This window comes from Carassius carassius, chromosome 19, assembly GCF_963082965.1.
Source record: "Carassius carassius chromosome 19, fCarCar2.1, whole genome shotgun sequence".
NCBI lineage: Eukaryota > Metazoa > Chordata > Actinopteri > Cypriniformes > Cyprinidae > Carassius > Carassius carassius.
The window spans coordinates 5354470-5597259 of NC_081773.1; the positions used below are offsets into that span (position 1 = coordinate 5354470).

General features: G+C 36.7%; 1 protein-coding gene across 2 annotated transcripts; it reads left to right on the top strand.

Annotated features, from left to right (window-relative positions):
• Positions 1-61270: 61270 nt before the first annotated feature.
• LOC132094922 (ephrin type-A receptor 3-like) lies at positions 61271-181240 on the top strand. 2 transcript variants are annotated; one of them, XM_059499591.1, is made up of 18 exons: positions 61271-61480; positions 69833-69897; positions 77340-77997; positions 124260-124415; positions 130241-130576; positions 138915-139039; positions 146639-146801; positions 149106-149208; positions 149687-149751; positions 151084-151209; positions 153106-153291; positions 157703-157764; positions 162127-162336; positions 164905-165054; positions 169392-169585; positions 174063-174218; positions 178826-178918; positions 179995-181240. In XM_059499591.1, the coding sequence occupies exons 1-17, from the start codon at positions 61396-61398 to the stop codon at positions 178899-178901; spliced, it is 2916 nt and encodes a 971-aa protein (XP_059355574.1). In that variant the 5' UTR covers positions 61271-61395; the 3' UTR covers positions 178902-178918; positions 179995-181240. The 2 variants fall into 2 exon arrangements, with proteins under 2 accessions (XP_059355574.1, XP_059355573.1); XM_059499590.1 differs by lacking the exon at positions 178826-178918.
• The last annotated feature ends 61550 nt before the right edge of the window (positions 181241-242790 follow it).

Below are 242790 nucleotides of genomic sequence, written 5' to 3' on the forward strand. Positions count from 1 at the left end.
AGTTAATGAAACAAATAATACGAAAATACAAAAATACAACTCTTAACACTAATTTTGAGGTTTATATGAAATAAAGCAACTTTCAATGCATATCACATTTGTGAATCACTAAAGAAATAAGGATTAGGATTCAATTAGCACTTTAAGAAAACATAAAAAACTTCAAAAAGTCTTTATGAAACTTAAGCACACTAAAACCATCCCAATATGTTGTATAATCTTAGCAAAAAATAGGAATAATCAATAAATATTACCATTATTTTTATTTATTTTTTCATGAAGGAATTCTTCCCGTGGTTGCTAAATGGTGCTCCATAAGAGCAGATGTCAATAAGCATTTGTAATTATTTTTACACAACCCCAAGAATGACCCCAAAACCACCCACTTTCTCATTGTCTTCCCTCTGGATTCAGAAAGAAAGTGAACTAATTGTTGGGCTTGTTCAGACCACCCCCACATTGATGAAGCTGTGAATCCTGAGGGACCATTGGCCAATGTGCTGATGGATTGTTGAGCTTTCTCACCAGACAGTTTTATTGGTGTGTCTAAGCGAAAAGGACACAATCGTGTTCAAGCAGGGCTCTGACAGACATTGTCCTCATTCAGACGGCATTGTGCTTGTTCGTGCATAAACGTATCCAACACGACTCGCTTTGAAAAGTCAACAAAGGATGCATTTTGCATCTGATGCGGCTGACCTCTGCTTGCATGCTTGCTGTTGGCTTCAAACAAACCACTGATGTGAAATCTGAAGTAATATTTGAGGATCATTCACAAGTCTTAAATGAAAGTGCATTCATAAGCATTAGCAAGAGAATATAGTGCAGTACAGATGAGTGCACTCAAGACTGTGGATGGTTAACAGTAGACAAAGTCCATGCTTGAATGCCCACAAGAGCGTAATGGCTTTCTGAAACTAATTTGAATTTTACTGTAAACGAGTGAACAGCTCTTGAAGGACCAGATCCAGTAACTAAATGAGATAATCTTTGCATAACAGAGACAATGACCATATAGATGTGTTAACCTACAGAAGGAGCAGCAAGAGCAGATTATTCTGTATTTATAGAGATCAGCTATTTATAAACCAGGAAGGAGATGTGAGCATGTAAATAGTGCCAATATGTTTAAGGAAGCCTGTGCACATCTGTAAAGCCTAAGCAAATATTGGAAGATGGTATAGCCTACTCAGGTCAACAACATATGTTAAATACCTTAATATGTTTATTATCAGAGACGGTTTACCTAAATGATGTGCTTATTCTGCGCCTTCTCTAAATTCCAAAGCGTTCTTAAGGAATTTCAGTAAAAAAAGAAAGAAAGAAAAAAGAAAAAGATTTTAGAGAATGAAGAGATCAAAATGTGTATTACCTCATGCTTGAACAGTCCAGAGCAGCAGAAACTTCTTAATTTTTCATATTTCAGCTTTTGCCTACTGACATTTCAAAGAACATCAAGATGGTTGATCATCAAAGCCCATCAACGAAAATGGACGTATCTGAAAGAGTTCTCCTCTGTAATAATTATAATTAGCAATAGTTTACTTTGCATTAAAATGAAAATACGTGTGTACAGTATGTTGTGCATCACAATGGAGTTATGTTTTGTATTATGAGATTGTGAGGAACAGTCCTCATTCACATAGCTGTCGTCTTGAATATAAGAGAGTGGGTCTATGGAGCAATATAATCAGTATTTATGGTGCTGCGTTTTGTCCTTTTTCAGCTTGCAAGCTCCCAAAATCATTCAGTTACATTATATGAAAAAGATTATTAGACCTAATACTATTCATATAGATATTTACCTAAAAATTCACCTTTTATGAAATTAGTTCATTAACTGAAACATAGAGGCTATATAAAGATCTGAAGCTGATTCTTTATATATATAATAATTTAAAAAATCTGCTGAAAATATATGAAAATATTATTATTGCACAGATCATTCCTTATTAGAGGCATTTAGTTGATATAATTTCAGTATCTACTGTCATTTAAATGAGTCTTTTCTCAATGAATGGAAGTAAATTAAATCTTAACAACTGACATTTTGCAATTCAGGTGAACACTTCGTGGGGGGAAATGCCTGTGGCACTGTTTTGTGTTGTACCTTCTTAGCAGGTATGAAAATCATTCAAACGTTGAAGTTTTTAGTGAGCTGCTTTACTAATGGGGTAGTCAGTGCTGTTCAGAATGGCTTAATTTGGGTAAAATATTTCAGATCTTGGTGATATTTTATCATACTAAACACATAGGTGTAGTACATATTCCTTTTGTTGATGTAAAGTTAAATATTAATAATGCATGACGAAAGCTTCAAATGAAACATTTTGAGGAATCAGCTTGTTTTAATAAACTGTGACATTTAAACTGTCATGTATATCTTTGGCAATTCTTGTTTGGAGCTAATTTTTTTGTTGCATTTAATCAGTGATATTTAAATTTACATTCATTCATTTAGAAGACACCCTTAACCAGTGCAACTTAAAACTGTAGGAAAAATCCACTGATAAACCGAAAAGATTCAGGTAATGTTCTGCCTGCAGGACATTTTCGGTTTTAGGCCTTCTTCCCTAGAGAATGCTTTAGATGAATGCCTATCACCTCTGCCAGGATCTGCCATTGCTGATATTTTGTCTAATATACTGTATTAGTCTATATAGTATATTAGTCATTTAGACTTATATATTCTAAATGTACTGACTATGACTAAGCTGGGAAAATCTGTGAGTTCTTTTATCCTTTTACAAGCTGTGGATTACAGTTTGATAAAGTGCTCAGCTTGGATCTGGCACACACTCTTCATCTTTCACAGCTTCACTGCAATCCATCTGTTCCTTCTGTGATCTGCTGGAGATTCAGGTGTCTGTTTCTTAGTCTCTCCTTGTCTTTGCTTAGGTTTATGTGGGGTGTGTTAAATCCAACAGTAAACATCGCATAATCCAGTTTTTGAGGGCACAAACACTTTTCTTAATATTTTAAAAATATAAAGCATCATTTAGACACCATTTAGATCTGGGATTCCTCTCTCGCGGCCAGTTATTTCCAAAAATAAAATGGGCAAAGGTGCTGTAAAGCTCTAAAAACATAGTAAAACAGTCTGATTTATGCATTATAATTCAATTCCACTTAGGCCAATATGAGGCACGGACAAACAGGCAAGTTTAGCCCTAAGAGATCTTATTTTTAACTGCTGTGATTGGAGTGAAAAGGATGTGTTATTTTTCTACAGGTGTTGGAATGACATGAAGTTGAGTAAATAATGGAACTATGTAATCGTGTCAAGTAAAAGGCAAGTACATTTTAAATCATTATGTTGTAATAATCTTATGTAATGATTTAAAGTATACTTATTTTGAAGCATTGCCTAACATTCTAAAGCACATGAAAGCAAAGTACTTGATTGTAATTTGGTGACACTTTATTTTAAGGTGTCCTTGTTACAGATTACATGTATTTATTGTATGATAATAACAATAAATTATACATAATTACATGCAAGTAACCCTAATCTTAACACTAACCATATAGTTATTACATGTAGTTAATTATATTACTCAGTATTTAAATAAATAATTGTCTAACACTGTAACAAGGGCACTTTAAAATAAAGTGTGATGTAATTTTAACGGTAGTGTATTATTTCTTATTACATTATTAAATACATGGCATGCAAGTTTCAGAAGAAAGTATATTTTTTGTTTTTGTTTTTCTTAAATGTTTGTCAGAGCATTCATCTATGATTCACTTTAACCATATTTCAAAGACAACAGAAGTAATTATGAAATTACATAAAAATAAATATTATGTGAGTATGTTATAGGTCAAAAAGGCACTCTTAAGTTCAGCTAGTTGCCTTTATATTTACAAGTATGCCAAAGTGTGCTTCTTTATATGTTTGGGTGCACTTTTCTTAAGCACGCTTCTTCCTCTATATATATTTGGGTCCATTGTTATTGTGTATAGATTTTGTGTCTCAGTCCATTAGGAGATAAACACCTTATCCCTGATTCAGCTTTCCATCATGAGTCACTGCTAGACAAACAGGGAACATGAATCTGAGGATGGTAATCTAAACATTAAAGCATAATTCAGCAGAGAAAAAAAAGCAACTGGGAGGCAGAAGGAACAAAAGAGTTGTGTTGAGGACATGAATTGCCTCAATTCCCAACAAAGTCCTCCGAATCTCCAGAGCCTGAGCTTGACGTGGTGAAGTAAAGCAGTAAATAAAAGACTCTTGTCGGAGTGATCCTCCCTCTATAAAGCCTAATAGAAAGGCTGGCGTGCGTTTATGCCTAGGTTTACTATACGCCATAAAACATGGAGCAGGGAGCTGTAAACGAAGAGTATTGAGATGGGTGGAAAATGGCTCGTCCTCACAGAGACGCATCTGGATATGAGGGACCTGAGCTCACCGTACACCCAACAGCCTTGACGTCCGAGTTGATATTCAACAACTAATACGGAAACTCAATTATCGGGCCGACCTCTCATTAGTTCCCCATGCCTTGCGTGGCGTTGCGGACACGGGTTTTAACAGCATTATCCTCTAGCACCTGCTCTCCAGGGCGTTTCTTGAGCACCTCGGCCCCAGCACTCGAATTCTCTGTCGCCTTTCATTACTCACCCCTATTATATCCCAATCCCCACCCACAGTGGGGAACTGGCAAGCCTGATCACCGTGACGATTTGTTTTCACTGGCAGCCCAGGGTGGGGGCAACTGCTCTTTCTCCAGAGAGACTCCGATGAAGACATAAGATGGAGCACACTTGCACACACAGCTGTCAAAGGGACAGTTAAAAAATGGTACCCCTTGGTTGTTTTTTGATGCTGAGTGCTCAATAAATAAGCCTTTATTTCCCCAGTATCCCAGCGTATGAATATTAATACATGCCTTGTGCAATTAATCCACATGTTTGGAGTCAATATGCTATTATTAACAAATGAATAATTTGAAAAGTTTAACTCGGAATTTAGAATGATGGGAACAAACTTGAGAGAAAACATGATTTGTAATAGCTCTGCTTCAGTGTAAGCACTTAGGATGCTGTGAAAGGGGAAGGGTTTATGCTTGTTTGCTTGCAGTTCCCTGTAGAGTTGTCTGTGATGCATGCTGCCCCAGCCTTGTCCCCAGGCAAGGGGTTATGAAAGAAGATCATGTCAATGAGTCCTATGTGTCAGATACCTCACAGGGGGTGTTTCAGTTCCTCCGGTATAGTTTTCTGCAATCCAGCAGGAGACGAGAGTTCAAGGGTAACTTCTTCTATTGGGATTGGGGTTGGTTACAGTGTCATTGGTTCTCAATGTTTGGCACAACAAACTCAAATGGAAATTCATAACTATTTGACATTTTGACAAATTGGATGTTGGCAAATGTGCATAAATTCACACAATCTCATTTGTATGTTTTTGTACAATCAGCTTTTGTGACACTGATCGTTAGGTTTATAGCGGACCTTCATGGACCTTTATTATTATTATTTTTTTTTTTTTCATTTTTTTTTTCCATACAAATCCCATTAAATGAAATCTCCACCCTGTAAAAAAAAGAAGAAGAAAAAAAGCACACTGTTTCATAAGATCTTATTGGATCACAAATTTGTGAGGCAAAAACAATACAAAATGCAAATAAAAGGATCAGCTTGCAATACAAAATAATATTTTTTTAGTAGAAGAAAACTTGATTTTTCATTGTTGACATCCAAAGTTATTTGTTCAATCAAACAACATGATATGTTGCCTGAAAGGATTATTAAAAAAATTATTCTAAAATAGAAGAATATAAATTTCCTAATAATTTACTGACCTCCATGTCATCCAGGATGAATTTTTTTTTTACCAATAAATGTCAATGGGTTAAGGTCCTAATTGCAGTTTCAATGCAGCTTGTGACTTTCTTTGAACATTCTCGGTGCTTCCACCAAACAAAAATCCTGAAATGTTTTCCTCAAAAAGCTTAATTTCTTTTTTTCGACTGAAGAAAGAAAGACATCAACATCTTGGGTGACATGGGGGTGAGTACATTATAAGGACATTTTTATTCTGGAAGTGAACTGATCCTTTAAGGTTATCTTTGAGTTATAAATTAGTTAGATACCAACATGAACAGCTTGCCGGATACCTTCATTCTCAGAAGCCATTAAAAACTACACAAGGTCAAAGAAAAAATTATTTAGTCAGTTTAAACCCCTTCCTTTTCTTACAATTGAATGCAAGCTCACATTCAGATCTGCTTTAATCTAATCAACAACCAATGGATAGATCCCAGTCCCTGTGTGTGCATTTTAATACATTTAAAATAGAGTTTAAGGACATTTTTGTTTACTTGGTTTGTTCACCATTTGATGTTCTGTTGTATATTAAACACAGGTCTTCAGGCAAAACGATTTGAGAACCACTAAGCTATTTTATCCTATAGGTTTGTACTATGGGTTTATATTTGCCAGTTTATCATGTAAGGCTGCTGAAATCTTCTAAGCCAAGCTGAAGTGCTCTTCTGAATCGCTAAGTTGAGTGATGCAATCATCATGCGATGTCTGGATTTCTTTATTACTTATCTGAGCACTTGTGAAGAGAGTATCTTTGGAGTGTTGATTAAGGACGGTGGGTGGTGGTCTGTGAGAGTGCCGGCACACTCACTGAGAGGAAGAGTGAGAAAGAGTGTGTGTGTGAAGAAAAGAGAGAGAGGTGATGAAGATGAAGGGCTTGGCAGGGAGTAGTGGGTGATTCTACAGCTCACAGGCTTGACGATTCCACGGACAAATACAATGCAAATAGGATTTTACACCATGTTGTCAGGCAGAGCTTGGAGCTCCAATCTGGCGAGACCACAGTGGGAACTGGAGGCTAACAATAGCAGACAGTGTTTCACCCATAAAGAGCCGTATGTTGAGCCAAAGTGAGCGGGCAAGCAAGTTCATAGAAACTGCACTGAACTTCACTGTTGAGTTTCACCCAGTATAGTACACCACTTTTCAGATGTTTCCACAAACTGAACTGTTGAAAAAGTCAAACAAAACAGAACAATATGATGTTATTAAGTGAAACAGTTACTGTGTTAAATAACAGTTACGGTGTTAAATTACGTTAATGGACGTTAAATAATGGCACAAATACCAGTAATTTGATGAGCACAAATGTCATTGGTTTTAATACTCTCCTCCCATATTTTTTGCATCTGAAATGGAGAGCTAAAAATGCATGTTCAATAAGGTCAGGTGCAAAATTAACTGTCCACACCTTTTTAGCGCTAATTCTTCACTGTGCATCTTTAGCAAATCCTGACGGTACTATTTTAATACCAAAAGACTGAGTTGGCTAATTCTGGCTCTTAGTGTTCTTCACATGATGTGCAACGGAGACTTGATTCGCATTTCTTGTCAGATTGTCATTAGCATGCTGCTAAGCTAATAATATGATTCCTAAATACACACAAAATACACAGCACATACAAACATTGGGTTAAATATTTAAATTTGAAATGTTCTTTTTTAATGAATAATGTATATAAATTATAAAAAAATAATACATATTTTTATATGTCATTCCTTGAATTTGACCAAAACACATTTACAATATAGTTCATGCTTTTGAAAAGCTGTTGAATACCGTGAGATACTGACTCTGACTTCTGTCAGGAAATTAAGGTCTCCAGCTGTCAATCAAATCTTCCATTACATGCCTATGTGCCCAAACAAATATTATGACTGGGTTATATTATTGTTGCAGAGACACACTTTAACTTGGCCTCATTATATGTGACCGTTTTTATGACAAAAACATACATGCCCCCAAACCAAATTTTGTATTTGTTATTTTTTTAACAAAAATTCTACACTTCTATGAACTATCATTATAAAGAAGTAGCATAATACAGCTATTTTCTGTGATAGAAGCTCACCCATATCTAAATATGTTATTAGCCAAATTGTGGTAAGTAACTACCAATAATACAAAGATATCACAACTTTAAAACAAAGTTGTAGACACCATCTTAGCACTTACTATGAATTCTTACTAATGTTAACAAAATAGTCTTGTAAAAACTAGAAAAATCTTGTTGAACATGTTTAGAATCCAAGCCACACACATTTGACTGTGTTAATCACAGAGGCAGTCATCCATCAGTAACAGCTCTTGCTCAATAGAATGAAAGGCCACAGAACGCAAAATCACTTCTGCTGCTTGGGGCGACCCAAATTACAAACAGATTTATATCAGGATACAGGGTTGGTCGTGCAGAAAAAAGACCCTGGACTTTTGGTGTGGAGTTCTGTAGTCATAATAGACCATTAAATGGGGGTTAAACACTGGAATGTGCACGGCCTAAACAAACTGCCCAACATTTGCGTCTCCATCCAATTTGCATAATCAAGGGTCAATGGTGCTACACAGTAAGTGCAAAATAATTGGAAAATAACTGCCATTTCTCCAGTGTTTAATTCCCTGAAAATAGTTCAAAGTTTAAAGAAGGAATCCCACAGAAAACTAAACAAATCTCAAATAGTCTTTTACATCTCAGCTGTTTTACCATTCAAACGTATGTGTTCTTTGGACTGAAGACTCATTGTAATTAATGTTCAGTGTTCAACTTTCTTCTCAGATTCTGAGGTCTTTGTAAGGCTATACAGTCTAAGGGTTTCTGCAGCAAATACTCAGTTCTTGTCTAAGCACATTAGGCAGCCAAACAGCTGTTTCTCAGAAAACAAGCAGAACTGCTGTGAATGAACCACAATCTATGTAAATCCTGCTTCATGAAGCCATCAATCTCTTTGGGAAACAGCAAGAGGTAAGACCCATAACCTGACCTTCGGTGTGACTAAGCACAATAGCGAGTCCATCCCATCCCAGCCCAGCTACCGTCTCTTGGGACTGGTCCTATTTTTAATGTGAGGAAAGAAAAAACAAAGCTGCATGTGGCACACACTGGACCCCAGAGAATCCCAAACCAATTTGCGTTTGACAAAAACAAACGATGCCATGAGTCATGATCTTGAGGTTTTTGAAGGTTGCAGCAGATGGGAGTGTGCTTGAAAATGAGGGTGCTTAGTTTGAGGTTCTTGTTCATTAGTTAAATTAAGATGGAGGTCTGGAGGTGACAGTTCAGTTGTAAGTAGACAGTGGGCGGATTGTGTGTGCTCAAGCACGATCATTAAAAAGACATGGTTGATCCTCCCCTGCCTGTAAGGATCTTAACAGGCCTGGCCTCCCCAAAGCTCAGGCTCATTGATACCCCTGTGCTTTGTAGGTCTTAAAAAAGAGAGCTGTAGAACACATTCATTGAATCCTGAAAGTGTGGAGAGCAGGACCTAACCCAGAGGATTGGCTCTATTGCCCCACTTCAGTCTGAGGATCTGAATTGCACAACTATGTGGCATGAAATTGTTCTCACATTTTCTTTGGTGATGTCACGTCGAGAGGTTGTGATGATGAACCTTTAACATCACTGCATTAGGTTCTGAAACTTCACTCGTAGCTCCTCTAAAATTGCTTGATGGTGACCTTTTGGAAAGCATGCCTTTATGCCTTTAAATGCACTAGAGATTGAATTAACAGGCTCTTGGTGAGGTAATTTGGTGGTAACCTGTTTAGTCTAGAGATCTATAGGCATCTATCCAGTTCATAGGTACTGAGGCGTACCATTCAGCTCAATAGAGACATGTCCAACCACAACTAACTTAGCCCTTGACTACCAAGCCTGTTGAACTCCTCACCCACCCATTTAGAAGACATTTACTTCTTTCAGTAGACAAATAATAGCATTCCTTGACCACCATTTTGTAGGTCAGCTAGCAGGGCTTTTGTGTGCATGTTAAATAACTAAGGGAACCACCTCTAATTAAAGCTGTGAGCATAGGACTAAATGCCTCCCTTTTTGAAGATGAAATGGCTGTATCCGGTGTGCTATATTAAGCTGTTACTGTGCATCTAAATTGGCTCCTATTTTTCACAGCAGCTTTTGTGCCACAAGGCATTCAGTATCACAAGTAAAAAAAAAAAAAAAAATGAGTAAAATGAGATGTAAATCCCACAATTCATTTGGCAATGTGTGCCGTAAGGGTTTAATTCTTTCAACCAGGACCGAAATGGTGCAACATTACTCTGATATACAGACAAAGGCGGTAACAAAGTTGTTCATATAAGGCTATTGTGGGATGCTGGCAGGGAATGAAATCAGCAAAAGTGCTGGTACAATGGGGGAAGTTTAAACAGGCTGTAGAATTTTGGTAAGACACAAAAAGAGATCTATGAGTTGGCAAAGATGGGAAACTTAAGGTGCGAGAAAGAGAGAGCAAGAGTGAGAGAGAGAGGAGGGACCTTTCGATAAGGGCTTGGTAAGTCCTCTAGCTCCGTTGTATCCTTGAAACAATCCTTACTTAGAGCTTGGATTTGCATTTGTAATAGAGTTCAGGCCCCTGTTTGTGAAAGACTTTGGTTGGACCTGACCCTGTGGTTCAGCCCCACTTTGACATGCTGTGTATTGCCCCAGCCCCATCCTGCTTCCTGGGAAAATTCACCAACTTAAGGGAGCTTTTGGAAGACATGGGCTGGAATGAAAGCTCAAGGCAGCCGCAGTGGTATTTAGTAGGGGAAATTACTTGGGCGTACAATAGAACCCACTGCTGTTAATTACTGCTAACAAGGCTCTCCCAAAAAACCCAATGTGACACATGGGCTTGAAGAGAGAAAGGAAATGAATATGAGACATACAATTGAGCTTTAAACCTCTCAAAAGCCCTGTCCTGTTCAGCCTTTGGCCAAACTCTTCATCATTCTCATTTCAGTCTCTGAAGAGTACTAAGTCAAGAGAAATGTCTTACTTGATTTGCTTCTGTGAACGAAAACATCTAATAGCTCTGGGTGGTATTGTGGGTGAAATACTACCCAATTAGCATGTTCGGCTATTCTGTTATGATTTTGCTTAGAAAGGAAATATGAGCCAAGAATAAGTTATGCATTTCCCATATCATGGGTTTGTTGAGGTGGAAATGGGTTACATATGTAGTAGCCAAATAGTGTATCCCACTGCAGTTCTCACAATTAGATATGATTTCAGCCTCTGGAGGAATGATCAGGCAGTGCTCAAGATCTGTCAGGCGTTAAGCAAACAACACTCACTGACCGCTTTGCTGTTGTCATTCAGTACTGACTTATGTGATTCAGTAAGAGGAAGACCAAAGTTGGACTGGTTAGTGTGATTCTTTTATCCACCACTGGTAGATTTCATGGTTTATGAACTTTATGGACCTCCTCCAAATCTCCTTTTCTAGTGCCTTTGACGTCACAGATAAGGATGGTCACTAGTGAAGGGTTTGAGACTGTGTTTTTGCTGATAGACAATCAAAGCAGAGTTGGCACCAGCCCATACAAACAGGGCGGGGATTTGCGTTTTTAGAAGGGGCCTCACTCGAGTGTTATGGAGGGTTGTCCCCCTCAGTAGAAATCACGTTTGGGGGTTGAGTTTCTAGTGATCACCTAGGGAGATAAACAGTGGAAATCGGTAAGATTGGGGCACAGGGACTGAAATGGCTGGCCTAGGGCTCCTTGGGCCTGCTTGTGGTGCTAACACTGAATCAGTGTTGTCATGTTATTAGTAAATTTTATACGTATATAATTCAGGTGATTGGCCCATGAGTGCCCATGAGTGAAAATGGCTTTTCAAAGGGTTTTCAAATCAAATACTTTCAGTGGGTCATAAACCAACCCACCAATTACTATTGAGGTGAATGGGAATGTTAATAAGCAGTTTTACCTATAGACCACCTTGGTGGGAAAAAGTTGTATATGCATAAAAAAAATGTGGTGAAACCTATTTTGTTTTGATATTTAGCAGTATGGTAGAAAAAGATGTGAATATAGTGTATATGTTAGCAATGCTATTTCAACCTCTTTAGCTATGACTATATTTACAATGAACAGTATGACAGCCTAAAGTAGCTTATTGCTTTTGGAATAATTGTTGTACGATAAAATATAATTTTCAAAAACAAACTAACATCTACAAACTAACTTTTTTTTAAGGGCCCAGAATTATGCATTAGTTATTAATGATTAACTTAACATATATTAAGGGCATATTAGCCATTTACAATTTATTTACAACTTATTAAAAAGTTTAAGGATCTGAATTCATGCTATAAATAAGCTAGTAATGAATGATTAACTGAATGTACATTTATCACCTTTTAGCCATTATTTACAACTTAGATGACCATGCATTATTTGTGTAGTAACGTACTTAGTTATGTCCCAGTGATTCAATTCAATAGAGTTAAATAATGTGATTTTCCACTAGATGATATGGACTATAGGGACATGTAATCTAAGGCTAGTTGGTCTTTGTGGATCCTGCACATCAATACATTCAGAACCAATAGATTTTAGAATTCCGCTTGTCAGTGAATGTCAGTGAATTCAAATAAATTAACTTTGACCTAAACAAAACAAAATATTACAGACATTAAGAGTGTTTAAATTAAGAAATATTGTCTCAAAATGGATTACACACGTATTGCGGGAATTAAGAGAGTGCCATACAGCTGCCATTCTCCTGCAAACCCGACCGTTTAAGTCTGGATATTTTCCAAGGAATCTTTTAATTACACTGAGTGAATTGAACTATGCTGGGTGGGCAAGATAAATAACAGGCAGCTCAGGCAGTATATGAAACAATTAAACTAATCTATATATTTAATTAAAATAACACATCTGGGAATGATTGTTAGTAATAGACAAGTACTTCACAAATCGAAGTGTCTCACACAATCACTTCCAAAAGTCTGCTCATAAAGCATTCAAATGGACAAATGTGACACTCTTGTGGGCCTGATTTAAACACATTACTTCACTAGGTGAAATCACTTTTATTTTAGAGCATTCACATGCAAGCTCATTCTCATGATTATTTATGAGTTTGGATGCACACTGCACTAAAACGTTCTCATGATTTAATACAAAAGTAAAACTCGTGTCAAATTAGCTTTATTTTATCCCTGCTCTTATTTATATTAGACTGTTAATGTTAAGAAAGTCACTAAAGCAACTAAGCAACTAAGCATTTTGAAACATTTTATAGACAGTTGTGCATGATATAGCTCTGCGCCCTTTACAATATTAGCACTGATACTTAAAATTTTAATAAATAAATAATAATAATAAAATAAAATAACAATGTGCAGCAATGTTACCTCACTATCTTATCTTATCTTATCTTATCTTTTATTTTATTTTATTTTATTTTATTTTATTTTATTTTATTTTATTTTATTTTATTTTATTTTATTTTATTATTTTATTTTATTTTATTTTATTTTATTTTATTTTATTTTATTTTATTTTATTTTATTTTATTTTATTTTATTTTATTTTATTTTATTTTATTTTATTTTATTTTATTTTATTTTATTTTATTTTATTTTATTTTATTTTATTTTATTTTATTTTATTTTATTTTATTTTATTTTATTTTATTTTATTTTATTTTATTTTATTTTATTTTATTTTATTTTATTTTATTTTATTTTATTTTATTTTATTTTATTTTATTTTATTTTATTTTATTTTATTTTATTTTATTTTATTTTATTTTATTTTATTTTATTTTATTTTATTTTATTTTATTTTATTTTATTTTATTTTATTTTATTTTATTTTATTGCTGAAACCTATTTATGGTCAGCCAGAAAAGTTTAAACAGATTTCCCCATTAAAAAAACACTTTTTTTCCCAAAGGAATTATAATTATTAATAACCATCTAATGCAGACCGGTTTATTTCTTTATTTATTTCTATATCATATTTTTGGTAGACCCTTTGAAAGTGTTTCCACTTTTACAGTGCCTTCTAATAATTTCTCATGATTGGTGTTATGCTAAATTGCTCCGCTCCACACACTATTTTGCTTTAGATTGAAAAACTGAAAAAGTGGCCCACTTTACTTGAATTATCCTTGCATATCATGTATATTTTAAATATTTAGTCTTGTTTCTTTTGGTTAGTGATATTTCTTTTATTTTAAATAATTTTCCTTAAAAGTCAGTGCACTGTAAAACAAGTTTTAGAATAGTATTTGGTTATTTGTTTTCAAGTAAAAAAAAATAATAATAATATAATATAATATATTATATATATATATATATTCAAAACAAAATAAACCTAAAATTCAAACCTCTGAAAAATCAATATGTTATTTTTATTAAAAATAAACTTATAATTTAAGATGTTCTCTTAATTGTGTTTATTTATATTTTTTTTCTTGTTGTAAATTTAAACTCACTAAATTAGAATTTTTAATTTAAAACTACTTTTTTTCTATCTTTCTCTCTTTTTTATCTTAATTGTTTTTTGCTTAATACATGTTTCATGTTTTCAATGTTTCATGTATTTTCCTAATTCTAAAAAACAAGCCTACTGTAACTATTTTGATTTTCAAGTTTCTTCAGATTGGATCTTGTTTACAGTTAACGATTATTTTGGGGAAACAAGAAAGAAATGTAAAAGATACAAATGCATCTGTCTGTTCAGTTATTTCTGGTCTGTGTGGGAGCAATATCAAAAGTACGTGGAAACGTGAACACAACATCCAGGAAACATTGCTGTGCGCCCCATAAGTGTCTTTTTGCATTGATCAAATGTTCCAGCCATAACAGAACCGTCTTACAATTAAATGACATAAACAGCAACAGCAGGCACACAATGACTTGGTTTGTGAGGCGTACAGGAAGGACACTTGTGTCATGTTCCTGTGAGTCCCTTGTGCCTGCAGAGACACCCACAGTGGAGCATGTACTGTAAATGATTCCCCATGCAGCCCCTCCACTTTGACTGCAGTATGTTCAGAGGCCCAAGGTGAGTTGGGCTTCTTACCGCTAAGTGTCTGAGGGCAGACAAGCCCCTCAAACTATTATTGTAAGGACCGGCTCTGGCAGCAGTTTCTCAGGGAGCCGATGTCCACCGAAATGAAAGCGCAATTTGTGCCATCTGTGCAGGACTGGACATGTGTTTCCCATTCTCCAGGCCTGTTGAGTCAGTCAGAGACCACATTAACATAAAAGAGAAGGTTTGACTGTTCTCCTATTTAGCCCCAAGCCTCTCAGGTTGACGAGAGAAGGCAGGCTCCTAAATTATCTAATTTATTATTATTTAAATCTTATTTACTTTCGGTAGAGTGCATCAGAATGAGGCAGTGCGCGGCAGCTCCTGGGTGTCTGGTAACCGCACCGAGGGTCTCGTTAACCTCGAGTTTAGAAGATTCCCTCCCCCGTTTTCTTAAAAACACTCACAGAAGCTTACCACAGTTTGGCGACCTAATGGCCCGGTTCTTGACATAACCATCCATTCACCGGTATACCGCAGGACATAGGTGAAATAGTTCTGGGCACACACTGCATAGGCCCAAAACTAAAACCTAGTTAGGCACGATCGCTTTTATCCTTTTCCTCGATGCAGACCTGCTTTAATGCTTTTCTGCATGTTCCCTGTGCATGATATTGAAGCGAAAACAAATTTGCTTTGGCTAAAGCTCAAGTTGTGAATTAATGGATGCTGCAGAAGTTTATTAGTGAACATGTACGGGAACATTTACACTGTGTCTTCCAGCGTATTACAGGATAATGGAAAAACATTAGCTTTGCTCAAAGCCAAGTTAGTTTTATTCATAGTTTACAGGAATAGTTTTCTCTGAAATGAAAACCTTGCCATTATTTATTCAGCTTTTTGTCTTTTTAGACCCATATCCTGTTTTTTTTTTTTCATCTGAACACAAAAGGAAACATTTTCATACAAATTTTTTTCAGATCAACGGCAATAGTACATTGTGACCACGGCTATCAACCTGAAAGGACAAGTAGTTTATTTGACGTGCACTACTACATTGTATCTTTCCTGAAGCCATAGTATGACGGCAATACAAACTGTAAGTTTTCAAGTTTGAATATGCAGAATATGTTAAGATATTTAAGAGCAAAATAGCTTGACAGATGTGGTCACTTTAAGGAAGACAGCTGGGTACTTTACAGTATCCCTGTTACACATTATAACAGTCAATCAAACATAATTGCAACTAACCCTTATCATAACACTGTAGTAAGTACATGTTTAATTTGGTGTTTCTGGTCAAAAAAAAAAAACAAAAAATTAAAATGATTAAATAATAAAACCTATTGCTTCCCTCTCATTACGCTATATTATCACCAGATCTTGGATTCAAACTTTTTGTTAACTTGTCAACTTTAGTGAATGAGTGAATGAATGAATGTTCACCCAAAAACTGATATGCATAAACTCAGATCAATGAAGCCTATAAGTAGTTCCAAAAAAGAAATAAAAAACCTGTGCCAGTTGAAAGAAAACATGTCTAACATGTGGTCATAATATATCATAATGAGACATTTATATGTTATTTTTCTGACTGATTTAGATTTTTAAAATATTTTATTAGGAACACCACAAAGTTTAACAAGGTAGGAAAAATTCAAGTTTTAGTCCAAAGTGATAACATTAACTAGCATTTTCGGGTAAAAGAAAATCCTTTCTTGGTGCAAATGAACACAACATGAGGGTTAAATGTGTAATTACACTGTAATAAGGACATATTAACATTAAGTGTAGCCGATAAATTTATTTTACTGAAAAAAAAAAAAAATTGTAATTTGAAGCAACTGGTGAGTAAATATTTACTTATTTGCTTATTATTATTTTTTTTCTTTTTAATTTTTTTTTCTTCCTAGAAGTAAGATACAGTGAGATCTTTTTCACAGACACACGCAGTATAAGTAATATGACTTTTGGAAAAAGACTTCAGAGAAAAAGATATTGTTTCACCAGTGTAGAGTTTTACTTCCATTTTCTCTCAGACTGCTCTCACCGAGGTGTGTGTGAGGCTGCCAGTAAGAAGGAGAACTGGAATGAGAGCAGGATCCTCACTGTGCCAGTCAGTGCCCTCTCCTGGACAACCTGTGGCAAAGGGAAGGAGCGAGTCAGAACCCGAGCCGCCCTAGATCGAAGAGAGATCCAGCTGCTTTAGTGAAAACACCACTAACATGGACTGAAGCTAGCACATTAAGTCCCTTCTCTGAATGTTTCCTTCCTTTGTCAGTATTAATACCCACCTTTGTGCTTCTTCCCAATGGAAAACCGTACTTCAAATGAAGACTGAGAACTTGTGAAGGCAGAAATGCTGCATTTCTAATGAGAACAACCAAATGCACAATGCTTATTCAAAATACACTCGAACCTCACATATCAGAATACTGTAGAAAGTAGTCGATATACCACTTAGACTTGACAGAGGTAAAAAGAAAGAGCCTTTTGCATAATGTCAAAGATGAATAACCTTGGTCAGAAGTCATTATCATATGCAGCGGTGAATTTCACCTTCACGGCTCCGCAGAGGAAGTTGGTGTTCAGTCAGATCACCTCTCTTGCAGAAGCACTTACGCTGTGTGCCTGCCAGCTAACAAGACAGTAGGAATAAATGAGCCTTTTGTCAGAGAGTAATGAATAGAATTTTGTGCAGTTTGATTAAATCATAATGTGTTTCGTAATGAATCTTCTCCCCGATTTCATTATTCTGTGCGTTATCAGTGCTAAATATAGCTGTGTAATAGATTCATTTTTTCCCCCTGCTTTACTCGGAGGTGATTCTTTTATGCATGTGTCAGGTATATTTAACCACACTGAGAATCGTCCAAATGCAGCTAAGAAAGTCTACACAATGATTCAGAGCAGAACTGTCTGAGAAATGTCAGCTGCACCGAAACATTTTCACACACCGAGTAAAAGTCCATACAGAAGGAAATATAATCTGTTATCCTGTGGTAAAACGGTTCTGTTTTACAGTCACCCTAAAAAAAATAGTTTTAACAGCTTCACATATCACCCTTGTATGTTTTGTTTTGATCCCCTCTTCCCCCTCTTTATCCATCTGGGAGTTTGCCCAGAACCATTTACATTTTCCATCCAGTGTTAAAATGCTCTGCGATTCAGTATCTGGTCGGCTAATATTTCCCGCGATTTATGTGTTTTAAATTGATTTAAAATCACTTAAATGGCTGAAATGTAAACCAAATTTAATTATCATTTTTTATGAATTAACTGCAGAGTGATGCTATTTAAAATCATTGAATTTGCTACAAAACATTAACCCCAAGTCACTGTGTGGCTTTTTAATGCATTTATTTAGCAAGTATGCTTTAAATTGGTCAAATGGGACAGTAAAGACATTTATAATGCTACAAAATATTTGTTTTATAAATAAATGCTCTTCTTTTGAGATTGAGATGTATTAAGGAATCCAAAAAAAAAAAAGTAGTGAAGTAAGTATTAAGTATTATCAGCACTGATAAAAAAATACATTATTAATATATATATTAACAAACCATTGACTATGCCTTTTGCCTCTATAAACACCAAATTTGCTCCTTATTGATAGTTAGTAAGGTATTTGTTAAGTTTAGGATAAGGGATGTAGAATATGCTCTTGCAAAAAATGTACTTATAAACAGGCAATATGTTAATAATAGTCATGCTAACAAGCAACGAGTTAATAGTGAGAATTATCCCTATACCAAAAGTGTTACCAAATCTGACTGAAGTTTTTGATGTTCGGAATTTCATTGTCACACTTTCATTAGTGGTTTGTTATCATCCCAGCAGTGCTTGAGAAGTGACTGTCCGCTGGCCCTGTTGTGGAGGCCCACTTGCCACTGATGCCGTCAGGATGTTTGGAGTTTTCTCACGTCCCTCACTTTCACATTCCGAGAGGCTCTCTGGAGACTCTGATCTCCAACCGCCCTCCCCGCTCAACCCCCGCCTTCCAGCCCACACCTGCTGTTTCCTCGGCAACAGAGCAGGTGCTCCCTTGGTGTGGCCGGGTCGTCTCCCTTGACAGCCGGCCCTCCCAATCCGCAATGGCCTCAAAAACAACAACAGATCGGCCACACAGCCTCTGCACATCAGCAGAGCCAACCCAATGTCAGAGCGCTTAAACAACTGGACAAAGTGAGAAGTGACTACCAATGTCACCTACATACATGTGCACAGCAGGACACTTTTTTATCTATCAATTAATTATTCATTAGCTTTACAGAAGGGTTCTCAGGGATATTATTGAGGTGGTATTTCATGCACAACCTACATATATGTTCAATACCATGATGCATATTCTGAAAGCAGACTTTACATTTTCAAGAAAAAGTATATGGTTGTAGTCTTCAGGACCTTCTTCTTAATGTTTTTTTTCTCCCTTGTTTTTCTGAGATATTGTCCTTCTTCAACCTTGATCACAGACACAGGGATAAATCCCAAGGAGACCCGCTGTTATAGTTCAGGACGGTCACTGGTGGCCTGTGGAGGTGTAATGAGCAACAACAATGTTTAACATAAAAAAGTGTAGTATGGAGTTTGCAAATATATAGTTGCGTCTGCTTGTTTTAGCAAGTTTTACAGGATTTACTGGCCATTTCAGATCCAGTGATATAGCTAATGAACAAAACAAAAAAATGCAAATGCTTCTATATAACAAAGTGTATGTAAGAATGACCAGCTTCATGCCTATCATTTTGTTCAAAATTAACCCAATCTACTGTACGTTTTCCTACATCCATAGAGAAGAATAGTAGGTCTGAATTAATAAGACATTAACAGTATGAATACTTTGGCACTGTTCCAAAATGCTATGCAGGTTGTATTTTAAGGCATCCTAGGTGTGCTCTAAATACAATAGCTGTTCCAAAAGGTAAGCAGCATAATTATACTAACTTTTAAGGGGTCATTCATCCACTAATTTTGGAGATTTTTTTTTTTTTTTTTGGTGTCAAACTTCTTTAATTTTTCAAAGTTTCAAAAAGTGTTACTCATGGTGTGAGTTGGGTAAAAAGAAAAAAAAGAGAAAAAGAGTGAGATGTACTCAACACACTCCCATGTCAATTAATTGAATGTTTTGGTAAATTAGTGGTTGATTTGTAATTAGTTTGTTGATTTGCACATTCTTACCTCATTTTAATATGTTCTGTTTATGCCCCACCATGGTGGATCTTAAAGGGGTAGTTCACCCAAAAATAAAAATTACCCCTATGATTTACTCACCTTCAAGACATCCTAGGTGTATATGGCTTTCTTCTTTCAGACAAATACAATCTTCCAAGCTTTATAATTACAGTGAATGGGTGTTAATATTCAATAGTCCAATAGATGTCAAATAATAGAAATCCATCCTTCCATCATAAAAAAAAAGAAAAAAAGTTGTCTACACGGGTTCAGTGGTTTAAGAAAGGCCTTCTTAAGTGAATCGTATTTTTGGTACGTCTATGTCCTATATCATCTGCTGGAACAGTTAACGGAAACTAGAGATTATTGTTTATACAGTTTAAAATATGGATATTTTCTTACAAAAACGCATCAATTTGCTTCAGGAGGTCTTTATTAACCCCCCGGAGCCATGTGGAGGACTTTTTTATGATGGATGGACTTCTATCATTTGACCTTTATTGGTCTGTGGGATATCAACTCCCATTCACTGCCATTATAAAGCTTGGAAGAGCTGAAAGAAGAATGCCATAAACACCTTGGAAGGCTTGAGGGTGAGTAAATCATGAGGTAATTTTCATTTTTGGGTGAACTATCCCTTTAATGATTCCTTTTTTCTGAAATCATATGTTTCCTTTCAAACCACATTGTGGGAATTCATAGAAAAATAGCCATCTTGTGAAATAATTATGTTTTCTCATGAGACATCTGTCTAGGACATGATTATATACACTGATAATTTAAACATTAGCGGACTGATCACAAGAACACATCCTGTGGTAACAATCCATTAGATTCTGTATTTAATTTTGGCTTCCGCATCTTTGTGCTAAAGCAATCTCACAATTCACTGAGAAGAGTGAAAAATTACAGACGAGCAACGTTAAGAATGAAAATTTTTTATTAAATAATTATCAATGTTAAAAAGTAATATATGTTTATAAGAGTATGGCGTTGTTAGCTTAGCAACATTCTAAGCCAAACACTTTTGAACTCAACATTAAGATGGGTCTCTTTTGATTTTGTTTCCTATGTAGAGTGTTTCAGATCAGGGACCTATTAAGTTCTATGACAGTTAGCATGCTACCATAGAAAGTAAATGCTAATGTATGGTATATGCAACCCAGAAAACCCAGGAAACCATAACTATTGTATTTGACAATGCAGCAATTTAGTAAAATTTTAACGATGTGAATTGTATGAAAATGATTTTTAGAATACAAATAAACATCAAGGTCCACCACTAACCATAACCATCAGTGAGCCGTCAGCAGATCAATCAAAAGTACTAATGAGATACAATGTTTACTGGGAGCCAGAGCAACTGACATCTTGGCCAAGTTAAAAGTGCTAGCTAATGATAGACATAAATTCAGTAAGATTGTCATCCACGTCGGCGCTAATAATGTTTGACTTCGCCAGTCGGAGATCACTAAAAATAACATTAAAGAGGTGTGTGAACTTGCAAGTACGACGTCAAACACTGTAATATGCTCTGGTCCCCTCCCTGCTTACCGTGGTGATGAGATGCAAAGGAGATTGTCATCACTCAATGGCTGGATGTGTAAGTGGTGCCCACAGAATAACATAGGTTTCATAGACAATTGGACAAGTTATTGGGGCAGACCTGACCTGTTGAAAAGAGATGGTCTTCATCCCTCCTGGGGTGGCGCCGCTCTTCTCACTAGAAATATGGCACATAGTCTTAGAGTTTGTACTTGACTAACTGGGGCCCAGGTCAGGAAGCAGACAGACTGGCTAAACCAACCGTCTGCTAGCTGCCTCATGTCACAGAGGTCAGTTAGTTCTCAGCACATAGAGACTCTTTCACCTAGATATCACACTATAGAGACTGTGTCTGTTCCCCGAACAAGAAAATACAAAAAACGTCCAAACCAAGTTAAGAGTAACAATTTAATTAATGTTCAACAAATAAAAAATGTAGATAATACAGAGATACAAATGATAAAGCTTGGCTTATTGAATACCAGGTCCCTTTTTACCTTTTCTTGTAAATGATATGGTCAATGATCATAAAGTGAAAAGCGAAAAAAAGGTGAAAAAGTGAATGTGACAAGAGGGGTGGGGATGAGAGCTGTGGGTACGGAGCGAGGCTGGAGGAGTTTGTCACGGACAGAAGAGAGAGACAACAGGGTATGCAGGTAAGTAGATGTTTATTGGAATAATGGAGACAGAAGATGGTATCACACAATCTTGCAGAGGAATAGTTGAGCTGAGTGGGATGTTAAGCCATCTTGATAGCCAGAAGTTCCCGATTACCGATGTCGTAATTACGCTCCACCGGGGAAAGTTTCTTGGAATAGAAGGCACATTGATGGAGTACTGGAGGCTTCCCCTGCTGCTGTGATAGAATAGCTCCCACCCCGGTCGATGAGGCGTCTACTTCGACCCCGAAGGGGAGGTCCGGATTGGGATGGACCAGGATGGGAGCCAAACAGAAGGCGTGCTTCAGTTGTTGGAAGGCTTGAGTGGCCACTGGGTTCCAGGACAGAGACTTGGGCTGGCCCTTGAGGAGAGAGGTGAGTGGTGAACTCATGATACTGTATTGATGAATAAAACGACGGTAGAAGTTTGCAAATCCTAAGAATCTCTGGAGGTCTTTGACGGTGGTGGGTTGTAACCAGTTCATGATGGTGTCCACCTTCCTCTGGTCCATTTGGATCCCTTGTGGGCTGATGACATAGCCGAGGAATTGAACAGTGGTAAGGTGGAACTCACACTTTTCCAACTTCAGGAACAACTGATGATCTCTGAGTCTTTGCAGGACTTGACAGACGTGGTGATGGTTTTCAGTTAAGCTCTTGGAGAAGATTAAGATGTCATCAATATAAACGATCACGAATTGATGCAGAAACTCACGGAAAACTTCGTTCATGAATCCTTGAAATACAGATGGAGAGTTGGACAACCCATAGGGCATAACAAGATATTCATAGTGCCCTGATGGAGTAATGAAAGCAGTTTTCCTCTCGTCGCCTCTTTGGATGCGTATGAGATTGTATGCACTTCTGAGATCCAGTTTGGTGAAGATTTTAGCCACCAGCGCGGCTGGGACCAGAGGAAGGGGATAGCGGAATTTGACCATTTGTTCGTTGAGTGCACGGTAGTCGATGCACGGCCTCAAGCCTCCGTCCTTCTTTCCCACGAAAAAAAAAGCTGGATGCAGCAGGGGAAGTGGATGGTCGAATGAACCGCTGTTGTAAGGCTTCTTTGATATACTCATCCATGGCCTTCTGCTCCGGGATGGACAGTGGATAGATCCGGCCCTTGGGTGATGTGGCTCCAGGCAGCAGGTCAATGGCGCAGTCCCATGGCCGATGAGGTGGTAACTGTGTCGCTTGTTGTTTGCTGAACACTTCCTGGAACGCCCGGTACTCAAGGGGAATCTCTGTTGGATGGCTGGATTCTGGACTTTCGATCGACGTGGAGTTGAGGTGAAGATGAGAGGAAGTGTGGAAATCATCAGGAGAGGGTTTCTGACGACAGATCTTGATGACAGGTAGTAGACAAGATACAGAGCAGGATTCACCCCATTGCGTAATTTCCCCAGTGGTCCAGTTGACTTGCGGGGAGTGTTCTGACATCCATGGGCATCCCAGGATGATAACCGCGGTGGACCCTTCCAGCACCATAAATGAAATCTTCTCCTGATGAAGACATCCAAGATGGTGTGGATCTCTAACTTCTTCGTGATCCTTCTCCTCGGGAGACTGAGCTTCTTGAGGAGTTCATGGGAGATGAAGTTCCCTGAGGGGCCGGTGTCAATGAGAGCATACGCTAAAACAGAGTGGGAACGGGTCACTATCATGACTGGAGTACGTGATAATGGTGATATCATAGGAGGAATCTGGATTGTACTCACCGCTGGGCGTGGTGGTCGCACTGGGCACTGCAAAATGAGATGTCCTTCGGAACCGCAGTAGAGGCAGAGGCCATTGTGAATGTGTCGTTGACATTCTACTGCAGTGAGGTGGTATGAGTCGATTTGCATAGGCTCAGGTGCTGGAAGGTTTATAGATGGTGTGGGAGGCAGAGGGTGCGCAGCGGGTTGGTCCAGAGCACAGGCGGTGAGACGTTGAGAGATGCGAATGGTACGCTGAATGAAGTTCTCCAAGCTGATGACATCATCATAAACTGCTACTTGATGGCGGATGGTAGGATTCAATCCTTGATGAAAGCAGGTGATAAGCGCAGTTTCATTCCATCCACAGTTGGCGGCTAGAGTGTGGAAATGTAAAGCATATTCACTCACGGTCAAATTTCCTTGACGAAGGCGGTACAACTGATCATTGATGGAGAGAGCGGAGGTGTTGAGGCCGAAAACTTCTTTGAAGTGGCTGGCGAAGGCCTCCCATGAGCGAGTGAGGGGGCCATTCGCCTCCCAGATTGACTGAGCCCATTGGAGGGCGGGACCAGAGAGGAGGGAGATCAAATAGGCGATCTTAGTACGATCAGTAGAGAAGGCATGTGCTTGCATCTCAAAGTAGAGTGAACATTGTAGTAGAAACCCGCTGCAACCCTCCGCCTCACCGGTGTACGTTGCAGGTCGGGCCATGGGACTGTGAGAGGCAGGCATTGAAGGAGAGTGAAGATGAGGTGGAAGTGGTGGATTGCCAGCTTGTGGTTGCTCGGGGAGAGAGGCCCATGAAGGGTCCTCTTCCAATCCAACGGCTCTTTGCATACAGTCGGTCTGGTCTTCTGTCACGGACAGAAGAGAGAGACAACAGGGTATGCAGGTAAGTAGATGTTTATTGGAATAATGGAGACAGAAGATGGTATCACACAATCTTGCAGAGGAATAGTTGAGCTGAGTGGGATGTTAAGAGGATGATTTGAGGATACTTGCTGTACAGATGAAGGGTGGACACAGGAGGAACTGACAGGACACGGATGACAGATGGTGGTAGGTAATCAGGATGATCAGACGTTCAGGTATTCAGATGATTCCAAGAGTAGCACAGTGAGTAGAGTCGGTGATTCTCTGACGAGACCAGACAGAGAGTGAAAGGAAGTGCGGGCTTAAGAAGTGGCAGTGATGAGCGGGTGCAGGTGTGGTGACTTCAGTAATCTGGTGATAATGAGTGGATGGGCGGAGTCGGGTGATTGGACTCTGATGGTGTTGCAGGTGTTACTGGTGACTCTGTGACAGAGTTATTGTTAATGCGTGACACCTGCACCGCTCACCGGTCTCGAGTCCCACGGAGGAGCTCTGGAAGGATAAAAGGAGGAATAATGACAGTGTAAGATGAGAGAGGACCAGGCCTCGACTTTATTTTGGGTTTTGGTTCGGTTTGTGCTATTTTGTGTTTATTTAATTTTTAAAGTTTTGTTTAAATGTTCGCTTTTTCCCGAACTACGAACTTTGTTACAGTGACATTTGCCAAGTATAGTAAACCATACTCGGAATTGCTGCTCTGCATTTAATCAATCCAAGTCCACACACAGAGCAGTGAGTAGATAACACACACACACACACCATGATCACACACAGAGCAGTGGGCAGCTATTTTTCCAGAGCCCGGGGAGCAATTGCTCAAGGGCACTTCAGCCATGAGTATTGAGGGGGGAAGAGAGCTTTGTTCATTCACTACCCCCACCTACAACTCCTGCTGGAACTGAGACTCAAACCTGCAACCTTTGGGTTACAAGTCCAACTCTCTAACCATTACCACAGCTGCCCGTTATAAGGGAAGGTACCCTATCCTACAGAAAACCATTAAAAATGATAAATCTGATTACTTTTTTGACTCTTTTAGAAGAAAACAAACATAACTCACATGTATTTAGTACAGTACAGTATTTAGCACAGTGGCTAAATTAACAAAAAACGAAGCATTAACAGGTGTTAACATTTCCCAACTGCACAGCAGTAATGACTTTATGAATGATTTACTTCCATATTATTAGAGATACAATTGTAACCATGCAGCTGTCAGTTACAGTATCGTTATAGTTGTTTATAGTTTACATTTTTACTTAACAAAGACTGTTCTTTGGATGACCATTTCTAGATTAAACCAGATTGAAGAGAGGTGAATGCATAGATAGGCTACGTGCACAGTTCGTTCAAAAGTAAAATATATAATAAATGCATTTGATTGGTAAACCAAATTCAAATGTGGCATTTTAATCTCTAATGGTAATGCATGGAATTTACAGAAAAACTCCACTAAGTCATAGCGCTACCGATGTCTGTCACTCTACAGACAGTCACGGGCCCCCTCCTTGCTCAGGCCCCTGGTCTTCAGCCTTGCCTAGCCCCTTGGTTAATGTGGCCCTGACTGCAGAGGAAGAATTGTATAAACTTGTTAAATCATCTAAACCAACAACATTTATGTTAGACCCTATTCCATCTAAGCTCCTAAAAGAGGTGCTTCCAGAAGTCATAGATCCTCTTCTGACTATTATTAATTCCTCATTGTCATTATGTTAAGTCTCCAAAACCTTCAAACTGGCTGTTATTAAACCTCTCATTAAGAAAATCGCAAATTGACCCCAAATATCTAATTAATTACAGAAAGATCTCAAATCTCCCTTTTCTGTCCAAGATACTAGAAAAGGTAGTATCCTCACAATTATATTGCTTCTTAGAGAAAAATGGTATATGTGAGGATTTCCATTCAGGGTTTAGACCTTATCATAGTACTGAGACTCCTCTCAGAGTTACAAATGACCTGCTCTTTTCATCTGATCATGGCTGTATCTCTCCATTAGTGCTACTGAAACCTAGTGCTGCGTTCGACACTATCGATCACAAAATTCTTTTGAATAGACTAGAAAACTTTGTTGGCATTAGTGGAAGTGCATTAGCAGTGTTCAAATCCTACTTATCTCACTGCCATCAATTCGTAGGACCCCTTTTTTTCTGTGGCCTGGATGAGTGTGAGATTACCTGGCCTAAAATTATGTCCCAGTCCAGCCTTGGATACTATGTATTTGAACTGAACTAAGCTAGATGATGACATCACTGAATTCAATGATGAACTGCCTTTAACTGAAAATTGAGTGTTTACTATTGACTTTTGCATTATTGACACACTATTTTCATATTTAATACTGTAAAGCTGCTCTTACACAATCTGTATTGTTAAAAGTGCTATATAAATAAAGGTGACTTGACTTGACAAATTAATATGAATAAGTCACCAATTTGCCGACAGGTAAAATGGTTACAAACTACCACAAGATTGTGTTGGTATGAGCAGTAGATTTTGTGTAGTAGGTTTTGGAACAGAGCCTTTGTGCCGTGCTCCTCATCTCTCTCTATACTGAAGAATGCAAATGAGCCAGTGGTTTTCACTAAGGTTAGTGTGGGTCAGCAAGATCAGGACCAGCTGGATGCACACAGGGTAGATTTGACCTTAAGGGGCATCCTACTGCAAGGTCATCTTGAGGTTATTAGCCTAATATAGGATAGAGTCACACCTGCAGCGTGGGTTTTTACTAGGCCAAATGAGATCAGGGGTCCCGGGGCCATCATCTGGCCCCACTGTTGTGATAGGCAGCATGTTTGTTTCCTCAGGAGCATGGAGGCTTTTCTCTGGGGAGCTACTATCTGAATTTGACCGGGACTGGGGTCAGGCCCTGTGATAAGGGCATTTCTTTCTCTCCTCAGGGATCAGAGAAAGTCTGCAGATGGAGATTGCCTGCATTGGCTAGTCCTGTGCAGGTGCCTGTTCATGGTCACCCACAAATGTTCATCATTTACTGTTTGCTTTTTGCCTTCAGCAAGAGAAGTCTGCAACTGATAAGTCTGCTTGTCCTGTCCTAGGTTAGACAATGAGATTTGCATAAAACAACGAAAAAAACTAATCTGGCAACAGTCTAAATATATAGAGTCAATGACAAGATGCTATTTTTTTGTCTAGATCTATTAAATCAATCAGTCATACTGTAAAATTACCGAATACACGTCTTATGATGAATGTTTGTTCAATTAACGAATTAAGAGAAAGTGTGTTATTGAATTTTTGCTGGTCAGACAAAGTCTGAGTAGTGAAATTGAAATTATTGATTAAACTGCTCATTATCAATCATTATTGTCTCCAGCTTCTGCTCTTTATAGGCTTTACTCGACTTCAACTTCATGGCTGATAGAAGACTGTCTTGGGCACCAGATAAGACTTGTTTTTGGGTTTTAGACAACTATGCAGCTTAGTTGTTCGTTTACCAGACTATGTATATATATATATATATATATATATATATATATATGAGGGAAAATGCAATGCTTCTTTGTGCTCACTTACAAAAGCATTTGCAAATATTTCTACACTTTTACATTCAGTAAACTTTTATTTTTCCTTTTTGCAAGAGAATGCAATAGTTTTGTGATTGCAAAAGCTTTGAATTGTAAGTTTTCTCCTCATCCCTTTTCCCAAAATACTGTGTCCCTTTGGAGCCTCTCTAATAATTTGGATGAAAATGGTAAAAACTTTTATACAGTAAGTTAAACAGTAATTCAAAAATGACATTTATTAGACCTTTATTATGTATATTAGCTTTATACGTTAGAATAGACTCACCAACATATAACGTTGACTTTTGAAGACCTTCTTGTATTACTTTTACTGTATTATTACCTGTATATATTGTAATACTGTACTATTACCTTCTTACTGTATTGCGAAGGGTTTACTAGTGTTGTAAATAAACTTATAGAGCTACACTTCAGTTCTTATTTTACCTGTACTTGCTGTGCCTGAATTATCCACTTGTCCTATTTCGATGTTCTGCTATATTTTACGATATAGTCATCATAATGTTGCATTGTTGGTGTTTCTATAAAGCCTTCCATAAAGGCTTTCCCCAGCAAGAATGTTTTTTTTTTTTTTGCTTTTGGTGAAGCTGCACTTTATTTTGGTGCCTTTGTATATTTTTACTTCAGTTATTTTCAGCAGTGAAACATAAATGATTTTGGTAGGGCAAACAGATGTACAAAGTGTCTGACAGGAAGTGTTCCCCTCCCCTCAGGACTTCATTAATAGAAAGTGTTGGTGCTGGTGAGGTGTTAGAGAGAAAGAGATAAACAGAGAAACAGCAAGCGATGGAGTGAAAGGCAAGGTTAGGTGAGGAGAGGCACGGCACTGACAGACAGGAGCGTAAATTAGTGAGTAAAGTGAAAAATATGCAGAGTGATGGAGACGAGAGTGTGTGAATAAGAGGTGAGAGGATGACAGATGCAGGGAATGATGAGCTAGAAAAAGAAAGGAGAAGATGAGACGGGTACGAGGGTGTGGTGTCTGACACAACTGGTTCTATGTGTCCATTGGTGCAGAAGATATCCTCTCAAGACCCTCCAAAATGCAGACCTAATTTAGGTGAATGATGTATAGCTTCACTGTGGTCAGTGATTGATTTTAATACATGGTTTAATTCATGCTCGATTACAGCAGGAAAAAATGCTAACATTATTTTTTGAATGTTCACAGTGTACACATGATGTCAATGTAATACTCTTTTGTTTACCCAACCACAGCTCAGCCATAATGAATGTGAACTGGGTTTAAAATCTGTGTTAAATAGGAAAATAAATAACTATATGATGGGAATTGTTCACCCAGAATTTACTCATCCTCATGTCCAAACCTGTATGCTGGTTTCTTTTTTCTGTGAAACACAAAAGGAATAAAATAAAATAAAATAAAATAAAAATAAATAAACAAATTCATTCATTCATTCATTCAAGAAACACTGTGATCATTGAGTTCAGTTCACTGACAGTGATCTGGCCAGATCAGTTCCTGATTTCAGCAACTGAAATAAGTACTAAAATGACAAATATATATATATATACATACTGTATGTGTGTGAACAAATATGGCTTTTACACCAGTAAAAAAAAAAAAAAAAAACACCCGTATACATACAAATGACAGGACACTGGTACAATAATATGCACAATATCGCATAATTTAACTTGTGGAGTATGTTAAAAATAGATCACATTCCTTCAAACATTTTTTTCAGGTATTCGTTTTCAAATCTGACTCATGTAACCATTGTTTAAAATTAGGGCTTCTTGCAGTTTACATTAAACTTAAAAAGAATAATAATAGATAAAAATCCAAATATTTGGATATTACAATAATATAAATCATAATGACTTTTTCATTTTGTTCGTCACAAAAAAAAAAAAAAAATGAAATGGAATGGTTATTGGAACAGAAAAAGTCATGTCTTCGAACAACATGAGGACACAGAAATAAATTACAAGATATCCATTTTTAGGTGAAGTGAAGTGAAGTGACATTCGGCCAAGTATTGTGACCCATACTCAGAATTCATGCTCTGCATTTAACCCATCCGAAGTGCACACACACAGAGCAGTGAACACACACACACACTGTGAACACACACCTGGAGCAGTGGGCAGCCATTTTTTATGCTGCGGCGCCCGGGGAGCAGTTGGGGGTTCGGTGCCTTGCTCAAGGGCACCTCAGTCGTGGTATTGAGGGTGGTGAGAGAACTGTACATGCACTCCCCCCACCCACAATTCCTGCCGGCCCGGGACTCGAACCCACAACCCTTCGATTGGGAGTCCGATTCTCTAACCACCAGGCCACGACTTCCCAAAGGTGTGAAGTATTCTATTAAACACTGAATATACCAGCAAATCCAGTCACTACAGATTCTATGCTTATGACAGACATCTCACTCTTGGCTTGCCTTCACTTCACATCTATTGGTTGTCAGTTACATAATGTTCTGCTCCCAAAGAATTGGAAATGTTATTATGAGGACGCAGTGATAGAAGAGCCAGAAAAGAAGACAGCCTCAATGTTCCTTCTAGATTACAAATTCAGTGCTCTTGACCACCAACATCTGTATTGTGCCTTTCTTTTCACAGTTCCCATTGCTAAAGCTAACACATTTTAGCATTAGCTTCACTATAGTGGTTATGCCAGATTTAATTTGTATTTCTCCTGCGAGTCATTAACAAATCACATCTATCAAGGTCATGAAAAGAGTTAAACTCTGGCCCCTGAATGAAATGATCAGTTTCAAACTGGAATGAATATGACAGCAGGGTTAAACACAGTAGTGCTGGTAATTCTTTGTGACAAGTGCCTTGACCCCGGCTGACATATATTTAATGCTTGTCTCTTCTCATCCTCACTCTTAAATTTCAACCCCTTTCTTTGTTTTTAACATTAAAAATCCTAATGCCTCTTTTTCAGTTGCATTTGAGTACTACCTTCTCTTTATGTCCAACAATCTGTGACAATTCTAGATTAGCCATAAGCTTAACTAAAAACACTAAAAACTAAATACAATTTTTACTAAAAACAATCCAGGGATGTACAGTCATGATTTTATGACGGCTGTCAAATGAATGTTAATTTAGTAATATTAATTTAATTTAGATAAGTGAAAAAAAAAATTCTAATTCTGTAAGAACAGGGGAATCCACATCAGCTCTAATAACTCATAGGAACAATATAATTGAAATAACTTTTAGAACTTTTTTATGCATAATTTACAGTATAGTAAGTGCATGTAATGGACATTGTTAGCATTGGTTAATTTAAATTAAATTAAAAACAAATTTTAAATGTAAGCTCAGGTCCATTCATTGACAATTTTGTCTCGTGACCAATTGTCATTATTAACTAACAAACTCTTAATTTGCTGTTTATTAATTGTTAGTAAGATTTGGTCACCTAAGATTAAAAAGTGGTTTAGAAGTATTTTGGACCCACTTTATATTAAGTGTCTTTAACTATCCTTACATTTTAAATATATATATTTTTTGATACAGTGCACTTATTGTGTACATATGTTTTTGCATTGTACTTATATTTTAAAATACCTTCCATTAATTACATACTGCATGCAATTAATTTATGTTGTTATAGCTATAATTATGTATACTGCTTACTCTCCTCCTTAACCTTAACTAACCATTAAACCTAACCTGAACCTAATATAAAATTTATATGTTCATTGTTAGTTTATGTTAACTAATGTTAGCAAACAGATCCTTAATGTAAAGTGTTTTCGAAATCCTACGTTTTTGCAGATTGCCTTATATACAGTATTTGTCACTCGCTAATCTCATCAGCCTAAGCTTTAGCACCATCTCCTCTAATAAGGATAAGTACAGAGGAAACTGCAAATGACATAAAGAATCTACTTTCAGACATCAACATGCCAGCATTTCAAATCCTTGCATATTTCTGGACTCATAAGTCGATATGAGTTCAGCGGGATAACCTTAAAGTCCTTATGGATTGTATTAAAGTTCACAAGACCATGTAGCACAAGTCACATTCTCCATAAACAATAGTCAAGTCTGCTTGGAGCTATCATGCGGTTCCGTGCATTATGCGCGTCTGAACTTGATTCATTCAAATGATGGCATGCTAGTTCTAAATGCACATTTCAATTCTAATGAGAAACAAATGTCCATTTGCTCCTATAGGGATAGAGTGAGCAAACACAGTTCCCCTGAGAGCAGGGTGAAGTTTCTATAGTGTCAGGGGCAGCGTGTCCTTTGCCGAAATGCTGAAGTCAATTATCTTCAGTCAAGTTACATGAATAATGGATAATGAACCCGGAATAAGAAAACCTGGAACTAGTGAGCCCAGAATCATATGCACATATGGACATCTACATGTACTATTCAGAATATTAATTCTGTAAACATCTTATATGGATATGAGGACATGTGAATTCAATCTGCATGTAGAGTCAGAATAATGTCACAGCCACCAATACACTGCAGCTATCTAGTTTTTTGCATGCTTTATTAAGTCCTGTACAACCAAAAGCCATGCTTTTAGTGTATGCTTACAAGCAATTATAAAATTAGCACAGAAGGCATCCTCTGTGAACGGCTCCTAATAAGCATTAACAACACACTGCCAATGTTGATGGTGGTTTACTAAAAATTGCCAGATTATTTGTCTCTGTTGGCAAGTAGTCAACATGTACGCAATACCAAAAAAGCTAAATTGTAAGCATCCATGTTTCTTGTTGACAGCTGCAAGATGGCATAAATATCACCATGTAAAACTTAAGAAATTACTCTTCTATTCCATAAACACATGGAACGACTTTTATGTGTTTGCTGCTTACTAACATTTTTCAACTTGTTCTCTTCCCAAGGTGTTAAAAACTGAAACATGAACAAGCTCCTTGCACATCACAATTAAGTCACTGAGGGCCAGATTTACACAGCTTGTGCCAGACCAAACCCTCTTTTAACATTAAAAAATGACTGTCAGGATTAGCCACAAACTATTTACTAAAGAAATTAAAAGGTGTGAACAGATTACCTTATGTATTTGTCGGAGATTCCCTTTCAGGCATAACATTTATAGGAGATGAGTATTTAAATAAACAATCCAATGTGATTTACTTAGGTTTGCTGTAGTCACTTTACTGGTATTTGTCCCATAATTTAACATACAAATAAAGCATATCTTAACCCATTTTGCGCCCATCACAGCTCCTGGTAAATTGTGTTGGTCTTCATTGAAATGATCTGGATGTGTCTGTGTGCTTTAATTTGCACATTGTCAGTAGATCATGTGCAGAACTTTACATTCCCATCAGTGCATTTATGAGATTGCTTTGTTGTGCTAATTTGCACTTTTTAGTATACTGTATCTTGCCCTAAATATAGCCCTATTGTTGCTAACAGACTAAGAACTCCATTGCTTTTAATGAGAAACATTTGGCATCAATACACATAGGAGTAGGACATAGGAATTCCTGAAATAATGTATTGGAATATAACTTGTACCATTTATATTGGGTTATGGTTTTCAGTTTAGAAAGTCACATTAATCCAACTCCTACCCTTAAACCTAATCATTTGTGACCCTGTACCACAAAACCAGTCATGATGGTCAATTCGTCATTGAGATTTATACATCATTGATAAATAAGCTTTCAATAGATGTATGGTTTGTTAGGATAGGACAATATTTGGATATTTGGCTGAGATACAGCTATTTGAATATCTGCAATCTGAGAGTGCAAATATATATATATATATATATATATATATATATATATATATATAGTTTTCCAAATTAAGTCCTTAGCAATGCATATTACTAAACAAAAATTATGTTTTAATTTTAATATATTTACGGTAGGAAATTTGCTAAATATTTTTTTTAACTTAATATCCTAATGATTTTTGTCATAAAAGAAAAATCTATAATATTGACCCTTATAATGTATTTTTGGCTATTGCTTCAAATATACCCATGCAACTTATTTGTGGTCCAGGGTCACAATCATTTATTCAAAAATTACAATTATTCAGAGGCCAAAGGACTGATTTGTGTGAGGAACAGACCCAAAATTGATTACTGCCTTCACTTGTAATGATCAAATATCATATTAGGGCTGTCTAACATGAATGAACAATGAACAATACATTTATTACACAATTTATTAATCATTGTTAATGTTAATAAAAATAGAGTCGTTCATTGTTCATGTTAGTTCACAGTGCATTAATGTTTACAAATACAACTTGTGATTTTAATAATATGCATAAATAAAGGCTGAAATGAACATTAACTAAGATTAACAAATGCTGTGGAAATATTGTTCATTATTATTTATCTTATTTATATATGTTAACTAATGTAATTAACTAACGTTAACTAATGAACCTCACTGAAAAATGAACGCAGATGAGGCATTAAGTGCCTGGCACTGCGACAAACGTAAAATTTTACAAGTTTAATGTACCAAAGTGGAAATAAAGTGTTACTACTCAGTTATCATCAATAACGGTATATCGTGACACCCCGATCTCACATACATAAAAAAATTGCAACCTGGAGAAGTTTTAAGTCAGTTCTGAAATGCTATTGGCTATAATGTGTCTTTTGATACATTGAAACATGCTAGATTTCAGCTTTATTTCCACTCTGTTAAAAGAGCATGGAGATTTTCAGTGATTAGATTTCACACTTAAAGACATATATAAATAATATAAATATAAATATAAATGGTGGCATGCACAGACCTCCAGAGGGGCATGGAACAAAACGTGTAACGTGCCAGTTGTATTGAACGTGTCAGTTGTATTGCTGTCTATGCAGGGTAAGAAAGCTCTCAGATTTTATCAAAAATATCTTAATTTTTGTTTTGAAGATGAAAAAGGGACTTACAGGTTTGGATTGACATGAGGGTAATTAATGACAGAATTTTCATTTTGGGTGAATTATCCCTTTAAGTTTGCCTGTACATTTCTAACTTTTGTTGCCTTTCTGTCTGTGCAGACTTCTCCTCACTCTGTCCCTCTGTCACTCTGCCCCCTGTTCATGCCATCTGAATTAACTAAAGAATATCCCATTTCTAACACCCGTTAAGTGAGCTTGACAGCAGATTTAATAGAGAAATCTGTTTGTCTGCCTGGAGCCAATTGAGTGCCTAAGATTGCCTTAAAGACATCATCCATTCACTGCACACATTGGACTAATTGCAATATTGGTTGCCTAGTCTTTTGCAAGTCTCTTCGACCACGGTTAATCACATGGACTGAGAGACTGAACTAATTATCTGTTCAATGTTTTCCCAACATTGGTGAGTAATTTTTGCGGCAGTTGAACTCCTGCAGTTCAATGCCAAAGGAAAACATGTAGACCAACCCACTAATGACGGAGGCTAACGACATAGCTTAGCAGCTCTAACCCCCAACCCCAGCTCTTACCTCTGCTGCAATTTACATTCTAACCAGTTCAATATGACTGACACATGGCTTGCATGTTTTTGCTTGTTAAGGTATAAGAATGTCGATGGCTAATTGGAAAGTGGTTGTGGTTTCATACATTGTACAAGATTAGTAATGCTTCTTGTAATGATGCAATGCATTTTTCTAAATGATTGAGGTGCGCGGTCACAGCTTTTGGACCGTATGATGTATTATTACATGCAGATATGTTGGTATGGTGCTCAGTTAATTGACTTTGACATGTGCTAGCTATTATGTTGTTAGCAGGATGGCAATCCAGATTTATCAGATGTAATCCAGGACTGTAATCAAACAAAATAAAGAGTTTTTTCCCACTTACCTTGCATGAGAAGATCTCCTTAAACCATAATTTGTTCTATACTATTTCCAGTCTATGAAAGCACAGCTGTTTGTTTAAAGGTCATTGTGACTTTTTATTGCGTAGTTTTGAAGTCAAAATTGCAAGATATACATTTATATAACTTTTTTTTCTCACAATTGGGAGTTTATATCTCGCAATTCTGCGAAAAAAAATCAGAGTTTACTTCTTGCATTTCCATCTTTTTTCTCAACAGAATAAAAAAAAAACGGTAATTCTGAGTTCCTCTTCAGAAACTCGAGCTGTGTAATCAGCCCAATGGAAAGGCGAGATGTCATAGGCGGGTGACGTCATCGACCAGGAGGCTTAAAAGCACGTATGGCGGAGCCGGCATTAGACTTCTGTCATTTCAGTAAGCACTCTGTGTGTTGTCAGTCTCAGTCTGCGCCGTGAGTCTTATTTACCATTGTTTGTCCTTACACAACCTATAATAAGCTTCACCATGCCCAAGGCAAAAGATAAGTCTAAGCATAAAGAGGAGGGCTAGACCGAGTCGTGCTATAGATTGTGTGTTCTTCCCTGCCCCCGCTACATCACGAGTGGGGATACACACAGTATATGCGTGGCTTGTTTGGGAGCGAGGGGGCTGACTGCCCGCATTGCGAGTGTCTCCCACTGTATCTGCTTTGTCCTAGAAGGTTCTCTTTGAGGAGGGAGACTTCACCAGCGTTCCTCACAGTGCTGGTCCCGCTTCAACCAAGGTGGAGATGCAGCTGCATTCATGGGGTTCGCAGTTAGATCTGCTGGAGAGAATGGGCATGTCCCTATATCCTTCCTCACCCACCAGATCTGCCCGACCTCTGGATTCGGAAGCCCAGACTGCGGCTACTTCCTCCTCAGAGGTTGACTTGGAGAGTGTCGATGAGGTCTTGCCCCCTAAAGCGCCCCAGTACGAGGAGCTGTTGTTTGTGGTGACTCGTGCAGTAGACAAGTTGAACATCAATTGGCCCGCAGAGACACAAGCCGAGCTGCAGCGAAGCAAGCTGGATGAATGCTTCCTGTGGTCGAGGCCACCACCTCCATGCTGGAGCCTGCCGTTTTTTCCCAACTTCCACACCGAGGTGTAGAGGTCCTAAGCTAAGTCTTTCTCGGCCCGCCTCTTCATCCCTGCCTCTGATTATTATAGGAATGTGGCAGGGTTGAGTGAGCACGGTTAGAGGGCAATGCCCTGGGTTGAACAGACGCTAGCCATCTATCTGTCTCCAGGCACAGCATCATCCTTGAAGGCTCCGGCACTGCCCTCGAAGCTGCTTTGTACAACATCAGCGCTTGTGGATAAGGGGTATGCGGCAGCAGGTCAAGCCGGTGCGTATCTGCACACAATGTCTGTATTACAGGCCTACCAGGCAGACCTGCTTAAGGAGCTAGATGAGGGCGAGGAGCTTAACTCCGATGGCATCACAGAGTTAAGAAGAACCGCTGATCTCACTATCCATGCCACCAAGGAGACCCCATGTGCCATTGGGCAGTCCATGGCAGCTATGGTGACAGTGGAGAGGCATCTGTGGTTGACATACTCCGACATGAGTGAAAAGGTAAGGTATTCATCCTTGATGCCCCGCTTGTGCCTGCTGACCTGTTCGGCGATGCTTTCAACTCAGTCGTCGACAGGTACCAGGAGGCCCGTAAACAAGTGGCAGCATTTCAGCAGTTCCTCCCTCGCTGCTTTCTAGCTCTGGGGGCTGCTGGGTGGGAGCAGCCCCCTACGCATACCAGCTCTTCATACAGAGAGGCTAAGAAACAGAGCATTGCCCCCGGTATTCCCAAGCATCGGGATCGGAGGTAGAAGCAACGCTCTGGGTCTGGGACTTCCCAGCCTAAGCCAGATCTGATGAGCATAATTCAGGCTAGGAGGTCCTTGGCCAAAAAGTCCCCTGAGTGGGTCAGGACTAGCACCTACTGGGGTAGAGCGGTGTATCGGGCACCGATCTAGCCTAACACCAGAGGTCAGTAATGAGAGAATGATTCCATTAGTAGATTACTAAGCATCATGGAAACTACTGCCAAATCTATCTCAGTCGATCCTGCATACGGTAGAAAGAGGGTAATGTATTCAGTTTGGCTCTCCACTGCCGAGATTCAACAGGGTTTTTCTGACATTGGTCGGACCCAAGCAGACACTGGTTATGGAACAGGAAGTGAATACCCTATTAAGGAAGGAGGCCATCGAGGTGGTCCCTCCTCACGAGAAGGAATCCGGGTTTTAGAGCCGCCAGCTGAACCGCTCAGTCATGCGACTGAAGTTCAAGATGCTCATCATCAAGCATGTCGTATCTCAATTCAGGTCCGAGGACTGGTTTGTCATGATAGATCTCAAATACGCATATTTCCATGTCTCCATCCTTCCCCATCAGAGGAAGTTTCTGAGGTTTGCTTTCAGGGGCGAAGGATACCAATATTGAGTACTTCCGTTCAGCCTTTCACTCTCACCCTGCACATTTACTAAGTGATGCTTCACTGGCTCCACTGCAACTGCAGGGCATCAGCATACTAAATTATATCAATGATTGGTTGAATTTAGCTCAATCGGAGCAAATGTCAGTTCGACATCGAGATGTCATTCTTGCCCACATGGAGGAGCTGGATTTGAGACTGAACACCAAGGAAAGTGTACTTTCTCCATTACAGAGGACCACTTATCTAGGCATGGTGTGGGACTCGACCACGATGCAGGCAGGTCTGTCCCCTGCTCATTTCGAGTCGATCCTCACGTCAGTGAAGAGAGTCAGAGAAGGCCAGTCACTCACTGTCAAGCAGTTCCAGAGATTGCTGGGTCTAATGACAGCTGCGTCTAACGTGATACCTCTTGGCATGCTGTACATGCGGCCCCTATAGTGGTGGCTCCAGACCAAGTAATTTTCCCCAAGGGGGAATCCACTTCAAACTATCAAGGTCACGCGGCGATGCCTCAGTGCCTTAGACATGTCAAAGAAACCCTCAGGGGCTGAAGCAGACTTCATCTATATGCTTTTCCCCTGATCGCTCTGCTCCTGGGAGTTCTGGCGAGAGTATGCCGGGACGGGGTTCGACTGTTATTGGTAGCCCCGTTCTGGCCGGACTGAGTATGATTCTCAGATCTGATCTCACTCCTCGATGGCTCTCCATGGGAGATTCCAGTCAGGAGAGATCTACTCTCACAGATGCGGGGTATGATAATTCACCCCCACCCGGAGTTGTGGAAACTGTGAGTGTGGCCCCTGAGGGGGCACAGCTTATATCATCCGGTCTCTCAACCGAGGTTGTTGAAACCATCCTTCAATCCACAGCTCCCTTAACGAGGAAACTGTATGCCACGAGGTATGGCGGCCTCCAAGGCCTTTTTAGCAGGTGTTTCGATGCAGGACATCTGCAACGTTGCGGGATGGTCCATGTCCTCAACTTTTGTTAGGTCCTATGGCCTTGATATGTGAGCCACTCCAGGATACACACTATGCAGGGATGTGGAAGTCTGGTGGCATGAGCACCTCGTTCTCCATAGCGTTCGACGCAGCTCAAGTATCTGAAGAGGAACGTCTTAGGTTAGGTATGTAACCATGGTTCCTCGGTAACGAGAGGCTGTATCTTGAAGCCATAGTCCTGGCACACCTGTCAGCGCTTGCTTCATTCCTGAGGCTAACTTCGACTCCTCGGCATGTGCTTTTAGCTTCCTGGTTGATGACATCACCCACCTATGACGGATTGCCTTTCCATTGGGCTGATTACACATGTGATTCAGAGAGTGGTCGAGCAGAGAGCATTCTCCATAGCGTTCGATGCAGTGTCTCGTTCCCTCAAGAAACCTTGGTTACGTTACCTGAGACGTTTTTATCTCACAGTTCTAAAGCTAGAATTGTGAGTCATAAACTAGGAATTATGAGAAAAATAGAGTGTATCTCACTATTTTGAGTTTATGTCTCACAATTCAGTTTTATTTTTTCCTCCATGGAATACAAAAATACTTACTCTTAATTGCAAATTCTGACTTTTTTCTCACAATTGACAATTGAGTTTATTTCATTGCAATTCTGAGTTTATGTCTTGCAAATCTTACTTTTAAATTGTAAGAATTGTGAGAAACTCTGAATTGAGGGGTAAAAAGTCTGAATTTTGATAAGTTATACAGTACCAAACTCCATCACAGTATACACTCATAAGGTACACCTGCCAGGGTTATTGTAGTTATCTAAAACGAAAACTATCAAAACCATCTACAAAAATAATATAATTATATATAATAATCATTTTAATGAAATATTATTTTAATTAAATATAATTAAAATAATATAAATGTTCCTTGATATAAAGTATTAAATATAAGCTAGATGCCAAAGAAACGTAATTTAGTTTAACTTGATGTACTAAAATGACTAAAACTTACATAAAAATAAAACCTAGGCATATAAATATAACAAAAAAAAATTAAACTAATAAAAATGACCAAAACACATAAAAATTTTCGTCGATTAGTCATTGATACTAACACTGATTCCTGCACCCTGCTACAAAATTGGTCATCACTACAAAAATTCATGCACACATAAATCAACATGTTGTCACACAAAACCGAACACTTACACTGTGAGAGACTTAATTTCCTGTGAGCCTTGTAATAAGTAAGCAGCCGTGCTGTGGGGACTGGACTTTCGAGTTGCTAATAAGGCCACAGAGATGTTGTTAGAGCTTCACAGTTTTGTGACCGTCACACCAGGCCCAGTATGCATCTGTCACAGATGTCCGGAGCATGCTCACATGCCTCTGCTTTGAGTTATGATGGAGATTTGTGCTGCGGGACATCAAAGCCTTATAATGGGAGGTTGTGATAAAATGCCCTTGGCACCTCTACTTGTCTCTACAGCCTGTTGAAAAAGAAGCTTTTCTCTGACCTCTCCATGGTCACTCCTCCCCTGTGAAACCTTTAAGCTTAGAGTGCAATAAAAGGGTTATTACATACTGAAACGCATAAGCAAGCCTTTCCTCTCCATTAATGCCAATACAGCATAGTGGAAATCTAGTCCATGCTGAAGCTTGTTCTGAACAACTACAACTTAAACCACTTAAACAGGAAGAGGCTGTCTGAATAGCAAACCACATTTGGTTTTGTTTTTATGTGCACAGTTTTGTGGTGTGTTTATTTATTTTTTTTAGTTCATACTACAATAGTAGACTGCAATGAATTTAACAGAAATGTGTGTGATCAGAATTCCTATCAATGTGCTTTTTTTAATAAATCTTCAGGTTTTGATTGGTTTATATTACCATTCAAAGTAAGGTCAGTAAGTGTTTTTATTTTTTATTTTGACTTTTTCCTAGCCAAAATATTTTAAATATATGATATATAGACAGATATAGATACATATACAGATACAGATACAGATATAGATTTAGTTTTTTTTTTTTTTTTTTTTTGAAAATGATTTTAATTTCAACCTTCATATACCAAAAAATATTTCAGAATATATTTCTAGATAGTATATTTCCATTCTTACAGTAGCCTACATTTAGGCTACACACAAATGTGGATGGAATAGCATACTATTAAAACTAGATTAGTAATTTAATTACAATTCTTTTAATATTAATATTTTTGTTCCTTGCAGATTTTTTATTAAAATTTGTTTACTTTATAGATAAAAAATATATTTAGCTTCAAATGTTAAATAGAGTAATTTGGTGTATTTTCTTGGATAGATATATTGAGGGCAATATATAAATTATTTTAAAATACGTTTATATTTTGAAAATACATTTTTTTAAAAATGGCTAAAAATATATAACTTTATTTGTATCTTTGTCGTAGAGGAGGATACATTAAATTGATTAAAAGTGACAGTAAAGACTTTTACATTGTTACAGATGTTTTCTGTTTCAAATAAACATTATTCTTTTCAGCTTTCTATTCAATCCAAATTTAGCTTTGCCATCACAAAATAAATGACATTTTGAAATATATTAATATAGAAAACAGTTGTTCTATTTTATAAAAATAAACTTTTTTTTTTTTTTTTTTTTTTTGATCAAATGAGCTTAAGAGACTCCCTTCTAAAACGTTAAAAAATCTTACCAACCTTAAACAGTAGTATCTGTATAGGTTTAGTTGTTGCTGTTATTGGTTCACATTACATACCTTGGGTTAAATCCTGCAAAGCTGAACATAAACAGCTCATTTGTTTTGAGGTGGATGGAGACTAAGACTGCTGTAAATTGTGTATAAGCCAGCCAATTTGGGGTGTGTTTCCCAAAAGTATTTTTAACTAACTATGTTGGTAAGTTCCGTTGCACTCTATTGGAAATGATCGGAACTTGTGACCATAATTGCTTTTGGAAAACACACCACAGATTGATAACTGCCAATATTCAAATTGGCAATGTGCTTCATATGCTGCAAGTGACCAGGCTTGTGCTGTATGGCTGAGACTATAGTGTTTCAAGCCAATTAACAAATGTCATCACTGGTTTAAAGCAACAGTTCATTACAGATGCAATGAAATATTATCCAGCTTGTTTTATCGCACAACAGGACGATAAAATAAACAATCGATCGTCACTGTCTCCAACTAAATGCAGCTTTGTAGTCATTCATTTGGTTTATGCGGTGTGTTTGGTTTACATTCGTAACTGCACTGAGAACGAGCAACACTACACACATCTAAACAAGCTTGAAATGTAAATACATGTGTTGTATTGTTTAACATGTTCCATATGTATAGGAGAAAAACCCGTTATATTGAGTTGCCAATTTTGATTAATGCTAAGGGGCTGTGTTTGCTTTACAGTAAACTCAGATCGTACCTTTCTAAGGCTCTTTTCATGCGGCAGGAGTCACACAGGCTGCAGGAATCGTAAGTGAACCAAACACACTGAAGTGATAGTGATGAACTCTGACCTGGTGTTGTGTGGAGGAATCTGGAGAGGGTCTAGCGTTAGCGCTGTGGTCATCTCCAGCAGCTGTATGAGAGGTGTGGAGTGTGTGTCTCTGGCACAGGACCCGTGTGCTTCTCATTAGTGCTGTTGAGGAGCAGTGGATGAGTGCCATCATAGACAGATGCTAATGGAAAGCCCCATGTGTGTCATCAGGCTTAGCAATAGTCTTAGCATGTATAAATAGAAACAGACAGATATGAGTTGTTTACTTTGTTTTTTTTTTTTTTTTTTTGGGGGGGGGGTGTTTTTAACATGCATTGAGTACAGAATTATTACAAATTTTAGAGCACTTTTTAAATACATTTTTATATGTAATATCCACATTTGTATATGTAATTGCTGCCTGTTGGCTTTGAAATAGGGTTAAAGTGTACTGGTGAATGTACTGACAAACATTTATGTGAAATTAAAATATACTTATGTCATTTGTATTTGTAATGATGAAGTTGAAAATTACTACATTTAAAATATATTAACTTTAAATGTAATATCTAGCGTAAAAGAGTATACCGTTTTGGCAATAGACTTAACAGCGTCCTCCCTTTAAGTACTTTTTTATTTTATTATTATATTATATTATATTATATTATATTATATTATATTATATTATATTATATTATATTATATTATATTATATTATATTATATGCTTTACCAGCTCAGATGATTGGCTCTAAAATGTTTTTTTATCAATAAATGAATCAATCAATCAATCAAAAATAAACTAAACAAACAAATAATAATAATAATCTTAATGTTTATTATTTATTTATTTATTTTTTATTCTATTTCCGTATTAACATATCTTACAGCTGTAACTTTTTATTTATGACTATATCATACGCCAGAAAGGATAATAAAAAAGGATAATAGATATACTATACAACTATTAATAAAATATTAAGTATTACCATGAAACCTTTTAGTACATCAACAATTTTTTTAGATAGTTGATGTACTAATGTAATAAGTAAAGCTAAAATATGAAGAAAAAAAAATATGAATATGAAAACATTAAACAAAAAATAAATACAAAAATGAAAAATTAGCTACTAAAAATGAGGAAATCACAAAATGACTAAACTTGAACAAAAAATGTACATATATACATAAATAAAAACTTGATTTAAAATATTACTAACATCTGTAAAAGTATCTCAGTAATACTAAATTAACACTGCTATTACAAGTGCAACAACGAGTAGACTGAAATGTACTTTAATGTCCCTTTAAAATACTTAAAAACTTAACAGTATCAATAAAATCAGTAGCAAAACAATTTTCAATACGTCAACCTTGATTTCATCATAGAGCGATGTGCGTGATTTGAGCTGTAATTTCATTTTCAAAGTCTGCCGCCAGACAGACACTGGCATCAGAGGTGTCCTGAAATAGACAAAGGGAAAATTGTGTGCGGGCTGGTGTCACTTTGAACTTGCTGAGGTACACACTTTACTATAAACTGGACTCTCTCGTGAGCTGTACGGCAGCTTCTGGGCAAAAGCGGTTTGGCAGGAAGAGAGCGTCCGCCATTGGCTGTACACCCAGGCTCTAACTTCATCTATTCTGACTAGCCAGCTAGCATTATGCACGCATTGTTTGCCCCCGGCGCATCCCGTACGGCGCCAGGACAAGAGAATAATAGAAATCACACAACAGGTCCTGCCATCGTGGCCTCTGTTAATTATGTGTCATTGGTAAACGCTGTGTTTGGGGCTTTATTCTGTGCTGTGAAATGTTTTTATGGAAGTAGCAAGCGTGAGGAAGACAGTGCTAGAAGCTGACCGTGCACGAGGTGCGTGCTTGAGAGCTCGCGTGCAATCACTCAATTCTCATCTGACAAAGAGTCAAGATGCATCTGTCCTATTCCAGACTGTTCTATTTACTACTGTAAGCCAGGATAAGACTACTCTTTAAGCTTGATCAGACACACCTCTAAATTACACACCCTCAGGCTAAGGAAAACATGAACTTGGAAACAGGCTTTGAGATATTATTTGTGTTCATCTCTCCCTTCATTTATAAATCTTTATCTAAATAAAAAGGGTGTCAACAGCCAATGATGGTTTAAATGTTGATATTTTCTGCAGTTTGATGAGGTTGGATGGTCCTGGGGCCATGTTACTGTAAACTTGGCCTGTATGTTAAGACAACATCTTAAAAAGTAGTCTGACAAAAAAGCAGTTATCCAAGAGGTATTATCTTATCTTATTTATTTTTTTTTTTTTTTTAAATATAGACTTATCTACTTTTTAAAAAACTGTCTTACAAAATTTATGACAAGAAGGAAAAAAAATTGATGACCAAACCTGATAAGAGAAATATTTTATGCAACTTGCCCCTGATGGTAGATGCTGTAACTATATTACATTCAACTGCAAATACATTCAGTATTATATTATGTTATGTTATATTATATTATATTATATTATATTATATTATATTATATTATATTATATTATATTATATTATATTATATTATATTATATTATATTATATTATATTATATGTTATTTTTAGTCATATGGCATTACATCTCAGATGGCAATTACATTTACACATACAAAACAAGTTTTTTAAATGGCTCAAAAACATTATTTTAGTTCCTCTTCAGGAACTCGAGCTGTGTCGAACAACGCTTTGGGGAACGCGCTTAGCGTGAGAGACTCAGAATATCGTGTGTAATCAGTCCAATGGAAGAGCGTGATGTCACAGGCGGGGTGAAGTAAGCGACCAGGAAGCTATAAAAGCACGTGCTGCGCAGCTGGCGTCAGCTTCGTGTCTTTCAGCAAGCGATCTGTGTGTGAATGTCACTTGTTTGTCTTGTCTTACTGTTGTCTGTCCAGTTAGAGCTCCAAGTCATGCCGAAGAGCAAGGCGAAATCCAAGCATTCTGATGGCGATTCCAAATCACGTTATAGGTTGTGTGTTCCTGCCCGCGATATATAACGGGTGGGGATACACACAGCTTATGCGTGGTTTGCCTGGGAGCGAAGCACGCTGAGTCGGCTCTCGAGGGGGCCAACTGTCCGCACTGTGAGCGTATGTCGGTGCAGCTGCTTCGTTCCCGGAGGGCCCTCTGGGTTTGAGACTGAACGCCAAGAAGAGTGTACTTTCTCCGGTTCAGAGAACCACCTATCTAGGCGTAGTAGGGGATTCGACTGCGATGCAGGCACAATTGTCCCCTGATCGTATTGAGTCGATCCTCATCTCAGTCGAGAAAGTCAGAGAAGGCCAGTCACTTACTGTCAAACAATTTCAGAGATTGTTGGGTCTGATGGCAGCTGCGTCCAACGTGATACCTCTTGGCCTGCTGTACATGAGACCCCTCCAGTGGTGGCTCAAGACCAAGGGATTTTCCCCGAGGGGCAATCTACTTCGCACTATCAAGGTCACTCGGCGCTGCCTCCGTGCCTTAGACATGTGGAAGAAACCTTGGTTCTTGAATCAGGGCCCAGTGCTGGGAGCTCCTTGTCGCCGTGTAATACTATCCCACTTCTGACAGATCTATCCTTTGGGGAAGTCGTGGCCTAATGGTTAGAGAGTCGGACTCCCAATTGAAAGGTTGTGAGTTCGAGTCCCGGGCCGGCAGGAATTGTGGGTGGGGGGAGTGCATGTACAGTTCTCTCTCCACCTTCAATACCATGACTTAGGTGGCCTTGAGCAAGGCATCGAACCCCCAACTGCTCCCCGGGCGCCGCAGCATAAATGGCTGCCCACTGCTCCGGGTGTGTGCTCACAGTGTGTGTGTGTGTGTGTGTTCACTGCTCTGTGTGTGTGCATTTCGGATGGGTTAAATGCAGAGCACAAATTCTGAGTATGGGTCACCATACTTGGCTGAATGTCACGTCACTTTCACTTTTGTCACTTTCACTAGTGACGGACACATCTCTCACTGGCTGGGGTGCAGTCATGAGTGGCCACCCTGCCCGTGGTCTGTGGAGCGTACTGAAGCACTTCCTCCCAGACCTAAGGGGTCAACATGTGTTGGTGTGCACCAACAACACATCGGTGGTCTCTTACATCAACCACCAGGGAGGTCTGCGTTCGCGCCCTTTGTACAAGCTGGTGCACCAGATCCTGGTGTGGTCCCAGAGCAAACTTCTCTCATTAAGAGCAGTATATATTCCTGGGAAACTAAATATGGGAGCAGACATACTGTCAAGGCAGGGGCCGAGGCCCGGGGAATGGAGGCTTCACCCAGAGGTGGTGAAGCAGATATGGAGAGTGTTTGACAGGGCTTTGGTTCTCTCTAGTTCATCCAGCTCCTCTGGGACTGGACGCTATGATACAGACCTGGCCGAGGCTTCGTCTGCTCCCGGGAGTTCTGGCGAGAGTACGCCGGGACGGTGTCCTTCTGTTATTAGTAGCCCCGTTCTGGCCGGGCCGAGTATGGTTCGCAGACCTGGTATTGCTCCTCGACAGCTCTCCATGGGAGATACCGATCAGGACAGACCATCTCTCACAGGCGCAGGGCACAATAATTCACCCTCGCCCGGAGTTGTGGAAGCTGTGGGTTGGCCCCTGAGGGGGCACAACTATTAGCAGCTGGTCTCTCAACCGAGGTTGTTGAGACCCTCCTCCAATCCAGACCTCAACGAGGAAACTGTATGCCCTGAGGTTGAAACTCTTCACCTCATGGTGCAGAGACCGCCAGCTAGACCCAGCAAACTGCCCAGGTGGTACAGTTCTGGAGTTCCTACAGGCCAGGCTCTCTGCAGGGTTGACCCACTCCACGCTAAAGGTTTACGTGGCGGCCATTGCGGCCTACCATGCCCTTCTCGATGGCCAGTCTTTGGGAAGACACCCCCTAGTTACAAGTTTCTTCCGCGGTGCGCTGAGGCTGAGACCTCCAGTACGGTCCCGTATTCCACCGTGGGACTTGGTTGTGGTGTTAGAGGCAATGTGCAAACCCCCGTTTGAACCCATTCAAGATATTTCAGACAGACATCTTACACTTAAAACCTCCTTTCTGTTGGCTATCACCTCTCTGCGGAGAGTAGGAGATCTTCAGGCCCTCTCTGTGGCCCCCACTTAAGTGAGTTTGAGTTTGCACCTGGCATGACCAAAGCATTCATATACCCTCGAGCGGGATATGTTCCTAAGGTTCCCTCTGTAACACCACGACCTGTAGTGCTGCAGGCCTTCTGTCCTCCTCTCTTTCGGGAGCCCGACCAAGCGAAGCTATGTTGTATGTGTCCAGTTCGAGCGCTGGACGCATACGTCCACAGAGCTGCCCTGTGGAGAAAAACTGACCAATTGCTTGTATGCTACGGTCCCTCCAAGAGGGGTTCTCCTGCTTCTAAGCAGACTATTAGTCATTGGATAGTCGAGGCTATCAACGCCACCTATGAGTCCTCTGGTCATCCCCCGCTGTCGGGAGCCAAGGCTCACTCTACTCGGGGTATGGTCGGCCTCCAAGGCCTTCCTAGCAGGTGTATCCATGCTGGACATCTGCAATGCTGCGGGGTGGTCCACACCTTCTACATTTGTTAAATTCTATGGCCTAGACATGCCAGTCACTCCAGGTGCTTCTGTCCTCTCGTTCTAAGCTGTGCTCTTCGGATACACACTAGGCAGCGGTTTGCTAGTCTAGCGGCGTTGGTACTCATTCCAAAAGCGTTGTTCGACGCAGCTCGAGTTCTTGAAGAAGAACGTCTCTAGGTTACGTATGTAATCCTAGTTCCTCGAGGGAACGAGACGCTGCGTCTCGGAGCCATACCCCCGGCACCCCTGCCGGCACTTGCTGGTACTCGAAGCTGATGCCAGCTGTGCGGCACGTGTTTTTATAGCTTCCTGGTCGCTTACGTCACCCCGTCTGTGACGTCACGCTCGTCCATTGGACTGATTACACACAATATTCAGAGTCGCTCACGCTAAGCGCGTTCCCCAAAGCGTTGTTCGCCGCAGTGTCTCGTTCCCTCGAGGAACTATAGTTACATACGTAACCTAGAGACGTTTTGCTTATCATCATGACTACATCATTTATCACTTCATATTATTCATGTTACATGATAGTTTATAACACATTTGATATGATTCAATATAATCTGAATTTTTTCTTGCATCACAGTATATGTTTACAACAATCGACGTCCTTTAAACAATAACATGCACTTCATCCACACAAGAACAAAAACACATTATCCCTTAAACACCCTTAAACATTACATTATACCTTACCCTCCAACTACACCATGTTCACAATACTCTAGATTTTTTATTAAGTTTCTTTTTCAACTCCTGATGCTCAAAAGAATGGTTCAGCCTAACTTTAAATCTTGGGACTCTGTACCTCAGGTTTGATGGTAATAATTCAAACTCATTATGCAGGACATGGTTAGTATCAGAAACTATATCATTTGCCAGTCTTAACAAATTATTATGATAAACCGAATCATTTAGCTTCTCAAGGGGCTGACTGACAATCCTTGAGCAAATTTTTAATTGATTAAACAACTTTGTTTTTAGCATAACAGACAAACTCCTATACCAAATGGAGTTGCAATATTGCAGTACACTCATTATCACGGACATAATGAACAACAGAAGAATCTGCTTATTTACTCCGAAAGTGTGAATGTGTGTGTGTGTGTTCATATATGTGCATATATGTACATATAATATAGGAAAACGGCCAATTTTAAATGTCACATATATTAAAAACCTATATCAAAATCTATATTGAAACATATGTTTATATAGGTTTTTTCCATGTGGGATCATCACTCCTAAATACTTGTATGTTTTAACCTGTCTAATTTTTCCATTATGAATAAAAACAGGCGTTGTATTAATATCAGATGTATACCTAAATATAATCTCTTCTGTTTTAGTTGTGATGACAAGATCATTGTTCTCGCACCATTCTACCGATTTAGTCACACCCTGTTGATGAAACCCAGGCCTGTCCCCGTCATTCAACACAGATATTAAAACAGTGTCATCAGAATACTTGAAAATATACTGATTTAACATGTCAGTCCAACAGTCATCTGTGTACAAGGTGAAAAGTACGGCAGAACTGACGCAACCTTGGGATACTCCGACATTTGTTATGATAGCGGATGACAACGTTTTATTTACTTTGACTCTCTGAACTCTATTAATGAGGAATGGGATATACCAATGAATCAAATAGGGATTTACACCCAGCTGTACAAGTTTTGACACCAATATGTCAACCTTTATAGTATTGAATGCAGACGTAAAGTCTAAAAACATAGTTCTTATAGTTGTATTGGATTTATATAACTTTTCAGAAATTATATGCACCAAAGCAGCAACTGCAGTGCTGAAGGAACAATCTTTTAAGACATTTAACAATTACTGAAGTAACGGCTATTGGTCTAAAATCTTTGTATTCTTTTGGACATTCAATTTTAGGTAATAGGCTGTCTTCCATAACGCAGGGACAGTATGTGTGTCAACTGAGCTTGAAATACTGATTGCCACACCGGAGCCAATTCATGTGCAAAATTCTTTAAAAGACCTGCACTACATCCATCTGGACCAACAGATGATTTTCTTTCATATTTATAGACTAAAACGTTTTCCTAACATCCTCGACTTTAATTAAAATTCTGTCTGATTATGATGAAGCCACATAATCTATTAATTCATTGCATTTGTGTACCTATTCATTCAAAGCTAGTAAAAAATGTATTTAATTCATTCCCAAAATGAAATTCATTATCAATTACAATTGATTTGTTTAAAGATGACAATCCAGTCATTGTTTTCATGATGTCCCAAACCTTTTTTTGTGTGTTATTAGTCTTAAAAGCTTCCTCCAAACGCCTCTTATGAGCTTCTTTAGTTTCCTTTAGTTTAATTAGTAATTCTCTTTCTGTTTGTTTAAGTACCCTAATATCCTTATTCATAAATTATACTTTTCTCAAAATTAAAACTTCTTTAATACACTTAGTTACACATGGTTTATTATTTGGATAAACTTTAATCTCTTTTGTAGATATGGCCAGCTCCACACAGAAGTTAATATAGTCATTTAACACTGTAGTTCTTTCATCGAGTAAGTCTTCCAGTCAAAACAAACTTTCAAATGTTGTATACTTTCATTCGTCCACAATGTGATCACTTTCTTTTCTGGTTTGATTTTTTTTTTTAAGTTTGGACCTGTACATGGGAATCATATGAACTACATTATTGTCAGAGTTTAGAATTCATGAGAATTCTTAAAAAAAAATAATAATAATAAAATATATATATATATATATATATATATATATATATATATATATATATATATATATATATATATATATATATATATATATACCTTTATATATGTAAATTAATAAATAAACAAATACAGACAGACAGACCCTATAGAATATGTGTATTATAAAAAAAATTATTTTGCAAAACATGTGTTCAGTTATAGAACTATCCATATGGAACTAATATTTATACATTCATATCAACTGCATGACTTCTGAATATGTATCAAAGTCTCACGAACATTAAATATGTATATGAAATCCAGGTATATAGATGAAAGAGTGTTGGCTCTTGGCTCTATCAAATGTAATTATAACAACTATTGGTTGAATTCTTCCCATCACAGCTGGTCCTGTGGAACTAATTAATTCTAGGTCTTGCAGCTGGCCTTTAGTCATGTCAATACTTCACCTCTGCAAGAGAAGAAATGTCAAGGTGAAGCCCTAGGACTCCAGAACTTGCTGGATCTTTGTTGTGTTGTTTTTGCAGGTCATCCGGGTGATTACTTCAGCCTCCCACGAGCAGAGGCCAGGGCCAGTATTCTAATGTGCTAGTGAAGATAAATCCTAGTAATCTCCTCCCTGTCGAAATGCATTGCTGTTGACTGGCCAGGATGCTCTAATGTGTGCTCAACGGCCTTCTGCAGGCAAGCAAATCCACAACGCCTGGAGACCCTGATTTACCACACCAACACAAACACAAAATGATGTCTGGTTATTAGCAGAACGGCTCAGCATCAGCTGTGCTTCTCCATAGTCTCCAAAACTCACAATAATGTAGAAACTTGGAAACGCAAATTAATATATTGTATTGTTTGTTTGTTTTTGCCAATACTTTGTGTCAATATATTAATATGTGGCCTCTTTACTATCAACATTATTAATAAAAACCTCACAAATGAACAAATACAAAATGTTTTTTTTATTGTATTTAATAATACATTACATTATCATCATTTAACTCATTTTGCATTATAACAAAACACAGTTTAACAGCACAGTCATGCACCCACTAGTGAAATGTCACACTTTGTGATTGCTGATGTTATAATTTTCTTGTCTGTCCATAAATGATATCACTCTGGACATTACAGCTAAACATCAGAACATTCCTGTGGCCCATTACATGCTTCTTTCATATGCCTCATTGCTCAAATATATGACGGGTTTGCTTCAGCATACTTATTTCCCATCAGAGAAGCTTTGAAGATCCCTAGAGGAATGCTGGGGTCTCCGGGACGTCTCTTCTGCTAGTGGCTGATGTCTTTAGTGGCTTTCTCAGACTGGGGCACCCCCATAGTTGGCATAGTTGGCCTCATTAAAGTGCCCTGACACTGGTGTTGGGGTCTGGAGGATGGCCTGCCACTGTAAGACGCCCCCCATGCAGTCAAGCCATCCAGCAAGACAGCTGTAATTATGCTGTGTTCAGTTAATTACCCCACGAAACCCACATCTTTAGTAGAGGTCTCCTTGAATATGCAGATGACGCTCTGTTGTAATTAACTTAGCTTTGTAGGTTTTCAAGGGCTCCTCTTTCCTCGGCCTTTGATCGAGCTGGGCATATCCTGCTATATTTAGAGAAAATGCGAAAGGGTCTCAAAAAAAAAAAAAAAAAAGCCAGAGCTTTGCTGTCATCAGCGTAAGTTTAAGGTGTCTCGTGAATGTGTGTTGTGTTTGAGTCCGCTGCTGCTTCACCCACACGTCTGGGTTGTTAAATGCAAATGGCTTCAGTCTGGCAACCTATAATCATTCACCTGACAGCCACTCATTATTGGTTGATACGATTACTTTCAATTCAGCTCAAATTATCGCTTGCTTGGAAAATCATTTTGGCGTAAGTGGGAGAAGTGGCGTAAGTTTTTTTTTTTTTTTGGTGTGGGGGGGGGGGGTGTCAGGTATATGTAGTTCAGTATTTTCATAATATTACTTTTTCTTTTTTTCTTTTCTTTTTTATTCAAGGAGAGAGATTCAGTTAGATTTTTTGTGTATATTGTCATCTTAAAAGAATTTGGACACTGATACTTGAGTCCCTCTGATATAAATGAATGAATGAATGAATGAATGAATGAATGAATGACAAAGTGAATTAATTTAAATAAAAAGTAAAAAGAGATAGATAGATAAACAGACAGAGATATAGACAGACAGACAGACAGAAAGACAGAAAGACAGACGGACAGACAGACAGAAAGACAGACAGACAGAAAGACGGACAGACAGACAGACAGACAGACAGACAGAAAGACAGACAGACAGACAGACAGACAGAAAGACAGACAGACAGACAGAAAGACGGACGGACAGACGGACAGACAGACAGAAAGACAGAAAGACAGACAGACAGAAAGACAGAAAGACAGACAGACAGACAGAAAGACAGACGGACAGACAGACAGACAGACAGAAAGACAGACAGACAGACAGACAGAAAGACAGACGGACAAACGGACAGACAGAAAGACAGACAGACAGACAGACAGACAGACAGACAGACGGAAAGACAGACAGACAGACAGACAGACGGAAAGACAGACAGACAGACAGACCGACAGACAGAAAGACAGAAAGACAGACAGACAGACAGACAGAAAGACAGATGGAGAGACGGACAGACGGACGGAAGGACGGACAGACAGAAAGACAGAAAGACAGACAGACAGACAGACAGACAGCGAGACAGAAAGACAGACGGACGGACGGACGGACGGACGGACGGACAGACAGATAGATAGACAGACAGACAGACAGACGGACAGACGGACAGACGGACAGACAGATAGATAGACAGACAGACACACAGACAGAGAGATAGATGGATAGATAAATAGATAGATAGATAGATAGATAGATAGATAGATAGATAGATAGATAGATAGATAGATAGATAGATAGATAGATAGATAGATAGATAGATAGATAGATAGATAGATAGATAGATAGATAGATATTATTGTTGTGAATGCAATTAATATATATATATATATATTGATTATTGCCTTCAATTTAGTATTTATCAAAACCTAAGTTCTTTATGTGTAAAGTGTGGCTGTGCATATTTTTAAATGAATGAATGAATGAATGAATGAACATTATTAAATAAATATAGTAAGTGTTGTCTATATATTTAGAATTCTATTTTATATATATATATTGAATGAAAGAATGAATGGATGAATGAACATTACTAAATAAATATAGTAAGTGTTGTCTATATAATTGATATGACATTTAACTTTTGATTTCTATTTGTGTGCATGTATTAATCCATCTAAAGCAATAGCAGTCTGTGTGTTAAAGTGCGCTCAGTAACGTGATGTAATGAGACTGTGCATGCATGCCTGCATTTGTTTGCGTGCGCTCTTTCTTTCCAGCATTAAGTGCAGTTTTCTGCCATTTGGGTTGTGAAAGTCTTGTAACCTCCAGTCAAAATCGTGCCAGATTAGACTTTGTGTAAGTGCTGTAAGCCTAATTAAGAGAGCAATTACACTTAGCTCTAAATGAGAAGTAGACACAACTAATTGCTTCCGAGAGGTCTCTGTTTTCCTTATAATGTACCTCCAAAGTGGTCTGGTTAGCCTATTTTATTTGCAATGAAAATACATATTATGGTGTCAATGAGTACTGACTTTTCCTGTGAATTGGCACCCACACAAAATTTGCTCGGCAGACCCCACGGGTTTGGATTGTAACTAATAAACGCATTTGTCAGAAGAGTAATCATGGTACTGTAATGCTATAGAGTATAACTGAAGCCTGTCATCTGTGAAGACTGGCTTGTATCAGTTTTTCCCATCTCTTTTTTATGCCACTGCAGCTGCATGGCTGCGATTCATTCGGTTGCAATTAAAGGCCGTGATTAATGAACTCATGAGGACGAATTCTCTGACTTTGAGCAGAGACAGATCATGTGGGTGGCGTGTGTGATGCAAGCTTGTCTCCATCCAGTACGGTAACACCAGGTCTGTGGTAGAGCCCCTTGCTATACAGTCTAGATGACACAAATGTGCTCGTGAATAGAGCCCTAATAAGCCAGAGACCAATAACGTGCTATTAGACAAAGTGCTCATATACATCGTTTGCACACATGAGGCCTGTGCTATATCATATACCCCTCTATGATTAATCTGCAGCGAGTTTTATTTTTGGTCATTTTTCAAACACAATATAGCATTATAATTCCCAGTGTTGTGCTTGCATTAGGCCTCGATGGGTAATTTGTCAGTGGATTTCCTAAGATGTATGATGTGTAAATATCCATGCTTTTAAAAGGTAATGGAAATATTATTATTAATAATAATAATAATAATAAAACATTATTATTGGTCAGTTAGTGAAGATACTTAGATATTTTTTGTTTTCCCTATGCTGTAAAATGGAAGTCAGTGGTCACCAAAACTTTGGTTAACAACATTTGGCAAAAAATCTTACAACCCGAATTCCGGAAAAGTTGGGACGTTTTTTAAATTTTAATAAAATGAAAACTAAAAGACTTTCAAATCACATGAGCCAATATTTTATTCACAATAGAACATAGATAACATAGCAAATGTTTAAACTGAGAAAGTTTACAATTTTATGCACAAAATGAGCTCATTTCAATTTTGATTTCTGCTACAGGTCTCAAAATAGTTGGGACGGGGCATGTTTACCATGGTGTAGCATCTCCTTTTCTTTTCAAAACAGTTTGAAGACGTCTGGGCATTGAGGCTATGAGTTGCTGGAGTTTTGCTGTTGGAATTTGGTCCCATTCTTGCCTTATATAGATTTCCAGCTGCTGAAGAGTTCGTGGTCGTCTTTGACGTATTTTTCGTTTAATGATGCGCCAAATGTTCTCTATAGGTGAAAGATCTGGACTGCAGGCAGGCCAGGTTAGCACCCGGACTCTTCTACGACGAAGCCATGCTGTTGTTATAGCTGCAGTATGTGGTTTTGCATTGTCCTGCTGAAATAAACAAGGCCTTCCCTGAAATAGACGTTGTTTGGAGGGAAGCATATGTTGCTCTAAAACCTTTATATACCTTTCAGCATTCACAGAGCCTTCCAAAACATGCAAGCTGCCCATACCGTATGCACTTATGCACCCGCATACCATCAGAGATGCTGGCTTTTGAACTGAACGCTGATAACATGCTGGAAGGTCTCCCTCCTCTTTAGCCCGGAGGACACAGCGTCCGTGATTTCCAACAAGAATGTCAAATTTGGAATCGTCTGACCATTAAACACTATTCCACTTTGAAATAGTCCATTTTAAATGAGCCTTGGCCCACAGGACACGACGACGCTTCTGGACCATGATCACATATGGCTTCCTTTTTGCATGATAGAGCTTTAGTTGGCATCTGCTGATGGCACGGCGGATTGTGTTTACCGACAGTGGTTTCTGAAAGTATTCCTGGGCCCATTTAGTAATGTCATTGACACAATCATGCCGATGAGTGATGCAGTGTCGTCTGAGAGCCCGAAGACCACGGGCATCCAATAAAGGTCTCCGGCCTTGTCCCTTACGCACAGAGATTTCTCCAGTTTCTCTGAATCTTTTGATGATGATATGCACTGTAGATGATGAGATTTGAAAAAGCCTTTGCAATTTGACGTTGAGGAACATTGTTTTTAAAGTTTTCCACAATTTTTTTACGCAGTCTTTCACAGATTGGAGAGCCTCTGCCCATCTTTACTTCTGAGAGACTCTGCTTCTCTAAGACAAAGCTTTTATAGCTAATCAAAGCTTTTATAGCTAATCATGTTACAGACCTGATATCAATTAACTTAATTAATCACTAGATGTTCTCCCAGCTGAATCTTTTCAAAACTGCTTGCTTTTTTAGCCATTTGTTGCCCCCGTGCCAACTTTTTTGAGACCTGTAGCAGGCATTAAATTTTAAATGAGCTAATTAAGTGGATAAAAGTGTAAAATTTCTCAGTTTAAACATTTGCTACGTTATCTATGTTCTATTGTGAATAAAATATTGGCTCATGTGATTTGAAATTCCTTTAGTTTTCATTTTATTAAAATTTAAAAAACGTCCCAACTTTTCCGGAATTCGGGTTGTATATTTAGTCATATCGTTTTAGAATAACGTGTTTATTATGAGAGAACATTCATTTTTGGTAAAATATGCCTTTATTTAACATGAAGCAAAGGATAATTTACAGCAAGATACCTCAGGAGAATAGGGTAAATATTGTAATGAACAGATATTTACCTATATTACTTATGACATTTTTTTTAAATATATTATTAAACCACTTATATTTGGATAAAAGTTTCTGCTAAATTATGAAATGTAAATGTACATTTGTGTACATTGTGCTATTCCTCGAAAAGTATATTTTAGATAATTTATTTTCGCTTCCAGTCTGAAAGAACATGTTATGAAAACCAAACAACCCAAAATCCCGAAACTGACCAGTGCATGAAAAACCATGTTTTTACCTTTAGTGTCCTGCCTTAAACTCAAGTGTCCTCTTGTGAAGCTGAAGAAGCTGCACGTTTCATAAGTGATGACCCATTTCATGTGGACTTTTTGAACTATTTGTGCACTCATCTGAAGCAATGCAATGACCCAAATCCCTGCAGTTCAATGTTGATGAATAATGTGTTCTCAGCTATTTGCAGACTGCGACTTGCCAATAGTATTTGTGAAAAACAATGCTAAACAAAGCATTACGACTTTGGGTATCATATTGCAGGAATAATAAATTAATTTCAACACAAATGGTATAAATATTCCTCATTCCTCGCATGCATAATTCAACATCATAAACACATATGTGGAGATACATACTAACCATGCATTTGCATTTTAGATTCATTATCCAACTGATTAAATGCAGCAGTGTATCTAACAAGTTTGCGGCACAGATGATTCATGATTCATGCAAACCGACCAAATAATAGGGAAACTCATCCTCTGTGAAATGAGAGATAGGTGTGGCCTGAGGGAAAATCTACAGCTGACCAATTGCAAAGCAACTGTTATGTTGGCTGGCAAGACAGAGGTGCCATTCCAAACTCTGATTGGCATGATCCAGGAGCAGATGGTGGAGGGATGGCATCCAAAACTGGCACCCAGCATGGCTCTTCGACAAAAACAGCAAAGTGCATTAAAGTATAAGACAAAAGAAAGGCTTCACGGAGATCCGGAAAACTCTAAAACCCGGAGACATACTGGGCTGCTTTATTGATAGCACAGAATGTAATTGTATAAAATATATTACATTAAACACAGTAATATCAAATTAACTACTTGTTTTGACATCCTGTTTGTAAGAGTTAATTTGATTGAAAAAAGTAGAGGCAGTATTATCTTTTGAAGTGGTCGTTGGTTTTCCTGTTTGAGTTCTTTTGGCTGTGTTGATATCAGCGAAAAGTATTGCGTTTAGCTTTCACACGCTATAATAAGGGCCACACATGGCCTCGGACGAAACCTCAATGCTTCTGGGAAAAACCAAATGTTGTTTCCCTGTTTTTAATTGGTAGTTCGGTTGATTTGTCTCTTTGTTTCGCGTTTCTTCACTAAATCATGCTCCAGACATGTTTACTTGTTAAACATACAGGGATTTGCTTCGTGATCGTAACACTTTTGGAGCGGGAATCGGATTGAATTGACAAATGATTCAGCCGTGGAGACGTGTCCCTTTAGGTTGCCTGAGCTTTTAGTCAGGTTTGATGTTGAGCTTGAGTGAAGACTCCGAGCTCAAGACAGAAAGTCACTGAGAAAATGGCTTTAAATCATGGGGTTTTATCCTGGCAAGTAATTTGACAAAGCTTCTAGGGGAAAACACTGAATGAAATGACTTAATAGAGCCCGACAACAAAATGAAAAATGTATCCTCTGCAGACAGGAGTGGGATTCCCATTCTGCTATTAAAGGTGATTGTGTGTATTTGTATTTTGCAGGGACATTTATATTTTAACATCTGCTCTCTCTGTTTTTATAAAAGTGGAGAATGTATTAGAAAAGAAAGTGTTTAAGTCACATTGGAACTTTAACTGCGGTGTCAGAGAGTTGTCCAAAAAAGATTCAAAAGCGCAGCTAAGGGGAGAAAAATGCCTATACTATAAAATGGTTTACATAAGTCTGACAGCTTATATCATATCCAGTGTGGAAAAGAGACTAGTGGGGAAAAATAATGAAATACAATTTAACAACAGGAGAGAGTAATACAATTGTCAGCAATCACTGTTCCTGTAATATTCCATTCTCTAATCTGATTTTATTCCTTTTAAAGTATTAAATTGCTCTGAAAAATAAATGTAATAAAATCAGTTTTCACCACAAGCAAGAGCAGGCAGGGATCAAATATTCTGCGGCTGTTTCAGATGTGGGGAAAAAAAAACATTTAATATAAATGTATGCTTGTAAAACATTCAATCAGATATCAAGCATCTATTGATCGTGATGTTAAAGTAAATACTTTTAGACTCTGTTTGTCTTTGGAAAGATTAAATTGTTACAAACAAAAGCAGTATATTTAACAGCTGAAATGTGCTACATTGACATAGAGAGGCTCTAATTATTTTATGTCTAATATTCATGTCTTAAGCATGCGTAATGATGAGCAAAGGCATATACGTTTTTTTTTTTTTGTTGTTGTTGTTGTAAAATGCTGACTATTGCTTTTTTTTAATAGCAAGAACTATCAACTGTAGAGCTGTTGTGATTTATATAATAATTTATTTTATTTTTATTTTTGAGGCATTTAATGAAAATAACTCAGAATTTAATTGTTACCATTATTTACTGAGGAATAATAAACTTAACATTTACTTTAAATTACTTATTGTTAAATAAAAAATATAGAATTTATAAAAAGTGACAATAAATGCTTTTTTCTAGTTGCAAAGTGTTTTAAATATAGCTTTTTTCTTTTTTAATGAAATGTATTGACCTCTAATGTTATAAACATATTGGAATAGTCATGCCTCCATTTTACAGGTTCGATAAATGAGAAATCCCCCCAATCCACTTTATTCATCTCCTGTGAGTGTTTTTTATTGAATCTTAAGTGATGTTTACTTCCTTTCTAAGTGTCTCTTGAAAGTTGTTCCAGTGGGTTTCTGAATGTTGTCTGTCCCAGGCTCGATCAGCCCCTACAGGCCGGCTCTCCGCCCAACAGCTGCTTAGACTGCGTGGTATTAAAAGACCTGATGTGACAGCATGCAGCCTACATACAGACAAATGAACATTAATGCAGTCAATGTCTGAGAGCTACTTGCTCGTTCTGATGACAGTGCAGTTTTGTGAATAAGATTCCAGTAATTCAACAAATAACAGAGTGAACATTGGTAATATTTCACATTATTGTCAAGCTACATAAATATTACAAATGTGATGAATAGTTTCATCGTTGTGGTATAAAAGCATATTTGTGCCCATCCATTTATCTTATAGCTGCTCAAATCTAGGCAAAATATTGTGCTTTAGAGTTTATTTCTTTATTTATTTTTATAATACTTTTAATATTTGAGACTAAAAATGTAACATATGCAGCAATTAAACTTGCATTTTAGTGTGCATTTAGTGCATAACACAAAGTGTGTTTGCAATTAGCTCACCAAAATCAGTATACTGGACGTTATTAGTGTAATTTAGTTCTTATATGCTGGACAGTGTAAGTTTAACCATAACATTTATTTGCCCAAACAAAACCATGTGTTTACTCTTCCAGCTGCAGCTAAGATGTGACAAATGTGTAGAGCTTAGTGCTGTTTTTTAGGCAAAGGAAGTGCATAAATTCCGCTATGTGACATATAGTAACTGGAATTTGATGAGCTGCCTCGTGTGTTTTTGTCTTTCCTTCAATTTCCGAGAGATGACATGACCTCTGTTGAACCTGCTGGTGTAATAAACGGCGCTGTCTGGTGTGTAGGACCCAGCGAAAGAGGGAAGCTATCGGAGAGAGAGAGAGAGAGAGAGAGAGAGAGAGAGAGAGAGAGAGAGAGAGAGAGAGAGAGAGAGAGAGAGAGAGAGAGAGAGAGAGAGAGAGACTCCTCCTCGTCTCCGGTGTCAAACTTGACATCAGCCTCAGAGCCGAGAATGGTAACTTGTGTCGGAACAGAAGCCCTCACATGAGTGGCATGCTTCATGGAGTTATGTACCTTGTTTTGCCCCCTCAACTGCTATCATGGATTCCAAAACCTTAATACTTTTCCTTTTTCTCTTCGCGTATATTTCCAGCGCAGAATTCATTATTCATCCGTCCAATGAAGGTAAGATAACGTCTGGAGCGCGAGACATATTGTGTCGCATCTCTGCTTCTTCTGTCTTCCCAACACTGCCAGTCGACTTGCGCTGGACCAGACTGGGGATCTGACAAGGGAAATGACATCGGAGTGAATAGTTACCTGCTTTGCAGTTTAAGGTTAAACGCTCGCTCGTTCACTTTATATCAGAGCTGCTGCTCCGAATCAATAGCTACTATCGCAGTTCTGCGTGAGACGCATTGAATTGCTTGCGCGAGAAATTTCTTAAAATATGTCGCTGCAAATTCAACTTTTAGAGTTGTTTATTATTGTTTGTTAATGTCACTTGAGCTGCGTGACAAAAGCATGTTTTGAAACGATCGATCGGTTGGGAAAGCACGAGCGCGCAACGACTGAGCGCGAAATCCAGTCCGACAATCAACTGGGCATACCGCATAATCTTAAAATAGGCTATATGGGTCTTTGTGCATTTGATTTATTTATTTTTAATTTTCTTTATAATTAAGAAATTGCTATAATTATTGTGTGGTTATCCTGTATATGGAGTCTAGTTATAAGGCATATTTGCATGCGCTGTAAGTTTGTGCGCCGAGTTTATTGAGTTGCACTGCGCTTTTGTTGTAATACGTGAAAAACTTCAACTTATTGGATATACTTTGCTTAAGATGCGTCTTTTGGGTAAACAGTTATTTAGGCTACAAGCGGCTGTCTGTCACATAACCTATTCAAATATTTTTGTTTATTTATTTATTTTAACTTAAAGCGCACGTTGATATTAAGGTAAAGCATAAACATAGAAGTCTTTATATTAACTGTTATAAGATGCGGTTGATTTTATGAATATTACTCAAAACTAATAGGTTGCATTAGAGTTTATTGATGCCGACGTTGTTCCAGTTATCTCAGTTGTAGCTATAGCCTAATTCTAATCAGACGATTAGTCAATAAATTTAAATAAATAAATACATTTGCACTTGTTGACATATTATTTTACATTTTCAATCCCATATGAGCTAGCCTATTGGATAATCTGTACAGTAAAGGTCTACAAACTGATGACATTTCGAATAAAGTGATCAAGTACAATCGTTTTTAAAGTCAATAACTTAAAATCCACATTTGAAGCCAGCAAAGTTAAGTATAGATGCACTCTCTATATTTTTATTTTTATTTGTTTACATTTATTTTATTATTATTATTATTGTTATTATTTTACAAAACAGTTGTTATTTCTAGGACACTGTCTGTGTATTTTACATCTAAACGTCCTTTGTGAAGCACTTAAAGAAGCGGCGGGGTCGAGATGTAGATGTAGGCCTAAATAAGGGGTGTGTTTTAGTTCTTTTTATATTTGCTTTATTTGCGTGTACACCCCATTTTTAAGCATCTTATGTATATCTCTAACCGTTTTGTTCAAAGTGATTAGGATTGTTTGACCCGTTCAGAGCTAAAGGCTAAATTATTTTTCTATAGTCGCTCGGGGGATGAAAGAGAAGTGAGACTTTTGTCTATAACCCATCTATAGAAGGTTGTCACATATTCGATATATAGAGCTGTTTATTAGCATTTCCAAAACTTCAGTTGCTCTTGACTTTATTTGGCCTAATTAGAGAGAGAGAGAGAGAGAGAGAGAGAGAGAGAGAGAGAGAGGGAGAGAGAGATTCGTTAATCTCATTCAGGACTGCTATGAACCGATACAAAAGATGAACAGATTCGTTTAGTGGTGTGTATTTATGTTCGAAATGAAACAGGCCAGTTTGCTATTATTGGGTTAAGAATTGATATTTTTGTATCAGAGTGTAGATCTTTGTGGAAAGATGTGTTTTTATGCTGTCAGCACAAAGATGGGCGAGCTTTCTGATGTTTCACGACGCTTTAGCTGTCTGTCCTGAGGAACAGAGCGGCTTTTCTCTCTGATTATGATTTATAGGCTGTGAATTAGGCCTGTTTTGCTGAAAAAGTATGTAATGGGACGTGTTTTTCACCAGAGAGTGTCAGTATAGAGCCGCAGCTATTGATATCATTTGGAGCAGAGTGCTGTTTTACATCTTGAAGTCGCCTAATCAGCTCAGCTGTGGTGTTTATTATATCCTAACATGATCTGAATGCATAAAAATAGTAGTTTTATTTTATCATTATTCTTATTAACTAATATTGGACGTGTTAAGCGCCAGAGACCAGTTTGATGACCTCTCGCGGCTCACCTCCCGAAATTCATACATTGACTCGTGCCTCGATTGAATTATGATTTGATTAAAAAAGCAGTAGTTGAACTATACATTTCATGTTCATATTAACTCGCTTTCTTAGAATAATAATGTACACCATGAGCATTAATTCAGAAAAAAAATCTTAAGAGACTCATAAATCCTTTCGGAGTCAATACGCGTATTAAAAGTTATAGACTTATCTATGCTAAACGAGACTCAGAAGCCTATTTCCCTCCTTCTTTAGGAAATAAACTCTAGTGGAGTTTGAAACGTAGCCTATTCATCTTCATTGTTGTATTTATTTATTTATTTCATATTAATAAGGTTTCATCACGTAACTTTACGTTAACAAATCATGGCCCTGATTCTTGACCTGACATCAGTGACTGTTCAGTTCAGACGCTTTCTTCTGCTCGGCCTGAAACGGGCCGATTTACTACACTTTAACCCTTAACATCAGCTCGTAAAATAGGGATAATAATAATCAAAACTTTAAAGTAAAGTCTTTATGCATGTAATGAACTTTAATAACCAAATCCTTGTGGAGCGCACCTCATTGAGACCGTATTCGTGTCGGTCACCGTGTGTGTTATCAGCATATGTGTGTGTAAAGATAGAGGATACAATATATGTAAGCCCGAGACACATTACTATGTCAGTGTAATTTTAAAAGCTACAGATGGGTTTTATTATTATTTTATTTTTATTATTTTATTTGATTTTTTTAACGATGAAAAAGTTGGGGAACAATATAAGTGCCGACAACTCTAGGCTAATTAACTATAGACAACAACATCTAATAAATAAATAAATAAATAAATAAAGGAAGAAGGAAAAAGCACATGTACTACTACTACTACTGTTATTACTACTAATACTAAATAAATAAATATTGCTTGACTGACCAGTTTACCTCTGTAATTTAGGTATGTATTTTCTGAATATCCAAGCAGCATATTAATAGTCAAAAAATATTATTGACTATTTTTACTGCACGCAATCTCACTCTTTTTTTCTTTCTTTCTTTTTATCCTTTTTTTCTCACAACAAAGTCTTGTTTATCTTTTTATTTTCTCTCTTGGAAAAATTATTTATTTATTTATTTATTTATTACAATTTTGAAATACAAAATATGTTCTGCTGAGACTGCTAATTGTAATTATTATTTTATTTAATACTTAAAATATATAAATTAAACCTTACTGGTTTAAAGTTTATTTAATAAACAGTGGCAATTTTCTTAATCAGTAGCAGCGGGTTTAATGCCATTATATATATATATATATATTTTTTTTAATAAACAACACACTGGAGAGAAAAAAAAAACGGAATTGATATCTTCTTTTTTTGGATCTGGGCACATTGCCTAGTGAAACATACTTCTGTTTAAAGAAGCAAGTTAATTTCTCTGCCATTTAGCCTGGCCTATGTGAGTCACGTTTGTGGTGGGTACATTTTTGGGAGCAGTGTAGTGTAATGCATATCGCCTATCCTGTCATCCGTATAGGCTACTCACGACAGACAGTTTTCCGAGCATGTGGGATTACAGCGAACAGTTGACCACATCCTTACACACCGATTTCAACTAAAACAACACCGAAATATCTCAGGAAATCTTCCCAAAGCCCATCAGCTCCAGAATAGAGCATCTGCCAAAAACATAAATACAGACGTAAACGAATCACACAACACAGCTACAATCCTAAGGTTTCCATTTTCTAACTTGTGGCCAAGATGGCGCAGCACGCAAGCCACAGCGCTCCTCTCGCTCAGACTACGACATGGTGCGGTGTGATGTCACGGTGCACTAGTTTCCAGACGGGACGGCTGATGTTTTCTAGATGTTTGGAAATTTGCTTACACTTACAATCGCATCCAATGCATACCGTATCATCAATATAACCGTAACATGTGCGGTTGTGCTGATGGGTGGAATTTGGATGGAGATGGTAGACAGAAAAGCTGTAAGCATTCGGAAGGGGCTGAGGCAGACACCCTGAGACTCGACTGAATTATTCATGGCGTAGAGGTTAATACTTCATTGCCATCGTGCCACTATGGGCAGACGCTTCGATCAAGCTGCAGGACCTGCAATTTGCTATTGTTTTTCCAGTTGAACCTGTTTATTTTTGGTTTTTCGGATAGTTGAGTTGGGGAATTAGTAAACACAGAGCGCCAAATCCTGACAGCTCTTGAATCGAAAACCCAAAATGTGGTTTGACTTGTAAGGAAGCCATAAATCATGAAACGTACAAGCACTGACCTCTTGGTTTTGGGCTTCGTGGCGACCCTTGGTGAAGATAGACCAGCTGCAGGGGAGGATCTAGTGCGGGTGAGAAAAGGGTTCATTGGAGCAGCAGTGGATATTTTGGACACACATATCGCGGCCTCTTGTTCTCACTGGAAAACCCTTTGAAAATAATCCGCTGTGTTTCTTATACACCCACAGTCAGATTTTAATAAAGCCAGGCATCAGCTCCTCATGCTCTCTGAGGACCCGGTGGTTCTGAGGTGTTCAGACATCTGACTCTCATCTTAATTCAATAACAGATTTAATTAACTACCTGAGAGGTGAAGAGGACGGTGACGAGAGAAGGCAGTGTGTCATTTATGGGCCATATGGTCTCTTAAACCCATGCAAATCTCATCCAGATCATAATCGTCAGCCGTGATCGCAGATATGTGTAATGTTAGTGGCTATTTTCTGCGAGTGCTGAATGCTATTCGCCTGAAACACAGTGAGATCTTAAGAATTATGTGACAAGGAAGTTGTAAAAGGGCAATTTGTAACACACTACATTTCTTCACAAACAAGTTGTTGGAGTGATGATACTTATTCAGCATGTGGGTTGTTGCCACATAGCATCCACGTTTCTTTTAAGAGAATTTTAAATAAAAATATGTAAGAATTTTAATTTAATTTAATTTAATTTTCCTTAGTTAATTTTATATGTTCATGCATTGTGGTTCATTCATTTTCAAAATTATTAGTCAGTGATATTCAGTGTAGTCTGTGAATATAGTGTAATAAAACCTGCTCTTTTATTTATTTATTTATTTATTTGTAGATTGTGTTGCTAAAAATTAATTTTCACAACAGGATATTTCAACTCACCAATAGTATTTCGTGTCAAATACCCACAGTATGATATGAATGTGAAATTATGATGTCTTTGACATATAAATTAGAGACAAAGGTTGGAATCCTAGATTATTTTCTCGCTCCCATATTGATTTACCTATTTGGTCTGGTTTAGTTGGTTGGATGAGATGGCCGTTAGATCAGCTGTTCATAATCAGCCCTCTGTTTTGAGCTTGATGCTAAATGTTTGGTGGAGAGGGTGGGAATGACGCTGGCTGTGATTTCCTTCTCTTACATCTGCAGAATTCGCCTCACCCATGTAGCTTTCTAATTTTATGGTCTCAAATTTCCCTGGTCGGCTCAATTTGAAATGCGGGCTCGGCTCATTTAGAAATTTAAATTGGAACCAACGGAGCTGGATGAGAGCTGCCATTCTCTGACATAAGCAGATAGCTTTATTATAGTTAATAGGGATCGTCTACAGTATGAGAACAGCCAGCTGTTTGGCTAGCGCTCAGGTGTGCTGCTGTTTTCTGCTGGAATTTGATAATGGGGTCTGTAACAGACTGATATATAGACTAGAAGTCAAAATTATGGATGCACCTGACTGAATTTATATTTATCGTGATCTTAAAAATATTCTCATCTATAGAAAATAGATAAAATAAAAATAAATTCTTAAAATTATACACAGGCAAATAAAAATGGTCCATGTATGAATTTGTTTACAAAACAAAAATTTCATTTAATTTAAAATTGTTCTATCGTATGATATACTGTAAAAAAATTCAAATACAATTTTTATTGATAATTCAGTCAAGCAGACGCCATAAAAATCATATTTTTTATTTGTAATTTGATGAATGAAAAACAATAGATTATTCATAACAACTAAGCAAGTAAAAAAAAATACAAAATTATGAATATTGAAAATAAAATACTAATATTAAACAGGTTATTTTGGCTTGATTGTTCCTATCAATATTTCAATCTGCTTACTTGTCATATTTTGGTCTCTAAATTAAATTAAATTAAATTAAATTAAATTAAATTAAATTAAATTAAATTTGAAATGTGTTTAATTTAATTCTATTTAATTTATTTTAATTTAATAAATAGTTCAGTAATAATGATTTATAATAATAATAATAACATTATTATTAATAAAGTAAATAAATGATAAAGTTAAATAATGAAAAGTGTTCAGCATAAATGTGAACTTCAGTTTTTTTTGGTCATTAAAATGTTAGATTTGCCCAGTGTTTAGTAGTAGTAGTATTATTTCCATAATTAAAAAATATATACATATATTTTAACATTTTGATGACTTCTATTGTTCTAAAAAATGCATCCATAATAGTCCAAATGTCTGACTGGTACTAGGTACACATTTTTTACGTTTAGAAGGTGTATTGGCCCCGACTTGAACATCATGTCACGCTTTGTGATAGGAAAATAAATACTGGCAATAAAGTATATGTTTCTAGGCTCTTTTAGAAAAGAAAGGTTTATGTCATCCATGTCCCATATGTCCATTTGTGGTTTGGCTGGATGTTTTCTGGCCGTCGCTGTAGAGAGAAAGAGCGACACAGCTATTAGCAGGGGCCATAGACGCCTTGCTGAGTGGCCCACATGTCAGCTGGGATTATGCGTTTACTGTACGCCGACGGAGGCTTTTGTTCTCTCTCTTTGTGCCTGTAGAAGCCTTGCTCAATCAAACAGGAGGCGTTGTTATGAGAGCAGGAGACACTGAGATGTCAAGAGCTTGTCACGAGCTTCCCCCGCTGCAGCACGCCATGCAGCCAGCCAGCCATCTTTAATAATGCAGTCATTTCTCCTTGCTGTCCTCTCCCATTGTTTTAGTTTTCATTTTTCCGTTGTTTTATTGTTGTTTACTTCATTTTAGTTGATTGGATTGGACGAGGATTTGATATTGTTTAATAAAAATGAAACTTTCTGCACAAACAGAAATAAATATTGAATACAAAGGCAGATACAGATTAAACAGTGTATGAGTTAAATAAAACAATAACATCTGAGAATTTTCAAATATTTATATTGCGTAAATTACAACAAAAAAGAAATAATAATAATAATAATAATAAGCAAAATATGAATGGGACATAAAGAATTTGTGCTATGAATGTATTTGTTTTCAATTCAATTTTAGATATTTTTTTTTAAAATGTGGTGAATAAATTATATTTTATGTTTTCAAATAAATAACAAAATCGATAACTAATAGTATTTATTTAGGATTGATCGGTATGACTAAAGTAATATGTTATGAGTAGTCATATATCACATGAATTGAATTTATCATGTGTATATCATAAAGCCGTTTATGTATAAATATTTTATAATAAATATTTAGAAAGTGAGGAAGTGAAATAAAAATGACAGCGTACTTTTAAAGCAAAGTTAAACGCAAAACATATTGCAAATATGAAATATATTGTGAAATACTGTGAAAAAAGGAAATAAAATAATAAACAATAATTATTAATACAAGTTGTTATGTGAATAAAGTAATTATATTAGTGAGCAAATGTAGCATTTTGCTTTATTTTGAGGTGACGTAGTTACACATTACATGTGTGTTTATAGATATAACAGTAAATGGTGAAATAATTAGTAACATCACCTTAAGGTGAAATGTTTTAAAAAAAACAATCTTCTTCTAGCTTCAATCTTTTATCAACACATCGCTTTAATATATAGAATCCTTTCAGATGGTGCTTGTCAGATAAAAGAAACCATTTGTGATTTGTTTGCCTTTTTAAAGATGCCTATCAGTGAAATAATACTCTGAAACACACAAGATCAGCGTTGGGTCAGACATTATGGATCCCGTCATGCACAGGGTAACAAGGGTAACTTTTCTCCAGCCGTTAAAGCTCATGCAGCTAACTGAAAAATATGTGTTTGAAGGATGAGTTCGTCGACTCCATTGTTTGTTTAATTGGATTGTGGCATAAAGCAGTGCAGCTGAGTAAATACTGTGTTGATGGGTCTAAAAAGGCCTAACTGCTTATTTGTTTCTCTCCCCTTCTCTCTTTTCTACAGTTAACCTGTTGAACTCCAAAGCAAGCCAAGGGGAGCTGGGCTGGATATCATCCCCATCCCATGGGGTGAGTGCTGGAGAACTAATCCATATGTTTTAGTGGAAAAGAAGAGAACAGAGATTTCATGCTGTGAGGATGTTGTTGGGGAGCCACAATGTTGTGTGCCGTTTTTGGGGCATTTATTATTTTGAGTTAAGCTTTAAAAACAAATATGATAATATCAAGTGATTTTGTTTGGATTATTTTATAAAATAAAAAGGGGCTTGACAATAAGTGTATATACACTAACATTAGTTAGTGAACTGATAAAGTTAGAATAAAGTTAGAATGAACTGATAAAGTTAGAATTAAATTTTAATTTTTAAATACTAATTTGATGTAAATACTAAATGATAATTTTTTTTGTGTGTTTTGTAAAATGGTCTCTTATACTCACCAAGGCTGCATTTATTTAATAAAAAAAAATACAGTAAAAACAGTGTGAAATATTATTACAATTTAAAATAATTTCTAATTGTTATTCCAAAAAAAAAAAAAAATCTAATTGAATATACTGTAAAATGTAATTTATTCCTATGATTTTAAAGCTGAATTTTCAGCATCATTACTTTACATCAACAGTCTTCAGTGTCACATGGTCCTTCAGAAATCATTCTGATATGCTGATTTGGCAAAAAATATTTTGTGTTTCTAATTATTTGACACTGCAAAGAAACCTGAAAAGGAATCTATCACGGTTTCCACTAAAATATTTAGCAACAAACCCTCAACATTTATAAGAAGAAGAACCATTATTCATATTTGAGCACCAATAATAACTGTTAATAAATGAGGGTCAGATATTAGATTGATTAGCACATTTACATATATTAGCATATCAGAATGATTTCTGAAGGATCATGTGACACTGAAGACTGAAGTAATAATGCAGAAAATTCAGCTTTCACAGGAATAAATTACATTTTAAAATATATTTCAGCAGGAAAAGTTCTTTTAAATTTAAATAATATTTGATCAAATAAATGCAGCCTTGGTAAGAATAAGAGATTTCTTTCAAAATCATAAAATAACATTTTAATTATTCCAAAGGTATTTCAACCATTTAAAAAAAAAAGAGAGAAAAAAGAGAAAAGAAAATACAGACAACATATACAGTATTATGATCATTATAAAACAAAACACGAGAACACTAAGCCCAAAGGTGTGTTTTTCATGTCAGTGCAGAATAAGTCAAGAAACTTTATTTATGTTGTCAAAACCTCAAGGTCGCAGCTTCTGATAATAACCATGTTTATTTGTCGAGCAGTACAGGTATTGGTCTCAAGGGTTACTCGGACCAAACCTTTCTTTAAACTTTATTATGTGTTAAAATGACTTGCTGGCAGTTGCTAAAGGTAATCCAGTAATTTGTTCCATATAGCTGCCAAACCTTGTTTCCCCTCGTTCTTTTTTACTGTTGGCACAGTAAAACATGAAGCTTTCCTTTCTTAGAAGCAAGAGAGAAGAAAAGGGAAGGTAAAGAAAAAGAAAAACCCAAAAAGGTTATTTGCATTTTATATTAAGTGCTTTTTAATGTAGAGTGCGTTTATGGACAATTGAGTAATTGCACTAATTTGCTAGATTAATTTCTAAACGTACATAAGTTCAACAGAGAAAGCATCATTAATCTTTACAATAGCCATAAAGGTGATTTAGAACGAAAAAGGAAATCCCTCGCAGATACGCGCTGAATGCTCTGGGATTTATTAAGGCGGCATGTAGCCGTTGTCACGATTACAGCAAAGATCAGGTTCTCAAGGTGAATTAACTCTAATTACTCAGGACTTCTCCTTAGTTTGGAGCGATAAGCATTTTGCCCTGAAAGCTATGCCCTCAAAAAATGATTTCAAATAATGTGCATCTGCAGCGCTGACACTGACGGATGGGCAGCCCGCCTTCTGCCAGTGTAAGCACAAATCGGCCCGGTTAAAGCAAATTAAGAGCTAAAGCCCATTGCGGCCGCCCGCTCAGATAAGGCCAGTAAATATAAACCGGTCCTGCGCAGACAGCTCTTTAAACATGCAGCGCTGTTTATTACAGCCTCTCCAAATTGCATCAGGCCTCAGCCTGGGATTCATTACCCAAGGCAGTCAGATTACTCTGCGTGTGAACCGCTGCGATCTGTTGCGCTGTTCTGAGGACTCGACGCAATTGTTCTCTGAGTTGGTAAAGAGCGTCTTTGCTGTGGCGTCTGTGGAGATGCCGATTAGAGCTTGATTGGTGGGTGTAGTTTTGGGGTTTGGAATGCCTCGTTTCTCTAAAGCTGTTTTAGCCCAGGAACAGATCGAGCAGTGCAAATGGATCTTGAACACTGAACTCTGGCTTGGCATTGGCATTGTTTTTAATTCCATTGAAGATTTCTGAATGAATAACTGGATTGATCTGTCGCACTGGGAGTATTGGTGGCCGTACTGGAGAGCAGGCCAGAAATGTAAATGTTCTGGGTTGCAAATATGTTTCATTGTTTTAAAATAGTTTTCTTTGGTTTGGGTCGCAGAACTAGATTTAGAGGCATGTAGAAATATCTATGCATACAGTGTAAAAATCTTCATTTAGAATTGATTGGTTTGACTAAAATGATATTCTATGGTATATGGTATAGTCTTATATCATATTGGATTCATCATAAGTATATCATGTAGTAATGGATAACTTTTGGACAAAGTTAACTGAGAAAATGTATTGTGAAATGCAACTATATATATATATATATATATATATATATATATATATATATATATATATATTATATTATTGTTTATTTATAAATTTAAAATTTTTTATATTTATGTGTTATATATCAAAATGTTATACATCTAACCATATCTAAAAATAGGTGAAAAAAAGACACCTTACTATAAAGTTAAAAAAAATTTTGCAGACAATATTAAACCAATTTTATTTGCTTCAGTAAAGTAACAAAATAAATAGCAGTTATCTATCTATCTATCTATCTATCTATCTATCTATCTATCTATCTATCTATCTATTGTTTATTTAAAATATAAAGTAAAATATGTAATGTGACTATACACACAGATAGATAGATAGATAGATAGATAGATAGATAGATAGATAGATAGATAGATAGATAGATAGATAGATAGATAGATAGATAGATAGATAGATAGATAGATAGATAGTTTAATTTGACGAATGCAAAACAGTAGATTATTCATAACAACTGAATAAGTCATCTGTGCTGAGTTAAAAATGAAAACTCAAAAGCAATAAAACTAATAAAAAACAGATTGTTTTGACTCAAACTTCATCAGCATTCCTTAATAACCTACTTCCTCGTCATATTTTGGTCTCTAAAAATCTGGAGTAGAAGCCAGAAGATCTGCTGTGTCGTAGCATAATCGACTGAGACTAAACAGGCAGCAAACACAAAATTTTCATTATGCGTTTCTGAAGTCACACTCCGTCAGTGCCTGCAGCGAAAGACAATATTTCCAACATGATGCTAAAACTCATTTAGTTAACCCCCACACCCCCACCCCTGAAAGAAAGGAAACTGTGAAAGGTCTCCAGCTGTACAAAGTGCAGAGAAACCCCCCTCTATAAAGGTGGATTAGCACGTCATATGGCCTCAGCGGGGTGAGCGGCCAGCACACAATGTGTTATGGTTCCTCTGTAGTAAAAGCTGTGATGAAAAGGTATTGACTGATAGGGTACAGTTGTCTTTGAGCCCTAGTGCAAGAAATCTTAGATGGTGAAGCACTTGTCATTTCAAGTGTTTTTTTTCTGCTGTATTCTGGGAATGGGGTGGGCTCACGGGCCTCACATATAAACATAAGTCTTTTTTCAGTTTTCTTTTTGGAATGATTTGTGTGTTCAATTTAGTTTGGGAGGTGCATTTCTTTGTAATATAATATGGATGAGTTTATGCTTCTTGAACGGTGTTGGTAAGCTGATTTGAAACTGTAGCTTCTCAAAATACAAGCTGCACATAAATTAAAGTAATTTAGTAAGGTACACTTAAATAGTTAGCAGCACAACAACCAATCAACAAGAAGCTAGCTACACTAACTCTATGTAGGGTGGCAATATATTTGTTTAATTAAGTCAGATAGTTTCTTTCTTTCTTTCTTTCTTTCTTTCTTTCTTGTAAAAAAAGAAGTGTGCTAAATTATATTGAATAAGCATTAGTAGTGTTCTTCATCTCTTTAAAGTATACTTTAGAAAACTTTACTTGCAGACAATAATAATGAAATAAAAGGCCTTGTATTTAGTTTCATTGTATTTTTATTTCAGTTTGTTATTCAATATTACATTTAAAGTTAATATATTTTAAATGTAGTAAAGTGCAACATAATCATTATAAATTTGTATTTGTATATATTTTTAAATACATGACATAAATAGATATTACATTAATCATTTAATATTTGCATATTTACCATAAATGCATGTCAGTGCATTCAGCAGTAAACTTTAACCATATTTCAAAGTCAATTATAAAATTACATATGAAGATGTAATTAAGCCCTATTTAAGTTGCTCTTAAGTTCAGCCAATTTCATTTATCATAAACTTAAACTTTATTATGTTTTATTTAATTGCAAATAATAAAATTGAGTGTCTGAAAACATTACATTCAGTTTGCACTTAAAAGTATATTCTTTGGAAGTATATTATTTTCATATTCTTTTTAAAGTTCTGAAGTGAACTTTTTTTCACAAGGGATCAGAGCAGTGTGTATTTAGCTAGCATTTTGCAAGCTTTTTTTTCTTGACCAGTTTGTTTACATGAAGTGATTTCAATAAGATGCATCATACTTCCCATCTGTATATGAGAGAACATTTCTCAACAGTGTGTTCGAGCATTAAATCATTTTGCAATGCACTTTGACAAAATGCATTGATCTAGTATTTTGTCCCTTGTCAAAGCAGCAAAGCTACTATTATGCTATCGAAAAATTGTGATTAGGATATTTGGGATGATATTTTAGTTAATTACTCCCCAACCCTTTTACGCAGTCGGTTAAATCAATGTTAAATTAATTAAGATGGTTTCCGAAAGAGAAAAACATTTGCTAAGAATGGATAACAACGGCTAGTGTTAGTTCATTTCTAGTTACATTTTGTCACTTACACTTTTATTCCACTCAAGCTTTGAACAAAGTGTATTTGCAGTGGTATCGAGCCCTCGGTGTACAGTTGTCTGAGCTCAGTCAGAGCTTTGTTTGTGTCAGTTAGTACAAATGTGTAGTTGAAAGCGAGCAGCCATCTCTTCCAGAAACTCATTTCCTTTGCTAGATCTCCCGTGTACACATAAGTGCGTCTTTTCCTCCGTGCCCTCCCCGGCATCCCGGCGTTCAGACTCTAATGGAGTCCTCGCGAACAGAATCCGCTCTAATTTTGTCCGTCATAATGAAGAGAGTGAGATTTGATAGAGAAACCGTGTGCACCTATTCAGGAAATGTGCATGCAATGCCAGCGAAAGCCAGCGGTATATGTCAGTCTTCGCTAACTAATGCAATTCCATTGTAATACGAGCGAGAGGAGGATTATAATTTTATTACATATCTGTCTGAAACATAAGCTCTGCTCCACTTTGTCCACAAGTGCCAGGGAATCTATTAGTTTAAAGTACCAGTTGGCCTGTGTGCACACTGAGTGTACACAGGGGGGAGTTGGGCCGCAGCCCTGCCAAATGTACCAACTGCTGATTTCCTCGTTTCTCTACTGCTTTCCTTGCTGGAGGGGGATTACTATTGTAAAGTGATATTCGGAGAAACCTAAAGTCATCTTCGGTCTGCCCGTCGAGTGTAAAGTTGCAAAGCACAGGGCTGACGTCTCCCGCTGTGGAGAAGGACATACAGATTGGTGTCCAATCGCTGTTGGAGAACTCAAGAAGCTGCTGTCCATAAAAGAGATATCCAGACAGGGCTTTTACAGTTTTTCCCTCTCTATAACCGGGTGGTATGTGTTATAAAGCAAGGTTATTAGAAAGAGATTGGCTTGGTCTATGTTGATGTCATTCATGGCAGCAGACAGTCCATGTAATACACTATTCTCAAGTGTTTGTGATTTACACATCGTATATGACATTTCATTTATTTTGGCAGCCGTGGTTTCAGTACAGTCATTCTCTATCCAGTTTGATAATGCGGTACAGCCCAGGCACCTGGACTTCATCTCAAGCATTGGCTATGCTGGTGAATGCAAGTAAATAGCTCTCAAAATGCAGCTGAGACAAATGACCGGCTGAAATTTCCACTGATTTATTTCAATTTGCATCATATTTGTTCACTTTGCATGTTCATGAACACAATATCAGAAGCAGATTCCGTTGTTCTGTAATCATAACACATCCTTTAAACCCTGCTTTGTCACAGATTTACACAGAATCCGGAAGCATGTTATTTATACAATGCTGTACTGCTTTTTGCTTGTTCGTTTATTAAATGCTTTGGCTAATTTAATAATGCTTTCAGCTAGCAGTTTAAGTGCATTGCTCTCAGCTCCATTCAACACATTTTATCATGTTTAAATCCATTCTGCGAAATTCCAATGATTGTATCTTAATCAGCTTAAAATGTTAAGAAGAAAAAAAAAAGATCTGGACTGGCCTAGCTATCACTTAACTGTTGGTGAGCCAGCTAAAGAATGAATTTGATTTCGTTTTTTTTTTTTTTTTAGGCATGAAAGAAAATTCACATCCACTATATAAATTCATGTTATTGAACTTATTGTGAAATATATATCCATGCATGTGTTGCAGTTCATAAAATATATATGCATATATATATATATATATATACTGATTGTGCTAAAGTGGGAGAATGGAATTCCAGCTGTCAGTGAGTTAAAATGGATTGCTTTACTTCCAAAATAAAGGCTGTGTTTCTAAACAATAAGATGCAAAACAATATATAAAATTCTGGAGATCTTAACAACGTGCTGAAAAAAAAGCTCCTTTTGGGGTGTTTCATTAAACACCCTCGCAGTTGAAACACAAATAGGCAATTCTTCAGTCTGAGGGCACACTTGTTCTGCTGGGTAATGAACAGCTCGCAGCCACTCCAGAGGACTTGTCTCACTCAGCCAAGGGCTTTTATAAACTTCAGCTTGACTGAGAGCCATATACTACTCCATTATTGTGATAGAAAACACTGCCTCTCAGTTCATCATTTATTTTGCTTTGTGCACGTTAAACTTCAAGACTTCTGGCCACATTGTGGCTTCTGACACCCTTAGTGACAAAACAAAATGATTTGTCAGGCTCGCTTTACAAGGGAGAGAATGCAAAGTGGAGGGCCTCATTAATTATGTCCCACATTAATTATCCGAACAGGGGAGATATTAATTTGAAACGATTCATTATTCCAAGTGTGTTTGAGAAATAAATAACCTCGCCTCTCAGGTGTTTTACATTCTTCTCGGTTCCGTTGAAATGCAGGAGTACTCTAGCTGGTCATTTCTCTCGGAATAGATTTGATTAACTTCTTTCTCTTTTTGCAGTGGGAGGAAATTAGCGGAGTGGATGAGCACTACACACCCATCCGGACCTTCCAGGTGTGCAACGTGATGGAATACAGCCAGAACAACTGGTTGAGGACCAACTGGATTCCTCGCAATTCTGCACAGAAGATCTATGTGGAGCTCAAGTTTACCCTGAGAGACTGCAACAGTATTCCCATGGTCCTGACCTGCAAAGAGACGTTCAATTTACACTACCTGGAGACTGATGAAGACCAGGGAAGTAAGTTTCGCGAACACCAGTTCTCCAAAATAGACACCATCGCCGCCGATGAGAGTTTTACTCAGATGGACCTGGGCGACCGTATCTTAAAGTTAAACACAGAGGTCCGTGAAGTGGGGCCCATGACTAAGAAGGGCTTTTACCTGGCTTTCCAGGATGTGGGTGCCTGCGTGGCCCTAGTTTCGGTGCGGGTGTACTTTAAAAAATGCCCTTTCACTGTGAGGAACCTGGCAATGTTTCCCGATACGGTACCCACGGACTCTCAGTCGCTTGTGGAAGTTAGAGGCTCATGCGTCAACAATTCCAGAGAGGAGGATCCGCCAAAAATGTACTGCAGTACCGAGGGAGAGTGGCTGGTGCCTATTGGGAAATGCCTGTGCAACATAGGATACGAAGAATGGGGAGTCGCTTGCCAAGGTAGAGTTTTTCTCTCACACGCACACTTTTCTCCTTACAGTCCCTTTTTCATTTCACGGGCCATTTTCTTCCTTTCATCAGCGTAATGTTCTAGCACCAGCTCTGTAGACAGCAGCTCTAAATGGGACAGCTGAGTGTGTCCCTGGAATACCATTCATTTGTTTATGCTACTCATTGTCTGTAATGTTTCTAAACTCCATGGTGAGTTGAGTATCTGTCCCTCGCTCGGAGTGCAAATGGATTCTTCCCAGATACAGACACACCTCTGATCTGTCAGCCGTGCTTCGGAGAAAGGAATTTGAGAGTCTTGTGTAAGCGAGGACAGAGAAGATCTGTGGTGCAGACCCCCTTAAAGGGCAGCTTGAAGCAGTTAAGCTTGTGAAACACTTCTCCACATCACCTCAGACACACAAATAGATGCAAGTTAGTCATTGAAGAGGGATAAGTGTGTGTGTGTGTTTGATCTGAAGCATATGAGACATTTTTAGAGTCTAATAACACAGATTCTCTTCATGGATTCTCTTTATATTTAAACATTTTAAATAAATCTTTCTTTGTCTCGCATTAGTTTCAGAATATTAGAGCTGTGATGCTAGAGTTTTGGAGGTAAATGTAAATCACAGAGGGTACAACATCTTATCCCCTTACTTAGGGTTAACTATTCACCCCTTAAAGGTTCGTAGTAGTACCTTAAGGTACTACTCTGCATTCTTTCAGTGTAAATATCAAGGTACTACCAGTGTAGTTGCTAGAGCTTATGGTCCCATTGCAAAGATTTTGCTATATGCGGACCCCTCATAGTCACGTTCAGCGGTGGGGGCCCTCAGTTGTGCCCCCCTTTCAGCTTCCGGTCCTTTGCACTCTTTCCCCTTTTTCCCTCTGGTAGCTATGCCCATGGGTACTACTCTAAGGTACTAATATACTGTCCCAGTGACAAGTTGTTGTAACTTTAAAGAAAGGGTGTCCAAACTTGCTCCGGAGTGCAAACGTCCTGCCGAGTTTGCTCCAACTTGTCCCAATACATCTGCCTGGAAGAACTTAATCAGCTGGTTTAAAGGTAACTTCAAAAGTTGTGCTATGTTTGACTCCATTTGCAGTTCTATTTTCATTTTTGAATTTAAGAATACATCCTGAATGTCCCCACAAGGCAGCTTGGTTTATCTTTAAAGTATTTGGGTGAGAACCGCAGTACTTTTGCACTATTGATGTGAGTGCAGTAGTTTTACGATTAAGTATTTGTTTCCTTTGAATTTACTGTGCAAACTTTACATGCACAAAACCACATTCACGTTTGTCTGTTGCAGATTCATTGAAGGAATGCAGAGCTTCTCTCAAACTAAATTTATTCAGAGGGGAGAAGTCATGAGAAATAGTCAGGAACATGCTCAGGAATATGAATCCAATCAATAGTGTTTTGCGTTTTGCAACAATGGTGAACTCTACTGTAATTCACATACAGTATTCACTTGAGACCACTTTTTCATCTGTTTTCACCCCAAAAAGCACAAAAGGCATTAGTGTGAAACCGTCCTGAGAACAATTTGCCTGGTGTGTAAATGTGTACTGTGGGTCTTGCTGTGATTGGGAAGCTGATAATAGATTGGCTGGCAGCTGGTTTGAGCGCTTCAGTCCTGCCCATGGTATTATTTGAGTTAAGCCGTCTCCCTGGAGAAATCACTTCTGCTCTTCATAAAATGCTCTGTGTCTATCCTCGACTCCAGCACTACCCAGAGATTTTAAAGAATTTCGCCATGCGATCTGTCCAGCTGTGTTCCAGCTTGTGTTCAGTTTGACGTCTGTGTTTGTATTTATGTGTCTGTTATGGAACACTATATGTGGAACAGCTGCAAAATGGGTCATGAGGGTGTTTACATCAACATGCATCTGAAACTCGCATGCCATATGCAAAGTGATGAGAAAAACAAGACCACCCTACTCTTAAAAAAAGAGTATGCTGTTATTCCAGAGATTTTATTAACCATAGCAATGATGGGCTGAACTTAACCTCTTGTTCTAGTGTAATTGGCAGAAGGTGATTAAATCATTAAGAATCCGTCACATCTGACCTTGTGATTAATTGATTTCAATAATACTTAAAGGTAAATGATAATATAGTGTATAAACTTAAAACTGACTAAACATGTAATTTAGTCCACCTGATGCCCTCATTTCCACAATTTATCTAAAGTAGTGGCACATTTCAACAGTTAAAAATTTGAAATCATAATATTGTTCCTGCCAAACCAACAGTGTTTATTTTAACATTTACGGTAATACTGTATAGTTTAGAAATTAACACTCATTTTAACTGAGTTCAGTAGTTTGATTATGTTTCTGAGAGCTTTTTCATTTAAAACTTCAGTGATGATAAAATTTTAAAATGTATGATAAAAAAAGTTAAATAAAAAATCTGATTGAAGATTAACCAGTTATGTTTTTAGTTTTTTTCCTTTTTGACTTTTGACGAATTGGAATGATATTCATTTGACTGCAGTTTAATTAGTAATTTAATACATTTAAAATGTAAGAATTACAATCGTAGTGTGACAATAATCATTGATGAAAGATCGTTGATCTTCAAAGTGAAGGATGTTATCCTTAATCTTTAAATAAATGTTAGTAATTCTTCAGGTAATATGTTATTTTAAGGACATATTCTCACTACTAACTAGCATGCATATTTCTATTATACTGGCTGCATATTAGTACTTATAAAACACATATTAATGCCTTTTCCTGCATAACCATAATTTAGATTCCTTAATCCGCTCCATACCTAACCTTAACCACTACCTTATTAACTATTAATAAGCAGCAAATTAGATTGAGGCAAAAGTCATAGTTAGTAATACTTTATTTTACAGCAGAATGTTGTTTGTTAATATAAATGAACATTAAATATGATAAATAAATAAATAAATATATATATATATACCTATGACAAATGTAAAGTAATAAAAATAAATAAATATCAATATTTAAAATACTGCACAGATTCCGTTTCAGAATCTCTTTTGAAAGTTCCTCATTAATATTCTTAAGCAGACACTATTTGTCTCCTAATTCCTCATGCATCAAATGTGATTTATATGAAACACATGTGATTTTGGCGTTTCTCGTTTTACCCCATGAGTGGAATGAAATGTGGAATCAGCCAAACACACGGTGAAACTGAATACAAATGCTGATGTCTGAGGCCTGACCATACATTTCAAAAAGTTGTGCGTGGTCATGCATTTTTGCTGGCTAGTTTTCTAGCCTGTGGTTTGGCAGGAGTCGTGTAAAACTGATGTCTCTGAAGGTGACTGCTCCATACAATTTATCAATCCAAACACCCATTTGTGGCGTGTAGAACCAGACGCCTGTCAAGTGACTCAGTGTGTCTCTGGGATGTAAATGATAATGACAGGGCAATGGGAGGGCTTTGATAAATACATGAATGAGTGAGTGAATGAACAAGTTACTGAGTGAGTGAGTGGATGAATTAAGTGATGTAATGAAAGAGTAAATGAATGACTGGATAATGAGTGAATTAGTGGAGGATTTGAATGATATTCAATGAGTGACTGAAAGAATGAGTGAGCCAGGGTTATTGTTAACTAAACCTATTAAAACATTTAAATAAAGGTGAAATAAAATAAAATATAAGTATTAGATGGAAAATAGAAAAATGTTGCCTTGGTGTCTGATTAAAAAGAGTTGAAGTACTACAACTACTAATTGGAAATATATAAAAAGTAGGACTAAACTAGAGCAAAAACTGAAATAAAAATACATTAAACATAAATACAGTAGTAACATTAAAATAAGCACATAACAAAAGTACAAAAAATTAACCTAAAAAATTAATGAAAACTGAAAATATGAAAAAATTATTGTAACATAACTAAAATTATAACTGAATTTCACATTTGACTAAACATACATAGTACAATTTAAATAAAAAGCACATAACAAAAGTACTAAAATGTAAAAAAAAAAAAAAAATTTTTTTACAGAAAACATAAAAAACTATAACTGAATTAAACATTAAACATAAATAGTAGTATTAAAATTTAAAAATAAATATATATATATATATATATATATATATATATATATATATATAAATAACCTGAAATTATAAAATAATATAACGTTAATATAAATTTAATACTATTAAAATAATATAATAACCTAATAAAATAACCAGATTTTTTTTTTTAATAAAAGCTAATGCTAAATATTAATAGAAAGTATAATAATTAGTGATTGATTGATTTGATTGATTGCTTGATCAGTGCGCGAATAAACAGAAAAGTGAATGAATGAATCTCAGCATCATTTTTGTACACTTAATGTGTAGAATTTAGTTTTAATTTAGGATCTCATGAATAAATTTCGACCGTTCCTTCTCCTGATCGCCCTGTAATGTCACCCGATCATGTCAACGAGCTTTGCATTAAAAGCGTGATTCTCCATGTCGGCCGTGTTCTGTTTTCTGAAGAGTTGTGTGAATGTTTGGATGTATTTGACAATCTCTTATTAGTTTCAGTGCAGCCTAATGGACACTAATAAGGGCTTATATTACCAGAGCATGACAGCTGCTGCGTCGCACACTCATGTGCAGGGGAAGGGTCTAAGTCACAAATCTCTCGGCAGGCCCGCTGTGCTAACGGATTGATTACGGCAGGGAGCCCGAGTGTGACTCTGACAGAGATATTTTGAGGTGTGCAGACCTCCATCTCAACACTTCAAGCGTGGATGAGTCATATAGAGGGTTTTGATGCTTCACTGAGGGAGCACCTCTTAAATAATTAATGGCCTTTTGTCTTTGTGGAGTTCAACTTCTGCATGCGGTTCCTGGATAATGCCTTTGTAAATGTTTGGATTGAGAAGTTTCATTTGAGATGCAGAAGAGTTCAAACTCTGTAAGTTTTAGGTGTTTGGTTACAGTATCTGATCTACGTAGCAGCACACAGTTCATCTGAGAACAAAAAACAAGAATTTAGTACAAGACTGGGATGGTTTTGAGGTTTTATATAAACTAAAGGAGGAAGAAGAATATAATAATTTTATCACAACAACAATTTTATGTTATATGAACATATAATGACACATTTTTGGCCCTACAAACAAGCACAGCAAATCTGGAGCTTTTTTTTAATTATTATTCACAATATATATTCATAGTAAAATTGGTACTGACAATATTGTGGATTTTTCCACCAAAAGGCAAAAAAAATTGTTGGAAGTACCTAATTTTCCATTTATTGAAATATGTTAGTAAACCTATTTCTTGCAGTTTGTAAACATTGCAGTTTATTATTATGTACTGCTATTTCTCTGTCGTGATGATTTCATGAAAAACAGAACAGAAAACATGGCTAAATAAGATAATTTGAAATAGATTTCAATTGTATTTTGTTTCTATGGTTGCTCTGATTAGAAAAAAAAAATTATACTAGCAATTATTTCGACTACTACTATTTTTACTACTATATATTGGCTAGCCCTGCAAGAAAGTGAGAAGCTTAATGTGACTGTATTATCTTTAAAGTGATTTGCTTTCTAAATGCAAATGAAGTGTTTCTCTAATGCGAACATGAATGCATGTATGCATGTGCACGTGTGGGTGTGTGAATGAGTGTGATCTTGTGTGCTAATATGTGTGAACTTGTGGCGAGAAGTGATATATTTCCCACCAATGAAACGAAGGTTACTTTAATTTTCGGCATCGGTAGAGCCGCAGACCTAGAGGTGATTCTTAAGTGGATTTTCACATATTCATTATCACTGACAGAAAGACTCCACTGTAACGGTGTCAGCACTACTAGTGTGGAAATATTGTACCATATCCTATAACCTCTGTGTTGTTTTTCGCACATTTTTCATTGAGTCTCGCTGCATGGCTGCTGCACCGCACTGTTTAGTTAAATTGGTCCAGGATTGGAAATTACATCCCATTATGATAATGAAACAGAGCGAGTCGACGATCTAAAATCTGTGTGAAATTCTTCTAACCATAATTTGATCTTAAAACAGCAAATAAAAGGAGTATTTGAGCCGGATGTCTGTCTGTTTTGCGAAGCTTCCCATGTTAGCAGCTGCCACGGGGCTCCTTTGAGAGTGCCAATGGTTTACATTCCGGCTGGATTTTCCAAGATATACAATCCCTGTGCTCGCTATCCCTGATTAGTTATCAGATCTTATTAATGCGGCGGCAGAAAGTGCAATGGGTTATTTTAACAAGACCTTAAAGCTGGATGGAAACCTCCGAACCAAAAGCTGGATTTATTACAGCCCGACAGACGCTATTCTTGGTTTTCAGACAGATTTGAGGGCTGATATGGTTTAGTGATGCACCACCTCGAAGCAGCTGAACATCTGTCCTGATGTAGGTCTACTGGTGTCCCTCACTTTGAAAAAAAATTAAATAAAAATCCCACGTGCTGCTGTTTAGGAATGTGTTTTTGTTAGATCAAAAATACAGTAAAAACAGTATTATTGTGAAATATTACTACAATCTGAAATAACGGTTTTTAAAATTATATATTTTTTCAATCTTCAGTGTCACATGATCCTTCAGAAATCATTATAATATGATGATTTAGTGCTCAAGAAAGATTATTATTATTATTTCTATTATTGTCAATGTAGAAAACAGTTGTGCGCTTCATATTTTGTGAAAACTTATTATTTCATAAGGGGCATAAAAAGAACAGTATTTATTTGTGACTTTTAAATAGTTTTTGCCGATTATAGATCCTAGAATATGGAAAATTATATTTCAGAATGATCACAAATAATTATTTGAACTGTATAGATGGATGGATGGATAGGTGCTTATTTGTATTTAATTTTAAAGGGATAGTTCACCTAAAAATTAAAATTATGTTATTAATTATTCATCCTCATGTTGTTCCAAACTTGTAAGACCTTCGTTCATCTTCAGAACACGAATTAAGATATATTTCATGAAAACATAATGAGCGTTGTTTAAAGTACATTCAGCATGTGCACGCTTTCTAAATTTATAAATGAAAAAAATAATTTATGCATTTAGCAGACTTACAGTGCATTCAGGCTATCAATTTTGACCTATCATGTGTTCACGGGGAATCGAACCCCCAACCGTGCGCTTGATATCGCAATGCTCTACCAATTGAGCTAAAGGAACATTACTGCTTTCTACTGAACATAAACAGCTCTGATTACGTTGATTATGTGTTGGTGTGCTCTCCAAAATGGTGGAAGATTCCGGGGAGAAGAACTGCTGAATAAATTATGATATTATTGTTTTCTGTCCACACAAAAAGTATTCTCATAGCTTCGTAAAATTACCTTTGAACCCCAGATGTCACATGGAATATTTTACCGATGTCCTTGCTACGTTTCTGTGTGTTTATCGTGGTAATATCCTCGATGTCTATGGGTCAGAAAGCTCTCAGATTCCATCAAAAATACCTTAATTTGTGTTCTGAAGATGAACAAAGGTCGTACAGGTTTGGAATGGCATGAGGGAGAGTAATTAATGACTATGAACTATCTCTTTAAGTTGTATACTCTTTTTTTATTGCATATACCTCACTTTGCTCATGCCAGACAACTGAAATCCAACAGAACCGTTGTGAAATGCACTCTTGAAGACAGAGGATTTGTTACAAAAGCTCTGCTTTGATGACTACAGTGGCGGTGCTTTAAAGGAGATGAATTTATAGACTGTTTGCTCCGTTCTGAATAGGATTTCAAAAATCAGCGGCTCTTGCTGCGGTTGTGTTGCTCGTGTGTTCTGAGTCTTGAGTTTCCTTTGAGTTGATGTTGATGATAATGAGGCTGAGTTTTGCAATACCCAAAGCATGAGGCTCAGATGTGGAACGCATTTGCTTGCCCGGCTTTGTTTCAAATCACAGCACCAGGACAGCTCATTAATTTTATGCACTGATTGCTAAGACTGAAAGTCCCTAAAGAGTGCTCAGTCAGTTCAGATAGTTTTGTGCTCACCTCGATGGACAATTAGAAACACTCCTGAAAAAGCTTAATGCAGCAGTGAGGCCTCCTCGCTCAAGCAGATGATGGGACTTTAATAGATCGTCATCTGTGCAGATTTCTCATTTCGTTGCACAATTAGTACACGCTAATCGTAAGCAGTAATCATGGGTAACGGTAGTACATGGAGGCTGGAAAGTTGTTTTTTCCACCTCTGGATTCTCACCGCTGATTGTCCTTGCTGCTGGACCAAAGACTGTATTTTGATCTCTGAGTTCCCCGTCCCATCCGTTGTGCTCAGAATGACTGATATTGTAGAAGGACTCCTATAATTATCTGATGTTACAGGTACGTTTGAGATCTCCAGTCACCACTTTGCCATCCGCATCAATGCTCCCGAAAAAAACAGCTACCGTAGGTCACACTGACCAAATCTCTCCTACTTGAATTGAGAAATAGTAATCTTAATGTGCTGCTTTTTGGCTCTCTGTTTTGGGGTCTGCAGTTCAGTGCTTTGTTGGGGCCATTGGCTATAATAAGTGAATAAAATAAAATAGGGCCTCAGACAGGACCTGGATTTCCTCAGGCATCAGAAAATACACTGCACACCACACATAATCACTGGGGTTGTGACATAATAAAGCCCCAGAAAACAGTCTCATATCGACCGGGTCACATGTGTTTAGTTACAGGACATTTATGTAGGGATTGGGGAGAGAGAGAGAGAGAGAGAGAGGGTTTGAGGACATCTGAGTGGAATCTCCGAGAACACATGTACACATACATACTGATTTAGTTCTAACTTTCTAAAGTTATGTGCTTTGTATTTTGCCTTGTAATGTATTTATTTATTTATCATCACCAAATGATTAGCTTGGTTTTGAATGCAAGACCACATTTTATTTATTACATATAATATACTTCATTATAATTAACTTATTTATTTGTGTGCTAGATCTACAATTTTCAAACTTTTGTCATATATATATATATATATACAGTATATATATACACATATATATATATATATATATATATATATATATATATATATATATATATATCAGTATTCAAGTGTTTGCTCTGAAATAATAAAATTTAATATTTATTTATTTATTTTTTTGAGAAATTCATCCTTTCATGCAAGAAAAAGAGTTCATTAAAATAGACAGCTTGAACTGATTCAATACATTGAATTGAACTTACAGCTGCATATATTTTGCTACTGGTGCAGTATTTAAATATCGCAGACTGAATATTTTCTATAAGAAACATAATTAACAAATCTAACCAAATAAAAAGAGCTTTGCAATATTCAGATTGTTTACTCATCATATCACGCGGTAATAGTGTTAGGGCTGGGCGATATATCTAACGATATGATCATGCGCATCTGGTCAGTAAATCTGGTTCTGTGATTACCGCTAACTCGCCATCACCTGCTTATAATTGGAGCGGCCTTTAATAGACAGAGCCATAGATCACTTACAAGCTACGCAATATCACGTTCATTATCGAAGGCAATTCATCTGGGATAATGAACGCGATATTGCGTAGCTTGTCTATTAAATGCTGCTCCATTTAAAAGTAGGTGATGGTGATTTAGCGGTAATCACGGAACCAGATTTACTGACTAGATGCGAATGATCATATCGTTAGATATATCGCCCAGCCCTAACTAGTTTGCATTATGTAACAGTTATTTTCTTCAAGCACAGCTCATGGGATTGTGACCTTGACATTGTCTCCATTTGAAACAGGAGGGCAGTGGTTTGTGTTGTAATTCATAATGACAGAGTGTCAGACCCACTAAATAAGCTATAGTTGAGGAAAAAAAAATAGGTGTCTCAAAAGTATATCTGTCTGTTGAGCTGATTGATGAGGGATGTGTGCTTGCTCATTATCACTCTGAATGAATCAGAGAACATTAACTCAAGAGAGTTTTATCCTTTAAAATAAGACAAATAATAAAACTTTTCCTTGGTTAGTTGTGATTTCATCTTGTCTGGTAATTGTTTAACACCTTCGCAGGAGAGAACGGCTTCTCGCACACGGCCGAAGCCTTGTTCTTTAGAGCGCTGTCATTTTCAGGCCTTTCATGCTGGAATTATCCTTACCCAGGTCAGGTCCCAGATGGAAGCTATTATTGTACCTCTGACTCATTGCATTTGGTTTTTCTATCAATTTCAAGCAAGGGGACACTCGCTCCCTGAATATTTGTCTAGCTGTTTTTCCAACGAATATGTGACCCCAAAGCATTTTCCGCCATAAAGTCTCAGTCTTGACGTTTTCCATGGCCAAATGATGTGAGATTACTTTGGGGATGTGCTTGCAACATAATAACCATGAGAGGTTACTCGTCAAACGGTCAAGAGCAGTTCTGCTGACAGCAAGCTCTAGTGAAACACGGCAGAAACGCTGTTTATTTTTCCAGGTCAATAGTGCTGTCCATACAATCCGATTCTGAAACCAAAAGGATGTTGTTACAGTGCAAAAAGTCAATTAATCCTGCAAACAAATCAATTCGGTGGTGAGTTATTTGTGTAGTCTTCCAGCTGCATTTTTCCCGAGTAAACACCCAAGGAGATATTTGACTTTTGAAAATCCCATCATTCCACTTTCTATACCAAAAACTAATTAAATCTCAGCAAACCCTGTAGCAATAATACTGCTTCCACAAAACATCAGCTGCGCAGGAATCTTGTGGGAAAGCAGCCGTCTAAATAACCTGCGTGGGTTTACAGATGCTGCGCTTGTGTTGAAGACACCATTCTGAAATCCTGACCCGAAAATTAATTAAAGTGAAGAAAGCCGTTCATCTCAATGCACAAGATGAGCACTACAGTGCCAGGGCTGTTCCGCTGCTCCATGTGGATGAGTCTTTTCAAGGCGTCAAAGCTTGTTTGCTTTTCCAACTGTTCCTTTATGGCCTCACCTTCCAAAGCGCCGGAGTAAGAGGGAGTCTGAAGGTATAGAGGACTCTTTCTGAAGCGAACCCAGTGCTTTCACTTCAAAGATGGTATCCGCAGGCCCTGGAATGCAGGCCCCAGGCGGCAGATGCGAGCAGTGGATAGGGCTGTTTATGCGGCATGGACCCCCGATGGTGGATGGGACACAGGCTGGAAGGGGGTGTGACTGTGATCGATGAGCGTGGTGCTGGCCTGACAGCAGGACAAGGCCTTTCTGACAAGCACTGTTCCAGGCCTGCTTCGGTCTGAGACTCTCTCTCTCTCTCTCTCTCTCTCTCTCTCTCTCTCTCTCTGCACACAGGGGGAAGCGGCACCATTCACAAGGACAAACACAATGGATGCCTCTCTCAGAGCTGAATGTCTGTATTTTTCTGAAATCATAGTTGAATTTTGACAGCACTGTTATTAATGAGATCCTCACTCCTTTATTGCTCTCGAAGGTTTTAGAAAAGCTTTCATATGTTTCATGCTGTTTTTGTCTTGTTTTTCTGTAAAGATATTCATCCTTAAAATAAGTCTACTGTTCAGTGTTATATTATTTTTAGGGCTGGGTTAACGCATTAATTGATTAAAGCCGACAATTATTTTATTGCGCATTAACGTAGTTTTTTTTTTTATTATTATGAAAGTCTGTTGCTCACTGGCTCTGAATACACATACAGACAATTCATGGCAAATAAAATAATTATTTAGGCTAAGCATCAACATTCACAAACCACTGTCCACTGTTATTTTTAACAGAAAAGAATGCAATGAGCTCGTAATCATGACTTTATAAGGTGGAAAGGAAGTTTCCGATAGCATGTGAAGACAGCAGAGAAGCACTCTCGCTCAACACAGTGGAGTGATTCATTTTGTTAACTTTGTGGTTTATTATTTTGAGTCATATGGGACTCGGTAAAACACTTTTTTCATGCTATCATGCAGCACGTATCAGAAGATCTGCGTTCACACTCACTGATCTATATATAACTGAACCGCGCTCTTGCCCACCTCTTCCAACCGAACCAGTGACTGCTAAACGGAGTGATCACACTAGTCAAACGAACCAGGCTTTGGGGGTCAAATGTGTTCGGCACGGTTAAGATTGTCTAGTGTGAGCACACCCTAATTATTCTCCCGCACACACGAGTCTCTACCCGCCCAAGTGTTGTCCCGCACCGCACTCTGCTGCGATGGGTCCCGCGATCATACAGGTCGCTAATAGAAAGGTGCCTATTATAATGTTATAATCAAGGCTCTGGACTCTGAGCATAACTTGTTTTTTTATAACAAACTATAAAATATTTTCTATAAAAACTTTAATGTACTGGCAGTGAAAAATGGTTTGTTTTATATTATATATATTATATATTATTTATATAATTTCATTACATCAATGTTGAGATTTAGGCTACAACAAATATTTTAATTGTCACTATGTAAAAGGAACACTGCTGTAAAAAGCATCTTATTTGTTTAAAGTGTTTGCAAACCAAATGTTATTACACTTTTGTTCCTATAGCTGTAGGCATACTTTTAAATGAAAAAAAGTGCACAATACACTACTTTTGAATGCATTATTAGTTTTGTGCATAACAATGCGATTAATTGGGATTAATCATAGATAATAATGTTATTAAACACGATTTTAAAAAATGTAATCGTTGCCCAACACTATTTTACATTATATTATGTTAGATTAGATTAGATTATTAATAAAGTGACTGTAAAGACATTTATAATGCTACAAAAAATCTGTTTAACATAATATAAATTCTATTTTGAACTTTCTATTCATCAAAGAATCCTGAAAAAAGTCAAAATTTTCACAAAAATATTTGTATGCATGTAGCACAGCACAGCTGTTTTCAATATTGATAATAATACGATTTTTATTTATTTATTTATTTGCACAAAATCAGCATATTATAATGATTTCTGAAGGATCATGTGACACTGAAGACAGGAGAAAACAATTTACATTAAAAATATATTAAAATACAAAACAGTTATTTTAAAACCTAAAAATGATATTATCTTATATCATATATTAAACTGTATCACAAATATTACTATTATAAATACTATTTTACTGTATTTTCTGTCAAATAAATGCAGCCTGTGAACACACACCCTGAGCAGTGGGCAGCCATGTATGCTGCGGCGCCCGGGGAGCAGTTGGGGGTTCAGTGCCTTGCTCAAGGGCACCTCAGTCGTGGTATTGCCGGCCCGAGATTTGAACCCACAACCTTAGGTTTAGGAGTCATACTCTCTAAACACTAGTCCACGACTTCCCCAAAAAAATCCCCATTCCCAACAATGCGGTAAGAAAAATAAAATAAATTAGAAAAATCTAAAAATTATATTATTATTATTATTAGTTCTAAAATATTAATACTAATATCAAGGTTGTCATATTTGCTTTATTTCAAATCCTAGATTTTTTTGTTTTAACACCAGATGTAAAATAAAATGTGATAGATGATAGATGGGCCATACATTGAGAGCAAATACAAGCAGGCCATTCTCTGAATTCTTACACTGTCACATCCTCTGACGCTTCTTCCAGAGAAAGAGTTTATTTTAAAACAATGCGATGCCACGCTGGTATTTCTAAGTCAGACCTTGTGTCCCTTCGGTCATTCATGTTGCCTGAGATCCCTAAGCAGAGCACTGGGACGAGCACAGCAAAGTCCTTGACCGCACTCTTTGATGTTAGATGTGGGTTTGCTTTGTTTGTGTTTGAGTGCTTCATCTTAATCACAGCGCTCGGCAATGAGACCTCAGCATGTCTGCTGGGGATTCATTTGTGTGGCGCCTCAGCAGCGTTGTCGATTCACTAAGATCGTTATAGTTAACCAGAGAGAAGCGGGCAGATGTAATGCACATGACAGCATAACCTTTGTCTCTCATTAGCCCTTAAAGTGCACTTCCATTTACAGCGCAGACATTTACAGTACTATTACACTCTTTATATCCTGACCCAGACGGATTCTTTCAGCGCAATTGTTTCTGGCAATTATCCTGCACCGTAATCACTTTATATGCATTGTTTATGCTTTAGGAACTAAAAGTGCTTAATACTACACCTGCATTGTCCTGCACATGTTTGTTTGTTGCTTTTGCAAATGAGCACATCCAGCATGTTGTGCGCCAGTGTCCCATGGGTCACACGCTTTTGTTTTTTCAGGCATCCTGGCAAGGGCATTGGGACTGTCTGAAAAAAAAGAGGGACACTGTATAAAACTCTTCAGCATTGCACATGAATATAAATTATGTGTTGTTTGCCGAATTGTAACATTTATGGATTTATGGATATGCAAAATTAAACTTTTGAACTATAATATTTATCTCCTTAAAGCTAAGGAGGGCATGTCCCCTTCCAGTTATATTGGTTGCTACACTGCAGCCTCCTGGGATAGCTTCAGGTGTCCATGTGATGAAGTGGGCATGCTGTGCTCCACCCCTCTCCTGCATGAAGAAGGCAGATATCAAACAACCAGAGTTTCTCAAAATACTTCCTCCACAAAGCTGTATTTTCAAGGACCTTTTGGGAAAACAATATTTTCTTTTTCTTTTTCTTTTTCTTTTTCTTTTTCTTTTTCTTTTTCTTTTTCTTTTTCTTTTTCTTTTTCAAAGTGAGTTGCATTTTCTAGGGACTAAACATGTTTCAAAACTCATGAAACTGTGCACACGCATCAGAACTGGTAAAAATGTACATCTGATATGAGTTTCAGAAGTGGGTGTGGCAAAATGGCTCAATGACGCCACCTGTACACATTCAATGGACTGCGCCTCAAGCTACGTTTTACGTAAATCAGTACATATATGTAACACGCCATTACCTACAAAAAAGTATCTTGATACAAATCCAAAAACCCAACAGGGAGTCAGTTATTTTGAATTTCCCGTCTGATTTTTGTGCGGTTTTTGCCATTTCCAGGCTTCCTTTGACAAACTCCTCCTACAGTTTTAATCGGATCATCTTCAAATTTGGTGAGGGTTATCTCAAGGCTTTTGTGAAATTGCGAAGATCTTGAGTTTTCATCAAGGGGTGTGACCCTGGCGGCCTGACAAAATTTGATGTTTCGCCATAAAACAGGAAGTCACTGTAACTTAGGCAAGCAATGTCCGATCTGCCCCAAACATGTTTGATAGGTGTTCTGTCCTGAACACATGTCCATGTCCATATTCAATGACAGTAATAGTGCCACCTGCTGGCAACAGGAAGTGTCATGGTTAATATAGTTCTGGACTCCTAACAACACATTAAAAAGTGTCAGCAAGTGTTAAATAGGCTTGCTAAAATTGCTAAAATTGTACTTGTAAGGATATGTATACACAGAGGACAGCCTTAGTACTATTAGTGCAGCAGGAAGACCATGCCAAATTTGTGGTCCCGCCACGACAGTACTCATGACCGTTGTAGACATTACTATCTGTCACAGTGTTGCCAAGTCCGCAGATTTTCCATATAATTAGGCTACTTTATCACTATTGCTGCTAGTTTTTTTTTTTTTTGCAGGTTGAAGCAACCCCAATGACTTGTATTTTAGGCCCCAAACGCGATTTTTACCAAGGGACCCCTTCGAAACGGGGATAGTTTGGGCTAGTTTTGAGTAGCAATTGGGTTTTGGATTTTGCTGTGAAACCTGGCAACCCTTTCCGTCAAGCATGTAACATTATTACTGTTAACATAGCAGACTCATCTGAAAATACAATGGCATAATCTTAAATCATAATCTAAATTTTAGTCTTTTAAATGAACTGACATTTAAATCTTTTGTAACATGGTACAAGTCTTTACTGTAACTTTTGATCAATTTAATGCATTTTTACAGATTAAAAGTAATTAAATTACAATTTAAAGCATCATAAATAGTTTATACATTAGGGTTAAGATATATTTAAAATCCCTCTGAAATGTACACAGATGGTGTTCACACATTTTTCAGTTGAATCCACATTATGCTGATTACAGTTGCTTCTAACGCACAAGGACACAATACTATCCGATGATGTGAAGCTGTCCAAAGCGCCCTCCACCAGCCATGAAAAGCATACGTTTCAGGACAAACACAGCACAGATGAGAAATACAGGAGGAAACCAGGTCTAAAGTTCACACAGGATGGTTTTGCATCGCCCCTACCAGCTGGAGAAGCAGAGGGGCCGACATCAGAGAGACAAACACACATGCATCATTCCAGAGAGACCACAATTTCTGCACCCTCAGCTTATTAAAGCATTTCAAGCTCCAGTGCACTTGTACCGCTCTCCAACCTTTGAGTCTTCTCTCCACCTTGAATGCCAAGCATAACAGTGGATATTCCAGAGCAACAGTGCATGGAGGCTACAAAAGCTACCCGGAAAAAGTGTTGCGCTCTCTGGCTTAACGTGATGAAAGCCAGGAGCATGAATCTGAGCCGAGACTCAACAGAGAGACTTTTTTCATTTAGGATGTTCAGTGGAGATGTTATCAGGTGCTAAATCTGTAAAGTACAGCCCCGTGGCGTCATTTTGCACTTGAATTTATCCAGCACATCTGAACTTGTAATCTATCCATTTGGAAATGCTTCAAACAGAACGGACTTTGATGCATCTGCCACTTAAAGAGGGGACAAAAGAGAAGACCTTTAAAGGTTGTGGGATGCCTTTGAGACGTGCAGTGACCTTTCAGGAAGCCACTGTCCATGAGCCATGTCTTTAAACACATACAGCCAGTGCTAGGGACCGTGGAGAGAGAGTCCAAATGCCACAGAGAGCAGTCCGCTAAGATTAATATACTCATCATGGAAAATTGACCGGCAGGCATTTCCGGCCTCGTTTTTTCTTTTAATCTCCCAACATATTTCCGCTAAGATTCCACCATTGAGGTATTTGTCAAATGGAATGAAACCGATTGGTTTTTAAAGGTTGAGGATTTACCTTTTGGATTTCTGAGCCTTCTTGGTAATTTTAGTCATCTCAAGTGTAAAGTCCTGTACACATTGCAAATTTGTTTGACAAAAAACACCCACTTCAACAGGAAAGATCTGTCTGATATATAAAATGATGAATCATTGCACCCAGTGGCTGTCTCAGTGAGTCATTTGAATCATTCACTCAACCAGTGAAAATGTTTTATTTAAAAATGCAGATTCATTCAGGAACAAAACAAGTGACTGTCTTTATGAATCAATGTATTTTTTCAAAATATGAATTCAGAAATACCTACTCTTTCAGGAACTGTGGCTGTCATCATGAATGAATCATTTGGATTATTCACTCAACCAATTTGTCCAGAAACAGAGGAACAAAATAAGTGTCTGTGTGTGTGTGTGTGTGTGTGTGTGTGTGTGTGCGTGCGTGCGTGCGTGTGTGTGTGTGTGTGTGTGTAAACAAGTCATTAGATCATTCATTTAATAGTCATTCAGAAACAATTCATTAGACAATTGACTGTCTTTATGAGTGAGTAATTTGAATCATCATTTTATTCAAGACAACTGATTCATTCAGTAACAAAAAAAGTGACTGTCTTTGGATCATTTATTTAAGAGATTCAATCAGGAATGCTTATTATTTCAAAAACTAAATAGGTGACTGATGTTAGAAGTGAGTCATTTGATTTTTTCCACTCAACCACTCAATTACTCAAGTGACTGTTTCTATGAACAAGTAATTGTGTCACTTATTCAGCACATTCATTCAGAAATTATTAAAGTGATCTTTATAAGGGAGTCATTCAATTTTGAATTGAAATTTTTAGTTAAAAACACAGACTCAACTGATTTATTTAAAATGCTGGTTCATTCAGGAAAGTTTTTAAAAGTGAATCATTGATTCGTTTTTATAGATTTGTTCAAGACGCAGATTCATTTAGCAACAAAACAAGTAACTTTATTCAATATTATCTTAAAAGTAATTTCACACGAAAGCAATCATGCTGGCTACTTGTTACTTCAAAAAAGTGTCTTGACTGACAGGGTGGATCTCTAACCACAGCTGAAATCTGTTAAATTGATGAGATGCATTTGTTATCCATCTTTAACTTCCCTTGATTCTCTGGGCTTGCCAATGGAATGTCAGCTCTATTGCCAAAGACCACTTACTGAGACGGTGTTACACAATTAAAGTATAAAGCCTGTGCTCATTTATTGTGCTCCTCAGAGATTATGATGCCAAAGAAAAGACTCAGCAGAGCAGCAGAGCAGTAAAACCATGACATCAGAACCTCTTCAATTCCCATTAAAAAAGACTTGCAGCATTTAAACAGCTGAAACCGACTCGTTTTATGGAGAGTCATGTCTATGAGACAAGTAATAGTCATGTTTAATTGCACATTATATCTGTGTTTTGACACTCTCCATGCATTAAGACTTAACAGTACTGTCGGATGGATGACTGGAAACCACAACAGCGAAGCACAACGACTCTAATAAGAAATGGAAAACAGATTATGAAGTGTATGTCTGAAACAGAGCACTATTAACACATTTCAGACTCTAGTTTATTTATTTATTTATTTTTTTTACCCTTGCACAGTCACAGTTTAGAAAGTAAAATATTATTTTGTGATTGCAGACCTTCCCAGAGGAAAATTACATTGCTTAAAATTTCCTTTTTCAGGAAACTTAATGGGGTTTTCAGTTAGGTTTCATAAAGATTGGGGTCAGAATATTTTGATTTTATATTTTAAAGAAAATACTTTAATTCAGCAAGGATGCACTAAATTGGTCAAAAGTGCCATTGAAGACATATATAATATGACAAAGTTTTCTATTTAAAAAAAATGCTGTTCTTTAGAGTTTTTATCAAAGAATACTGGAAGAAGAAGAAGAAAAAAGCTTCACCATTTCAACTGTTTTCAACACTGATAATTAGAAATATTTCTTGAGCAGCAAATCAGTATATTGAATGATCATATGACACTGGAGTAGAGAAGACTGAGAATCCAGCTTCGCTATTACTATCTCTTGGGAGAAAAAAAAAATCAGAGACTTTAGCCATTGTCCATTTGCTGTCCTTTTAATCTCACTGCTGTCTTGGAGAAACAATTGAGATATTAATGAGATCACATTCACGATTTTTCTTTCATCTGAGTATCGAAGTCAGAGTTAACAGCCTGCCATGTTTAATGAGGACAGACGTATGAATACATTGATTTACATTTAAATAGATATGACTGCTTGTTAAGTGTCATTTGCATGTAGTTATTATGCAAACGAGTGTCTAGTAGTGATATCCGATCACACTGCATGTGATTGTTGAACGTTAGGTGTTAATCACAGTATCATACATAAAACATGCAGCCTCAGATCTTTTAATATCTCTATTTAAACTTTTTTTTTAATATGAAGCATATGATACTCTTTCCATAGATCCCTAGACCGGCGTTGCAACTGTGTTTTTCTCTGTGCTACCGTCACTAAAGGAATACTAATCTTGCATAATTGTTTGCTCAGGGTAAATTACAGCTGAGATTTGTAGAACAATGTGCAAATGGAAATTGCATGCTGTGGATCAATGGTAATTAATGCACCATAGTGTAGAGCATCAGAAAATTGTCTCCAGGTGTATGAAGAATCGGCATGGTTATTACTCATCACTTTAATTGGGCTAATTATGATTGCTGCTGTATTTAGGATAAATCAATGCCAGAGGAGGTCTCGAAATGCATTAACAGAGCGGAGGGAAGTTCATCCAAAGCCAATATTTTTGCCAAGCAAAATACATGCCAATAAATAGATGCCATTTATCATCATTGCCCACTCTTACGCCAGTCCAGCCGTTGGGTCAGTGAATCTGCGTCAGGGTCTATTTATGACTCTGTGAAAGCCATTTACATGCATGTTTATTATTCATGTTAAATATAAGCTTGGGTTGGCCATGCTGCTTTGTCCTATTGAAGGGAATGTGTGGACGCCAAATGGCTGCATGGCATAAAGGCTCTCCAGGCGGAGTTATGGGGCCCACTGGCTCTCTGACACAGTTTTTGCAATCCTGCACCAGTGAGAGTGGTCATGGGCTTTGCAGGGCTCATTGTCCGAGTCACAGCGGTGAGCTAGAAGAGGTGGAATAGAGCGAAATACCATGTGTGCGCCCAGTAGGGGGAAATTCCTCTGATCCTATGATTTCCTCATCACATTCGTCCTCTGGAAGCCCTACTGTAATCACATTGTTCGGGGCTTTAGCCCCCTAACAAAACCCCTCATCAGCAGCATGTCAACTCCAGCCCCGTGTTACATTGTGAAAGAAATGTTGTGGGTTCATCACTGTATCAACGATTTCTGTCCGCATAACACCTCTGGAATGACTGATATGCAGGTCCAGATGGAAACTGCAGGGGGGAAATCTGCAGAATGGATTGTTAAAATGTGGAAAACATTACACTTTTATTGGTAGATGGAAGCATTAAATTAGCCAAAATATTTAAGGTGCACTACAAAAGATTTTTAGTTTAATGTTTCCTTAAGAATAATACATGAATTGTTATTGAAGTAACATAAAACTTTTTCTCTGCAAATATCTTGCAATTGTATGTTTTAGCCACAGATAGTGATAGAAAGCACAAGTTCCGTAGTGGAGAAAGTGAGCATGAAATCAAAACTTACCAATATTACCATATTGCAGTGTTTATTGTAAAAGATTTATGCATGTTCATTTTTTTTATTAATGTGCCCTCGTAATCTTCATAATAATCAAAAAAACATTAACGTCCCTTTCTTCTCTGACAACTTTTCTTTCAATCACAATCATGCAGTTTCTTTCGGATATACATTATTTAATAGAACGAGAAGAAAAGATGATTGTGATTTCTTTTGCATGCCAACCTTAATGAACAAACAAGGGAACAGGAATACGTAACTATTTTACAAAGTGGCGCTTTTGTACGAATTGCAATTTTTAGAACCTAGCTGTTACTGGGCATAATCAGATCATACAAAATTTTATGAATGAGATTGTACAAAAAATTCATAGAAATTACAGTAGCCTCCAATTTGCCTAAACATAAAACTGTCATGAATTGCCGTCAGATTTTGTTGGATATGTATAACATTTTTAATGGGGTTAAAACTTTTGAACGGTTCAGATTCACATTAACTGAATATTAATTTGGCATATATTGTGCCAAAATTTCCCAATCTTTGTGACTTGTTTAGGACACATCTCACTCTATATTTCCACATTTCTGAATTTTTCCTCTCCACTTTCAAGTGTAAATAGCACTAAGCAGTGTTATCTACTCTTACCTTTGTGCATATGCACTGTGGTATAAAAGGTAGCCTACAGCTAAATCTTTATCGCCTGACCTATTTTACCATCAAATGATAAACACCATTGTATAGCCCAGCCCCAGACTGCAGTCAGTTTCACGTAATTAAACAGATTCTGCTGGGACTCCCAAACACTTGTTGTAATAAGCTAATATAATGCAAAAATCTTCTTTGGACTGCACTTTAGTGTTCATTTTCTCAGCTGTCCCTCATAATGATTCAAAATGTGGTAGTTATTTTAATGATTCACTGGTACAGGGACCAATTATAAGGCAATTGTGTCCTTGTTAGTTTCTCATTTGTAGCTTCTTCAAGTGAGTACTTATGCAAATGGCATTTTTCACTCTGGCATTTCAGCACTTAGATAAAGATAAATTAGTTAAAGTAAAAGTAATTTAGGAACTCTATAGTTTTGCAGGCACTATATAAACAATGTATAATACATAATGTATCTGTAACTACACCATATACGTTTAATTTAAATATTATTCTCTAGTATTAATTTAGAACTTATAGAAGCCTATTTCAGCCATCGAAACAAAAATAGTGCTGTCAAAAATTATCTTTTCGCGTTTATTTATATAATTTAATATTTTTCAATTTAACGTGTTAAAATTATTTAACGCTGTTAACACAGGGGCGGAGCCTAGGGCTGGATGCCCCACTCATAACTGCTACTACTGTCTCTTTTTTTCTTGACAAGAAGTTCATTTATTCAGTCGCAGAATGTCTTTCCGAGCACATCATTGTAGACATTTCAGGCACGCGCTCCACTTCACTTCAGCGGCAGGCGCGAGTCAAACAAGCATGGAAACGGTACTGTGCTCATAGCACATGCTCTTCAACTGCATGCACAAAGCTTGTATCATTTCATATTAAATCGTGCAATAAACTATGTGCATGCAATGTCGTGGTAAATTAAGGCATGAAGTTACCAAAAAGGCCATTTTAAAGCTGCCGTAAAACTGTGCATGCATGTAATATCTTATATGAGTCACATTTAAGAACATGTCTCTGAAATGGTTTGCAAACTGTCCTGGAGCAGCCTAACACAGTCTTCCTCATCTAACACAGCCAATTCAACTCATCAGTTAATTAAGACCTGAAGTGGGTCAGAAAAGTATTGAGATTTGAGAGAAAATACGATGAGTGTCTGACCCGCGTCACGTTCAGCAGTGACAGCTCCTAAAGAAATAGCAGCCAGAACAACCTAATAACCAGCAATTTATTAAAGAAAAAATGTGTGATTAATTATTTAAACATTTTTTTAATTAATTGACAACAAAAAAAAAATAAACCTTTTATCTCACAATTGACCTGTTGGTAAGCCCCGCCCCCCTTAGTTACTGTTGCTCCCTCAGACAAACAAATGGAGCTGCTCACTCTCTTACAATGACAGCTGACAGTGTGAAAAACTTGTCCCATTATGTTTTTGAAAAATTTTGGACACAAAAGGGCCACCATTCAAGTGTAATTTAAATATTCCATGGAGGGATATATACAATATTTTAAGAATAAATATGGTGGGTAACTCAAAGCGTTAGATCACAGATCACAATGCCGAGCAGGAGAGTCTCATATTATGGTCATCACGATCGCAGATGACAACATGCAGGATCAACACTGTTCATGTATCGCAGGGTACGGTTTAATTAATTTACATTTAACCAGTTTAATGTGGAAAGGCACTGAAATGTAGACCTTCATTTATGAGGTTTTGACCTACACTGTACATCTTAATTCTGTGCTTATGTTGGTGGAATTGTGAGATATGAACTCAAAATTGCGAGAGTAAAGTCAGAATTGTGAGATAAAAAGTCGCAATTACCTTTATTTTGACTCTGTGGTGAAAACAGGCTTCCATAATAACCCACTTAGATCTGATTTTGTAAAAAACAAACACACACACAAAAAAAAACACTTAGTCTGCAGTCATCAACTGTGTGAAAAAATAAGGAATTTTCCTAACAAAAGAACCTTCACAAAATGGCCATTTGTGCAACATTTCATTCTGTTTCTTCTCTCATCACACATGTGGGAAAGACAGCGTGTGTGCTTGTGTGTAAGAAAGCATGTGTTGGCATGTACGTGTCACGGCACGATGACATGCTGTGTGCTCTCTGCAATGTCCGCATGGCAGCGGGGGACAGACAGCATCTCTGTGTGTGTGGCAGCAGGGCCTTCACAAGATCGATGGGAGGCTTATGGGGAGGGTCGCTGTCAGCTTGTCTGCTGTCTGTTCCTCAGTGCCAGCCAATCAAAGTGGCCCAGCCCTGACAAGGCCTGTTTGAGTGTGCATCGATCAGACTGTGGTAGAGGGGCCCGCTGAAGGGATTGTTTTTCACAGTAAAGTGTGTTCTAATCTCCCCTCTGATGTCTTAAGAGATCTATCAGTGTAACTAATAGTGAGTTGCTAAAGGCCAGAGACCAAGGCTGCTCCTTTGATAGGCCTCCATCTATAAAATCTCCCTCGCTTCTCGACTTTACAAACCCCAAGCTCTCCCACCAGATGGCTGGTTGTCAGATGAATTAAAGGAATTTTTCAAGCTTCATTCAGTCTCTATCGACAGTATTTATGGCATGATGTTGATTACTATGTTTTTTTTATTTTTATCTTTTTCCCTAGAAGCAAAAAAAAAGTAGAATACTTACATATTAAATATGAAGTGTAAATACTTTAAACTTTTTGTAGTGTAAGTGCAGTACAGTCATTTAATTATTCAGACACACGTATGTATTTAGACACATACGTAAATTGCATGTAAAAAATATACATATGTAAAAAGATGGATCTCAAAATTGTACAGTCACTTTTGGAAAAGGTTCAAATATGCAGAAGATGCTGAAAATCAAAGAATGTGCAAGAGCTGGGGGATTTTTCTGAAGAACAGCAGGCAGTTGAATAACTGCTCAGGACCAACACAGGACTCATGAACAACTATCACAAAACAGAAAAACACATCACACAGGAAATGACATACGATATTAAGATTTAAGTGTATGTAAACTTTTGAACAGGGTTATTTTTAGCTGTCTTATTCTTATAAAATTCTTAACATATTTCTCCAAGGGGTATGCAAACTTATGAGCACAACTGTATATGTGTGTGAGTGTGTGTGTGTGTGTGTAAACATACATATACACTGCAATAATAGATAGATAGATAGATAGATAGATAGATAGATAGATAGATAGATAGATAGATAGATAGATAGATAGATAGATAGATAGATAGATAGATAGATAGATAGATAGATAGGTAAAAAAGAAAAATCAGATGTACAAAAAAACAACTAAGGACTTATGTGTAGACTGAAACCTTTGGCAAATTATTTCTTCCACAAAAGCACTTGTAAGCACAATATTCTTTCCTAAAAGCCTGTTCTATGCCAGTTAAACATAGAAGTATTTGTTAGTGTGCTGAGAAGAACTGAAAAGTGTCAATGCGTTTGTTCTGTACGGAGCCCTGCACGACATGCAAGAAAAAAAAAAATAATAAAGTAAATCGAGGGAACGCAATAGTAATCGTGTGCTCGTTTTAGTACATTATTTTTTCCTGTGTGTCATGTGACGTGTTCCTGCTTTGAGTGAACGTATAAGATGTTACAGAAAGAGCCATGATGTTCTGTAACAGTGAAGATTAAGCCATTGTTTCCCACTCATTCCAAGTTTATGCAGACGCCTCAAAAATCCCAGCAAAATGATTCTTTATCTGAAGTTGTGTTCTGCTGTATGAGCATTTCTTCGAGGAGCAGGAACTCTGAGGATACAGAAAGAGTGTGCAAGAGAAAAAGAGAGAGAGATAGAAAGAGAAAGTTTGAAACTAGGCAGTTTGTGAGATTGTATCTGGGAGATGTGTGAGTCTATAACAGTAATTTAGCGTGGAATGTAACTTGTGTCTTGAGGTGTGAGGTATTCTTTCAGCACTGTATGGTGCTTAGATTGAAGGCTGAGCAGAAACAAGCTGAACACTGGTTTATGTGATAGAAGGCATGGCCTTATGTCCCCCTTTATATTAACAACCCAGAGCAGATTTGGCACTACAGACTAAAGTTTTGTCTGATGTACAGTGGGTTTCCTTCCTTCTGTTTTAAGACTTATTATAAATGAAAAAGCTAGTAGTAGTAGTAGTAACAGTGGTATATTAACATATATGTGATATATGATTGCATAAATTATTCGTTGGTCATTCCTGTCATAATGTTAACAGCCTGTGCTACCTGAAAATCCTCTACCTAATTTGGTGTGATGACCAGCCTTGTTAAAATTGCTTGTTTCTCAGATTATGCTGTATTATAAACAAATTTTAAAATGTTGTTTCGAAAATTTTGTTTCGGTTAGCAGTTTTTTTTATTTTACTGATTTGTTGTAGATCTTATTATATGTAAAAGAATAAAATAAAATATTGGCAAGTTAATTCAAAAGTCATGTTCTCCCACAATTAGTCAGTTCCAAAAAGAAATACACAACGTGCTAAATGAAAGAAAACCCCTCTGAGTCAAAATGACAGGAACATGAAGGTGAAAAAATATGCCAGGTTTTCATATAAAAATAAGTTCATTTTAATTAATTGTATTATTTTAGAAAAGGAATATATTTATTTAAATGTACATGTAATATGCCATAACAACAGCAAAGATCAACTCATCCAGCTGACCACCCTTCATGTAAAGACCTTAGTTGGTGGAAAACAAAGGTCTGTCAGAGAACTGTGTCAGGAAATCTCAGTAAGTCCAAGGAGACAAAATCACGTGAGACCAAGCGGATCACTACCAGCGATAAACTTGTGAGGTGAGCAATCAATCCTGTGGAAGAGGACCTGGAGCAGAACACCGCTTCTGACCTTTCTCTCAGGTAATTGCCCCCCTGACTGGTGCAAACAGTCTGATAATTGCCCCTCTCCTTGTATAAAGAGGAGGTGCATTTCCCTCCTCAAGCATTTCCTTTCTTGGTGCGCTCAAGATATCTTTGGAGGACCCAGAGGAGCTCGCTCCCTTGGCGTTGGGCTCATTTCAAAACGCTTGCGCTTTTTCCATTCTTTTCTCACTGTCAAAGCTCAGGCATCAAGCAACCCGCCGCATTCACATTTAATCTCTGACAAAGCCTGAGGTTGTTTGCAAGCACTTGTACTTTTCAGAAAAGGTTTATTCTAGTCTCATAAATTCTGCCGCTCTGCTGTGTCATCAGAAAATATCCGTGGCTCAGGAACCGAGCCGCAGGAGGGCATTTTATGTAACACAATGTTAACAAACAGAAGAGCATAGCGTGAGCGCTTGTCAGTGTGAGCGTGGGTAGTTATGAAGAAAGAGAGGGACATTCTCAACAGCTGTCTGAGGGCACGTAAGAAGAGACTCTTGATGTTTCAGTGCTGTCTTGCCACGGTGTCTGTGGATCACCTGCGATGGCGCGTCTCCTCCGACCCTGACAGCCTCACCGCGCAGCTCCGTGCAGGGGCCCACTGATTTATGGCGATGCAGCTCCCCGTACCCAGCCTGCACGGCGCAGCCACTAGTGAGACAGCCTTTCCCCTAGAGTGGCCTCCTCAGAGAGACGAATGGGGACTGGCTGGCAGGCAAGCCTTAACAAATGTGCGGACACCCTGTGGAGTGGCTCGACACACAAGATTGATTTGTGGGCCCCTCTGCCCGGGCTGGAACGGGGCACCTGCCGGAGGAATCTAAATAGCATCCTCGCTCTGTTAGCTGCCCATAACGGCCTGGGTGTCAGACCCCTTCCTGACCCTTGCAGGAGCTGCTGATCGCTGAATAACCTGATCTTTTCTCTGGATATTTTATATTCAGGCAGCCGAGGCCTCCTAAGGGCCCTTCATGCTTACAGCTTAATTATGAGCAAGTGACATATCTTCAGTGCCAGAATCTGTATCACTGCAGGACTATGAAATTCAGCAAAGCTTGAGGTACATACACTCCCAGCATCTATCCGGTTATGCATTGAACTTTAAAATTACAAATTGCGGATTGATTGTCACACTGTGACAAGCAACTCTGATGCACAATTTTTTCAACGCCTCAAACCTAAAGTTACCTAAAACTTTCCAGTTTCTGCCTTGCAAGCACTGGTATTTCCTTCAGGAAATGCAAATACAGTTTTATTAATGATTTGGTCAGAACATTGGGTGTGGGTTACCAGGGTTCCCCGGTCATTTGGAAACTAAATGGGATCTTGAGAATGATCTCCAGTAAATGAGTGATCACTCATCTGCTGTTTGAACAGCTTCATGTTTTCTCCTGGAACAGCAAGTGTGAAGTAAGCAGGAAGGTGACTACGGGGACCGGCCATATGGTTACAATGAAAAGCTGTGGTTTGGCAATGACTTTCTAGAAAATTCAACAGATTCTAGTGCAGCGGTTTAAATCCTCTTGCTGAGCATTACTTTAGTTCCCTTGATAAAGTACTGAACACACACTGGCCAAGCAAGACTTCAGCTGTGTAAATAAACTGCGAAAATAAAATCGCATGTCACTCTTCGTAAGAATGGGTATTAATCAAGGCTATGATGTATAAAACTGGGATTTGTGAAATCACATTTACACATTTTTGGCTTTCAAAGTAATAGCTCACCAAAAAATGAAAATTCTGTCATCGTTTACTCGGTCTCAGATGGTATGTCATTCCAATAGTCTTTCAGTGCGGAAAATAACAGCTAGGTTATCACTCAAACCATCACTTTTTGTGTTTCACAGAATTTCATCTCAATTTGAAAGATGATGGTGAGTAAATGATGAAAGAATTTTAGTTTTTTGAGTGAACAGTGCCTTTAATAATGATCTTAGGGATGAGACATTGGGTCACACTTTATTTTATAGTCCAACTTTTATCACTATTTAAAATTAATTAACTACGACTTTGCCTCAATAAATTCCTAATTTGATGCTTATTAATATTTAGTAAGGTAGTTGTTAAGTTTAGGATTAGGGGTGTAGAATATGGTCATGCACAATATGTGCTTTAAAAGTACTAATAAACAGTTAATATGATAATAATGTGCATGCTAATAAGTAAATAGTTAATAGTGAGAATTGATCCATATCCTAAAGTGTTCCAGAGAATCCTGCTATTTTGTTTCTTGTGCATGGAATGCAAATATATTCCTGGTCAGGAGCTGGTAAAAGAGGAAGTGGGCTGTCCTCACTTGGAGCACAGTGTTGTTTTTATGAAGCGTTGGAGATGACCTATTTCAGCGCTCTTAAAAAGGAGGACACTTATTCCTCACACATGCTGGTCATTCGCACAGGCTTTTGTTTAGAGTGCTCTCTCCTCCATTACTTAGCACACACACAAGAAACACACTCAGCGCTCTGCTCCAAAACCTAGTGAACTGCCTGCAAAGGCACCATTTTTGGGGCACTGTAGGAACAGTTTTCATTTGCGAAGACTGCTCCAAAAGGTAATTATGATAATTATATTAAATACACTGCCTCCGAAGATACCTAAGTTTAGCCAAATTCGAAGGTATCGTCACTGGGATCCTTAGTGTAGAAGGCAGTCCTATAAATGTATTGTGACAAGCTCTGTGAAAAAAAAAGAAAAAAATGAAAAACTATATCCAACATGGTGGAGGAACTGGGAGAAATATTTAATTTAATTTTTTTAATACCAATATTTTATTCACATTGGTTTATGTTTTGCATGTTTAGGCTTATTGTAGTTTTGAATTGCTAGCTTAGCAACATGCTAACATCAAACTAAAGTGCTCTAATGCCAGCACATACATTTTCAGCAACGTTAGTTCTGAAAGCTTTTTTCCCTTTCACTTTTTCATTGTTGGCTTAGCAACATGCTAACATTAAACTTGAAGTTGTACCCCGGTTTCCCAGTCCAGGCTTGAGCCTACTACAAAATTTAAATGTACGTCTGAGCTGTTTCAACTTAAAGAAACATATAAAACATATCAATGTCATTGTTTTGTCTCAAGATACTCAACAGTAAGACTTTTAAGGCATTTTTATTAAAAAACAAAATAAAAAAAAATACTTAAATGTCTTAATTGAACTATGGCCTAATCCTGGTTTAGTCTAAGCCTTGTCTGTGAAACCATGTCATAGTCTTGTATCGTTAGTTTAGCAAACATGCTAACATCAAACTATATCGAAATGAGTTGTAAATTGAACCCTTGCATTGCTAGCTTAGCAACATGCTAACATCAAAATCCATTGGAATGATTTGTAAGTTGTAGTCTTGCATTGTTAGCTTAGCAACATGCTAATATCAAAAGAGTTGTAAGTTGTGTCTTTCCAATACAGATTGTTAGTTTCTGCCCATTTAGAGTGTTCCAAATCAGTCACTTGGGAGGTTAAGATGCTGCCAATGTCTATGTAGACTGTAGAAGTTTTGGAACAGAGCCAAAAAGAATTCACACTCGCATCCCATATGCATGTATTCATTGATGACGTGGGTGGAGTAGTAGCACAAGCATTTGAATAATTTCTTCGGCCCATTACATTTCTAGGCGTTTTTTTATCACCAGAGATTGGGAAACGCGATGGGGAAGAAAGGACCTACGCTGAGCAGATAGCGAATCTGCCACCTGAATTTTTATGTTCTGTCAGCGTCTCGGGGGTGGGCATATGGAACACCTCCTTGTTGTCTGCTGTTGGCAGCTAGTCCTCCCACACATGGACACAATGGAGAGATAGACAGTAATTCTTTGGCGGACAGATCCCTCCTCTCTCCGCGGCTGTGTCGGCCATGGTTATCGCACTTGAGCTCTGCACGGAATCGCGTCCTCTTCACAATAGCCAGAGGGAGGTCATTTGGATTGGAATAGGAGGTTTTATGGCTGGTGTTGGGCACTGCTCCTCTGTGAAAATAATACCTCTGTTATCAGTTATGCCTGTGGCTGACAGTCAGCGTACATTAAAAGTGGCCAGCACAATCCCTGAACCCTTGGCTGACCTGCGATCTCTTTGTCTGCACTGGAGATTTATCAGTGGCAGCCGATTCCGTGTGGTCCGGCAGCTCCGGAGGAAGCTAAGGGGCCCAATAAAAAGAGGCGGCCATAAACCTGCCACAATAGGGGATTAGGTGGTGGCCGATGCTGGGCTCCCATTGTGCCAGCTTCTGTAGCAGAGCAGTACATTCAGTACAATGGCACCAAGGAAGAGGAATGGCTCCGACAGGAGGACTCGCATTCTGAGAGGCTTTGAAAATTATGCTAATAGGCTTAGTTGTTTCAAAGCTACTTTCTCTCTTTTTCTTCCCTCTTTCTTCTTCTCCTGCACTCAATTTGCTACAGGCATCATAGTGGCTTATTGAGACGTGTCAGGGGGTTTTGCCGAAATTATGTCTTAAAATTACTGACTGACCCAGTCACATCTAGCGTCTTAGCGAAAAGGATGCAGGAACATTATTGCGTACATTTATGTGTTCAGGTACTATAATAGAGCAATATTCATGTAATATATTAAAGCAGTAACATCTTGTGGTTTACTTTTTTATACAACAGAAGCATGCAACAAAACAGTTGCCGCATCATGCATATGTGGCAAATAGAGTGGCAAAATGGCACATTACATTTTTTTTCCGCTTACTTATGTTGTAATAATGAGATGTTATGACTAAAAAATTATATATATTTTTCATATAACAAATTTCCAGAAAACTCAATATTTTTTCATAATAATGAGATGACCTAAAAACAAAACTTGTCTTGTTAAAAATAAATATTTTCTCATAAGAATGTTATTTCTGAAAAAAAAATTATAATAATAATTTAAATTCATAATAACAAGGTAATTTGTTGTTAAAATAATAACAAATAAATTTTCGCATTAAGACAACATTTTCTCATAAGTTTTTTTAAATGATATGTTTTTCATAAGATTGAGATAATGTTGTTGAAGTCCACATGAAATACATTTTTTGGGGGGTTTTAGTATCAATATGTTAGTCTTAAGATTATCTATAAGGCAGTGTGCTCCAAAATAGTGACAAAATTCACATTTAGAAGATATAATCATTCAAAGCTTGCAGTTCGTCACTTCTGCCAGAATGGCTCACCAATTTTTTTGACGTCACATCATACGTTATCTTCTCATCAAATCTTCTGACCAATCAAATGCTCTCTAGAATCCGAAGAGCCCACCCCCTACAGAATACACATTAATAGAAACTGAAGAGCCGGTTGAGAGATCAGTCACTTGTTCACAGTGTAGTATTTCCTGTACGGTGAATGGCTCGTAGTGCACAATGTAGGTGATAGGGAATGATTCAGACAGTGTAAATAAGCTTTCTATTGATGCAAATTCATGATGTTTCACGTGAACCATGGCAGCGCACAGTCTGATCCAGATTTTGGCTCCGGTCCAGAGATGCAATCGCACGGAAAGGATCATATGCGCGAAAAACTTTTACAACTACACAGCCTCAGCATGATTATGTCCACTGTTTTGTTTAACTACGAGTTTCAAATTGAATTTAAAGGGTAAATTATTAGACAGTGGCTGTCAAATGCTGCTTTACCGAGCTCAACAGCTCTGGCCCGAGCAGATATAAGCTAACGTTATTGGCTATTTTAAAAAAGGGGGCGGGGCAGCTTGATATGTCCAGCCCTCTCTTCCTGTTTCAGTTAAAATTACGTCACTACATAGAATAATGCTGTGTGTTTCAGGGAACCTTTAAAATATATTTTCTTGTAATAATGTCATAAAAATAATGTTTTCCCACTATATTATTACAAGAAAATATCTCGTTATTATGTCATAATTGAGTGGAAAAATAATTATACGTAATTATATGTAACTTTAAAATAGTAACATGATCATCAGAATAAACATGTACCTGACATTAGACTTTATAAGTTCATAGTATGAATGTTTGACATATTGGGGAACTTTTTTATGGGTGTTCTTTATGGTGCCTGATTGGAAAAGATAAACAAAATGATTAACAAAAACTAGCCATGTATTTAGTCCTTAACATTACAATGTTAATTAATTGATTATAAATCACATCACAATACATTACTTAAGCTTAAAACTGTCTATATTAAACATGCCCCTTTCTTTAGAGTGTCAGTCCATTAGCAAGCTAAAATTAACATGCATTGGATAGAATCCCATGGATAGGATTCTGTGGGTACAAAGATTCACATCACCATAACGTCCATATTTTTAATAGTGTTTCGGTATGCCTGTGTTTTTGTTTATGTTTGTGAATAGCTCTGTTTCAGTGCGTGAACTGTTTAGCGGTCCCAGTATACTCATGCATTTTGCCATGCGCAGTTTCATGGAGCTGCCAGCTGTTCCCTGCGTTAGTTTATAGTCTGTACACATGCGTCCAGCTGTGAACACAGAGCTAAGCTTTCCTTCACACACACAGCACACACTGACCTTAACCAGCGACAAAAACACCAGTGAAGAGTTAAGCCTTGAAACAGCAGTCCGTTCAAAGGTGCTCCATCACCAAGAGTTCAATAAATCTGTGCTCCTATAGCATCTCACAATATACAGTACTTCACAAGCTGTGCACCGAAACCATCTCGCATAGAGAGACCCAGACCGAATCTTTTTTTTTTTTTTTGTCCAGTATGCATCTCTTGGTGTTGTTTGGAGGAAGAAAAATTATTCGCAAGCTATGCTATGTTTATTTATTTAAATATTTTTTTTATTGTTATTATTATTTTATATAATTCTCTATAAAAAATACCTTACTGCTACTTTAAGTACAACATAAAAAATACATTTTATATTATTTTTTGTATTTAATAATAACAACAATAGTGGTAATAGTCATTATTGTTGTTGTCTGTATTATTTATTTATTTATTTACCAGTAATCTGCTATGCATGTAGATCTGTGTAAATCTGTAAAAAAAAAAAAAAAAAAAAAAAAAAAAAAAGTAGATCTTTTGGTCATAGAAAACCAAAAATTGTCATTTTCATATGTTTTAGAATTTACATTTTTTACATCTTGCAAACACAGAATGCATGTGAATATTGAATATGTGAATACATATTATTAAGAAGAAGAAGAAAACCCAAGGTTTTACTCAAAATGATAAACTGAAGACTTCATTTTGGACACTCTCTGACTTATTTTCACAATCAAAATTGCCAATAACAATATGCATGGTTTGTTATTTTCAGTTAATTAATTAGCTAATATTAACAAGTGAGACCTTATTGTAAAGAGTTACCAAATTATATTGTACAGTATATGTAGCATACTTTTCACAAGTAGTGGAGCCAGACAGTGTTTTTTCCCGCTCTGGAGTTTTACATTTCTCTGCATATTTTCTAATTAGCTTTGATGAGTGGATTCGGCTTCATTTTGGGAGGTGCTGTCGGCCTCACAATGACTGCCTGAAGGACTGGTATGAGACGGACATTAATGCAGATGAGCATGTGTGTCAGCGTACATTTGTGTGTCCATCCTGCAGACAAATAAGAACGGCTGCCTAACAAAGATGTCAAAAGAAGAAAACAGCGAGACACTCCAGGAAAATATGCAGCTATCTCTCCACTAATAGAGCGGTGAGCCACAACGTTGCAGTCCGTAGCGACAGGATTATACCATTGAACGGGAATGAAATGCTGCTTTTAATGAGGTGGAGCTGCATCCCTATCCAGCTTCACAGACCAGATGCGTTTGCTGGCTCTCTAATTATGAAATATGCCAGTTAGATGGCCCTCACAATGACTGACCTGCTCATCTCTGAGTCATTACTGAATCATAATTAGCTCGCTTTTAGCGCAGCCACAATATTATGATTCTATTTGACAGATTTACAAAGAGGAATCAACCACAGAGGTCTTTAATTAATTTATAAGGATCTTTAAAGACAAAAGCATTACCCAATGATAATTGTATTAAAATGGCGTCGCTGTTTCTCATTTCTAACAGAACGCTAGCAAAGAGATTCATTAGCCTCACCGCACATTTATAACATATCACACCACATCTATGACTACAGTATGTTAAATGAACATCAGTAATCTAATTATTTACCTTATTCTAAATAAGACAATATTATGATTAGGGTGTTTATACGGGTTGCTTTTAGAACATGTCTTTCAAGTTCCCATTTTACATGTTATGTTAGATAGATTGGTTAAAGGCACATATTATTATGTCCCCAAGCAAATTTCACATATAAACATATAGTTTGTCTTCATTATGATGCCATATGCAGTTTTGGGTGTTTCATTTTTGATTTCATGAAATCTTCAAGAGCAGTTCAATATTTGTCATGATCTATGGGCAAACAGATGACGATGTTGTTGAAGCCATGCTCTTTTGTTTGCCGTCAAATGGTATTCTGTAGCAAAATGCGGTGAAAAGTCCTACACAACGGTAATAGTGTGGTATGGTATGTACATATCTATACTGCACTTCAATAATGCAATTATTGGAATACTCCACGTCTTAAAGGGTTAGTTCAAATGAAAATTCTGCCATTAATTACTCACCCTCATGTCGTTCCAAACCTGTAAGACTTTCGTTTATCTTCGAAACATGAATTAAGATATTTAATCTTAAATCTGAGCACTCTCTGACCCTCCATAGACAGCAAGGACCCTTACACAATAACGCACAGAAATGTAGCAAGGACATCGGTATAATAGTCTGTGTGACATCAGGGCTTTAATAGTAATTCTATGAAGCTACGAGAATACTTTTTGTGTTCAAAGAAAACAAAAATAACATAATTTATTGAATTGAGAATGACTTTTGGAGAGTACCCCAGAACGTAATCAATGTAATCAGTGTTTACGTTTTGTAGACATTACGTAGAGAAGTATTGTTCAACAAGTTATGTTGTTAAGTTATATTATTGTGTTCTTTGCATGCAAAATGTATTCTCATAGCTTCGTAAAATTATGGTTGAACCCTTGATGTCACTTGGATTATTTTACTGATGTCCTTGCTATGTTTCTTGATGTTGATCATGGTAATATCATTGCTGTCTGGAGGGTCAGAGAGCTTTCAGATTCCATCAAAAATATCTTAATCTGTGTTCCAAAGATGAACAAAGGTGTTATGGGTTTGGAACGACATGGGGGTGAGTAATTAACAACAGAATAAATTTTTTTGGGGTGAACTATACCTTTAATTCGATTAGATTAAGGTAATCAAAAATCTGTTTACACGGTTGAAATCTGAATATTGTTGTCCATGTAACGTACTGAATGTCGTTTGACCAAGCAACTAGCGAGTGTCACTAATACGCAGTAATGTCAGAGTAAAATGTTTATTGTTACTCTTGATGCGGTGCATTCATCTCAGCCAGAACTAATCAAAACGAACCCCCAAAAACAAATTACAAACTCACTGTGCTAGCCTGCCAGTGGATGCATGAGGGAGCTGCCGAGCTGGCGCTTTCAAAGACGCTAATTCATATCAGCTTTCTCAGCCCTCTGTTGGTGTTTGCGCTTGTAACGACAAGGTAATGTTTCTGGAGTGGAGGCTCATTCATTTCAAAAGGCTCTTAAAGAGGCTCCTCACATTGGAGCTTCACTTTGGGAAATTAGCGCTGCACGTTGTGTGCGGCCTAATTAAGCGGTCTGATCTGGAGCTGATTTGAATGAGAAAGCCCACTGATGAGCGGATCGGGAAGGTGCGGGCATGCTGGAGGCATTATAGCCGCGCTGCAAAAGCGGGGCTGAAACACATGTTTGGAACTGTAAACAGTCCCAGAAGCGCGGCATGCATTTCGATGCTAATATCCATCTCCAGTGCGGCGGGATTCAGTGGACGCAGAAGAATGGCTGTCCCGCAGGATGCCTGATCGAATCTAATTTTACCCGGAGTTGGGATGGGAGAGTGAGGAGGAGGGCGAGAGTCCCTCTGACCTTGTGGAATGGATGCGGTGGGAGCTGGTCTGTGGAACCAGGAAATCATTTGTTTAGGCAACACTCTGCACTACTCGCTCTGTTTACTGCTGGCACCGTCGAAGTGGAGCAAAACCTTCACTGACCTTTCTTTTCAGTTGAAGAGAACTGATGGAGGGCCTGGCTCGCTCTCCACAACACATTTATCCGCTTTGTGAACCATACCGTCTTTCAAGCTGGCAGTTTTTGGTTCTCAGAACATTCTGGGAATGTTGGGGTATGGTTCTTGGATCGTTCCCAGAACTAAGCTGTTGAATTTGTTTTTAGTAAACAGGAAAAGCATGGAAAGTGTTTGGAAGAAGAATTTGCCCTTAAGGTTCCATGATGGAAGATTTTAACAGTCAGCTTTATTTCTTTTTCCTGACAGTGAAAGTCATGAAGACTGTCAAGGGATTTCCATCTAATATTAATTATATGTTTTAATTTCAGCTTTATTTAAATTTCCCCCCAATTATTATTATTATTTTTTTTAAGTTTCTAACATCATTTAACAGTAACATTGCTGAGTCTTAAAGAAAATTGAAAGTTTATTTTATTTTATTTTATTTTGTTTTATTTATGCAACGTGACATTCTTCATGATTCGTCTTACTGTATGTGCGGCACTTTGTTTAATTTATGCTGATCAAAAAAAAAAAAATAATAAAATATATATATATATATATATATATATTTTTTTTTTTTTTTTTTACGACAGTTCTTTAACATTTGAACATTTATTTATGCAACGTGACATTCTCCATGATTCGTCTTACTGTATGTGCGGCACTTTGTTTAATTTATGCTGATCAAAAAAAAAAATAATAATAAAATATATATATATATATATATTTTTTTTTTTTTTTTTTTTTTTTTTACGACAGTTCTTTAACATTTGCTCTGTTAGAGTAATGATAATCACCACAGAGAAAAATGAGAATTTAAGAAGTGAAATGTAATGCAATGAATGCTCTTTTTTTTATTTGCAAAAAAATCGTAATTGTCCCAAAGATAAGTTTAATTTTCCTTATGCTAAACAGAGATTGATTTTCGGTGAAATGGGCCTGTTTTTGCATTCAAAATCTGGGTTACAAAACAAAATCAGTCTAGAACCACCATAGTTGAATGCAAAAGCTGAACAACAAACATGCAGAAAATGATGTGACATTAATGTCCTTGGCCACATTTCTGTTCTCGAGGCCTTCTATATAAAAAGGCCCCATAAATGGGCTGTTTTGTGGTGTCATTGGTGTTGTTTACAAGGCAGTGTGTATTGATTCAAGGAGAGGTGGCCTCATTCTCCTCTTAGAGTGCCATTGTAGGGGTTCCAGGACAAACAGAGGAGCGCTGATCACGTTTCAGGCCTCTCTGAGTGCTACAGCTGAGCTCTCCTAAGTGCCCGTGGTTACAAATGGACCACTGAGTGAGGAGAGCCTGCTTATGCCAACACCATTCGGACACATATGTGAATTTGTGATTTATGAATGTGTGTTTAATTGTGCATTTGTGCTGAGGAATTTGTTTGTGTATTCCTCTGTTTGTTTATCCTCAACACATGATCACATGTAGTTTGTTAGCATGTTTAGAAGATGTTTAAACTCAGAAACTTTATTTAGTCCGTTGTGGCTTGAAACTCTCGGACCACAAACTAGATTTGTCATGCAATGTGAATATGCTTCGAGAGGCTCTGTCAGGTCTCCGGCTGTGCAGCAGTGCCAGGCAGCCATTGATCAAGGTCAAAGGTCATTTGAGTGGAGAGCTCTAGAAAGTGTCAGTGTTGGCAATGATTGAATTAGCAGTGGAAATGAATCCCATGAATGTGCTTTAATTGGGTTTGGGGTTTTTCCCATGATGCTCGCTTAGTGGTTCTCAACTAAACTACTTATCATCTAGTGATAACCTTCAATTTAAACTTTATGCTTAAAACTCCTCTGGAAATAAAACAACCAGTTTCTGCTATCCAAGTAGAAAGGGACAAAACATCTTCTGATCTGTGACGAAGAACTGGTTTGCACTTTGTTATGAATGCACTACTTGATAATTGATTCATAAGTGATTCCATGTAATAAATACATCTATTTAATCTTACATTTCATACTTAAATCTAATATATATTAAATCCATTTATTACCATTAATACCAAATAAAATAGTTTCATTGCATATGGCAGAAATTACAAACTTGTTGTTTTTTAACTATTCTATTCTATTCTATTCTATTCTATTCTATTCTATTCTATTCTATTCTATTCTATTTTCCAGGTCTTGAACACACCATGGAATTAAATTGACCTCTTTAATAGAAAACATTTTAATTATTAATTTTAATCCTCAAATAATAAAATACATTAACACTAAATTAAATATTGGAGGGGAAGGCAACAATAATAATAAAAAGTACTACTAGCAGTATTAGTAGTATAAATTATTATTAGTAGTAGTAGTAGTAGTTTTATTATTATTTCTTCAGTAGTTATGCAGTTTAGTTTTGTCTACAAAATTTTTGTTTATTAAACTTATTAAACTTTTAAACTTATAAAGTATAAGCTCCTTCACCTTTTTTCTTTCTTTTTTTTTTTTTTAAGGCAGCAAGTCATTTTTTTTTTTTACCTTGAAAATTATAAAATTTGTACTATTATTATTTAAGGAATAAGTAAGGTGTTTTTACTAGGCGCATTTTTAACTTTATTTTTAAAAGATTTCAGATCAGACAGATCAATTTGAGACTTTTACATCAGACAGTGTGCGACTGATAGTGGGAATGAGAGTCTGACCTTTGTGGACTTTGCTCTGGTCTCCCCAGAGGAAGGACATCTACTTGTGGGCTTTCTGTGGAGAGCCAGTGAGTCAGATACAGTTTCACAAGCAATTAGTTTGAACAGGAGGTGCTGAATGAATGCGTTTGTTCCTTGTATCCTCTCCCTCTCTGCCAGCTACTGTATAAAGAGTGTACCGTAAGTAAATCTAGCCAGCACTTACCGTCATGTCATCACATTATGCTTCTATTGATTGATAGGATCCTGTTTAGTCACAGGGAGGTCTGCATACAAAGGTGACATACAATGCATTGACAAGGGCATAACTTTGGGTCTACCATTGGGGGGGTTAAACTCGAGGCATATTTATTAATTAATTTTTTTATTTAATAATTTTCTTGTGTATAAGGTAACATGCTAATTTGGCATTCTTGTATTAGAAATACTTTGTTGAACACATCATAGGTAAAAATTGTTAGCCTTAATGCACTGTATTTGGATAAAAACGTCTGCTAAATGCATACATTTAAATTTAAATTTACATTGTGATACTTTTACTGATTTAGGCTACTTAACGTAAATGCAGCTGTTCACTTGATTATTTATGCCATAATGACACAGTAGTTAAATTAAGTGTTTAAGCACTAGCCAGCAGTGGCAGCTTCCACTTAATTTTTTTTTTTGTGTGTTCAATATCTTATGAAAAAAAAAAAGAACTTAAAGATTAATCAATTGCATCAATGTGTGGCACCTAAGTTACATGCAGCAAATGTATTATGTACAATTCAACTCTCAATACAATACACAACACTGTATAAAAAATAATAATAATCTCAAATTGAGCCGGAGGTGGTAAATTCCTAATAATGTACGTATTTTTTAGGTATTTTAATAAGATAGACACCTAAAATACGTTGCGCATACAGCTCAACTAACGCGATCGTTATAAAGGTGTTTGAACAACAAAACACATCCACTTGCACATATTTGACAATCGGAATATCAGATATATCCTGCTATAGCTAACAAATTTGTGGAAAAAAAATGGAAATAAAAGCAGATCATCAGTCATTCAGCGCTATTGTGGCTGCGGTGTGACAAGCAATGAATGACGCGTCTCCATGGGAACCATAGAGTGATACTACGATCAATAACGGTCGCCTTGACAAAACTTTTAAAATTACGAGTGAAAATTTTAAGTAAGGCTTACATTTAAATGTGTCTTTGTTTTGTTTTGAGTGTATGGTAAATAAATAAAGGAATTAAAAAGATGGGCACAAAACCTGTTTGTTGCGCCCCACTTGTCATGTCTCTATTCCCCACCAGTTTGAAAAACACTGCGCTAAGGTTAACTTAACAGCTAACATAGCAATAGGGGTACTCCGTTTGGTCAGGATTTTTATTTATTTTTTTGGCTGGTGTCAACCAACAATGAAAAATCGTCGTCTGGCTGCTTTTTAGAGTCCTTTTCATCTTTCCGTAAGCTTTCTCCAACCATTCATCCCAGCGACTGCGCAAAATAGTGCACAAACTTGGTAGAGAAAGCGGTTTGGGTAATACCAAGTAGTCTGTGCGGGGGGCGGGGGGTACATTACAGATTATTTAAAATATGATACTTTCTTTCTTGCTGGCAAATGAAATGAATAAAGAAAACAAACAAAAGTATTAATTCGGAATATTACATATTTATTTTAATCTGAATGATGTGATGATATTGGGGGGGTTATATTAGCTGGATCTGATTTTTGAGGGGGTCATGACCCCCGTAACCCCCGTGCAAATTACGTGCATGTGCATTAATACAATATTTTAAATTGTTCTCTGATGTCCCCAGAGTGTGTATATTAAGTTTTATCTCAAAATACCCCACCGATAATTTTATGAAATTGCCACTTTTAGGGTATGAGCCAAAACGCTCTTGTTTATGTGTATGTCTCCTTTAAATGAAAATGAGCTGGTGCTCCCGCCTCCCTTCCAGTGTTGCCAAGTCCGCAGTTTTCCTGTGGAATTGGGCTACTTTAACCCTGTTGCCCCGGGTTGCTTTTCATGTCCAAGGGAGGGTTTTTGTGTGAAAACCTGGCAACTCTGCTCCCTTCTCAGAAGAGTGTGGAGCTTCAAGAGCTCATGCTCGCGGTCCCTAAAACAGTTTGGATCAATGACATGACATTGAAAACACCTCTGTGATGAAGATTTTATGATCCATGGTTTAAAATTCCATATAGAAATGACTTTAAGTGCACATTTTGGTGTCCCGGCAGGTCTGAGCACAGTTTGAGACATCATTAAGATCTCCTCTGGAAATATCACTCCATTTGCTCTTCATCGAGACTTTAGTTTTGTTTTGTTTTGTCCTTGAAATGTCTTCTGTGACAAACGTGCGCACAGTTTGAGACATTGTGGAGATTTCTTCTGAAACATTTGCTCCATTTGCTCTTCGTCTCATCGCTGTCTAGAAACGATTGATTTTTCATTCCTATGGGAATATTTCTTTCACAGCTCTTTGTTTTTACTCGACCCTCCCCACAATCGAACATCATCAAGATAGCGAAGAAAAGATCGACAAAGTAATAAGATCATCTCTCATATCCTTATTAAGGGTGGCTCCTGGGGGAGCACGTGTGTGTTCTTGTTAAGAGCGAGTGTGTATGGAGTGTGTGCTGGGAGGCCTGGATGAGAAATCACCTCAGCGCCCCTCTGTAGCGCTCTCACTCCCTTCACATGCCTGTTAGCCCAGGAGTGAGCCCCAGCGTCTCCTCGCAGCACACGTGTAATCAATAACAGCCCCCCAGCTCTGTCCCACTCACACACACAAGCGCCTCCACCTCAGCATGTCGTGTTAGAAACACTAACTTATACATCATGCCGCACTCAGCTCTCCCCTGAACATCTGAGGCGTTCAGAGTACGTGGAGGAAGAGCAGGCACAGCTTTGGGTAATGTCATTCATGGCCTCTCACTGCAGTGTGAGGGTTTGGAGAGATGAGAGGCTGATGCCGTCGAGAGCCATTGGCTTCCTGGGCTTCTATTAAAGAGCTGTCAAGAACAAGCGCTCGAGTGACGGAAACTGGGGCACCTTTCTCTCCATCATCACCTGCTTCACTGACCCGCGCCGCTCTTCATCTTGCACCTCCTTTGGTTATTTTTGGCCTTTGTAATTTATTTCTATTTATAAGTGATGGTCATTGCATGTCAAGGGCATTGTGAAATCATGGATGATTGGAAGGAAGTCTGTGTTGCTGTTGTTGTTGTTCTCTACATTTAAATGAGATCTCAGTAGTTTCTCCTACAGAGCAAATGGAGATTTTTTTTTATTATTTCTTATATATTTCCTGAACAATAAAACTGGTAATCTAACAGATTCTCACACTGTGCTCAAGATTGAAGTATGCAATCAAAGTCTCATCATGAACAATCATCATCAGATTATGTGAGATATACTATCCATTTGCGCTATAATATTCTTACCATATGTCAACAATGCTTCCAAATTTCAACGGTGTTATTTTATTATTATTTATGTACTGTTAAAGTATTGATCGATATAGATTTTAGGATTTATTTGTATATTTTCCGTTTTCTTTTCAATTTGAGAGATTTAACAGTTGATACGTGCTTTGGTCATTTTTATTTTTATTTTATTTTTATATATTTCTATTTAGCTCTTTTTCTTCAGTTTTATTTTTAGTCATTTTAAACTGGCATTTGTTTTTGTTTTTTTCATTTAGTTTTCAAGGAACATTTTTAATTTAAGTTTAATAAGTTTAATAATAACATTTAAGTTTGATAAGTTTTTCTTTATTTTGAATGTATTAATTTTTAATTAATTCATTAATTTATTATTCTTTCTTTCTTTCTTTCTTTCTTTCTCTTTCTTTCTTTCTTTCTTTCTTTCATACCAATTAATATTAATGTTTTATTTTAATTCAACTTTATTTAAAAAAATTCCAGAATTCTATTTTATTTTATTTTATTTTATTTATATCAGCTTTATTTACTGAAAATAATAATTAAAATATATTTGTAATAATTTTCATCTTAGACATTGTTTAGCTTCTCTATCATTATTTACTCATCCTTTTGTCATTCAAATCTTTCTTCTGTTTGTGAAGAATGTTTGAAACCAAACAGTTGAGGAAAGCCGTTGTCTTCAATAGTATGGAAAAAAAAATACTAATAATGGAAGTCTATTTCTACCAGCAACTGCTTATCAACATTCTTCAAAGTATTATCTTTTGTATTCAGCAGGAGAAAGAAACTCATACATGTTTGAACACACCTTCAGGATAAGTAAATAATGACAACCTTTTAATTTTTGGATGAACTATCTCTTTAGCAACGCTAAGAAATCCCTCTAAGGAATTTCAGAATAAACATTCACAAAAGAGATTATACAACAAAAACCTTCTCTACTTGTCTCTGAAGCCACCTCTGAGCTCTAAAATGTTCCTCTGGGGTCTTCAGACATATTCTAGCCACATACAGTAGGTGTGTTTATCACATTTGGGACTCTGTGTTTTCTGATTCGCAGTGGTAAAAGTGTGTCAGATTAGATTTCCTGTAACAAATGCTATTAAGAGAACCTGCATTTTTTTTCATCAGCCTCAATTTGTGCAGTCCCAAATGGAGAGCCTCCAAGGAGAAATGGGTTAATGTAAACCTGAATTCTCATGCATCACAGCTACTCTCCATCCCGTCTTCTGCTCACACTACGCATAAGAAAACCTCTCAGGAGAAACAGCAGGCATGTAGGTGCACTGTAGCAGTGGGAATGTCATGTAGACTGTGGGATAGGTAATAAACATCACTGATATGTTGGAAGTGGTTACATCGGACTCCAAAATACCTTTATTAAACCGAAAGAAGGTCTTCTGCTGTATTCCCAGGGAAGAGGAGCCTGACCTCACTGCTTCTATAATAATAAAGCCCCTTTGGTTTTCTTGCCGTGAAGCAGAATTCAATTGATTCTTGGAGGATGGTGCTGACTTGAAGCTTTGGTTCACCAACTGTATCAGGTATTTAACCTGCAACTAGAGGGGAGTGGAATACAGATGCGAGTGAGCAATAATTAGCCAGTGAAGTGAACAGTAATTAGCCAGCTCATCATGATTTTCCCTCTTCATTATGGGTAATGGAATGGGATTCTCATGAGTAGAGAAGGATGAGCTGATGATTACACTTTAATAGCAAATAAAAAAAGAAAATGTATGTATTTTCAAATGTATTTTTGTATTTTTTTTTCTTTTTTATTTGCTATTAAAGTGTAATCATCAGCTCATCCTTCTCTACTCATGAGAATATATTCAGAGCTGGGTGCATGAATTATCCAAACACACCTCTTAAAATGAAAAAAAATAATAATAATAAAAAAAAAAAAAAAAATTAAATTAAAATTAAATTAAATTAAATTTAAATTATCATTTATTTCTGTGATGAAAAGCTGAATTTTTAGGATCATTATCACATGATCCTTTAGAAATCATTCTAATATGATGATTCATTATCAAAGTTGGAAACAGTTCTGCTGCTTAATATTTTTTCAGAACATATGAAACTTTTTTAGGATACTTTGATGAATAAAAAGTAAAAAAAAAAAAAAAAAAAAAAAAAAGAAGCTATGTTTTTAAAATCTAAATATTTTGTAATAACAATATACACTACTGGTCAGTAATTTGGGGTCAGTCATTTTTTTTTCTTTCTTTTTTTTTTTAAATAAAATCAATACTTTTATTCAGCAAGGATGTGTTAAATTGATAAAAAGTGATAGTAAAGAAAATATATTATTAAAATATATATTATTAGAATTTTTATTTTTATTTTGAATAAATGCAGTTCTTTTTAACCTTTTATTCATCAAATATATTAGACAGCAGATCTGTTTCCAACACTCATAATAAATCAGAATATTAGAATGATTTCTAAATGATCATGTAATAGACTGGATGTTACATGTGACACTGAAGGCTGGAGTAATGATGCTGAAAATTCAGCTTTGCATCTCAGGAATAATTTTTTTTTTTTTAAGTATATTCAAATAGAAAACTATTATTTTAAGTTGTAATAATATTTCACAATATTACTGTTTTTTTCTGTACTTTTGATCAAATTAATGTAGGCTTGATGAGCAGAAGAAACTTCTTTCAAAAACATTAAAAATAGTAATGTTTCCAAACTTTTGGTCTGTACTGTATATATAATTATTTGTGTTTTTCCATTTTAAGAGGTGTGTTTGGATAATTCATGCACCCAGCTCTGAATATCACATTAAGGGAGACTTTAAAGGTATTTTTAAACACACTTTATAAATATAGCTCTGACATTAGCTTCCCAAATTTTCATTTCCCAGAGGAAAAATTATTTCCTCGTAGTGTAGGTTTTTTTTGCTCTCATAGCTCAAGAGACTCAATTATTTTTCAGTCAAACGAACTATTTAGATGTTTTCTCTTCAAATTCCTCAGGTAAAAGCTGCTCTTGGTAGTCGTGTTGTTTTCATATGGTTTTGAAAAATGAGAGACTAAAGTTAGTTTTATGAGAGACTAAAATATTTTTAAAGGACATAATTACTCATCGGTTATTTAGAATGATTCATCAAATTGATCAAAAGTGAAAAAAGCGATTGATAAAAAATAAAAAAACATTTACAAAAGATTTATGTTTCAAATGAATTATTTTCTTTTTTTCATATCTTTTTTTCAAATAAAATATTAAGTACTACAGCTTCTTTTGTCAATTTTAACAAAATTATTTTAATTAAAATTAATTAAAATTGAACACAGCTATTTTAAATTGTAATAATATTACACAATATCACTGTTTTTATAAACAATAAATAAATATAAAAGCAGCTTTGGTGAGCAGAAAGGTTTCTAAAATATTTCTAAAAATCTTTTTTTAGCATTCGATAATGTGGGATAAATGTCTGCAGAGTTCCTTTCTACGATAGCATTTCCTGTTTATCTTTTCTAGGTATTTTTTTATTTTAATGGCTGTTTCTTCATTATGATATGAGGACAATAATATCACCCTAACATTTTAAAACACATGAAAAAAAATAAAAAATAAATAAAGTATCACATTAAAGTCCAAACTTGAATGTGGATTATTGCGTTTTTGGAAATTCGATGAATTCATACTGAGACTTCAGACTTTGGTATTTTGGCAGATGTCTTGACAGTTAAAGACATTGTTGAAGTCTCTTCAGAAACAAGTCTCCATTTGATCTCGTTACTGTCTAGAAACAATATTTCTTTCCTATGAGATCATAAGATCCACTCACGTGTGTGTGGCCAGCCGTACGCACATCTCAGCACTGTTGGTTCTGCTATTAGTTTGTTTAAGACCGTGCAGATGATTAAATGTCTTTCCATTGTGTCTGCCGATGCATATGGGTATGTGAAATGATTCGCTCCATTAAAAGCGGCAGCATAGTAATGGGGTAATGAATGGCCCTGTCGGCTAGAGACTCCCAGCATCCTAATTTGTCTTTCCTCCTGTTGTTGTCTCCACAGCCTGCCGGCCCGGCTTCTATAAGGCCTCTTCTGGGAACGTCAAGTGCTCCAAGTGTCCGCCGCACACCTACACACACCAGGAGGGAGCCACGCACTGCGACTGCGAGAAAAACTACTTCCGTGCAGAAGAGGACCCCGTCTCGATGGCCTGCTCTCGTACGTACTGCTTACTGTACCTACATAAGTGTATTTTCTCCAGCTTCTATCGGTTTAACTTCACGTTTAAGACTCTTATTTTGTTCAGCTCAACTTGACCCACACTTGATTTTTTTAACTCCTTGAAACACTGGTTAAACTGTTGATTTCTTCTTATTTTCTGTTGCAGAAAATAAGTATCAGAAACTCATTTTACTGTCACAGACATAAAAACAGAGGCTATTTACATCAAGTATAAACATCGACAAATGCTGTTTACTCTAAGTAAAAATAATGTTAGATACTATTTATACTTTATTTTAGTGGTAGTTATTTGCATCTCAGTGTGCAAAGAAGTGAACATAATGCAGATGCAAAATAAAACATGTGCAGCTAATTTTGAACAAAAAATATTTGGGTCAAACTGACACCTAACAGAAAGGGACCAACTGTTTGTTTTTGTTTGTTCGTTCATTCATTCGTAATTTATCTTATTTTTATTATTGTGTTTGTTGGTTTGTTTATTTGATTGGCTGACATGCTACCAGGGTTATTATAATTTAACTGACTTGTACCATAACTAATTAACTCAATAAATAAATAACATGAAATAAAAGAAATGTTAACTAAAATAATATAAATTATTTAAAAATAAACAAATATTCTTGTTTTATTTCAGCTAGTTGCCAACACATAATTTCTGAATTTCATAAAATAACTAAAAATAGAAAAGTATAAACATTAATAAAAACTAGATTTATCATAGTATTTATGAAAAAAAAAAAAAATATATATATATATATATATATATATATATATAACAGCAGAACTTTAAATAAAACTTAAATTACAATGTAAAATGTAAAATGCAAACATAAAAACTAATTCAAAATATTAAACAAAAGTATTATGCATAGTATCTTAGTTATACTGAAATAGCAGTGTAAGCTGCAATAGATGTTTTCTGTTTTATCATGAATCTTTTTTTTTCGGCAAACTGCATGGAAACCAGTTTGGGTCCGTGTGAGCCGCAGCTCAAAGACGTATGCAGATGTTCAAAACAACAGTGCAGGACAGCAAAATCTCCACAAGCATTTAGAAGTGATGTTGTTGTACGGATAATTATTTATGCTACTTGAAATGCATCGTTCCTGTTCGCCGCGCAGCTCTCAGAAGCGCCGGAGCTTTCTGAACGATTTGTGTTTGTTCAAGGATTGATGAATTTGTGTTGGCTCATTCTGACAAAGCTTCCGATACCCCCTCAGCGGCCTTCAAGCTGTCCCACCGAGAATAGCCCGTGTTTGCTTATTTTTAACCGTTTCAACCAACGGGCCTCCTCGGGTTTGCGCAGCAGAGCAAGCTAACCCATTCTCTTTTATGGAGAAGCATGCAGATGGTAGACAGATGCATGCAGCGACTGCCAAGCATTTCCAAAACACATTATCCATAAATCACTGCATTGCTATCAGTGCTGATTCATATTACATAAAACCACCAAGAGCCTTTTTGAATTCTGCAGCCAAATTTAATAGGGTGTATCTTACGTGACATCCAAAGTAGTCAGCCCGTCAGATCACGCCACGCTCATGCAAGTCGCTTTTTATTTTGTCTGTCGGAAGCAATACAGAGTCTTCATTTCCACTTAAGCACTCATTCCCAATGTTAGTTTAAGACTTTGATGGGTACAGTGAGCGGAAAAATGCTTGAAAGGAGTGTACGACTTTAATTTCTCCACTTCATGCTGCCATAGCCCCCGAGTTTGTACATTTATCTTGATAGGATCTGCTCGGATTCAGGCAGTGGAGCCGATACGCTTTAAGTGCAGCTCTGAGAGCGGAACTGCAATTAAAGGAAGACGATGCATGATATTATCTACATTAATTGAGGAAGGAGTTCTTCAGAGATGTTTTTTGCATGTGAATATAATTCAGGTCATGGCTGCATTATACAGGCAGTTGCTATGTGAATTATTGCTTTGTAAAATTTACAGTTTATGTTGCGTACTATGTTGTGTCAGCGAAGGTCGGCATTTAATCACTGTTGAATGTTTCAAAGGCATACATATTTATGCCTGTTTTTAGTACATATAAATGGTCTCCTTTTTATGACCTCATAAAGCTGCTATTCTGCTGCTTAACTCTATGATGTGAGGAAAATGCCAACGGCAGACATGGTATATAATTGTACCCTATGCTGGGTAACTGATTACATGTACTGTACATCTGGATTACGCAATCAGATTTAAAAAAACAAAGTACTTTTGGAGTATGCTATATTTTAACATGATCATAATCAGATTAAAGTTACTTTTTATGGATTACATTATTATATATTATTCTCATAATGGCAGTAAATTATTCAGATTTAGATTTTAGATTCTCCCTCGTTCTTCTTTTTTCACTTTTTAAATTTCCTTTTCTAAAAATCCTATAAATAATTTGCTTTTGAATTTGAGGGGAAAAGCATATCTCAAGTAATAAGAACAAGTATGAAACAAATCATGCAAGTTCCTAATGTATAGGTGAAGTATAACTGTGAAACAGTCTTCATCTGTATCCAGTACATTTACTATTTAATAAACTGGATAAAGTTATAGTTTTATAAAAAAAAAAAAAAACAAGTAATCTAAAAAGTAGTAAGATTACATTACTAAAAATGGGTAACCTACATTACGTTACTTACTACAGTTTTCATCATGTAATCTGTAATCAGTAATAGACTACAATTAATCAAGGATTGTACCAATACCAGACGCAAACATCTTTATATGTCACAAAGAGAATTTCATGGGCTCGTCATGTTGTGGTGGTGATTGTTCAGGTCTGTGGTAATAACAAAGGCTAGTCACACTTTTGTGGACTACCTGTCCGAATAATGGATGGCTTACCCCGGCACAACTCACATCCTCCCACTAACAGGCCAGCGAGTCTGTTAACATTACCTGCTCACTGTGATTTCTATTATATGTCAGCATCAAAGGACGCTATGCTCTGACAAAGGTGTTACTGAGTGACATACTGTATATCGACTTTTTCCTCCATCCTAAAAGAAAAAGACTTTGGTTTATGCTGTTGCCACTGCAGGCTGAGGTACATTAAGGGGAAGTCGTGGCCTAATGGTTAGAGAGTCGGACTCCCAATCGAAAGGTTGTGAGTTCGAGTCCCGGGCCGGCAGGAATTGTGGGTGGGGGGAGTGCATGTACAGTTCTCTCTCCACCTTCAATACCACGTCTTAGGTGCCCTTGAGCAAGGCATCGAACCCCCAACTGCTCCCCGGGTGCCGCAGCATAAATGGCTGCCCACTGCTCCGGGTGGTGCTCACAGTGTGTGTGTGTGTTCACTGCTCTGTGTGTGTGCATTTCGGATGGGTTAAATGCAGAGCACAAATTCTGAGTATGGGTCACCATACTTGGCTGAATGTCACTTCACTCACTTAATGCGTTTTTTGCTACCTGTTCTCATGGCAAAAACTTACTTGGGGCCACTTTTTTGCGAGACGTATCACTGCAGTTTCCAAAAGAAATGAACACTAGAGGTATTAAAATTCCGACACCTTTTTATTAGTATTTGCAGAAATTTACAGTTCCGATTAATAAAGTGTAATTTCCCCACAATTACTTGAAGAACATTATGTCATGACTTCCAAACAATTTTAATATGCTGGGAGATTTGAGAACTGATGGTTTTGTACGTTCGCATCGCACATATCCAGCTTCATATCTATGGGTTTTTATCCAAGGTTGGTTTGCTCGGTAGCTCATGGAGTACAGAATTGTACTTGAGAGGTGAGGAGCTCCGGTTCAAATCCTCAGTAACTATGGTTTGACAAAATGGCACAGTGGCATCAGCAAAGCATTTTATATTGGTTTTGCATTCGTTAACACTATCGACCAGGCTGATTTTTTTTATCTCTGCTGACATAGACAACCTCCTTTTTATGAAACTCATTTTTTAAATAAAGGAAAGATTAAGTTGTTGTTACATTTTTTTTTGTAAATCCACTATACATTATAAAAAAAAGAAAGGTTGTTTAGCCAAATATGAAAATCCTCACCTTCATGTAATTCCAAACTCATGTTGTTTTCTGTCTTCAGATAAATGAAATGTTAAGTAGAAAGTCCACTGCAGTTTGTTTTTATTTAGTTACTTAGTTTTGTCATAAACACAGCATAAAATTTGAGAAGTGCTGGTATACAGTGTAATATATATAGTTATGTGCTGCATTCTGTGTCTTCTGAAGTCCACTCAATACCATTGTCATGTGAGGACCAGACTGATGTTTAAGACTTTCAGTGAAAGTCTTTCAGTCTACCCCTCCACAAGAGCTGGTAAATGTGATTATAAAATTACATTTTGAGTGAATTATTCTTCAAAGATTGTTGCTCTTCTTTTACTAAGTGCTTTTGAAAAGGCCAGTGTGGTGAATCCTGTATTTGACCTTGAAGCTAAATGTCTGATTTATCTTCATGTCAGAATGAAGGGAAAGCAACAGGGAGTGTCCTGGAATGTTCCAGAGCGAATTTGTGGAGGAGATTCCTTTGTGTAATGTTCTATTTCTTAATGTAGGATCAAATCCTGTCACCACCCCAGCTTTACTTCTCAGACAAAAAGTCTGTCAAATGGTTCTCAGATTCTCAGAAACCATCTCTAAACTAAGGCCATCTCTTGGCCTTCAGCGTGTGAGTTCACGTCAAATCAAACCAACCCAACATTGCACTCTGGATTGCACTTCTCATTCACCACCATTTTTAAGCCAGAAATTTAGTTTTAGTGTAATTATACCCAGAGGTCAAGTATTAAATTCATAAATATTCCAAAATGTTTTACTGGCTTTGAACTGGTGTCCATCACCTTACTTTAATCTGAGATTTCACTCTTGTTCATATATATGCAGAAGTCTGTCACTTATTCGAACAACAGCTTGCTGTGCAGGCCTGCTATTTCAATCAATAGAGCACCCTGGCCGCTCTTCATACCCTATTTTTTTTACCGGGACAATCTTTTAAAGTTAATATAACAATCCAGTGAGGACACTTCTGAACTCTGGAGCAATTCTAGAGGCTTTTCCAGCATTTTAACAAGGGGAAGGACATGGCTGCCTAAATTCCATATCCATCCATAACTGATGATTTAACGATTAAACCCACACTTTTTAAAGTAAACGCACTTCTCCAGAGGGATATTTTATTGCTCTTTCATAGCTCATGAGTTTTTCAGTTGTGTTTCATTTAAGTATAAACCTTGTCCCAGATGTTTCTCCTGTCATCTCTTAGGAAAAAGTGATAAAAGACAAATGAGACCGTTTCTCGCAGAATCAGTTAATAAATAAATAAATCATTTGAGCTCGGTGGATTCGATGAGAAATGTTTGAGTTCATATCAAGACCAATGATTTGAGAAGCATCCAGAAGCCTCTGTTTCATCTCCATTCAATCTCATTGCTGTCTACACTCTTAGAAAAATAAAAAGGTTCCAAAAAGGGTTTTGGCGGAAGAACCAATTTGGGTTCTCTAAAGAACCTTTCAGTGAACAGTTCTTAACAATTTTTTTTCATCATTTGAACAATATTTTAATAATCTAAAGAACTGAGGTCGACTATAAAGAAACTTCTGCATTTTTTTCTGAATGTTAAACCCATCAATTCCAATAAAGAACTTTTATCTTAAAGAGTGTAGAAGAAATGGAAGAAAAAAAGATGGGTTTCCTTGGTCAATATTGGTTCGCCTTGTCAGTGTTGAATATGCATGTCAGTACAGCTGAAATGGATTTTCATCATGTTGTACAATATTTTTATAGCTTGATTAAAAAAATTATGAAGAAATATTATATCACATATCTTCTTCCTCAGGACCTCCATCTGCCCCACGCAATGTGATCTCTGCCATTAATGAGACGTCAGTGATTCTAGACTGGACCTGGCCGGCTGACAGCGGAGGCAGGAAGGACGTGATATTTAACGTGGTCTGTAAGCGTTGTTGGCCGGGTCCCAGGCAGTGTGAACCCTGTCGAGGGGCCGTGCGCTTCTTGCCCCGTGCCACCGGCCTCACTAACACAACAGTAACCGTGGTGGACCTCCTGGCACACACCAACTACACCTTTGAGATCGAGGCCCAAAATGGAGTGTCCTCCCTGGCCCCCACGGTCCGCCAGTATGCTGCGGTCACCATCACTACAAACCAAGCAGGTGAGTCTCCCATTTCAGAATATTCTATTTTTAAAGAAATTTTCTCCACCCTTTCCAAAAAAAAACTGGGAAACATTTACTCAGCTATGGTTTACTCACACTCATGTAGATCTGAAACACATATGATGTTCTTTCAGCCATGAAACAAAAAGGTACATTTTTGAAGGATATCCTGAATATTTTTTTCTTAAAATGAACTTGGACTGGAACTCCAAATTCATGAAAAAAAGCCATACATGTATTATAAAAGAGGTCCATATGGTTCAAGCACTGTTTTCAAAACAATACAAAGTTTATGAGAGAAAAAGGAAGGAAATAAATCAAAATAAAAAATCCGAACCAATGGAGTTTGTCAAATGGCTTCAGTGTGTTTTTGGGTCAGTGCGTTTGTAATTATATTTAGCCATCCTAAACTCAGTGCAAAAACCTCAATGCAATGCGTCTACCTACACTTTTGTGAAAATCTACCTATACATACTTTTCACTGCTTTTATCCACTAGAGGCAGTAAATACCAAATACTTTTATTTCTTTTCACACATACTATGGTTACAGGCCAGATCAATGTATTTATTATCAATTAAAAAAATACCTATATTTACTTTGCCCCATAATCTGCTCCATATGTATGGATTTTCTGACATAGTAAACTTGCTTGGTAGCGCACCTCGTACAGCATATTGCTTCCGATACCTGTGAAACAGGAGTCACAATGACATAGTTCAAAGTCTTGTAAAAGCAAGCTAAAATGCTGTGGTTGCTTCAGAAAATATGTTTTTGTCTCACATTTGCTATTGACTTAGGTTTAGGGTTGGTGGTACATTTTTTAACACCACTCACCAGATATTTCATTTCTTAACTGCCATAATATGTACAACTAATGAAATCAAACGTTGACAGGTTCACGTTGATTTCTTTATGATAAAACTAAACACACTTTTAGCATCACTCACTGGACATTTCACTTTGAAAGAGTTGCAAAACGAACAAGAAGCAACCTAAAATAATTTAATATAAATGTTGGCACATTTTTCCAATGAGACTGGGTTGTATATAGCATAGAGTATTGGAGTAAAGCATCATCTTAACATTTCTGATAATTTTATTGTGCTCTTTTTGCATTTTGTGGCATGACAGGCCCATTCCCCATTCATTATGGAATAGATCAGCCAGGGTTTTCCTCAGATATTCACCTTTTGTGTTCCATGGAAGAAAGAACATCATAGAGGTTCAGAACAATGTGTGAACTATCCATTTAATTCTCCCGGGTCTTCTAATGGCACATTAACACAAAATTCCCACAAAATGACACTTCATTCAAAGCCACGTCTTAACAGAAAAATTGTCATCAAAGATTTCCATTGATCGTGCGAAATGTTTTAATGGTCCCCTGAGATGGGTTGAGACATATTCACAAAGACAATTCAATTTCCTCTCAGCGATGTGCAACAACGCTCAACATTCCAATTGGAAGTAAGAAAAGAACTGTTTAATGCCTCTGCAAGCTTATTGCTCATCCCGCGCTATCACAGCTGAACTTATCATTCTGCAGGTGTTGGCCTCTAGTATGGCTGACTGAAGGTCACGACTCCTCAGGTTACTAAAGCAGAGGGGTGCTGGACGGCAGGCCATCTGCCTCTCATTCCATGTGGGCTTCCTTTTTGAAGACTCGTGTGTCTGTTCTCGAGCCCTGTGGGGCTCAGGCCTCTGTCGGTTCAGTGCCGGCTGTGGAGTGATAGGTACAGGTCCTGTCAGATGATTTAGAGTAGGCTTTGGTCCACAGATTACAGGCTTTGGGGTCTGGTGTCATGAAATAGTAGGCAAAGTCTACTTGGACTACTAGAGGTTCAAAGGCTAGGGATTGATAGTTTTGCACCCTTTTACCAGAGGGAGCAGTTGACTTTGCCTGAGACCTCGTAAAATCCTTACTGTCATTGTGAGAGGACTGCATTTTCACTCAGCAGATCTTTCATCTTCTGTCGAAGAACAGATGCTGATTTATCTGTGAAGAAAGGCCTCTTCTTTCAGAGTGATACAGTGCTACAGGCTCTATGTTATCTTCCCTCTCTGAGTCAATCAACATTCATGTTTTCAACAATATTTTCATTATGTGTGGGTCATCCCTGTTAACTTTTGAAAATGAATAATTTATGCTTGCTATGATTTAAAGTATTTTAAATAATGTTTCATTAAATTATATTAAATGTTAATAAGTAAAGAAAATCCGCAAAGACTAACTAAATTAATAAATGTAATACTTTTATTCAGCAATGACACTAAAATGGATCAAAAGAGACAGTTAAGACTTGCTATTTTGAATAAATACTTTCTGTTGAACTTTCAGTTGAAAAAGAATTATTTTTTCCATAAAAATATAAAGCAACACAACTGTTTGCAACATTAAATTTTTTCTTGGCAAGCAAATCAGCATATCAGAATGATTTCTGAAGGATCATGTGACGCTGAAGACTGGAGGAATGATGCTGAAAATTCAGCTTTGCTTCACTGGAATTAATTACAATTGAAAATATATTCAAATAGAAAACATTTATTTGGAATCATAATATTTCACAGTATTACTGTTTATAATGTATTTTTTATCAAATAAATGCAGCCTTGGTGAGTATGTGTCTCCTTTCAAAATGTATTTCTAAAGCTTTGTAATAATAGTGTGTATTGCTTACTTATCGTCATTAAATTTAGATTAAAATTATTTTAGTTTAAAAAAAAGATGAATATTATAAAGTGATACTGATGAAACAGGAAATGTAAAAAAAAAACAGTATTCTTAAGAAAAGTTATATATTTTACTTTGAAAGATTGAAAAAAATGAACCGATAATTACTGAAATAATATTATAAATGTAATTACATCAATAAATATTTTAATTAGTATTTCATTATTATTATTCAGAATTTACTATATAGCACCTGAATAAAATGACAACATTCACTCAGATTTCAGAGTTTAAAGTTTTCCAATATACTAAGACATATACAGTAGATGGGGTTATAAAAACATAACACATTGTTAGAATGACCCTGGCTATAAGCACCAGAGTTTGTTGTGGGTTTAAGGTTTTTTAGTGTTGATAGGTCACAGCTTCACTCTATTAAAGCTGTTTTTGTCAGTCAAGGATACCTTGAGGGAGACAGATTTGTAGCCCCTCAAACTGATGGGCAGTAAATATGGATTTAACACTTCTCTTCTCTAGTTCTTCAGTGAAGAGTAACATTTTAACAAACCTTAAATACATGATTTTTTTTTTTTTAGAATATTGAGGCCATTTGTTTTTAATTATTATCTGTTTTGGACATTAATCCCTTTGATTATTGATTTAGACTATTTATCCCTTTAGACATACACACTCCCGCTCACAATTCTTACTTGATTTCAAAGCACACAGTACAAAGAAAGATTTTTTTGCTTAAGCGCTCCAGTTTATTGGACTGCAATGGTATTCATTTCCTCGCACAGAGACAGCACTACACCCTCATTTTCTGTCTTTCCGATTGAGTTTTTCAGTTCAGGCTGTTTCAGAAACCAAAACCAGGAAGATCGTGACCCCTCTCTCTGTTCTTCTCTACTCTTGCTCTTAGACAAATAATCCAGCTTCCTTTACTGTCCTATAAAACACAGCCAGAACAAGGAGATGGATGTGTGAACGGCCAATCTAGTGAGTCGGGGCTGCAGAGAGCACATTTACAAGGGGCTCCAAGGGTTGTCAGCACAGCCCAATCCATCTAAACAGAGCCAGCATGTGCTCCGCAGCCCAAGGGAGACAGCACACGCAAGCTGCCCTCCATGTAAGAACTGTGCTCTCTGCTTGGCTCTCAATCTCATCAGAGCTGTAAAGCGTGTGTTTCGAGACCTGATGGTTCTGCCATTTTAACGGGCCAATTCTTCTGACCTTGCAGTCGTGCCGGGGCAGGGCAGAGATTTTCAGCAAAGCCAACAAAGCTGGAAAAGCATGTGGCCTAACTTTCAGTAATTCCAAGGCTCATACTGCTGTGCCGGGATGTGCAAAATTTACTTTTTGGCACAACTGAACACGATGTGAATTGAAAAAAAGTGCTATGTCTGAAATATTCCCAGGGAAACTGGAAAACTATAATTTTTTATAATGATTTTTTAATGACTTGTTAAGCTCTAAACTGCAAGATCATATGTTATAGGGGTCAATCTCTATCTCCCAGTCACAAAATTAAATGTGATTTTGTGTCATGTTTATTATAATTATTATAACTAGTGAGGAATATTCTCAAAATTACTTTTGTGCAAAAGTTTGGGGTCAGTCAGTTTTATATATATATATATATATATATATATATATATATATATATATATATATATATATATATATATATATATTATTATTATTATTATTATTATTATTGATAAATGACATTAAATTTTTCAAATTGAAGTATGTTTGATATCACTTTTTAATCATACTATTTATCTAAAATGTAAATGTTGTTTGTTTAAACTATTAAAACCAAAAAGTATCAGTTTCCCAAAAAATATTATGCAACCGTTTTTTTTTTTTTTTTTTACACCAAATCATCATTAGAATGATTTCTGAAGGATCATGTGACAATGAAGGCTGGAGTAATGATGCTGAAAATTCAGCTTTGCATCATAGAAATAAAATACATTTTAAAGTGTATATTCAAATAGAAAATAGCTGATTTAATTTGTAATAATATTTAACAAATGTACTGTTTTTATTGTATGTCTGATCACATAAAATCAGCCATGGTGGGCAAAAGAGACATTAAAACATGTATCACCAAAAATAAATAAATAAATAAACAAATTATAATAATAATAATAAAATAAAAAGAAGAAGAAGAATTGCTCTTTACAATTGCTCTTATTACATCAGTTAGGGTGAGATATCATTCTTACAATTGGATTTAAACCATGAAATGCTGCAGTTCCTTATGTTACCAGTCAACAGCCGAAGCCAATTCTGACTTGTGTTTGGCACTTGGCAAGTGTTAATTTTGGCCCCTGATCTGCATGGAAGTGTTTAGCTGGATCATGGCATGACAAAAGGTTTTCCATGACTCATTCATGCATTCTTGAAATATGTTGTTGCGTTTTGCCTCTTCTGTTTGGCCTGTGGAGTTTTTAGGGGGAAAGAGCAGGGAGAAAGAAAAGCAGGGTCTGCACCCACATTAATTCCATGCCTCTGTCCCACATCCGCAGAGCCATGTGGAGGACATTTTGAGACCATGTTCTGCAGAATGTCATTATCTCGACAGCACTTCACTAAGATTATTTACAAATGCTTACGTCTCCACTGCAGCATACTTGCCAGTATAATAATTGTCAGCCACACCTGTAAACGCAGCGCTCTGGTTTCACTCCTCTTCTGAAGAGTTCCCTCCCTCCTGCAGTTTTTCGTAACTGAATATCCTCGCAGTATCCCACATAATTGTGTGGTTCTTTTTGCTGTTGCTTTCTTCTAGGAGGTTTGTGGGAACTGAAGATTTCTTTTGGCTTTAAGACAGAGGCGATCTGTTCACAAAGAGAAAGCCGAGAAATGTACATGGTCCCAAAACCAAGTGAACATCCTGTTGAAAGATCTGCTGCCGCACAATTAGAAAAGCCATGGAGGACTTGACTCACAACTGTTTTCAGTAGAGTTTGGCATTAGCATGTTGCTAAGCTAACAACTCAAAACTGAAATTCATAAAAAATAGCAAGTACGGAATAAAACAGTCAAATTCTTGGAACCGTTTTATTAAGTTTTTAGTTTTGTACCTCAGCTTGTCGCAAATTGTCGCTAATTCTGTGATTTGCTTCTCTGTGGAGGATACTTACAATGCTGTGTTAGAAGTTGATCAAAAGGAAGTACAGTTTATCATATGCCTGAGTAATCATTACAACAACCTTTTGGTTCCTTAACATTGAGGCTGTATCCAAAATCACTCCCCTATATACACTCACTCACTACTCCCTACATTACTCCACTAACACAGTCCACCGAATGAGGAAGTGACAACCAGTGAGCAAATTCAGACATCAAGGGCATGAGTAGTGCTGTGTTCGCCTTTTTCTAGCAAGACTATGGAATTTATTCATTGGTTGTACCCTCCTAATTGAGATGCATGATGGGGATGAGTGCACTTGACAATATCCACTATGGTTGCGGACATCACTACAAATGTGTCCCCTCAAATAGTGCACAGTATAAGGGTATGGGGTGATTTTGGACCAGGGCTGTTATTATAAACTAAAATTAAAACCATAAATAGCATTTTTGTTACTTTTAATTATTTATCTACTTATAATTATTTAATTTCAGGACCAGACATGATTTCTCATTTAGTTTGCCTTGAAGTGCTAAAATAACTAATGCTAAATAAACTAAAATAAATCAATAAAAATGAATAAAACTTTACAGACTAAATGAATGAATGAATGCATGTCTGAAAAATAAAATGAAAAATGTAAAAAAAAAAAAAAAGACTAAATAAAATTAAAAGCAAGTGAAAACACAATATAAAAATAAAATCTAAATTTAAAAATATATTATCAAAAACTATTAGGACATATCCCAATAGTCTACCTATAGTGCCATACTGTGCCTACTAATAAGGCTGCTTACTTGGTTTCAGAAACATAATCACTTTGCTCTTTGCTGTTTGTCACATTCTTTCAGAAGGTTTTGTAGAAACCAGTGCTTTTTATTTGATTTTAAGTCAAATTTGATCTGTTCGTGCTGTGAACACTGAGAAAGATACACAGTGTCAAATGAGCCTGCTGTCCAGACATTACAAATCATAGCTTCCATAAACTGCGGCCACTATAAAACTTCAATAATTCCTCCCCTATCCGAGTGCCGTAGGGAAGGAGCTTGTGCAGCGGGGCTGCAAACTGAAACAGACTGAGCCCATCTGGATTCATTAACAAAGAGAAATAGACGAAAAGAAAAAAAATGAAAGGGTTCCAGAGGAAAAGAAGCATTTCGAGACTGTATAATCACAATCAAGGAAAGCATGAACATTTGAAAGAACAACATGTTTTTTCCTGTGGTCTAATAAAATTAAAACACAGGCAAGTCAGATGCCTTCATGGCCTCCATGCTGCCTCGCAATTACAGAGCTGTAAAGTTGAAAAAGAACATGAGCGCCAGGCAGGAGGAGAGCGGGACCGGCTCTGACATGAATTAAAGTCACAGATTGTGACCATGTGAAGCGCCAGAGCAGAGAGAGACTTTGAGCTGCCTGTAGCACGCTTAGAGATGTGCAAAACTACATATTTTGTCAAAATAGTTCACTGGTAGGAGGGCTATGTAAATGACTAGACTGCTAATCTCAAGGATGCCCTGGGTAATTATGCTGGTTCACCGAACCTTGATCAAATGGCGGTGTTTGTATGAAAAACATCTAAGAGCACAACGGAGGAGTTTGGAGACACATTTGTAAAGTGTACCGTTAAGTTGTAGGACCATCAAAAACTGTATAAGGAACGAATGGCATAGTGGGGATGTAAAAAAAAATAAAGAGGGAAGGAAGGAAGAAAATACTAAACTAATTTAGGTTTATTTATTTATTTATTTATTTATTTATTTACACACTGGAATCTTAGGACCTCTAGAAAATAGAATAGAATAGAATAGAATAGAATAGAATAGAATAGAATAGAAGTATATAAATATATGAATTTCTATTCAGTAAGGACAGATGAAAAAGGAGAGTAAAGACATTTATAATGATACAAAATATTTTGTATTATTTATTATTACTTAATTATTATAATATACTTAAAAAAATAACAGCTAATAATAATAAGCAGCAGATTAGGATATTCAGCATATATATATTTCACAGTATTTTGGTTACTGGGTTTTGATCAAGTAAATGCAGATTGCTAAGAGATTCTTTCAAAAACATGTAAACAAACTTACCTACCTCATTTTTTAACAGTGTTATACCTGCTTTCATTATTTAGAAAGTGGGTTACTCTTTAATTGATTACTTCATAATTGGGAGTCCTTGGCATAAAAAAATTAATGAGCCGTGCAAGTTATTGACTTGACATGAAAGTGGCCACTGTTTGCAGGAACCATCCGTTGCCTGATTGCATCAATTTGTCTTTCAGTCCCAACTTTCCCAACTTTGAAACCGGCCCCCATTGGCGAGCAAACTCGATTAGGTCAACAGGAACCAGTTCACAGGAGGCAAATTGTTGAATGAAAATGTCAGCTGAACTTCCTGTGACCTTAGGCTTTATGTGCTTGTAATACCATCACAGCTATAGTGGAAACAGCTAATCCTCTTTTTTCCATTTTCTCTCTCTCTCTCTCTCTCTCTCTCTCTGCGCAGCTCCATCTGCAGTGACTGTCTTCAGGAAGGACCGAACATCCAGAAACAGCATCTCACTGTCATGGATGGAGCCAGAGAGGCCCAATGGGATCATTTTGGACTACGAAGTCAAATATTATGAGAAGGTAGGGCAGTCTAATTTTGATTCGCTGTGGGCATTCATTGCATTAACATTTTCATTTGAAGTCATCACTTTGTCCTTTTATTTGGCATCATTAGGAATCTTGGTCCAGAGCGAACATCTATATACCTGGGAGCATTTCAAGTCATTAGTCGATGTGGCTTAATTTGACTGTTGGAGGTGAAATAGATTCTGTCTGCTCTGCTGAGAGATGTTTACCTGAAATGAAAAGTTTAACCCGCTACTAATGTTCCCTTTATTTTTGCTTTTATTGAGCAAAACCTATTTCTGTTGGACAGATCTTTCAGCCACCTGAACAGAATGACGCTAGTGCTCATTTTTCATTTAACAATTAACAATATATATATATATATATTTATATACGCAGTGTTTGTAGGTATGTATGTGTGTGCATGTATATATATATATACACACACACACACACTCATCGGCCACATTATTGGGTATACCCGTTCAATTGCTTGGTAACACAAATTTCTAATCAGCCAATCACATGGCAGCAACTTACTGTAGTGCATTTAGGAATCTAGATGTGGTGAAGATGACTTGCTGAAATATGCCTTTTATTAATAAAATAGCGATAATGAATCCTGAATCACTACACTGCATTTCTCAGCAATGATGGGGTAAAATTGTTGATTTTAAAGTTAAAGTCGAGTTTGCATCACTGGATAGCTGTCAGTCATTTAACATTTCTATCGTAAAACAGTTGACTAATATTAAATGATTTGCAACTTCCATTTTACCTTGCTCTGGTTCAACATTAAGTTGATGATTTGTGCTGAAATGTGTGCTCTGCTTCTATGAACAGTAAAGCCCACCTACTTTGATTTGATTGGCCATCTCTAATTACTACAGATTGGCAATTTCTAATGATTGGGGTGGGGGAGATTTCTCCACCTCAGTGTTTATGAAGATTTTAAAATGCCTTTTCCCATCCAAACAGTTTGTGTAGCCAAGTAGTGGCAGTGTTTATTCACTCCATAGAATTTATGTATTTTGATGTTTTTTTACTGTGTACTTGAATAGTGCAGTCCTCAAACTTGATTGTTTAGACAACAGACAAATTGAACTACATTACTGTATATGTAGAACTTTTATTGAGATCATGGAATGCTCATGATTTCTTATAGATCCAGTTCCATATTCAGAATCAATGGACATGCAGATGGACTTTGGTTTTAATATCGTGCCTGATCATCTAGTTTTGTTTAGAGAGCTCTCTTTCGAGTCTGCCTTCTGCACAGATTTATGTCTTTCTGTGTAGGCAGTGCACAGGCAGTTTAGAGGAAACATTGCTTAGTACTCACTGACCAGGTCAGTTCATTTAAAGCCTTCTTAACAATCTGTGAAAGTGCCAGATGATCTCTGCTTTGGTCTTGCAACACTGGAGGCACTGATCTAAACACCACCTGCCCATTAAAGCTTGTGTGCTACAAGTCCATGCTCGCCCATCTAAAAAAACTCTTAAAATCTCTCCTTTCTATTCACGACCCAGTCCGGTCGGCCCCTCGGCTGCTTTCCTACAGATGCCGTATGATTAATGAGCCGTATAGGAATCAGGTCTTGATTGAGGGTCAGTATCGTTGTGCCACATCAGCGCTGCTCTTTTAGGGTCAGTTTTCAGAGGGCTCTTTCATGCTGTCAGATCCTGTGATGTCTTCTGCTCTAGGTGAAGTGGGTAACGTCTCCCTCGTTCTGAAGCAAGCACCAATCTGGGTTTGAAACTTAACTGGGCCCTGACAATGTGGGAGTCTCCTCTCCCGAACTGGCAGGGGATCTGAGGGTGTGAAAGAAAGCTCTAGAACAGTCTGCAGTGGCAATGGTCCAGAATTCTTCCCGCAGCAAAAACATTCCATAGCTTTAGTGGGTAAATGACTTGACTGTATGACCACACAGAGACGTGCAGATTGAAATTGTAGACCGTATTCGGTTGTCTCCAAAACATGGTTCATCTTCATCATGACAAAAAAGTTTTAAGTTCAAAACTGAAAGCTCATGCCAATGTTTTAGACCAGCTGTTTATTTTATCCTGTAATTTTCTATCCCCAAATACTATGGCTGACTGATACAGCTTAAAGAAATAGATAGATAGATAGATAGATAGATAGATAGATAGATAGATAGATAGATAGATAGATAGATAGATAGATAGATAGATAGATTAAAACAGTTTAAACTGATTCACACAAACTATTGACATGTTCTTTCTAAAACTTAATGGCAAAAATAATAATAATTTTAGTTTTATATTGCATCAAACTAATTGCTGAATACATTATTTCAAAAGTTCGGGGTTAGTAAAAAATAAAATTAAGCACACCAAGGCTGTATTTATTTGGTAAAAAAATGTACAAATAGTATTATACTGCAATGTTATTACAATTCAAAGTATATGTTGTCTATTTGAATATTTAAAAAAAAATTAATTTATTCCTGTGATCCAAAGCTGAATTTTTCAGCATCATTACTCCAGTCTTTTATTGTCATATGATCCTTCAGAAAATGTATAAATATCTAATATACTGATGTCTTATCATCAATAATGTTGAAAACCTTTTTTATGAAAACCTTTTTTATTACTTTTTGTAGAAAAGTTTAGGTTGATTTTATTTGGTAAAATAGAAAGTTCAAAAGAAATAGTCTTTAGTGTCACTTTTGATCAATTTCAAGGATCCTTACTGAATAAAATATTTTAAAACCTTACTGACCACAGACTTTTAAATGGTGCTAAACTGCAAATATTTAATATATCATCCAGCTGTAATGAGTTATCCTACAGTAAGCATTATCTGTTAAATAACTTTGACATTGCTCTTGAAGTTAACATTGATTGTGCCTCATATTTACCATATGAAGATTAGCACTGAACACAGCCATTATACAGCCTAAGCTTCTGCAGAATGAGCTAATAAGTTAACCATAGGATCACAGTAAAACGTTAAGCCTAAATGTTTCATCTGAATTGTTCTGAACGGGCAAACTTTATGAGTTGACCTTTTGAGGAAAGTGGCTCAACTCTCTTGAGCCGAGTTACACTCAGAATGTGAGAGTTCAAAATTTACATTCAGTCCAAATATGCTGATAGCGCTTTCCCATCTGCTGTCGAAAAAAGAAAATCGTTGGACCCTGCGCTTCCTTTGTGATGCGTCTTTCTGTGAGATCATTGAGGCCCAAATCTCCGCCAGTGGAAATGCTTTCACTTGACCGTAATCCCCTTATTTGCAAGCAAAAGGCAGCTCATTTTCACCCTCTGGCACAGGTACACTCGGGGGCTCCTGAAATCCTCCATGTCTCATTTGACCCTGGGTGGCACAGTGTTCCCTGTTCACAATGAAATCTAGTCCGTCTCTCCATTGATTCCTGTTAATTACACAACCTTGTGAGGCACTGCTTCATCAGGCATAGCTGGAGTCGCCCAAATCCTACACAAACGGTGCTGCCATGTGGAAAAGCCAGAGACACCCTCGGTAAGAACCTCGGTGCCCCTTGATCTAGGTTGGCAGAGGATAACATGCCACCTTCACCCTCACAAAACATATACACACACACACTGAGAAGGAAAGGGGGCCCCAAATCTTCTTACCGGATTCAATGACACACAGGCCGCAGACTGGAACATATAAACCTCATAAAAAGAGCCAGATCCGTTAAGTGACTTTTCAAAGAAAATGTGGCATCAACAGGCCAAGTTCAAAAACACCATGATGTTTACACTGCATAATGTTGTATAGCGCAAAATCAAACAAACTGCACTTAATGGATTTCCAAAAAGGCATCGAGATGCTCGGTAACCCAAGTGATGCTGCTCCTGTGAGAAAGCCTCATCCAATCCTGAGCTCCAAGAGATCCATGTTGCTTCACTTAAAGTAAATTTCTTTTTGATTACACGCCAGGGGGGAATGCTCTTTGTGTGTGTATATAAAATTAACAATGCTACGAAAGAGGAAAAAGCCTTACGATTCAAGCATCTCGAAATACTTGAGCGCTCTGGTTCGTGTTTCCTTGACGCTACAGCATCCCCATTGCGCTCGTCTTTTTGGCAACAATCTAAAATTGGCCTTATTGACGGATAGAGCTTTTTAATTTTCTGGAAATGGTGCTCATTTGAGATGATTTTTTCAGTTTATCTTATTGATCTCGGAGCGTATTCGAGAATGTTTATTTCTCCTACAGCTTGGATGGAAGAAATGCTTTGGAAAAGGCATTTTGTATTTACAGAATTTCTTCTTTAGTGGAGAGGAAGGCTGTAAGCCCAGATTGCAATATTTAGACTGTCAAAGTAGAACATGACAAGCATATTAAATTCCACCAATAGCGCACTTGTCGAAAAGTAACAATTGCACGCCTTGTCAAACCCCGGAGCTGGGAGGTGGCTGATGCAGACCTAGGACATATGGTAAGGATATAGTATTTTGCAGCGAAAATTTCAACACACCTGTATATGATTTCCAGCTGATCACATGATGTCGTGAGCAGTGAACAGTGACAACCTGGGAAAAGATTTATGACTCGAACAGAGACGCATACAATACGATGCGAGGTATTGGTTTCGTCTTCCACGGCAGAGCGAATTTATACATCCGAGGCCTCCTCAAACCATAAAACCTGATGCGCTCCATTTGTGGCTTTGCATCCAAAGTCTGGAGGTTTGAAATGGTTTCTGTGCTGCATTCAAGAAAGGGGTAGAAATGATTGTCGTCGGATCCAGATCAAATGTGATGTTTGCATTAGTCACTAGGTTTCCACTGGAGTCATGTGTTCGTTTCTTTCCATGATGGGTTTTGTCAGTTGACGTCCTACCGCATTTATAAAACTGCTACAGTAGATATACAGATCTACAGATTAAATCACTTTTTACAAACAGATGCTCGCTGGTGACACTTACAGGCTCTTTGGGCACCCCGGAAAAAGCAGTTTTGGATTAGTTTTTCATTTGAAAAGTGCTGCGAGAGGAGCGGAAAAACCCTGTTTCCAAAACATTGCTTCCAATTTAAGTTTCTAATGCTGTATTACAGAAACGTTCAATCTTAATTCTTGATTTAAGATTAAAAAAAAAGAAAAGAAATTCTGTTTAATCAGTGAAATGGCATTGGTTACTTTATAGATCAAATTCAGAGTTGATTCAGAAGTTTCTGTAATACAGCCTGGACAAAACTTCCAAAGCTCAGCTGCATTAACAGATGTAAGACCCAAAAGAGCATCTATAACTTAACGGGAAGCCCTGTTTTGCCATCATCACAGCACGTACTGGCTCTTTGTGAAAGGAGATGTGAATAAAAACCATGCAATGCTGATAAAATATGGCTTTTCATTTATTTTGAATGCTGTAAGTAACATGTTCAGTCTAAACCAGCGGTCTGGATTTGATTGTATGAGTCTGGTCAATATCAAATATTATTACTTATGTGGTGAAATGTGTATTTAAGCAGTAAAGACGCATATTGCATGTGCATGTTTGTTGCTTTTAATTTTGGCTTGTATATTCCACATTTTCCACAGGATTTAGCAAATGTTATATCCATTTGAGGTCACATATTCAACATTTGGGTATATTGATTTGGTCTACTGTTTAAAAAAAATAGTATAGTAGTTATTGTTTTGTAAAAATGCTACATACAAATTCTATCTAGTATGTTTATTACATTTTTTTTTATATTATCTAATTAGAATTCTATAATTGCTAATATACCAACATTCTAACATTAATCTCAATTTCTTTAAACAAGAAACACAAAGAACATGTACACTACATTTCTTAAGATCTGGATTTTTAAGATATTTTTAAAATATTTTTAAGGAAATCTCTTGTGCTCTGTAAGGCTGCATTAATTTGATGAAAAATACAATAAAAACTGTAATATTGTAAAATATTACTACAATTTAAAGTAGCTGTTCTAGTTTAGTATAACTTCAAATATGGCAAAGCTGAATCTCAGCTTCATTGCTCCAGTCTTCAGTGTCACAAAAATCATTCTAATATGCTGGTGTTGTTAAAATTTGTTCTGTGTTGTCATAGTTGTGATTTAATATTTTTGTGAAACCCGTAATACATTCTGTGATTAATAGAAAGTCCCAAAGAACAGTATTTATCTTTTATAATAATGTAAAATACTTTACTGACAATTTTTCTTCAATTTAATGTCCCCTTGTTGAATAAAAGTGTTTTTTTTTTTTCTAATAATTTTTTACCCCCTTTTTTTTCAAAGTTTAATCTGTTTTAATCTGAGTCATGCATGGCATGTTTTTTTTTTTCTGGAAATCCGGAAAAATACAAAACCAGTGTTTTAACATTTTGAAAGCGTTGTTTCTCGTGTACTTGCAGTCGCATCAGTACAGCATTGTTCTAAATGTGGCTGTGCTACATTGCTGTTTTATTTGTTTCTGATTAGTGGATAAGCAAAGGATATTCAAAGAAATCCAGCATATGTAACTGTACACTGCCTCTCTCATCTAGTGGCGTCCATACCATCGCCGCATCAAAAATCCTATTAGCATGTGTAGTCTAGACATGAAACCCAATAGAGCTTTAATCTGTTACGTGTTTGCCGACCCACGAAAAGATGCTCTCAAATCTCATTTGCCATTAATTACTTCAGCGTGGGGAAACTCAATATCTACAGTGTGGACAAGTGAGCTATTCTTAGAGGTCAACGATGGAGCAAAATGCAAATTAACTTTTGACGGTTTGCCATAACACTAGCTATGGCCGAAGACTGATAAGTTACATGGATGAATGTGCTGGATAATGCCGGCAAATGAGTGATCCCTCTGTTTGTGGGATGTTTTCCCCCGTTTCTGGACTCCTACAATAAACAACAGAAACCTCCCCTCTCTCTCATTCCACTCCTGCCTTTTTCCAGTCAGAGAAACATCTGGAAACAATGGTTTGAAAACAAAGACGCTCCATAAATCAGTTAGGTTTTTTCGCTTGTAGAGAGGATCAACGTACCACAGAAATCTTCAGGAAAGCCATAAAAATGTGAGGGGAAGGTGGCAGTATATTAAGATGAGCTGGCACTGTCCCAAGCAGCCTTACATGCTCCTGATGTGCATGAATTTTCATGTCCGGTGGGACGTCCCTCTCCTGTCCGCTCCAACAGTCACATGTCAGACAGACGGATGTCTCTGTGCGTCTCTAATGACATATGATTTACTTCAAATGTTCACTATTTCTCTTTAAGATTTTAAGATTCTCTTTAGGGTCCTTTTAGGTTGCTCTGAAGTCCTTTTAAGGCAATTCAGTCCCAGGAAGATGTAGATGGTAAACATGCATCTGCTGGAGCAGAACAAATAAATACAGTGTGTGTGAGACTTACTTTAAAAACATTTGAACAGTAGTGTACTTCAGATGGTTAATTAAAAATATGTTGTGAAAAACTCTCTGTGTTGATTTCTTGTATCCTTGTTCTTCTATATTTCCATGAAATGTTGCATCATAATAAGCATAAAATCATAAAAGATGTCTTTGACTCAGCATCAGTCTGATTTATTTATCTGGCATTGATATTGGAGGCAGAAGTTTATGTTGTGCTAAACTAACATTTCTCTTGTTTTCCTCTTATTGCTTTCTATCCTACAGCAGGAACAAGAGACCAGCTATACCATCCTGAGGTCAAAGGGCACAAACGTTACACTGAACGGACTAAAACCCGACACGATATACCTGCTTCAGATCAGAGCGCGCACCGCGGCCGGATACGGCGGTAGCAGTCGCAAGTTTGAGTTTGAGACCAGTCCGGACTGTAAGCATTTATATGCTTCCTTTCATTCTGTTCTCTATTTACAGTCACATTCTCTCACAGTCACAACACCAGATTCAATCCATTCATAGCTGTGCAGCTCAACGCACAATACAGACAAAGGCTCGCAATTCTCTTGCTTTCTGATCCAATACACTGTCATACAAGTCATTCATACAGTAAAATCACTTGGTTAAAACTATACATGCTGCATCTTTTGTCCCATGATGGCAGGTGTTGTCTGCAGCACTATTAAGCACTTAGACTGAGCATTTTGTAAACCCTATATTGTGTCGCAGCATTGCTGACGGCCTTTTTATCTAATGAAACATTTATAGGAAATCAATGCACACTCATGTAATGAAAAGATACTGTGAGTGGCTCTCCACAGGTTTCTGAACACGATCAGCGATCTATAGGCGCCTCTACATGTATAGCTGGTGTGAAATATACACCAAGGCACATGGAATTATGTTTCTCAGTCACCAGATTTTCCATAATGAAAGAAAATGTTTTATGAATAGGATAGTGTATAAATTGTGTAAAATATTCGTCTGTGGGAAATAATGGTCATCTAAATGATTGTTAAAAGTTTATTTCTCAACATTGATTTTTTTATTAAATCATCAAATGGCTTGATCATTGGCTTGGTTTTTCTAAAAAGCTACAGATCCAAAAAAAAAAATGAATCTCATCACTATAATCTGCTGTATTAATTTACAGTGGCGCACAGCCTCCTGCTGCTTCCATTTCCTCACAAAATGTGTTTTTCTTTGCCATCACTCAATATGTGTCAACACCATCTGATAGAAAATAACCCTGTGCTGTCATGTCACATATTTATGATAAATATTTAAAATCTAGCATTCAGCTTTGATTAAGAATGGATTGAAAATACAAGATTGTTTCAAACTTACTGTCAACTCCATCTACTGAAGAAAAACAAGATGAACTTTTCACATCACACGTGTATTTAAAAGCAGCACCAATCACATTTTTCTGGCGTTTTAACTACAAATGGGAAATACTTATAATGTGGGAAAATATCCTAAATGTTTTTGAGTTGACATATTGTTGAGACAGAAAATATGCCTACAATTATTTATAATTTAAATTTAAATTCACTATAAAAATCAGTCTTTGTGACCCTGTCAGACTCTTAGTGGGTGAAATATAAAACAACTAAAAGGAACTTCAGGACCCTAGTTAAAAAGAAATACGCTTTAAATTAAATGCTGGATTAGCAGACCCTTAAAGTGCTTTTATTTTATACATATTTATATGTAATTTCATAATTACTTGTCTTAAATATACAGTTTTAGTGTACTGCTTAATGTACTGACAAGTTCAACTAATTATATACGTAAAAGCTTTGTTCGTCATTGGAACAAAATGTAGGATATTTTGGATAAAAACTGCGAGGTTTATGACTGACTGCCAAGTAAGTTATACTGTCAAGGTTCAGAAAAGTATGAAAAGCATTGTCAGAATAGTCCATCTGCCATCAATTCAACTGTTGCGTTATGAAGTGACACGAATACTTTTTATACGTGAATAAAGCTAAAATAAAAACTTTATTCAACAACTCATTTGTCTCTCCACATCACTCAAACTGCCTACACTCTTCTGTGTCAGCCGCGCCACAAGGATGCGCTGTTTTCTTTCACATGAAAGCATAAATACAAATAGAAACAGCGCACCCTTGTGGCGCGGCTGACACAGAAGAGTGTAGGCAGTTTGAGTGATGTGGAGAGACAGAGGAGACTGTTGACAAAGGAATTGTTGAATAAAGTTGTTATTTTTGTTTTATTCGCATACATTCTCTTCGCTTCATAACATTACGGTTGAACCGACTGATGGCAGATGGACTATTCTGACGATGCTTTTAATACTTTTTTTTGGACCTTGACAGTGTAATTTTCTTGGCATTCTATGGGACAGTCATAAGCCTCCCGGTTTCCATCCAAAATATCTTAAATTGTGTTCTGAAGACGAACGAAGCTTTTACGGGTTTGGAACAACATGGGGGTAAGTGATTAATGACAAAATTTTCATGTCAGGGTGGAGTATCCCTTTAAGTAAAACATCAAACATTTTAATTGTTTACATTTACAAAGGGCACTGTTCAAAAGTGTATTTAAGTGTGTTAAGAAACATATTTATGAAGGCCTACTCTCTTTAAGTACACTTAAGTGACCTTTTATTTCATTGATTTAATATTATCTGCAAACATGTTTATTTTGAATAAACTACAAGTGCACATTCAAGAAAAAAAATGTCTATTTCTCTCTCTGTCTCTCTCGGCAGCCTTTTCCATCTCCAGTGAGAACAGTCAGGTAGTGCTGATCGCTGTCTCCTCCGCCGTGGCCATCATCCTCCTCACTGTAGTGCTCTACATTGTGATAAGCAGGTCTGTCTGTCAGTCAAAGCGCAGTCACACAGAGGTTTAAGTGTGCCCATCTTGAAGCTGTCACTTTGCTGTCTCAAGTCTCTCCGCAGGACCCTTGATCTCCCACCCTTCAGATATGAAGTATGAAAATGTGTGCCCCTTCATGTCTGCTGCCTATATATAGTCGTAGACGATTCACTTGGCAGAAGCAGTGTTATTTTTCCTGCCGAATGTAACGGGCACCGTTAGTCGAATGTCGTGTCATGCAGAGGGGCTGATTTTGGCAGTCAGTACCATTGAAAGAGTTCTGAATCTATGGCTTTTTATAAGACCCCAGAACACTGTCATGCCTTATAGAAAAGCAAAACAGTCAAGTTGTTCCTGGCTCTGACTTTTGTCTGTTCAGGTTTTAGTCGCTTCGTACATCGTTTAGAGAAGAAAAATGATCCAATTAAAGCCATTTAGAATAATTAACGCTTTTCATCACTTTACTTGACAGGTTTTGTAGATATAGCAAGTCCAAACATCCAGATGAGAAGAGGCTGCCCTTTGGCAACGGCCACTGTGAGTATATTTACACCTCAATAATTCTCAATAAGTCTTGCAAGTATTCAGGTTCTTTCCAGGTGTTTAATACCCATTCCTTACAAATAGTAAAAATGAAAACAAAGTTTTGCTCTAGTATTTATTTTTAAATGTCAGACAGCCCACAAGAAGCCAATAACGGAGGAGGTTTTTATAATATCCCTTCTGCTCCCGAGCTACAGCAAGCCAATTGTCTGTAAGCTGCCATTTTTCACACTGGCAGAGGTATTAGGAAGGAAATTTAATGGAGGCCCACACAATTTCTCTTAGATTAACCTGCATGAGGTGTCCTGTAGGACTATAGCTTAGCTAACTGATTAGGTCATCCATAATAGACCTATCCATCTTCAAACCCAGCAAATTGCATTTCTTGACACCCTTAGCTTCCTATCGTAAAGATTCAAATCAACAACCTCTGTGATGGAATATGGTTTTTTTTTCCTCTAGACCTCCCAAGCACAGCAAATGCTGCTCACAAGCAACAGTATTTTTACACTGCAACTTTTTTTAGTTTTTTTTTTTTTTGCAAGATAGCACTGTATTACCAGTCCTCACGCATTCTAATTAGAGTTTTTTTTCTAACATTTTGTCAACTTCACTTCTGCTTTCTTTTACCTGTGAATTTTGCTGAGCAACGTTACATGTGATCGATCTCTGGCATGCTGACTGTACTTTTGGTTTTATGGCTTTTAAACTGTTAAGGAAATTTTATAGCAAATCTGAAAATCTGCCATTACACTGACCGAATGCTCAACATTCAGAATAATGAATTCTGATTGGTCTTCTTTTCTGAATCTATTCACATACCAAACTCTTATCGATTTGTTGTTTTATTCTTGCACCTATTCAAGAGTGAAACAGTCGGGTTCCAGAAATAAAAATGCCTTTCATATTCTCCACAGGGAAGGTGATTTTTAATGATAAACTTCATTTTTAATGAACCTAATGATAAACCTACTGTGGAGCAGAAAGGTTGTAAATCAATACACTTTTAGTGAAGCCATTAGTTCACATTATATCAATTGTAGTTTTTCACCAGGGTTTACACAGTTAAACACATTACCCATGATGCTATAAAAAAATCCACCAATCAGAGAGTTATAGCGTGCAAATTGCACCAAATTAAACTTGAGCTCCGCCCACTCCCATGAAGCACCACAAATGACATAATCAAGTTGTTTTCCCCATGCCCTCAAAAACACTTACATACTTGAGTATATATATGCATGTTTTGCTATTAACCCACAAAATTCCCGGCTTCATAAGCACTGGTTTTTCCTTCAGTCTAGTTTATTTTGTTTTGATTTTCAGTGCGACTGCCTGGCATCAAGACCTACGTGGACCCGCACACTTACGAAGACCCGAGTCAAGCCGTGCACGAATTCGCCAAGGAACTGGAAGCATCCTGTATCGCCATCGACAAAGTGGTTGGGGCAGGTATGTGGCATCATCCTCACTCTCTGGTGCAATGAAACAAAGTTACCTGCCCTGGACCAAAATACACTTGTAACAAACATGGCAGGTGGTGTAAATGAGAATCATTTAGCACCGCAGCTGGAGGTGTGTGGCTTTGAAATGGGGAAAGGGTCCCTCCCAGTGCTCATCCTCACTGCCTCAATGCCTTTAATAGACTGCCTGCTGCCAGAGCAGAGGAGCATGGGTAAGCAGAGCACACCTCCGGCTGGGATATTATATTTCACCCCCCACAGCTCTCTCTCCCTCTCTATCTCTCTCTCTTTCTCTCCCCGCATCCCTGATGTCTTAAACAGCCAAGCACATATAAAGATAATGCCTTATGATTCATGGCTCTGTAGACAATGCAGCAAATAAAGGAACTGTTCACTTTTGATGTACCACCATAAAAGTCGGCATACAAACATCAGGGCTCACACACTGCAAATAAGCACATTCCCTGCTTTGGATGTCACTTCTTTTGTAAATCTGCATTTTACGGCTTTCTTACACTTTGGCAAGCGATGCAAAAGAACAAAAAGGGGGTTGTTTTTTTATATAGTTTGGAAAATGATCTTTTAGCGTGGGTTCGGTAGACCTTCATTTGTCTGCATAGCTTATCAGAGCGATCACTGCTGAGGATTAGGCCAGGTTGATATTTAAGATGGTCAACATCATCTGAACACTGGCCAAGTCCAGCATGGCGGCTGTTTAGACAGCTTGCAATTATTCCAGCTAACTTTTTCCAGACAGCAAGCCTGGATTTCACCCATCTCTCTAAACTTGCATGGGAAATAAAGTAATTGCACGTTGAATTACGCAAACAGGACACGGCCCTGGCTTGGATGTTTGGGTGGTGATATCATCTGTGCCCAAATGTCCATCCAAGTCTCTGTCAGCATCGTCCATAGTGGAGATCTGATCTCCTGCTGAGCTGTTTGATGTGTGCTCTTACACCTGCGCACATGCCCTAGAACTCAGTTTAAGACTCGGATTCATTCACCATGATGCTGTGATTCACCTTTCGTTAGGCTCCGCATTTAAATGTTTCTGACCCGTCCTACCTGTCCATTTATTATTATTTTTTAACATTTTATCAGATAAGCCGATGCTCTTTTCTAATGTACACTAATGTTCAAATATTTCTGGTTAGTAAGATTTTGTAAGATTTTTTTTTTTTTATTCTCTCATGCTCACCAATCACTCATTATCATGAGTGAACATATTATGATAATATTAAAGAGCTAATTTGATTATATTTTAATATGCAATTTATTCCTGTGATACAAAGCTGAATTTTCAGCATCATTACTCCAGTCTTCAGTGTCCTTCAGAAATCATGCTAATATGCTGATTTGCTGCTCAAGAAACATTTCTTAAATTTATCAATGTTGAAATTAGTTGTGCTGACTAATATTTTTTTTTCTTTAGAATTATTTGCTCAATAGAAAGTTTTATTTAACATTATAAATGTCTTTACTGTATTTTTTTAATCAATTTAATGCATATTTGGTGTAATAATAATAATAATAAAATTGTACTGATTAAAAATATTTGAAATGCAGTGTAGGTCCAAAATTAAAATCCAACATACAATAAACTGTTGTTGCTATGTGGGTTAAAATACAGTAACAAAAAGTTACCCAGAGCACATTTTACCAAAAATATTCACAGAAAACTTTAGTTAATTCCTATTGGATACTTTAACCAATCTTTCCACAGACGCTTATGTTGTGTTTCTTAGACAAAGCTAGATGTAATTCTTAAATCTTACAACTCCAGTGAGGAGAGGTCATTAACATGGATACAGTTTAATTAAAAAAGAAATCAGTGGTTCCCATGTCAGCCTTCACTTTCTCTAAAATAAGCGTCTCTCACCAGGGGAGTTTGGAGAGGTGTGCAGCGGCCGACTGAAGCTGCCGTCTAAGAAGGAGATCTGTGTGGCCATCAAGACGCTCAAAGCCGGGTACACAGAGAAGCAAAGGCGGGGCTTCCTCAGTGAAGCGAGCATCATGGGACAGTTCGACCACCCCAACATCATCAGGTTGGAGGGTGTAGTCACACGCAGTAAGTTACACACCTATTTAAAATTGACTTCTGATACCATTTTATTATCCCACATTAAAAGGAGAAAGATGAATGATTTGGGTTTTTTGTTGCATCTGTATGAAAAGCATACAGTGAGTTGAGTCTGTTTAGAAGATTCATCTATCATGTTAAGATTTGTTAGGTCAGAGCTCACCCGTTTGGGAGTATCTCGTACAAAACATTAGCTGTTTCCAGTTATGGAATATTAGTGGATGTCATGAAGTTGGCAAATCTTCTATACGGAAAGCCACTGTTGTATTGACCTCTTTCTTGTAACGTTGGGCCAATATCCAGCGCGAGAGACAATTCACACAGGGCTGTAAATCACGTATGCTTGTAAATCTCCCTAGATCAGTCTCTATTATGTAGAATGATCAAAGCAAAATTCTTTAATCCATTGCACAATCCTCCTCAAGGGCTCCGTGGGGCTGTTTTTCATAATGATTTAGGCAAAAAATATATTTTTAAAAATGTTCACACTTTACCTTATCTGACTTTAAACAGACTGCTAGTATCAAGGCTCTGGTATATTTCATTTCGCACATTTTGTTCTGTTTCGTGCAGCGCCTTGAAAGTACAGTCCACTCCACTGATGTTGAGCACAGATGGACGTGTTCAGTGTATGCACATTACCAACTGGACCCAATGTATCTGATATTTGAATGTTCAACCGCTTGCACATGCACACAGAAATCTGGCTTTTGAACGATTGAACAGTCAAATATAAAATATGCTCAAATGCCTTTTGAAATCCATACAGTACTGGCCAACAGTTTGGAATAATTCTGTTTTGTATTGCTTATATATTGTGAAAGATGTTTTTGAATTTGTTTGATCAAAAGTAAAAAAAGAAAGAAAAAAAAACTGGAATATTAATACAGTTTAAAAGGATTGCTTTCATTTTACAATGTAGCCTTATTTATTCCTGTGAGGCAAAGCTGAATTTTCAGCATCAATACTTCAGTCATGTGTCATGAATCTTCAGAAATCATTCTAATGTTCTCAGTATTGATAAATAAATACAGCCTTGTTGAGCATAGGAGACAATGTTTTACAAACATTAAAAAAAAAAATCTTAATTATTCCAAACTTTTGACCAGTGGTGTATTGTTCAAAAGCATATGTTGAGGTTAATGATACAATAACACAGCATATTATTTAAAAAATAACTTTGCATATTTAAATATAAAAATTAACTATTATGCTATTATTAGATGGACTAAAAAAAAATAAAAAATCATTTTTAAAAAAATAGCCACGGTCCCCCAAACTGCAAAAAAATATGAATTAAAATAAAATAATGATATCAAAATGTGCAATAAATAAATGTTTTATATTTTTTGCAAATTGGGACAGTGTGCAGGCTTTTCCTTTTTCAAAATAAAGATTTAAAATGTAAAGAAATAAAGAAAGAAAGAAAGAAAGAAAGAAAGAAAGAAAGAAAGAAAGAAAGAAAGAAAGAAAGAAAGAAAGAAAGAAAGAAAAAGAAACAAAGAGTTTTAATTATTATTATTTTTATTTTTTTTTACTTAAATGGTGTGATTCATTGAGGCTTTAATACATCTTCACATTTTTACTAAGTAGTGAAAAACATTGTGTTGCTGGCCAAGTTTTGCTTCATTCTGCTTTAAGTAGAATTTGGAAAGGAATGTAACAGTTTCCTTTCATGTCCATAATTCCTCATAAAATGAGGATTATGTTGGCTGAGTAAATCATACTGTGCTCACGCTTCAGAGTTCTTGACTGTAAATAATGAGAAAACTTCATCATAAATGACTATCATTTGAGGCTGTTGTTGGGAAAGAATGTGTGTGTGTGTGTGTGTGTGTGTGTGTGTGTGTGTGTGTGTGTGTGTGTGTGTGTGTGTGTGTGTGTGAGTGTGTGTGTTTAGAGAGGTGGTGCACTTTGCGTGTGATTGAAAGTAAGTGTGGGGTGCAGAATTTGGGCCGTGGGGCCAGGGGAGGTTGGCATGTGTCTCCTGTAGCCTCTGACGTGACATGATTTATTAACTCTGCCCTGTTAATTCTTAATAATCCAGAGACGTTCACACCCCATTTAACCTGCTGCTTTTGGCCCTGTGTTAGACAAAATATTTGTGGAGCGCCGATTGCTGCTTCACAGAGAAGAAGGGGCCGGGAAACTGATTGCAAGCGGGATTTCAGGATCAAAAGTTTAGAGGAGAGATGTGTTGTTTAAGGAGTAGAATTTTTTTTTTTTGCTATCAGAAACCATAAAACAACTCAGCTGAAATCTAAAGACTATTCCATTACAGTTTGGGTAGTGATTTAACTGTGCAGAGTAAAATATTGTGGGTACTCAAAAAAAAAAAAAAAAAATTCAGCATTTTTGGCTTGCCTCCCAGTAAAAATATTTAGGAATCATTAAAACTGGATATATTTATTTATATAAAGATAAATAAATAATTATAAATCAATGAAACTAGATTTATTTATTCACTATATATCTTTTTTTCTTTCATTCCCTCTCTCTCTCTTTCTTTTTTTCTTTCTTTATTCTGTTGGGGTAACTTAACATAGTTCTGGATATAATCTCTGAACACTTAATATATTTATAGTTTAGTCTCATTATTTTATGTAGTTTTGCTTCCCAAGTAAATAAATCTCCTTTTAAGATGCAAATACTGATTCAAAAAATATTTTTGAAGTGTTAATAAAAACTGCTTGATGTGAGCAAGACTGTTGTTGCAGCACATTCATAAGTTGTTCAGTGTTGCTTTTCTCCATTTATTTTAATTGCACACGTTTCATAAACCTCAGCCTGTGCTGTCAGCTGTTGGGACGCTGGGAGGAAAAAAAGACTAGACTACTGCACATATTGTACATATCGTGACAACACGGACTGGTCATCAGGCTATTATTGATATAAAGTCATTTTACAGGTTTTGAAATAAGGCACAGAAAAATCCAGATGATAAAAACGATGATTTATGAACGGCAGGACTGAGAAAATAAAGCTGTCAGACAGTGACAGTTGACCTTGTGGTCCGTCCAAGTTCAGGCCGAGACTCTTTTCATCCTGCAGGAAACTCTCATTTAGCTGAAGTCACACAGTAAGTCATGGTTGTGATTTCTGAGCCGCTGTGTCAGAGGTGTCATGTGAAGAGCTGCACCTCTGCTCTGGTTATGGGCTTCAGATAATGTCTGTGATGTGATGAAAACCTGATCTCTTCACCCTCTCAAACTCTATAAAAAATATAATACAAAAAAAATCTGATCCTTTTATAACACCCACATGTGGCAGCGCCGAGTGAATCTCACCAAACCTGTCAGGAACTCAGATCACATTTCAGCCCAGAAACAAACTGTGTTTTAAATTATATTCTGCTTGAAATAATGGCATTTTCATGGCAATTAAGCATATTTCCCTTTCTTTCTTTCTTTCTTTCTTTCTTTCTTTCTTTCTTTCAGTTTTCATTCCTGTAATAAAAACAAAATACTGAGATACACTATACAGTATGTTTTACTATTCAGCACAAATTAAAGGCAGCACATTAAATATTACCAACCATATTAGGCAAGTTAAGAAAGTCGATTTCTGATCATTTAAAGATAAGTTAAAAAATGGCTACATTAATGTCACTTTTGGTAATGAAATAATAAAAGAATATACACATATAAGATGACTAAAGTGCCTTTACCAGTTGTCACATTTAACCTTTAACAATATATCATTATCTTCTCATTATATTTTCTCAGAATTGCATATATATATATATATATAAACACACACACAAACGTTTATTTATTTATTCAGCAAAAAAGCAACAGTTTATAATACATTTATAATGTTAAAAAAGGATTTATATTTAAAATAAACGTTTCTGATGGTCCATGTGAGACTGAAGAATCAGAAAAAATACATTTAAAATATATAAAAATATTACAGTTATTTTAAATTGTCATACTATTTCACTGATATATTTTACTGTATATTTATTAAATAAATGCACTATTTGTGAGCACAAATTGTCTTTATAAAAAAAAAAAAAATTTAAACCTTACTGACCCCAGACAATTAAACATGTTTAATTAAAATTTAAATAATTCAAAACTGTTCTTGAAAGGTTTCCACGACCCATTCACGTTTCATAAAACATGTCTTGACGGATTCAGCGTCGTGATTGAAATAACTTTTGAAGTCGTCATCCATAAATCCAAACTCATGGGTCAAACGTATCCTTGCCTTTGAATCTATTATATTTTTCTGTCTTTGAAGATGTTTTCTTTTGTCCAACATGAGCTCATCAGTTTGCAAATTGGGTAATTCAAGCTTCCAGCAGAAATGACACCACTACAGCAAAGCACAGCTCAGTTTTGGCACATCTTTTCTGGATTGGACTGAGACATGTCTGAATTTTCTCTCTCCTCAGGTAAACCCGTGATGATAGTGACCGAGTACATGGAGAACGGCTCTTTGGACGGCTTCCTGCGAGTGAGTGTGACACACTGAGCACATTTAATGAGACTCCATTATGTATGATCAGAGGAGAGGCACAGAGGGCTCATCTTAAAATCATTTAAAAACCCATCTGCGTCTTAGCTTCTCCTGCTTCTTCTCACAGTACCTGCTTATCACAACATGCCTGACATTCTCCCGAGCTCTCTGAACATTTCATTCTCATTTATACAAACAGACACAAATTGCTCTCCGCTGACTCCCCTATTTCTCTCTTTGTTGGGGGGAGATTCGATTTTTTTAACAGTGCCTTTGTGTTCACAACGTCGCCCAATTTCATCACATTCGTATTCGCAGCCGAGGCCTCTTTAAATAGACACTGACACTACCTGTGTTTCAAATGCTTTGTAGTGTCAGAATTTCACTTGAGCTTGTATCCACAATGGCCTCATTCTCTCACGCAGAACAGACCAGGCTTGTGTTCAGAAGAGAGAGCGGATTCGCTCGTACTCAGACCTAAAGTGGCACTGGGGAGACTGGCGCGCCGCCTGCCAGCCCGGCCGTGCCAGTTAAACAGACTGGGCATGCTCTGTCCTTCAGATGACTTCCTCTTTGCCCGTCGCTCGCACTGCGAAAATAAACAAGGCTGTGGGACGGCCCAACTGAAGAGCACTGATAAATGCGCTAATGAGCTCATTAAATGGGTCAGCTTAACCTTTGGCTGCGGCCGTCCTGCCTTGGCTCTAATACACCTGACATATGAATTTATCAGCCTTGTGTCATTTTTCAACAGTTTACCACCAGCAGCACTTGCCAGACAATCTGCCATTTGGAGAACAAAATGAACACGCCAGACTTTGATGCATTGGATGGGCCTCGCACTCGTAAAAATATCTGAAAATGTGGAGCAAATTCATTTTTGTTCAGTAGTGAATTTATTGAGAGACTCCACTGTTATGCAGTTATTGTAGTGTGCGACAGTTGGGTTATGGGAGTAAAAATCACATTTATTTTCTCAGTTGAGTAATTCATTTCTGGCCAGAATGTGCAAACCTTTTAAGACACAATGACAGTAAGCTCTTGCCTGATATAGAAGCCACAAGTTGATGTGTTTTCAAGAAGAAAATAAAAATGTGAATAGTGGAATTTATAGTGGAGAACTACATTACCCATAAACCTGAAGAAAGATCCACCAATCAGAGAAATCAATGTTACCAGAGAAGATCAGCACAGTGTTTGTATAAACTACTTCTGGTCTTCTGCTCACCAAGGCTGCAATTATTAGATCAATAATAAACAGTACAATTGTGAAATACATGTATTATTAAAATAACTGTTTTCTATATTAGTATATTTTAAAATGTAATTTATTCCAATGAAGGAAAGCTGAATTTTCAGCATCATTACTCCAATCATCAGTGTCACATGATTCTTCAGAAATCATTATAATATGCTGATTTTCTGCTTAAGAAACTTTATTATTATTATTATTATTATTATTTAATTAGATTTTTTTATCAGTATTGAAAACTGTTTTTGTGGAATCTGTGATTTATTTTTATTTTTTTTCAGAATTCTTTAATGACAGAAAGTTCAAAAGAACAACATTGATTTGAAATAGAAGTTCTTTGCAACATTTTAAGTTTATTTACTGTCTTCAATTTAATGCATCCTTGCTGAATAAAATATGAATTTCCTACAAAAGGCACACTGACCCAAAGTTTCGATTGTTAGTGTATATATAATAAAATTTTGTAATAAACTTCAAATACATATTACATTTAAAAGTCTTCTATTGATAATAATGTAAGTGCTTATCCTTTGCTGATTTTCAAATACTTTTATGTCCATTCAAAGTTTGTACTGTTGTCATAAAAAACTTTAAATAAATAAATCTGTTAGGAAAAAGTGGACACTAATGGCTCTATTGAAATGAGTATGCAAAGGCAGATTATTAAAACAACCTGAGCAAACAGGGAGTGGAGTGAGCAGGACCTGTATGTGTGTCTGCACAGGATCCCACTCCCAGAAAGCAGAGAAAAGTCGCAGTGTTCTGCAGCAATTTCCTGCGCACTGCAGCCTGGCCTGCACTCTATCAAAGAGATCTGTCATCCTCCCTGCAACGAGTTTCCTCGCCACTGCTCATGTCACTATTATTAGCAAGCCTTTGAATCTCTCGGAGCTCCTTTCTCTTCCAGGTGGTCCAGGGTTTATTTTCATCCAAACATAGTTTGTATGCAGTACATAAACACTCAACATAGAAAGAAAGTGAAAATAGGGTGGACTGAGACACAGAATGAGAGGGAGACTCGCAATGGACAACTAGAGGAACAGTTCAAACAATAATAATGATTTTGACATTGTTTACATCTCATGTCGTTCCAGACCTGTTTGATTTTCTTTGTTCTGTGGGACACAAAAGCAGACAGTTTTGGAGGATGCACTGATGTTTTTTTCTATGCAACTGGATTGAATGGGAACTGAAGCTGTCAAGTACAGAAAAAACTAGTATCATGAAAGTTGTTCATGTGCCCATGCTGTATATGTTAAGTCTTTTGAGACAATAAGATAGCTTTGTTTGAGAAATAGTCTGAAAGAAGTGATTGACTGAAACATCTTTGACATCTGCCCTAGCTTTTCTTTGTGAGTTTATGAAAGTTTATGAGAGAAGTGAATTTGTGAATAAATCATTCAGACCAGATTCCTGAAACTGGATCAAACGATTCGTTAAAGAAAGAAAGAAAGAAAGAAAGAAAGAAAGAAAGAAAGATGATATTTGTGCTTCTCTCAGACGATAACAATTTAACTGTCCTAGTCTATTTCTCATCTATAGTTATCATATGACGTCAGAAGATTTAAAATATAATGCATGAGTCCTACAGACTACGTTCATAATATTTTATATATCCTTTTTAAAAACTTGAAAGTCCCAGTTTGCATCAGTTATTAAATTAAACTAAAACCAGACAACCAACCAACAAACAAATATTACTAGAACTAAATACACAATAACTGATATAATGTAAAACTAAAAAATATAAACGTATATTAAAAAATTACATTTACACTACAATTACACTTTGAACAGTAAGTTTTTTTTATGTTTTTAATTCTCTTCTGCTCACCAAGTTTGCATTTATTTGATCCAAAGTACAGTAAGTAGTATTTTTTTTTAAATATGTGTACTATAACTGTTTTCTATTTGAATATATTTTAAAAAATTAATTTATTTCTTTATTATTTATTTATTATACATTATTATTATTATTATTATTTTGAAAACAGCTGAGTATAATTTTTTCAGGTTTCTTTGATGAATAGAAAGTTTAAAAGAACAACATCTATCTGAAAAAGAAATATTTTGTATCATTATAAATGTCTTTATCGTTACTTTTGATCAATTCAAAGAATAATTTCTAAATAAAACGATTAATTCCTATAATTTATTTCCAAAAAATAAAAAATAAACATAAATCGTATACTGTTCAAAAACTTTTGACTGTATTTCAGAAAGGCTAGGCAGAATTTATCATTTCCTTGTAGTTTAAGTACCAAAATAACTAGTAATAAAACTTAATAAAAACTCAATGAATGAAACTACTGAATATTTTATTAAATTACAAAAATAAAATCCTCAGAACATTCACAAAATCAAAATGTTGTCAAGTATTAATTAAACATATTAACAAATGATAAATAGTAAATCAGTGAAACAAATAAAAACACTGGTTTGCATGCTTGGAAAAGAGTCACCAGTACATTCTTTAAAATATCATCTTTTATGTTTTACAGAAGAAATAGTCAAACCAGTTGCATGAAGATGAGTAAAAGCATTTTTGAGAGAACTATTGCTTTAAGACTGCAGTTTGCCTGTTTTTGGTACATTTCTCCAGAGCTCCCTGACAAATCAATGCTATCTCACTCATCCGCCTGGTCTCTCCCTCTCCTACTGAATTTCTTCCTCCCCTGGTGCTTATCTCCAAGTCCTGAGCATATCATTCTTCGTATAAAAGGCCTATTCACACGCACCAGTGTAAACCCCGCAAGCCTGCCAGTGGGCTTCAGTTCAGAAATGCAGTCAGCGATGTGTTCTTGTGTACATCCTATTTATATTCTTCAACAAGTTGCTGCACACCGTGGATTGAACCAAAAAAAAAAAAAACACAGTCAAACGCTCCTATTTATTAAACTCAAAGATCTGCTGCTCTCAGCAAAGCCATTTCATGAGTGGTTTTGAGTTAGCTCAAGACAAATGACTTTGGAAATGTCAGGCAGTGTTTTGAGATATGAGTCACTAATGTTCCATTGTGTTTCAGAACCCGTTGCATGACTTATGTTCATACTTATGTAGATATAAAACACTGTATTTGACTTTCCCCTTCTTCCCGTCTCTGTCAGAAACACGACGCCCAGTTCACAGTGATTCAGCTGGTGGGCATGCTACGTGGCATCGCATCTGGTATGAAGTATCTGTCGGATATGGGTTACGTGCACAGAGATTTGGCCGCTCGGAACATCCTGGTCAACAGCAACCTGGTGTGTAAAGTGTCAGACTTCGGCTTGTCCAGAGTGCTGGAGGACGACCCAGAAGCCGCCTACACCACGAGAGTAAGTCAACACCAACACGAGCATCTGAGATTGGCATACAGCACTAGAGTTATATGGGCTTGATTAGGTCAGAAGAACTTCAGAAGGAATTTAAAAAAGAAAATGCTATAACAAGGAATTTTACCAATTGCTATGCCTCACATAAAAACATGATTTGTATACTACTCACTCACATAACTTACTGACCACAAATGTTTGAACAGTGATAGATAGATAGATAGATAGATAGATAGATAGATAGATAGATAGATAGATAGATAGATAGATAGATAGATAGATAGATAGATAGACAGACAGACAGACAGACAGACAGACAGACAGACAGAGACTTTTTTGTGCTCATATAGCAAACAAAAATGCTTCACAAGGTTTAGATTTGAGGAATGAGAACATGTTTTAGTGCCTTATTAGCAAGCCTCAAATTGAAGGTTTTCTCTCAGCCATGATTAGACCCAGATCTCTGCTGATTCTGTGGAAGGATTTGAAACATGGTAAAAATGTGTTAAACAGGGTTGAGAGGACTAGACTCTTTTAGCAGCTGAAATGACACAATAGGGACAGGCTATGTGAAACCTACAGAGCAAATTTCATATGGACCAGACCATGATCGACAAGCTCACTGTCTCCTCCCAGCCAGCATGTCTGATCTTCATTCCCTGGAATTAATAACCATATTCGTCACTCTCATTCTTAAGAGCATCATCCATTATCAGAAGAGATAACTAATGCATAAATACACTTAGAGTCAGGCATAAATCCACTGCATGTGAGGCTTTAAGAGATATTGCTTCTTAAATTACCAATACAAGTGTCACCTAACGTAAGTGTTACAATGATACATGGCATATGCTGGGGAGGGGAGGTCCAACATGTTATTACTTAGATAAACCTAAATTTGTTGGGTTTTACTTGTGTCTGACAGCCAACGTAAATGTATGTTTTTACCGTTACAACTTGACCCCCCACTGCATCATCGTGTGGCTACAAGACCCTCGAATCCACAAGAATGCTGGCAACTTTTGCCTTTCCTTTCTATTAAACCCAATGGATACATCATGTCACATTTTACATTCAATAGCAGTGATCTTTCAGGGACTGTTTGTACGTGCTCAATGGGGAGGCCTGTGCACAAGTGGGTTTATTTTTTAAAGGCCTTGTGTTTGGAGAATGTGGGGTAGGAATTGTGTGACTTGGCCAGGTTGCTGGTTGGCTTTGGCTCTACCCTGTTCTCTCTCAGTCTACCTCCTTCTTGAAGGTTGAGTGTAGAGTTACGACAGCAGCCGAGCTGGGTAAATACAACTCTGATCCTCGGAGAGAGAGACAGGACCTGAGCATATGAAACAAGCCCAGCCAGCTTTCAGAGATGAGGACAGGATCGATGAAGGTGGTGGCATACCGCAAACCAAGAGCAAAGATAGAATAGGTGGAGGAACTGGATCACTTGTAGAAAAAATGAATACAAAATCGGTGGTTTTAAGAAGTCCTGCCCTTTAGAGCCAAAATACTATTTTAGTTGTTTTTTATGCCTTTAAGGGATTGTTAAACCAAAAATTAAAACTCTGTCACATGTTACTCGTCTGCATGTTGTTCCATGTGGTTTAATGAAACCTGAGAAATTTCTGTCCCTCCATTGAAAGTCCATGTAGCCAGAAGCTTCAAAAAATTTGTAAAGACATCATGAAAGTAATCTAAATGAATCAAGCAGTTTAATCCATGTCCCCTGAAGTGATATATCAATTTATATGATGAACACATTTAATTTAGGTGCTTATTCACATATAAGCACTGATAAATGCACATACATACTCTCCAAAAATGGATTATGTAGTTTAGGATTATTGCATAGAAGAACCATTTTTGATTCCCCAAAGACTTGAGACTTTCTTAAAGAAAACTTTTTTGTTTTGTTTGGTTTGGTTTGGTTTGGTTTCATTTGGTTTTGTTTTGTTAATGTGAAGAACATTTTAAAAATCTAAAGTACGTTTTTCCACTGCCCTTTTTTTATAAATTGGAAAGATTCTGTGGGTGTTAAAGGCTCTTCATTTAACCAAAGAACCTTTATTCTTATAAAGTGTAGAGTTCATAAAATATTATAAATGGAAACTCAACCATATTTACTTCACATTCTGTCTTTTCTTTGCAGTGCGAAGACCACACTAGATTGGTAAATCTAACCATAATTTGCTAATAATGCTGTATGAAGGGGCCCGCGTAGAGCAAGGCTCCCTTGAACTGGTGGTGCAGCTAGAGGTTGTGTTTAAATCACATCAACACATGTGCTGTACAGTAATTCCGCTAACACAAACAAATCCTAATGGCATCTCAGAGCTTGTTTCAAACTTTGAATTTCATTCATTAGATGCACGGCCCTTTCAGAAATACCCCCTTCATCCGCTCTGACACTTTACATATGGCCTGCTTTAAACGCCAATGCATACAGATTACATGATCTGGCATGTGAAAGTTAGAGTTCATGTTTGTTATTTAACTAATAGTAGAAATATGTGTTTGGATACTGTCACAGATGGCAAAATGTCTCCTTGACAGATGGATTTTGTGTGTTTACAGGGTGGCAAGATTCCAATCCGATGGACCGCGCCAGAGGCCATCGCCTATCGCAAGTTCACCTCGGCAAGTGACGTATGGAGCTACGGGATTGTCCTATGGGAGGTCATGTCTTATGGAGAAAGACCTTATTGGGAGATGTCCAATCAGGACGTGAGTAGAGCAGCTGTCAGAATAATCAAACGTATTTCCTGCCAAAATAGATCAGTGAGACATATGTTTGATTTGATTTGAAGAGCCTTTTAAAAAGGTGCCCTATGTATTCCACAGGACAAATTACATCTTAAAGGGTTAGTTCACCCAATAATCAAAATTATGTAATTAATAACTCACCCTCATGTCGTTCCAAACCAGTAAGACCTCCGTTTATCTTCGGAACACAGTTTAAGATATTTTAGATTTAGTCCGAGAGCTCTCAGTCCCTCCATTGAAACTGTGTGTACGGTATACTGTCCATGTCCAGAAAGGTAAGAAAAACATCATCAAAGTAGTCCATGTGACATCAGAGGGTCAGTTAGAATATTTTGAAGCATCGAAAATACATTTTGGTCCAAAAATAGCAAAAACTACGACTTTATTCAGCATTGTCTTCTCTTCCGTGTCTGTTGTGAGAGAGTTCAAAACACTGCAGTTTGTCATATCCGGTTCGCGAACGAATCATTCGATGTAACCAGATCTTTTTGAACCAGTTCACCAAATCGAACTGAATCGTTTTAAACGGTTTGCGTCTCCAATAAGCATTAATCCACAAATGACTTAAGCTGTTAACTTTTTTAATGTGGCTGACACTCCCTCTGAGTTTAAACAAACCAATATCCGAAGTAATTCATTTACTCAAACAGTACACTGACTGAACTGCTGTGAAGAGAGAACTGAAGATGAACACCGAGCCGAGGCAGATAATGAATGAATGATTGACTCGTTCACGAGTCAAGAACCGGTTGCATCGGGTTTTCGGATCACCAGTAGTTCTTTCGGACAGTTCGATTCAATAAACCGTTTGAAGAAAACGGTTCACCGGTTCTTTTGCGCTCGACGTAATGACGTCATTTGCGATGATCACTGTTGGGAAAGTTACTTTAAAAAAGTAATTAGTTATAGTTACTCACTACTTGTTCCAAAAAGTAACTGAGTTAGTAACTGAATTACTCTATAATAAAAGTAACTCGTTACCAGGGAAAGTAACTATTTGCGTTACTGTAAAAAAAAAAAAAAAAAAAAAAAAAGTTGCTATATGTCAAAGAATTTTTTTTTTTTTTTTTTTTTTTTTTAGCAGTTTTCACAAGTCAGTTGAAATAAGTAGAACAGACAGCTGTTCGTACATAACTTTCGAGATTTATTGCACGTCAACAGACAGCAAGAGTTTTATCCTGCACTCTTTGTAAGAAAAGTGTTTTTGGCCACTAGCTTTGTAGATGCGTGTCACACATTACATGTACACATTACATGTACGTTCTTGCCTTTGACTACAATGAATTTAAAGTAGTGCTTATATCTCCACCTTGAAAATGCCAACTTTTCATCGGATTGCTCCTAACTCGCCAATATTCCTGCTGCTGCGAATCACTGTGTAGCTGTTGTGTGTGTGTGACTGTGTATGTTTGGCGCCGCTGGCGCTTGTGTGTAAAAACACTGGCTCTGATTGGCTACCATGAAACACATGACTCTGCCTTAGCCAATCATAATCGCTTATCTCGTTATTAACCCACCTGCTCACTTGCTGTGTGAGCCAGGGGTGCGTTCGTATTGCATATTAAATCAATGCATAACGCACCACATTTGACGTTCAGTAACGTTAACGGCGTTGTAACGACGGGAAAAGTAATTAGTTAGATTACCCCATTACTGAAAAAATAACGTCGTTACCTAACGCCGTTCTTTTAAACGCCGGCGATGATTGCCCTTGATTCAAGCCTTCGGTTTACTTGGGCTCATAACTTTAGCACAGAGTCAGTTCAGAATCAATCACCAAAAGAATCAGTTTGGTTCAGACGCTCTGTGTGTCAGTCTGCTTCACGCTGAATCACACATGTGCAGTATCATCAGCTCCTCGGTTCTCGAATCGGACACGTCTGACATAAACGGTTCTTGACTCGTGAACGAGTCATTATCTGCCTCGGCTCTGTGTTCATCATCAGTTCTCTATTCACAGCAGTTCAGTCAGTGTACTGTTGGAGTAAATGAATTACTTCGGATATTGGTTTGTTTAAACTCAGAGGGAGTGTCAGCCACATTAAAAAAGATAACAGCTTAAGTCATTTGTGGATTAATGCGTATTGGAGACGCAAACCGTTTAAAATGATTCAGTTCGATTTGGTGAACTGGTTCAAGAAGATCCGGTTACATCGAGTGATTCGTTCGTGAACCAGATATCACAAACTGCTTTGTTTTGAACTCTCTCAGAACAGACACGGAAGACAATGCTGAATAAAGTCGTAGTTTTTGCTATTTTTGGACCAAAATGTATATTCGATGCTTCAAAATATTCTAACTGACCCTCTGATGTCACATGGACTACTTTGATGATGTTTTTCTTACCTTTCTGGACATGGACAGTATACCGTACACACAGCTTCAATGGAGGGACTGAGAGCTCTCGGACTAAATCTAAAATATCTTAAACTGTTTTCCAAAGATAAATGAAGGTCTTACGGGTTTGGAACAACATGAGGGTGAGTTATTAATTACATGATTTTGATTATTGGGTGAACTAACCCTTTGAGGGGCCCTACACACAGATCCTGTTTTTCAATTCTACTACACTCCTTTTCTTTTGTTTTTCTATGTAAATGTACTAGACGGATGTGTTTGACCATTGCACTTGTGTATCGCATCTTTTGCAGTTTCTCAGTCATCACACAGCATTCTAAAATTGCAGAATTCAAAAAAGTTACAAGTTCAAAAGCATCTCACATTTTTCAATTAACCATGGTTTACTACAAATAATAAAAAAACAAGGTTACTATAGTTAAACCATGGTAACTACAAATTAACCATGGGTTTGTTATACAAAGTATAGTCTAACCATGGTATTTGTAATAAAACTGTGGTTATACAAATGGTAATCAATACGGCAAAAATAGAAAGAAAAAAAACCTTGGTTACTACATTTTTACTAAAATAAACCATGGTTAATTTTCATAAGTGGAGGCCATTAGCACAGAACACTTTTTTTTAAAAGAGCAAAAATGCAAGACAGGGCAGTGAAATTGTGAAAACCCGCAAGGTCTCGTTTTTTAAAAGTTTTAACAGTCCATCTTATGATCTAAACCTTATTTTAACTTAAGCACCATGTTTTCAAAGCACTATGTCATGTGTGAGATGCTGCAAAAGTCATACATGTCCGTCTAGCACTTGTTTACACAGAAAAACAATGGAAAATTAGCACAGTAGAATCGAAGAACACATTCTGTGTGAATGGCCCTTAAGAGTTTGGAACAACAGTGAGTGAGTAAATTGTCCTGTCTTGGCAAACAAACAATATAATTAAATTAGCAAGATTTTCCATGATCAGCCAGCTACCAAGTTTGTTTTGTATGGCTAGACTAATAATGCTGCTCTTAATTAATGAAAATGTTAGCTACTAAGGCTAGCTTCACAAAGACACTCAATGAGCACCCAATGGAGAAAATGTGCTTTTCAATTCACAGGCCAAGAGAAACTATTATGCTATAATTCTTATAGAAAGTTAAGACCAAGAGCCATGTGTGGAATTGTGATAAATGTGTAGTGGTTTGTTATGAAATCTTGTTGTGTTGACATTGTTATTAGTTCTTTAGCGATGACCCTGAGCAGTGCCCTTGTTGCTGCAGTTCAGTAACTTCACCCTGAACAAATAAGGCCCTGAGAGTTTATTTGAACTGGTTTATGGCAGCGCTTATGATCGAGTTATGAAAAGCAAAAGGGAGTTACAGATCTGGAGCACTTATGAGGCTATTGATTTTGTGTTGTTGCATGAATGGAAGTGCTTTATTTTTGTTTCATCCTACTGGATGGTGACAGTTGGAATGCGTGGAAGAAATATGTCCTGAGGAACTCAAAGGACAGGAAATTGAACAGAATCATTAGGCAAACTTCAGGGCCTCATCTTTAAAGAAATAGTTCACCCAAAAATCCAAAAATGGAAATTCTGTCAGAATTTACTCACCCGCATGTTGCTCCAAAGTTTTATGTTATAATTTCTTCTGTGAAACACAAAAAGAGATGAGAAGGTGTGGCCTTCTATGCTTGTTCGCAAGTTTTCATGAAATCCAGTCATTTCAATAGGAATTAGTGAGGATGAAAAAATTCCCAATTTATCCCCATTTCGCAACAGATTCATATTGAAAACTGCTTGGTTTGGAAGGGACCTCTGTGTGAGTTGTGCTTCATACATCGTTGCAATATTTGTCAATTGACAATGAAAGTGTTTTGCCCAGAAAACATTTCTAATGTGACCGCACCTTCAGACAGTATGACAGAATTTAACGATATTTTCTCATGTGCCTCAGGTGATAAAAGCAGTAGATGAGGGCTACCGTCTTCCCCCGCCCATGGAATGCCCTGCCACGCTTTACCAGCTGATGCTAGACTGCTGGCAGAAGGACCGAAACAACCGGCCGAAATTTGAGCAGATTGTCAGCATCCTGGACAAGCTCATCCGTAATCCCAGCAGTCTCAAAATCACAGCCAGCACCACATCCAGGTATGTCACCCAGGAGGACTGGCTTTGGACCAAGTCCTAATGCTTGTTCTGATCCCAAATTGCTCTTTCTTTGCTTCGTATCACGTTCAGATCATCTTCTCATGCTCCCTAATGAAAGGAAATGCTCTCTCTTCTTCCTGAACTCTAATTTGTATCTTCCCCTCAGGTCTAGATTAATCACACACTCCTACAGATGGTCACATACAGTTATGACTGAGCTGCTCTTGAGGCTGCATTATTTTCTGCAGATTATTTTTCTAGACAAAATCGGTTTATTTTTGGAGCCAGTTTGCAGAAACAGTTCTCAGTCAGACAGGCCGTGTTTGTGATAAACATTTGCTGACATCCTGTTTCTCTACTATACAGGATGTATTGCTAATCTTATTCAAAGTATTATACACAATGTGGTCCAAAGTTAACACCCCATTCTGGTTAACGGATTTGCCAAGACCCCTTAATTCCAGTGAAGTCTTACTCATGACATTCTAGATTTGTGTACTTTGTGGTAAACAGTTTGGGAAAGGACCTTTTCCTGTTCCAGCATGACAGTGCTCTTGTGCAAGGTCTGTTTTGAAAGGAGTTGACATTTTGGGGTGTGGAAATACTTCCTGCACAATTCTGCACAAAGTCCAGGCTTGAACCCCACTGGACATCTTTGGGATTCATTGGATTGGTGACTGTGAGCCATCATCACCCAGTGTCAGTTCCTATGCACTTTTATTTGTATTACAAGGCTTTTATGCATCCTGATGTTACTAGATTTGAGAACAGGGTGTTCTATGGGGAGTATGTGGCAGTACCTCATGGTGTCTGGTAATTAATATTTAATCTCACAATATTTTCCTCAAAATAAATTCCTACTCTACTTTCCTGTGCTGTAATAAGACTCAATTAACTAGAGGTTTCGTCTGTTATGGGTTGCCCCGTGTAGTGTGGACGTAAGTGGTACAACCAGTAGCTTTATTATTATGAAGTATGTAACAGTGACTAATGGTTTCTTAAGAAAGTGAAAATGGGTCCCAGGGAGTTAGCATGTAATTTTCCTGATTGGCTTTTAACATGGCCGTTTGGGGTCCAGTGCTGTGCCCAGGTGATTTATGGCTCTCCTGGCGAGACACACTCAGGTTCCTCTGCCGCCGGTCTACAGTCACAGCTGCGTCCAAGCCCTTGCACTTCATTTATCTACATGCCCTGCATGCTGATGGGACGGCATCCCAGCTATTCTCATGGATGGACCCTAGGCCTAAAGGCCAGACCCAGAAAGAGATGGCGTGCAGATGTTCGGAAGTAAAATGTCGGCTCTCTCGGGATGAAAGTAGGTGCATGATCCCAGAGCCTTTTCACAGCAAGAGATGCATTCTTGTCCGTGACGAAGCTACCCAGATGTTTCTACGTGAGGAACGTCCGCCCTCCTTTCCCATCCCTAGAGAACTTTAAAAACATGATACTAAGCAGCCTCGGTTATTTAGAGGTCACTACACCAGAGGGGAGAGAGGAAAGCAAAAGAAAAGAGAGGGAACCAGCAGAGAGGCCGAGTGTTTACCTCTCTTCATCCTCTCCCTCTGGCCTCTTGTGCTCCTGTCGACGGATGCCTCAGATCTCTGACGCCAGCAGCTGATGCAGTCAAATGCAGTGTGTATACATCAGAGCTTAAGCTATCACCTCTATACCCAACAACAAAGATTTTCTTTTTCAAATTTTTTTTGTGAAAAGGATGCAGCAGCACATCGTAACACACAAAAGAGTACTGGACATCTCTTGGTTTTCCTCTCTGCTTTTTCATTCCCATGTACCTTTATAATTACAAATACACATTATGTATCATATTCCCATATTGTAGACTCATATAATTTAAGTAGCTGAGTGAGTCAGTTAACTGTGATCAATCTTTTCTTTTTCCAGCATTTAACATGGTAATAAATGTGTGAGATCCATTTTAATGAAAGAATACTAAATAATAGGCCCACTGGTAAATATTAGGTTCTGTAGTTTGTTTGGGCGACAATTATTGCATCAATTTATACTATATTAAACTATATAATTTTTCTGCGATATATATTGCGATATGAAATCTAATCAAATTTTTTCTTACAAACAAAAATGGGGTGAGCACACTTACATTCTCATTTTAAATGATTGAAACATCGACACCATCGTGTCAATTGATTAATATGCGCTAGGGAGAAAGAGCAAGACAGCGCTCGTGTTGTTTGAAGACGGTGAGCACTCGCTCGCTCTCTCTCTCTCTCTCTCCCTGTCTCTCCCTCTGTCTCTATCGCGAGCGCTCTCTCTCTCTCTCTCTCTCTCGCTCTCTCTCTCTCTCACACGTGCACTCTCTCTTTCTCTCTCCCTCTGTCTCTCTCTCTCGCTCTCTCTCTCTCTCGCGCTCTCTCTCTCTGCCCTGTTAAACTGACAGGACTTAAAAACACAAGCAAATGATAAACTTTCACTCTATGATGGTTAACCTGTGCAATTAATCCGCAAATCACATTCATCAAGGGCCGGGGAGCAGCTGGCCCGTACAGTTAATGAATAACGGATCAACTACGACAGCCTACATCGCACATCCTGCGATGTGACTATCGTGGATTCGTACATCGCGATATCGATGCTTAAACGACACATTGTGCAGCCCTAGTTTTCATATTGAATGGCATTGGAAATACAATACATAAACAATAATAAACCAACCTTAACATATTTTGTGGACATATTTGACTGTGATTTTTTTAATTAATGAATTAATTGATAAAAAATAAGACAGAACTCATTTAATTAAAAGGGTTATAAAATACTTTTTATTTACTGTTTTTATGTGCCATTATTAAGTTTAGAATTTAGTTTTCTCTGACAAATATAATGAAATTAATTGTTTTTGTTTTGTTTTAAACTGTTTGTTACATACTGTTTGTTTTCCTTTGTTTTTTGATTTTGCTTTTTATTTTTATTTTTTTTTGGGGGGGGGGGTATGCTCTGCTTTGTGTTTTGTGTGTGTGTGTGTGTGTGTGTGTGTGTGTGTGTGTGTGTGTGTGTGTGTGTGTGTGTTTTCTTTCCTTTTCTTTCCTTTTGTGTTTTGATTCGTTCCATTCCGTTTCATTTGGTTCTTGCTGTACCTTTAAGACTAAATGTAAACTTGCATGTGAAATTAGATACAGCAGTGCTGTGCACATAGTTACAAGCTGCAGGTCTGCAGGTCCCATCCTAAAATATGTCAGTCTTTTAACAAAGCTGCATCACATTTAGAAAGATTCACAAAACAACTGGCACATAAATGTGCTGCTCAAGCGGTGAAGGTTAGACTAAAACTATCAAAGACATTGTTAAAAAGAAACTTCAACCACTCTCTCCTGACATTAGGAAAGGATTTCTAAAGATCCTGAGTGCATCAGTGCAGTTCTTGCAGACAGCTCTATTCAATGAGCTGTGTCAGCACTTACTGATCCTCTTTGCCAAGTAACTTGGATCCATTCAGCATTCTTTTCCAGTCAACTCAGCGTACATTATTCTTTTATATTCAACACACAGTAATGGAACACTGGGAACATGTGGATCTGAGTGCACTTCCTGCTATCTTAATTTGTATATTTAGATAAATATATAAATAAATAGCAGTCCCCAAAGGAATTGTAATCTCATTTCCGTCTGATCCCCTGGTTCTGATCAGGTGCCATTGGACCTGAATTATGGATTTCAGATGCTGTGACATGATCACTTGTATTTATAACATCTATATTTTATCTAGCATACCCATACATTGTTTGTCAGAAACTATAGACACCTCAAATGAAGTATAGTAAAGAAATAGAAATATAGTATTTACTGAAAATTATTAATATTTTTTCATGTGAGCATAAAAGGATTACATATAAATATTTCCAAACTGTATCTGCAAGTAACATGTCAAAAGTTTGTTCAGTTAATTGGGTAGCTAATTCAACTTCACTTATATATACTGTATTTAAAGTAAATGCTTTGGTTAATAAGTTAGCCTTTTCCCATGCAATAAACAATGGAAACTAGTATTGGAATGTGAACAATGGGAAGTCATCAGAAACAGAGATGCCTGTGTATTCGAATAAACATTCCTAAATGTATTGCTTTCTTGCTACGGAATGCTTGCCATAACACAGATGGAGAGAATCAGTCCCACTTCTCTACAGGTATTTCCGTATGGAGACCTTGGATGCAAGCTTGCATATCGGGTTTGAGGGCTTTTGTGTTTAGCCTTTGCTTACACTTTCATAAGTTTGTTTTCTCCATAAATGACATTTGTCAAACGTGACGAGAATTGCAGACGGCCACAACTTCAGTGTTGTATTTTTTTCACCATCAGCGAGTTTTGATCTCTGTGTATCAGTTCTACAAAAGTATTCTGCAAATGAAAGTTACTTGTGCTTCATTTCCATTGGGCAGCACAATGAAAATACTTTAATATTCACAATTCACTTAACAGTACATGTTTTTCAACTCTTCTCAGACCGGTGAATCTGCTTCTGGACAGGACCAGCACTGACATCACTTCTTTTAACACAATGGGTGATTGGCTGGAGAGTGCGAGGACGTTGCCCTGTAAAGATGCATTCAGTGGGGTCAGCTACAGCTCCTGTGATACACTGGCCAAAACCTCAGCAGAGTAAGAGCATTTTACTATACTGTCTTTCTCTTTTTTATTATAAAACTAAAATCTACACTACCGTGTCTGGAATAATAAAAAAAAAAAATTATGTTTTCAAAAGAAATCTCTTTTTTGCACTAATGCTGCATTTCTATTATTAAAAATACAGTTAAAACTATATAGTTTTACAGTTACATTGTGAAATATTATTACAATTAAAAATAACAGTTTTCTATAGTAATCAACTTTAAAATGTAATTTTAAAATAGAAATATTTCACAATATTACCATTTGTACTGTATTTTTTTAGCAAATATGTGCAGCCTTTCAACAACAGAAAGTCTTAATTATTCCAAACTTTAGAATGGTAGTGTATTTGTGTGAATAGTCATAAGTACAAATAAGGAACATCGGTTTTGAAGGAAATTGTAATTTTCTCATTTGCTTGTTGTTGAGACCCAAATTATATTCTTTCTCACGTGAAACAAAAAAAGGGGATTTTTAGTTCCCTTATTTGGTCATTCTTCTATTCTAATTGTCCCTGTGCTTAAGGGTTAGCTTTCTGTACTTTCAAGTCCAAGGCAATAGACAAGTGATATAATTTAAGTTTGTTGGCATAAAACAGTTTAAAACCAATGCAGAAGACGATGACAAATTTATTTACAGATCAGTTTCCAGTAAATGAAGCCCAGCTTTGGTTAATCCTTTAAAGGTGGCCATTACATTTGTTATTAATCTCCAGTGACAGTGCTCTAGTAATGTTTTCTTCTATTGTAATCCAATAAATGGAAGAAAGAAAAAAAACTATTTTGCCAAAACTAAAAGTGCTGTCCTCCTGTAATCCCCAGTCTTGGAAGCGATCTAATGGCTTGAGTCAAACAAATTCTAATAATAAAGACCCTATTCTTCTCCACAGTGTGGATCTGCATCTATGGGAAATGCTTTGTAGATGTTGATTAGGAACCTTGCCTTGCCTGGTTAGCATCTCCTAAAACCACTTTTCGATTCCAATGAGGAGCTGTTTGACAATTGAAAAAAATTTGACATTCATAACTTGAGAATGATCAAAGGGCCGGTCTGGGAACAGTGGCAGTGCTGTGCTGCATGTTACCCTCAGGACTAAACATCTAAACACTCAGCAGTCTGTAATTAAGGCTGCTTGTGGTTATATTTTGTTCTGATGTCAGCGTAAATAATCAGCTGCAAATAGCGGCCCTCATCCATGACCCAGATTGGGTTATTTAACATGCAGTTCGTCTCTCAGTGTTTGGCTTTCAGTAGTCTTTTTCACCATTCTTTGACTGACCACAGAGTTGAAACAATTATTTTTGTGAATTTTAATGGCAAATATGTTGATTTATATGCTTTAACTGCCGAAAAGACCAAGATCGTTCATTATATAAGGTTTTGGACCACTGTACTAACCTTTTCTGACTACCCTGTTAAAAAAACAGCATATGCTGCTTAGGTTTATTTTGAAGCATGGTAGCTGGTTATGAACTGGTCTTGAGCAGGAGCTAGTTACTCAGGACCAGTTTATAACCAGTCACATTTAAATATGCTATTGGCATTTAATGGGCCTACCACGAAGATGAAGAATCGCAAGAGAGAGATCATTATTGATGATTCAGTCACTTATCACTTTACCTTGGTTGTGTTGTTGTTGGGGATATCGTAAGTTTACCAGATGTTTGGCCTCTTACTGCAATTTTCATGGTAAATTGTGCAGAACGTTAGGCTCTTTATTCGATCATTGAAGGTTTTTCCCTTATTTAGCACAAGTCACATTAAAACTGTAGATAAATCTGAATTGATATGGCAGGTAGCATGCAATAGTTGTTCTTTTTTGTGTCTTGTGGTGTTATTTCTGGCAAAACAGATAATTGATAATTGAATTCAAATTACATTTTATTTTTTCATATTAAATAGTAAATAAGTTATAAATTGTCACTTAAAACAAAGCTCTTTTTTCATATGTGTATTGCTTAGTAGCCAGTAAATCAGGTGAAATCAGGTGTCTTTTCAGTCTTATGTTTATTGAGTTTTTCTTTTTCACCCAACGAACATAAGGATACTGATAAACGCAGGGCACAAGACTTTGGCTTTCTCCGTCTTCTTTGAAGCTCCTATGAAATAACAAGAGAGAAAACACTGTCAAGTTTAACAGTATGATGAATAAATATTAATGGTACTTAATGGTAAATGGCACTGCGATTAACTTAACATTTTACAAGTTTAATGTAGAAATGTGGTCGATCAGTTTTTCAAGATCTGATTTAATTGTGTAACTGTTAATATATTTGAACAAAGAAATAAAGTGTTACTACACACAGGCCGTATTTATTGCAAATACAAAAATAAGACGAGTAAAGAAAACATGGTACTTATTAAAATAATCACTCTTTACTTCAATATATGAACACCGAAAACCGCTGTTAACAGGTTAATATAACATTTTACATTCTATGACTAGTAAAATAATGTCAACTTATGCTGCATTCAAGTCCTCCTGGGAAGTTTGTACTTATGAGTTGACAAGTTGTAATTACGTTGACGGGTGCATTCAAATCAGTATAGTCAGCACAAGATGGCGGTGTATCTTCTTTTAATAAATTACAAGAAAATACAACAGGGTTTGTTAACTCTGCTTATAGAAAATGAAGAGCAAAGAATTTGCAGCAGGTGTGTTTTAATTTTTTTTTTACAAATGATTTATGAAGCCACTTTAATCTGTATCACATAAAAACTTATTAATTGTTATATTGCAATCCTGTCTATCAATTTCAACTAAAAAAATACCATCAAAAACAGACGTTACATCCATCGATCCATCGATCCTGTCATGTTTCTCATTTACACGCCCCCAACTCGTAAACTCGGAGCTTAAAGAAAATTCAGAGTTTCCCACTCGTAATTATGACTTTGTGGTGGCGTTCATGTGCGTTTAACTCGTAAATACAATATATCCGACATGACTTGAACGCACCATTACTCCAATGAACACGGCTCTCCTCGGAGCAGCTGTGAGCGATGCGTCTTCTTCTTGTGTGACAGATGTCAGCGTTAGGGCACAATACTGCCACCTAGGAGTTCAACCAGGTACTGACGCTAGAGTATTTACATGTGGTGTTATCATAAGAGAACTGTTCATTTTAAATATTGTGGTTATCGCTAATACCGGTATATCGTTACACACTAAATTAAACACAATATCGATAATTGTTGCTTTGAATATCACGGTTATTGTCAATACCAGTATATCGCAACACCCCTAGCCTATACCTACTGTAAGTATACTTTGTTTATACTGACAAGTATACAGAAAAGTCAAAGTATATTTGGCCTATAATTGTGAGTTATGGCCCTTTCATGCAGGACACGGCATGCGCTGCACTGTGAGCTGGGTTCAGCAATTTGCGCTATGCTGGCCAGAGCGAAATAGGGGGAGTTATCAAAACTTTTACTGGGAATTCTATTTTGGATGCCCCAATTCTATTGTGTTGTGCGGGTAGTCACAGAGCCAGCGGCAAAAGTTGAACAATTTTGACCACTGTGTGTGTCACCGAATGTCACCGAAATGAATGGGTTTCATAGTGTAGCACTTTCTGCATCCTGTGTAAAAGCTGCTAAATCTCTATAATTTAATATTTTAAATATGCTTGGCTTGTAATTGTGTTTACTCTTTTGATAGAGTGTTTTATCTCCTGATAAACTTACATGTTCAAGTTTATAATAACAAGTCAGCTTTGGGTGCAGTAGTTTAGAGTAAAATACTATGTGGGTGGAACTAAACTCAATCTTTTTTTGTATACAGCACTATTAACCTACACAGAAACAGATTGACATTTGGATAATTTTACTAATAATTATTTTCTGGTGTGTGTAAACTATAAGTATGATTTTTAGTTGACTGAAAGAAAATTTTCAAGAAGTAACTAAACAATCTATTAACATAGTTTATTTTAGAAACTAAAAAGTGAGCTAGACATACAGTATTTATACAGTATAAGTTTACTTGAAGTATAGTTCACAGAAAAGTTAATTAGTTGTAAATTAGTTGTATATTCATTGTTTATTGTTATAGTATAAACAATAAACTAAAAATGTAACCAAATTAGTTCAAGACATATTGAAATTGTACACTTACTGTTGTGCTACTAGTACATTGATTTTAGTATACTTACTTTATAAAGTATATTTTGGAAAACACTTGCGATTTACTTCATTTAAAAAAAAAATACTTATTTTTTGTAATGGAATTTTATACAAAGAAAATTATTTGACCAAACTAGTTTGCATTTCTGTTTTCTTAAGTGACAAGATGTCTAACAGCTGTTATGGTGGTATAGCAGTTACTTCTTGATTTCAGCTGTTTGCAATCACAGTGTATCCAGGCATTTTAATTAGCATTACAGACAACATGCCTCTGAATTTGTTAAGTCTGCTTTATTGAAGCTTGAATTAGACTCTGTAGTAGATCAAACGACTTTTGTCACACAGAAATGTTGCAGACCTGTCTTGATTGACATTGTGAGCGTTTGTTTGGCTGATGTCAGTGCATTAGCAGTGCACTGACGATACACAGCCTGTGTGTCAGTCGATCTAAAGCTGTATTCTGCCCATAGAATCTGTCTGACTGAAGTCAGACCAGCAGCCACGTGCCCTGAGTGGGAGCCATCCATGGGAATCACAACACTTTAAAGCTTATAGACTGGACGGTGGGTTCTGATCGTAGCTTTTCTGTTACTGGCTGCTCCCTCAAGCTTTTGCTTGCGCTCATGTCCAGATCAGGACTAAATCGCCGCTGAACCTTCTAGAAGTGTTTCTAACAGAACTCGTGCCTGACCTGAGGTGTGCATAGATTGTTACTTTAACCTGCTTGCACTAATATGCTATAATGATCTTCACTGCACAGCTTTTGCATCCCTTGATCTGACAATACTAAGAGGAATAATTTTTTTGTTGTTGTTTTGCAAAAGCTTCTGTATTTGAGGTTTACATTAAAGTGATTGGTTCGCCACATGTTTGCAACGTACAGTCGGATCTAATGGGAAAAACGTGACTCAATATGATTTTTTGTATTAATAAATAGTTGAATTTTAAGCATTAGACTTCTTTGAACAATAGTTTATATTCTGAATCCATGCAATAACTTTATTTGAACAGAACAAATTTTACTCATTACTGCTCATAACCTTGTCGCAGTGAAAGTAAACAGCTTTTTCAGCACCACTGCAGTTGCTTTCACCTGTGACTTTACCTGCAGCGACGCATTTTATGCTGTGCATAAACGCATGTAGCATCACGTTTTTCCTATGAGACAGAGTCGGATATGTGCACACGGGATGAACTCATCCATATGGTAAGTCTGGAGTGTCTATCCACGATTGTAAATAATGCAAGCTCCTGTCAGCTGTTGCATGGATCTCATTAAATGAAAAATGTCGTTCTTTTTCCCTGCGGGGTAACCCTTACAGTGCTGTTCCTTTCAAATCACAGTAGAAATAACCAACTCAGAAAATGAAGCAGCTACTACGATTTCTCATCACAGGAAGCTGTAAATCAGCCCAGTGTTTAAGTTATAACACAAAATCTGTCACGAGTCCAGCTCCTCAGCTCATTGTATGCGTATGGCAGCATGGTGTCCTCCTGGAATACTTCGTCCTACATGACTGACACAAGCGATCTGAGGCAAAGCGCCTCTGCGGGCTTGTCATTAATGTCACCGTATGTCAAACCGCGAGTGCTATATTACCCATCTTCACTGTCTCTCTCTCTCCTCTCTGACACGCAGGGACTTCAAGAAAGTCGGTGTGACGATCGTTGGACCTCAGAAGAAGATCGTGAGCAGTCTAACAACACTTGAAACACACTCAAAGAACGGTCCAGTTCCTGTGTAAAATAAAAAACGAGCGACGGAAATGAAAGACACCTAAACGAGATTGATGCTGCTTTGGCTTTAACAGACAGGAAGTAGATTTTAAACGAAAAGAGAAAGTGGAACTACTATTCTTGAACACATGTGTGAAGCAGAACAACCTTCCTGGAGAAAGATCACGTCTACCCGGGCACGAGGGGCAAGACGATGAGCGTGTCTCTCAGCCATTATAGGCGAGAGAAGCGGAGGAGCGTGGGCCTCGTGTTTAGGAGTCTACGGTCACGCCGTATGACTCCTCCTAGAGGACGGGAGCCGGTCCGATCTGAACGGATTTAACGAATAGCTCTTCACATGTGGCAGGGGAGCATTAAAAAGCCTTCAGGAAAATCTTTGCATAAGCATCTGTCTTCCTTTTGGAAGGTAGCACTTCAGAGAGGCAATAGCTTGCACCCCACAGTTTTGGTGGTTTCTTGTAGAAAAGCCCCCTTTATTAATTCTTCTGAAGAACGGCAGGAGAAATACAGATGGTTACTGTTAGAGCAATCTGGTGATGCTTCTTAGGATCTGACACGTTTGGCTATATATTTGATAACTGACCATTAATCTGCGAGTGCAGAGAGCCATTCTCCAGAATCAGGGATGGAAGAGTGGAAACCTTGGGTAGACATGCCATTTTAAAGGCTTATTTGTTAATGTAGCCCATGACACATGTTTGTTTGCACCACTGTGTTCAGATGATATATGAATTCATTATCAAATAAAAACAGTACAATATAAAGGAAATAAACTGTTTATTAGAATCAGTAACAGTCATAATGCATCAAATGAGAAAAGCAGACAGAATAGAGTAATGATGTGTTTTGCAGGCCAACCCAAATGTTGGTATCATCGATAGGACTTTGCTATTGGTTTTTGGATTATTGCTGAAATTAGACTCTTTCACTTCCAGAGCTTATTTTAGGCGTTTAACCGAAAGTCCATTCACAAAATCCATTGAAGATGGAAGCGGAAATACAAAAATGTGAACTTTTTGACCTGCGAATATATGTCATCCTTCCAACTCTCTATACCAGCAGGATTTGGACTCGGAAGTCTCAGATATGATGTATGTGAGGTACATGGGCTGTGAAGGAAATAAAATACTAGCTTACTATTTTCTGAACACTTCCCGTTTTGTTTAGTATGTGAAACTAAAGATTTTGCAACGACATGTTAAATAATTGTCACATGGCCTCATCTTGGTTAAGTCAACGACATTTACATTTATCTGACGATTTTATCCAAAGCGACTTACAATTGCTATATATATGTCAGAGGCCGCACGCCTCTGGAACAACTAGGGGTTAAGTGTCTTGCTCAGGGACACACTGGCGTTTCACAGTGGATTCGATCCCGGGTCTCTCACACCACAGGCATGTGTCTTATCCACTGCGCTAACACCACCCACAGCCAACTATCAACTTGAAAATAAATTAGGTCCTTCACATTTTTTATCCAATTATGTGTAAAAATCATACTGAAACTTGATTTCAATTTGATGCGATTCACCTCGGATATGGCTTCATTTTTTGTTTGTCCCCACAGATGCTCTCCATTCCAATCACCTGATTACATTCTGGCAACACCTACTTTTCCCAATCCAGATCAGTTCCCAATTGATTAAACAAAGTCCCACCCTCCATTTTTTCTTGTTGAATATCCTGGAAATCAGATTATGGAAAGAAAATAAGTGAGTTTAACATAAAAAATGAGTTTAACATTTGGCAACCAATCAAATAATGAGTCAAGAAAGATAATTAAATATCACTTGTGATTTGATCTTTTTCTAAACTAGTTCACTTGGAAATGAACATCTTCATTTACTAACTGTCACGTCAATCCAGAACTGGCTTTATTTCTCATGCAGAACATAAAAGAAGAGATTTTGAGATTTTGTTTGTTTGTTTGTTTTTAGAAATAAATCAATCAAAGAAGTCAGTGTGCACCAAAACTGTTTGGTAACCAACAGTATGCAAAATATGTTTTGTCTTCCACAAGCAAAAGAAATTCATCAAGCGTTGGAACTTTTTTGGGTTAACTATCCCTTTAAGAGCAAACCGCACCCCACAGACGATTTCATTGGTAGACTCAATCATGCAGACACCTGTCAGAAGAGCTTCAGACGTTTCAGGCAGTCAGTGCTGTTGACAAAGTCCACTGAAATCCACAGGGCAGAGTTTACGCTGGACTGGTTTGTAAAAAAATAACTCAAATATTACAGCTACTTGCAGTATGCTGAAAATGGAATATCAAATTAAGTATGTTGCATTGTGGGATACAATATTCTGTGCAGCTCTGTTGAATACTGCACATTTTGCCTGGAGATTCCATGCTTTCAGAACATTTGCATACTGTGCGCAATATATTATATCCTTCAGGAGTAGTAAGAGTAGTATGGTAGTTTGCTATTCCGTACATTACCATGCTATGTGGTTTCCTGTAGTGACGTTCGCTTTGATACAGGGCCGTCCTTAGCTAACGTGGGACCGGGTGTAAGGGTATGGAGCGGGGCCCGGTGCGACCGCACCAGTTGCAGACAAGGACAACCCTGCTTTGAGATCAGGATTATGAAATCTTCCAGAAGTTTCATGTGGAGGGTTAATCAGAAAAGGACAGCTGTGTTCAGTTCAAGTATCATCAGTCTTCAAAATGCAAGGTTCTTCATCATTTATTAGTTTGAGGCTTAATATGGGCTTAATATCACTATCCGAATATTTTCTTAAGACACCCTGATCATAAAATCAAAAAAGAGCACTAATGGTGCACAAATGATGGTCTGATCATGTACTGCACTACATTATGAAGGAACAGTCCATTTGTCCTCTTCTGCCTGTAAATGTTGCTTTCTCCCTGCTGTCAGCATGTACATATGTGAACCGGACCTGTGGTGATAGCAGTGGTGACTGTAGAGGTACTATTATTTACCCAGCCATCCCTTTGTACAAATGTCTGTATGTACTATGTATAAAATAATGAACAAAATATCTGTGCAACCTTTACAAAACTCATTTGTATGATATTTTATGCTTTGTATTATATTTGTTTTACATAAAAACAATTATAATGACTTAATATTTATTTCTTTGCAACAAACCACCACACACAGTGCAGATTTTATTTTATTTGTAATTTTTTTTTCATAGCATTCAGTAAGTTATGACATGTTAATGTTTCAACCCTACCAGTGTTTTTATATTTTACTTTGTTGAAGATTATGTTTTTTTGAAGAGCAATACTGTTTTTCGTCCTGTTCCCCTTCTTTAGATTGATGTGTGTGTATGTGTGTGAGTGTGTAGATGGCCTTGTCTACTAATGTAAAATGATTTGTAGTGGAAACATTTATATTTTTATAATAAACATTCTCAAAATATTTTCTAAAGAATGAATGCTAAGAAGAAAGTGGCTCGTTTTGCTGTTTGTTTTGCTCACACACACACACACACACACACACACACACACACACACACACACACACACACACACACACACACACACACACACACACACACACACACACACATCCTCTCTGATAAAAAAAGAAAATAGTCTTAGTCATAGTCAATAAAGTGAAAACTTTTTTTTCTATTAAGCTACTGAAAAATATATTTAGAAAATTAACCAATCATAGACATATACAGTATCTTTCCATTGTGGAAATTCCTAGTTCTTCTAAATTTATCAGAATAAGTAGATTAATTTGTGCAAGCTCTTCATCAACACCTCAAAAGTGTGAATATGAGCACTGTGTTTTGGGCTCTCAGCAGGTGTGAAGGAGGGCACACACGGGCGTCTGATCCTGGTCACAGATTCTGCTAGGCTCAGATAAGACACTATTATGTTTAGGCCTGAGGGAGCCCCACGTGGCTGCTCTTTAGACGCTGCTCTGGACACATGCACTATACAGTGGGTGGCTAATAGATTTATTAAGGTCATCTCTGTGGTGCATGGACCGTAAATGAACACCTGCTGATGCACCACCCACCTTGGACAAACAACTATTACAGGATCAGTGGTAAGCAAGGAAGCCTCAGATGATAAATAAGAGTGATAAAAGTCTAGTTAATGATACGCCAAAAAATAAAGAAAATAAAATGTATCCTTGAAAAATGTAATCTTTATATTAATGTTGGTTTCACACACATACACACAGAGATAGATGCATGTGTATGCAAAAAAATTAAATAAATAAATAAATAAAAAGTGTTTAAGGAGTTTAAAATATCAAATGGTGTAACATCAATACAATATATACACTACATATCTCACAATTCTGTTAATATCTCTCAACTTTCTGTTTAAATATTGCAATTCTGCATTTATATCTTGCAATTTTGCATTTATATCTTGCAATTCTGAATGCAGAATTGTGAGTTTGATTTGTGAAATAAAAAAATAAAATAATAAATTAAAAAAAAGTCGCAGTTACCCTTTTTTCATCCTGTAGTGGAAGCAATCTTTAATTAAATTTAATATAAAAAAATAATTTAATTATCTGTATTTCAAAAAAATTGTTCCTATGAAATGTATATTTATCAAAGATAGAAGAAATTCAGAAAAACTCAATTTTGAGCAGTATTAAAAGTTTTCAACACCTATAATATGATGATAATAAATGTTGAAGACTGGAGTAAGAACTGAGTAATGATGCTGAAACAGCCTTGACATCACAGGAATTAATTACATTTTTTAAATATATTCAAATAGAAAATTATTATTATTTCAATTAAAATGTTCTATTATTATTTTAATGACAAAATAAGAGACTTCTTTCAAAAACATTTCTCAGACCTTTTGAACGGTTATATATGAAAACAACATTAATACATTTATAAGACTGAATTAATAACTTGCCACATGCATTTTAAAATAGATTTTGTAAGGTTTCTACATTTTACACATCCTTATGCTTCACTGGCCCATATCCATTACATACAGTAGTTTTAATTTTATTTCAAACTTTCTCTCCCTCTATTTTGTCCTTTAATAAATCTTTTTCTGGACATCAGATGATTATTAACAGTCAACAGTCGTAGGCACTATCTAATTAGTGGGATTTAACTGCTCTGTAAGTTTTCTGTCTTACCACTGTTCCACTCCAAACAAACTAAAATAACCTGCAAATCACCAAGATATTTGGCACACACCGTACCCATTGACAGCCACAAAGAAAGGATTTAATTAGAGGATGTAATTTTTGCCATCCATCAGCAGTAAGTCTAAGACTCCTGTAGTTTCAGCGCACAATAAAAAAAAAGCTCTCCTTCCTTCCCTTTCCCCTACCATCACAGTCTTCCACTCATGTGGCTTATTTGTTAAAACGCAGGCCAGTTTGAACAAAGCAGGCATTGTTAGGAATAGGCTTTACCATCTGAAAGTGAATTTTTGGAGCGTATTCCTCCAAAATATGAATCAAATATCACCACCATAAATCTAAGACTGAAGATGAGTGTTTGGGAAAAGTGACAACACTTTCTGGCAAAGCGAAGGCCTCCGAAGGCTTTAGTTTTAGCGCTGCACATATGGCTAGCAGCTCCACAAGTTTCAGGCTTCTGTTCTCAGAACATAATGGATCGTCTGAGAAGGCCATGTTACAGCCCTCTATCGATAAAACATTTCATACCCTTACAGATATCGTTAGGCGTGTAATTTATTGTGTGATTTTAATGCAACCTATCTTTAGAATTCCAAGGCAGTCAAACATGGCTGTTCCCAGCGGGATGAATGATGCCGGCTCGACTCTACCTAGAGAGCTTGAGAAGGAGCAGATGTGCTGCTGCAGATGTGCCTGATGTTCACAGGAAGAGCGGGGGAGAGCAGGCCGCGGCTACTTGGTTCAGAGGCAATGAATTCAGTATGTGGGATGCTGCTCAATTTGTTCAGCAGGTGATCTACTGCTCTGCTCCAGAAGGACTCATGTGGGCTGAGGATAATGAAATGAAATGTAAAGCAGACAGGCAGGTATAAGCTCAGAGTCAATGTCTTTGACACACCGTATCTTTCGCACATAAGTATAACAAGGCCGCAGGAGTGTTGTGTGTGATAATATGGTCCGATGGGGTAGGTGAACTACATTAGTCATGTGAGATGGGCGCTTTTATGTGCTCCTCGGATACTGAGCTGGGGTTTCTTGAGGACTGTTAGCCAAACACCTAGTACAGTGATTGGAGAAGCAGTGGGGATATCTAATAGAAATTACTTTTTTTTTCTTTTTTATTATTATTATTAAATATATCAACATGAGTGAAAAGTTAAAATAAAATAAAAAAATGCATTCAATATGTGGGTCCATGACATGATGCTGCTTTCTGTCACAATACATTCATTTATACATTAAAAAATACATATAATGATCTGAATACAGCTGATATATATATATATATATAGAGAGAGAGAGAGAGAGAGAGAGAGTTTTTAATTTATTTATTTATTATTATTTGTGTTTTATGGGCAAAACAAAGCAGACAAACCAAACAACATTTATCTTATTTAGGCAGAAACAAACTCATTTTCATTTAGTTTAAAGCTGCAGTGAGGAACTTTTGCAAGATATTAATAAAAACATATTATAGGACCTCAATGATACTAAAATAAGGGTGGCGAGGTTAATACAATTCTCCTGGTATGATATTGAAGAAAACGCCTTAAAAACTTGAATTAAGTAGTTTTGAGAAATCTTTTATTAGCATTTCCTGGGGTAGTATTTCTTTATTTAATATTATTAATATATTCAAATCAAACATTTTAATCAAACTTTTTATTGATATTTCAAGATGTGGTAAACTTTAAATCCTTTTTATATGTAATTCAATATAAAAAAATAGTTTTAATGCATTAACTATGTCTTGCAATTCACCTTATAAAGCATTATTTGATTTTGTGAATAATTGTAACCACAATCATAATACATCAGTGATACTTATCTATTTATTGCCTTTACCTTTCAAAAGTATAATGAATTAAAACACATAGAAACCTTCAAATATTATAATGTGTCTTCCTTTTTACATCAACATTCATTGAAAAATGTTTCTTTTGAAAAAAAATAAATAAATAAAAAAACAAATTTTCTGGATATTTAATACGTTGTCAGCGCAGTCTGGACTGCACGGTACATGTCGTAGAGTTCAACTCTAATGATTACAGTCTGATTTCATAGCTGGCTTCATTCCAGCGGGGTTGTGTGAGTACGTCATCATAATCTCATGCTATGGTAAGTTATAGTTCAAAGTGGTGAAATTTTAGAAGGTTTTGTGTAGTCTTTTTGACATGAATTTCAAAAACAAATGGCAAAAGAGTCCACTGTCCTCAAAGGTGTGGCTACAAGTAGGGGATTAGGGGAGCTCCTCCGAGACAAAGTAGGTGGCAAGACTTTGAAGTCAAATGACCTCTAAACTTCCGCTCATGTGCAACGGATCAGATGACCAGAATGACAAACAAGACAGCTGAGTTTTCTTGAAAAAACTCCAGCGCTTTCAAAAGCCTCCAGCTGTTTGCAGCTGTAGCACAAAGCAGAGCAGCACCTTGCAAAGCCATAAGCAGCCTTTCTTTTGGCAGTCTCAGGGCTGAGTGAACGTCGTCTACATAGGTCACTTCCTGGAAAGGGTCTGGGGTCAGCGGTAAAGTTGGCATGTCATGTGTTTATCATTGACTTGTTTTTCTGTCCTCAAAGACACTAGGATTCAAGAAGAAAAATGTAGAAATGGATTAATGCCACAACCTGTTTCTGTTTCAATAGACACTTGTGTGCTGTGCTGAAAAAGTCTTTATTTTTTTAGATAGATTTTTAGTAAAATATCCAAACATTCTTATGGTAAGACAAATAATTAAATAAATAATAATTAATAAGGAAATAACTAATCTTCCTAAAGAGAATATCTAGAAGATACTGTATCTTGGGTCTCTTTTTTTCACCTCATTTGCAAGTGTTTTTTTTTTTGTTTTTTTCTGGTTTTAAGCATACTTTTTTTTTGTTGTTGTTAGATTTGTTTAAACAAGAAAAAAAATGGGGTAACATTTTACAACTAGGTCTCATTTGTTGACCTTAGTTGATGAGAAATATATCTATAAGTCATATATTTTACAAAATGTATAACCTTTTATTAACATTATTTAATAAAAATGTTCCAACCTGATCTCAAAGGATATATATATATATATATATATATATATATATATATATAGGTCACTATTTGGCAAAATGTCAAATAGTTATGAATTGGCATTAGATTGTGTTGAAATGTTCATGTTAGTTTACAGTGCATTAACTAGATTAATGTTAACAGGTGATCTTTAAAAAAGGTGTTGGTAAATGTTTAAAATTAACGTTATCCAAGATTAATAAATACTGTAAAAGTAGGCTATTGTTCATTGCAGATCATGTTAAAGGGATAGTTCACCCATAAAATAAAATTCTGTCATCAGTGACTGCGTTTACATGCAGCCAATAACCCGTTCAAAACCGGGATATTAGCAATAACCCGGTCGCGCACGGCCATGTAAACACCGGCAAAAACCCGGATATGCTCATATCCCGGTTTTTAAAAACCGGGATATTATACCTGGGGTACCCCTTTTCTAACCCGAATATTTGGTCTTGTAAACGCGTTTCGGCATATCCTCATCAAAATGTGTGTTCTGCGCATGTTCTATTCGCAAGGAATCTTGGTCTTTTGAGTAGAGACTGCGCATAAAAAAACCCCGCGTGCAGTATAGAGGCACAGTAGTGTCAAGTGCTGCTGGTGGATCAGTACCAGCGCCAAAGCGCAAACAAAGACTATCGCTATCTGCCCCAAACTATTCATTATCCGCCTGCTGCTGCTATTATCGTTGTTGTCTTTGGATGCAGGAAGAAGAATCGGAAATGACGCATATTGCGTCTTGTTGTCCGTACGTCCAGACGCTAACCGTGCGTCGCCGTTTACATCGGGATTGGTAACTCTCTTTGCTCACGCATGTAAACGGGTTATCCCGAATGTTTCAGAAACCTGAATAGTGACCTTAACCCGACCATAACCCGAATTTTAACAGCTTGTAAACGTAGTCATTTACTCACCCTCATGTCGTTCCAAACCTGTATGAACTTTTTTTTATCCCTACTATCTAGTTATGAACAAATGTATTTGCAGTAATGCTAACGGAATTTTTTCTGATCCTAGGGAAACTTTACATGATACTATTTTCATCTAAAAACAGGGGATCTGAAAATGCTAACTTCTAAAATAGGGTTCAAAGTGCAAGTGTTTGAAAACAATACTATTAAGCATTTAAGCATTAATCAACATGCAAATGATGACTGAAAAAGCAATTAAAAGTGTCGGCTGGTGGCATGACTGACTGGAAGAAGGGCCTCGGGGCCGGAGCGCAGGCCTAACAGTGTTTTATCACGCACACGGCATGAGCTGGAGGAGATGTGCGCTGTGTGTGCCAGAAAGGATGATGGCTGAGACATACATTGAGGAGGGGGTCTCTGTAGTACTGAGACTGGACTGGCTCGTCAATCTCACTGGAACCATGGGAAAATTCAATGTCACTCCAAGTAGGAAACAGGTCGGGGGATTAAACACGCTTCTCTGTTCTTGTCTGCTTAACAAATGATCTGTCGGATGCGCAGGGGAAATTATCATCACAAATGCTCCACAATGAGGTTTTTCCACTAACAGCCGAGGAAAGAATCTGTTCTCTCCATCTCTATTTCATACAAATCTCAAGGTATTAAATATTAGCCCATGACATTCTGCACAATTAATATTGCATCTCTGGGAAGCATATTAATCACTCTGATGGCTTGTTTTTTTTCCTAGACCACAAAGATTTGAATCTAAGATGAAATCTGAATTTTATTTGTTGTTTGGCTGGTTATCATGGCACAGTTAGCCATACATAACATAACCAAGTACATCATACAGAATCTCTCTCAATTTACGGCTACTTAAAGATATTCAGTCTATTTTTTTTTTAGAAGTGATATCAAAACCTTTCATCAAAGTTATCCTAAAACTTTAAAACAAAATGCATTCTTGCAACTTGCAGTTGTTGACTGCTCTAAACATTTTTGATGGTGTCTGGGATGCTTAATGGTTACACTTTTGGGGTAAGTAAACCCATGAATAGTATACTTGTGGTAGTCAATGAACATTAAACTGGGTTAAGAAAAATGTATTTAAGCATTAAAAATAAAGTTTTATTCAGACCTCCTTGGTTTAGGCAGAAGCTACTATTCTTATTTCTTTCTTTTTCCCCTCTTCATGTCTTAAAGATTTACCAGATGATTCTGTGATTGATTGTGTTGAATCGTCTGAAGTGGGACAACTAAAAACCACTCAAGCACACTTACTCATTTCCAAACATTTGCCACGGAGATGAAGAACAGACGTCTTCATTTTCATGGTCCGGATCAGGCATCCTTTTCCCCGATTTGGAGAATTAGCTTGGGTCCATTACATCACTGCTGCTTTGCAATATGCATGTCGACATGAACTAATTATGAAACCCTAATCTGTACATCCCACAACAATACATCACGGCAAGGGTTTTTAAGCGTGACAGCTATTGAATGTAGGCGTAATTACATTTGTCCTGAGTTTGCAGATTAATACTACGGTTGTCTTCAGAGTGAGGCTAATAAGTACAGAGGGCAACAGCTGGGTCTGTGATGTCTGTCGCGAGCGCAGCCTCCATCTTCACAATGATAATTGATTTCAGACAAAGGATGAGTGATTTGAAGAGGCTGCTCATCACACAATAACCGAGCCGGGCGACCACAGCTAGAACCCGTCTCCGGGCGAGATTCTCTTGATTATGACATTTCGTTGGCGCCGTTGAAGCTACTGCAGTTCAGTCTTTACAATCGGCTCCCACTCTCTGATCTCATATTGTAGATATATCTCATACAGTGCTGCCACAGATCAAAAGCAGTTAACTGAACCCTATAGAAGATTTACAGGCCTCTAACAATCATCATCTTTCCCCTTTGACTTTTATGGTATGGACCAGAGGCTGGTGATCGAGTGCCCTTTTGCTGACTGATCTCTCAAAACTTCCCCGCTGACCCTGGATGTGACACTTGGAGGTGCGACTGCAGTGATCATAGCTCTTGACTGTTTGACGGATTTTACCAGCTATATGTTAGATTCATTATCTTGACTTATCTAGCTTTAAAGTTTAGGCATTTTTGCTGGTGATTGATCTTTGTTGAAGCGTACTTGTCCTGTAACTTTTTTTTTTTTCAAATAAGGGTTAAAAAGAGAAACAACTACACTGTAATTGTAGAAAAATCATGTGGCTTTATGTGGTAAGATTTCGTTATCAGGTTTTAACTCCGTCCAATCCTACAGAGGTCAAACATTTGGAGTATGGATGGATGGTTTTTAAGGGGGGAAAAGTATTTAACATGATTAAATCAACCTGATTTTGTTAGTTTACACCAATGGTTTCTAAACAAGATATATATAAATACATATAATGAAATAAATTTTAAAATAAATAAAAAATATAATTAAAAATTTAATAATATGAAATAAGTGCATTTTTTTTCACCTGCAGTAAACGGTTGGTGAAAGGGAATTATTAATAATTAATTTTATTAACAATAATATTTTCCAAAAAAATAACAATTAATTATTTAAATTGATTTATGTAATTGCATTGTTAATATTATTAATTATATTATATTTTTCCTCACACAGTATAAATGAGCCCTAAAACTTATAGCTGTTTAATATTGTATTTTAAATTGCGTTGCATAAAATGAAAATGCACACTTCATTTTTAAGAATGTAATCAGCCTGGACAGTTTTGACATGATCTTGAAATGCACTATTTTTTAAAGTAATTTAAATTGGAACAGATGTTTGTTTCTGTGTCAGGGAATGCTCCAGTATGTTGAGTTGAATTCACTGAGGTGAATTGTGCTGAAGCAGGTCAGGCCGCTGCACTGAGGGCCAGTTGACCGGGCAACATCTGGACACCAGGGGGACGGGGTGGACGAGGCTCCCCGTGGATAGCAGCGGACAGCAGACAAAGACACCACAGAGCTGCCTGGAAGCTGCATGCTGGGAGGAGAGCCCACAAGAGCAGAGCTATTAACCAGCCTGAGAAGAGCAGAGGGAATCAGCTGTATGCAAGCCATAACTCACTGGTAAAACAACACTGAGCGGTGACTGTTTTGACCTAAGAGTTCTCAACGTTGAGGTTGATGCTGCCCTACAGGCTACCAACCGCTGAAGAGGCTGCTCTAATGTCTGCTCTGAGGTTTCTCAATCCACAAATCTTGAGGAATGCAGTTGTTTTTGTGTTTTAATTTCATTCCTTTCATTAGCTTGTCTTGCCTCCCCCTGCATGTGCAGTGTTTCCATGCTCTTCAGACATGACCAATCCTTTCCGCCTTCTACCATGAAATCTGGTCCAGCCTTAAACATAGTAATTCCTCGGGAATTTTGAAACCCTAATCTCACTGCTGGATTCATTTCAAATCAGGCTTTTCATATCTGGTCAAGACAGTGTCCTTCTGGGATGATTATATATAAATAAAATATATTTTTTCAATATAAAATTGACTAAATATCTTCAAGGAACATGATCTTTACTTAATATCCTAATGATTTTTGGCATGAAAGAAAATCTATAATTTTGACCCAATGTATTTTTCACTATTGCTACAAATATACATGCTACTAATGACTAGTCTAGTTTTGTGCTCCAGGGTCACACACACACACACACACACACACACACATTTTATAATTATTATTGTTGTTGTTTTTGTTCATAGGTTTATTTTATTTTTATAACTTTTTTGGGTTTGCTCAAATAAGTAAACCTTAGATACTGAACAGATCAAAGTCACAGTTCAAAAGAGGATGCAGACATTTTATGTGTTTTTGAAAAATTAAATTTTTATTTTATAAAAAAAAATGGATAACTTTATGATAACAGTTTATGAAACATATATAAAATTGTAACTTGTGCCTCTAATGCTTAAGAAAAAAATGTCAGGACACCAAAGTAAAAGGGGCTGCTTGGTGTACTTATATTGTTCATTATAAATTTGAAGCTCTTTTTTCATCTCCATTATTTTGCATCTGTGCGATTCTTGGAATCCTGGTTATATCTCAACTCTGTAAACAGCAAAGCATACTCTCTTGTTGGTTCCATCATGATTTTTCGAGATTTAAAAAGCGTTGAGACACGGTTGCTTTATTTATCTCATGGGAAACTGAGAAATTATTTCATGTTTGCATCTTGGATGAAACAGATGTTGTGGCGATAACAAACTCTTTCATGAATCACAAACCACTTATTATGCTATTGTTCATTAAGTGTAACATGTTTCTCCAATTAGGCGCTGTCACAACAGGGTTCGTTCAGTTGGAGTGCGCTGCCAGACAAAAGCCTCCCGTTGGGAAGAGGGAGCGTGTTTTCCATGGATTCTGCATTGTTGATCCCCGGCACAAAGGTACAGCTATTTATTCCCCTCTTAATTATGCCTGACATTTACAATTACTGACCATTTGGGTTCTGGCCATGACTCTTTCACTAGTGCTTTGGATTGTCAAACACTGTTAGGTGCGCTTAGATCAGGCAGGGCTTTATGGGGACAGTGCAGAGGCCTTTAGAAGCACATTGCGACTCGTTTCCAAAGCTTCTCAATTTCCTAGTAATGTCATAAGCAGATCAATGCATGCATTATTTAATTGTTTTACCAAAATCTAGATGTTACAGTGATGAAGCCTTTGTAAATACTGATAACTTTACCAGGCTCTCAACCACAAATAAGAGCGGAAGAGATGAGTTGGGGAGGATGAGAGCGGTGAATGGAAACAGGATTTGTTTTTAGGGTCAGAAACTGCAGCAATTAGATGAACCTGTCTCATGTGAAGTGAGATGTATCTCTATCTTTAGAAGAATGGGATTTCTTGTGGCAGGCCCTTTCAAACAAACTGGAGCTATGACTCGTACAGTTTTAATTGTGTGATGGTCCACTAACACTTTTGGAGATCTTTTGAAATGTTAACTGGGGATGTAGTTTATGCAGTCAGATAAAATATTAAATGTTTGTCTTTCAGTTGGAGAAATGATCTCTTATGCAGCTTTAATGTGTAGATGCTTCACATTGTGTGAGACTTTCATGCATGTGTTTCATCACGCAAGTCCCAAGATCACTATGAAATATGATTATGGCCATCAAGTATATTTTTGCAGTCATAAAAATGATCTTAAGCACGATTTTTAAGGTGCCCCTGTTATGGGTTATGAAAAGTTCATATTTTGGTTTTGGAAAGCAGCATCTAGTGGCAAAGTAATTTAATAAATATGCACAGTATACACACATATGTTATGTTAACAAAAACTTTTAATTTGGATGAGATTAATTGTTTGACAATATATAAATAAATAAATAAATAAAAACTGCAAATGTTTCTATGCGTTCAAATGCTTATATTTTATTTTTTAACCATGTCCCAGACTTTCCATCTTAAACTATGTGAAAATTTATAAATAATGCATTGATACGTTTTAACAAGTGTGATATTAATCAAGTCAGTCAAGTCACCTTTATTTATATAGCGCTTTAAACAAAATACATTGTGTCAAAGCACCTGAACAACATTCATTAGGAAAACAGTGTGTCAATAATGCAAAATGATAGTTAAAGGCAGTTCATCATTGAATTCAGTGATGTCATCTCTGTTCAGTTAAATAGTGTCTGTGCATTTATTTGCAATCAAGTCAACGATATCGCTGTAGATGAAGTGACCCCAACTAAGCAAGCCAGGGGCGACAGCGTCAAGGAACCGAAACTCCATCGGTGACAGAATGGAGAAAAAAACCTTGGGAGAAACCAGGCTCAGTTGGGGGGCCAGTTCTCCTCTGACCAGACGAAACCAGTAGTTCAATTCCAGGCTGCAGCAAAGTCAGATTGTGCAGAAGAATCATCTGTTTCCTGTGGTCTTGTCCTGGTGCTCCTCTGAGACAAGGTCTTTACAGGGGATCTGTATCTGGGGCTCTAGTTGTCCTGGTCTCCGCTGTCTTTCAGGGATGTAGAGGTCCTTTCTAGGTGCTGATCCACCATCTGGTCTGGATACAGACTGGATCTGGTGGCTACGGTGACCTCGGAATAAGAGAGAAATTATTAATTAATGCAGCCTAAGAGACCTAATTAATGCAGCCTAAAAATCCTTTAACGGATTTGGATATTAAAAGCATATTAGTATGTTATGTGTAAGACAGGTTAAAGAGATGGGTCTTTAATCTAGATTTAAACTGCAAGAGTGTGTCTGCCTCCCGAACAATGTTAGGTAGGTTATTCCAGAGTTTAGGCGCCAAATAGGAAAAGGATCTGCCGCCCGCAGTTGATTTTGATATTCTAGGTATTATCAAATTGCCTGAGTTTTGAGAACGTAGCGGACGTAGAGGATTATAATGTAAAAGGAGCTCATTCAAACACTGAGGTGCAAAACCATTCAGGGCTTTATAAGTAATAAGCAATATTTTAAAATCTATATGATGTTTGATAGGGAGTCAGTGCAGTGTTAAAAAAAGGACCGGGCTAATATGGTCATACTTCCTGGTTCTAGTAAGAACTCTAGCTGCTGCATTTTGGACCAGCTGTAGTTTGTTTACTAAGCGTGCAGAACAACCACCCAATAAAGCATTACAATAATCTAACCTTGAGGTCATAAATGCATGGATTAACATTTCTGCATTTGACATTGAGAGCATAGGCCGTAATTTAGATGTATTTTTAGATATAATAAATGTAATGTATTATTTATAAATGTATTTAATGTATCATTAATTTTTTATTATAAATTAATTAATGTAATGTAATGTAAATGTATATATTTAATTAAAACAATAATTAAATAAAACAAATTAATAGTAAATAAAGAGCCCCCGTTGAGACAAAATTACTAGCACAATTACATTTAAAAAGTTTACAACTAAAACATTTTTTTTTAAGTTAGTGTATTTGTCTAATAGGTAGACAACAGTAAAGAGCTTGAGATAGTATTAGATAGACATGATTTATGAACAAAATATAAAAACAAACAACATTATTTCCATCTCCTATTTCCTGTCAAGCTGTAATATTGTCAAATTATATGAAAAGTGTGAAAATATTAGCATATGTTGGATGTTGGAGCTATTAAGTTCACAATTAACAAGACAAAGGAATCTGCCATTTTATTACAAAACTGGTTAAAATCTGATTTTCTCCACCGTCATTTCCATCGCAAAAAGAAGAGTGATTTAATGTGTGGTGCAGATGGCATTTATCATTTCTCCATGAAGGTTGAGGGAGGAAAAATTAGAGTTATCTTGTGACGCATCTGACTTTGTTGGATATTTGGGCAAATTAAATAAAACTAGTGAGACTAATAAAAAGTGTGTTTTATTAGAGATCAAATTGTTGAAGCCAAAGTGCAGATATAAAAACAAAAGCCTTCAAAAGAGCATTGTCACAATCAGCAAACCTCTGTAGCTTGAACATATTAAGATGTCTGAGTATTTATACTTTAAGTATAAAGTCTAATCTTACTTAATTCTCCTTGCAATCGAAGGTCGTACTGTACATGTCCCTTGTTGTAGATGTTGTATTTGGACAAAAAGCAATCTGGTTTGTTATTATCCAATCTCATCTGGAAGCGGCTTTCATCTGCAAAACATTCTGAGTCTAGTGTGTGGCCCGTTGAATTAGCTTTGAATCCACTGAGCTTGCTGATAATACCAAGACCTTATTGAAATCTGCTCCTGGAGTGCAACCAACATTTCTGAGGTCTTGCTCATGCACGATATAAACAAGTCAAATGTTCTGCACAGCAGTTATTAACACTATAATCATACCCTTGCTTTGTCAATTCCGTTTAGAGTGCAACCAATCGGAAAACTGGCTGTATATATTCTGCATATGGAATCCTTTTGTTTACAGTGCTTTGAAAAGCCTGCTGCTTACGTCTGACAGCCTGGTTTAATTTGATGGGATGTTTAGATTGTTCCAATATGTTTGAAATAGTCTTACCCTCTATTGCCATTTAATTACTACTTATTATGATCTTTTGAAAAAGAAAAGTACCACACTTTTAAAAAAGAGTATATTTATTATGGAGATAATTGATGTTAAACAAATTTTACTTGAAGTGCGAACTGAATAGAATGTTTTGGACTTAATTGCAATTAAATTAAAAAGTATTAGAGTTTAAATTTGCATTAAATGCAGTTAGCTCAACTGTAAAGTGCTTTCTGACCCACTACATCTTTATCTCTATTTTACTACTGTGTGTGTGTGTGTGTGTGTGTGTGTGTGTGTGTGTGTGTGTGTGTGTGTGTGTGTGTGTGTGTGTGTGTGTGTGTGCGTGTGTGTGCCTCAAACTAAAATATGGCATTTCTATTGAAACTTGTATGTGATGTTAAATATATTTTTAATTGTACATTTGTAATGATGAAGTTGCAATTATATTAAATGTAAATGTAATTGAGAGTAACACACTATTTACAGTTATAAGTACTTTACATGTGCTTTAGCATGTAAGTCAACACATCACAACAATGATTTAAAATGTACTTTACATTTAAAATGTTAAATTACTACAAAATGTTTTTAACAAATTCATGAAAGTGTGCTGTATGCACATTTAAGTAGCCTTTTATTTAATATCATATTAAATGCAGGTACAGTATATATATATTAATCGTGATTAATCGCATCCAAAATAAAAGTTTTTGTTATAATATATACAATATATATGTGTATACTGTGAATAGTTACTATGTATATTTAATACAAACACATGCATGTATATATTTATGAAAAATGTTATGTTTATATATTAAATATATTTATATATAATATAAAATATAAGAATATAAATATATTAATGTAATAAATGTAAATATTTATAAAATATGTATACAGTGTATATATACATAACACACACACACACACACTCACATATATATATATATATATGAACTTTTAAGATTTTAAATACAGTACTGTGGAGCCTTATTTAGCATGTATGGTATAATTATTCATTTATTTAGGAAATTACAAGACACTTAACCCATAACACGCACAGCTACATTTATTCCCCCCAACTGCTCTTGAGTTATAATTATAAAACTACTTGTTCTGTCAATGAAAATGTTATGATAATTAAATAATAAGTGATCATTAATTATGATTACACATTTTTATTTCATTTATTTTGTATTTTCTTTCCTTTTTTATTATTTAATAATTTTATTAATTAATTTATTTTTTTTGTTTGTATTTTATTTATTGATCGAATGATTGATTGAGAGCAATTTAAATGTATTTTTAATTTACTTTGGTGGTTCAGATATCCTTCTTGCCATTGCAGACTTGTAGACGTATATATATATATATATATATATATATATATATATATATTAGGGGTGTCGCGATATACCGGTATTGACGATAACCGTGATATTCAAAGCAACAATTATCGATATCATGTTAATTTGGTGTGTGACGATATACCGCAATATTTAAAATGAACAGTTCTCTTATGATAACAACACATTTAAATACTCAAGCGCCAGTACCTGGTTGAGTCCCCAGGTGGCAGTATTGTGCCTTAACGCTGACATCTGTCACACAAGAAGAAGACGCAGCGCTCACAGCTGCTCCGAGGAGAGCCGTGTTCATCAGAGCAAGTTGACATTATTTTAAAAGTCATAGACTGGGAAATATTATATAACCTATTAACAGCGGTTTTCTGTGTTCATATACTTAAAGGGTGACTATCTTAATAAGTACCGCGTTTTCTTTACTTGTCTTTGTTTTTTTATTTGCAATAAATCGCCTGTTTGGAGAAACACTTTATTTCTTTGTTCAAATCTATTAACAGTTACATGATTAAAACTGATCTTGAAAAACTGAGCGACCACATTTCTACATTAAACTCTGTAAAATGTTAAGTTGGTTTCAGTGCCATGCACTTAATACCTCATCTGCGGTCATTCTTCAATAAGGTGCATTAGTTAATTACAACCCGAATTCCGGAAAAGTTGGGACGTTTTTTAAATTTTAATAAAATGAAAACTAAAAGACTTTCAAATCACATGAGCCAATATTTTATTCACAATAGAACATAGATAACATAGCAAATGTTTAAACTGAGAAAGTTTACAATTTTATGCACAAAATGAGCTCATTTCAATTTTGATTTCTGCTACAGGTCTCAAAATAGTTGGGACGGGGCATGTTTACCATGGTGTAGCATCTCCTTTTCTTTTCAAAACAGTTTGAAGACGTCTGGGCATTGAGGCTATGAGTTGCTGGAGTTTTGCTGTTGGAATTTGGTCCCATTCTTTCCTTATACAGATTTCCAGCTGCTGAAGAGTTCGTGGTCGTCTTTGACGTATTTTTGTTTAATGATGCGCCAAATGTTCTCTATAGGTGAAAGATCTGGACTGCAGGCAGGCCAGGTTAGCACCCGGACTCTTCTACGACGAAGCCATGCTGTTGTTATAGCTGCAGTATGTGGTTTTGCATTGTCCTGCTGAAATAAACAAGGCCTTCCCTGAAATAGACGTTGTTTGGAGGGAAGCATATGTTGCTCTAAAACCTTTATATACCTTTCAGCATTCACAGAGCCTTCCAAAACATGCAAGCTGCCCATACCGTATGCACTTATGCACCCCCATACCATCAGAGATGCTGGCTTTTGAACTGAACGCTGATAACATGCTGGAAGGTCTCCCTCCTCTTTAGCCCGGAGGACACGGCGTCCGTGATTTCCAACAAGAATGTCAAATTTGGACTCGTCTGACCATAAAACACTATTCCACTTTGAAATAGTCCATTTTAAATGAGCCTTGGCCCACAGGACACGACGGCGCTTCTGGACCATGTTCACATATGGCTTCCTTTTTGCATGATAGAGCTTTAGTTGGCATCTGCTGATGGCACGGCGGATTGTGTTTACCGACAGTGGTTTCTGAAAGTATTCCTGGGCCCATTTAGTAATGTCATTGACACAATCATGCCGATGAGTGATGCAGTGTCGTCTGAGAGCCCGAAGACCACGGGCATCCAATAAAGGTCTCCGGCCTTGTCCCTTACGCACAGAGATTTCTCCAGTTTCTCTGAATCTTTTGATGATGTTATGCACTGTAGATGATGAGATTTGCAAAGCCTTTGAAATTTGACGTTGAGGAACATTGTTTTTAAAGCTTTCCACAATTTTTTTACGCAGTCTTTCACAGATTGGAGAGCCTCTGCCCATCTTTACTTCTGAGAGACTCTGCTTCTCTAAGACAAAGCTTTTATAGCTAATCATGTTACAGACCTGATATCAATTAACTTAATTAATCACTAGATGTTCTCCCAGCTGAATCCTTTCAAAACTGCTTGCTTTTTTAGCCATTTGTTGCCCCCGTGCCAACTTTTTTGAGACCTGTAGCAGGCATTAAATTTTAAATGAACTAATTAAGTGGATAAAAGTGTAAAATTTCTCAGTTTAAACATTTGCTACGTTATCTATGTTCGATTGTGAATAAAATATTGGCTCATGTGATTTGAAATTCCTTTAGTTTTCATTTTATTAAAATTTAAAAAACGTCCCAACTTTTCCGGAATTCGGGTTGTACATAAGTTAACACATATAAATGACATAAAATAATAATGAACAATATTTTCACAGCATTTATTAATCTTAGTTCATGTTTATTTCAGCATTTACTTATGCATTATTAAAATCTCAAGTTGTGTTTGTAAACATTAATGTACTATGAACTAACATGAACAATGAACGACTATTTTTATTAACATTAACAAAGATTAATAAATTGTGTAATAAATGTATTGTTCACTCACTGTTCATTCATGTTAGTTAATAAATGACATCTTATTGTAAAGTGTTACCATTAATATTTATTCATCATACCGTTGAACTTGATAGTATCCCCCCTCCCCCAAGGTTTCTATAGATATCACGATATATCGATATTGTGAATTCTTATGGCCACAATAACCGTGATATGAAAAATCTAATATCGTGACAGCCTTAATATATATATATATATATACATACACACACACACACACACACACTCATTATGCTTATACTGGAATTTACAGTTCGCTTTTAATTAAATTTGGAATGGTGCACAACCTTGGAGAAAGAAAAAAAAGAAAAAGAGAAAATGTAGGAAAAGCATGTGGTTGGCAGTAATTCAGTGCTGGTGCACAGCACACGTTGATTTCACACCTCTGTCTACTTTAAGATGGAGACCCAGCATCCCAACAGAAAACCACCATAATATAACATGGGAGTTTGCAGTCTTACTGGAGATGAAGCCACAGCAAGCAGAGCTCCGTGATGTTTGTTCCCTCACATGGATGAGAGTAAGAGGTGGTGTGGATCACACCTGTGACAGAAGGCCGGGACGCCACCACACTCACACTGCAAACACCAATCTCACGCACCTGCGTGCCTGAAGCGCTAATTTATTTCAGAGTGTAGGCTGAGAAACGAGGAAAGGTATGTGTGCTGCTGACACGCTCCTGACCAAATCAACAGAGCGATTCGTCGAATAATTATTGCACTTAAAGAGTCATAATGTAGCCCACAGCCTACTTTCAAACAATCAATCTAAAACAATCATCATGCTTATATTCTATAATCAGTTTGGGATATGGGCTTAGTTAAGTTAAATTGCTGGACAGCCAGTTAATTTAAAAATTAAAATTCAAGTTTGGTTCCCCATGCAGATGTTTTCCTATCATTTTTAAGCCATCAGCTTGCAGATGCCTTTTCAATTTAGGGCGAGCTGACTACTTTATGTAGCCACTGTTTTACCTTCGGAACATGCAGTTTACTTTCAGCTGAAAGACTGATTGCAGTGTGGTAAGTCACTTTGCTTGAAAAAAAAAAAACCTCTGGTCAAGTCAATGAAGGCTTTCATTGGTGCAGATGTTTCTAACTGGCTCATAAGAAGGCTTCTGGGCATGTACTTGCATATCATTAATCAAAGACATTGAAATAATGCAGGAGGCTTATTTGTAACCTGGGAAAATATTTTCTACAAATTAGGATGAGGTCTGTTTTCTTTGGTCACACCTATAAGGTAACAGAACCGTTCCAACTCTCTGCTCAAATTATGTTTCCCGACCGAGTCTGAAAACAGACGTCCGTTGAGATCATCTAACAACCAACTACTCACATTTCAATTTAGAGCATTAATATCCAAAATGAGAATTCATCAAACATCTATAAGGTAATCTGTGCTTTGAAATTAAAATCACATGTAAACCGGAATGACAATAATTAGCCCACTTCTACAGGACTATGGAAGGATTGCTGAAATGAATGAGAAAGGCTTGTGCAAACAATATCTGTCATGTGGGTGGGTATGGCTCGTGATCAGAGATAAATTAGTGAAGTAAAGTAGAGAACTGAATCTTGGGGGATTGCAGCGGACTGTAACCGTAATGCCAAGAGCAAAGGGCCACATATGTTTGCGGCATGATTGACTCGCTGAAAGCGAAAAGAAACATTCTGAGCCTACAAGGTTATATGCCTTACTACAAATGGGTTGCAGATTATAATGTTTAGCACTCAGAATTTAGCACTATGATTTGTGTGTTGGTCATTCATCAGATGCCCAAACATCTTTATGCATCTGTTAGAAGATTTTTATTTTTATTTTTTTCCAGACTAGAGGATGATTAAAGATGTAGAGGAGACCATGCTGAAACAAATCATTGATTTCCCTGTTGAAAAATAAAAAATAAAAAGGAGTGTTTAATTGTAAGGAGTGTGAAGCTGTAATGTACTTGAGCTCTTAAAAGTATATTTAAAAAATACCTTTACTTGCAGATAATATAATATTGATTAAATTAAAGTCTGTTTAAGTGAACTTAAAATAATAGACCTAGAATATACTTTTTTCAAAGTGCATTTTGTAATATTTTAAAATACATATTTTATACTTTAAATTACATTTTAAATCACTGTTTTAATAATCTTTGTCATGCTTTAAAGAAGTCAATTTTATATACTAAAAACATGGAAAGTAATTGATTATAATTTTAACTTGTACAGTATGTTCAATATTTTATAGTTAATATATTTTAAATGTTAAATTGTAACTTAATTAGTAAAAAATGTTTAATTACAAATAAATGTAAATACACGATTTACCATTTTTAATATAAATGGCATTAAAGTATATTTTAGTTTACCATAAATGCTAGTCAGTACAGTCAACACTATACAATTATGTTAATTGAATTTTATGTAAATTTACAGTTTTTCAACTGTTTGCACACATTTTTTTTTACTTTGCCTCTTTTTAAAAAAACTTTACACACAAATCCAAGAATTGCACACACAAAATCCAAATTGTTTGCGATTTCTAATTTGTAAAATAATATAACAGTGGAAAATTGTGATGAGGAGAAGCTTCTATAGACTATTTCAGACACATGTGGCAAAAAAAACAAAACAGTTACAGACAAAATGTATTTCAACACCTTAATGTAACCTTAATGCATGCAACATGACTTTGATATCCTTCTTCCTCCCATAAAACCAGCAGGTGCTGCTTGTGTTGGAGTGACCTTCACATCAGTCAGAGAGCTTTCATTCAGCAGCATCAAATGGAACAGGTGTTTCTGATACACTGAGATGGATTGGCTTTGTTTGTGGATGAACACTTTCATGAACAGACAAATCCTGTGCACAATCAAATGACTACAGAGAGAAGACTGACATCAAAAGAGCATCCCTGGTTTACATTAGAGCTGCCCTGCAGTCTGTTCCTCATAAAACAACCAGCATTAGCCACCATCACTTAGCTAATAACATCAGTGGATTTAGTTGAGCTGCAATATGACAAAGCAATACAGTGTAATTCAGCCAGTTAAACAAGAGCAGCATCGCTGGACTGTGGCCAGCAGTCGCTCACTGCATCCTTCTTCTGAATCGAGCTTTCTGTCTGTGTGCCTTAAACATGATATATTTACTGCTTTATTTCATTGTGCTCTATTGACGATGTAATGTGATCATATTTGTAGTATTAATGAGGGCATTAGGTTCTTAACTGAGTTGTTTCTTTTTTGTTAGTTTTTTGTTTTCAGTTTTACAATAGAAAAAAATGCTCTGAAGATGGAAACCTCAGGATTCATTTAGGTTTCAAGTGGAAGATTTTAGGATAGGATTATATTTCAGAAAAATCCAGAGGAGCCCTATATGAATAGAAAACAAATACGTGTAGCTAGAAGACAACTGGGATGAATTATTTTATGGCGCGTCTCCAGTCATTCTAGAAACTCTAGAAACATTCATTATACAGTGATATATCCACAAAAGTATATCTGCTTTGGTAATAAGGGCCACAAAAAAATGATAAAAGAAATACACTTAAGTATAGCTTTAAATTAGTGCTTATTATGGAATTTTAATAAGACTTTAGTAGTTGAGTGGTAACACTTTAGGGAATGCATTGTTTTCCCTCAATTAACTCCTAATTTTTGATGTATTAATTGTTAGTAAGGTAGTTGTTAATACTGTCATGCTGAATAAATGCTTTATAAGTACTAATAAACACCCTATATGCTAGTAATATGCATGCTAATATAAAACTGGTTAATAGTGAGAATTGGTCTCTAAATTAAAGCGTTACCAAATTAATATACTTTAAAAGTATGTAAATGCATGTAAATAAATATTTATTATAGTTTCAGTTTATATTAAAAAGAAACTGGCTGAACTTTAGATTTCATTTGACCCACTTAAGTTGCTAAATGTATTAAGAAACATTTCTGGTATACTAAAATATGCTCTCATTCCCATTAAAACTTCTGTTATTTATTTAATTTAATTATCTATGTTTAATATATAATGTAATATTGAATGACAAACTACAGTTAAAATGAAAAATACAAATACATTAAATGTGCTTTAGTATGTTAGTTATCCAACGTGATCTCAAAAAAAAAAGTATTTAAAGCATGAAAAAATATATATTATTAAAACAATGATTTAAAGTAAAACTTTTGGGTAACACTTTATTTTAAGGGGTCCTTGTTACACGTTACATGTACTATTATAATAAAAATAAATATAGCATAATAACATGCAAGTAACCTTAATCCTAAACCTAACCATATGTAATTAATTCATATTATTCACTACATAAATATATATTACATTGTAACAAGGACACCTCAAGATAAAGTGTAACCAACTTTTGACATTAGTAAGTGTACTTTTTAATGGTCAACTGTATGGTCACAGGTGTGTATTTATCAGCCTTTTATGGTTTCTAACTTGGCTCATCCAAACAGAATTTATAGACAGACCTACCTATATTATAAACAACATTTAACAGCATCTGTAAAATAAATGTAAAGCTGCAACTCTTGAACTTGACTTGGAAAATATTACAGATACTTGGAAACCATTCATTTCTAAAAAGTCTTATTTTCGTTTGGAATCATCTGAAGGATTCGGGTCAAGGTTGAATCCCACTCTTTAGATAAAGATCGAGCACGGCCCATTCATTTTTCGCTGTAATCTAGCTTGTGTCTTAATTTTAAGCCACAAGCTCTCAGTGAAAAATGACTTTGCTACACTCTCTTTATCACCTGGCGGCACTGATTCCCCGCACCAACCTGAGCAACACTTCCACACTTCTGCCCAATTCCATTTGCTCTTCTCTTCCGCTAAGATGACTAAGTATTCCCTCCATTAGCCGCCGTGGATCAGTCCCAGCCTTTTAAAATACAGTTGTGGGCTCTCTCATCAATCAGCAGGGGCCATTTTAAAGCCCAGCATTTACACAGCGCCTGAGTGATTCATCACAATGACAAAGCACTGCTGTACTCCTGTAAACGATTGTTTCCCTTAAGATAAAAACAACTAGGGATTATGCATTGCTTTTTATGGATGCTTTCTGCAAACATCTGGCTGCACAATAAAGGGCTCTGAAATAACCTCACAGATCAAGCCAACAGTTCACAGAGGGACTGATGGGATCGATATGTCATTGCTTAAGGTAGAACATAGGAGAGATTTTACATAAGCGATGACAACAAACAGGGAACATCCCAAAGAAGATGACGGGATAAATCCTGTTATTGTGTTTTTTGGCTCGGATGCTTCCGCTCCCTAAACACTAACTCATTAAATGCATTCAGAAAAGAAGAAGAAATAATGAAAAGCAGTCATTCGTCTGGAATTGTTGGAGTCAATTAAAGAAGAGTTTGTTATTATTTCATAGCATATCAGAAATGGGTTCTGTGAAACGACTCCAAAATCAGTCACACAGTGACGGTGTGTTGTGGAATATGGGAACGTTCCATTCGGATTGTTGCTCTGAATCCACTGTATTAGTTAGTCCAGACTCTGTAACATTCATCAGCATGATCCCAAGGCATTCACACGCTCCAGGGCACTTTCTTCTCACACCACACTTTGATTCAGGATGTTGACAGATCACCCCGGTTCCCTGACACAAATTGTTTTAATTGGGTAGAAGTTAAGTGGTGGTAGAGGGTCAGCTCAGCACTGTGGGCTTGTGGGTCTGAGGAGGGTGGGGTGTTGTGGGTAAACAAAAGAGGGGACTACCACTGTGGAGGTCAACTGGGTTCTGCCACTTTCCCCAACACAGCAAGTCCTGAAAAGCTGGGGCTGCATGTGCTCTGATGGATTCTTTAACCTATTCATCCAGACACAGAGATCCAGATCTCCTGCATCCTATCATTAACTCACCATTAGTCACCCCTGCTTCAGATACATGTTTGCATATCTTTTTCATAAGCTGTAACATGTTTAGCATTTAAAATTAAAATCTTAATATATATATATATATATATATTTTTTGGTGGTGGTGGTAGTTTTGATAATGTAAAAAAAAAAAGTAGCATGAAATAAAATAAAAAATAAAAAAGCAAACTGCAAACATTTGCAAAAGTAAGACTTTTTAAAAGATTACTTATTACTTTATTGCATTAACTTTAAACTAAAGTGAAGAATAGTAAAAAAAAAAAGAAAAGTTCCAGAAAAAAAGCTGAACTTTAAAGAGCTTTTTAGACCCAAATACGTAGGAAATAAGTACATCTTTATATGTAATTTCAAAATTCTGTTGAGTTTGAAATATGGTTAAAATGTACAGACTGACAAGCATTTATGGTAAACTAAAATATATTTTAATGTAATATTTTAATGTAAATTGTAACAGAAAATTAAGTGAAAATGAATTTATAATTGAAAATGTAAAATAAGTATGTTGCAATTTAATACATTTTTATAAAATAATTTAACTTTAAATGCAATATCGAATAACATTATTTACAGCTATGATCTAGTACTTTACATGTGCTTCAGTATGTTAGTCAACACATACAAATAAGTTTACTTCTTTGAAGCACTATAACTTATTTTAAAAACATTTTACTTTTGAGATTTAAAGTCCACAAAGTACACATTCAATATAAGTGCCACTTCTTTTTCAGAATGCAATTTTTTTTTATCACTCATTTTTACTTTTAAAAATTGCTGAATATCAATACACATTCTGCAATGGGTTTGTAAAATCATGTGGAAAAGCTCAGAGATGAGAAGCGTAAACAATAAGCTAATCAAGCATACACATGAAACGCAGATGATGGGACCTATTTAATGCCCATTCTTCTCCTTGTTGTTTTGATCTAAATGACTTCAGAGAGCCACTGATGGCCAGAAAATACAGAAGCTGCGTACATAGACCGCACAGAAGGGAAATGCATGGTGGGTGGTATTTCATGCTGGACTACGTTTCAATAAGTCATGCCAAGCCGCGGGTGGATTTTGGCCTCAGTGGCATTTAGCGGAGTCGTTCTAGTTGTAAATGTATTCCATAGAGTGAGGTTAGTTCCTTCCTTTGCTATGCTCAAATTCAGCTGGTGACAAAGTGTGACAGGTGAGATAGTTCAAGAAGTCTGACCTTCACTGTGAGCCATAGGAAGTGTTGAAATAAGAGGAGAGCTAGTGCAGTGTGTGAAAATGATCAAGGAATGTTCCGGGTACAATATAAGATAAGCTCTTTTGACAGTATCTGTGACATGCTGTCAATTGCCACCCAAAATATTTTGACTCATTTAAGTACAGTAAAGCACTTACCACCAGGTCAACATTCCAGAGGGTTTCAAGCACTAAAATAAAGTGGTACAATGACAATTATTTGAGTGGCCTAAATATTTTTATTTATTTTTTTATGGTAAGAATACTTTTCTAAGTGGATGAACCTGTGGTTGAGTATTACTGATGGAACAACTGTTGATTTACTGTCCATGTAAATGTTAACAGGCTTAGACTGGTATTACATGCATGACACACGTTAAAACAACTGGAAAAGACTTTGCACTTTTGTTGTTAACTAGAAAAAACAACTATTAGGGTGACTATATGTCAATTATAAAGGAACCTTGTAAAAAAAGAATAATAATAATTCCGCAGCAGGCTTGTAAGTTATATTTATGCATTTAGCAGACGCTTTGGACTTACAGTGCATTCAGGCTATCAATTTTTACCTATCATGTGTTCCCAGGGATTCGAACCCTCAACCTTGCGCTTGACAGCGCAGTGCTGTACTAATTGAGCTACAGGAACACTTGTGAAGTTGTGATGTTTCAGGAAATATGCAGAGTAGCAGGTGCTACACACATTCAGAAACAAGGTCTGGTTAAAGCCTGGAGCACAACAAACCAATATCAAATAACTACCAGTGATGAAAGTTGACTGTGTTGCCTTGCATCGTCTGCAGGTTATATAAGTTAGTACTTATAAAGCATATATTCTGCATAGCCATTTTCTATATCCCTATAATACTACCCAAAGCATAAACTTAACAACTTAGTTAGTAACAACATTACTAACTAAGCAGCAAAAAGAGACAAAAGTCAAAGTTAATGGTTTGTTAATACTGAGCACTTTTTACATAACCAATAAGTAACATTATTTAAATTTAAATTTTGAACATTCTGAAAAAAAAACAGAAATAATGCTTTCATAAATTAATGGGAACTCTAGCAAAACATTCTTAGAACATATTTTGGTTAGCTGGGATCTGGGTGTGCCTTTTTAACTTTTCTTCTCATGCACTGGCTCACTGAACAGCCAATCAGAGTGATCTTTCTCTCCATCTGCATGACAGCAATTGAGCATTCTCATCTGACACTCAACTATGGCTCACAAGATCTCAGAACAAGCCATTTCTGGTTTTTCAGATCTTTGGATGTTTTTAGACAATCTTCTTAAAGGGCTTTGTATTCATCCACTGCAGTTGACAAGAGTTGTGTAACATGTAAATAAGGGGACTTCATTTACACTACAGAAGACAGAAAAGCGCAGACAATGTGTGCTGTCTGTTTAAAGTGTCCATTCTATAATCAAGACTTAGTGACATGCTTCATGCATTACATGCACATGTGCAATAATTTTGCTATAAACAGTACTTATCCAGAATCGTCTATGAAAACGCATTATATCTGCTGCAATTAATCACACTATTCCACAGTTGCAGCAAATTGTTATCCTTCATTATTTCATTCTCGGCATTCCAGAGAGTCCTTCACTTAGGTTTTGGGATATGCTTCATTATGTACGAAAGCTACTGTGTCTAAAGGGGCTAATAAATTTCCCAGTTCACTATTTAATTACAGGGTGGGATCTTCAGCCATTCTTTTGTTGAATTTTATGGGCTGTATTGCAATAGAAGTTTCCAGATAGAGAGGGGGATCCAAGCCACAAGCTTGATGGATTAGGTTGAAGGTTGAACAATGAGAGCGGGAAGTGGTGTGGGAAGAGATAAAAGCCTCTATGGAATGATGATGGTTTGCCATTCATTGATTGCTGTCATTGCACACAGCGGTCACGACACACACACAGAAGCGTGCCATTGGCAGTAGAGTGATATGTTTATAAGTAGATTCTCTTCACAAGTATGTTGTTTTTGTGGAGGTCGAGTTACCTGAAGAAAGCTATTTGTTAGCATTCCCATTCATCTCAATGGCAGTTGCTCGGCTGGAGGTATGCAAATTATGGGCACTCAGTTCTGTACACATTTGCTTTTTGGGCCAATCACCTGAGTCGTAAATTCCATGTGACCAATGACTCAGGGGCCCAGGAAAATTGGATATTAGTAAACCTATTAAAATACAATGAAGCTATTTCATGATCAAATAACTGAGGTCAAGCTGAGAAAGATCCCCACAGCTAGCCAATGATCTACAGTACATGTATTTGAGGTCATTTGAATTAAATGTTTGTTTAACCTGTTTTACGCTCTTTAGAGTTTAGTTCATTGTTGTTGACTGTTTCTCACCATCTGAAGCCAAAGGAACGACAAAGCATCTTCTCTCACTTCAGCCACATGGGACTTACAGACTCATGTGAACATGTCCTGCCTTGATTTGTGATGCATTCCCGTTTCAACATCATAGAAGCTGTTTTGATGTAATGTGGATGATATCACCGAGGGCAGACATCTAAACATATCTCTGCCTTTACTTATCACTGTCAGGTGAAATCCTTTTAATACCATCTGAGTTGTTATTCAGAGTGATTTAGTTCACACATGATTTCCATTTGGAAATGAGATAAGCACCCTATCATAACAATATTGTATGTTTTGAGCTGGTCATGGGTTTGGTAATGACTTGAGGGAAGCCAGAGACTTCTGCAGTCATAGAAGGAATTCAATTTATGGTGGATGGTCGCTGTGGAGATGCAGATAGAGACGCGTCCAAAAACACATCCTTATCTTAATAGGATTAAACATTAATTTCCCATTATTCCCTCAAAGACTGAATTGGCAAATCAAACTCCTATGAATTTTAATCAAAGCTCTCAATACTGTAATCCAGGCCTTTGCGTAATGCGTTTTATTTATGTCTTAGCTGAAGACGAGGAGGTTGAAATGAGATGGTTTCCTCATGAAACAACATTACTGACTGACTAAAAAAAATGTGATGTTAAATAAAACCATTTTTAATATTACAGGCTTAAGTAAAACAACAACAAAAAATTAAAGAACCATTTTCTATTTTAATGTATTGCAAAATGTAATGTATTCCTGTGGTGCAATGCTGAATTTCCAGCATCATTACTTCAGTCTTCAGTGTCACATGATCCTTCAGAAATCATTCAAATGATTAGTACTGAAGAAACATGTTCTGTTATCACAGGTAAAAACAGCTTCATAATTTTGTCAAAATATAATAAAAAAAAAAATTCTGGATACGTTGATGAATGTAAAGTTAAAAACGGTGCATTTATTTGAAATAGAAATCTTTTGTAACATTACATGACATTTATTGTTATTTTTAATCAATCTGAATGAAAGAATGTATACTTTAAAACAATGATTTATTTAAATTTATTTCTAACAATGATCTTGTTAAAGAAGCTGCAAACTTTGGGTGGGTTGACATGGTGCAAAGAGTATTGGAGGGTATACCAGAATGTGAATGATGGAAAATGTACATGCTTATACTATTAGTATGAAACTCAAAAACTGTACTGCTTAAGTGTATTATGTGAATACTGTATACTCCAGAAATATTACATACAGTACATTTAATCCTAAAATTCCCCATCAATGTGTAAAATGCAATGTCTGGAAAGCTAAGAAAAACTAACACAGAGATACAGAACAAGATGGTTTTCACAGACCCACCATGATTGGAGCAGGAGAGAAAATCAAGTGCTCAGGATGTCTTTAAAACAGGAGTTCAATCTGTCTTTGTCATATATCATCAAAGAGAGTCATTAGGGTGACTGTGCTGCAATGAATCTGCTCAGAGCAGCTGTCCGATTCATATCTCCTTTAACAGTAACAGTACATTTACTGCTGCGTTCACATAGGTGTCTGTACAGTAAATTATTGAGCTTCCTCCTAAAGAGGAGGTGAACAGTTTTGGAGTGTAACTCTATGAGGGTGTACCCTCTCCTGAGTTCAGCTAATGCTCAGACCAGTAAATCTGTCAGCTGATGGTTTTCCAAGACGGCAACAATGGGGCGGTCGGAGATGTGAGGGTGGGACTCAGAGGTTCAAAGTTTGGGTCTGCAGGGATGAGGGCCTCTGAGATGCTGCACAAATGATGTGATAGATCTGGCCGCAAGGTTGTAAATAGCCGGCACACTGAGAACTAGGACACCAGGAGGTATACTTTGTACGTCAACATCCTCTCTGAAACACGACCCATTGTGCACTGTTTTACAACTTTCTCTCTTCGCCGTCCATGTTTATAGCTGTGCATGTACATTTTAAAAGTATTTGCAAGAGGCAAGTCAAGGACCTTGAAGACATTTATGCTTCACCTTTTTCTCAGCAATGGAAAAAAAAAGTCTCTACCTTGTAGTCATTATTTTTTTTAATGCAGAAATAAGCCGGTGTTTTCTAGTAAATACTTTTCAAAAATGCAAAGAAAAACTTTTGTCGTGCCAAAATGCGGACCATTTGACAACAGCAAATTAACAAAGTCAATTCAATAATCCAAATGTTTATTTACAATATAACATCAGAATGTTTATGTTTTTTTTTTACACTACAAATCACTGTATTTCTGACACTGGTCTTCTATGTTTCTTTCTTTGCTTGAATTTTTATGAAAGGAATTAATGTCTAGTTTGGAGCTCGGAGGTCATACAAAACTGCATCACAATTGGCTTAAAAAAAAGGTATTGATGCAGCACACACTATATTAAGAACTGAGAGAGATGACCATTTAATTAGGGACGTGTACTCTGGACTACATGCTTATGCTTTGTACTGTTTTAAAGCTCAACAGTGGGTCATGTGAAACATTCTAATGATGTAAAATGGACACATTGAGCTGCAGCCGTGTTCTTTTAAACCTGAACATTCTATTATTATAATGATGTCATGCACTGGAACACAGTCTTTAGTTTAGTTTTTTTCTACCCTTGATTCTCTTCATCTACATGCAACTGTTTCAGCCCTTACTCTGGTAAATGTGGGCCAGGCGACAACATTAAACTTTAACACTGTAATGTACTGTATGTTGAACAATTGAAATGTTTATTGCAGTATAAAGTGAGAGTGCTTTTCTTTTTACATACAGTGGCTGTGTTAGTTTCATGTTCTTGTATTGCTCTGTGTTCTGTTCTCACGTAAATCAATATCTGCTGTCTATGTATTCATAAATAATACAGATAATGTGTAGTCAGGTGGTCATTATCACAAAATAAACCCCTTCAAAATGATACCAAACCACTACAATTCTCATTAAGTATGTATTCTGCAATAATGGTCAGCTTTCTGTACACTATCCTCTGCTAACACTATTGCGCAATCACTATTTGACAGTCAGCACACCTGAATATCACTGCATTGTGAATAATACACAAACTCAAAGGAGACCTTCTTCTACTCTAAACACACCATTCTTACACCTGTTTTCACACCATTCCATGTTAAGTAGCACCATGCCTGCTGTAATACCTGCTCTCTAATGCACAAACTTGGGTGTGAATGTGAAGGGACAATATTAATTGAATAGTGTTTTGTGGTTGCAGATCAACTGGAAAATAGAGGCAGGTGAAAACAGTGAGCAGTGAAGACCACAGGCCTCCAGGACTGGCACGTCTGCATGGTGAGGTAAGTGAAAATAGCTTTTCTTCTCATCAGAGGCTTCATTCAAGCTCGGTCAAGCGAGAAGGAGCTTAGAGGGGCCTGTGTTACACTTTTCTTTTTTGTATTTTAACTTGCTTTCTTCAAAGCACAAAGAATATGGCTCCTTTTTTTTCATTACAGTATCTCTACTTGAAGAAGCATAAATTATTAAAATACATTGCAGAGTTAAAATGATTGATTCAATGTGTAATACTCTGATTTGCTTAATACCAAGTGTTTATTGTTAGGTATTACAGATATAAAGTGGGATTGATAAAAACAGAAGGGGCATATCATAAATCCATTTCTACATAATAGATTTTGAATGAATCACTGGCTGCGAATAATTCCTGGAATTTATATCTATTTAAAATTTAATTTAAAGTTGAAGGTATCCAAAAGCCTATTTTTCCTCGAAGAGATCTATATAATTCCTGAATAAAGATTTCCATTCATTTTAATGGCAGTTACATATGGTTGTATGGTTCAATGGTTGTTTCGAAAATAAAAATAGATTAAAATGAACCCAAATTTTTTTAACTGTATTGTATAGTGGCTTGCTTTTTGAAGGGCCGCCAATAGGGAAATATTAATGTTTGGTCCCACTTTATATTAGGTGGCCTTAACCACTATGTACTAACATTTAAATTAATAATTTGGTACAATGCTTTTATTGTGTACATACATGTTTTCATATAACTTTTCAGGAAATATCTGTTTTAGGCTTAAAATCAGGGTTAGGTGCTTCTACACCCTTGTTAATCAGCTATAATTTCCCACTGATTATAGGAATAAATTATAGGGTTAGATTTAGGGGTAGGCATTGGGTTAAATCTATATTTTTAATAATAATTTTGATCCAGGATCATTTTAATTTTGGCATTTTCCATGGTTTACTAACAATCTGAAACTTTCCAATGGTTTTACTATATGTGGTGATTTCATTATTGCTTAACTCATTACCATGCACTGCTGAGTAAATCAAAGAAACTCCATCAGGCTGAACCATGAACCCGTGTGAGAAAACCACACACGAAAAATCTTCCTCTCCAGTTTATCACATCTTAGAGGAAGATAAATAGCGTTGACATTGTCACAGCATGTTCACGCCACCAACCTGCGATTCTCTGAGGCTTCTCCCCTTTATCAGCTGCTCTCTGAACAGGTTATGTGACTAGAAGCTCTACCAGAAGGCCTATTGAATATTAATTGGCTATACAGCAGATGGTTCACAATAGGGAGCAGGGTCTGCCCTGTGTCTGTCAGACCTCCAGAACCCATAAATGCATGTAAAACAAACAGCTTAATTGCATGTGAAAGGCTACTGAGTAGAGTTATACTCCTCGGTAGGGCACAAGGACAGAGCTACGGCCCTGTCTGAACATCATTGATTGCTAATGTATCCTGCTTGGACCTGTTTGCTCATTAGTAACATGGGACGCATTGAAATGCGGAGCTAATAAAGCTACATTAAGAAGAGCACACCTCCATTCAAACTATTATTGCTTTATGTAGAATTTGTAGTATGTAGTACTTTTTCTTGACTTGACTGATGGACGGATTAATAGACTTAAGATTTAATACATATCCTATACTTACTGCACAGTGTAGTACATTTCAGGGCTTTTTTGGCAATCCCAGCTAAACATTTTACCATAAATGTAACAGGATTTGCAATGTATTGTACAATCCAGACTTCTGTTCAATTATCCCACAGAACATTCATGAGAAAGTGGCAAAGAGCGAAACAGTAATCGTATCAGATATGAGTCTGACCTCAGTGCATATGGATCAGGTGTTTGTTTAGATGTGTCTTAAAGAGTCTTCATATTTTTACATTTTCTATCCAAACAAACTGTTATGTGCTACATGTTTGAGCTTGTGTTGTCTTCTCAGTATTCAAGTAAGAACAGAAATAAACGCACATCATGTTAAATTATTGGGGGAGGAAAAAACAAATGGAGCCCCAGAGACAAAACAAGACATTTTCTCATCATCCATCTGAGAAACAACACCTACACCCTATTTACACCTCTGCAGGATGCCTGTCTGTGTGTGTGTGTGTGTGTGTGTGTGTGTGTGTGTGTGTGTGTGTGTGTGTGTGTGTGTGTGTGTGTGTGTGTGTGTGTTTTGGAGATGATAAGAGATTCTTTTTTTTTTCTCCATTTTATTGGTCATATCTCTGCCAAATCCAGAAGGAACGACCTTGTAAATTACATATATGACAGAGAAAAAAAAATTAATCTAGACACATTGTTATTGTCAGATGTCAGTGGAACATGCATACTAATGTAATAAACTTCAACTGCAGTAATTCACAATTACGAAATTACAGATGTATGCCAGAAAATATTAAGTTAACCCCCCCATATCTATCTATCTATCTATCTATCTATCTATCTATCTATCTATCTATCTATCTATCTATCTATCTATCTATCTATCTATCTATCTATCTGTCAATAAATAAGCAGTGTTAACAGTGAGGCACAATGAAAAAAAAAATTAAAATAGGAAGTATATTTAGTTTCAACCATCTTATACCAAATTATATTTCAAAATGTATTTTAGAGGCAATAAAATATATTTCCAGTCCTACAGTCTATAATTAGGCTTTATTCATTATCTATTTTGGTTACACTTTATTTTAAGGTCAAGTTCTCACTATTAACTTACTATTAACTACTACTTTTGCATCAGTAAACTTCTAATTTGCTGCTTATTAATAGTAAGTAAGGTAGTAGTTAAATTTAGGTATGGGGTAAGGTTAAGGAATTTAAAATATGGTCATGCAGAATAGCAGAATAAGGCATTAATATGTGTTTTACTAATAAACAGGCAATATGTAATATGCATGCTAATAAGCAGCTAGTTAACAGAACTGGCCCTTCATTATTTTTATTTAACTTTTTTTCTAGTTTTGGAATACACGTCTAAAATCATTAGTTTGCAGATGTCACTGTTTTAATTCATACATTTTTACATTAATAGTAAATGATTTAAAAATTAACTACTAAAATATTGCTATTGTGAAAGTATACAAATTATCATTTATCTTTTGTTTGTGCTAAAACACATTATAACAAATATATATATATTTATATGTACATCTGTTGTTTATAGCATTTATGCCTATTACAGCATTCTATCTGATGCAGCAGCCTTGGTGGTAAAAATGTCCTGACAGAGCCGGATGTAGTTTACTTTCACCTTGAGTGAGCAGACACTGCCAGCGTCCAGATGGCCTCAGACAGAGTATGAAGAAGACAAAGACGGAGACGAGTGCAAGAGAGAGAAAGAGAGAAATAAGAATTTGACATCCCATTCACCTTTCAGCCATCCGTGTACAGCTCATCACTCACAGGTCCATTGTTGATGTTACTTTGAATGTATTATTCTATTAAACAGATAGTCCGCCAGTTCACATGATCCTTCATGTAAATGGCATGCTGATAGGGTGAGTGTGTCTTCTTCTACAAACATCTTAGACTGGGGACACAGTGTCCTTTGACAAATAACGGAAACCAAAAAGGCTTCTTCATCCCAGCGCTCTAATTTGTTTAACCAAGATAAAGTAAAAACCTACAGGACCTTTTAATAACGACCCATAACCATCACAGGCACTGCATTATAGAGTGATATTACATAAATAGTATGAAATTTGATGAGGTTAAATGGTTCTTTCACCTCACAGTGTGTGGGACTAGAAAAGAAAGGCTCTCAGCTGATTGTTTGATGACCTCCATCGGGTGACCAGTCTTAATAAGGTTGTGTCAGCTGCCTGGAGCGAACAGACTGTTTTCAAAATAAGCAAATTCCTTCAGAGATTGGTATTCTGGTGTAGATCCACCCCTTCCCCCAATCAAAGCCGTCTTGTGTGTCCCTAACTGATACATCTCAAGGCAAACAAATAGACAAATATGTTAATTATATTTCTCAAGGGAGGAAGATGTTTTTGGGAAGGCATAAGTATAAAATATCATAATGGCTGAAAAGCACTCTCAAATTTGAAGTCATCTCAGTAGCATTTCATAATGCACTAACCCAAATCCCAAAGAAACCATCACTTATGTGGTTTTTGTCTTACTCCAGAGGTATGTAGGGGAAAGTATAACAGATTGAGTTCCACAGTAACACCACCAGTTTAACATATAACATGTAGAAACAGCGGAAAATCAAACACTTTCCTAAGTAGACATTGTAAAACTCTGTAAAGAAATAATTAAACATTTTTTAATGATAATAGAAGTTATGTCACTGACAAAACTGTCAAACAATAATTTACATAACAAAAACAAAGCAGAATATGCATCTCCATAGAGTAGTGGTGTTATATTCTAACATTAAAGAGTGTATTTTAACAAATGGGTTGAGTGAAACATTTAATGACTTATAAAAGATGATGCAACCATCTTATGGTTATGTATGTATGTATCCCAGTTCCCTGAGATGGAAACAAGACTATCGCCTCGTAGCACTCAGACCCATTATTATGAAGTGCTTTGAACGACTTGTCCTAGCACACCTCAAGGACTGCCTCCCACCCACACTGGACCCACACTGGACCCACACCAATTTGCCTACCATAGGAATAGGAGCACAGAGGAAGCAGTATGCACAGTGCTGCACTCTGTACTCACACACTTGGACAATGACAACACGTATGTTAGGATGTTGTTTGTTGACTTCGGTTCAGCATTTAATACCGTCATTCCCTCCAAGCTGACCACAAAACTTGGAGACCTGGACATTAACACCTCCCTCTGCAACTAGATTATGGACTTTCTGACCAACAGACTTCACCATGTTAGGTAAGGCCACACCCACTCCACCACCATCACACTTAACACCGGTGTACCACAGGGCTGTGTGCTGAGCCCATTCCTTTACTCCCTTTACACCCACGATTGCAAGCCTGTGCATGGAACCAACTCCATCATTAAGTTTGCAGATGACACCACGGTGAATGGCCTCATCAGTGACAACAATGAGACTGCCTACAGGGAAGAGGTACAGCACCTGGCCACATGGTGCGCTGACAATAACCTGCTCCTTAACACCAGTAAGACAAAGAAGCTCATTGTGGAAGAAGAAAGGAAGCACGCATGACCCCATCCACATTAACGGGATGGTTGTTGAACGTGTCTCAAGCTTCAAGTTCCTGGGAACCACCATCTCTCACTTCTACCGGTGTGCGATCGAGAGCATCCTGACCAGTTAAATCACAGTCTGGTATGGGAACTTCTCAGTGGCTGACCACAAGGCACTGCAGAGGATGGTGAAAACTGCCCAACGCATCACAGGGAAACCACTTCCTGCTCTTGAGGACATCCAGAGGAAACGCTGTCTATGTCGAGCTAGCAGCATTCTCAAGGACTCCTCTCACCCTGACTATGGACTGTTTAACCTCCTGCCCTCCGGGAGGCGCTTCAGGAGCCTCCAGACAAGGACCATAAGATTCAGGAACAGCTTTTTCCCTACAGCTGTCTCCTTGCTGAACTCTGCCCTCTGATACCCCCCCCCCCCCCCCCACACACACACACACACACACCATACACCGCCCCCCCCCCCACCCGTCCTCATCACTACATCTGAATGATTTATTTATTTATTTACAACAAGCAAAAAAAAGTAAACTTGTTATAACTTGCACTACTGTCTGTTCATCCAGAAACACTGAGTAATACATTTGCACGCTGAAATATTTTCTATGCACTTTACTGTCCGTTGCAATAGTGTAAATGATGTTCACATGTTCATAGTTCTGCCTATAGTGTAAATACACTTTTACATAATCCATCTGTATAGTATGTTCATAGCACATCTATCTGTATATCATGCTGATAGTATTTAAAATCCTTTAAATTATGTCCATAATACTACCTTATCTGTATATTTATTGTACATTTGTAACATATTGTAGACCTTGTATATTCTGTACTTACTGCTTATTGCACTTCTGTTTAGATGCTAACTTCATTTCGTTGCCTTGTACCTTACATGTGCAGTGACAATAAAGTTTAATCGTATCTAATCTAAGACACTGCCTCAGCATCATGACCAAGTGTCATAGTTCCTCAAATGGGAACTGCAGAACAACTCAGAGAAAAGTACTAACCAGTGAATTCATTGCCTGTCTGGAAACATGCAAACACATACAGAGTGATGCAAATAGTAACAAGTCCCAGTGCTATAGACCTCACACTATTGATGTCCCATTGGTGTGTGTCCAATAACACCTGAGGGTTGAAGCTAGCAAATTTTACATATTGAGCAATTTTGTTTACAATTAGAAATAGAGCTGAATTTATGATCATTTTAAAGGGCCATGAACTAAGAACTCAAAACTTTCTCATTGGTCTAAAAACAGCTTGCACTGAAACGAGTCTGCCAAAACAATAGCTTGTGGAAAGTATCACTCTATAATGTGATAGTATAGCTAAACACCGCCTCCGCAGAAAAAGATCAACGCCTGCTTCTACATCGCTGACTGTTTAGCCCCACCCACCGATTGGCACATGTAGTGTTTACTAGAGAGGCGAATGTGCAGATCTACACAGAAACCAAACGATAAAGATACAGCCAAGACAACAAAGCACTGCAGTGCCAAGTTGTGGAATATTTGCATCGCATGGCCTCTCAACTGATCCCAACGTTAGGAAACAGACCGCATCAATAAGAACTTGGTCCTTTGTTTACTTCATTTTACTTTGGATTAATTTAAAAACAATGCACAATTCGACGCAGGAATTTCAGAACGATTGAAACTAAAAGATGATAGTGTGCTGACGATGTTGCACCACACAAGTCTAACTGTTTTTATTACATGGTCACTATTGCTTTGTCTGTTATTATTGATCGTTTGATATGTACTGAGTATTTAAGTGTTTTTAACCTAAATCTGATGGCCACTTTTTCTGAAAGTGTTACAACCTACCCTACCTCTATCTCTTTGTATTTTACACTGATGCACATATTAGGTGTAGATAATAGATTTCAGAAAAAAAATAAAAAAATAAATAAATAAAAACTTTTGAAAAGTTCAAAAGAAAGAATTCATAGCAGTTAAATATGTGACATTATATCACAGTAACAGATGTTGAAATAAAACACTAGCTGATCTCCCTGCAGTTGCTGAATAAATGGATGTCACACTTATCGGTCGCATTTACCAAATGCATCCTTGTCTCCCTTGGTCTAGTGGGGTGGTCTAGAAACAGGACAGTTAAAAAAGACAAATAGTGAGGGAGGACTAGTCTGCATCAAAGCAAAACATGTAACCATATCCCAGACACCCTTAGAAAAAAAGACATATCTTAGATTGGCACAGTTCAAACACAAATTGAACTTCATTTGTAGAAATAATTGGAGCAACTGAAACTCTTTACACACAGATAGTAAAATGAAGGTTGGATTATGGTGGAGGGGGGTGATGGTGGGTGGGGGGGTGTCGAAAGATTGATGTCAGTGCTGGTAATGAATTAGCCATTATCTGTAAAACTGTGGTGTCCTTGAACTCCAAGGTTTGCCATATGTTGCAGAGGACAGAGGGTCTGTGGAAAGGTGAGCACCTCAATCAGTGCTGTTTCCTTGGCTCAAAGCAGGTCAGTGAGACCTTGGTGGATTTGAGAAAATGAAACCCCTTGGGACCAGTTTGTGGGTCCAGTAGCTGGTTTCAGTGTGGTGAAAGTCCTTTTTACATCAATAACAATTATTTACACCACTATAACCAACTATTTTCAAACGGTGTTAAGCGGTTTTCTTTAGAAATGCAAAGGGGAAAAAATAGTTTTATGTTATAAAAACATGCATTTAATACTTGTTTACTAAAGGTTCATATAAACTATGAATTAAAATGATTTATTTTCAGTATAACACAGATACATAAACATTAGGTTTAAAATTACCAAGAAAACTATTTTATCATTTTTTTACATTTCCAAACATAATGTTTTTATTATATCATGTTTTTATTGTGTTAATTAGCTGTATTTTTAGTTATTTTTTAACCTAATCAATAACCCAACTACTTGAGATTAATTAGAATGCACAATGAAAAAAAAAAAAACATGATTTTTGAAAATTGTTAAAAACGGAGTTACCTGTTTTTGCAAATTAACTCTTCAAATTGTAAAGATATTTCACCTTATTTACAGCTCTATTTCCAGTTGCAGAAGTGAACCGACCCTCTTAGAGAGAAATTTAGCAATGATAGATATGAAATGTGTGCTAATGCACTGCTCCTCAATAAGCACATTTGTCCTTTAACACGTCTGCTGCAAATGAACATGTACTTTGCAGACAAAACACAAGTCTAGAATCACACTCTGGAGTCCCTCTGTGAAAAAAAAAAACAAGAAAAAGACAAGTCTGATGAATTGTATTTAATGTGTACTTGTAGTGTACTTCAAATCTTAAAAGTATATAAAAAAAACTTTACTTGAGGATACAGTATAATGAAATAAAGGTCCACTTAAAGTGCACTCAGAGATAACATGCTTTTAACACACTGAAGTTCACTTTAAAAAGTGCACATTAACCATGATCTTTTAATAATATTTATCATGCTTTAAAGTGTACTTATTTTGATGTGTTGACTAACATACTAAACCACATAATTTTAACAGCAGTGTGTTTGATAACATAATAAATTAATAAATTTTTAAATGTACTAAATTATAAGTATATTATTACCCTAAAGTACTCTCTTTACTTTTTCACAAGGGTTGTCATTATGCATAGCTGAGCATATCTGCATGGACTGCATTAGGTGAAACAATGTTCTACTGAGACTTTAAGTTCTATCCTCTTTCTCTTTTTTCTGTGCATATCAAGTGTAATTCAATTAGCTTTGTTCTCTTTTGTAACGTGATGAATAATTGCAGCTTTAACATGTTAATGGATTAGTTCCAGTAAACAGTGTTTCAGAAATTCACAGGCTACACTGGCATTGAGAAATAACAGAATGACTGAATTAATTTTGTTTTTTTTCACAGAGCCGTCTCCTTGGGTTTCTTTTTTCTTTTCCTTCTTTTGGTTGATGGTTTTGAATGAAACACTGAGTTTAGCGCTGAAAGAGTGAATGCAAAAGAGGCCTGATGAATAAAGCCATCAGACTTATATTTACCAATTGCATAAAGTTCTGTCAATGCCATTCCTGTAATAGGAAAATAAAAACTTGCGGACGTCCACTGTGACAGCTGGCAGTGGTATGGGACGCACCAGGAGATATGTTGGGTTAGATTATACAGTCCCACTGAATACGTATCTCTTATGTTATGACTGGTATGAATTGTGAACTTATATTAGAAACAGCAGGATGTTATATATATATATATATATATATATATATATATATATATATATATATATATATATATATATATATATATATATATATATATATAACAGTATGATAAAGTCTAACTTGTAATGTAAATAACCTTTATTCCTTTTACAAATCAAACTAAACTTAAAAGACTTTGCAGAAGCACAACCAATCACGCTCACTGAAAGTAATGAGTAACTGGTCAAACTAAAATGATGGATTTTGTTAATTAAATAAAACTGTAAATTCCCCCTCGGCTTAACAACAAAGAACAGCTCCGAGGCCATGTTCAGATGCCACAGAGGTACGGGACATAAAACTGACAAGCAAACTAATTATCTCCAAAATTACAACATCTTAATGTCCATGCTCATAAGACAGCTATGCTCATTAGTCAGGGAAGGAGGCCATTAAATTTGTTGTGAACACAGGCAGCTGTGTGGTGTTATAATCACGCCTGGCATGGAGATGTCCCTCTCTCAGCTGCACGAAACAATACAGGAGGTGAAGAGTGCCGCTGTGAGAGAAATACCACAGTGTTGAGGTAATTGACTGGAATAAGGTCATACTTACTTGATTACAAATGCCGTTATCTTTGTTTTTGCTTTAAGATACTTTTATTATGAGGCAAAACTGATCCGAATGTGACAGAAGGGTTAAAATGTGTGTGTGTGTGTGTGTGTTTGTGTGTTTTACCCATTGTATGCGTGGCTCTGTAGTCCATGGCTGTGCAGCTCTGCTCATAGCAGAGATTCAGTGTTTCTTTGTCCCACTTCTTTTTCCCTTCTCTCCTTTTCTCTCGCCCCTGATTCAGCTTAATCCTGACGTTCACATTCGTCTCTTTTTGACATCACACAGGGTCCAGAGTGAGGGTTAATCTTCCATCCGATGTGAGCCGAGCTTTAATCGCGGAACCAGGAATGAAAGTCACGCAGTCTTAGCTTACTTAAGATTGTACAAGACAAGTCACTGCTATTCCCCTCCAGAGAGTTCAGGCTACGAGTCCCTTTACACATTAAATATGAGATATCTGAGCTGGAAATCCCACATGAATGTCACACTGCTGTTTGTAGGAATCACGAAATGTGATAAAGGACAAAGCTCATGTTCTACAGTGATAATAAAACTCGCTGTAGTTGCTTCTCTGTTATCACACAGACAGAGATTAACATTATGAACAGACAGTTTCTTCGCTAAAAGGGATTTATCTGAGATACAAAACTCACATTTTCTTACAATTCACAGGTCAAAGCCTTTTATTTCTTGCTTTTATTATTAGAGTTGCTTTTATGCATTTTTAAAGTGTATTGTCCTTGATTAAATAAATAAAATGGAAAAATAGCTGTTTATATATATTCAAATGTTATTTATTCCTGTTATGACAAAGCTGAATTTTCAGGATCATTACTCCATTCTTCAGTGTCATATGATCCTTCAGAAATCATTCGAATAAGTTTATTATAAGTTAATTTACTATCAATGTCAGAAACCTTTGCGCTTCTTAATATTTTTGTGCAAACATGATAAATGTTTTCAGTATTATTTGAAAAACAGAACATTCGCAAGAATAGCATTTATTTTAAATTAGAACTGTTTTGTAATTTCTTTAAAAAAAAACATATTTTGTCACTTTTAATGCTGTATTAAATGTTCTTTCAGAAAAATAAAATCCCCCCAATTTTTGAACAGTAGTGTATATTCTCATCGTTTATCTCAATCATGACAATTATATTTCTGTCTAAGACTTAGGCAAAACATCTGAGACAAAGTGGATACTTAAATGTACTTCAGCTGAAGTCTCTTGAGCTCATCAATCATATCTCTGTGAAATGCTCTTTTGCGGACAGCGCTGTAATCAACTGAGTTGGGCTGGTTTTGTCCTGTGTGCTCTTAGAGAGCGAGACGGTTGTGGTCAGGTGTCCTCTCGTCCCTCTGTCTGCTCTCAGACAGGCAGCAGACTCCATTATATACACTCAGCAGTGATGACCTAGTTAACAGAAAAGACTTCACTTTCCTCAGGCTGCATCTGCATGTTGACCTTACTGCTCATGCAATATTACTGCTTACTACAGTCACACATGCCCAACATTTGCACATATTTCTCAAATCAGTTGTTGTTTTGTTGTGATTCTAGTTTCAGTGTTTGGAAACGGAAATGATTACATCGCTATGAATGAACAACAAAATTATGATATTTTGACAGGTGTTCTGTGCTCAATCTTTTTTGGAGAAAAAAAAATGAAGCAGGCATTTTCTTAAAAATGAATGCAATCAGGAAAATGGACGTCTATGTGAAGCATGATTTACACAAAAAGTTATGTTAGAGACAGCGATGTATTTCCTGTAACAAAAGATTCCGAGCGTATATTATATCCAGTGGATTCAAATAATTCAGGTCTGCTAATGTAGCTTCACTCAAAGTGGTAATCTAAAATTATATCTCCATAAAGAAAATGAAAGGCTATTTGACAAAATCGGAACGGTTGGTGACCACCAAATGCATTCCCTAAGTCTTATTAATTTCCTCATCAAAATCCAGTCTAGACATATGACCCCTGCTGAATTCTATTTCAGAAACGCAAAATGACAGTATTACTGTGAGAGAAAACCAGGGTAAGAGGTTCTGGAGGAGGCCAAAAATAAAATAAAATCAAAGAGGTGAGAGGAGAAATTATTCAATTCTTCTTTTCAAAGGAGCGGGCCAGTCAACTATTTACTTTTGCTGGTGGAGGAGAGCTCTCTTTGATGCAGTAATGAATAGATATGGTGTGAGCTCAAGGCTCAAGGCTATTTCACAAAAAAAAAAAAAAAATGCATATCATTCTTGTTCTTTCTTACCCAAGACTATTAATTTCACATGCAGACCTTTCAGCAGAAAATATGGCCCAATGCAAGAGCTCAGAATAGGAGAACAGAAAGGAAGCATAAATGAGATACGATGTCAAGGTAGTAATTACCATCGAATTTACACACAAATTTTCCTTCATATAAAGGGAGAAACTTTAAAATAGCTTCAATTAAAAATCTAATTACAATCTCCTAAGAGTTTGTCTAATGTGATAAGAAAAAAAAAGTTACTCATTTGTTCTTTTTTGTTTGTGGTTTTTAGTCTTTTTAGTCTTTTGTCTATGAATGCATCGAAAACATTCTGTTCTTTACATATATGGCAGTTTAAAAAAATACTTATGGTTTTTGTCTGTTCTGTCCTGTTTTGTTTGCACTTTTAAGTCTCTTTTAAGTCTTTTGTTTATGAATACAATGAAAATATTCTAGCAGTTCTAAAAATAAAAAATTGTTTTTGTCCTGTTCTGTTTTGCTTGTTTGTTTAGGATTAATTGGCGAATAATCTAGCAATTAAAAAATAAATAAATTACTTGTTTTTTTTTGTTTGTTTGTTTGTTTGTTTGTTTGTTTTCTTTTCTGTTTTCTGTTTTGTTTGCTTGTTTTTAAATTATACATTCTATACTTAAAAGTAGTTTTAAAATAGCTAGCTTTAACTTGTTTGTTGTCTCTTTATAGTCTTGTCTCTAAATGCAGTGAAAACATTCAAATCATGTAAAGCTTTAAATTGTGACTTAGTGAAATTGTGTTTTGGTTTTTAGTCTTTTTTTCCTTATCTTTCATCTCTAAATGCAATAAAATGTTATACACATATACAGCAGGTAATATTATTTTTGTGTGTGAGGGGTGGGGGTTGCTTGTTTGTTCTGACTTTATACATCTCTTAGCGTACAAATTAATGAACCTCAAGCTCAGTGACAGTCTGCTTTTAATTTTGACATGATTGTTCAGATGACAGAACCAACATCTATGCTATTAGATCACCCTCTGTTGGCCAAATGCAGTACAACTTTGTTTCCAGACTGGCTCCTACATATGGAATTACATTTGCTTCAATAAAAATGAACGTAACTTTATAAAGCTGTACGTAACTTTTTTAGAAACTATCAAAAATATGCCATTACAAAAGAAGAAAAACAAAATGAAAACAATGAACTCTTCAAATATGCTTCATTCTTTGTTAATGTTTTTTAAAGATTCGTTTTCGCTAATCGTGGATTCTGAATGCATTGCCACAGATTTCGCTTATGCTTTGCAGTTTTTCGTTTGGTGTTTTGACACAAACCTCTCGTGGGGGCGGGGTTAACAGTGATCTACTCTGATTGGATAGTGAGCTTTTGATGGACAGGTGCTCTCTGACCAGGAAGTACAGACGTCACTCAGCGGCGCGCATATTGGAAAGCTCTCGCGGTGATTAAATCTGGTCTTTACCGCAAAAATTCTTTTTCACAGACAAAATGAAAGAAATTTCTTTTAAGCTCATACACAGGCTCTACCCTATAAAGAAGTTTATACAAAGATTTAAATCTGACAATAATCTTACATGCTCTTTTTGTTCGAGTTCTGTAGAAACTGTACACTTATTTGGGTCATGTCACTACACTCAGAAACTTCGGGATGATATTGGTGTTTTTGCCAGTCTTCTCAGTACATATGAAAAACATATATATATATTTGGGTATTATGACTCTGACACCACAAACGAAAATATCAGTTTTTTTATTAATTTAAAATATTTCCTAAACAAATTTCACATTCACAAATGCAAATTCTCCAACTGTAAACCTGTCTTCTCTGTTTTCCTAAAAGAAATGGAGAACTATTTGAATGTAACATCAGTATCTACTAATAAGAAAGCTATAAGGACTGTTATAATTTGCTCTGCTTTGAATCTCCTTGTGTAATTTTGTTTAGATTTTGGCCCTCTTTCCTTTAGTTCTATTTTATTCTTTATTGTTTTTTTGTGGTTGATATTATGTGATGTATGTTTATACTTTTGTATGTTTTTGTTCTCTGCATTAATAAAAAAAAGAATCTGTGATTTGTATGCAATACGTCGTGCTTTGTATTACTAAATATGTAAATAATATTGGACCTTCGATCATCTCAGTCTGTAAAGATGAGCTCTCAGGAGATACGGAGCGGCGTCATCTTCCTCCTCCGCTTGTCCTTCAGAGAGCTTGAAGTAAGCTTGTGTTACTGAGTTAACCAATAACATCGATACAAGTTTTTCATGTTACAGTGTGCTACAGTTTGTTGAGGGTTATTATTGTCATTCAGTAACACAAACTTACTTCAAGCTGCCTTGAAGGACAGTATTGAAGGTCAAATATTATTTACATATTTAGTCATACAAATCACCGCGAGAGCTTTCCAATATGCGCGCCACTGAGTGACGTCTGTACTTCCCGGTCAGAGAGCACCTGTCCATCAAAAGCTCACTATCCAATCAGAGTAGATCACTGTTAACCCCGCCCCCACAAGAGGTTTGTGTCAAAACACCAAACGAAAAACTGTGAAGCAAAAGCGAAATCTGTGGCAATGGATTCAGAATCCACGATTAGCGAAAACGAATCTTTAAAAAACATTATCAAAGAATGAAGCATATTTGAAGAGCCTGTTAAATTTGAGTTCATTTTTTTTTCATTTTCATTTTCATTGTTTTTTACTCTTTTGTAATGGCATATTTCTGAAAAAGTTATGTTCAGTTTTATAAAGTTTCGTTCATTTTTATTGAAGCAAATGTAATTCCATACTACAGAGCTCTAAAAATAAAAGAAGAGAAAATAATGAATAATCATACTAATATTTTCGAGCACAGGGAATCTCAGACCGGATCTTCTCTGCAGGGCGCTATGAACACTTTTTTTTAAGTTATATTTGGTCAGTTTTCTCACATCACCCACACTGTTTTTTATGTAAGTTGTTGTGTAAAACATTTAGAACAGTTTGTGGTTCTAACTGGATGTACCACCAGCTGCTGTAAAACAGCACTGACTGCACATTCTGTATTAAAGTTTCCATTGTCTGGTTTTTATTTAAATTCATTCTATATGCTAAACCATAACACTGCTTTCTGAAGGAAAGGCTCATTTTCAAATAAATGTATTTTTTTTGTACTTGTGTACTTCTGTTTTTATAATGAATTTTTAGTTGCATGTTTGAGAATTATTTTGTTTTTGTGTCTCTTTTTTTAATTTTTTTTTTACAGTCTGGATGAAGTTTTACAGCATGACCGAATGTATTGTAAGTACAATCCAAACACTCTAAGACAAATCGAACAAAAGATGTCACTGGAGTGGTATCCTTTCAAAAGGAACACCTTTGTACCTCATTTGCATAAATGGTACATTTTTGTATTGAGAAGGTTCCTCCCCAGTGACAGCTTTTGTGCCCTTTTCTGAGAGTGTACACTTTAATGAATACAAAAAATTTTAAAAAGTGAAATGTTATATTTTTATCTCAAATGATACTCCATTTTCCTAAAGCAATACTGTAAGCACAAAACTAAAACTGCATATTCAGGTATTATCAAACAATTGGAAGTGCTATTTGAGCCAATAGCCTTGTGGGATATTTTTTATTTATTTATTTATTTTATCTTTATTATTTCAGATACTGTCTTCAAACTTTTTAAAATGACAAATACATCTAAAAATGATTAGCGAAGGGCTTTTTTTCTGGTGAGCGTCAGTCTGTCTCTTATGCTCACTCCTCCATTTGCCATGCCATCACCTTCAGCAGCTTTGTCCCTTCTGCATCTTTCTCTCCCAGCAACAGGAAAGGCAAAGCACCACCTCCTAACCTTGCATCCACTCATGCGTGGCCAGCAGTGACATCAGCTTAAGCATCTGTGCTAAGACCTGCCTCTGGAGGCCCCCAGTTCTGGCCCCTGCATGGGGAAACTGGCACATGTGCACATGTGATACCAGGGGACGCTGACCTTGCACTGCCACTAGCCTGATACATCCTCCAGTCTTCTCACAAACACGACGACTTTCCCCCAGCTTTGCAAGATTATTATTCCCATACAGAGCAAGGAAATCTGATGACATCGTTTGGGAGTATTGTAAAAACCTGAAATCTAGTGTCTGTCTGTAAATGTAAATATACTGTATGCTGTATATTTCTTAAGTAACCAAAAAATAAATAAATAAATGCAATGTGCAAAGTTGTTGATGAAAAGTACGATTTTTATTCATGCTGGTGTCATATATTCATTGAATACATACATGTATCGATTAATCATTAATTGGAAAAAAAATAATTGTGATGATGATTTAGAAAAAACAAAATATTTAGTCTTGTGTCTTTGAATGCAATGAAAATATTCAATACATATAGAGCAAGGTTTTTTTTAAAATACGTTGTATTTTTGTTTTGTTCGCTTTGTTTGGCTCTTATTCTCTTTTAAGTCTTTTTTTAATGCAATGAAAATATGCAAAAGTTTACAACAGTTTTAAAATAACTTGTTTTTTTCTGTTGTTCTGTTCTTTTTTGTTTGCTCTTCTTCTTTTTCTTCTTCTTTTTAAAATAAGGTCCAATTTGTTAAAAGTAAATGCATAAGCTAACATGGACTAATAATGAGCTATATATTTTAAAGTATTTTTTAAATCTTTGATAATGTTAGTAAAAATAGAATTGTTTATTGTTTGTTCAAGTTACTGTTGTTCACACGTTAATATTAACAGATAGACATTTTGATTTTAAAAATATCACTATTATGTTATATATATTAACTAATGTAGATAATGTGTTAAATTTAACCATATTGTGTTACCAATATGATTTTACAACTATAATGCTTTTTTTACAGATATTTTTTTCATCATTAAACAACATAAACTAAGTCAACATTTTATTTTATTTTATTTTATTTTATTTTCACTTCCTTTCATCACTGATAGCCTTGTGGACAGTGTGTGGACATACATTGCAATAGAGATGTCCTGAGTTCGAATCCCAGCTTGGGGATCTTTTCCGATCTTGCCCCCTCTCTCCCAATTCACTTCCTGTCAATTGTAAACTATCCTATCACAATAGGCAAAAATGGCAAAAATATGATCTTAAACTTCCTTTTAACTGACCTTGACATGTATTTTTACCACTTTGTTTTTCTTTGCCCTGGTCAAAATGTATTTAATGCCAAACTCGGTGAACATTTTCCTTTCTCTAAATCAGAAATGTAAACATGTCCATCATAGATGATGTGTATTTGAGTCACATCTCATTGCATGCATGATTGTATGTATGAACTAATGAATGATTTAAATAATAGTTTGGACAGAAAATGATTGTTACGTCATTGACCCAGGTGTGCTGAAGCACAATGTTTGTCTAATAAGTATGACTTTAGAATATGAATTCATACCAAATGTTGAGCCTGGAAGCTTAAATGAGGCATTTGATCTTTTAATCAGAAGAACTGTGGAGATCTTTAAAGCACTGCAGCAATACTTGCCAATCATGGTTTAAGTTTCATCATGGAAAAGCTCTTCCTTACATCTTAAACCTGCTGAAGTAGGTTTGATTCTGCTCTTGTTTTCCATAATCGAAAGCCAGACATTTACCTCATTGTCCTATTGCATGAGAAGAAAATAATTGTTTCCCCTTTTTCCATTTGGAAAAATGGACCCTACCTATTTGCAGTCTGACATTCAGCTTTGGGGCAGATGTATCTGGCTGATCTTGCTGGACTCTCATGGCTGTGCTGGACTCATGAGGTGTGAGCTGAAGCGTGGAGCAGGTGGCTGGAGGAGAGAATGAGGCGTATGCTGGGTGCAGCACAGCCCCCTGCAATTAATCTAACATAATAACATCCATCTCATGCTGCTAATCGCAGACTGGACCAGCCCAGGAGAAGACGGTGATCTGCCTTCGCCTGAAAATTTGATGATGCAAGTTTGGAGACACTTCTTGCTTCATCCAACAGTGATTCTAAGTTTTGTGTTTTCTTTTGTTTTGAACACTGTTTTTATGTTTTGTTTTTCTTTTTGTTTTATTTTATTTTGTTTTGAACAGTGGTTCTCAGTTTTATGTGTTTTCTGTTTTGTTATGAACAGTTAAATGGTAGTGAACCTATTCAAGTAAATAATGGAACCAGAGACAAACCTCATTGGTTCTTGCATGTATTGTAAATGAAAGAGATCTTAGATCAAGGGAAGTCTCCAGTGCAAACCTGATAATTACCTCCACATCTCTACATCACTGTGTGGGTAGATTTGCATAACACTGCCCAAATGTTCACGCAAAAAGAAACAAGATGTAACCTTAGATTTTCGCTGTCGCCATGTTGTGATGATGCTGTTTCATTGTGAAACTACTTTGTTTGGTCTTCCAAAAGAGGACATGACTAGAAATCAGTGGTTAAGTTGTATTTACAACACTGTTCAAGAACAGTTCAACCCAAATATTTAGTTAGCAGCACATTTTATGGAGGACTGTTTCCTGATCCTGGAAGAGAAGACTACAATGCCGGCTGTTTTGACTCAAAGTCTGTAAATACATTTACATATGTAAAGGATTTGCCACTGATGATTCAAAGGTGAGTTTTGACCAGTGTAGAGCTGTGGTTCTCAGTTCCAGTCCTTGTGACCCCCCCCCCCCCCCCCCCTCCGGCTCTGCACATATGTTTGTTTTATTGCTTAAGATGTTTGTTCTATTTGACCGGAAGTGCCCTGAGAAGTTGACATCACAGGATATTTCTGCCATGATTCCAGTTCGAAGCGAACGTATATGTTCCATTCAAAGTACAATGAAGTGTGTGAGACATGAATTGAAACTGTATTTATTTCCAGAGGTATGTGATGTCACACTTATCTGTGAGTGAAGACTTTGCACAGCGCAAATCTGTGAATGAATGCTATGAAGTAAAGTAAACTTCAACCGATTTCCCCTGCTCAGGGAGTAGGGAGCAATGAACACTGTGTAGGGACCATGTCAATGGGAGCACAGTTCATTCACGGAGCTCACTTCTAATGAGCTGATTATCTGAATCAGGTTTGTTAACAAAGAGAGACATGCAAAATATGCAGAGCTGGGGGCACGAGGACTGGAATTGAGAAGCGCTGATGTAGAGTAGAGCTTGTTGTTTGTTGTTTTTCAGATCACAAATGCGGACATGGTTTAATGTTTACACGGCATGATGCAACGCAACTCATAAAAAGACAGTATAAGTCATTATAATCTGTAATTATGTCCCCACTGGATGTAATAAAGGGCTCGTTTGTAATGGGTTTCATTGTTTTTGTCTTGTCTCGTTCTGACCACGTTTCAGAAGGCGGGGAATAGAGGAGAAACAATATTGTACAATATGTAGAAAATAATATGTTTGTTGAACCTTAAACCGCATAAACACATTTCATTACACCAAATAAACAAAATAATATTTTTTAGCAACATCATATGACCCCTTTAATAAACCGAATCATGCAGTGAAAGAAGGAGCACTGGCTTTACCTACTAGACTTCCTGTTGCATTAGCTAAACTTTAGCTAACTTACATGGCAGCTCTCTCATGAGTCAGGGATGTTAGCAAGACAATTTAACTGTAATTTCAAGGCACAGCTAGCTTATTCTTTTGTTCATCACCACTCACCTCCACACCAAGATAAACATAACTTCACATCTGCGGCTCTCTTCCTGTCTGTGATCTGCATGTGCCGATCAATGTGTGCTACACTGCTGTGCTGCGCCTGCGCCGAAGGGAGAAAGGCAGCGCAACTCAACAGAGTCTCAACATTTCTGGACCCAATCTGATATTTTCAACTTTCTCTCCAGGAAGAAAAAGGGTAGGTGCTCAAGCCCCCTTTGATGTCTATGTGTGCACGTGCCTGGTCCCAACATGATTATCATGTAGTGCTGGTATGACATCATGAATGCACAAGCAATCAATGTACAGTGGCACTTCTGCTGAAGTGTTCTTGAATGGATTATCAGCTGCAGATCTTAATCTACAGCTTTTGGCAGAGATCCCTGTCTGATTGGATGGGTCTTGCTCCCCGAATGACTCCAGTGGAATGATATATGGATTGGAAATAGTAATCCCATATTATGTATGGGCAAGTGAAAGCTTCACTCTGGAATAATGCTGGTAATTTATTGTGCTTTCCTTTTGTTACACGAGTGCACTTTATTTCCACTTCACCAGTGGGAGGTTTTGGGAATGTGTGAAAGAGTATGGGATAAAATAACTGCCTTGCCATTTTTTTTCTTCATTCATTTTTTTGTGTGTGTGTGTGTGTGTGTGTGTGTGTGTGTGTGTGTGTGTGTGTGTGTGTGTATATGTATGTGTGTGATATTTTCAGCAAGGAGGTGGAGAGCTGAGAGTCCTTGGTGACATTGCCCACAGCACTCTCACAATTACCCATTTGTATGCGTCCATGTGTGTGTGTACATCACTTGCAACAAGCTGCACCCACGTGCCTTTTCCCCAGAACAGCAAGGGCATGGCTCACATTTGCTTATTGAGTTATAGGGCATTGGTGTGAGAGCATAATGGAATTTTCATTGACTTGATTTATTCCAGGCATGATCTGTCATGAAGAAGAGGGTCATGGGACAAAGTCACTAACAAGCAACAGATATAGGTCTGATGAAGAGACCGACTCAAAGATGCTGACAACATGGGCATTTCTGCAAATGAGTAACATTTTTAAACAGTAAAAATGTATGTTTCTTTTTTATTTATTAATTTATTTACTTTTCTACTTATCCTTTTGGAAAATAATTTACGTTAGCATATGTTTGAAAAGAGTATGCTATATATATATATATATATATATATTAAAAATCTGTTTTCTGTCGAAAATTGCTAAGTTTCAGAAATAGCAAGTAAAGGAATTAATTAAATGTGAAATTCTGAAATAGAAACACTCAAATAGTACTTTATTGTAAAATATACTCCAATTATACATTTTTTTGTATTTACACCTTAAACCTTTTTTATTTACAGCTTCGAAAAAAAAATATTTTTACTGTAACTTAATATAGAACTAATGTACTTTAAGTGAATGCACTTAAGTGTGAACTGTGTGTAATGTTTTCAGACACAGGAATGCTTATTAATTGAAATTAAATGAAAAATAATTCAGATTATATGTATATTATATATGTGCCTTTAATACACATACAGTATAAAGTATAAATATATATTTATATTACAGTACATGCAAGTAGACTATTTGAGTCTAGAGTGATTTTTGATCCACTAGAAAAACTTAATTATACCAATATGTAATTTTATGATTACAGTTATTGTAATGGTTAAATTGTACTGCTGAATATACTCCATTTATATTCATTTATAGTAAGATTTATAGATTTATAGTAAGCTAAAATATGCTTTAATGTCATTTTTTTTTTTAACTTGCATGTCATTGCATTTGCAATTACACATTTGTAATGATGGAGTTGAAATGTATTGCATTTAAAAATATATTAAATAAAAATGTAATATTTAATAACAGTACATACACTGAACAAAATTATAAATGCACCACTTTTGTTTTTGCCCCCAATTTTTAATGAGCTGAACTTTTTCTATGTACACAAAAGGCCTATTTCTCTCAAATATTGTTCACAAATCTGTCTAAATCTGTGTTAGTGAGCACTTCTTCTTTGCTGAGATAATCCATCCACCTCACAGGTGTGGCATATCAAGATGCTGATTAGACAGCTTGATTATTGCACAGGTGATCCTTAGACTGGACCCAATAAAAGGACATTCATATATTCATTTAAGATTTGAAGTATATAAGTGTTTGTTGAATATGATTCTTTTACACAAAGATAAATTATTAGCAGCACCAAAAAGAAGAAGAATGCTGCAGTTTTTCATTCATATCTTTATTTTATAATGTCAATTTATGAAGAGAAAATTCAAATGAGAAAGAAACATTTCCAAACTGCTTTGCCTACATAAGGATGCTGGAGCCTATCCCATCACCTCAGGCCAAAGGCAGGGAAATACCCTGAAAGGATGGCCAGTCCATCACAGAGTAACAGTGATTCACACCCCATATAAATCAAATGCCCAGAAAGTTTTGAGACAAACACTGGAGAATGTCTGTGTGTCTGCAGTGGAGCTGTTGAGTCAGACACTGCTGTTTTCTGCAGTCATCAATGATCCACACAGGTCACATCTCTCCAGTGCATTGTTCAACACTCTGATCATCCTGCACCTGCTCGGGAAACTCGACTTTTATGAAACACGTAGTTCTGTCTTTGAATTTAATTGAAATGCAGTGACATCTGTTTGCAATATGAGGAGAGGGACATGCTATTCGATACATCCAACCATGATTAATTTATGACATACAATAGTGCTCAAACACTGAGTTCGAAAGTCATGGGTCCCGTTTGTGGGTCATCCATCAATAAAGAATTTGGAAATGTCAAAAGATGCCTATGCCAAAAACATGACACTTTCTGCATGCTTCCTATCAAACACACTTTTGTATTGTCTCTGTGTATTTTTATTGTTCTTTCTAGAGCAGCTGATTTCTCTGCTTTATGTTGACTGTCAGGCTGACAAATAAAACAAATCAGCCTCAGATGTCCAATATGTTGCCCAAGGCCGGAGAATGATCGGGCTCTCTGTTGCTAGAAAGGTATTGGAAAAAAATCGAATTGTGTGGCAAACCATACGTCAGTAAACAAGTTATTCTGGAGCATGATAAATTTGCTAAGGTGGGTTAGTAAGCAGCAGTGATGGGATTTTAAACTGCAAAAGAGTGCTTGCCCAGCCTCCCTGACCCACTGCTATTAGACTATCTCATTTTATGTGTGAGGGCATTATTTGGATAGACTGGTGATGTATGGGGCTTCAGTGTCATTTTCATGTTGTGGCATATGATAAAGTGGGCCAGACTAGTGTGTAGAGCATCTCATTACATTCTCAGCTGTTGACTGAAGGTCTAAAGTACACAATTCATAATTCTTGAGTGGCACACACCACCACTTCATCCTCAATGACCCATTTAACATTCAGACTCTCAGATTATGGCTTCCCTTCATCAGGGATAGATGTAGAAATATACACACATTTGTATCATTCTGAAAAGGAAATTTGAAGTCTCGCGATACACTACATAGGCATAGTTCTGTCATGAAACTCTTCTGTAACACTTCCTGTAACACATTTTTGGTAACAATTTACTTAAAGCCTTTATGTACAATGCATTATAAAGGGTTATTAGCGGGTATACAGCATTATAATTATTCATAATGTGCATTGTGATACATTATATATTGTCGTAAATAACTGTAACCAAATTTAAAATGCATAGCGTAACAAGTGTTATAATAAAATTAACTGTGGTTACAGATAGTCATGAGATTGCAGTGCATTTTAAGATGCATTACAAGGCATAATTAATGCATTAAAACTACTTTTATAATGCATTATACATTCAGGCTTTAAGTAAAGTGTAGCCACATTTTCCTTAGTCCTCCACCTCCCCAGCACCACCTGTCTATATCTGCTTTGAATGAGGCATGTATGTAATCTATGTAATGTACAGTATGTAATTCTGAGTAGGTTTCAACAGAAAGCTTCACTCATGCTAGCAACAGCAACAAAGCAGTAATTTGCCAAGATTAACCATATTTTCAAGAGGTGATACTACACTCACGTAACATTTTGGTTCGATGTATGATTCTGATCTCGCATACTTTAATTGATTATCTAATGCTACTTTAAACAAAAACAAAATATAGCTAAAAAGGGTTTTTAATTCTTACTTCAAAGACAGTATGATAAACAAAGAGTACTGTTCAATAAATGGTCTTTATCCTTCCCCCACATGCAAAGAAGAAACCAAAATAGAAATATTAATTATGCTTCTTAGCTAAAAGTAAGAATTACGTTAGACACATTTGCTTGCTGGTGATACAGTCAACAGGTGTGTGAAGAGTGAAGACGGTGAGGAGGAACTAGCTGAAATAATGCCCTGTCCCCGACTACATTTTAACAAATAATATATTTTAACAATAATTTATAAACACGGTAGCTCAAATGTGTGTGCTTCCAGGTTTACCATATTTGATGTGCTCTTTGTATGTACAATGATCATTGCTGATATGTAAACAAAAGCCTAACGTAATCAGTCTAAGCTTTCATTTCTGAGTGAACTTCGTGCTGTCATTATAAACAACACATTTTGGCACAATATAATGTTACACCCCTACTACCAACACACCATTCTTATTAATAAAATGCTGTTAAAATGTATTTCAAAAGTCAGTTATGAATTGTTCTGTGACTGTTATTGCAAAACCTGTCCCGTTATGTTACTCGTGGTTACATTTTGGCAAAACACAAAACAAAAAGTTTGAGAATATGGGTTTATCAGAACTGTAATTTCTGGTAAATAGGAGCAGTCTTTATTTAAAAGCATCAAGCCATGTATTATTTAAAAAGAGAAGCATTATTAGCTTTTTACCCATTTAGTTTTACTAGGACTAAGAGTTTTCCACCCTCAGCATAGATGTGGTTTTCTGCTCACACCATGAGCTCTAAATTCCCAGCTACAGTAAAGAGGCTATGGAATGGTAACTGAATTCATTTTATATTTAGATTAAGCTAAATTACAGGGTTTGGTTGTAAATTTTAACAGTAGCCCTCCCTTGTACATCACTGTTGGATTGTTGGAAAAATACTTACAATCAAACAGCCATCAGAGAAATATGCAAACATGTTTTTAAGCGTTCAGCATTCACATGATCTATATCTATGATTCATGTGACACGTTCTCCATATGAAATCCAAATGTGTTATTGGTAATCAATGTGTTGCTGTTGAGAACATGAATTTAGTTCAGCATTGGCTTACTCACTCATACCAAGGAAGTGAGCATGCTGAGTTATACTGAGTTACACCGCTGGAAGAAAATGACTGGCGCAAACGGCTCCACGTGATCTCTCCGTAGTTCCTCTCCTGTTAATAGAGGAGTCGCTGTGAGACATGCATCATTCATATGACATAATGAGGTCACAACCACGTCCAGAGTATCCACAGGAACACAAACATTTAGCCGTAAAGCCTGGATATTTCTAAATCGCTGGTTTTCTTTCAGCTCTCGCTTTTCGTATGATGACAGTCCTGGCTTTGAGAAATGGTTTGCTTATGTGTTGGCTGCATTTTCCTCACTGTTTCAGTGATTCTGATGGTCACACAGCGTGATCCCAATCACGGTCTACATGTAAGCACTCCAGTCGGCCCAGTGGGCCCACAATAGACAAGAGAATGACTCAATCGTGATTCAGAGCCACAGTTTAAATGCTCACGAGTCTCAATTCAAATTCAGCCCAGACAAGTCTGCTTGATGTTGTTCACAATATTTCATGTAATGCAGACCGCAATGATAAAATGCTATGTGCCATTAAGGACTTAAGGAATGCCATTATGTGCATTCCCAGAAAAAAAGTAATAAAATGATGAAAAATTGTTGAAACTGAGTGCACTTCAGGCACTTTTATTAGTCAGGGGTTGATTTTTATTAACACTAACAGAATTTATCTATTTTCTATGTGAAGGTCACATTTAAGACTCGTGAAATCTTTTTAGAATGCTTTTATCATTTATTGTACATTAAAAAACAAAAAAAAATTTTTAAAGCATAAATGTTATGTTTTGTCCCAGACACAGACATTTAGTCTTCAACCATGAAAATCCATTATATATATATATATACAAAAAAAAAGATTACATTTGTAAAACCGTGAGTGGAACTATTGCTAGTATACTTTGGGTTTACAATTTTGCATTTAAAGACCAATTGTATTCTAATATCATACAATCCTCATCAATATTGACACATTTTGGGCTTAAAATTGATAAATGCGCATTGTGCACAAGTAGTAGTCCAAATAATGTTAAATTATCATTTTTATATCAGTAAGTCTCAAGCAATATGTCAGTAAATATGTTAACATATTTGAACTATTCTCAGTATAAAATAAATGTATTTTAAATAAACTACTTTTTTTTACTCTGGAAAAGTGTGGGGGAAAAAATCACAAACGCCTACTTGATTATTATATTTATTTAGCAAAAATATCTACATTAATTTCTACAACAAGATGTTAAGTGTGAAGAAAACAAACAAAAATCACCTATGAATAGAATATATTTATTGTGCGTAATTCATAAGCAGCTGTTATTTAGTTAAATTATGAAAAGGCGATAACATGCATAAAAATTAGTCTCCGCAAGACAAAAGGAGTCTGCCATTATTCCAAAATTTGCTTCAAATTTCCATCACAGAATGCTATTAAACAAAATAGATCATCTGAGATATCCTGGTGCTGGATATGCCTTTGTAATGGAAATAAATAAACTAGTGAGGGTGTGAAAAGTGGATTTCTTTTCTAAAAGTCCACAGGGTCAAAAGTGGCCCTGGTTGAAGAAACAGCCATAACTGAAACAAATGCATCACTAATTTTGTCGGCTGTAGCATATCAGTGCAGATTCACATTCTAAGCTGACAACGACATCACTAATGCTGATGAAATGCATGAAACGGTAATGAAATGTGCAGTCATTTCCTCACAATGAGGGTTTGGAAAGTCTAAGTTATGTGGGAGATGATTGCTTATCACCCCCTGCCAAAAATGTAGATGATATTATAATTTGAAGCCGGATGAAATGGAATTCAGGTGAGCGTTGTCGGAGGTTTTAATGTAATGCAGTAACTGGATTGAAAAAAGGCACAGAATAGCAGTAAATGTGTTGAACAGCCTTTGTGATGAAAGATTTAAAACCTTTCTCCCGGTGCCTTTCAGAATAATGCAACTGTACACACAAGTCTTCAGGAAATCAAATAAACCAAGACCATAATATCAAAGCATTGTTATGCCGCAATCTTAGAAGAATTTCAGACATTTTACTGTGGATTTTCTCATCATCATTTGAAGGAGGAAGGATTTTGACTGTGTGTGAGTGAGTTCGCACTGTTCGGAGTCAGTCTGAGAGAGACGAGAGAGGTTTTAAAGGCCTCGCTGGATGTTAAAGATTTTATGGACGCTTTTAATCACTTGTAACTCCTCATTCTCCTGCCAGAGTAAATAAACACAATAATATTTCACCGTTTAAAAATGTGCAAGTTTAAGAGCAGGAGTCTATATAAGATTAAAGCAGTTAAACACACACACACATGCACACATGGATGGAGGTATAAGGTTATATCATTAGACCTCTAATTTAAACCTTAAACTAGCTTTGAATTCTGATGAGCCAAAACATGCAACTCTACAAAGCAAATAATTCTAAACTTTTTTACTAGAGAAAGCTAAAGTATTAGAGAAAACATTAAAGTGCAAACTGATTGTAGTGTTGTTGTTTTTTGGACTCTTAACTGTTCATTGCAATTAAATGAAAATGTATTGTAGTTTATATACAATTAGCTGAACTTCAGAGTGCTTTATACCCCACTTACTGTATATACAGGACTTCAGAAAATTTGTATATATACTTTATATTTTATATTTTAAATGTACATAAAGCAAAGATTAGAAGCACACTACAAGTGCACATTCAATACAATTAAGTGCACTTCTTAACATCGCTAAGAACACGTTTTTTTTTTTTGCAGAGCATATTAAACAGTTCTGCTGAAATAGCTTTTTTTCTGACCATGAACATGAATTGCAATCACTAAACATGTTCAACGGCACTTCTAATGTTATGTGGGAAGCTATCCTTCATCGAAATCAAACAGTAACGCATTAAGACGTATGGTTTCTCTTGATTTTTTATTCCGATGTTTACTTCAAACCCCAAAATAAGATCAACCCTAAACTAAAATGAAAATGCAGCACGAGAACATTTTCAAAGCCTTGGTCCCGTTTCAAACAGCTAATAGGCATGGGAACCAGTTTAAACACGAACACAGACTGAATTTGCCCATGAAGAGCTCAGTCATCCCTATTGTGACCTAAATGAACAGTAAAACATTCCCTTGTGCATTTAGCCATTAAGACTCGAGGAAAGCCAGAAGTTTGTCCATGTAAGTGTCACGAAATTACGCAGACCACACGCTCCCAGACCAAACAGAACAATCTCCAAATTAGCTTTACGTGACTGAGGCTCATATCAGCGAGAATAATTTATAGGGCCATAAATAAGTAATTGCGTGGAAGTTAGAATGATTAAGAGTTTGATATACAACATTGTGAAGTATTTGGACACAAGCTGGTGGCAGATCGATGTTTGGCTGGACAGATGTGAGTGACGGCGTTTAGAGGAAAGGTTTGTCAGGATTGAAGTGTACAGGATACTGGCTGCCGGAGGACATGGCCTTCACATTAGACTCCAAAAAAACCCCACAGCTTTTATACTCCGTCCCACATACATTAAAAGACTCGCGTTCCTTCCTACACTGCTGTCTGTTTTCTAATTTCCTTGCAGCATCTTTTCTTCTGTGTTCAGGTGTGTTATATCTAAATGTGTATTGATCTGTTTTACAGTTTATAGTAGCAATATACTTTTAGCAAAACCATATATAAGCACAGTTTTATGAATAAAACTAGGCTGAACTCATCAGTGTAAATATATTTAGCAGTTATGGGTCTCATGATAGTCATAATGGGATCTAGTGTATGGTGTGGTTTATGGTGAATTGTGGAACCGCGCTGTGTGAAAACCAAGCCGTCGTAAATCCTAATGTGTAATTAAATATGACAAAAATATTATTTATTTATTATCACTCCTATTATTCACTGCTTTTGTTATATTTTCAATATTTTTCAAGTAAACATTATATGAGTATGTTTTACAAAAGAAAAAAGTTATATCAGTCTTTTTACTTAATAAGTTCAGTGTTACTTCTCATTTCCCTTTGAAATTTGCAAGC

What these genes read in the sequence shown, in the direction of transcription:
- LOC132094922 (XM_059499590.1), top strand. Translation starts at nt 61,396, where the DNA reads ATGGATTCCAAAACCTTAATACTTTTCCTTTTTCTCTTCGCGTATATT. An exon ending in CATCACTACAAACCAAGCAG is followed by an intron (nt 130,577 to 138,914) that starts GTGAGTCTCCCA and finishes CTCTCTGCGCAG; the next exon opens with CTCCATCTGCAGTGACTGTC. An exon ending in GGAGGGTGTAGTCACACGCA is followed by an intron (nt 153,292 to 157,702) that starts GTAAGTTACACA and finishes CTCTCTCCTCAG; the next exon opens with GTAAACCCGTGATGATAGTG.